Here is a 288358-nt window from a genome sequence, read left to right as displayed (position 1 = left end):
AGCTGCCTTTCTGGACAAGATGACAGCACTAGGATTTACACAGGTGATCAATTCTCCAACCCACGTAAAGGGTCACATACTAGACCTGGTATTCTACAAAGGGGTGGATATCCCAGAATTCTGGGATAACAGTATTGAAATAACACCCCTATCATGGTCAGACCATTTTCTAATTAAATTCTCCATAACTGACCACCTGAAACAAATGGCACCTCCCGGAGTTTGGCAGGAGATCAGAGACAAAAAAAAGCTGACCGCTGAGAATTTCCTAGAGGCCTTGGACTATCCGCATGTAGATGAAAAGACAACAGTGGCAGAACAAGTTGACATCTGGAATACACACCTAGCCAAGATCTTAGAGTAAACAGCACCACTAAAAAAGGTCTTATGCCCCACTCACAAACGCTCACCTTGGTTTTCTCCAGAACTTCGGATCCTTAAAAAGCGAAGGACGAAAACTGGAAAGGAGATGGCGAAAATCTCACCTGGATGAAGACAGGCTAAACTGCAGGAAGCACATGGCAAAGTACCGCCAAGCCTTAACAGCAACCAACTCCTGGAATGGCAATGTTAACAAAACTATGTAAGCCACATTGAGCCTGCAAATAGGTGGGAAAATGTGGGATACAAATGCAATAAATAAATAAAGAACAGCATTTCTCTCAATGCATTGCACAGGCTGCCAATTCAACCAAGCAGCTGTTCAGTATAGTAAACAGCCTACTGCAACCCCCACAACAAAACCAGCCTGCCCAGTCTAAACTGATCTGCAATGATTTTGCTGCATACTTTGCCAACAAAATTAAAAGTCTCCACCGGGATTTACAGGCAAGCCCACCCAGTGCCCAACCAGTCAACCAGGGGTGCACAAATTTGCCCCCTCCTAACAGAGACATATGGAACAATTTTAACCTAATGACAGAGGAGAGCCTTGACAAAGTCCTAAGAGACCTTCAACCAACTACCTGCTCCCTTTATCCCTGCCCATCAAAGATAGTGCAGCAGGCAAGTATGGGCCTTACAGAAGGCGCCACAAAAATTGTGAACACCTCTCCTTCTAATGGGCAACTACCACCAGCATTAAAAAGGGCAGTGGTATTGAGAATAAAACAAATAAAGAAAAAAAAAGGGCAGTGGTTCGCCCTCTGCTGAAGAAAAAAACCTTGACCAGGACAAACTTGAAAGTTACAGGCCAGTATCCAACATCCCGTTTCTAGGGAAACCCATAGAACAAACAGTCTGTGTTCAACTTAATGAATGGCTAGAAAAGAGTAACTAGCTAGAGCCATGTCAATCTGGATTCAGATCCGGTTATGGAACAGAAATGGTCCTCGTATCCCTGCTAGATGATCTTCACAGAAACCGAGACAAGGGATTTGCCTCAATGTTAGTACTGCTAGATTTCTCAGCAGCTTTTGACATTGTGGATCATGATATCTTGCTAGCACGACTGACAGAAACAGATATCAATGGTGTCAAGCCTCTTAAGACTTGTTAACTGTAAAGTCTCTTTCTTTTCTGAAGTTTCTTTTATTGAACAAACACAGATAATTTACTCACAGTCAGATGTTCAGAAGTGTTGCCCCAGGGCACAGATACTCCATAATTCTGAGAGCTGTATCAGTGGTTGGAGGTAGAAATCTGAGGAGAGGCAGCTTTATTGCAGAGGTGAGAAAATAGTTGAACAGGTAGAAGTAGCTCAGAGCTGGGTGACTGGAGAGTGCAATATCTCATTAGGAAGATATATTCAAGGTAAAAAAAAACAAAGTTCATTCCAGGGAGTTTGGCAGGACAAGTGCTATCTGAAGCAAGATGGAGAATGCCTCATGGTGAGAGAGACAGGGAGATCCAGAAGGCTCACACAGGCCCGAGGAGGAGGTAAAGACCAATGGGACAGAGCCTGCCACCAGGTGGCAAGGGTGGTCCAAGAGGACGGCCCTCGATTGGACAGAAAGGTCATACCTGGTTGACCTTTCAGGACAGAGATAGAAAGGATGACTAGGAAATGATAGCAGGAAGACAAAGGAGCCAAGCTTGGCTGAGAAAGAGAGGAGGTCTAGGCAGCAGTAGTAACAATTCTTATACAGACAGGCAAGTGTGGCTGCATTGCCTGTGAGCTACATTACACACAATGCATTGCTCATGTATCTTTGCAGTGAAAGCTGCAACAATGAAAATCCTTAGAAGTGAGAATAACAGTAAAAGCATTAAACACATTTTAGGGTCACATTATAAACTAGTGTGAGGCTGTCAGAGGACATAACACATGGAACAGCACTTGCCTGGTTCAGATCCCATCTATCAGACAGGCAACAATTCATAATGATTGGCAACAACTCATCAACACGATGGACACTAACCTGCGGGGTACCACAAGGATCGATACTGTCACCTATTCTGTTCAATATTTACCTCAAGCCACTAGCTGAACTGATTCGGTCAATGGACACACAGTTCTACATCTATGTGGATCATGTGCAGCTACTCATACCCATTGAACCTTACTTACCTGCAGCCTTGAATAAACTGATCACTTGTCTAACATCGCCCTTGCGGAAACAGGAAATGAGGGCGGGACCAGCGCTTGAGAGACAGAAGGGAAGGCTGAAGGCGCGCCGAGCCAGCACGCTTTTCACTGCTGCTGCCAACGCTGCCTTAACCCCAACCAGGTACGACTTTTAAATTTTGGAGGGGGGGGCCTTGGTGCTCGGGGGGGGGGGGGTAGGCGGGCGGGCGACTTGGTGCTCGGGCGGCCTGGTGCTGGGTAGGAGGCCTGGTGCTGGGTGGGTGGGAGGGATGCCTGGTGCTGGGTGGGAGGACTATTGCAATTTATTTCTCAATCATCTTTCTCCTCTCCAATCTGTCCAGAATTCTGCAGCTCGACTTATTTTCCGCCAGAATCACTATGCCCACACTAGACCACTTCTCAAGTCTCTTCACTGGCTTCCTGTCCGCTTCCATATACAGTTCAAACTTCTCTTACTGACCTTTAAATGCATCCGCTCTATGACCCCTCGTTACCTCTCCTCTCTCATCTCTCCCTACATTCCTCCCTGTGAACTCCGCTCTCTGAGCAAGTCACGTCTAGCTCCATCTCTACCTGTTTTTAAATCTAAGCTGAAGGCTCACCTTTTCACTGCTGCCTTTGGCTCCTAGCCGCTACTCTTTTGCCCTCCTCCTCCCCTATTCCTCTTTACCCTGTAATTCCCTTGCCCATAATGTCTTGTCTGTCTGGTTTACCTAGATTGTAAGCTCTTTGAGCAGGGACTGTCTCTCTATGTCAAATGTTCAGCGCTGCGTGCATCTGGTAGCACTATATAAATGCTATTAGTAGTAGTAGTAGTAGGGAGGGAGGGATGCCTGGTGCCTGGTGTTGGGTGGGAGGGAGGGATGCCTGGTGCTTGGTGGTGTTTTGTTTTGGGGTTTAGAGACCCCTAGGTTCTGTCTGGTACTGGAGCTCAGCTGTCCAGTGGCAGAGAGAACCCCCAAGAAGGCTAGAGTGACCTCAAATCTGACTCCATCTCTAAATAGCACTAGTACTGGGGTAATCAAGAAGTTGTGAAGTTCTAAAAGGAATTGCCACTGAGACAGACGTTAGTCCACCTCTCAGCACTGGCAAGGAAAGATACCAGCCTTATGACAAACTGGATTTAGGCTACAGGTTATACAATGCAGCGAAAGAGAGCCTGATAGAGCAGAAGCATCTATACTTACAGCCTTTGATCATTAAGTGAAGCCCATAGAACATCATTTGGGATGAGGCAGTGGCGTTCCTAGGGGGGCGGACACCTGGGGCGGGGGCGGACACCTGGGGCGGGGCCCCCCCCCCCCCGATGCAGCGTGGACCCCCCTGGCGAAAGAGCCCCCCCCCCCCGGGTGCCTGCCGCAGCGCGCGCCTGCTGCGAGTTTACTAACTTTGCTCGTTCGCTGCAGCTCCCTCTGCCCTGGAACAGGAAGTAACCTGTTCTGGGGGCAGAGGGAGCTGCAGCGAACGAGAGAAGTTAGCTAACTCTCGCAGCAGGCGCAAGCTGCGGCAGCCCCAGCAGCGTGTACCCAGGGCGGACTGCACCCCCTTGGTACGCCACTGGGATGAGGAGTTTATTTGCCAAGATACAAGCCAAAATGGTGATTAACAACAGGCATGTACAATCAATTAGTTATAGGAATATAATAATCCAGCTGCAAACAGGTGTTAGCTAGTTCCTAATCTTTTATTTCTTTTACCACTGGGAGTTCAAGCAAGAGTCACACAGGCCTGTAAGTTTTTCCCTCATTTCAGAGCCTGAACCAAAGTCTAGGCAGGGGACCAAGGCTCATAGCTGTAGCATTTTTATACCTCTCCCACCTTGAAGGCCTTTAGGAAAGGGCTTCAACAATATATGGTTTGACAACTTATAGTAGGCCAAGTCAATCATCTAGGCCTTATGACTGTGCGGTCTTGTGAAATGTTTTGGCATAGTTTGCAGCTGCCTGTGTTACACGGAAACGTGCCCTTTTCTTTTTCTGTCTGTGTTGGAAGTTTACTTCTGATCAGCTTGTGTTTTAAATTTGGTGGCTGTCGGAAGGCCAGCACTGGTGGGGATGGGAATATCTCTTTCAGTAATTCATCTTCCTGGAGTAGTGGCTGTAGGTCTCTTATGATTTTCCTCAGTTTCTCCAGGAATGTAAGACCTTTGAAATAAGAATGAGTGAATATTTTGACACCCAACAACAGGCCTTAATAAGGATCTGGGTTTTCTAACCCATTATAAACCATAAAGCTGTATTTCTCTGTTTCTTCCTCTGTTTATTACCCTCCTCTCACCTACCAACACCCATTCTGTTAGAATATCAATGAAATGCTTTGATGTCCCCATGCATACCCCCACCCTCCCACTCTGTCAGACTGTCAAAGTAATACTTTGATGTTTCTCTTATATATACTATCTGCTATCATATTTGCTTATTTCCGATCTGACGAAGAAGGGCAACCTTCGAAAACTAATCAAGAAATGTACTAAGTTATGTCCAATAAAAAAGGTATCATCTTATTTTCTTTTCCATGTTTTATTTTGTTTGATTTCTATTGATAACCTTTAAGAGTGGACTAACACAGCTACCACACCTCTCTAGCAACTGTAAAAGGCTAAGGCAGGAGTTTCAAGACCTATCTTTGGCCAATCAACAAAAGGATCTTTGCTAACTCCACCCACTTCTTTTTTTTTTTTTAATATATTTTTATTAATAGTATGAAAGGCATATAACAAAAACCAGGCAAAATTTTTCATATGTTGCAACATACATGACATGTCTGTAAAGTCTCTCTAGTGACACCAGAGCAACAGCAACTCGTATATCCTGGATGATAAGCAACTTCAAACGTCAAACAATTTCTCAACTTGTAAATACCCAACTTGTAAATAAATGCATGGGAGCTGCAGTTCCCCTTACACATGAGCAAGTATCATTTCAGCCATTAGTACGTATAACCTTCCACCTCATTTTTATTTTTCTTCCTCCCCTCCCGTCCCTCCCCCCCCCCCCCCCCCCCCCCCCCACCCACTTCTCATTATACTTTACAAGTTCTTTTTCCAATAAAGGATTAGTGGTGCACGCTTTTGTCAATGCACTATCCACTTGTAACTTAAGCAGAGTAACTTTAAACAAAAATAATATGGCAGTACTTACAGCAGACTTCTTCAAACTAATGTACTCCTCTTCATGTACCTTCGGTACCCGGGTCCTCTCACCGCTTTTATGCCAGTGGACTTCAGCACACCATGCCCTGTGGTCTTCTCCTTGCAGTGATAATTTTACACCAGAGTGCTTTCCTAGCAATAGGTCATTTTGAGAGAGAACTTCTCTAAGCAAGAGCCCAGGAACTGGACTCAGCTTCCTGCCTCTGCCGCCATGCTATGGGCAAATTTAAGCCTGTGCCATAGTTAAATATGTACTGTTAAGCTCTAATGTTTCAAATACTACTGCATCCAAAACCTATGTGCGCATATCGGTGTTGACATTTCAAATGATTGGGGTGCCAAACATAATACAAATTACCCCTCCCTGGACACAATGAAGGAGCTTGCTCAATATTAAGAAAGCTCAGCACCCTCTGGCACCAACAGAGCTGGCTCCTGAGAAGATGTCTATGATACATTTTTTTAAGTTTCTTTATGTAATTAAAATATCCTGCTTACCTCTAATCTTTCACATGCAAGCTACTGGACAACTATGAAAATAAGATGCTGAGTTTGGGGTAAAGCAAGGGCAGGCTTTAAATTTCTCCATCTAGTAGTGATATTCAAGTTTAGTTTAGCCTAAATTAAACAAGTAGTGCTAAAGCGGTGACCTCACTATCAGCTCCACTTCCTACACTATTCTCTGCTTGTTCAGATCATGCAGATTTAGGTACATAGTTATCAATGTGGGAAATGAAGAATGGGTAGTAAGAATGAATTAAATCTGAGTGGACAGAGAGGCAGAAAAATGGAAGAAAGCAGAAAGGAGAATATCAGTATTGAAGATGGATGTAGTGGAAGATGACATGAGGAGAAAGAAACATGATAAATGGACAGGAAACTATGGAAAGAGTTTAGAGAAGAGAGGAAAATAGTAACTAGAGACTGTGACCTACACAATTAGAAAAATTACGGGGGTCTTTTACAAAGGTGCACTAGCATTTTTAGGGCATGCTAAAAATTCATGTGTGCTAACCCCTGGATTCTATATAATGCGCCCAGAGATCTGTGCTGAAATTCAGGCAGATTCTATAACAACACACATAACTTAATTAGCTTAACAAGCTAATTAGTGTTGATAACAGTACTTAAGCAATAATGAGCACTAATTGGCAATCATTATAATTTACATGCACAACTCGCTAAGCATATTCTGTAATGCACTGCGCCTAATTTCAAATCTGTACAGACAAAACGGGGTGTGGTTATGAGTCAGGAAATGGGTGCTTCATGGGTGTTCTGAAATTTATGCTCATAGTTATAGAATATGGCCCTCTGCGCCTAATATATGTGCTGGGATTTTCGCCAGGTTTTTGTTGGTGTAAATTGTTGGGTGTAGTTTTAGGCACTAGGATATTAACTAACCGTATTCTGTATACCATGCCTAAAACTAGGCGCCGCTTATAGGCGAAAAGGTTTTCTATGCTTTTTAGGTGTCATATATAGAATCCTCCCCTAAATGCTGATGCCCATAGCAATATTAGTGGGTGTCTTAGTGTTTAGCGCAGGCTAATTTTTAGCGTGCACTAAAAACACTAGCAAGCCTTTGTAAAGTGGGCCCTAAATGCCAGATAAAGCCAGAAAAAAGAATTTTATTTTTAATGTTGAGTGAAATAGTGTGGTAGCCGTGTTAGTCCACTTTAAATGTTAATAATAAAAATAAAACAAAAACTGGAAAATAAAGTGAAAACTTTTTATTGGGCTAAATACATTTTTTGACTAGCTTTCAGAGGCCTAAACGTCCTTCCTCAGGTCAGTAAACTCCAAAAAGCTAGTCAAAAAATGTATTAAATTAGTTCAATAAAAGGTGTCACCTTATCAACTTTTGTTTCGTTTATTTATTAATTCATAATTTAGAGAGTGTAATATGTCAGTTTTTAAATTTACATCTGTTATCTTTATATTTTGCACAGTACAGAGGGATATGCATCACAGTTTCTATTTCTCTGGTGTTACACTGTATGCAAAGTCCAGTATCTTGGGGTTTCAGTTAAACTTTTGTCTACATATTTTGTTCTTCATTTGTGGTTACTTTTTCTTTGCTTAAGGATCCTTTTACCAAGCCATGCTAAAAAGTTGCCGATGCTGGTGTCAGCGTGTGGGTTTTCTGCATGCTGTGGCCACTTTCAGCATAGTTGAATGGCAGCTTCACCATACTTTTTGGTAATGACCATGCGCTAAATTCCTCATCCATCTGTATCTTACCTCTTTCAGTCTATTACCCATCTCCCCAACCCTATTTCCACTCACTCCCCTTCGGAGTTCCAACCCCTTTTCATTCTGATACCCTTTAACAGCACTCACTATTTCTCTAGTTCCCCAATCCATTTACACCATACCTCAACCCCCCCTACTCTTTATCCCACATCTCTTACCTCTATCTCACACCCTCACTCATACCCCCTTACTATCTAACATACCCCATTGATATCTATTTAATTGTCATGTCTCCACTGCCCTCCCATATTTTAGCTCAGTCTCCTCTGTTCCATCCCCAATTCCCTGCTCTTTCTCTCCTGTTTATCTTCAAGTCCCCACCTCTCTCACTCATTCTGAGTCCCTGTTTTTCCCCAGTCACTAAGGGGGAAATTCTATATATGGCGCCTTAAAAATCAGTGCCGTAAAACCACGCCTTTAGTGTGATTCTATAAACTGCGCTTAAATTCAGGTGTAGTTTATAGAATACACTCATAAGCTGTTCTTGCAACTAAACTTTAGGCGCATCCATTTAGGCCACCTAAAATCAGGCCTAAATCCCTGTGCCTAAGTTAGGTGCATATTGGGTGTATTCTATAATGGTGTGCATAGTTTTTTTAAATGTCCACAACCCACCCATTCCACACCCATGGCCACAACCCCTTTTTTGACTGTGTATTAGAATTTAAGTGCAGATTGGTTATAGAACAAGCCTAGAAAGTTATGTGCGTAAATTCTAATTAAAGCCAATTAGTGCTATTGATTGTTAAGTACCAATTATTGGCACTGATTGGCTTGTTAATCAATTAAGTTGTGCATGCAATTTGGTAGCTATGCACAACTTAAGGCGCCATATATAGCATTTGGGATTAAGTACATATTCTTCATGTGCTCTCCTCCCCAATCACTGAGACCTCAATCTTACCTATCCCCCCCCAAGCTTTAAGATCCTGCTCCCCCTCCCAGTCCATGAATCCCAGCCCAAGTTGTCACTCGACAAATTTCCTTTGGAGAGAAAACACCCATTTCTGCCCTTGAGGCTGCCTGCGCCTGAGTGGAATAGGCCCACAGCGCAGAAGGAGCCATCCAGCCCTCCAGAAGATATGACAACAAAATTGCTTCTTTGAGCCAATGCACAACTGTCTTGGAAGCCACATAGCCCTGCCGGGGCTCCAAAAAGAGCACAAAAAAAAATGATCAAGCACCGAAATTCATTAGACATCTGCAAATAATAGAGGAGAACTCTCCTCGCACCAAAAACCGAAGCCTTGCAAAATCCTCCAAATAATCCTCCTGGTGGCTGGGGGAGGCTAAACTGTGCCCCCCAACCTCGAGCTCTGGACCACCCGCCCCTCTCCCACCGAGGTCTGGCTACGCCCCTGGTTAATCAGAGCAAGTTCATTTCAGTAGCGAGATTTGAAAGTTCGAGGGTGTTGCTGTACAGCTAAACAGTAGCTTTAAGCACAGTACAATGTTCAGGGTACTTAAACTTGTCCATAGACAATAGGGTATGGAGGGGATATGGATGAGCTATGCATTGTTCAAAAATTAACCACCTTTGGACATCTGGTGACTGGATTTTTGATACCATAATACTGCCTGAGATAGTTTTTAAAGTCAGGTAAGTTAATACCATCAGAGGATTTATTCATTTTGAGTTTTTGTAGTGCAATACGGTGGCAGTTTATTATGCTATTAATTTTCTTAAACAGACTAGATGGAAAAGAGAAGGACCATACTGAGTATAAAAGTTTAATTTTGGAGCTAAGACCATTTTTATTGCCTCTGCTCTGCCTCAACAAGAGAGGTATAGTGGTGACCATTTGTCAAGGAGAGCAGCAGTAATGTTGAATAAAGATGTTGTATTTAATTTAATCATTTTATCCATTGTATTGCTATACCAAATTCCCAGGTATTTTTTTTTTTTTTTTGAGGTTCCCAGGTAAAGGGAATGGAGATGGATGGTGTTTAAAAACATAAGAAGAAAGGGCATAACTGTGGAATTGGTCAGTTAATTTTGTATCTGGAGATTTTTTTAAAGGTTTCAATTCAGGTTAGAAGGGAAGAGATGGAGTCTACAGTATTATAAAGGAGAATATTGTATGCATATATTGAAATTTTGAATTCTTCATTAACTATATGGATTCCTTGAACAGAGGAGTTAGACCTTATGGCCATGGTGAGTATTCTAGGGCCAGGTTAAACAATAAGGGGGATAGTGGGCATCCCTGTTTTGTGCCTCTTAAGGGACATATGATGTCCCACTAACAGCAATGGTTGCCTGGGGATTATTATATAGGAGTTGAACCATAGAGAGAAACATTACCAAATCCAAACCATTTAAAGGAATGGAATAAGTACCAGTCCCATTCTATCCTGTTCAAATGCTTTTTCCGCATCCAGGGAAATAGTGATATATGATTTGGAGGAAGATTTGACATATGACAAGATATTCCAAAATAGTCTAGAATTGTCATTAGGAAGGCGATAGGGGGTAAATCTATTTTGAGCCATATGGGTAGGAGAGGTAATACTTTTGAAAGTCTAAGGGCCAGGATTTTAGCATACATTTTATTATCAATATTAATAAGGGAGATTGGCCTATAATTCTCAACTTTGGCGTGATCTTTATCAGGTTTAAGTATAACTACTATGTTGGATTCTAAAAAGGAGCCCTTAGGTGAGGGATAATGGAGCATTAAGTTAAAAGAGTTGTATAATTTGGAACCAGAATATCTGAAAATGTTGAGTAAAATTCAAATTCAAATCCATTGTTACCAGGGGCTTTTCCGACTGGATCTTTAATCGCTGAAAGGATTTCTGATTAACTGATGTCATTTTCCAACATGATAAGAAGATGGGGTGGTATTTCAGGAGAAGAAATAGATTGTGTAAACTCTGAAAAAGCCTGTGAGGAACTTCTATCTCAGGACTAGAGCTTTTTTAATAAAAGTTTTGAAATTGTTGTGCAATTGCAGAATCTTGAGTATGTATAGATCCACTGGGATCTGTAATTTGAGCAACACTAGACCTATTACTTTTGGATTTTAGGTATTGGGCTAACATATGGCTATATTTGTTATTTTCTGCATAATATTTGGAGTTTTAAACCCCGCTAAGCTTACCGCCTTTACCACATTCTCTGGCAACAAATTCCAGAGTTTAATTACACGTTGAGTGAAGAAAAGTTTCTCCAATTCGTATTAAATTTACTACTTTGTAGCTTCATCGCATGCCCCTAGAGAAATATCTCTCTGAGATGTGTTTTTAAGGTTAATGAATTGTGGATCTTGCAGTAGGGAAGCTTGAAATCTCCATGTAGGTCTGAATTTGCAAGCAAGGGAGTGGTCAGAAATGCTGGAAGTAAGAATGAGGCATTGTTGAGATGCTGTAGTATTGAGGATGAAATTTATTTTTTTAATCGATACGGAGTAACTAGAATGAGGAGGGGAGAAGAAGGTATACTCTCTATCTTGGGGGTGAAGCATTATCCACGGGTTTATAAAGTCAAGGAGGTTTTTAAGTGATCTAGGATAGTTGCAGATTTGGAAGAGCAGGTGGGCATTTTGAATGTCTGCCCAGAATGTTATCTTGAACCAGGGGTGTGCTGGTAAATTTTTTAACAACAGGCTCTTTCTCCGAACGTAGCCAGCTCTGCAGTTGGAAGGGCCAGGAGTGACGGGGGTGTGGGGGGGGGAGCAACACTTGCCTCTCTCTCCTCCCTCCCTTTGTGCGGGCACGCTAGGCATACCTTTGCAGGCAGCCAATAAGTGGACTGCCACCACTCCCAACGTCTTGCTCTGAGCAGCATGCTGGACCTTCTCTCACATGCTCGAGAAGTCCCAGCTTGCTGCCCAGAGCTGGAAACAAGGATTGGGGAGCAGCAGTAGTCTATTTACTTGGCTGGCAGGGCTCAGCATCCCCACCAGCAAAGTAAAAGATAATTCAGCAGAGGGCCCAAGCCCACATTTTGGGAGCCAGTTGTTAAAGTAGCCATGGAGGGCCCCTACTTTACAACCGGCTCCCAAAATTCTTAAAACTTAACAACTGGCTCTTGCGAGCCTGTGAGAGCCTGCTCCAGCACACCGCTGTCTTGAACGAGGTTAAAATCCACACCTACAGTAAGATTCTGGGAGCCAACTTGACTGGTTATTGGACTGGAAGAAAGTAGGATTATCCGAGTTGGGACCAAATTTAGTATAGTATAAAAGTGTTATTATAATTCAGTTCTATTAGAACCCAACATCCCTCAGCATCTGATGATTGTCTAGTAACCGAGAGTGGGAAGGTGGAGAACGCTTGAGAAAAACCAGGGACACAAAATGATCATCAATGAGAAAAACACTTTATTTTCTATACTTGCAAAAACATTGTCACTAATGATCATTTGCGTCCAAGGTTTTTCTCAAGCCTTCTCCACCTTCCCACTGTTGTTTGCTTACTACTATCTACGTGGGATTCCTTTTGATTTTCTCTTTTCCTCCTGTCCAGTAACCAAGACAGACAGGTTTTTTATTAAAACACCACACCATTATGTTGCTTGAAGCGGCAGAATATGCAAGGAGAGTAATATTATTATCATTTAGTCTTTTATTGTCTAATTCATTAAGGTGAGTCTCTTGAAGTAATGCGAGATCAGCTTGATTATCTTTTAGGTAAACGGAGAGATTTAATCAGGTTATTTAACTCTCTAACATTAACAGAGATTACATGCATGGGAAAGAGCTATATTTGTTATTGAGGAAATAGGAATAAGGCTTCCAAAGAGTAAGGTTAAAGGAGATTAATGATCTGCAGAAGATAAATATTGGAAACTAGCTATATATAAATAAATAGCAAGTAGGACTGGCAAACAAAGATCATTGGAGTAGAGAGATAGAACCAGAGAAAACTTACTCTGATAAACCTTGAAAAAAATCAACGTGAGGGGTGGAGACCTGAAAGACATGGAGAGACCCAACTCCTCCAGCTAAACATGTTCTATTTATAGGAGCAAACAGAGGAACATGTTATTACAGTAATGCATAAGGACGATTAAAATGGAACAAAAGAAAATAAATGCTTTATAGAGTAAAAATATTCATGTAGAAATGCTTTTAGAATAGCATGCTAATTGTTTATCACACTTAACAATATTCAGTATTAAACAAGCTAACAAAGCCAAATTTCTTTTAGTTCAGGTGTTTTTAAAATCTTAAACTGAAGAGTGCAAATTTGTACAGGTACATACCAATCCACCTAGCTGGTTGAATATACTGATCTAATCCCACCCAATATTCTAAGGGACCTGTTTACTAAGGCGTGTTTGCATTTTTAATGTGCCTACAATTAGTGCGTGTACTAACCATGTAGACGCCTATAGGGATATTGTACGTGTAAACACGGTTAATGCATGTACATGGCTAACGTGCCTATAATACGGCTTAGTAAATAGAGCCCTAAAAGTCAAACATAACATTTGAAACTGAATATGGAGAATAACTGGAAGCCAATGGAGCATGTTCAGCAATAGAACACATTCTCCCTCTTCCTTTTCCCCAGAATCAAGTGAGTGGATAAACTTTCCGCAGTCTACAGTTTTTCAAGAACTTTCTTATGGAGCTCAACATAAATAATGCTTCAATAATCAAAGTAGCTCAACATCAGCAAAATGCATTACCAGGACTTAAGATTAGCTGAAGCTGATTACCAAGCTTCAGTTACCACCCTACCTGATGCTCTAATCTAATAATACCCTCAAACTTTTTTCCTCTAAATGTAATTCAAATTGCACCCCAGAAATTTAAAAAAGGGAGAAAAAATCTCCAGGCCAGGGCACAAAGCCTACCCAGAGAATTTCTTTTTTCTTTATTCAGTTTTACCCCACTAAGCTTCTGCTAGATCAGTGTTCTTCAGTGTAAGGCTTGTGAGCCAGTGGCACCCCTGCAGATCCCTGATGTTCCTCCATTGTTGTCCCTAATTTGTGGGGGGAGGGGTATTCCTGTGGTGCCCAGTTCACTAATTTTTAGCTGCTTTAACACAACAGCATCAATAGCCCCAAATGAGCCAAATGGGCCTACAGCGCCAGCCACTGATATAGACGCAGAGTCAATGGGCTAGTATAGGCTGTAGTGTAGGCTTGTGTCAGGATCCTGCAGTAGCTGAAGAGGAGATGGAAGCAGGCCATTAGGAGGGAGAAGATAATTGTCTGTGCCCAAGAGGAGGCACCCTTTACAGGATGAAGGAAGAAGTGTCCAGAGGAGGAGAGCTGCTGCCTAAGGGGAAATGAGCCTAATAAGTTAAGAGATGTGCTGCTATGGAGTGAGGATGTCTTGCAAGATCACTATTGCATTAATAACATCATAGCAGAGAGCAAAAGGCACATTCAGCAGCATGGCAGTCACTGATGGAGTCTGGATGGGGATATGAGACACTTTGCAAATAACATGAGACTTTGGGAGGGGGAAGCAGAGAAGAATGCCTGTATCAAGCTTGGGATGGGGACAGCAGGTAGAAAAACAGAGATCAAACTATCTAAGGAGGGAGGAACAAAAAAAAGACCTGGTGGTACAAGGAAATAAGGGGGGGTCAAGAGAGAGAGAGAGAAGGACTGGTAGCCAAAATAGAAGGGGGGGCTGAGAGAGACAGAGATGAGAGGAGAGGGAGAGAGGAGATGAGCGAGAGAGAGGACTGGTAGAAATAGGAAATTAGCAAACATCAGAAGGCAATGTCATGTGCCCCATACTGTAAGCATTTGCTGGCTCTCCTTCAGCTCATTTGGATTCAAAGAGAACCCCTGTTTAAGAGACTGCTGCGTTGGTTAACTGCTTTGTATGAAAGCAAATATAGACCATAATTGTTTTTGTTTATTTATACCCAACGAGAGAGGCTGGCTTCACCCTAGATCTCCTTCAAGTCATTCCGTTGCATGAAGTTCTCAAGGTCTAGATAGAACTGGAACATCTGGAGCAACCAGATAAAACATCAGCACACCACATTCCTTGAACATTTTTCTAAGTAAGATGTTTGCCCATAGAGAATCCAGCCCCTGACCACATGGCCATCTTTCAGCTTCCTAATGACTAAAATAATCTTCACTGTTATCTGGAGAAATGTACACCACATGATGCTTACACTGATGCTTACACACTTGTTTTTCCATCATTTCAGGCTCTCTCTGTCTCAGAGACTTATCTATTGGAAAAGCAGTGATTGTTTCTCAAAAACTGGCAATTTTGGATCTCACAAACTCTCTCCATTCTGTCAGTATTAAAAGCTAATGCTTCTATATTAGCTAATCCATAAAGTGCTGTCAGCCTCTTTTTTTTTTACACAGTACCTACTTTTCATTAGCACAGACAGCCACAGGATGTCACTATTGATCTACACATATGCCATTCATATACACTCAGTCAGGTTCATTTGAATAACACAGGCCACTAAGGTACTTTCAGACTTTTTTTTATTCAGCAAAGGTTATACTAGTTCTATAGGACTTCTGAAATAATTTATTGTACTCATACTGTGGTAAATCTTTGTTTTCCTCCTTTAATTTATTTTATTAACTCTATAATACTACACACAGGCTGAATGCCAGCAACTAAACAATATTACACACATCCAGAAAATAAGCTCCCCTTCCTCCACCAACCCACTCTGATGCCCACCCTGACCATGAAAAGAACAGAGTTCAAGTAGGAGCTAAACAGAGAACTGAGCACAAGTCCACATTACGGTATCCCTTCTCCAAAGTCAATATGGCCTCCAAATCGCTTGAAAGTGGCCCACACTGTACTTTTAATAGTAGTCAGTTTGGCAATCTAACGGGCCAAAAGCAGCTCTTTTGTTGGAAGTTCCATCTGCCTCCAAGCAGAAGACGGAAGCCAAGCAAATTCTTGCTGCCGTTGTGACCAAAGCTAGCAAATGATATGAGTCATTGTCCAAAGAGCTGGGCTGCCCGTTTAATAAAAAGGTGTGGATACATAGTGGAAGGAAAATATTTAGGAATTTCTCTATAAACTGGAACACCATTTCCCACAATTTCTGCGCCTTAACACAGTCCCACCAAATATGAGCAGATGTGCCCTCCACATCACATCCTCTCCAGCAATATCCTGTTCCATGCCCAAAAATACCACTGAAATAACAATTTGTATCCATGTTTCAAATAGTTAGAAATATGTGACTCTGGGCAAGTCACTTAACCCTCCATTGCCTCATGTAAGCCGCATTGAGCCTGCCATGAGTGGAAAAGCGCGGGGTACAAATGTAACAAAAAAATAAATAAATAAAATAATGGATATTTTTAACAGCTTCACATACAGAGCTTCCCACCATTTTGGTTCCAGAGTGTGCCCCAATATAGTCTCCCATCGCTTCTCATAGGTGTGAACAGCAGGGTGGCTCTAAAGTGCTTTATAACGTTGGGAGACAAGACCTTCCCCCACTCCTAGATGGAAGATCTTCAAAAGAGCCCTGTCACCCTTCATCAAGTCAGAACTACTTTTTTGTGTATAAAATTCTCAATTGGCAGTAGTAAAATAGTCATTCTTCTCTAGCCCATATTCATCCTGCAATGCCTCAAAAGGTAATAAATGAACCCTGAACCATCAAATGACACAACCCAAAGCCCCTTGCTCACCCACCTACTAAACCTTCTAGTATTATCCTTTGGTGCAAACCCTGCAGTGTATTGTATGGGAGTATCATAAAATAACACTGATGAGGAACTAAGGCTGAACAGGTAGCATACCACAAAGTAAGGGTAGCGGCAACCTCATTAGCAGCAGTCTTCAGTCGAGACTATAAAAGACATCAAGTAAAAAATGAAGAGGCAGCAATCCCATGAATGCCTGTTACAGCATCACCCAGCGCTTTTCAGGGAAGGCTGCCCATTCAAAAATCCCCTAAGCTGCACTGTTTTGTAATAAGTCAAAAGTCCGTCACACCCATACCTCCATGACTACAATCCAAATACATTTGGCCTTGCCAAACCCTAGGAGGTTTACACCACCAGATATAGACAAATTTAGTTTTCTTGCATCCATATGAAATACATATGGATAGTGACTATGTGCTAAAAGCCTTTCGTGCATGGAGAGCTGTCACACTAGTGCACTGCACTTCTTCAAAAAATAATTGCCACTTTTGGGAAGAATTTAAACCCCTTACATTATAGGACACAAATTGCAGACTATGCATGGTAACAACAACAAAGAAAAGAACAAACAAATAGAACCGGGACATATTCCCCTGGATATCAGACACATTCCCTTTTCTATTCCAGCCCCTGCATATACGCCTCATTCCATCTGTCCCATATCTGAACTCTCACTAAAAGAAATTAGCAAGAGTTATTGCAGGTACATCACGTTACAATCACATTTCTCCTGTCATGAAGTCACCACACTGACTATGAAATTCCATATTGTTTAGCATTTTGGTCCTGGTTTTTAAGGTGTTGAATAGCTGTGCCTCCCTGATACACAGCCCCACTCTAAGAGTCTATCCATCCTCACATTCTCTAAGATCCTCACAAAAAAAACAGTTATTTGAGGTTTCATCATTTCAGCAGGTGCATCTTGAAGAGTATAAGATCATACATTTTCTATATTAAGTCCAAACGTTGTGTAACACATTGCCTGCTGAGTTTCAACCTACGCAGAATGTTGCTCAATTTGAAAAAAAAGACAAAACCCCATATGTTTATTCAAGCATATGGGTAATTACAATAATGATTCTGTTTTTGCTGCTATGCAATGAAAATCAGTGGTTCTGTTATATTGTTGATTGTGTTATTATGCTTCATGTGTATGACTTGTATTGTTTTATTTTAGTTTGTATTTACTTTTGTTCCCTGCCTAGAATTGTTAGATAATAAATTTTATTATTATATTCATGATTTAGTAATTCCCTATACACCTGTTCAAGGTTTAAATCCTTGCAGGATAATCAGTTGGTTGCATCCTGTTTATCTAGGGCTAAGTGGGAGTCTACCCGTGTAAAGGCTTTTTTTTTTTTATTGCTCCATCAGTATCGAACTCCTTACCAAAGAATTAAGAGCAGAAATACATTTTTTTTAATCTAAGGCTTTACTAAAGACCCATTTTTTAATTGGCTTTTAATATTACTACAAATAATGATGCAAAATTTACTAGCGACTCTGTATTCATGATTTTCAATTTGCATTTCTTTTTGTATATTTTATTTGTTATAATAACAATGTACATATCTTTCCCACTGAAGTGAAAATGGTACAAAGAGTAGTATTGCCTCTAACCCGCCCAAATGAAAAGGAGGAAAAAAAAGAGCCTCACAGAGCTCCTAGGCAGAAAACTGTTATGACTGATTCTTCTGTGATTAGGTTTTCCTATATACTACATGAGTTCTTGTTCTTATGAACAGGCAGGGGCATAGCCACAGGTGGGCCTGGGTGGGCCCAGGCCCACCACAATAAGCCTGAAGCCCACCTAGGATGGTGCACCCTGATCACCAATGATCCCTTCTCTTCTCTCCACTCCCACCCCATCCACAGATCCAACACTCTTTGTCCTCCCGCTTCTGCACAGTGCTTCCAACTCACAGCATTGGTGATACCCAGCAGCAATTCATACACACACCAGCTCCGGCATTCTTTCTGCTGCGTCATGCCCTCTCTGATCACGGCAAAGGAAACTCCAGAGCTACTGTGAGCCTTTGTGTGTATGAATCGCTGCTGGGTAGCATCAGTGCTGTAAGTTGCAAATACTGCAGCAGAGAGGAGGGAGGAAAAATGTACAGAGGTGCCAGACCAGGGGCTGGAGGTGGGGAAGGAGGAGAGGAGCTAGCTGGCTAGCTGGAAAAAAAGAGGTGCTGGAAACTGTTGGGGGGGAGTGGGGGGGCTGGCTGTCTGAAAGGAAGGGAGAGAGGTGGTGGGCCCATGGGAAGGGGGACTGGATGGAAGGGAAGGAGGTGCAAGATCTGTGTAAGGGGGCTGGCCAGCTAGCTAGCTGGAAAGCAAAGGTGCTGGAGCTGGAGGGAAGAAGAGACGTGCTGGACCTGTGGAAAGGGAGCTGGCTAGCTGGAAAGGACCCGTGGAAGGGGAGACTGGTTGGCTGGTAGGAAGAGAGGTGCTAGACTTATGGGAGGGGGATGCTGACTGGCTGGGAGAGAAGTACTGGACCTGTGGGAGAGAAAAGGGAGGGGGCATATGGCAACTAAGGAGTTTTTGCTTATTTGGCCCCTTCAACTGAAAAGATGTTATGCTGCCTCTGGGTGTGTGGGAGGAAGAGAGGGGAGAAGCTGGACAAAGGGAGGTATACAGAAACAGAGAGGAGATGATAGGCATGGGGAAGAGCACAGCGACAAGGACAAAAAGGGGAGATGCTGCATGGGGATAGTATATAGACACAGAGAGGCAATTTCAGAAACGGGAGGGGGGCATACGGAGAGACAGGTGAGATGCTAGACATGGGGGGAGGGCATAGGGGCTGCATAGGAGGCGAGGGTATAGGGACATAGAATGGTGAAGATGGATGCAAGGATACGGACACGGGGAGATGCTGGACAGGGAAATATAGGGACACAGAGAAGGAAGATGTGGACATGGGGAAAGATAAGGCACACAGAGATGGAAGATGGATGGTGTGTTATGGAGAGAGAGAAGAAATGTCAAATAGACAGGAGACCCTAGCGAGAAGTTAAGAGAAGAAAGAGGGAAGCAGAAACCAGAACCTGGGACCAACAAGATTAAAAAAAAAAAATTACCAAGACAACAAAAGGTATTTGTGATTGGAAGATGGTTAGATTTGAAAAATACATCCTACCAAATCTGGTGTTAGACCTGGCTGGGGCCCAGGGCAGAAATATGGAGGGACCCCAAAGAGCCACTACAGGCTGTACCTTCTTTAGGTTCTGGCAGGCTTGGGGCTCTCTCTGGCCAGGGCGCCAAGGGCAGTTGCCCTAGTTGCCTTCCTCTAACACCATCCCTGGCTGTGCCATCTTACTTTTTTGCACAGTATAGGAGGACATGCATCTCTATTTCTCTGGTGTTGTACTACATGAAAGGTCTGGCTTCTTGGGATTTCAGTTTCATTTGTTTATATTTGTGGTCACCTGTTCTGTATTTGGCATTTGTGTTCTGTTAGTATGAATTTTCTATGTAGCATTCTGTAGTAATCTGGCATTTTGCTTGTTCAGTTTTCTCAATAGATGTATTGATATTTTAGGGCCTCACTGTAATATTTAGGGTCCTAAAATATCGTAGGTAGAATCATTGTTTTGGAAGTTCGTGCTGCCATGATAATTTGATCTAGGTTTCTTGTATTACTTTCCACAATGATGCTCATTTTCAAAGCACTTAGCCTCCCAAAGTTCCATAGAAACCTATGGAACTTAGCCTCCCAAAGTGCTTGAAAATATGCCTCTATGTCTGTATTGAGATTACACTAGAGACAAACATTTATTTGTATGGTGAGTTTTATGGGGAAATGTCCTAGCTCTGCTCTGCATCCACTGTTGTTGGGAAGGCCAGGGGGCTCTGTGGATGTAATGTATTTGGCTTCAATACTATATAAGACAGAGCTTCCCAAACTGTGGGTCCGGAAACTAAATGGGGTTATGACTTGAGTGGACTCTCCATAGATACATAATTATTCTGCACCTCTGGGGGCAGGGGGAGTGTCAAACAATTTATTTGCCACTATTATGGGGTCATGGCCACAAAATAATTGACAGGCCCTGATATAGGGGAAACATATGTGTGTTGGGGAATCATGGCTCAATGAGGACTGAAGAGTGCAGTCTCTTGGACTTCCCCTATCCTCAGTGTGGCCTGCATTGCTACCCTCAGTTGAAATTATTGGGAATGGGGGTAAGAACGGAGCATGGGGTGAGGCAGGGCATGGGTGAATCAGGTGGTGGGTTTCTGTCTTTCAAAACATTTGCAACCTTAGTGCCCACCCATCCAACTTGTTGGCCCACCCAAAAATTGCCTTATGGCTACACCACTGGAATAAGGTAATTTGTCTTTTTTGTAAAACTGCCGCTGATCTGACAAAGTTAGGCGGTATATAAAGTTTAATAAAACTTAAAAGAAACATGTGGACTTTCACAATGTGCACACTTTATAGAACAGAAGCATTCCAGAACGGTGGCTGTAGTTGTCAACGATTTAATCTTTCTTGGCTCCAAAATTAATCATGATTGTGAGTGCACCTCTGAGATCAAGAGACGGCTGACACTTGGAAGAAGTTGTGATGATCAGCGTGAACATCTGGAAGAGGAAGGACATCAGCCTGGCAACCAAATATAATTGGTCAGTGTAATCTTCTTCCCAATAGCAACATATAGCTGCGAAGCTTGGACGCCGAGAAAGGCAGACAGGCAAAAAAATTGATGCATTTGAATTATGGTGCTGGAGACAACTGTTACGCATCCCATGGACAGCCAGAATAACTAACCAAGCAGTTCTAGATTGTATCAGACCAAAAATCTCTCTGGAGGCCAAGGTAGCAAAACAAAAGCTCTCCTAGTTTGGTCACATACTACTACTTAACATTCTACTACTTAACATTTCTAAAGCGCTACTAGGGTTACGCAGCGCAGTACAATTTACATAGAGGGACAGTCCCTGCTCAAAGAGCTTACAATCTAGTAGACAAGGTGAACGGTCAAATTGGGGCAGTCTGGATTTACTGAAGCGGTAAGAGTTAGTGTCGAACACAGCAATGAAGAGGTGGGTTTTAAGCAGAGACTTGAAGATGGGCAGGGAGGGGGCTTGGCGTATGGGCTCAGGAAGGTTTTCCAAGCATAGGGTGAGGCGAGGCAGAATGAGCGGAGCCTGGAGTTGGCGGTGGTGGAGAAGGGCACAGAGAGGAGGGACTTGTCCTGTGAACGGAGGTTTCGGGTCGGAAACGTAAGGGGGAGATGAGGGTAGAAAGGTAGTGAGGGGCGGCAGACTGAGTGCATTTGTAGGTAAGAAGGAGAAGCTTGAATGAATGCGGTATCTGATTGGAAGCCAGTGAAGTGACTGAGGAGAGGGGGGATACGCAAAGCAAGTCCCTTGAAAAGACATCATGCTTAGGATGGTTAGTGGCAAAAGAAAAGAGATCGCTCAAGAATTTGATGGATAGATACTACTCAAGGAAGATACTGGAATGAACATAGCAGAACTGAAAGAAGCTGTGAGAGATCGGAAGGCATGGCTGAACACTGGTGAACACTGATCCATAGAGTGACCGAAAGCCGTACTCGTCTGAATGGATAAGGAAGGAAGTTTGAAAATTATACACATACATATGACATTTGAAAGATGAACATCGGCTAATGTAGGCACTTCACACCATTGTTTTCAAAGGGGTCCTTTTACTAAAGATTAGGTATAAAATAGGACACACATTTAGCGCATGCTGCTGTCCATAAGCATGCATAAGCTTTAGTAAAAGGACCCAAAAATGGCTAGATTTGTGCAGCCTAAAAAAAAAAAAAAAAAAAACAATTGTCACGTCGGTGATTATGCCATATGGAACAGAAGTTGGACAGCAATGAATGGTTCATTCCAAGCTTGAGGTGTATCCTGTTCCTCTGGCTTCAGAAACAAGCTCAGCACAAATGTGAAAACTAATATAAAATCTGTGTGATAACTTGTCAGTGTGTGTTAGAAAGAAGTTAGTACTCCACCATACCACTGACTCTCTGAAAATATTCATAGAACACTATTCATTCCCACTAGTAGCTCTCTCTATCTATATATACATATATTATATATATGCATGTGTGTGTGTATTATATATATATATATATATATTTTATTTTATTTTTTTTTTTATATATATATTGTAAGCAGGTACCTCTAGGTGCAGCCAAGGATAGAACAATCTCCTCCAGCCACAGACTCCCAGTACAGTCAAGAAATAAATGTCCACCAGCAACTTCAATCTTAAGGACATCATTCCACTCAGGTTTCTAGTAGACCTGATACACAGTTCCAACAGCAACATTCACCTTCAATCTTCACATATAAGCCACCTGAAAAAGTGTATGGCACATAGTCCCCTTTAAGCAGTAGGCTATCAGCACATACAGGATTCAATACAGGCTCACAGTCAGCTCCAGTCTGGGCTCTTTATCCAGTGCACAATAAACAGTAGTTCAATTCCAAATAAAACAGTTCATTCAATTCATCATCACAGTTAAATCACAAAGCAGCAGTTTCTACCTTCTACTCTCTTTACCTTCAGGAGGGGTTCCATACTTTAGGGATTTATCCTACCCCAAGGGATTTCACCCTGCATCAGCTTCACTGGTAAATTCAATACTTTAGGGACCTCCCTTACCCTTACCCAAGGATTTTCAGCCTGCAAACACTTTTGGGATTTCCTCACACCCAAAGGATTTCAGCCTGCTTCAGTACTTTAGGGACCTCTCTTACCCAAGGGTTTTCAGCCTGCAACTGCTTCTCTCCCTCTGCTTTTCTCTTCTCTGGGACTCCTTCCCACCTGCCTAATCAATCCCTGGCTTCTGCTACCACAACCAATCATTCTCCTTCCATTAGCTTCCCCCACACCCATACCAGCTGAGTTAAGCATTAGACTAATAATGAGCTCCTGCACACAGGGTTTCCTATCTCTTTTTCCCCCTAGTGGCAGCCAATCTACACATCCTGCCAGCTTACACCCATGTCTTCCACTATTGCAGCTAGGAGTCCAGTCCGGGTTCTTCATCTCACCCCCTGGCTCCTTGCCTCCAATGCCTTCTGGGACTTGTATTTCAGACTGAAATTGCCTTAACCCAACTGTCCTGGATGTGACTATCACAATACATATATATATATATATATATGGAAACTCTCAGCATGTCACCATTTCACTTTCAGCACCACTCTCCAGTACCCTTTTACAACAGCAAATATAAGACCCCTTTTACAAAGCTGCGGTAAAAAAGGGCCCTGCAATAGCATCAGCGTGGATTAATGCATGGGAAAGCCCTTAATGCCAATTATTTAGGAGGTGGTAAAGGCTCCTGCGCTAACCCAGTGGTAACCAGCACTAAAAAAATAACAGTATTTTTCCAGCACCGGAAATGGTGCTCATTGGGTGCAGGCACTACCACTGGGCTCCTGCGGTAGTGCCAGATTGGTGCGTGACAAAGTGGCAGTACAGGAACCGCCACTTTAACAGCCACTATTATTTGTATTGGTGACTTTATCCACACATCCTTGAGGCCCTATGCTGTGGAATATATCATTAACAATAGTATCAACAACTACTAGGTACTCTAGTTCAATTGTGCTTTTTCAAACTCAACATGCTTATAATCTTCAAAAACTTAACGTGAAAAAATCCATTCACTTATCCTTCCTTGAGGAAAAACTTATGGCTTCATTGTGGTTCAACAAGGTACCCCGTTTAGTACTCTTCCTCAGGAGCCATCATTGCAGATTATTTCCATCTGTCCCCATCAATATCTCTCTAATTCTATAATATTTACATTGAGCATCAAAGTGTGAATTGTGCAAACAAGACAAGTCGAATAAGCCATTAACCAAGAAAACTTATCTTATGCCATGTAGTCCTGGCTACCCATTTCTAGGAGGGCAGAGCTGTGTACAAAGAAAGGTGTCCTAAATCCAGAGACTTGAAGAAAGACAGACTAGCCAATGATCAAAAGTAAACACGGACGCTAGAGGCCATTAGCACCGTACTAGCACCCGCATCTACCAGTGCAGAATGATGAGGGGTTTAATGCAGCAAAGAACAAGTGCTCCAGGCCTTAGTGCAGATAGCATGCAAATATAGTCAATCTCATTTAAAATGGTCATTTGGTATTCCTCCCCAATGCTCAGAAAAGAGCACCTGAAATAAAGGTGCCTTACTGCCTGTAAAAATATGCCAGGTCCGAGCAGGCATTAGGGTGTTGGAAGAGAGGATCTCCCATGATTCTCATGCTTTTTAAAATCATTCTTTCTGCAAAATCTACCAGTTTTGATTGCTTTTGGAAGCAGAAGGAAGCCCATGCAAGCCCTTGAGCACTGGTTATGAGAACAGGTAGACCCGAACGCGAAGCAACACATTGGCGTTCTTGTTCCTGCATCTAAATTTAAAGTTGGCATGCTTAAAAAAAAAAAGACCCAAAAGCACATATGGATGTCTGTTTCTTGCATCTAAATATAAGCATCAGAAAAATAATTTTTTAATGCTTATATTAGGCTGCAGAAAACACACGCCAATGTATGCTTCACGTTCGGGTTTTACCAGGCACCTACGCACAGGAGCTGAACTTACCGCTGAACTCTTCTGCGCATGCACCAAGCACAATCCTCCTGCCAAACTCTCTAAATGCTCAAAGCTAAAAACCGTGCCTATATTTGCATCTCATTAGCATTGAGCATTAGGGCGTTGTTTTTCTGTGTTGTTCTGGCGGCATTTTTTATGGCACTGCTCATAATAGCACCAGAATTTTGATCATCGGCCCCAGAGAGTGGCATAGGATTATTAAAATGTAACATACGCCTATAAAACAAAAAGGTCATGATATAAAGCTAAAAAGAGAGAAGCTGACAGGAATGTGGAAGAGCTGGATGCCTGGAACAGCCCACACTCAGAAGTAGAACAAAGAAATGTTCAGGCCAAAAGTTGTGTGAGAACTGATAAGACCTTTAGGAACCCAAAACAGACAACATAAACTATCTTTAAATAAACTGAGTGTAAAGCATTAGCAGGGAAAAAGCACAGTAGAAAGAATACCAGACAAACCATTTCTTACTTAGGTTCTTTTTAATTTAGCCCTATTCACAAATAGAAAACGGGTTATCAGTAATATCACCATCTATGGCTGGCTAGAATGGTGTGGATTACCTAAATGCCAGATCAGCTGCAAAAAATCCTTGGTGATCCATGATGCCATAAATGAACAGCATCTTGACATCCTAGGATAATTGAAACCTAGATAGATGAAAGTGGGGGTTTACCACTGGCTGAACTAGGCCCAACAGACTTCAACATCCAACATCACCCAGACCAGAAGACAGGGTGGAGGGGTAGCAGTATTGATTCTGGACACAATCAAACTGTACAGAATATCCATCCCCCAGCTACAAGGATCAGAATCTCTTTTAATCCATCTGAAGAGGAAGCCAATCTGGCTGCTCATGATTACAGAGCACCTCATAACTACTACTACTACTAATTTCTATAGCGCTACTAGACGTACACAGCTATGTGCACTTGAACATGAAGAGAGAGTCCCTGCTCGACAGAGCTTACAATCTAATTAGGACAAACAAGAGATAAGGGAATATAACGCGAGGATGATAAAATAAGGGTTCTGACAAGTGAATAAACAACACATTATCCGTGCAAAGAACTCCTAGACCTTATTACTCAAGTGACCATGAATTACCCTAGGCTGGTGATCATGGGAGACTTCAATCTACACATCAAAACCCCAGATACCACCACAGCTGCCTTTCTGGACAGATGACAGCACTAGGATTTACACAGGTGATCAATTCTCCAACCCACGTAAAGGGTCACATACTAGACCTGGTATTCTACAAAGGGGTGGATATCCCAGAATTCTGGGATAAACAGTATTGAAATAACACCCTATCATGGTCAGACCATTTTCTAATTAAATTCTCCATAACTGACCACCTGAACAAATGGCACCTCCCGGAGTTGGCAGGAGATCAGAGACAAAAAAAAGCTGACCGCTGAGAATTTCCTAGAGGCCTTGGACTATCCGCATGTAGATGAAAAGACAACAGTGGCAGAACAAGTTGACATCTGGAAATACACACCTAGCCAAGATCTTAGAGTAAACAGCACCACTAAAAAAGGTCTTATGCCCCACTCACAAACGCTCACCTTGGTTTTCCTCCAGAACTTCGGATCCTTAAAAAGCGAAGGACGAAAACTGGAAAGGAGATGGCGAAAATCTCACCTGGATGAAGACAGGCTAAACTGCAGGAAGCACATGGCAAAGTACCGCCAAGCCTTAACAGCAACCAAACTCCTGGAATGGCAATGTTAACAAAACTATGTAAGCCACATTGAGCCTGCAAATAGGTGGGAAAAATGTGGGATACAAATGCAATAAATAAATAAAGAACAGCATTTCTCTCAATGCATTGCACAGGCTGCCAATTCAACCAAGCAGCTGTTCAGTATAGTAAACAGCCTACTGCAACCCCCACAACAAAACCAGCCTGCCCAGTCTAAACTGATCTGCAATGATTTTGCTGCATACTTTGCCAAACAAAATTAAAAGTCTCCACCGGGATTTACAGGCAAGCCCACCCAGTGCCAACCAGTCAACCAGGGGTGCACAAATTTGCCCCCTCCTAACAGAGACATATGGAACAATTTTAACCTAATGACAGAGGAGAGCCTGACAAAGTCCTAAGAGACCTTCAAACCAACTACCTGCTCCCTTTATCCCTGCCCATCAAGATAGTGCAGCAGGCAAGTATGGGCCTTACAGAAGGCGCCACAAAAATTGTGAACACCTCTCCTTCTAATGGGCAACTACCACCAGCATTAAAAAGGGCAGTGGTATTGAGAATAAAACAAATAAAGAAAAAAAAAAGGGCAGTGGTTCGCCCTCTGCTGAAGAAAAAAACCTTGACCAGGACAAACTTGAAAGTTACAGGCCAGTATCCAACATCCCGTTTCTAGGGAAACCCATAGAACAAACAGTCTGTGTTCAACTTAATGAATGGCTAGAAAAGAGTAACTAGCTAGAGCCATGTCAATCTGGATTCAGATCCGGTTATGGAACAGAAATGGTCCTCGTATCCCTGCTAGATGATCTTCACAGAAACCGAGACAAGGGATTTGCCTCAATGTTAGTACTGCTAGATTTCTCAGCAGCTTTTGACATTGTGGATCATGATATCTTGCTAGCACGACTGACAGAAACAGATATCAATGGTGTCAAGCCTCTTAAGACTTGTTAACTGTAAAGTCTCTTCTTTTCTGAAGTTTCTTTTATTGAACAAACACAGATAATTTACTCACAGTCAGATGTTCAGAAGTGTTGCCCCAGGCACAGATACTCCATAATTCTGAGAGCTGTATCAGTGGTTGGAGGTAGAAAGCTGAGGAGAGGCAGCTTTATTGCAGAGGTGAGAAAATAGTTGAACAGGTAGAAGTAGCTCAGAGCTGGGTGACTGGAGAGTGCAATATCTCATTAGGAAGATATATTCAAGGTAAAAAAAAACAAAGTTCATTCCAGGGAGTTGGCAGGACAAGTGCTATCTGAAGCAAGATGGAGAATGCCTCATGGTGAGAGAGACAGGGAGATCCAGAAGGCTCACACAGGCCCGAGGAGAGGTAAAGACCAATGGGGACAGAGCCTGCCACCAGGTGGCAAGGGTGGTCCAAGAGGACGGCCCTCGATTGGACAGAAAGGTCATACCTGGTTGACCTTTCAGGACAGAGATAGAAAGGATGACTAGGAAATGATAGCAGGAAGACAAAGGAGCCAAGCTTGGCTGAGAAAGAGAGGAGGTCTAGGCAGCAGTAGTAACAATTCTTATACAGACAGGCAAGTGTGGCTGCATTGCCTGTGAGCTACATTACACACAATGCATTGCTCATGTATCTTTGCAGTGAAAGCTGCAACAATGAAAATCCTTAGAAGTGAGAATAACAGTAAAAGCATTAAACACATTTTAGGGTCACATTATAACTAGTGTGAGGCTGTCAGAGGACATAACACATGGAACAGCACTTGCCTGGTTCAGATCCCATCTATCAGACAGGCAACAATTCATAATGATTGGCAACAACTCATCAACACGATGGACACTAACCTGCGGGTACCACAAGGATCGATACTGTCACCTATTCTGTTCAATATTTACCTCAGCCACTAGCTGAACTGATTCGGTCAATGGACACACAGTTCTACATCTATGTGGATCATGGGCAGCTACTCATACCCATTGAACCTTACTTACCTGCAGCCTTGAATAAACTGATCACTTGTCTAACATCGCCCTTGCGGAAACAGGAAATGAGGGCGGGACCAGCGCTTGAGAGACAGAAGGGAAGGCTGAAGGCGCGCCGAGCCAGCACGCTTTTCACTGCTGCTGCCAACGCTGCCTTAACCCCAACCAGGTACGACTTTTAAATTTTGGAGGGGGGGCCTTGGTGCTCGGGGGGGGGGGGGGTAGGCGGGCGGGCGACTTGGTGCTCGGGGCGGCCTGGTGCTGGGTAGGAGGGCCTGGTGCTGGGTGGGTGGGAGGGATGCCTGGTGCTGGGTGGGAGGACTATTGCAATTATTTCTCAATCATCTTTCTCCTCTCCAATCTGTCCAGAATTCTGCAGCTCGACTTATTTTCCGCCAGAATCACTATGCCCACACTAGACCACTTCTCAAGTCTCTTCACTGGCTTCCTGTCCGCTTCCATATACAGTTCAAACTTCTCTTACGACCTTAAATGCATCCGCTCTATGACCCCTCGTTACCCTCTCCTCTCTCATCTCTCCCTACATTCCTCCCTGTGAACTCCGCTCTCTGAGCAAGTCACGTCTAGCTCCATCTCTACCTGTTTTTAAATCTAAGCGGAGGCTCACCTTTTCACTGCTGCCTTTGGCTCCTAGCCGCTACTCTTTTGCCCTCCTCCTCCCCTATTCCTCTTTACCCTGTAATTCCCTTGCCCATAATGTCTGTCTGTCTGGTTTACCTAGATTGTAAGCTCTTTGAGCAGGGACTGTCTCTCTATGTCAAATGTTCAGCGCTGCGTGCATCTGGTAGCACTATATAAATGCTATTAGTAGTAGTAGTAGTAGGGAGGGAGGGATGCCTGGTGCCTGGGTTGGGTGGGAGGGAGGGATGCCTGGTGCTTGGTGGTGTTTTGTTTTGGGGTTTAGAGACCCCTAGGTTCTGTCTGGTACTGGAGCTCAGCTGTCCAGTGGCAGAGAGAACCCCCAAGAAGGCTAGAGTGCCTCAAATCTGACTCCATCTCTAAATAGCACTAGTACTGGGGTAATCAAGAAGTTGTGAAGTTCTAAAAGGAATTGCCACTGAGACAGACGTTAGTCCACCTCTCAGCACTGGCAAGGAAAGATACCAGCCTTATGACAAACTGGATTTAGGCTACAGGTTATACAATGCAGCGAAAGAGAGCCTGATAGAGCAGAAGCATCTATACTTACAGCCTTTGATCATTAAGTGAAGCCCATAGAACATCATTTGGGATGAGGCAGTGGCGTTCCTAGGGGGGCGGACACCTGGGGCGGGGCGGACACCTGGGGCGGGCCCCCCCCCCCCCGATGCAGCGTGGACCCCCCTGGCGAAAGAGCCCCCCCCCCCGGGTGCCTGCCGCAGCGCGCGCTGCTGCGAGTTTACTAACTTTGCTCGTTCGCTGCAGCTCCCTCTGCCCTGGAACAGGAAGTAACCTGTTCTGGGGGCAGAGGGAGCTGCAGCGAACGAGAGAAGTTAGCTAACTCTCGCAGCAGGCGCAAGCTGCGGCAGCCCCAGCAGCGTGTACCCAGGGCGGACTGCACCCCCTTGGTACGCCACTGGGATGAGGAGTTTATTTGCCAAGATACAAGCCAAAATGGTGATTAACAACAGGCATGTACAATCAATTAGTTATAGGAATATAATAATCCAGCTGCAAACAGGTGTTAGCTAGTTCCTAATCTTTTATTTCTTTTACCACTGGGAGTTCAAGCAAGAGTCACACAGGCCTGTAAGTTTTTCCCTCATTTCAGAGCCTGAACCAAAGTCTAGGCAGGGGACCAAGGCTCATAGCTGTAGCATTTTTATACCTCTCCCACCTTTGAAGGCCTTTAGGAAAGGGCTTCAACAAATATGGTTTGACAACTTATAGTAGGCCAAGTCAATCATCTAGGCCTTATGACTGTGCGGTCTTGTGAAATGTTTTGGCATAGTTTGCAGCTGCTGTGTTACACGGAAACATGCCCTTTTCTTTTTCTGTCTGTGTTGGAAGTTTACTTCTGATCAGCTTGTGTTTTAAATTTGGTGGCTGTCGGAAGGCCAGCACTGGTGGGATGGGAATATCTCTTTCAGTAATTCATCTTCCTGGAGTAGTGGCTGTAGGTCTCTTATGATTTTCCTCAGTTTCTCCAGGAATGTAAGACCTTTGAAATAAGAATGAGTGAATATTTTGACACCCAACAACAGGCCTTAATAAGGATCTGGGTTTTCTAACCCATTATAAACCATAAAGCTGTATTTCTCTGTTCTTCTTCTCTTTTTACCCTCCTCTCACCTACCAACACCCATTCTGTTAGAATATCAATGAAATGCTTTGATGTCCCCATGCATACCCCCACCCTCCCACTCTGTCAGACTGTCAAAGTAATACTTTGATGTTTCTCTTATATATACTATCTGCTATCATATTTGCTTATTCCGATCTGACGAAGAAGGGCAACCTTCGAAAACTAATCAAGAAATGTACTAAGTTATGTCCAATAAAAAAGGTATCATCTTATTTTCTTTCCATGTTTTATTTTGTTTGATTTCTATTGATAACCTTTAAGAGTGGACTAACACAGCTACCACACCTCTCTAGCAACTGTAAAAGGCTAAGGCAGGAGTTTCAAGACCTATCTTTGGCCAATCAACAAAAGGATCTTTGCTAACTCCACCCACTTCTTTTTTTTTTTAATATATTTTTATTAATAGTATGAAAGGCATATAACAAAAACCAGGCAAAATTTTTCATATGTTGCAACATACATGACATGTCCTGTAAAGTCTCTCTAGTGACACCAGAGCAACAGCAACTCGTATATCCTGGATGATAAGCAACTTCAAACGTCAAACAATTTCTCAACTTGTAATACCCAACTTGTAAATAAATGCATGGGAGCTGCAGTTCCCCTTACACATGAGCAAGTATCATTTCAGCCATTAGTACGTATAACCTTCCACCTCATTTTTTATTTTTCTTCCTCCCCTCCCGTCCCCCCCCCCCCCCCCCCCCCCCCCACCCACTTCTCATTATACTTTACAAGTTCTTTTTCCAATAAAGGATTAGTGGTGCACGCTTTTGTCAATGCACTATCCACTTGTAACTTAAGCAGAGTAACTTTAAACAAAAATAATATGGCAGTACTTACAGCAGACTTCTTCAAACTAATGTACTCCTCTTCATGTACCTTCGGTACCGGGTCCTCTCACCGCTTTTATGCCAGTGGACTTCAGCACACCATGCCCTGTGGTCTTCTCCTTGCAGTGATAATTTTACACCAGAGTGCTTTCCTAGCAATAGGGTCATTTTGAGAGAGAACTTCTCTAAGCAAGAGCCCAGGAACTGGACTCAGCTTCCTGCCTCTGCCGCCATGCTATGGGCAAATTTAAGCCTGTGCCATAGTTAAATATGTACTGTTAAGCTCTAATGTTTCAAATACTACTGCATCCAAAACCTATGTGCGCATATCGGTGTTGACATTTCAAAATGATTGGGGTGCCAAACATAATACAAATTACCCCTCCCTGGACACAATGAAGGAGCTTGCTCAATATTAAGAAAGCTCAGCACCCTCTGGCACCAACAGAGCTGGCTCCTGAGAAGATGTCTATGATACATTTTTTTAAGTTTCTTTATGTAATTAAAATATCCTGCTTACCTCTAATCTTTCACATGCAAGCTACTGGACAACTATGAAAATAAGATGCTGAGTTTGGGGTAAAGCAAGGGCAGGCTTTAAATTTCTCCATCTAGTAGTGATATTCAAGTTTAGTTTAGCCTAAATTAAACAAGTAGTGCTAAAGCGGTGACCTCACTATCAGCTCCACTTCCTACACTATTCTCTGCTTGTTCAGATCATGCAGATTTAGGTACATAGTTATCAATGTGGGAAATGAAGAATGGGTAGTAAGAATGAATTAAATCTGAGTGGACAGAGAGGCAGAAAATGGAAGAAAGCAGAAAGGAGAATATCAGTATTGAAGATGGATGTAGTGGAAGATGACATGAGGAGAAAGAAACATGATAAATGGACAGGAAACTATGGAAAGAGTTTAGAGAAGAGAGGAAAATAGTAACTAGAGACTGTGACCTACACAATTAGAAAAATTACGGGGGTCTTTTACAAAGGTGCACTAGCATTTTAGGGCATGCTAAAAATTCATGTGTGCTAACCCCTGGATTCTATATAATGCGCCCAGAGATCTGTGCTGAAATTCAGGCAGATTCTATAACAACACACATAACTTAATTAGCTTAACAAGCTAATTAGTGTTGATAACAGTACTTAAGCAATAATGAGCACTAATTGGCAATCATTATAATTTACATGCACAACTCGCTAAGCATATTCTGTAATGCACTGCGCCTAATTTCAAATCTGTACAGACAAACGGGGTGTGGTTATGAGTCAGGAAATGGGTGCTTCATGGGTGTTCTGAAATTTATGCTCATAGTTATAGAATATGGCCCTCTGCGCCTAAATATATGTGCTGGGATTTTCGCCAGGTTTTTGTTGGTGTAAATTGTTGGGTGTAGTTTTAGGCACTAGGATATTAACTAACCGTATTCTGTATACCATGCCTAAAACTAGGCGCCGCTTATAGGCGAAAAGGTTTTCTATGCTTTTTTAGGTGTCATATATAGAATCCTCCCCTAAATGCTGATGCCCATAGCAATATTAGTGGGTGTCTTAGTGTTTAGCGCAGGCTAATTTTTAGCGTGCACTAAAAACACTAGCAAGCCTTTGTAAAGTGGGCCCTAAATGCCAGATAAAGCCAGAAAAAAGAATTTTATTTTTAATGTTGAGTGAAATAGTGTGGTAGCCGTGTTAGTCCACTTTAAATGTTAATAAATAAAAATAAAACAAAAACTGGAAAATAAAGTGAAAACTTTTTATTGGGCTAAATACATTTTTTGACTAGCTTTCAGAGGCCTAAACGTCCTTCCTCAGGTCAGTAAACTCCAAAAAGCTAGTCAAAAAATGTATTAAATTAGTTCAATAAAAGGTGTCACCTTATCAACTTTTGTTTCGTTTATTTATTAATTCATAATTTAGAGAGTGTAATATGTCAGTTTTTTAAATTTACATCTGTTATCTTTATATTTTGCACAGTACAGAGGGATATGCATCACAGTTTCTATTTCTCTGGTGTTACACTGTATGCAAAGTCCAGTATCTTGGGGTTTCAGTTAAACTTTTGTCTACATATTTTGTTCTTCATTTGTGGTTACTTTTCTTTGCTTAAGGATCCTTTTACCAAGCCATGCTAAAAAGTTGCCGATGCTGGTGTCAGCGTGTGGGTTTTCTGCATGCTGTGGCCACTTTCAGCATAGTTGAATGGCAGCTTCACCATACTTTTTGGTAATGACCATGCGCTAAATTCCTCATCCATCTGTATCTTACCTCTTTCAGTCTATTACCCATCTCCCCAACCCTATTTCCACTCACTCCCTTCGGAGTTCCACCCCTTTTCATTCTGATACCCTTTAACAGCACTCACTATTTCTCTAGTTCCCCAATCCATTACACCATACCTCAACCCCCCCCTACTCTTTATCCCACATCTCTTACCTCTATCTCACACCCTCACTCATACCCCCTTACTATCTAACATACCCCATTGATATCTATTTAATTGTCATGTCTCCACTGCCCTCCCATATTTTAGCTCAGTCTCCTCTGTTCCATCCCCAATTCCCTGCTCTTTCTCTCCTGTTTATCTTCAAGTCCCCACCTCTCTCACTCATTCTGAGTCCCTGTTTTTCCCCAGTCACTAAGGGGGAAATTCTATATATGGCGCCTTAAAAATCAGTGCCGTAAAACCACGCCTTTAGTGTGATTCTATAAACTGCGCTTAAATTCAGGTGTAGTTTATAGAATACACTCATAAGCTGTTCTTGCAACTAAACTTTAGGCGCATCCATTTAGGCCACCTAAAATCAGGCCTAAATCCCTGTGCCTAAGTTAGGTGCATATTGGGTGTATTCTATAATGGTGTGCATAGTTTTTTTAAATGTCCACAACCCACCCATTCCACACCCATGGCCACACCCCTTTTTTGACTGTGTATTAGAATTTAAGTGCAGATTGTTATAGAACAAGCCTAGAAAGTTATGTGCGTAAATTCTAATTAAAGCCAATTAGTGCTATTGATTGTTAAGTACCAATTATTGGCACTGATTGGCTTGTTAATCAATTAAGTTGTGCATGCAATTTGGTAGCTATGCACAACTTAAGGCGCCATATATAGCATTTGGGATTAAGTACATATTCTTCATGTGCTCTCCTCCCCAATCACTGAGACCTCAATCTTACCTATCCCCCCCCAAGCTTTAAGATCCTGCTCCCCCTCCCAGTCCATGAATCCCAGCCCAAGTTGTCACTCGACAAATTTCCTTTGGAGAGAAAACACCCATTTCTGCCCTTGAGGCTGCCTGCGCCTGAGTGGAATAGGCCCACAGCGCAGAAGGAGCCATCCAGCCCTCCAGAAGATATGACAACAAAATTGCTTCTTTGAGCCAATGCACAACTGTCTTGGAAGCCACATAGCCCTGCCGGGGCTCCAAAAAGAGCACAAAAAAAATGATCAAGCACCGAAATTCATTAGACATCTGCAAATAATAGAGGAGAACTCTCCTCGCAACCAAAAACCGAAGCCTTGCAAAATCCTCCAAATAATCCTTCCTGGTGGCTGGGGGAGGCTAAACTGTGCCCCCCAACCTCGAGCTCTGGACCACCCGCCCCTCCCACCGAGGTCTGGCTACGCCCCTGGTTAAATCAGAGCAAGTTCATTTCAGTAGCGAGATTTGAAAGTTCGAGGGTGTTGCTGTACAGCTAAACAGTAGCTTTAAGCACAGTACAATGTTCAGGGTACTTAAACTTGTCCATAGACAATAGGGTATGGAGGGGATATGGATGAGCTATGCATTGTTCAAAAATTAACCACCTTTGGACATCTGGTGACTGGATTTTTGATACCATAATACTGCCTGAGATAGTTTTTAAAGTCAGGTAAGTTAATACCATCAGAGGATTTATTCATTTTGAGTTTTTGTAGTGCAATACGGGGCAGTTTATTATGCTATTAATTTTCTTAAACAGACTAGATGGAAAAGAGAAGGACCATACTGAGTATAAAGTTTAATTTTGGAGCTAAGACCATTTTTATTGCCTCTGCTCTGCCTCAACAAGAGAGGTATAGTGGTGACCATTTGTCAAGGAGAGCAGCAGTAATGTTGAATAAAGATGTTGTATTTAATTTAATCATTTATCCATTGTATTGCTATACCAAATTCCCAGGTATTTTTTTTTTTTTTTTGAGGTTCCCAGGTAAAGGGAAATGGAGATGGATGGTGTTTAAAAACATAAGAAGAAAGGGGCATAACTGTGGAATTGGTCCAGTTAATTTTGTATCTGGAGATTTTTTTAAAGGTTTCAATTCAGGTTAGAAGGGAAGAGATGGAGTCTACAGTATTATAAAGGAGAATATTGTATGCATATATTGAAATTTTGAATTCTTCATTAACTATATGGATTCCTTGAACAGAGGAGTTAGACCTTATGGCCATGGTGAGTATTCTAGGGCCAGGTTAAACAATAAGGGGGATAGTGGGCATCCCTGTTTTGTGCCTCTTAAGGGGACATATGATGTCCCACTAACAGCAATGGTTGCCTGGGGATTATTATATAGGAGTTGAACCATAGAGAGAAACATTACCAAATCCAAACCATTTAAAGGAATGGAATAAGTACCAGTCCCATTCTATCCTGTCAAATGCTTTTTCCGCATCCAGGGAAATAGTGATATATGATTTGGAGGAAGATTTGACATATGACAAGATATTCCAAATAGTCTAGAATTGTCATTAGGAAGGCGATAGGGGGTAAATCTATTTTGAGCCATATGGGTAAGGAGAGGTAATACTTTTGAAAGTCTAAGGGCCAGGATTTAGCATACATTTTATTATCAATATTAATAAGGGAGATTGGCCTATAATTCTCAACTTTGGCGTGATCTTTATCAGGTTTAAGTATAACTACTATGTTGGATTCTAAAAAGGAGCCCTTAGGTGAGGGATAATGGAGCATTAAGTAAAAGAGTTTGTAATAATTTTGGAACCAGAATATCTGAAAATGTTGAGTAAAATTCAAATTCAAATCCATTGTTACCAGGGGCTTTTCCGACTGGATCTTTAATCGCTGAAAGGATTTCTGATTAACTGATGTCATTTTCCAACATGATAAGAAGATGGGGTGGTATTTCAGGAGAAGAAATAGATTGTGTAAACTCTGAAAAAAGCCTGTGAGGAACTTCTATCTCAGGACTAGAGCTTTTTTAATAAAAGTTTTGAAATTGTTGTGCAATTGCAGAATCTTGAGTTATGTATAGATCCACTGGGATCTGTAATTTGAGCAACACTAGACCTATTACTTTTGGATTTTAGGTATTGGGCTAACATATGGCTATATTTGTTATTTTCTGCATAATATTTGGAGTTTAAACCCCGCTAAGCTTACCGCCTTTACCACATTCTCTGGCAACAAATTCCAGAGTTTAATTACACGTTGAGTGAAGAAAAAGTTTCTCCAATTCGTATTAAATTTACTACTTTGTAGCTTCATCGCATGCCCCCTAGAGAAATATCTCTCTGAGATGGTTTTTTTAAGGTTAATGAATTGTGGATCTTGCAGTAGGGAAGCTTGAAATCTCCATGTAGGTCTGAATTTGCAAGCAAGGGAGTGGTCAGAAATGCTGGAAGTAAGAATTGAGGCATTGTTGAGATGCTGTAGTATTGAGGATGAAATTTATTTTTTTAATCGATACAGGAGTAACTAGAATGAGGAGGGGAGAAGAAGGTATACTCTCTATCTTGGGGGTGAAGCATTATCCACGGGTTTATAAAGTCAAGGGAGGTTTTTAAGTGATCTAGGATAGTTGCAGATTTGGAAGAGCAGGTGGGGCATTTTGAATGTCTGCCCAGAATGTTATCTTGAACCAGGGGTGTGCTGGTAAATTTTTTAACAACAGGCTCTTTCTCCGAACGTAGCCAGCTCTGCAGTTGGAAGGGCCAGGAGTGACGGGGGTGTGGGGGGGGGAGCAACACTTGCCTCTCTCTCCTCCCTCCCTTTGTGCGGGCACGCTAGGCATACCTTTGCAGGCAGCCAATAAGTGGACTGCCACCACTCCCAACGTCTTGCTCTGAGCAGCATGCTGGACCTTCTCTCACATGCTCGAGAAGTCCCAGCTTGCTGCCCAGAGCTGGAAACAAGGATTGGGGAGCAGCAGTAGTCTATTTACTTGGCTGGCAGGGCTCAGCATCCCCACCAGCAAAGTAAAAGATAATTCAGCAGAGGGCCCAAGCCCACATTTTGGGAGCCAGTTGTTAAAGTAGCCATGGAGGGCCCTACTTTAACAACCGGCTCCCAAAATTCTTAAAACTTAACAACTGGCTCTTGCGAGCCTGTGAGAGCCTGCTCCAGCACACCGCTGTCTTGAACGAGGTAAAATCCACACCTACAGTAAGATTCTGGGAGCCAACTTGACTGGTTATTGACTGAAGAAAGTAGGATTATCCGAGTTGGGACCAAATTTAGTATAGTATAAAAGTGTTATTATAATTCAGTTCTATTAGAACCCAACATCCCTCAGCATCTGATGATTGTCTAGTAACCGAGAGTGGAAGGTGGAGAACGCTTGAGAAAAACCAGGGACACAAAATGATCATCAATGAGAAAAACACTTTATTTTCTATACTTGCAAAAACATTGTCACTAATGATCATTTTGCGTCCAAGGTTTTTCTCAAGCCTTCTCCACCTTCCCACTGTTGTTTGCTTACTACTATCTACGTGGGATTCCTTTTGATTTTCTCTTTTCCTCCTGTCCAGTAACCAAGACAGACAGGTTTTTTATTAAAACACCACACCATTATGTTTGCTTGAAGCGGCAGAATATGCAAGGAGAGTAATATTATTATCATTTAGTCTTTTATTGTCTAATTCATTAAGGTGAGTCTCTTGAAGTAATGCGAGATCAGCTTGATTATCTTTTAGGTAAACGGAGAGATTTAATCAGGTTATTAACTCTCTAACATTAACAGAGATTACATGCATGGGAAAGAGCTATATTTGTTATTGAGGAAATAGGAATAAGGCTTCCAAAGAGTAAGGTTAAAGGAGATTAATGATCTGCAGAAGATAAATATTGGAAACTAGCTATATATAAATAAATAGCAAGTAGGACTGCAAACAAAGATCATTGGAGTAGAGAGATAGAACCAGAGAAAACTTACTCTGATAAACCTTGAAAAAAATCAACGTGAGGGGTGGAGACCTGAAAGACATGGAGAGACCCAACTCCTCCAGCTAAACATGTTCTATTTATAGGAGCAAACAGAGGAACATGTTATTACAGTAATGCATAAGGGACGATTAAAATGGAACAAAAGAAAATAAATGCTTTATAGAGTAAAAATATTCATGTAGAAAATGCTTTTAGAATAGCATGCTAATTGTTTATCACACTTAACAATATTCAGTATTAAACAAGCTAACAAAGCCAAATTTCTTTAGTTCAGGTGTTTTTTAAAATCTTAAACTGAAGAGTGCAAATTTGTACAGGTACATACCAATCCACCTAGCTGGTTGAATATACTGATCTAATCCCACCCAATATTCTAAGGGACCTGTTTACTAAGGCGTGTTTGCATTTTTAATGTGCCTACAATTAGTGCGTGTACTAACCATGTAGACGCCTATAGGGATATTGTACGTGTAAACACGGTTAATGCATGTACATGGCTAACGTGCCTATAATACGGCTTAGTAAATAGAGCCCTAAAAGTCAAACATAACATTTGAAACTGAATATGGGAGATAACTGGAAGCCAATGGAGCATGTTCAGCAATAGAACACATTCTCCCTCTTCCTTTTCCCCAGAATCAAGTGAGTGGATAAACTTTCCGCAGTCTACAGTTTTTCAAGAACTTTCTTATGGAGCTCAACATAAATAATGCTTCAATAATCAAAGTAGCTCAACATCAGCAAATGCATTACCAGGACTTAAGATTAGCTGAAGCTGATTAACCAAGCTTCAGTTACCACCCTACCTGATGCTCTAATCTAATAATACCCTCAACTTTTTTCCTCTAAATGTAATTCAAATTGCACCCCAGAAATTTAAAAAAGGGAGAAAAAATCTCCAGGCCAGGGCACAAAGCCTACCCAGAGAATTTCTTTTTTCTTATTCAGTTTTTACCCCACTAAGCTTCTGCTAGATCAGTGTTCTTCAGTGTAAGGCTTGTGAGCCAGTGGCAACCCCTGCAGATCCCTGATGTTCCTCCATTGTTGTCCCTAATTTGTGGGGGGAGGGGTATTCCTGTGGTGCCCAGTTCACTAATTTTTAGCTGCTTTAACACAACAGCATCAATAGCCCAAATGAGCCAAATGGGCCTACAGCGCCAGCCACTGATATAGACGCAGAGTCAATGGGCTAGTATAGGCTGTAGTGTAGGCTGTGTCAGGATCCTGCAGTAGCTGAAGAGGAGATGGAAGCAGGCCATTAGGAGGAGAAGATAATATGTCTGTGCCCAAGAGGAGGCACCTTTACAGGATGAAGGAAGAAGTGTCCAGAGGAGGAGAGCTGCTGCCTAAGGGGAACATGAGCCTAATAAGTAAGAGATGTTGCTGCTATGGAGTGGAGGATGTCTTGCAAGATCACTATTTGCATTAATAACATCATAGCAGAAGCAAAAGGCACATCAGCAGCATGGCAGTCACTGATGGAGTCTGGATGGGGATATGAGACACTTGCAAATAACATGGAGACTTTGGGAGGGGAGCAGAGAAGAATGCCTGTATCAAGCTTTGGGATGGGGACAGCAGGTAGAAAAACAGAGATCAAACTATCTAAGGAGGGAGGAAAAGACTGGTGTACAAGGAAATAAGGGGGGGTCAAGAGAGATAGAGAGAAGGACTGGTAGCCCAAATAGAAGGGGGGGCTGAGAGAGACAGAGAGAGAGAGAGAGAGAGAGAGAGAGAGAGAGAGAGGACTGGTAGAAATAGGAAATTAGCAAACATCAGAAGGCAATGTCATGTCCCCATACTGTAAGCATTTTGCTGGCTCTCCTCAGCTCATTTGGATTCAAAGAGACCCCTGTTAAGAGACTGCTGCTTGGTTAACTGCATTTGTATGAAAGCAAATATAGACCATAATTGTTTTTGTTTATTTATACCCAACGAGAGAGGCTGCTTCACCCTAGATCTCCTTCAAGTCATTCCGTTGCATGAAGTTCTCAAGGTCTAGATAGAACTGGAACATCTGGAGCAACCAGATAAACATCAGCACACCACATTCCTTGAACATTTTTCTAAGTAAGATGTTTGCCCATAGAGAATCCAGCCCCTGACCACATGGCCATCTTTCAGCTTCTAAGACTAAAATAATCTTCACTGTTATCTGGAGAAATGTACACCACATGATGCTTACACTGATGCTTACACACTTGTTTTTCCATCATTTCAGGCTCTCTCTGTCTTAGAGACTTATCTATTGGAAAAGCAGTGATTGTTTCTCAAAAACTGGCAAATTTTGATCTTCACAAACTCTCTCCATTCTTGTCAGTATTAAAAGCTAATGCTTCTATATTAGCTAATCCATAAAGTGCTGTCAGCCTCTTTTTTTTTACACAGTACCTACTTTTCATTAGCACAGACAGCCACAGGATGTCACTATTGATCTACAACATATGCCATTCATATACACCTCAGTCAGGTTCATTTGAATAACACAGGCCCACTAAGGTACTTTCAGACTTTTTTTTATTCAGCAAAGGTTATACTAGTTCTATAGGACTTCTGAAATAATTATTGTACTCATACTGTGGTAATCTTTGTTTTCCTCCTTTAATTTATTTTATTAACTCTATAAATACTACACACAGGCTGAATGCCAGCAACTAAACAATATTACACACATCCAGAAAATAAGCTCCCCTTCCTCCACCAACCCACTCTGATGCCCACCCTGACCATGAAAAGAACAGAGTTCAAGTAGGAGCTAAACAGAGAACTGAGCACAAGTCCACATTACGGTATCCCTTCTCCAAAGTCAATATGGCCTCCAAATCGCTTGAAAGTGGCCCACACTGTACTTTTTAATAGTAGTCAGGTTTGGCAATCTAACGGGCCAAAAGCAGCTCTTTTGTTGGAAGTTCCATCTGCCTCCAAGCAGAAGACGGAAGCCAGCAAATTCTTGCTGCCGTTGTGACCAAAGCTAGCAAATGATATGAGTCATTGTCCAAAGAGCTGGCTGCCCGTTTAATAAAAAGGTGTGGATACATAGTGGAAGGAAAATATTTAGGAATTTCTCTATAAACTGGAACACCATTTCCCACAATTTCTGCGCCTTAACACAGTCCCACCAAATATGAGCAGATGTGCCCTCCACATCACATCCTCTCCAGCAATATCCTGTTCCATGCCCAAAAATACCACTGAAATAACAATTTGTATCCATGTTTCAAATAGTTAGAAATATGTGACTCTGGGCAAGTCACTTAACCCTCCATTGCCTCAGGTAAGCCGCATTGAGCCTGCCATGAGTGGAAAGCGCGGGGTACAAATGTAACAAAAAAATAAATAAATAAATAATGGATATTTTTAACAGCTTCACATACAGAGCTTCCCACCATTTTGGTTCCAGAGTGTGCCCCAATATAGTCTCCCATCGCTTCTCATAGGTGTGAACAGCAGGGTGGCTCTAAAGTGCTTTATAACGTTGGGAGACAAGACCTTCCCCCACTCCTAGATGGAAGATCTTCAAAAGAGCCCTGTCACCCTTCATCAAGTCAGGAACTACTTTTTGTGTATAAAATTCTCAATTGGCAGTAGTAAAAATAGTCATTCTTCTCTAGCCCATATTCATCCTGCAATGCCTCAAAAGGTAATAAATGAACCCTGAACCATCAAATGACACAACCCAAAGCCCCTTGCTCACCCACCTACTAAACATTCTAGTATTATCCTTTGGTGCAAACCCTGCAGTGTATTGTATGGGAGTATCATAAAAATAACACTGATGAGGAACTAAGGCTGAACAGGTAGCATACCACAAAGTAAGGGTAGCGGCAACCTCATTAGCAGCAGTCTTCAGTCGAGACTATAAAAGACATCAAGTAAAAAATGAAGAGGCAGCAATCCCATGAATGCCTGTTACAGCATCACCCAGCGCTTTTCAGGGAAGGCTGCCCATTCAAAAATCCCCTTAAGCTGCACTGTTTTGTAATAAGTCAAAAAGTCCGTCACACCCATACCTCCATGACTACAATCCAAATACATTTGGCCTTGCCAAACCCTAGGAGGTTTACACCACCAGATATAGACAAATTAGTTTTCTTGCATCCATATGAAATACATATGGATAGTGACTATGTGCTAAAAGCCTTTCGTGCATGGAGAGCTGTCACACTAGTGCACTGCACTTCTTCAAAAAATAATTGCCACTTTTGGGAAGAATTTAAACCCCTTACATTATAGGACACAAATTGCAGACTATGCATGGTAACAACAACAAAGAAAAGAACAAACAAATAGAACCGGGACATATTCCCCTGGATATCAGACACATTCCCTTTTCTATTCCAGCCCCTGCATATACGCCTCATTCCATCTGTCCCATATCTGAACTCTCACTAAAAGAAATTAGCAAGAGTTATTGCAGGTACATCACGTTACAATCACATTTCTCCTGTCATGAAGTCACCACACTGACTATGAAATTCCATATTGTTTAGCATTTTGGTCCTGGTTTTAAGGTGTTGAATAGCTGTGCCTCCCTGATACACAGCCCCACTCTAAGAGTCTATCCATCCTCACATTCTCTAAGATCCTCACAAAAAAACAGTTATTTGAGGTTTCATCATTTCAGCAGGTGCATCTTGAAGAGTATAGATCATACATTTTCTATATTAAAGTCCCAACGTTGTGTAACACATTGCCTGCTGAGTTTCAACCTACGCAGAATGTTGCTCAATTTGAAAAAAAGACAAACCCCATATGTTTATTCAAGCATATGGGTAATTACAATAATGATTCTGTTTTTGCTGCTATGCAATGAAAATCAGTGGTTCTGTTATATTGTTGATTGTGTTATTATGCTTCATGTTGTATGACTTGTATTGTTTTATTTTAGTTTGTATTTACTTTTGTTCCCTGCCTAGAATTGTTAGATAATAAATTTTATTATTATATTCATGATTTAGTAATTCCCTATACACCTGTTCAAGGTTTAAAATCCTTGCAGGATAATCAGTTGGTTGCATCCTGTTTATCTAGGGCTAAGTGGGAGTCTACCCGTGTAAAGGCCTTTTTTTTTTTATTGCTCCATCAGTATCGAACTCCTTACCAAAAGAATTAAGAGCAGAAATACATTTTTTTTTAATCTAAGGCTTTACTAAAGACCCATTTTTTTAATTGGCTTTTAATATTACTACAAATAATGATGGCAAAATTTACTAGCGACTCTGTATTTCATGATTTTCAATTTGCATTTCTTTTTGTATATTTTATTGTTATAATAACAATGTACTATCTTTCCCACTGAAGTGAAAATGGTACAAAGAGTAGTATTGCCTCTAACCCGCCCAAATGAAAAAGGAGGAAAAAAAGAGCCTCACAGAGCTCCTAGGCAGAAAACTGTTATGACTGATTCTTCTGTGATTAGGTTTTCCTATATACTACATGGAGTTCTTTTCTTATGAACAAGGCAGGGGCATAGCCACAGGTGGGCCTGGGTGGGCCCAGGCCCACCCACATAAGCCTGAAGCCCACCTAGGAATGGTGCACCCTGATCACCAATGATCCCTTCTCTTCTCTCCACTCCCACCCCATCCCACAGATCCAACACTCTTTTTCCTCCCTGCTTCTGCCACAGTGCTTCCAACTCACAGCATTGGTGATACCCAGCAGCAATTCATACACACACCAGCTCCGGCATTCTTTCTGCTGCGTCATGCCCTCTCTGATCACGGCAAAGGAAACTCCAGAGCTACTGTGAGCCTTTGTGTGTATGAATCGCTGCTGGGTAGCATCAGTGCTGTAAGTTGCAAATACTGCAGCAGAAGGAGGGAGGAAAAATGTACAGAGGTGCCAGACCAGGGGCTGGAGGTGGGGAAGGGAGAGAGGAGCTAGCTGGCTAGCTGGAAAAAAGAGGTGCTGGAACTGTTGGGGGGGGGGGGGGGGGGCTGGCTGTCTGAAAGGAAGGGAGAGAGGTGGTGGGCCCATGGGAAGGGGGACTGGATGGAAGGGAAGGAGGTGCAAGATCTGTGTAAGGGGGCTGGCCAGCTAGCTAGCTGGAAAGCAAAGGTGCTGGAGCTGGAGGGAAGGAAGAGACGTGCTGGACCTGTGGAAAGGGAGCTGGCTAGCTGGAAAGACCCGTGGAAGGGGAGACTGGTTGGCTGGTAGGAAGAGAGGTGCTAGACTTATGGGAGGGGGATGCTGACTGGCTGGGAGAGAAGTACTGGACCTGTGGGAGAGAAAAGGGAGGGGGCATATGGCAACTAAGGAGTTTTGCTTATTTGGCCCCTTCAACTGAAAAGATGTTATGCTGCCTCTGGGTGTGTGGGAGGAAGAGAGGGGAGAAGCTGGACAAAGGGAGGTATACAGAAACAGAGAGGAGATGATAGGCATGGGGAAGAGCACAGCGACAAGGACAAAAAGGGGAGATGCTGCATGGGGATAGTATATAGACACAGAGAGGCAATTTCAGAAACGGGAGGGGGGCATACGGAGAGACAGGTGAGATGCTAGACATGGGGGGAGGGCATAGGGGCTGCATAGGAGGAGGGTATAGGGACATAGAATGGTGAAGATGGATGCAAGGATACGGACACGGGGAGATGCTGGACAGGGAAATATAGGGACACAGAGAAGGAAGATGTGGACATGGGGAAAGATAAGGACACAGAGATGGAAGATGGATGGTGGGTATGGAGAGAGAGAAGAAATGTCAAATAGACAGGAGACCCTAGCGAGAAAGTTAAGAGAAGACAGAGGGAAGCAGAAACCAGAACCTGGGACCAACAAGATTTAAAAAAAAAAAAATTACCAGACAACAAAAGGTATTTTGTGATTGGAATATGTTAGATTTGAAAAATACATCCTACCAAATCTGGTGTTAGACATGGCTGGGGCCCAGGGCAGAAATCTGGGAGGGACCCCAAAGCCCACTACCAGGCTGTACCTTCTTTAGGTTCTGGCAGGCTTGGGGCTCTCTCTGGCCAGGGAGCCAAGGGCAGTTGCCCTAGTTGCCTTCCTCTAACACCATCCCTGGCATGTGCCATCTTACTTTTTTGCACAGTATAGGAGGACATGCATCTCTATTTCTCTGGTGTTGTACTACATGAAAGGTCTGGCTTCTTGGGATTTCAGTTTAATTTGTTTATATTTGTGGTCACCTGTTCTGTATTTGGCATTTGTGTTCTGTTAGTATGAATTTTCTATGTAGCATTCTGTAGTAATCTGGCATTTTGGCTTGTTCAGTTTTCTCAATAGATGTATTGATATTTTAGGGCCTCACTGTAATATTTAGGGTCCTAAAATATCGTAGGTAGAATCATTGTTTTGGAAGTTCGTGCTGCCATGATAAATTTGATCTAGGTTCTTGTATTACTTCCACAATGATGCTCATTTTCAAAGCACTTAGCCTCCCAAAGTTCCATAGAAACCTATGGAACTTAGCCTCCCAAAGTGCTTTGAAAATATGCCTCTATGTCTGTTATTGAGATTACACTAGAGACAAACATTTATTTGTATGGTGAGTTTTATGGGGAAATGTCCTAGCTCTGCTCTGCATCCACTGTTGTGGGAAGGCCAGGGGCTCTGTGGATGTAATGTATTTGGCTTCAATACTATATAAGACAGAGCTTCCCAAACTGTGGGTCCGGAAACTAAATGGGGTTATGACTTGAGTGGACTCTCCATAGATACATAATTATTCTGCACCTCTGGGGGCAGGGGGAGTGTCAAACAATTTATTTTGCCACTATTATGGGGTCATGGCCACAAAATAATTGACAGGCCCTGATATAGGGGAAACATATGTGTGTTGGGGAATCATGGCTCAATGAGGACTGAAGAGTGCAGTCTCTTGGACTTCCCCTATCCTCAGTGTGGCCTGCATTGCTACCCTCATTGAAATTATTGGGAATGGGGTAAGAACGGAGCATGGGGTGAGGCAGGGCATGGGTGCATCAGGTGGTGGGTTTCTGTCTTTCAAAACATTTGCAACCTTAGTGCCCACCCATCCAACTTGTTGGCCCACCCAAAAATTGCCTTATGGCTACACCACTGGAATAAGGTAATTTGTCTTTTTGTAAACTGCCGTGATCTGACAAAGTTAGGCGGTATATAAAGTTTAATAAAACTTAAAAGAACATGTGGACTTTCACAATGTGCACACTTTATAGAACAGAAGCATTCCAGAACGGTGGCTGTAGTTGTCAACGATTTAATCTTTCTTGGCTCCAAAATTAATCATGATTGTGAGTGCACCTCTGAGATCAAGAGACGGCTGACACTTGGAAGAAGTGTGATGATCAGCGTGAACATCTGGAAGAGGAAGGACATCAGCCTGGCAACCAAATATAAATTGGTCAGTGTAATCTTCTTCCCAATAGCAACATATAGCTGCGAAGCTTGGACGCCGAGAAAGGCAGACAGGCAAAAAAATTGATGCATTTGAATTATGGTGCTGGAGACAACTGTTACGCATCCCATGGACAGCCAGAATAACTAACCAAGCAGTTCTAGATTGTATCAGACCAAAAATCTCTCTGGAGGCCAAGGTAGCAAAACAAAAGCTCTCCTAGTTTGGTCACATACTACTACTTAACATTTCTACTACTTAACATTTCTAAAGCGCTACTAGGGTTACGCAGCGCAGTACAATTTACATAGAGGGACAGTCCCTGCTCAAAGAGCTTACAATCTAGTAGACAAGTGAACGGTCAAATTGGGGCAGTCTGGATTTACTGAGCGGTAAGAGTTAGGTGTCGAACACAGCAATGAAGAGGTGGGTTTTAAGCAGAGACTTGAAGATGGGCAGGGAGGGGGCTTGGCGTATGGGCTCAGGAAGGTTGTTCCAAGCATAGGGTGAGGCGAGGCAGAATGAGCGGAGCCTGGAGTTGGCGGTGGTGGAGAAGGGCACAGAGAGGAGGGACTTGTCCTGTGAACGGAGGTTTCGGGCGGAAACGTAAGGGGAGATGAGGGTAGAAAGGTAGTGAGGGGCGGCAGACTGAGTGCATTTGTAGGTAAGAAGGAGAAGCTTGAATTGAATGCGGTATCTGATTGGAAGCCAGTGAAGTGACCTGAGGAGAGGGGTGATACGCAAAGCAAGTCCCTTGAAAAAGACATCATGCTTAGGATGGTTAGTGGCAAAAGAAAAAGAGATCGCTCAAGAATTTGATGGATAGATACTATCAAGGAAGATACTGGAATGAACATAGCAGAACTGAAAGAAGCTGTGAGAGATCGGAAGGCATGGTGAACACTGGTGAACACTGATCCATAGAGTGACCGAAAGCCGTACTCGTCTGAATGGATAAGGAAGGAAGTTTGAAAATTATACACATACATATGACATTTGAAAGATGAACATCGGCTAATGTAGGCACTTCACACCATTGTTTTCAAAGGGGTCCTTTTACTAAAGATTAGGTATAAAATAGGACACACATTTAGCGCATGCTGCTGTCCATAAGCATGCATAAGCTTTAGTAAAAGGACCCAAAAATGGCTAGATTTGTGCAGCCTAAAAAAAAAAAAAAAAAAAAAACAAGATTGTCACGTCGGTGATTATGCCATATGGAACAGAAGTTGGACAGCAATGAATGGTTCATTCCAAGCTTGAGGTGTATCCTGTTCCTCTGGCTTCAGAAACAAGCTCAGCACAAATGTGAAAACTAATATAAAATCTGTGTGATAACTTGTCAGTGTGTGTTAGAAAGAATAGTTAGTACTCCACCATACCACTGACTCTCTGAAAATATTCATAGAACACTTCATTCCCACTAGTAGCTCTCTCTATCTATATATACATATATTATATATATGCATGTGTGTGTGTATATATATATATATATATATATATATTTTATTTTATTTTTTTTTTATATATATATATTGTAAGCAGGTACCTCTAGGTGCAGCCAAGGATAGAACAATCTCCTCCAGCCACAGACTCCCAGTACAGTCAAGAAATAAATGTCCACCAGCAACTTCAATCTTAAGGACATCATTCCACTCAGGTTTCTAGTAGACCTGATACACAGTTCCAACAGCAACATTCACCTTCAATCTTAAGCACATATAAGCCACCTGAAAAAGTGTATGGCACATAGTCCCCTTTAAGCAGTAGGCTATCAGCACATACAGGATTCAATACAGGCTCACAGTCAGCTCCAGTCTGGGCTCTTTATCCAGTGCACAATAAACAGTAGTTCAATTCCAAATAAAAGCAGTTCATTCAATTCATCATCACAGTTAAATCACAAAGCAGCAGTTTCTACCTTCTACTCTCTTTACCTTCAGGAGGGGTTCCATACTTTAGGGATTTATCCTACCCCAAGGGATTTCACCCTGCATCAGCTTCACTGGTAAATTCAATACTTTAGGGACCTCCCTTACCCTTACCCAAGGATTTTCAGCCTGCAAACACTTTTGGGATTTCCTCACACCCAAAGGATTTCAGCCTGCTTCAGTACTTTAGGGACCTCTCTTACCCAAGGGTTTTCAGCCTGCAACTGCTTCTCTCCCTCTGCTTTTCTCTTCTCTGGGACTCCTTCCCACCTGCCTAATCAATCCCTGGCTTCTGCTACCACAACCAATCATTCTCCTTCCATTAGCTTCCCCCACACCCATACCAGCTGAGTTAAGCATTAGACTAATAATGAGCTCCTGCACACAGGGTTTCCTATCTCTTTTTCCCCCTAGTGGCAGCCAATCTACACATCCTGCCAGCTTACACCCATGTCTTCCACTATTGCAGCTAGGAGTCCAGTCCGGGTTCTTCATCTCACCCCCTGGCTCCTTGCCTCCAATGCCTTCTGGGACTTGTATTTCAGACTGAAATTGCCTTAACCCAACTGTCCTGGATGTGACTATCACAATACATATATATATATATATATATGGAAACTCTCAGCATGTCACCATTTCACTTTCAGCACCACTCTCCAGTACCCTTTTACAACAGCAAATATAAGACCCCTTTTACAAAGCTGCGGTAAAAAAGGGCCCTGCAATAGCATCAGCGTGGATTAATGCATGGGAAAGCCCTTAATGCCAATTATTTAGGAGGTGGTAAAGGCTCCTGCGCTAACCCAGTGGTAACCAGCACTAAAAAAATAACAGTATTTTTCCAGCACCGGAAATGGTGCTCATTGGGTGCAGGCACTACCACTGGGCTCCTGCGGTAGTGCCAGATTGGTGCGTGACAAAGTGGCAGTACAGGAACCGCCACTTTAACAGCCACTATTATTTGTATTGGTGACTTTATCCACACATCCTTGAGGCCCTATGCTGTGGAATATATCATTAACAATAGTATCAACAACTACTAGGTACTCTAGTTCAATTGTGCTTTTTCAAACTCAACATGCTTATAATCTTCAAAAACTTAACGTGAAAAAATCCATTCACTTATCCTTCCTTGAGGAAAAACTTATGGCTTCATTGTGGTTCAACAAGGTACCCCGTTTAGTACTCTTCCTCAGGAGCCATCATTGCAGATTATTTCCATCTGTCCCCATCAATATCTCTCTAATTCTATAATATTTACATTGAGCATCAAAGTGTGAATTGTGCAAACAAGACAAGTCGAATAAGCCATTAACCAAGAAAACTTATCTTATGCCATGTAGTCCTGGCTACCCATTTCTAGGAGGGCAGAGCTGTGTACAAAGAAAGGTGTCCTAAATCCAGAGACTTGAAGAAAGACAGACTAGCCAATGATCAAAAGTAAACACGGACGCTAGAGGCCATTAGCACCGTACTAGCACCCGCATCTACCAGTGCAGAATGATGAGGGGTTTAATGCAGCAAAGAACAAGTGCTCCAGGCCTTAGTGCAGATAGCATGCAAATATAGTCAATCTCATTTAAAATGGTCATTTGGTATTCCTCCCCAATGCTCAGAAAAGAGCACCTGAAATAAAGGTGCCTTACTGCTGTAAAAAATAATGCCAGGTCCGAGCAGGCATTAGGGTGTTGGAAGAGAGGATCTCCCATGATTCTCATGCTTTTTTAAAATCATTCTTTCTGCAAAATCTACCAGTTTTGATTGCTTTTGGAAGCAGAAGGAAGCCCATGCAAGCCCTTGAGCACTGGTTATGAGAAACAGTAGACCCGAACGCGAAGCACACATTGGCGTTCTTGTCCTGCATCTAAATTTAAAGTTGGCATGCTTAAAAAAAAAAGAACCCAAAGCACATATTGATGTCTGTTTCTTGCATCTAAATATAAGCATCCAGAAAAATAATTTTTTAATGCTTATATTAGGCTGCAGAAAACACACGCCAATGTATGCTTCACGTTCGGGTTTTACCAGGCACATACGCACAGGAGCTGAACTTACCGCTGAACTCTTCTGCGCATGCACCAAGCACAATCCTCCTGCCAAACTCTCTAATGCTCAAAGCTAAAAACCGTGCCTATATTTGCATCTCATTAGCATTGAGCATTAGGGCGTTGTTTTTCTGTGTTGTTCTGGCGGCATTTTTATGGCACTGCTCATAATAGCACCAGAATTTTGATCATCGGCCCCAGAGAGTGGCATAGGATTATTAAAATGTAACATACGCCTATAAAACAAAAAGGTCATGATATAAAGCTAAAAAGAGAGAAGCTGACAGGAATGTGGAAGAGCTGGATGCCTGGAACAGCCCACACTCAGAAGTAGAAACAAAGAAATGTTCAGGCCAAAAGTTGTGTGAGAACTGATAAGACCTTTAGGAACCCAAAAACAGACAACATAAACTATCTTTAAATAAACTGAGTGTAAAGCATTAGCAGGGGAAAAAGCACAGTAGAAAGAATACCAGACAAAACCATTTCTTACTTAGGTTCTTTTTAATTTAGCCCATATTCACAAATAGAAAACGTGTTATCAGTAATATCACCATCTATGGCTGGCTAGAATGGTGTGGATTACCTAAATGCCAGATCAGCTGCAAATAAATCCTTGGTGATCCATGATGCCATAAATGAACAGCATCTTGACATCCTAGGAATAAGTGAAACCTAGATAGATGAAAGTGGGGGTTTACCACTGGCTGAACTATGCCCAACAGACTTCAACATCCAACATCAACCAAGACCAGGAAGACAGGGTGGAGGGGTAGCAGTATTGATTCGGGACACAATCAAACTGTACAGAATATCCATCCCCCAGCTACAAGGATCAGAATCTCTTTTAATCCATCTTGAAGAGGAGAAGCCAATCTGGCTGCTCATGATTTACAGAGCACCTCATAACTACTACTACTACTAATTTCTATAGCGCTACTAGACGTACACAGCTCTGTGCACTTGAACATGAAGAGAGAGTCCCTGCTCGACAGAGCTTACAATCTAATTAGGACAAACAAGAGATAAGGGAATATTAACGCGAGGATGATAAAATAAGGGTTCTGAACAAGTGAATAACAACACATTATCCGTGCAAGAACTCCTAGACCTGATTACTCAAGTGACCATGAATTACCCTAGGCTGGTGATCATGGGAGACTTCAATCTACACATCAAAACCCCAGATACCACCACAGCTGCCTTTCTGGACAAGATGACAGCACTAGGATTTACACAGGTGATCAATTCTCCAACCCACGTAAAGGGTCACATACTAGACCTGGTATTCTACAAAGGGGTGGATATCCCAGAATTCTGGGATAACAGTATTGAAATAACACCCCTATCATGGTCAGACCATTTTCTAATTAAATTCTCCATAACTGACCACCTGAAACAAATGGCACCTCCCGGAGTTTGGCAGGAGATCAGAGACAAAAAAAAGCTGACCGCTGAGAATTTCCTAGAGGCCTTGGACTATCCGCATGTAGATGAAAAGACAACAGTGGCAGAACAAGTTGACATCTGGAATACACACCTAGCCAAGATCTTAGAGTAAACAGCACCACTAAAAAAGGTCTTATGCCCCACTCACAAACGCTCACCTTGGTTTTCTCCAGAACTTCGGATCCTTAAAAAGCGAAGGACGAAAACTGGAAAGGAGATGGCGAAAATCTCACCTGGATGAAGACAGGCTAAACTGCAGGAAGCACATGGCAAAGTACCGCCAAGCCTTAACAGCAACCAAACTCCTGGAATGGCAATGTTAACAAAACTATGTAAGCCACATTGAGCCTGCAAATAGGTGGGAAAATGTGGGATACAAATGCAATAAATAAATAAAGAACAGCATTTCTCTCAATGCATTGCACAGGCTGCCAATTCAACCAAGCAGCTGTTCAGTATAGTAAACAGCCTACTGCAACCCCCACAACAAAACCAGCCTGCCCAGTCTAAACTGATCTGCAATGATTTTGCTGCATACTTTGCCAACAAAATTAAAAGTCTCCACCGGGATTTACAGGCAAGCCCACCCAGTGCCCAACCAGTCAACCAGGGGTGCACAAATTTGCCCCCTCCTAACAGAGACATATGGAACAATTTTAACCTAATGACAGAGGAGAGCCTTGACAAAGTCCTAAGAGACCTTCAACCAACTACCTGCTCCCTTTATCCCTGCCCATCAAAGATAGTGCAGCAGGCAAGTATGGGCCTTACAGAAGGCGCCACAAAAATTGTGAACACCTCTCCTTCTAATGGGCAACTACCACCAGCATTAAAAAGGGCAGTGGTATTGAGAATAAAACAAATAAAGAAAAAAAAAGGGCAGTGGTTCGCCCTCTGCTGAAGAAAAAAACCTTGACCAGGACAAACTTGAAAGTTACAGGCCAGTATCCAACATCCCGTTTCTAGGGAAACCCATAGAACAAACAGTCTGTGTTCAACTTAATGAATGGCTAGAAAAGAGTAACTAGCTAGAGCCATGTCAATCTGGATTCAGATCCGGTTATGGAACAGAAATGGTCCTCGTATCCCTGCTAGATGATCTTCACAGAAACCGAGACAAGGGATTTGCCTCAATGTTAGTACTGCTAGATTTCTCAGCAGCTTTTGACATTGTGGATCATGATATCTTGCTAGCACGACTGACAGAAACAGATATCAATGGTGTCAAGCCTCTTAAGACTTGTTAACTGTAAAGTCTCTTTCTTTTCTGAAGTTTCTTTTATTGAACAAACACAGATAATTTACTCACAGTCAGATGTTCAGAAGTGTTGCCCCAGGGCACAGATACTCCATAATTCTGAGAGCTGTATCAGTGGTTGGAGGTAGAAATCTGAGGAGAGGCAGCTTTATTGCAGAGGTGAGAAAATAGTTGAACAGGTAGAAGTAGCTCAGAGCTGGGTGACTGGAGAGTGCAATATCTCATTAGGAAGATATATTCAAGGTAAAAAAAAACAAAGTTCATTCCAGGGAGTTTGGCAGGACAAGTGCTATCTGAAGCAAGATGGAGAATGCCTCATGGTGAGAGAGACAGGGAGATCCAGAAGGCTCACACAGGCCCGAGGAGGAGGTAAAGACCAATGGGGACAGAGCCTGCCACCAGGTGGCAAGGGTGGTCCAAGAGGACGGCCCTCGATTGGACAGAAAGGTCATACCTGGTTGACCTTTCAGGACAGAGATAGAAAGGATGACTAGGAAATGATAGCAGGAAGACAAAGGAGCCAAGCTTGGCTGAGAAAGAGAGGAGGTCTAGGCAGCAGTAGTAACAATTCTTATACAGACAGGCAAGTGTGGCTGCATTGCCTGTGAGCTACATTACACACAATGCATTGCTCATGTATCTTTGCAGTGAAAGCTGCAACAATGAAAATCCTTAGAAGTGAGAATAACAGTAAAAGCATTAAACACATTTTAGGGTCACATTATAAACTAGTGTGAGGCTGTCAGAGGACATAACACATGGAACAGCACTTGCCTGGTTCAGATCCCATCTATCAGACAGGCAACAATTCATAATGATTGGCAACAACTCATCAACACGATGGACACTAACCTGCGGGGTACCACAAGGATCGATACTGTCACCTATTCTGTTCAATATTTACCTCAAGCCACTAGCTGAACTGATTCGGTCAATGGACACACAGTTCTACATCTATGTGGATCATGTGCAGCTACTCATACCCATTGAACCTTACTTACCTGCAGCCTTGAATAAACTGATCACTTGTCTAACATCGCCCTTGCGGAAACAGGAAATGAGGGCGGGACCAGCGCTTGAGAGACAGAAGGGAAGGCTGAAGGCGCGCCGAGCCAGCACGCTTTTCACTGCTGCTGCCAACGCTGCCTTAACCCCAACCAGGTACGACTTTTAAATTTTGGAGGGGGGGCCTTGGTGCTCGGGGGGGGGGGGGTAGGCGGGCGGGCGACTTGGTGCTCGGGCGGCCTGGTGCTGGGTAGGAGGCCTGGTGCTGGGTGGGTGGGAGGGATGCCTGGTGCTGGGTGGGAGGACTATTGCAATTTATTTCTCAATCATCTTTCTCCTCTCCAATCTGTCCAGAATTCTGCAGCTCGACTTATTTTCCGCCAGAATCACTATGCCCACACTAGACCACTTCTCAAGTCTCTTCACTGGCTTCCTGTCCGCTTCCATATACAGTTCAAACTTCTCTTACTGACCTTTAAATGCATCCGCTCTATGACCCCTCGTTACCTCTCCTCTCTCATCTCTCCCTACATTCCTCCCTGTGAACTCCGCTCTCTGAGCAAGTCACGTCTAGCTCCATCTCTACCTGTTTTTAAATCTAAGCTGAAGGCTCACCTTTTCACTGCTGCCTTTGGCTCCTAGCCGCTACTCTTTTGCCCTCCTCCTCCCCTATTCCTCTTTACCCTGTAATTCCCTTGCCCATAATGTCTTGTCTGTCTGGTTTACCTAGATTGTAAGCTCTTTGAGCAGGGACTGTCTCTCTATGTCAAATGTTCAGCGCTGCGTGCATCTGGTAGCACTATATAAATGCTATTAGTAGTAGTAGTAGTAGGGAGGGAGGGATGCCTGGTGCCTGGTGTTGGGTGGGAGGGAGGGATGCCTGGTGCTTGGTGGTGTTTTGTTTTGGGGTTTAGAGACCCCTAGGTTCTGTCTGGTACTGGAGCTCAGCTGTCCAGTGGCAGAGAGAACCCCCAAGAAGGCTAGAGTGACCTCAAATCTGACTCCATCTCTAAATAGCACTAGTACTGGGGTAATCAAGAAGTTGTGAAGTTCTAAAAGGAATTGCCACTGAGACAGACGTTAGTCCACCTCTCAGCACTGGCAAGGAAAGATACCAGCCTTATGACAAACTGGATTTAGGCTACAGGTTATACAATGCAGCGAAAGAGAGCCTGATAGAGCAGAAGCATCTATACTTACAGCCTTTGATCATTAAGTGAAGCCCATAGAACATCATTTGGGATGAGGCAGTGGCGTTCCTAGGGGGGCGGACACCTGGGGCGGGGGCGGACACCTGGGGCGGGGCCCCCCCCCCCCCCCGATGCAGCGTGGACCCCCCTGGCGAAAGAGCCCCCCCCCCCCCCGGGTGCCTGCCGCAGCGCGCGCCTGCTGCGAGTTTACTAACTTTGCTCGTTCGCTGCAGCTCCCTCTGCCCTGGAACAGGAAGTAACCTGTTCTGGGGGCAGAGGGAGCTGCAGCGAACGAGAGAAGTTAGCTAACTCTCGCAGCAGGCGCAAGCTGCGGCAGCCCCAGCAGCGTGTACCCAGGGCGGACTGCACCCCCTTGGTACGCCACTGGGATGAGGAGTTTATTTGCCAAGATACAAGCCAAAATGGTGATTAACAACAGGCATGTACAATCAATTAGTTATAGGAATATAATAATCCAGCTGCAAACAGGTGTTAGCTAGTTCCTAATCTTTTATTTCTTTTACCACTGGGAGTTCAAGCAAGAGTCACACAGGCCTGTAAGTTTTTCCCTCATTTCAGAGCCTGAACCAAAGTCTAGGCAGGGGACCAAGGCTCATAGCTGTAGCATTTTTATACCTCTCCCACCTTTGAAGGCCTTTAGGAAAGGGCTTCAACAATATATGGTTTGACAACTTATAGTAGGCCAAGTCAATCATCTAGGCCTTATGACTGTGCGGTCTTGTGAAATGTTTTGGCATAGTTTGCAGCTGCCTGTGTTACACGGAAACGTGCCCTTTTCTTTTTCTGTCTGTGTTGGAAGTTTACTTCTGATCAGCTTGTGTTTTAAATTTGGTGGCTGTCGGAAGGCCAGCACTGGTGGGGATGGGAATATCTCTTTCAGTAATTCATCTTCCTGGAGTAGTGGCTGTAGGTCTCTTATGATTTTCCTCAGTTTCTCCAGGAATGTAAGACCTTTGAAATAAGAATGAGTGAATATTTTGACACCCAACAAACAGGCCTTAATAAGGATCTGGGTTTTCTAACCCATTATAAACCATAAAGCTGTATTTCTCTGTTTCTTCCTCTGTTTATTACCCTCCTCTCACCTACCAACACCCATTCTGTTAGAATATCAATGAAATGCTTTGATGTCCCCATGCATACCCCCACCCTCCCACTCTGTCAGACTGTCAAAGTAATACTTTGATGTTTCTCTTATATATACTATCTGCTATCATATTTGCTTATTTCCGATCTGACGAAGAAGGGCAACCTTCGAAAACTAATCAAGAAATGTACTAAGTTATGTCCAATAAAAAAGGTATCATCTTATTTTCTTTTCCATGTTTTATTTTGTTTGATTTCTATTGATAACCTTTAAGAGTGGACTAACACAGCTACCACACCTCTCTAGCAACTGTAAAAGGCTAAGGCAGGAGTTTCAAGACCTATCTTTGGCCAATCAACAAAAGGATCTTTGCTAACTCCACCCACTTCTTTTTTTTTTTTAATATATTTTTATTAATAGTATGAAAGGCATATAACAAAAACCAGGCAAAATTTTTCATATGTTGCAACATACATGACATGTCTGTAAAGTCTCTCTAGTGACACCAGAGCAACAGCAACTCGTATATCCTGGATGATAAGCAACTTCAAACGTCAAACAATTTCTCAACTTGTAAATACCCAACTTGTAAATAAATGCATGGGAGCTGCAGTTCCCCTTACACATGAGCAAGTATCATTTCAGCCATTAGTACGTATAACCTTCCACCTCATTTTTTATTTTTCTTCCTCCCCTCCCGTCCCTCCCCCCCCCCCCCCCCCCCACCCACTTCTCATTATACTTTACAAGTTCTTTTTCCAATAAAGGATTAGTGGTGCACGCTTTTGTCAATGCACTATCCACTTGTAACTTAAGCAGAGTAACTTTAAACAAAAATAATATGGCAGTACTTACAGCAGACTTCTTCAAACTAATGTACTCCTCTTCATGTACCTTCGGTACCGGGTCCTCTCACCGCTTTTATGCCAGTGGACTTCAGCACACCATGCCCTGTGGTCTTCTCCTTGCAGCGTGCAGGAGGCAACTCTCAGCCTGTCAGGTTCTCAGGTTCAGAGCCCGCGGGGCCGGGCTGTGAAGCAAACGTGAGCCCTTGGGCTGCTGCCGAGGAGCGACAGCAGCAGGCAAAACCCACCAACCAACACTGGGCAAGCACACCAGCAGGGACTGCAGGCACTGCCCAGCGAACCGGAACACATGGACTGGAATCCCCCGGACTGGAGGACACAGGACTGGAACACTGGACTGGAGCACACCGGACTGGTCCACACAGCTTCACCTGCACTTAGCTACTAAGCCCCCCAGGAGTTGAGCTCCTGGGTTTGAGTAGCCGACAGGACTTACTGGATACCGGATGACACAGGGACCAGGACTGGAAACAGAAGTACTCCTAAACCTAAACTGATCTACGTGCTCCCAAGCCCTACCCCAGCAGGAGTGTTCCTAACAGTGAACTGACAAAAGGGCTTCCTAAGCCCTATACTAAACAGGAGCTCCTAAGCCCTGCTCAAGAAAGGGACTTCCTAAGCCCTAAACTAACAGAGCAGGGAACTAAACACAAAGCTAACACAGGTGCTACTAAGCACCAAGCTACAAGCAGAGCTCTACACTAATAAGCTAAACACAAAACTACCAAGTTACCTAAGCACTGCTCTAGCAAGCTAGATACAACTACCAAGGTGCTTCCTAAGCACTACTCTGGTAAGCAACCAGAAGTGCTCCTAGCACTAAAAGGAAAGACAGGGGAGCCACAAGGAAAAACCAGGAAAGCTAACACATAAGCCAAAAGTGCTTCTAAAGCCCCAAACACCAACAGCAAAGACTGCAATGCTCCCAATAGCACAAACACCAGAAGTACTTCTAACAGCAAACTCTGCAGTGTTTCTAACACCACCAAACCCTGAAGTACTTCTATCAGCAACAGAGCTTCCAACGCCCTACACACAGCAATGCTTCCAAAACCAAGAGGGAAAAGCAGGAAAGCTAAACACACAGTCACCAGTGCACACTGCACTAACACTAACCTGGCCCTTAGCAAAAGCAAGCAGGGAAACTAGACACAAAGTCAGAAGTGCACACTGCACCACCCTACCTAAAGCAAACACCACTGTTGCAAAAGGCCCTGAAGGAAACAACACCACTTCCTTATCAAGGCCCTCCCTGATGATGTCACACTCCCTAGACCTAGGCAAAAGCACACTGACCCAGAGAGGCCCAACCCACACCAATGCAACACTGTGAAGCACTTGAAGCCAGTACACCCAAAGAGAGGTAGAGCAACTCAGGCAACACACACACACAGGTGCAGTATAGTGAAACAATTAGAGCCATGCTGCTGGAAGCTGCCAGCACAGAGAGACAGAGCCAGCTCAGAAAGGACAGAGAAAAGAAACAGAAGCCAGCTAAGAAGCTGACCCCCAGGAAAGAGGTAAGTTTGAGAGGGGTTCAGACCCCAATCATAACACTATCAGGCTGGACTCTATACCACTTCTATCATGGTCTTCTCCGGAGGCTCCTCTCTCTGGACTATCATTAAAGTTCTCCAACAACCGGCTGCAGGAATAGCCCAGGCTTCTCATATTGGGGCAATCAAGTCCCTGTTCATGCGCCAAAATGTAATCTTCCATGAGCCCTTGCCCCGTGGGAGAGGAAGACCCTTCAGCCCTCAGACATAAACTCCTTGGCTGGAATAAAAGAGACAAATCTGACTCAGATTTAGCGCAACCAAGTAAAATCTTTACTGGTATTTCTCTAACCCAATACAAAATGATTGTTCTTTTTGGAGCAGAGTTGGCACACAGCCAGCAAGACATTCAGGTTGAGCTACAAGGCTGCTTAGCTAGGCTTTCTCATTTTGCACTTATATACTGTTGTAAGTTTAATTTCTTCTAAATCATGTGACTTCTTCTTATTCTAACTTATTGTTCATATAAGGGAATTTCCTGTTCCTGTTTTCTTACCAACCTCTCCTGCTCCAATCACATGCACAATTAGTGGTGTTTTTAGGCCCCTTGTACCCCTCCCAAATTAGCATATACTTTCCATCAACGTCTTGGGGGGATAAAATAAATCAGGGCTACGTGCATATGAGAAAGTCAATTATTTACTTACCAAATACAGATACAATTATAGTTTCTCATGAGAGATCAGTACAGTTACACAAAAAGATGTTCACTGTGACTGCATCTCTGAAATACTGTTCTGAGACAGTGGCTTATATCGTTTGTTTCAGACAATGATTTACATGACTTTTTCTGCAAATTATCCTTCTCATAGATTATTATCTGGTTCTCACCATCTGCTTTACTAAACCTGTTAAACCACATTCTTCCTTTTGTTTCCACTAGTTTCCTTCCCAAGCCTGCTTGCCCGTAAGGGTATCATAATAGATCATAAATTCCAGGGTCACACAGACTTATCAATCTCTGGCCTTTTGACCCATTCCATAGTGCATGACTGTGCTCATAATTCTACAGTGGTCATTGGCTAATCCCTTACCTCATACACGTGATCCCAGCAACAGCAAACAAGTTGCATGAAACACCTGGCTTCTTCTTCTCTAAACACATATTTGTGGAGGAGCAACTCCTTCTTTGGAGGGTCCTCAGTCTCACTTCACCATCAAGGTTATATCACATTGTGTCTGCCATATATGGGCCGCATAGCTTCAGTTCCTCATGTGTTTCTCCTTGTTATGTGATTTACCAGAAGTGCATAACAAGATTAGCTGTTTACTGATAATCAAAGCTCATGTACTCTGTATACAGGCCGCAGTAGGGAAAAACAAAAATTATGCTGATGACAGCAGTTCTGAGTGCTTGCAGGCCAAGCAGAGGAAGGCTATACAGTAGGCACAGGCCCATCGTATCTGATGGCCAATCAGGCATCTTTTCTTTTTGCACCAGTTACTCAGCAGTGGCTGCTCAGCTGCAGTAATGACACTGGTGAGTTCAGCCACATGCACCCCTTGTGAGTCAAGGACTCTGGTGCAGCTCTGTTTTATTGACAGGGTTTATCTCATAGTGTTCCATCAGCAAGCAGCAGCATCAACCACCCCCTCCCTGCCTTGTTTGTTGCTGCTCAGGACCTCCCATCAAGCCCCATTATTCAGCAGCCGCTGCAATAATGCAAGACTATAGCCTACTCCCTGCACCCCTGATTGCACTAACAGGATCCAGCTGGGGCCTCCAGCACTTCCTCACCTAGGTTAAAAAAAAAATTAGGTTTCTGCTGGTCCTGCTTTTCTCTCACATTTGTGGTGATCTTCCCCAGGAATACCAGAGCAGCAGCCACAGATGGGAGAGTTACGTTCATTTCAAAGTGCATTTGCATTCAGTGACTTTCCATCTGGCACCTTCACTGCCTTAGGACGTAGTCTGGCATCGGATTCTTCCTCCTTATGGCACAGAGCGGAAGGGAGATGGGAGGAAATGGTGTCCATGGAAGAGAGGAGAGGGAAGGAAGAGAAGAGAGACAGGAGGAGAAGGTGCCCATGGACAGGAGAGGATGGGAGGGGAAAGGAAGATGATTATAAAAATAAAAATCACCAAACAAAGGTTAAAAAAAAGATTGTATTCTAGAGTTGAGCAATTAATGCGTTAATCATTTAACTCCAAGAGAATCTGCCAAGGCGAAGAACTTGAATGTCCCACGAGAAACCATAAAAAGTGAAAAACAGAAAAGGGTGGGAAGTTGACCACAGACACCAGAGACTGGAAAAAATGGAATTAAAAACAAAATGTTTATTTAAAAGCATTTATTTAAAAAAGGACTCAACACAAACGTTGTGTTTTTCGCTGCTAGGCCTGCATCAGGAGTCTGCATGGATAGAAAAGCATCCAATGCCCTGATGTGGTTACAGAATAATCTGTACACATAAGGTGACATTTGTTTATAGTCGGAGTCTGCAAAATCAATTCACATTCAATCCCTTAATAATATGAGTTGAATGATAGTCTTGAAAAAGACCTTTTGTAGAAAAAAGCCATGACCTTCAGCATCATGATTTTTTTCTACAAAAGGACAAGGCAACAGTTGTTTGCAAATACTGTAGTAAGGATTTCAAATACCATTGAAGCCTCACTGTGTTGACCTATCGCCTTAAAAGTAAACATCCTTTTATTCACTCATCAAAAGGTTTGGGTCTTGGAGCTTCAGATTCTTCTGGTAACCAGAAAATGTAAAAACTCTTCAGAAAATCAACTATTAGTAAGGTGAAAGCTGATGCAATGACTGATACGTTGATGCAATGGATCACTATGGACTACCAACTGGTTAATGTCACAAGAGATTCAAAGCTGCAGAGACTTCTCCAAGTGGCAACTTCTGACTCTATCTATGTGTTGCCATCACGAACTACCATTAAGTGAATGATATCTATACGTTACAATCATAAAAAGCAGGAGAAAATGATGGACCTATCAAAAGCTGCATGTGTAGCTACAGATGCAGATTAATGGATCTGTTGGGAATGAGAGCTATCTTGGAACACTGCCAGCAACATGCTTTTTAAACTGGTTCCAGCCAGTATAGCGAGAACGTTATTCAGTGGGAGATGCACAAAGGAGTTCTGTGGGCTGTTTTCCATTCACAGCAGCAGACAACAGGACTGGTATACAAATGCATTTAAACAGTGCTTTTTTTGTAGGAAAAAAGGTACTGGTACTCATTATGGGTGGGGGTCACCATCTTTAACTCTGCCCCTATGGTAGCCACACCCCTTATACCAGCCATTGTGCATATAAACAGGTATCATTGAAAATACTATACCATTATAGGAGAAAAAATAATGTGATTTTTTTTTCATTATAAATAATTTCTGTAAGTGGTTACAGCTCTAGTTAACCCAGTGCAAAATAAGACAGCAGATGTAAATTCTCAAATTGGACACATTCCAAATACTAAAATGAAAATAATTTTTTCTACCTTTGTTGTCTGGTGACTTTGTTTTTCTAATCATGTTGGTCCCAATCTCTGATTCTGCTGCTATCTATTCCCTTAACTCTGTTTCCATGGATTCCTTTCCATGTATTTCTTTACTTTCCTCCATTCTTCTTCATTTATTGTCCTATATCCATAGGTAAAAGCTGGGTCCTCCATGAACTTGACTGAAGGAGATATAGAGTGGATCCAGCTTTTGCCTATTTTCTCCATGGTGATGATCCTATCTCTTCGCACACATTTGCTTTATAATTCTGGGGGCAGGGAGGGTTGCCAGTGTTGGCTGATGACATGGAAAATTGATGCCTCCTCTTATGTTATATTGGTCAATACAACAGTCATTGTTGATATGACATCCGTTTCCCGCATGGAACCTGGGCAGGCCTAAATTAAAGAATATCTTAACATGATTCTGCTTTCCTCCCAACATTTGGGCCCTAGACAGATGCCTAGTTTGCTTGTGTCTTAAGCCTTGGTTGAAACAGCAGTGTGGTACGTTCTGTACCAGACAAACATAAAAGTAAATATAATGTCTGTCTTGATATGCTGTCTTTCTTGAGTTTTCAAACAAAGCAGTTTACAATGTTAAAGCAGGAAAGGAATGCCAGTACAAAATATAGGATAGGAGAATAAAGAAAAAAAAGCACAGTCATACTGAAAGAAGATTATGAATGTCACAGGAACTTTAGGGGAAGCTAGAGACACCATGCTGTCTTGAGACCAGTCAACCACAAACTTGTGTTTAAAAGGTTGAACTATGTCCCTGATCATCAGATCAATGTCAGTCTATGTGAAGAAATAGGAGGTGCTCACTCCGGTCTCTGTGGCTGGTCCTGATAACATTTAAAAAGTACATAAATGTGAGTAGCTTCACAAGCTCTAATGACAGACCAATGTTGGCAGCACAGTTGGTTCTTCAGAGTCAACATACTGTATGAACAGAAAACACATAAACCTATGAATCTTGATTTAGCTGTCTTTAGCATGCTATATATCATATATATAGTGTATTGTGTGGTGTCCAAAGATACTTAGGTTGATATCAGCTCATCTTCTTCGGTATAGTGGCTTACTACATCTACTTCTGAAACTAACCAAATGTGGCTCATTATATATAAACCCTGCTTAACTCTACCTTCAAACTTGAATGAGCAGGGTTTTTATAAATGCCATAACTACCCTTATTACTAATAGAATTTAAAGAATTAACTCCTCTTCATTTTGCTAAACTGTTTTTCATCTTATTAAATGCATGGATGCCTTGATGTCCCACTTGTCCTCTGAAGTGTTATACCTTGCTGTCCTCCTTGGGACTTCTTTCCTCCTGCTTCTCTATCTCTGTCCTATCATAAATGGCGTTCCTTTCAATGTTCTAAATTTGCTTTGAAGCTCATTGTACACCGCTTTCACAGAATTACTGGAAATCTGTATAGTAAGCGCAGTAAGCATGTGTCTAATCCTTGTGCAGTCCTTTGGTGTGACTGATGAGAGATGGTTATGTTAGCACAGGTTTATTCAGGAGTTGAGGTCTGCACTTGAAACTTCTATAGGCACTTAGCTTTCTATAGAATACAGACTATGGAAAATAGTATGTTTTCAAGTGGCATACATGTAGCTGGAACTCGTAACTTACTAGCTAAATAGTGTGGGGAAATGACAGCTCTTCCCATCCCTAAGATCCAGTGGGTGGAGGCAGGAGTGTAATAGTAAATGATGACAGCAGATAAAGACCTTGTAGGGTGCATCCAGTCTGCCCTACAAAGTGGCTAGAGCCGTTCCTGCCACTGTATGTGGGCCCCAGTCATATAGAGTGTATTGCATTGGCTGCAAGAAGTTCGTTCTCCGTGTTGAACCCACGACTGGGGTTTGGACCTCTTACCATGATATTTACTCCCTTCTTCTCTCCGCCTCCAGTGGGTGAACTCCATTGCTTTAGCCTCTGCATCTAGTTCAGTCCCTTTAATGTGGGGGTTTAAAAATTCCCAGGGGCCCAGCAAACATTCTTCCTGACTTCTAAAACTCACTGCACCTATTTGGCTGCTTACTGTTATTCTGCACCTTCAGATGCTGTTTGGCCAACCGAATTTGAAGATGCTTAGCGGGATAGGCTTGGTGCATAGTATGCTTTAGCACCAAGAAGATACAGTATATTGTTAGATGGTGGAGTGAACATATAAATTATAGAGCAGCACATTTAAGAGAATTGGTGACTGATTATACACGTGGAGTTTTTTTTAAAGCTATATGATGACATGCCGAGCTCATGCCTTACAGTCCGCTGAGGGGGACTGGCTGGGCGGCAATTCTGAAGCTTTTTTCTCCACATTGAAAAATATTATGTTCACAACAGAAGCAGACAGGTAGTGTGAGCCTGAGCTAGGAATTTCAAACATTGGAGAAACAAGCCAGATGCTAAAGATGAGATTTAATTTACATAGACATCATATGAAAAATGCCAGTGCCAATCAGGATGTTACCAGTGTGGGACAGCACTTTACAAACCCAGAACACTGTACTGATTTTATCTGCATCCTTCTCCTCCACCGCTAACTCCAGACTCCGCTCCTTTTATCTTGCTGCACCATATGCCTGGAATAGACTTCCTGAGCCGGTACGTCAAGCTCCATCTCTGGCCGTCTTCAAATCTAAGCTAAAAGCCCACCTTTTTGATGCTGCTTTTAACTCCTAGCCCTTATTCACTTGTTCAGAACCCTTATTTTATCATCCTCACCTTAATATTCCCTTATCTCTTGTTTGTCCTGTTCGTCTGTCCTAATTAGATTGTAAGCTCTGTCGAGCAGGGACTGTCTCTTCATGTTCAAGTGTACAGCGCTGCGTACGTCTAGTAGCGCTATAGAAATGATAAGTAGTAGTAGTAAAACTTAAGGGAAACTTTAAAACAATACAGGAACGCAAGACCTTTGAAGTCAAAATGATTAAATATTTTGACACCCACCGGGCAGGACTTAAAGATCTGGGTTTTATAGCCCATTATAAACCATGAAATTTCACTGCTTTGTCAACCTCTGATCTCCGCATATCTCCCTGTCCGTCATCCTCTCAGCCCTCTCTGTTTCTGACCTAGCCCACCCCTCCCTCATCCTTTCAGACTGTCACTGAAATACTCTGATGTTTCACTTATATATATGCTGTTACTTATCAAAATGTGCTTATTTCTCATCTGACAAAGAAGGGTTACCTTCGAAAGCTAATAAAAAATGTATTAAGTTAGTCCAATAGTTTTCTACACCTTTATAGACAAACCAAATCCTCATTAACTTTACTCCTCAGTCATACACAGGCAGTCTTGCAGGCTATTACTCCAACATAGTACACCTGTTCATACCCATTTCAACCAATCAGGATGACTTTTATTCTCTGCAATAATTGTGCTGCTTTAGTTTCAAGGCAAATCATCTGGAAACTTAAAGCTTGTCCTATCTGTCTTCAGATATCTACTTTAAAACAAGAGCTCTATAAAGTAATGCAAGAATTAGATACAATTAAACCAACTTATAGGACTTTGCAGAATCATAACTTCTCACCACTGCCTCAGAGAATAAAACCACAAAGGAACAGATGGCTCACAGTAGGCTCAGGCAGAATTAGTCATGTGACACAGAAGCATCCACCCGCACAAGTGTTGCCACTACAAAATTCTTTTGCTCCACTACAGCACTGTGATGTTCCTGAAACTAAAATTGAAGCAGAAAAAGCAAGGAAGAGGCAACAAAAAGAAGAGAAGGTACCCAAAGAGAAAAGACACTCACAATTCACTAAACCCAAAACACATACTAGGAAATGTAGTTGGAAAGCAATGACCACAAATGCTCACAGTCTAAGCAATAAAATTCATGACCTTCAAGCCCTGATGTTGGAGACTGACTTGGACATAGTTGCAGTCACAGAGACATGGCTCCATGGTTCCCATGAATGGGATGTAAACATACCAGGCTATAACCTTTTTAGGAAGGATAGGGAGGGACGTAAAGGTGGAGGAGTAGCTCTGTATGTGAGAGATGATATCGCAGCAACTGAAATGACAGGGAAGTGGGGAAAGGAAGAAGCGATATGGATCACCTTAGAAAGAGAGGATAGAACCTTGGTCCACGTGGGTGTTGTCTATAGACCCCCGACACATTTGGAAGAACTAGATAAAGATCTGATCGCTGATATTCAAAAGTTGGGGAAGAAAAGAGAGGTGCTGTTGTTGGGAGATTTTAATCTGCCGGATGTAGATTGGAAGGTTCCGTCTGCAAAATCAGAAAGAAGTAGAGAGATTGTGGATGCTTTCCAAAGTGCTCAGCTCAGACAAATGGTGAACGAACCCACGAGGGAGGGAGCCACGTTGGATCTGGTGCTCACGAATGGGGATAGTGTGTCAAATGTCCAAGTGGCTGCACACCTGGGAAACAGTGACCATCAAACGGTTTGTTTTGATATAACGGCTCATGTGGATGGCAGCCACTCTAAACTCAAAGTCCTGGATTTCAAGCGAGCTGACTTTAACAAAATGGAAGAATACCTAAGGAAGGAGCTGAGGGGCTGGGAGGACATACGAGAAGTGGAAGGACAGTGGTCCAGGCTAAAAGAAGTAATAAACAGGGCCACAGACCTTTATGTAAGGAGGGTAAATAAAAGCAAGAGAAAAAGGAAACCAATATGGTTTTCAAAGCAAGTGGCTGAGAAAATAAAGGCTAAAGAGTTAGCGTTCCAGAAATACAAAAAATCTCAAGTAGAGGAACACGGGGAGGAATACCGGATGAAACTGAAAGAAGCCAAGAGAGAGGTACGTCTGGCGAAGGCGCAAGCGGAAGAACAAATGGCTAGAAATGTACGGAGGGGAGACAAAAACTTCTTCAGGTATATTAGTGAAAGGAGAAAGACTAAAAAGGGGATTGTAAGACTAAAAGATACAGCAAAACGCTATGTAGAAAATGATGAAGAAAAAGCCAATTTGCTAAATAGATACTTTTGTTCTGTTTTTACTGAAGAAAATCCTGGGGAAGGACCGAGAGGGACTGGCAAAAGTACACCTGAAAATGAACTGGATAAAGCACCGTTCACGGAAGAGAGTGTATATGAACAACTTGGAAAGCTAAATGTGGACAAAGCCATGGGGCCGGACGGGATCCACCCCAGAATACTGAGGGAACTCAGAGAGGTTCTGGCGGGTCCTCTTAAAGATTTGTTTAATAAATCCTTGGAGACGGGAGAGGTTCCGAGGGATTGGAGAACGGCGGAGGTGGTCCCTCTTCACAAAAGTGGGGATAGGGAAGAAGCTGGAAACTACAGGCCGGTAAGCCTCACTTCGGTTATTGGAAAAGTAATGGAAGCCATGCTGAAGGAAAGGATAGTGAATTTCCTGGAAGCCAATAAGTTGCAAGATCCCAGACAACATGGTTTCACCAAAGGGAAGTCGTGCCAAACGAATCTCATTGAATTCTTTGACTGGGTGACGGGAGAATTAAATCAAGGACGGGCTATGGACGTCATCTACTTAGATTTCAGCAAGGCTTTTGACACGGTTCCCCACAGGAGGCTCTTGAATAAACTAGAAGGGCTGAAGATAGGACCCGAAGTGGTAAACTGGATTAGGAACTGGTTGACAGGCAGACGCCAGAGGGTGGTGGTAAATGGAGTTCGCTCGGAGGAGGGAAAGGTGAGTAGTGGAGTGCCTCAGGGATCGGTGCTGGGGCCCATTCTGTTCAATATATTTGTGAGTGACATTGCCGAAGAGTTACAAGGTAAAGTTTGCCTTTTTGCGGATGACACCAAGATTTGCAACAGAGTGGACACCCCGGAGGGAGTGGAAAACATGAAAAAAGATCTGAAGAAGCTGGAAAAATGGTCTAACGTTTGGCAATTAAAATTCAATGCGAAGAAATGCAAAGTGATGCACTTAGGGAGTAGAAATCCAAGGGAGGCGTATGTGTTAGGTGGGGAGAGCCTGATAGACACGGACGGGGAGAGGGATCTTGGGGTGATAGTATCTGAGGACCTGAAGGCGATGAAACAGTGCGACAAGGCGGTGGCCGTAGCGAGAAGGTTGCTAGGCTGTATAGAGAGAGGTGTGACCAGCAGAAAAAAGGAGGTTTTAATGCCCCTGTATAAGACGTTGGTGAGGCCCCACCTGGAGTATTGTGTTCAGTTTTGGAGGCCGTACCTTGCGAAGGATGTTAAAAAAATGGAAGCGGTGCAAAGAAAAGCTACGAGGATGGTATGGGAGTTGCGTTCCAAGACGTATGAAGAGAGGCTTGCTGACCTGAACATGTATACTCTGGAGGAAAGGAGGAACAGGGGTGATATGATACAGACGTTCAAATATTTGAAAGGTATTAATCCGCAAACGAATCTTTTCCGGAGATGGGAAGGCGGTAGAACGAGAGGACTTGAAATGAGATTGAAGGGGGGCAGACTCAGGAAAGATGTCAGGAAGTATTTCTTCACGGAGAGGGTGGTGAACGCTTGGAATGCCCTCCCGCGGGAGGTGGTGGAGATGAAAACGGTAACGGAATTCAAGCATGCGTGGGACAGGCATAAAGGAATCCTGTGCAGAAGGAATGGATCCACAGAAGCTTAACTGAAATTGGGAGGCAGGGGGAAGAGGGGTTGGTGGTTGAGAGGCTAGGATGGGGGAGGGCAGACTTTTTATACGGGGTCTGTGCCGGAGCCGGTGATGGGAGGAGGGACTGGTGGTTGGGAGATGGGAAATACTGCTGCACAGATTTATACGGCTGTGCCCTGGAAAAGACAGGTACAAATCAGGGTAAGGTATACACATATGAGTTTATCGTGGGCAGACTAGATGGACCGTGCAGGTCTTTTTCTGCCGTCATCTACTATGTTACTATGTTACAATAAAAAAGGAATCAAATCTTATTTTGTCTATGTTTTATTTTATTCTATTTCTATTGCCGGCCTTAAGTTTGAAAGAACTGCACAGTGCCTCGAGCAACCTCCCACACATAGTTGTAGACCCCAGAGCTTACAGAAATAATACAAGAAGCACTCAACAACCTTAGCACTTCTCCCTACCATTGAGTGACCAGATCAGTGAGGAAAACCATCAGTAACCCACCTGAACTACTTTTGACCCATGAAACCTTTTCCCGTTTGTAAAGGAGCAACATAACTCATCCAGCCTGCCCTCTGCACACTATTTAAGCGAAACAGCACCTCACCCTGTAGTGCACAGCACACACTCCAAAATAGCAATCGTTACAGTCACCGTCCCCTATTATTCCCCGCCTTTAATAGCAAACCGCGTCCACTCCCTTTCACCAAGAATACGTCAGCAAGAAACATGCGCAATAGCACGCGGGCGGGCGTATTTTTCTCACGGTGACGTTCACATTCTGCGAATACAGAGGTTAAATCAGAACGCAGCGGCAGAAGCACCCAAAGGAGGAGCACCAGTCTCCTTAGAAGCTGTGACGTTTCATTTATGATGCGCATGCGTAAAAGTAGCACCTGATGGACAAGAACCGGCGGTTGCTTTATGAGCTGTGACGTTTCCTTTTTGATGCGCATGCGTGCGAATCGTGTTTGCATTTGGGTAGTCGCGGGTTCTGAATGCAGGATCTAAGAGGGAGAAAGGAGGGGAGCAGGGAATCATTGTCAACGGCAACAAGGTAAAGAAAAAGAAAGATCATCACTATCCTGCAGGTACCCGTGCGATCCTATATCTGCATATCAGCTCTTTGGGGCATTAGTGCAGCGGAGAGCGGCAGAAAAGTTGGTGGGGCCAGGGCCCGGTGTTCACCCCCTTCCGATGCTTATGCATGAGTACAGGTTGGAAAGTGACTGGCTCACTGGAGATCCTGGATATCTAACTTACTTTTTTTCACCTGCGCGCATCTTGGGGTTTCGATCAGTACTGGTAGCTGATGCTTTTTGATATATATGTGCTTGTGAGGTTGATTTATTTCTAACAGCTGATGCTTGTGCAGCTGTTTTGATTCTCTACTTTGAGTTTTGAAAAATATTCTATTGAGTATAATTGAAAATACAAAAATATATAGTTACTTGCGAAAACTTCTCTGGCTCTGCTTGGAATAGTGTCGGCAGGTAAGACTAGTACCTGGCCGCCTGTTGTCAGTGACAGATGCAGACTGTGTGGGGGAGGTCCACGTCTGCGCTTGCTTACTCACTGTTTGTTCTAGAGGTACTGCCTGAGGCAGGAAGCTCATTTCACGAGGAAGTATTGGCCAGCTGATTTTAGAAAACTGAATATAATTCAAAGGGCGATCTAGAAACAAAATCCATAGAATAAGCAATACAGTATATATATTTTAAAAAATGGACAATGACACGTGCATAATCTAACTTAAAAAAATCTTCATAGAATATTCAAATGTGCCCTTTTTCTGTATTCGGTTGTGTTTAATATTACTAGAATAGTGCTAGTGTATGTTTCTGCTGTCTGACAGAAAGGTCGTGCCCGAGGCATCTTTAGCTATAGACTCTGTAAGGGGATAGTAGCCACATTAAACAAGGCTGACACAAGCTGTGAGAAGAAGAATTTAAACACTATTGTTTGTTCAGTTGGCAAAGTTGGTCTCTGCCTTTACAATGCTGTCAACTCCTGAAGAAAGCTTGAATCCTCTGGCTTAAATAGAGGCAACTATTGTACATCTTCCAGTGCCAGTTAAATGCTGTCAACGTCATATGGTTATCCAGATGCCCTCTTGTGTGCATTATAAAGAAGTCTTATTCAGGGCATTATGAACTCTTATTCAATAAGGATTTTGTCCTTATGTAGAGACAGGGGATTAAACACTTGTTGAGTAAAGCCCTTGAGGAGCTATTAAAGCAGTGTGTTCCAACCTTTTCAATCCCAAGGCACACCTAACTTTTTAAATATGTTTTGTGCTACACCAGCCTTTGTATATTATTATTTATTTGTTATTATTTATTTATTGCATTTGTATCCCACATTTTCCCACCTATTTGCAGGATCAATGTGGCTTACATAGTATTGTTAACATAGTTGTTCCAGTATATTAGGTATAGTTAGTATTGTGTAGAGGTTGATTAGGGGAAGAAAGAAAAGGAAGGATTTATAAGGGTATTTATAGAAGGTGGGCTTTCATAACTGAATGGGTTGGTGAAGTTGATTAGTGGGGTTGTAGGTTCTCATTGTAGGCCTTGTTGAAGAAATATGTCTTCAGAGATTTGCGGAAGATAGTTGTTTCATTGATTGCTTTCAGGTCTGTGGGTAATGCATTCCATAACTGCGTGCCCATGTAAGAGAAGGTGGTGGCATGCGTCAGCTTGTATTTTAATCCTTTACAGCTGGGGAAGTGCAGGTTGAGAAATTTACGAGATGATCTTGTGGCGTTTCTGGGAGGTAGGTCCACGAGGTTTAGCATGTAGGTTGGGGCGTCTGCGTGAATGATTTTGTGTACAATCGTGCAGATCTTGAATGCAATGCGTTCCTTAAGTGGGAGCCAGTGAAGTTTCTCTCTTAAGGGTTTTGCACTTTCATATTTAGTTTTTCCATATATGAGTCTGGCGGCTGTATTCTGGGCAGTCTGGAGTTTTTTAATAGTCTGTTCTTTAGCGGTCAGTGTAGACAGAAGAGCTGACTCGTATGGCCAGAAGAAAAAAAAAAACAGGAATGCAGTGAATGAACTCAGAGGAGGAGGTGTTGTGTTCTATGTTTATGCTCCACATAGACGGACCTGATTATTCATGCCCTACCGGCTACCTGGTAATTCCCACAGAGTCATATGTGACTATATATGTGTGAAGAAAGGCACTCCTTTTTATTAAAGAGCCATTGCTAGTGTCATGTTGATGTGAGGTGCAGTGAGCAGAGCCCATTTGTTGATCTGGAATTGAGCAGTAGGTAGTGGTAACTTTCTTTTATTCCGTGACACATCAGATCAGATCTGAAGACACATCAGTGGACCATGACACTGATTGGAATACTGTCACGAAATGCCTAGCCACCCTCCTGGGGTTACCCTCAGCCACTTAGAGGGTTTATACCCAGCACAGCTCAGGTCCGCCTGCAACTGCCACTTGTTCTCTACACTAGCATCCTCCTCCCGACTGGGTCACAACTGCCTCTGGCAAGTCTCCTACTCTCCAATTATCCCCAGTGATTTCTAGGTTACTGGACCACACTCCCAGTGGTCCCACAGTTCCCAGAAAGCACTCGCAGACCCAACACACAAACTACCATGATTCTTTATCAGTCCAGACAGGCAGAATGAATAAACAAATTTGATTATTCTCAGAACTTGGAACAGTGGACAAAAAAAAATGTGCAATTAGCAAACAGTAACAAGTAACTGAAAAATGGATCAATTAGAAAACTAACTAAACATTTGCATACTTCCTAGAAAGAACCTGAGGATATCAAGACATATAGCTTGTTCACCAATTATCAAATATAAGTGGTTTTTTACAGGGCTTTAGCAAAGAGCGCTCACTCTCTCTGTCTCTGTCTTCTCCTGCACTGAAACTGAGACTTGAAACCAATAAATTTCAAATGAGGTGAGCTCCTGGGCCAATCAGAGCCCAGTCAAAATATATACTACTTCTTGGTTCCTGTTTGTGTCAAACTAAAGAAAAAACACTCAGTTCTCTATAACAGCTTTACAGCAAAGAACCACCACCTGCTGGCCAAATAGGAGAAATACACTTCAGAACATAATCAATGCAGGAAAATATCCAATACATTTTAAAGACGTAAAGCACACTGGGGGAGATGCACTAAAAAAATCGTTAAAGCCCTTCCCTTACCGATTCCCTTAGCGAATCGGTAAGGAAAAGGAATGCAAATGAACTGCTCGTTGTAGCTCACTTGCAGTCTCTATTCCATCAGTAAAGAGTCGGCCAGTCGTCCAGTCGAGCATGCGCAGAGCAGCCAAGCGTTATGCTGGCTGCTCTGCGCATGCCAAATACGTCCAAAAAGCACCTAACACCCATCTCAAAACAAAAAAGAACAAGCTGCGTGTCCGAAGTGCTCGTGAGGGACTTTAAAAAAATTTTTTTTTGAAGTTATGGCACCTTCGCTATACCTTTGGCCGTCCCTGCTCCTCCCTGTGCCACCGGGAAAGGGAAGACGCCGCGCCGCTCACCCGCTCCACAGCCTGCTGCAGGAAGGCTCCGGTGTTCCTCCCTTCCGTGATCCCGGCACAGCCGCCACCCCTGAGAGCCCACCCCGGGCAAGAAAAGTGCAGGAGAGCGCAGTTGAGGACGTCCATCGTCCACGTCTTCAACTCCCGTCCATCTTCTGCCCCTAGGTCTCTCACAGCCAATCACAGTGCGTTTAGCTCTCACTGGTGTCAGCTAAACGCGCTGTGATTGGCTGAGAGGCCGTCGGGGGGGGGGGGGAATCATAATCGTTCATTAGCCCTCTCTTCAGCTGCCGATGAGGAAGGGAAAAATGTCTCAAAGGAAGATTTAAAACAGAAGAGCGAGAGTAAAAATGAAGAAGTACAACATCCTTTTTTTTTGTTTCGTTGTTTTGCGTGAAGGATGTCCATAAAGGACGTCCCGGATGAGCACTTGGACAGTTGGGGTTTTTATTATTAAGTGAAGGACGTCCAAAAAGAACATCTTTGGAGTGGGGTTTTTTTTTTCAGGTGAAGGACGTCCAAAAAGGACGTCCATGACAACATTTTTTACTTCTGATTCTTTCCTTTGCCCCAATAAGAGGTGTAGACCTCCCGTTAGGTTTTCCACAGTAAGGGGATCGGAAAATGGTAGTGCATCTCATTATAATAGCCTTTGGATCATCTGCATTCCATTTTCGTTAGCTGCTACAGTTATCGGAAAATGGCTCGGAGAAGCCTTTAGTGCATGCCACGGTTTACTACTTGCTCGTTAAGTTTAGTGCATCTGGCCCACTGTTTCTTCACAAAAACACAAAACTAAAGCTCATTAAGACCATAAGGATAGGCTTGAACAGTACCTCAGGTGGCAATTGCTGTTTGCAGCCACAAGGTCAGTCCCTGGTTTGATCTTTGTATCTAGTCTTCTGGTTCTTAGATTAGCTAGTTAGGCTGAGGAGCCAGCGTTTACGACCCCTTGATGGGGAAGGGAGTTGCGGTCATTGTTTAAGGGTGACACCCAGAGGCGTAGCCAGGTTTTGAGGTCAGGGGGAGCAGACTTTTGTAAAATAGGCACGGTGTCGACTAGGCAGCAGTGCCGATGTTGTCGCTTTGGTGCCATGGCTGTGACCAGCAATGATTTAACACAGATTGCCTCTGCTGTGTCCTGCCTATGAGGAAAAAGTTACATCAGGAGGCCAGACACAGCAGATGTCCCAGGACTGGTGGGAGCAGGCAGCCTGTCTTCTTAACTAGAAGTAAAAATATTTCAAATTGTGACCATCACCTCAGGGACAGCACACACACTCCTTCCACTGCTGGACACTTTTTTAAATCAGATGGGCTTTTGTACTGAGCATTTTACTTTGGGTGACAAGGGCCGCCCTTGCCCCAGAGCCTACTTTCAAATAGGGCCAGATACTTTGTGAAATAACACAAAATTCTGCAAGATGACACTCAAAACCTATACTGAAAACTAACACACCATAACAGCCCTAACCCACCTATGAAAAGAGAGTGATATAAATATTATACTGGGCCTTAGAGCACCAGTATACCAGCTGCTGGAACAAGCTAGACCTTTCTTACACAGACACTATATGCTAGCACAGGGATGGGCAGCCTCAGTCCTCGAGAACAGCAAGCCAGTCGAATTGTCAGGATTTCCCCAATGAATATGCATCCTCCTGTGAAAAATTACCTCAAAACGTTACAATAATATATTAATTAATTACCCTAGTAACTTTGGCTGTTTTTAATATTTTGTTATTCTTTATTTATGCTTTATTCCTTTACAAATTTATAAAACATTAAAACTCCCTTACCCTCACACTTTCAATCACACACATCAATACCATACTGACATTAAATTACTTCAAATCCACAGTGTGAGTGATTCAAACTTCCACATGTTCCAAAGTAAACTCTAACCCATGCAGTAACAACACCCTTTATCACCCCTTTCTCTGTATACGATTTTATTGTGATTCTCTTTCTAACAAAAAAGTTCTCGATGTCCAGTAAAACAGTCTGAAGGACTCTCTCTGATGTCAAAGCAGTCTCTTATCTTAAGATGTTTTCTTTTCCCAGTGGGTTGTTAATTGCCTCTTTCTTTCAATTTACATCCCAATATAATGGACTTCAATCTGAGGGCTGCTGTTTTCCTGGGAAACCAGCAGCTGTGCCCATAGAGCTGCTGCTATGACCCCACCTGCGGCTTTCTTTCTTTTGTTACTTTTACTTCGCAGCCAATTAGTCAGGCAGTGCGGCACCAACCAATAAGTGAGAGGCAGGTCAGGGAAAGGGAGGAAACCGGTAGTGCTGCAACAGAGCTATGACCCTGTCTTTACTTACTTTTAATTACTTCGCAGCCAAGTTGAGATCCGGGAGGCAGACAAGCAGTATGCGGTGCGAACCAATAAGCGAGGGGCAGGTCAGGGATGGGAAGCTCATGATTCAAGGCGCTTAACTTATGGCACATACTTAGGCGCCACTTTCTTTGAAAATCTGTTTGAGGGAGCGACCGCTCCCCCTGCGCCCCACCTAGCTACGCCACTGGTGACACCTAGTTATTGAGTGCAGGAAGAGCTTTGGTGAATGTCTCCAGCCAAGGCATACCACTGCAGTGACCAGACTGGGAGAGTTTGGGGGAATAGACGATATAAAATAGGAAGAAGAATCTCAGTGTTGCAAAGGAAGGCTCGCAGTGCTTAACCCAACCCTAGTTTCAACTGTAGGAAATTGCTGGCTTAATAAAAATAATTGCAGGATAAGGCTCACTAGCTGCTGATATCTGTGTATGGTAAATCTGTGTATATAGTCCTCATCCCTACTCTCCTTCTTCTCCTTCTTTTTCCTCCTCCTCAAAAGTTTCTACTGAGGAAACTGCCCTTCTTTTTCCTCCTCCTCAAAAGTTTCTACTGAGGAAACTGCCCTTCTTCTTTCCTCCTCCAAATGTACTACCTGTTCCTCTGATCCCATTCCCACTTACCTACTTAACACTATCTCTCCCATTATCATCCCAGTCATCTGTCACATCCTTAATCTTTCACTCTCCACTGCAACTGTTCCTAATGCCTTCAAACATGCTGTTGTTACTCCACTCCTTAAAAAAACCTCACTTGACCCTACCTGTCCCTCCAACTATCGCCCCATCTCCCTTATCCCTTTCCTCTCCAAATTACTTGAACGTGTTCACCAACGTTGTCTTGACTTTCTTCACAACCTATTCTTGACCCACTCCAATCTGGTTTCCGCCCTCTTCACTCTACTGAAACTGCACTTACCAAAGTCTCTAATGACCTACTACTGGCTAAATCCAGAGGTCTCTATTCTATCCTTATCCTTCTTGACCTATCTGCTGCTTTCGACACTTGACCACACTATACTCCTGGATACATTGTCCTCGCCTGGATTCCAGGGCCCTGTTCTTTCCTGGTTCTCCTCTTACCTCTCGCTTCGTTCTTTCAGTGTTCACTCTGGTGGATCCTCTTCAACTTCCATCCCGCTTTCTGTTGGTGTCCTTTTCTCCATCTATACCTCCTCCCTTGGTACCCTGATTTCATCCCATGGCTTTCAATACCATCTTTACGTTGATGACTCTCAGATCTACCTCTCCACCCCTGAAATCGCAACCTCAATCCAGGACAAATTTCAGCCTGCTTGTCCGACATTGCTGCTTGGATGTCTCAACACCATCTAAAACTAAACATGACCAAAACTGAACTTCTCATTTTCCCCCCTAAACCCTCCTCCCCTCTTCCCCCCTTCTCTATCTCTGTTAATGGCTCTCTCATCCTCGGCCCGTAACCTTGGAGTCATCTTTGACTCCTCTCTCTCCTTCTCTGCATATATTCAACAGCTCGCCAAAACCTGTCGTTTCTTTATCTACAACATTAGCAAAATTCGCCCCTTCCTTTCTGAACACCCTTGTCACCTCTCACTTGGACTATTGCAATTTACTTCTCACTGGTCTTCCACTCAGCCATCTCTCTCCTCTCCAATCTGTCCAAAATTCTGCGGCATGACTTATTTTCCGCCAGAATCGTTATACCCACATTAACCCACTCCTCAGGTCACTTCACTGGCTCCCTGTCCGATTCCGCATACAGTTTAAACTTCTTGCACTGACCTTTAAATGTATCCACTCTGCAGCCCCCCATTACCTCTTCACTCTCATCTCTCCCTACATTCCTCCCCGTGAACTCCGTTCACTGGACAAATCTTTTGTCGTTCCCCCTTCTCCTCCACTGCTAACTCCAGGCTTCTCTCCTTTTCTCTCGCGGCACCTTATGCCTGGAATAAACTTCCTGAACCTATACGTCTAGCTCCATCTCTACCTGTTTTCAAATCTATGCTGAAAACCCACCTTTTCACTGCTGCCTTTAGCTCCTAGCCAATACTCAATTGCCCTCCCCTTGTCCCTTCCTTCCTTCTCACCTATTACTTCCCTCACCCGTAACTGTCTTGTCTGTCTGTATTATTTAGATTGTAAGCTCTTTTGAGCAGGGATTGTCTCTTTATATCAGGTGTTCAGCGCTGTGTGCGTTTGGTAGCGCTATACAAATGCTAATAATAATAATATAGTATGCCTAGGTTCAGAAAGTGGAATTTATCTGTTGGAAGCTTGATGAGATCTGTTAGACTCCATCAGTGATGGTGGGGGGCTACCTCTGGCTATTACCAGATGATAGCAGGCTGGCAGTTGGAGCAAGCACCAGAAATGACTGAGTCGGCCTGTACAACTGAAGTAGTTCGGCAACTTTGGGGGATGCAGCATGCTAGTGTGGGATTAAGGAGATGAGGAGAAACCACTGGGGGTTGTGTAGCAACAGGGTGGTAAGCAGAGCCATGTTATAGTGCAGTGTTTCCCAAGTCTGTCCTGGAGTACCCGCTTGCCAGTCAGGTTTTCAGGATAGCCAGAATTAATATGCATGGAAGAGATTTGCATACAATGGAGGCAGTGTATGCAAATCAATCTTGTGCATATTCATTGTGGGTATCCTAAGAGCCTGACTGCCAAGGGGGTACTCCAGGACAGACTTGGGAAACACTGCTATAGTGAATTTCATTGGCTATCAGCAGTTCTGCTATACTGTATCAGCTAGTTTTACTGTACAGAATGCCATTATATTGCAGCATCTCTTGGTGATATCCATATGTTAACCATCGTGGATAAATGTGGCCAGTAGGGATTCCTTCTAGATTAGGGGTATCAAAGCAGGGTCTTTGTGCCCTCTTTCCATTAACCCCTAAAGATGCCATTCTGGTGAAAGAGCAATCCAACTGCTTAGCTAGTCCTTTGTTGCCTCGCACTTTGAACCGTTCATTTTGGATTGGTTTTGTGAATTGTTTGCCAGTGCACCCATTAAACCTATTTCAACCTGACTGTTAAGATATTGTGTGCTCCAGTCTCTGGAATCCGTGGTTTTTTGTTCCCACTTTTCTTCTCTTATTGAGCTGCTCCGTGGGACCTTTTGAGTTCTCCACACACATGGATTCTGTTTGGACCTTTCTAAAAGTCCATAAGCCATTTATTAAGACAGACTTGGGAAAATCTTATTTGCTTATTTCTAGGATAAGCAGCATAAATCTGTTTTACTGTTCTGGGATCTTGCCAGGTACTTGTGATCTGGATTAGCCCCTAGCCATTGTTGGAAACAGGATACTGGACTTGATGTCTGTCCTAGTATGGCAACACTTATGTTCTTATGTTCTAACAGACATCATAGCTACTTATATACAATGTATATAAAATATATTTATATAAAGTTGTGATTTTAGAAACTGTCCAATTGGGGGTGGGGGGAGTGAAAGCCCTCCAAAAATGCTCTAGTACATTTTCGATGGGATAAGCAGTTTCTGCAACTTCAGTATACATACACTGATTCACCATAACTTAGTGGTTAAGGAATTGCTAATTCCAAACTGCCTTTCCTTTTCTTCTCCTCTCTTGATCACAAATACACAGAAAGCATGTATCTATATATTTGCATGTTTCTTTTTATATCTATATCTATTTATATAAATATAGAAAAAATGAAGGCAGATAAAGACCATAGTAGCCTAGTGGTTAGTGCAGCGGACTTTGATCTTGGGGAACTGGGTTTGATTCCCACTGCAGCTCCTTGTGACAGTGGGCAAGTCACTTAACCCTCCATTGCCCCTGGTACAAAATAAGTACCTGTGTATATGTAAACCGCTTTGAATGTAGTTGCAAAATACCACAGAAAGGCGGTATATCAAGTCCTATTTCCCATATGGCCTATCCAGGTTGCCCATATATACCATCTGCTATTCCTTCCTTTCCCTTAGAGATCCTGTGTACTTGTTCCAAGCTTTCTTGAATTCAGCTACAGTTTTGGTCTCCACCAGGAGGCTGTTTCACAAATTCACCGCCCTTTCTGTGAAGAAGTATTTCCTTAGGTTACTTCTGAGTCTATCCCCTATCACCTTCATTCTATGCCCCCCTCATTCCAGAGTTTCCTTTCAATTGAAAGTGACTTGCCTTATGGGCATTTATGGTATGTGGGTATTTAAATGTCTCTATCATATCTCCCCTCTCCCGCCTTTCTCTTAAAGTATACTTATTGAGATCATTAAGTCTGTCCCCCATACACTTTGTGATGAAGACCACTGACCATTTTAATAGCAACCCTCTGGACCAACTTCATCCTGTTTCTTTCTTTTTGAAGGTGTGGTCTTCAGAATTGTACACGATATTCAAAATGAGGTCTCACCAGAGTCTTATACAGGGCATCATCAAGGTTGTTAAAACACATGCGGACTGTGAAAAATTGCAGGAAGACCTTATGAAATTGGAAGACTGAGCATCCAAATGGCAGATGAAATTTAATGTATATAAACGCAAAGTGATGCACATTGGAAAGAATAATCCAAATCATAGTTACCTGATGCTAGGTTCCACCTTGGAGGTCAGCACCCAAGAAAAAGATCAAGGTGTTGTTGCAGCAGCAGCAGCCAAAAAAGCAAACAGGATGCTAGGAATTATTAGGAAAGGGATGGTGACTAAGACTGAAAATATTATAATGCCTTTGTATCACTCCATGGTGTAACCTCACCTTCAGCATTGCGTTCGGTTCTGGTCACAGTATTTCAAAAAAAGATATAACGCTGTTAGGTGCACGGTATGTGGGAAGGCCACCGGTTTCTCTCCTTTTGGCTCCTTAGCCCCATCTGTGATGACTACCTCCATGGAGTGTCGCGTTCGTGAGTCCTTGTGCCGGGTGGAGCACAGAGACGAGGACTCGCATCTGCGCTCTGCTGGGCAGCTGAGCAACCCCGAGGCTTCACCTGTGGTGACCGCCGTTCCCCGAGGGTTGAGCCCCCAGGTGCGGGCGGCCAACAGGTCTTCCGGATGCAGGCAGGGGTCAGAGGTGGCCGCAAGCAGCAGGCAGAGAGTAATCTGAGTTCAGACAGTAGGCAGAGACAGGCAATAGGCAGTGAGTAATCCGGGTTCAGGCAGTAGTCAGGGACAGGCAGCAGGCAAAGAGTAATCCGTGTTCAGGCAGTAGTCGGAGACAGGCAGCAGGTAGAGAGCAATCCAGGTTCAGGCAGAAGTCAGCAATGAGGGTTAGCAGAAAAACACACGAGCACAAAGCAAACCTACCGAAGTAGAAGCTGAAGCACGGAGCCCAGGAGGAGATCAGCTGATAAAGGTCTGATGTCAGGAGGATGCAGCAGGTTGAAGGGTGCTGCCACAGGACAGAGAGCAGGAGGAGGGGAAGACTGGGAGGCCAATAGCGGAGCAAGGTAGGACTAAAGAACGGTACTGTGTCTGGCCCTGATGGGTTTTCGCCTGAATATTATAAGCTTATGTTCTTACAAATTAGCAGCCCTCTGATTGTAGCTCTTGGCTCTTTTCCTACAGTCAACAGTGATGCTCTGATAACTCTACCACCTAAACCAGGGAAACCGTTGGATCGTCCAGATTCTTATTGCCCGATTTTCTTTGATTAATGTAGCTCTAAAGATTTTCTGTAGGATTCTGGCTGGTCGTCTGACATTCCAATTTTCGTCTTTCATAGGAGAACACCAGTTGTGCTTTGTTCGCGGTCGTCAGTCTCTTATGTTTGGAAGGTGTTGCTTTCCATTTCTCAAAGTCACAGAACTCAAGAGCCATTGCTCTTAGTTTAGATGCAGAAAAAGGTGTGGTAGGACTACCTTTTTCAAGTGTTACCTTATGTGGGACTTACTGGGTGGCTTCTTCAGGCGATACAAGCCTTATATTCCTCACCTAAAGTTTCTCTCTTAGTTAATAGTCTGCAAACCCCAGCGTTCCCAGTTTCTCGGGACACCCGTCAAGGCTTTGTCCCCCTTATTGTTTTTAGTTTATTTGGAACCTTTTCTCTGAACCACTACTACTACTACTACTATTTAACATTTCTAGAGCGCTACAAAGTGTACGCAGCGCTGTACAAACACAGAAGAAAGACAGTCCCTGCTCAAAGAGCTTACAATCTAATAGACAAAAAGTAAAGCATTTAAATTTAAAATATTTAAGCAGTCAAGCACAAGAGAACAGTCACAGAAGGACAGAAGATGTTGAAGGGTGGTCAGTGTGATTAGGTGTAACTCTGGTTGGAGTAGTGGGAGAAGGTGATAGAAGAATAGAAATGGGTGAGGTAAAGTAATGAGTGGGTTGATAGGGAGGTTATATAAGACATGTCACTCTAGGGGTGGGTGGGTAGAGGGGTAGGGTGGGTGGAAGCAGGAGAAGGTATTCTCTGCAGCCTATCTGTGAGATGGAAAATGCTCTCTGAAGCTGCTGCTATAAGTTGTTAGTTTTCTCTTGTTGTTAGTCACCATTCAACGTGACTCCGATATTATTGGCATTTCTGTATTCTCCCTGTCTGTAATAGCCTTGGCTTGATACTCTTTTTAGCTCTGACCAGCTTGCAACAGTGTCTTCCAGCATCGTGGACGAATTTGGCTATTCTTCTGGGTTTACTTTAAATTTACTAAAGTCAGTTTCATTTCCCATTCAATCTACAATATGCATCTCTGGTGGGGAAGTTTCCACTCTCTTGAGCGTCAGGTTTTCTAAACTATCTTGGTGTTATATCAGCTGACGTCTCCCAGTTGTATGAGCAGAATATTGGCCCTTTGCATTCTTTACCAAGTCACTCTGCCCTTGTCTCTTTTAGGTAAGATCGCTCGTTACAACATGATTATGGTTTCAGAAGAAACGTAGCAATGAGCAGTTTTTGCTGAGATCCCTTTTGCGCTACCTATGGAATGGCAAACATTTGCGGTTGCCAGCGCCCCAACGTTTTCTTACCTGCCCCGGGGGACGGGGTTGAGGGCGGGGTCTGCTGAGTGTCAAACCTTTCGCTGTGGCTTGTTGCATGAGGCAACTCATGGATTGGTTTTGTAATACTTCATATTTTTTTTTGCACTGTGGAGGAAACTGGTTTGTTTTCTCCCTACCATTTTAGTTTCTGATTACATTCCCCAGCAGCAGGTTAATTGAAACCCCCTTGCCTTTTACTTTCTTTTCACTTCCCCTGTGGCTGGCCTGGTGGTGGATCTACTGCCATTACGGTTTGTCTGCAGTGGTCTCTCCCTTGTAACCGATTTGTGGCAGTCCGGATTTTCCAATGGGCAGCACATCTAATTTTCGCAATTGGACGGTATTTTGTATCTATATCATCTTTTCTCAGATGATGAGATGCTTAAATCCTTTGATTGCTTGAAGATGGAATATGGTTTGACACAGAGAGACTCTTTTTCCTGTATACAGATCTGTCATTGTATTTCATCCCTCCCTGCTGAATCTTGTGGTTTGGGATAAATTATACACATGGTTTGGCTTGGATGCACAACTCTTGATTCCTATGAAGTATCAGCATAGTGGGTTGTGGGAAACGTTTAAGGTTTACGATTATATGCTTTAGTGAGTAAATGGGGGAGTGAACTGTCTTTTTCTTTACAGGGACACCACCTGAAGTCTTGTCTTTTGGGAATTTCAAAACTTACTGAGAATGTACTACTGTGTGAATTGCATTATAAATTCTTATGAGAATGTACATCTCTCCTAGTTAAGCATTTAGACCGCCCTTTTGCTCTCATGATGTGTGCTTAAAATCCACTGGCACTAATGCGCATCTGGGCCATCTATTTTAGTCATGCCTGACTATTTTCCAGTTTTGGAAGCAACTGTTCGCTCATGTCTCCAACCTCTGTCATGTAACATGGCGTCCTGACTTTCTCTGTTTTTGATGTTTTCACTGTCACCACTGCCCAGAGGCCTTCTTATCTTCTTAAAACTTGCTGTTCCTTATCACTTGCAGCAGATAAATCCAGAAACTAGTGGGTTAAGTCCGCCTACCAGCAGGTGAAGATAGAGATAAACAACTAAAGGCAGTGATGCCAACCGTTAGCTCCTTCCTCAGTTAGTATGTCTCTATCTCAGCAGGTGGTGGACGGCTTTTTCTCCAGCTCCTGGGCCCAAGGCCTCTGAGGGTGTTCCTGGGCCGGTGGCCAGTTTGAGCCAGGGGTGGTGGACTGGTGGTGTCCCCTTTGGCAGCATACGCAGTTGCTGGGTCCCTGCTGCACCTCAAATTCCCTCTGAACAGGCTTTTGCTGTTCCTTTCCTTCCCTGTTTGTTTCTGCCTCCTCACTAAAAAAAAAAAAAAAAGAGAACCATAGAATTTATTTAAAAGAGAAAGAGAAGCACAGGGAAGTGTGTTTTTGCTGAGAACAGGTTTGTGTTACTGTTGTCTGAGTCCTGTTTTCTGTTGCCTGCTTGTCTGAGCCTGCCTCAAAGTGGAGTCAGAGTTTTTTTTTTCTTCGGCTCATTATCCATGGTAAGTCCTGCTGGGTTCCTGTTTGGGGACGGGTGTTGGCAGTGGAGGCGGTAAAACGCTGTTCCCGATGCGGGAAACGGCATTTGGCAGCGGGCCTTTGCAGCGCGGGGTGCGCTGATTTGGCGGGACTCGACGGAGTGGTGCCCCCCCCCCCCGAGAGCGTGCTTTCCCGCCCAGAGCCTGGCGATTCTCATGCCATTTTGCGATTGGTCGTGGAGCCGGCTCCGGTAGCGGTTTTGGGCAAAGCTTCTTCTCCGCTGATAGGGGAGTCAGGGGGGCCATCAGGCACTGTGGGCGGTGGTGCAGATGCCATGGCTGCGACCTCCTCCTTTGCGGGGGAGGGGTTTACAGCTTCAGCCTTTGATCCTCTCAGGGGGTCTGGGGGTAACCAAGAGATTTGGGGTTTTTCCCCAGAGGATTTCTCCTCCCTTTTTAAGGGGCTCTCTTTGGGGTCTGAGAAGGGGTCCTGCATACAGTCGCCTGCAGCTTCCTCCATGGTGGCTCTCTCGGAGCAGACGGTGGTAGAGGATGTGGAGGACGGTGTCCTCACTGACCAACTGGAGGACTCTTCCGCCGTGAAGATTTTCCATAAGGGGGAGTTGTCCTCCTTTATCTCTCAGGTGCTGGAAGCCCTGAATATAGAGGACCCTGAGGTTGCGGCTTCTCAGGCGGTCAACCCCTAGATGGCTAGTACCAGACGACCTTCTAATGCCTTTCTGGTACATGAAGCTATTGAAGAGTTGATTTTGGCCCATTGGGAGGATCCGGATGGGGGGCTGAAAGTAGCCAGGGCTATGGCCAGGCTATATCCGGTTTCAGTGGACTGTTTAGAGCAGTTTGCTCTACCTAGGGTGGATGCCCTAGTGACGGCGGTCACTAAGAAGACTACTCTTCCAGTGGAAGGTGGTGTGGCACTTAAGGATATGCAAGACAGATGGCTAGAGGCCTCTTTAAAACATGCCTTTGAGGTGGCCGCTTTGACACTTCAAGCTTCTGTTTGTAGTTTTTATGCAGCTAGAGCTTGTCTCAGTTGGCTACATTCTGTCATGGATTCGATTTCAGAGTCTGATATGCTGGGAATTCCTCAGATGTCACTGATGGATATTGGACTGGCCTGCTTGGCGGATGCCTTGTATGATTTGCTCCGTGCTTCGGCCAAACTGCTTCCTCTCGGCGTCTTCTGCGTCTCCGTTATTGGGCCGCAGATTTGACCTCTGAGCAGTGGCTCATTAAATTGCCTTTCCGAGGGAAATTGCTTTTTGGGGAAGACCTAGAAAAGATTGTTAAAGATTTGGGGGATTCCAAATCTCAGTGTCTTCCGGAGGATAGACCCAAGTCTACTTCCAGGCAGGGAGCCTCGAGGTCACGTTTCAGAGAGACGCAACGGTATCGCCGGGGCGGTCCAACGCAGCCTTTCAGTGTCCTCATTTTGGGCAGCGTTCTTCCTTTTGCAACGAGAAGCGTCCGGCTGGACCCCCCTCTCGTCAGGGGGCTCCTTCTCGGGCCTCCCAATGATGGGGTGCAGGTCCACTCGGGAGGAGAGCAGATCGGTGGTCGGCTCTCTCTGTTTCTTCCAGAGTGGGCCAAAATTACTTCGGACCAGTGGGTCCTCGATGTGGTGTGATAAGGTTACAAGCTAGAATTCTTCTCTCCCATCACAGACTTTTTTCTGGAGTCCCACTGTGTATCGCGGGCCAAGAGGACAGTGGTTCTGCAGTGTTTGCGAGACCTGCTAAGGATAGGGGCTATTGTGCCTGTTCCTCCTCTCGAAAGGCACACAGGTTGGTGCTCCATCTTCTTTGTGGTTCCAAAGAAGGGAGGGGCTTTTCGGCCTATTCTCGATTTCAGAAAAGTAAACCAGTTTTTTCGGGTTCGTCACTTTCGCATGGAGACATTAAGGGCAGTTATTGCTGCTGTTCAACCAGGTGAGTTTTTGAAGGCTCTTGATTTGAGGGAAGCTTACCTGCACATTCCCATTTGGCAGCCCCATCAGAGATTTCTCAGAAGATTTGCGGTGCTGGGTCAGCACTTCCAGTTTTGAGCCCTTCCTTTCGGAATTTCCACTGCCCCTTGCACTTTTTCCAAGGTCATGGTGGTGGTGGCGGCATTCCTGCAGAAGGAGGGGATTCGAGTGCATCAATATCTCGACGACTGGCTGATTCGGGCGACGACAGCAGAGGAGAGTTGAGTGGTCACTGACCGAGTGATTGCGGGGCAAAGGATCAAATTGCTCTGTCAGGTACAGACCTTATTGAGTTGTTGCGCTCCCCGAGTATGGGACTGTGTTCAGCTCCTCGGTTCCATGACAGCGACCTTGGAGGTCATTCCATGGACAAGGGCTCACATTCGGCCTCTTCAGAATTTCCTTTTGAGCAGATGGTCGCTGACGTCGCTGGATTCTCAACGACGCCTTCCTTGGTCAAGCCGGGCCATGGACAGTCTTGCGTGGTGGCTCTGGTCAGCCAGTTGGCAGAAGGGTGGTTCTCTGGCATCACCCAATTGGGTGGTAGTTGTGACGGATGCCAATCCTTGTGGGCTGGGGAGCCCATTGTCTTCATCGAGTAGCCCAGGGATCATGGACCCCTCTCGAAGCGACTTGGCCGGTAAATCGTCTGGAGTTGCGAGCAGTCGTGAATGCGCTGTGGAGTTTTCAGGACCTTCTGCAGGGGCAGGCAGTTTGTGTATTCTCGGACAACACCACGACGGTGGCCTACATCAATTGGCAGGGGGGCACTCGCAGTCTTCCCTTGGCAGTGGAAGCGTCTCGTCTTCTAGTATGGGTGGAAGCGCATGTTCAGAATCTGTCGGCAGCGCACACTGCGGGTCAAGACAATGTTTAAGCGGATTTTCTCAGCCGGACTGTTTTGGATGCAGCAGAATGGACGCTGTCGGACTCGGCTTTTCGGCTGATCTGTCAACGTTGGGGAAGACCAGTAATGGATCTCATGGCCATGGCTTGCAATGCCAAAGTTCCCCAGTTCTTCAGCCACAAACATCAGCCAGGATCCGCAGGATTGTACGCTCTTCTCCAGCTATGGCCGGAACAACAGCTACTGTATGTTTTTCCTCCGTGGCCTCTGATAGGGAGAGTTCTTTGCCGCATAGGGCGGCATCGGGGGCCGGTCGTTCTAGTGGCCCCAGACTGGCCGTGATGGCCATGGTATGCGGATTTCGTTCGAGCACTCTCAGAGCCACCATTGCGACTCCCTCCCACTTTGGTCTTAAGGCCTGGCTATTGAGAGGCGGCAGCTGAGGAAGAAGGGATTTTCAGGACCAGTCATTGCCACTCTTTTGGGGCACGGAAGCAGTCTACTTCAGCAGCGTATGCGCAAGCGTGGAAAGCTTTCTCGGCGTGGTGTGCTTTGCATGCTGAATCGCCTTTGTGGGCGGAAATTCCGGTTATTCTGGAGTTCCTTCAGGATGGTCTTCAAAAGGGATTGGCATGTAATTCCCTTCGAGTGCAGGTTGCCGTTCTAGCTTGTAAAAATGATGGATGAGGTGGGGGGGGGGGCTGTGCAGGGGGGGCTGTAAAAAAGATGGATGGAATGTGGGTGCAGGGAGGGGAGCTGAAAGATTATGTAAGCTGGCTACAGCAGGACACCTTAGGAAAGGAAGAGAATGGCAGAAATGTTGTGTGCTATGTTGAGGAAGGAAAGAAAGAGAGGGGCCCATTTTGAGCAGCCCACAGTTCTACCAATGTGCACTCTTTCTGTTTCTTTGGTTTTGCACTGTATGCAGAGTATGGCTTCTTGGGCTTCGGATTAATTTTTGTCTATGTATTTCTATTTTTAGTTTGTGGTTACTTATTCTATACTTCATGAGGGGCTACCTCTGTTCATGTGTGAAAAAGTCTGGGTATTCTGATAGCATCAAATGTCTGTGTAGGATTCATCTGTACTAATTCAGGGCTCCTTTTACAAAGCAATGGTACTGATTCCCGTGCGGTAAATGTGACGAAGCCCATTCAGTTCTTGTGGGCGTTGCATGTGCCACAGCTTTGTAAAAGGAGCCCTCTGCTTGTTTTGTTTTCCAGTGGGTCTATTAATATTCTGCTCTCTGCAACGTTCAGGGTGGGGTATTTTTTGTTTTTTGAAGGAAGTGCTTTGTATGACCCCCCCCCCTCCTTCCCCAGGAAGTTAGCATGTAAACATACTAGATTCTGTGGTCTAACTTGTTAAGAATACTTTTTACTTTGTAGTAAAAAAAAATTGTTTTAAGAGCTGTACTTTATTACTTTTACGTAAGTATTTTTTTTAATAAGACTTTCTACCTTCACTGCTTTTGAAGCCAGCACTTTTACTTTTTATTTAAGCACTTTAAGTAGTGAACCCATCTCTGCTCGGAAATAACCTGAGGAAATACTTCTTTGTGAAAAGGGTGATGAATTTGTGGAACGGCTGTCCAGTAGAGGTGGTTGAGATGAAAATTGTATCTGAATTTAAGAAAGCTTGGGACAAGTACATAGGATCTGTAAGGGAGAGTAGATGGCATGGATGGGCACACTGCATAGGCCATATGGTCTTTATCTGCCTTAATTTTTCTCTGTTTCTGTGTTCCTCCACGATGGGGCAGGCTTTGCTTGTTTCACCAGCTGTGGACCCTCACCAGATTGCTTCATTTTTTTGAAGGCGTGAATAAATGTGTCAATAAAAGTGAGCTGGTTGATGTAGTATATCTAAATTTTCAGAAAGCTTTTGACAGAGCTCCTCATGAGAGACTCTTGAAAAAGATTAAAGAGTCATGGGATAGGAGACAAAGTTCTGTTGTGGATTAGGAATTAATTATTGGACAGAAAACAGGGGGTAGGGTTAAATGGCCATTTCTTTCAATGGAGGAGAGTGGATAGTGGAGTACTGCAGGGATCTGTACTGGGACTGGTGCTATTTAACATATTTATAAATGATCTGGAAATTGGAATGACAAGTGAGGTGATTAAAATTGCGGATGACACAAAACTATTCAAGGTTGTTTAAAACACATGTGGACTGTGAAAAATTGCAGGAAGACCTTAGGAAATTGGAAGTCTGGACATCCAAATGGCTGATGAAATTTTAATGTGGACAAATGCAAAGTGATGCATACTGGGAAGAATAGCCTAAATCCTAACTACCTGATGCTAGGGTCCACCTTGGGGGTCAGCTCCCAAGAAAAAAATCTAGGTAGTGATGTAGATAACACACTGAAATCTTCTGCCCAGTGTGTGGTGGTGGCGGTCAAAAAAAGCAAACAGAATGCTAAGAATTATTAGGAAAGGGATGGTAACTAAGACTAAGAATGCATATTGCCTCTGTATCACTCAATGGTGCAACCTTACCTTGAGTATTGCATTCAGTTCTGGCCGCCGTATCTCAAAAGAGAGAGAAGAGAGAGAGAGAGAGAGAGCGTAATTAGAAAAGATTCAAAGAGGAGCAACCAAGATGATAAAGGGGATGGAACTTCTCTCGTATGAGGAAAGGCTAAAGAGGTTAGGGCTCTTCAGCCTGGAAAAGAGACGGATAAGGGGAGATATTATTCAGGTCTACAAAATCCTGAGTGGTGTTGAACGAGTAGAAGTAAATCAATTTTTTTTACTTGTTCTGAAAGTACAAAGACTAGGGGACACTTGAGGAAGTTACATGGAAATACTTTTTAAAACAAATAGAAGGAAATATTTTTTCTCTCAGTGAATAGTTAAGCTCTGGAACTCCTTGCCAGAGGAGGTGGTAACAGCGGTTAGCGTATCTGGGTTTAAAAAAGGTTTGGACAAATTCCTGGAGGAAAAGTCCATAGTCTGCTATTGAGACAGTCATGGGAAGCAACTGCTTGCCCTGGTATTTGTAGTATGGAGTGTTGCCATGATTTGGGTTTCTGCCAGGTACTTGTGACCTGGCTTGGCCACTGTTGGGAAAACAGGATACTGGGCTAGATGAACCATTGGTCTGACCCAGTATGGCTGCTCTGTTGTTCTTATGTTCTATGTTCTTAATCCAACTCCACCCTCCTAGGCCCGTTTTCTCCGAGGACAAGCAGGCTGCTTGTTCTCACTGATGGGTGACGTCCAAGGCAGCCCCTCCAATCGGAACACTTTACTAGCAAAGGCCTTTGCTAGTCCTCGCACGCCGATGCACACCGCGCATGCGTGGCCGTCTTCCCGCCCGAACCGGCTCGTGTTCGTCAGTCTTCTTTTGTCCGCGCTCGGGACGGTCGTGTTTGCGCCGTTCGCGCCCCTTAAGTTGACCCTCGCGCGTCTTTTGACTTTTTGCTATTGTGTTCCAGGCTGCACCCAGGCTGCACTCTCATTCAGATTGTATATAGTTTCAGGTTAATCTGTGTTAAGTCCTTGCCATTCTGAGGCCCAGTTGACCAGTGTTTGTTGTTTTTGGTGAATCTGGGTGCTAGGGATTCCCCACTTGTGAGAACATTGAAGCATCCTTGTCCTTGGGGAGAGCGAAGATACCTGTAGCAGGTATTTTCTGAGGATAGCAGGCTTTATATTCTCACAATCCCTCCCACCTCCCCTTTATTTTATTGCATTTGTATCCCACATTTTCCCACCTATTTGCAGGCGTTGTCTCCTTTATCTTTACTTTTTTTTTTTTTTGCTATAGTATTAAACTGTGGAGACTGCGTCCGTGCGATGGGCAGGAAGGCACTCACGCATGCGTGGTGGAGTTCAGCTCGTGCTCCACAAAGCTCTCATTTAGTTTTGGTAAATTCCGGACCGGGCGACGCTCATCGGTGTCGCCCACTTGTGAGAATATAAAGCCTGCTGTCCTCGGAGAATACCTGCTTCAGGTAAGTATCTTTGCTTTACTTTACTTGACAGCAATTTTTAAATGGTTAACTAAGGACTTAAAGACTAGATCCGTCAGGATGAAAATATTCAACCTACCAAGAAGCTAAATATAAATTTCCATATTTAGCAACTTGGAGCGTACACCTTTTTAAAAAGATACATAAACAGGATGAAGTCAGTCCAGAGAGCAGCTACGAAAATGGTCGGGGTCTTCATCATAAAGCATAGACCTCAATATGTATATTTTGGAAGAAAGATGAGAGAGGGGAGATATTGAGAGGTGAGTCGCTTTCAACAGAATGGAAGCTCTGGAACAAGAGGACATAAGATGAGGTTAAAAGGAGATAGACTCAGAAGTAATCCAAGGAAATACGTATTTACAGAAAGGGTGGTGGATGCTTGGAATGACCTCCCAGTAGGGGTGATGGAGATGAGGACTTTATCTGAATTTAAGAAAGTGTGAGACTTAGGGGGAGGAAGAAATAGTGGATGATATGGATGGGCAGACTGGATGGCTGTATGGCCTTTATCTGGTGTCATTTTACTTGCAGCCATGTATCTTTTGCATCTTTTGCTGAATTTTCAAAGAAATGTTTCTTATTTCATGTTTCTAGATTATTTAGCAAACATAGCCCCTATTGTGTGCATGAAGTTATCGTGGAAGCCTGTGCTGTAGTGTCCACATTTACTGAGGCTCATAATGCTAGGAGTGGCTAAGCAGCACGAACTTTCAAAAGCGCTAATATTGCCATAGGATTGAAACATGTATTATTACTAGAGTACTGTTTCTCAAATGCAGCCTCTTAGCAACATGTGGCTGATGATATTATGGGATGAGAATTAGTGAAGATTTTGGTTCTTACGTGGGCCTTCAGGAGGAGGCACACTACAAAGAATTTGGCTTGTATTGACCAGGTAGAGGAGGAACATGTAGGTAAAAGCCTGCTCCTATGATACTGACTGCCGCTGATTAGCAAGGCAAGAGGTGGGAGTGAGGTACGGAAAGGATGAGGAAAAGAAGAAGAGAGATGGGCAATGGTAGCAGGGAAGAAGGATAGGGAAGATTAAAGGAGAGGAGGAAAAGCAAGAAACAGAGCGCTAGGGGAACTTGGTAAGAGGGGAAGAGAAAAATAGGAGCAGTGATGAGGAGAAATGGAGCAAGTGGAGGAGCAGTGAGAAGGAAAAAAAAAGGGGGTGGTGATTATATTAAGACAATTTATCAATATGGCCACCATTTCTTGTTGGTGACTGCACTGTGAGGCCACCAAAATATGAGAACCCCTGTGGCTAGGGAATCCAATGAAGGGGACAGGATATGGCAGGAGAAGTTTTCTGATTAACATAGGACTCAAAATAATATATATAACCTTGATGTTTGTTGTCTTTCTTTCAAGGCTCCAAAGAAAAGATTGATGAAACATGGATGGTCACAATTAGTAAGTCACTTGTGCATGCTTGTTTCAGTAGAGATAATATTGCTTTTTTAATGTGTTTGTCTGCTATTTCAATTAGAATATTTCAGTTGGCCTGGGTTTGGGACGAAGAAAAATTGCATGATAACATTGGCCAAGATTTACTGTGTCTTTTGTATGTTCCTTTTGTGTTGCTATTTGTCAGGACTCTGTATTAAGCTGTACAGTAAAGATAACAAGTCATTTTATCAGTGATACTGAGTTCATGTTTTGGGCTGCATATTTTAAATCTGTCATAAAATACAACTACATATACAGACAACAAGCAAATCTTAGCAAGTTTCTATTTGCCATTGTTTACAAATGCTTTTCAATGCAAGCTTTTTGTGACATTTTAAACTGGTTTTCAGTGGATATTCTAGAGAATTTTATGACCGGTATGCCCAAAGCCAAGAGAAGTCAGTGGTTAACAAGATGCAGCAGAAGTACTGGAAAACGAAGCAGACCTTGATTAAAGTCACGGGGAAGAAGGAAGACGAACATGTGGTTGCTTCAGATGCAGACTTGGATGCCAAATTGGAGGTGTGTAAGGAAAGTTCTTAATATGTGATGTACATAAGCAAAGATGGGACTCTAGTTATACTTGCTTATCAAATTCTTAACTGTTTTATTTGCAGGTACATCTACGGTACAGTGTTCTCTGTCTTTGTGCACATAATTTTTATCGCAGGTGTTTCTCTGTATCCAATAACGTTTACAATCAGTCAGCAATTAAAAATCTTGATTTTTTTTTCTTCCATGCTTTAACTTATGTCTGAAATTTGTTACTCAAATGATATATCTAAGGATTTATTACACCAGCCAATGTTTTCTTTGTGTTAAAAAAAACAAACAAAACTACTGAGCATGTAAGCCAAAACCAAGTGCAGTGGCCCAAAATAACTTGACATGTGTTAAACCTCCAAAGTGTCTTGTCCCCCGATATTAAGCTGGCCACTGTCAGCGTTTTTAAAAATGTTAACCATCGTCTGGCCATGTCCGAGCACCAGCACTGAATATTGGGGGCTAAATGTGGGCGGGCTGGGTGCTAGAAATTTTGCTGGTCTGGCTGATATTCAGCCGGGGCCCACATAAGAGTTATGTGACCTGGCTGAATATTGGGATGGGACCCACATCATTTTTTTGGGCCTACCTGTATACCTGATGGTCCAGTGGTGGTTGTTGATGGCAGAAACCCAGCTGCCTTGCTCCTTCCCCTTGCAGCGCTGTTCCAAAATGACTGCTGTGACCTCGAGAGAAGAAGGGGTCTCAGGGGAACCTTTAAAAAAAAAAAATTATGCAAGTTCAGTGCCGGCACCCGCATATTAAAGTGGCCTAATTTAGGACAGCTTTTGAGCTGTCCTAAATTAGACCACTTAGTTATGCGGGTTTAATTATGCATTGGGTGAAGAAACATTTTCTCTGATTTGTTTTAAATTTACTACACTGTAGTTTCATCGCATGCCCCTTAGTCCTAGTATTTTTGGAAAGCGTGAACACATCCACCTGTTCCACTCCACTCATTATTTTATATACCTCTATCATGTCTCCCCTCAGCCGTCTCTTCTCCAAGCTGAAAAGCCCTAGCCTCCTTAGTCTTTCTTCATTTTAGTCGCCCTTCGCTGCACCTTTTCCAATTCCACTATATCTTTCTTGAGATGCGGCGACCAGAATTGAACACAATACTCAAGTTGCGGTCGCACCATGGAGCGATATAACGGCATTATAACATCCTCACACCTGTTTTCCATACCTTTCCTAATAATACCCAACATTCTATTCGCTCTCCGAGCCGCAGCAGCACACTGAGCAGAAGGTTTCAGTGTATTATCGACTTCTGCTCAGTGCGCTGAATCCTAGAGACTATAGAAGTCTACATTTTGCCCAACCAACATTTATTTTATAGTAGTTGTCTTGGACTTTATCAAAGCTAGAGCTTTTCTTCCAGAGGACAGGATCCAAATTCTCATAACCTTTATTCAGACTATACAATCAGTGACCAAGGCCATGGCCAGAGCTTGATTATAGATATTAGGGCACATGGTTGCAGCTGTCCATGTTGTACCCTTATCTCATCTGAAAATGTGGTGTCCTCAGAGGGAACTCACGTTCCAGAGGCATCAACATTTCCTCTGCCATATTGTATACATCTTCCTGGCCTCAACTCCTGTTATGCTGGTGGATGCATAGATCCAACCTAACAGTGGGTGTGCCTTTTGCATATGGCAACATCTGATAGTCCTTACTGTAGTTTCCTCATTCCAAGGGTGGGGAGCTCATTAGCCAACCAACATTAGCAAGGAATGGAGCTCACATATGAGACAACACTTCATATCAACCACTTGGAGTCAGGGCAATCTCCTATGCTCTATGAATAGTCCTTCACTACTATTCACAATTCCTCTGTACTGATTCAGACTGCCAAACAGAGAGCGATGTTTTATGTGAACAAGCAAAGGGGCTCAGGCCTTTTTCGCCTTTGCCTAGAAGCAGTCAGAATCTGGGACACTGCAGTAACCAACTGAATCCTGATACAACCACTTTGCATACTCAGACCACAGAATCAGTTAGTTGTCAATATCAGCAGAATGCTTTTATCTTGCAAATGGCCCCACAATGTAGATATTCTGATGCTCTTCATCCGAGATTGGAGAATATTTCACATTGGCCCTTTACTGTGAAGAGAACACAAAGCTTCCTCAATACTATTCAATTCTTCTTCCTCCCTTATGTCTCGCATTAGAGGCACTAACAGTTCTGTAGATTTAGTTGTTTCTTTACGTCTACCCTCAAATTCTAAGAGTAATGTGCAAATTCCAGCAAAACAATTACCCATGGTCTTCCATAGCACTCTGCTGCTCTCAACAGAATTGGATCTGTCTCCTCTAGAATCTGTCGGTTCTACCTCCTTGCAAGCTACTCCAGTTCCCATCACTGAACAGGAGTACTAACTTCTTCAACCAAATCTCAAGTCCTCACAGCCTGGATATTAGAGCAGTCTCTAGCATCTGCTCTTGGTGTTCACAGCCTGTCCAGGACATCTTGATAGATGCTCTGAAGCTTTCAACTAGGTGACCTTATGTGCTCTAGTGGAAAAGTTTTTCAGTCTAGTGCTCTACTAATGGCCATGACCCTATTACATGCCCTTTGATGGCGATTCTTTAGTATACCATTAATATTGTCTTTGGTTTCAAACCTCTTCTATCAGAGTACATCTCAATGCACTAGCAGCATACCATACTCCATAATTGAAGCTGGTCTCACGCTTAATGAAAGACCTACTTTATATAAAACCTCCATTACAGTACCCCCCCCCCCCCCCCCCCCATGCCTTGGTATCTGAATCTGTCTCTTACTTCACTTATGAAATTTTGTTTTGAACATCTAGAAAAGTGTCTTTCAAATTCCTAACTTGAAAGTACCCTAGTAGCTATCACTTCAGCTAGAAGTAAACTTCAAGCATAGCCTAGTTCATCCTCTCAAAGTCATCCTTCAGACATATCTCAAATTTTTACGTAAGGTTGTCACTCCCACCTGAATGAAGAAGTGCTGCCAACCTTCTGTCCATATCATTCAGATGCTCAAGAGAAGGCACTTCATACTCAAGACTGTAAATGGGCTCTCATCTACTACTTGGAAAGAACTGTATCATTGAGGAATTCAACCTTGTTCATTTCGTATGATCCAAATAGAACCAGTAGGCCATTTCCAAAAAAAAAATCCTATCAAATGGCTTGCCTCTTGTATATAATTTTGCTATAACAAGTAGATGGTCCTTTCAGTTCCAAGGTCAAGCCATCAGATTGGAGCTACATCAGCCACAGTAACCCTCCTGAAATGCTGCCTCATTGACCATTATCTGCAAGGCAGCTACTTGATCCTCGCCTTATAATTTCACTGTGTATCATTGTTGGGATTAGGCTTCAGCTTCGGACAGTATCTTTTGATCAAGTGGTGCTGGCCAATCTGTCCTCAAGTAACAACTCTTGTATTTGACTGTTGGACTGCTGCAAGGATTAAGACATTTCAATACAGGCAACCGTAAGCTTGGGAGTCACCCGCTTGTTTACCTTAATCAATCCTGCTTGTAGACAGAAAAAAACAGTACTGCTTACCTGTAACAAATGTTTCCTGGCAATCCTCCCCACCTCTCCTGGAGCTGGCGCACTGGTTTGAACTTTGGAACTAACTGAAGAGATGAGAAGACTGCAGTGCAAAGGAAAGGCTGTGCATGCTCAGAACCCTATATTAAAGTTCTGACCTCTGGTAGAGTTCCACCCTGGCACCAGTGGATGATATCACCCACATGTGCCTTATCAGTCCTGCTGTCTATGGAAAACACCTTTTTTTCCCTCCTCTCACTTGTTCCTAGGATTTGTAAACTGCTTAGATACTTTATTCTGGTTGGCAGTATAGCGAATAAATATATCTATTACCTTTTAAAGGTGAGCCACATGGCTTTGCACACCCCCCCCCCCCCCCCGCCCCCATTTATTTAATTTTTACATTTGTCTTTCTTTCTTGCTCTCGTCTTCTGCATGTAACATGGGCAAGGGCATTGAAGTATGCTCTTATATATTTTTTTCATATATTACAACCATTTCTTTCTAAAAGTGGTCAAACAATTGCTATTTTTCTTCATAAAAATGATCTGGAAAGGTAGGGAGAGGGGTGAGAACCAAAAAAGCCCTGATTGAATTGCAGTCCATCGAAAGCCTGGAGGAATCCCAGTTTCTTGTTCTTCCCTCCATCTCTGTGATGATATGAGCCATAATTACGGTATGTTCCAACATGGCAAGTTAGGTTTTATGGGGCCCTTTTTGGAGTATTGTAAAGATACTCCATGGTTAAGCTTTTAAATATAAAATTTGTAATGGGCAGTAGGACATAAAAGAGTACCGGTACAGAGTAATAAAGAGGCCAGCAAAAACTTTGAAATGTTTGCAGTTTAAACTTTTTGTTTGTATATAATAAGCATCTCATCAAACAGCTGCCATAGCCAGTATGATATTCATTTCACACAGTTTTGTTTTGTTTTTTCAGTAAAGTGTACATCTCATTTTGCAAATTACCTTCAACCTCTTGCTCTCATATGATATGTTTCAGTCAGGAGATCAACTTAATGCATGCTTACAGTAATTTGCCATTTTTCTCATAAACAGATTGTTTATAACTTGTTGAGTTGCTGAAGTTTCAAGATATGGGTGTCCTTTTACTAAGGTGTGTTAATGGATTTAGCGTGCGCTAAATGATAAGAAGCCCATTGTATTCCTGTGGGCGGCATATTTAGCACATACTAAATCTGTTAGTGCACCCGAGTAAAAGGATCCCATGGTACAACATTTTTTCCATCTTTTTTAAACCATAGGCATTTCTTGAATAATTTGCATTTTTTTTTTTGTTTAATTTCAGCTGTTTCATTCAATCCAGAGGACATGCATGGAATTACTTAAAGTAATTGAACAATATCAAAAGAGGATTTGTTGTAAGTAATATGCTCATTTCAGATTTTAGTTTGGGGAACTATGAGATTAATTTGCCACCCATAAAAATAGCTATACTGGGTCAGACCAAAGATCCATCTAGCCCAGCATCTTGTTTCCAGCAGTGGCCAATCCAGGTTACGAGTACCTGGCAGGATCCCAGAAAGAAGCAAGATTCCATGCTTCTTACCCTCAGGGTAAGCAGTGACTTTCCCATGGTCTGCCTTAATAATGATTTATGGACTTCTTCCAATAATTTTCCAAACCTTTTTTTTAAACTCAGCTATGGTAACTGTTTTTACCTTCCTCCAGCAATGAGTTCCAAACTTTAATTATGTGTTGAGAGAAAAGCAAAATGTGTCCTCCTATTTGTTTTTAATGTACTACTTTGTAACGTTATGGTGGGTTCCCTGGTCTTACTTTTTGAATGAGTAAATGCAATCGATTCATGTTTACTTGTTCCATGCCACTAAAGATTTTATAGACATCTATCATATATCCCCTCAGCTGTCTCTTTTCAGTGCTGAAGAGCTTTTACCTCTTTAGCTTTTTCTCAAATGAATGTCTTCCCATTCCCTGAATCATTTTGATCATCTTTCTCTGTACCTTTTCTAATTCCACTATATATATTTTTTGAGATACAGCAACCAGAATTACCCACAGTACTCAAGGTATTGTGAAGAATTGTCATATTTTTAGTTTTGTTCTCTGCTCCTTTCCTAACAGTTCCTAACATTCTGTCTACTTTTTTGGCTGCTGCCCACATTGAGTAGAAGATTTCAACAGTGTAGGGTATAAGCAAAGATGGAATATATAGATAGGTTAGAGAGTAAGAGGAGTTAGAAAATAAGGTGACTAATTTAAAGAGATGATTAAATGTTATCTCAGCTAGGATAGGAGTGGATAAACATGTCCTGCTGTAGTATGTGCAGTCTGTGTCATTGTGTGTGTGTGTGAGATTAAGAGGTTAGTTACTTCTTCCATTAAAGGCCTGGTTGAAGAGCCAAGCTTTCACCTGCTTCCTGAAGTAGAGATAGTCTTGTGTTAAGCGGAGCCTTTCAGGGAGAGCATTCCAGAGTGTGGGGGCTACTCCGGAGAAGGGTCACATTCCAGAGTGTGGGGGCTACTCCGGAGAAGGATCACTTGCGGGTATCACATCGTGTAATGTCTTTTGGAGAGGGTGTGGTTAGGGATACCCCTTGGGAGGATCTTAGTGTCCTTGGAGGTGTGTAGAGGGTCATCCTGTTCTTCAAGTACGCGTGCCATTTCCTTTCAGGGCCTTGAAGATCAGACATAGAGTTTTAAATTTAACCCTGTATTGTACTGGTAGCCAATGAATTTTTTGCAAAAATGGTGTAATGTGGTCACATCACTTGGAACCTTCTGTGAGTCTTGCTGCAGCACTCTGAATCAATTGGAGCTGGCGCTAACCCTTTGTAGTCAGACTATTATAAAGTGCATTACAGTAATCCAGTCTTGATGTTATCAAGGCATGCACAACTGGGATAAGATTTACCTTCTCGATGTAAGGAGAGAGGCAGCATAATTGTTGTAAATAGTAGAAACAGCGCTTGAAGGTTGCTTGGATTTGGGGAATCAGATTAAGTTTCAAATCTATCTGTATTCTAAGGTTCCTGACTTGTGATTTGATGGGGAGTTCATACTTTCCAAAAGAGATTTTAATGTCAGGTACGTGTCCACTTGTGTTAAGGACCCAGAGAGGTTCGGTTTTACTTGGGTGCAGGCAAAGTTTGTTGTGTTTAGCCCATTCTAGAATTGATGTTAGACAGGTAATCAGTTTGTTCAGGGCCGTAGGTAAGTCAGGTTCAATGGGTATGAGTAGCTGCACATTATCCATGTAGATGTAGAACTGAGTGTCCATTGACCTAATCAGCTCAGCTAGTGGCTTGAGGTAGATACTGAATAGAATAGGTGACATTATTTATCCTTATAGTACCCCACAGGTCAGTGACTATGTTGGCAAAGAGGTGCTGCCAAACATTATGGTTTGTTGCCTGTCTGATAGGATCTGAACCACGCAAGTACTGTTCCATTGATACCTGTTTCTGCCAGTCATGCTAGCATGATATCATGATCCACGGTGTCAAAAACTGCTGAGAAATCTAGCAGTACTAACACCGAGGCAAATCCCCTGTCATAGGCAGATTCTGGGCAGGGCCCACTGTTATGCTCGTAAGTTATAGAATACTTTAAGTTATGTGCATATCTCTGGAGCATAGGCAAACAAACTTAATCCAGCTCTATGGCTGGCATAAATGTTTCCATCTAAACACATCCATATGTATCTCCCTGTTCAGCTAGTGTTCTATGAAGGAAATTAAACATTTATGTTCCTTTATAGAATAGGCTTCTACCAGGCACAGTTATAGAATTACCCTTCTATTGTGGAATCCAGCACTGTATAGTTTCGGTTATTCTTCCCTATGTTTAGCATTTTGCACTTGCCTATATTAAATTACATCTGCAATTTCAATACCCAGTCTTCCAGTCTCCTGGGTCCTCCTGCTGTTTCTCACAGTCTGCATGTGATTTAACAACTCGGAAGAATTTTGTGTCATCTGCAAATGTTTTCATTTCATTTATTGTTCCCATTTCTAGGTCATTTATAAATATATAATAAAGCACCAGTTTCCAGTACAAATTCCTGTGAAACTTCTCTATTTACCTTTCTTCACTGAGAGAATTGGCCATTTAACCCTATTCTCTATTTTCTGTCTTTTAACCGGATCATAATCCACAGAAGGATATTTTCTTCTATCCCATGGCATTTAGATTTCTTCAGAAGCCTTTCAATAGGGACATTGTCAATTTTTCTGAAAATCCAGATATACTATTTCAGATTGATCATTTGTATTGATATGTTTATTCATACCTTGAAATAAATCATAGCAGATTGGTGAGAAAAGACTTTCCTTGACTAAATCCGTGTTGACTATGTCCCATTAAACCATGACTCTGTTCAGTAATTTTGTTCTTTATAATAGTTTCTACCATTTTGACTGGCAGTGACATCATGTCTGTAGTTTCCAATATCTATTTTTCCTGGAACCCTTTTTTAAAAAATTGGCGTCATGTTGGCTACCCTCTAATCTTTAATGATAGGTTACAGATTTCTAAAAGTAGATGTGCATTTTCATTTTTGAGTTCTTTCAGTACTCTTATGTGTATACCATCTGGTCCAGGTGAATTGTTGCTCTTTAGCTTATTGATTTGGTTTATATATCTTCCATGTTTACCAACATTTGTTTGTTTCTATGAATCATCACTTTTTAAATATCACTTCTGACTTGGGTAGCTACTTTTTATCTTCCTCTGTAAAGAATGAAGCAAAAAATTCATTTAGTGTCTCTGCTATGGCCTTGTCAAATTTCAAGTTTATTTATACTTGTTTTTGATATGTAGTATATCATCTATGCAGTTTAAAAGTAGAAGATTAAAAGTATATTTAAAGGAAAGAACTCCAGTTTAATAAATAGGAAGGAATAGATATTAGATGATAGTTGTGCAACCCTCTGTACTGCAGTCCAAAAACTGCTGCTGCCCCTTAAAACTTAACAGCATATCTCTAACTATCTCTAACTATTCTATTTTAAATGTCTAGAAACATACTGTCTGAATTTCTCCCCAAGGATCCTTTTTCCCATCACAGAAAGATGTAGCCCATCATTACAGTACAGCCTGTAATTTTTCCACATATTACCCCACGCCCCTATGTGACTAAAACCTTCTTTACACCAAGACTCAAGCTACTTATTGAACTCCACTGTTTTGCGTAGTCTTTCTTCTCCCTTCCCCCAGGTGGGAATTACTTCAGAAAAAGCCACAGTCCAAACCAAAGATTTCAGTCCCTCCCCAAGCTTCTGGAATGCTCTCTGTGCTGTAAATTTGCTATTGTTGCCCAGGTCATTTGTCCCCAGGTGAATTACATCAATATTCGAAGCCTCACTCTCTTCTCAGATCACTTTCAGAATTTGGTTGGTACATCTGGTAGCTGAAGATCCTGGAAGGCATTTCACTAGGTTGGAACATAGGGAAGAATAAAGCAAATTATAGATGCTCAATGCTAGGTTCCACATTAGGAGTCACCACTCAGGAAAAGAATCTAGGTGTCATGGACAATATGTTGTTTGGTTAGAGTGCAGTGGCAACCAAAAAAGCAAACAAAATGTTAAGAATTATTAGGCAAGGAATAGAGAATCAATAAAGAATATCATATTGCCTCTATACTGCTCCATGATGTGACCATACTTTGAGTTTTGTATTCAATTCTGGTCACCACATCTCAAAAAGCTATAAAATTAGGAAAGTATAGAGAAGGGTGATAAGAATGATGAGGGGAATAGAATGATTCTCGTATGAGGAAAAGCTAATGAGGTTAATACTCTTCAGCTTGGAGAAGAGACAGCTGAGTGGAGCAAAATGGGTAAATGCAAATCAATTGTTTACTTTATAAAAAAGAAAAAAACCCAAAGACTGAGGGACATCCCATGAAATTACAAAGTAGTACACTGAAAAGATTACCTCAATGCATAGAAAATGTTGCCAAAAGATGTGGTACAAGCAGTTTGCGTAACTGAGTTTAGAAAAGGTTTGGACAAGTTCATGGAGAAAGTCAATACCATGTTATTAAGGTAGACCTTGGGAAAACCACTGCTTATCCCTGGGGGTAAGAAACATGGAATCCAGCTGTTTTTTGGGATCCTGCCAGGTACTTGTGACTTAGATTGGTCACTGTTAGTAAGAAGACACTGGGCTAGATGGATCTTTGGTCTGACCCAGTATGGCAGGTTTTTTTGCTCTTACCTATCTTTTGTAAGATATCATACTTTTTAAAACCTTGGTTCTCTCCTCCTATATGTGGACTGTAGTGTGTAATTCGTTTTTCTGCTGTATTTAAGCTGACATATTTGTTGTGTAATTTTATTTTTTTGATTTCTTATCAAAGTTTATTCTTTGTATCATTGAAATGCAAATTTAAAAAATATCATTAATAGTGCTATCAAATCTTTGGTGAAAGGGAATATACTATTCATTGTGTTTTATATAGCTAAATAGCTTGTTTTTTTGTTGTTTTTTAAACTTTTGATGACTTCATACCATCCAGTGTTAGATTTGAGGCATTTATAATTCTTTGGGGTTGATAGGTGGTTTAAGAGGTCAGGAGAGGCTTCTGCCTAGGGGCAGTGAAGTGCTTTTTTGTTTGGTGATGCTCTGCCCCTAAACACTACCATCCTAGTTGCCTCCTATGGCATTCAACATGTTTTTCCTTCTCTACTCCCTCCCCCTGCTTTCTTCAGCATCTCTCTCCTTCCCTTCCCCCTCCCCATTTGTGGTGTCCAGCATTCCAGCCTTGCCCCTCTGTCTTCAACATTTCTCTCCTTTCCTACTGTTACCATCCCTGCTGTTGCTGTCACTCACTGCTACGAGGTATTTATTATCTTACCTCACTCAAAGCTTGCTTGCTTCTGCTTCCTCCAGACTTTCATTTCAAAGGGGATGGAAGCCGGCTAGTCTTGAGCGTATTCAGATACTCAAGCGCCTCACACTGGGCCGGCTGTATATTGCCTCTGATGCAGCTGCCCCGGGGGAGCGAGGTAAGAGAATAAAGGCCTTGCAGGGAGAGGGGAAGGGTAGCAACTTTGTGGGTTGCTATGGCACCTGTGGCTCTCCCCCCCCCCCCCCCCCCCCCCCCCCCCCCCCCTGTTCTGACATCTATGCCTCTGCCTTCTTAAACCACTCTAAACATGCTAGGAGATGATATTCATCGGAGTGGCACTTAACCAAAAATGCTGCTGAATATTGATTCTGACTAGCACAGCATTTTCCTGTTTGTGCCGGAGAGGATCTGGGAGTTATGCGGTCACCAGCGATACACAGTGCCTGTGCCCAAATAACTAGCTAGGAAAGTTGGAGTGCACAAAAGGCAGTCTTGACTTTGTCTTGTGAGCTATATGGCTATGGCACTAAATATTGGCTGTTCTTGCATAATTTCAGGTGCTGCTGATGACCTGGATATGGCCTGGCACTGAATATCAAGGGTCTAATTTAGCTAGCAGCTGTCAGTGTTTAAAGAAATGCTGACTGCTGCTGGTTGAATATTGACCCTTTTGTCTGTTACCTAATGAGAAGATCCTATGTGTGACTTTGTCTCTTTAGGACATGTTTCTGTGAATTTGCTGATTATTTTTATTCTCTGAAGACAAACAGGCCCAGTTGTATTCTCACATGTGGGTGAAGCCATCCAGCAGAGCCTGATGTGGACTAGCGTATAGATGTTTCAAGAAACTTCTAGTGGAGTTCCACCCTTAATGCACAGGTACTTTTTCACATGACACGCGAGCACGGATCCCTCAGTCCTTGTTTTTCTGTGGAGCAGGGAAGACATGTCTTCACGCTCCCCCCCCCCCCCCCCCCCCCGTGCTTTTCTCTCTACTTTAGCAGTGCCTTCCCACACGAGTATTTTTCTCTCGTTTTTGTCTTAGTTCTTAGTTTTTTCGGTCATTCAAGTTTTCTTTCTTTTTTGCACTCAATAGGCCTGCTTAGGCCTGAGCACTGACCTTGATTTGGGCTTTGCCCCTTTTTATAATTGTGGAATTTAATTTGGCCATGATTCTTTTCTCAGTGTCCAAGAAGACCCCCAGTGGCTTCAAGAGGTGTTCCCAATGTAATCGGATGATTTCAGTGACTGACCCACACGCTGCACTCTTGATGCGTCGGGTGCCTTGGGCCTAACTGTGACCCTACCTCCTGTTCTCCCTGTTTGAAAATGCAGTTGAGGACACAGAAGGTGCATCAGGTCCAGAAGGAGAGACTTTTTGGCTCCTTGAAGGCCAATCCATTGACATCGGCACCAGAAACATCGACCTCGATGGCTGCCCAGATATCAGCTACCACTCAGAGTGCACCAACAACAAGGAAATTTCCACCTCCCTCAATATCGGGTGCTGATAGTCGGCCATGGGCCTGGTCAGCATCGGACCAAACACCAAGGATGTGTATGGGTTTGACATTGTCCTCTTCAACACCGGTGGACTGTGATGCTCAGCGTTGGGGGAAGCCCAAGAAGCACAAGCATTGGTCCTCTTCGACACACAGCGCTGGGAGTGCCGGGGCATCGACATCACCAGCACCTGAGGAACTCTCCCCCTCCTTGATGGAGGTCCCTGTGCACCAGTCTCCAGGCAGCCAGGTTTCCACTTCCAGTTCACTAGCTCCGGCTCCTTCACAGGCTCTCTGTGGCTTCCCAGGCTTTGCCAATGCCTACCTTCGATGAGCGGTATTGAGCCATACTCAGGGAGGCACTGGCGCAGATGCTACAGCTATACGCCACTTAGGTATAGAGGGAGCTTATGCCAGCTGCAGCTCAGCCCCAGCTTCTTCCTGAGACTCCTACCTTGCCTGTGGAGCAGTCTTCGGCACCCTGATAGATGTCTGCGTCGACCCATGCAGTATCGTTCTTGACATTGGAGGAGGAAGCTTCCCCAGAGTGTGAGGATGGGTCTGTACCCCGGCACCCTTTGGGGCATGGGCATGGTCCCACTGAGCTGGGGCAGGCAGACTTGTCCTGTTCAATCTGAGTACTTTGAGGAGTCTGATTGGGACCGCTCATGGAACTCGGAAGAGGACCCTCGTCGTTTCTTGGAGGAAGAATCTTATGGGGTCCCTTCTGATCCCTCCCTACCTCAGGAGAGATGTATATCTCCACCTAAGGGTCTCTTTTTCCTTAGGTTTTGTGAAAGAGATGGCTTCGGCCATCCCATTTAAGTTGGAGACGGAGGAGGAACCCAGGCCAGAGTTGCCTCCTAAGGAAAGGATCACGGTTTCATTGCAGTCTATCCTTGAAGGTGCACTGATGAAGAACTCGGAATCTCTGCTCTCAGTGCAGGTTGCACCTAAGATGGTGGATATGCAGTACTGTATCGAGAGGGCTCAGTTACCTCACCACACTTTGGTAGTCAAGTCTGCCCTCAAATGAGCTAGGAGTTCCAGAACTTGTGCTTTAGCTTCCCCAGGTAGAGAGGCTTGGACACTAGACTTGTTTGGGAGGAAAGTTTATCAGGCCTCTATGCTTATTGCCCGCATCCAGTCCTACCAGCTCTACACAAGCATCTATTTGTAGTCTTTGCTATGCAGTATGCTTAGTCTCGTTCCCTCTGGAGCAGGCCACTGAGCTTCGCCAGTTGGCTGGTAAGCAGCTGGAGTGCAGTTGTAGTGCAGAAAGTATCTTGTCAGGCCCTTATACTTTTTCAGTGTGAATTTGAGATAGAATTTTTTATATATTTTACATTTAACGATTATTTTGTTTGATGAAGTAGTACAAAAATGAGAACAAATGACAATTAGAAAAAAGTTATTGTTTGTTTTATAGAGGATTTTGGACCATGGATGCAAATGATTGATAACATACAGTAGACTCAAAGACTTGACATAGCTTTGTGCTATAGGAGATCTGATAGCCTTGCCAGTGATGTATATCTGATGTTTCCATTCTCCTTTCCTCTTTTTAGGAATGTCACAGTAGTTTTGAGTAGGATATCCAACATGACAACTCGTTCAGTCACACATAATCCATTTGGTGTCTAGAATCGAACTCCATCCTCCAAGACCCAGTTTTCTTATGTTCCAGGCTGCACATTTACAGTTAGTATGTATATGGTTTTAGGTTAATTGATTTGGAGGCAACATTTCGAGTCTCATCATTGTTTTCGGTGAGCCAGATAGCTAGAGATTCCCAAATGTGAGAATACCACTGGGTCTACTTGTCCTTGGAGAAGGCGAAGTTACTCACCTGTAGCAGATGTTCTGACAGGACAGTAGACCAGGTATTCTCACAGACCCTCCCACCTCCCCTAGGAATTGTATTCCTTTAGCTATATTACTTGACTGAGGGACCCATGCTCACATATTGGACAGGAAGACACCCACATATGAACGGTGGGACGCTACTAGAATTTTTATGAAACATCTATACGCTACTCAGCATCTGAACCGGTCTCTGTCAGATGATTTATTTATTGATTTGTTTTAAATTTTTCTAACCCCCTTACAACTGAAGTGGCTACCATAATAACACCACTCACATGTGAGAATACTTGGCCTGCTGTCCTTGGAGAACATCTGCTACAGGTGAGTAACTTTGCTTTTTCTCAGTTTTGTCTCAGGACGAAAATGAGCTAGGAAAATTCCTTCGATCACAAGGTTCTCAAGATAAGACCAGAGCTGGGAAAATGATGCAGGCTACTGGAAAAGCCCTCTGTTTTTCATCTCAGCAAAGGTATAGTAGGTTGTAATCCATTCTTTTCGTCACACGTAGAGCTGTAAAAGTGTGGGTACTGGTTTGGTCACAGATTATTTGGTTTTGGGAGGGCTTTGTCACATTAATTTGTGGAGATACAGCTTAGGTGGTTTAACTTTTAAACACTTTTTAGTAATTGATGGCAGATAAAAACTTGCACAGTCCATCCAGTCTATCCAACAAGCTGGCTAGAGCCAAGCCTGCCATTCCATGTGTGCCTCAGCCATCCATGCTTAAACAGTGGTTGTCAAGTCTTCACCGTGCCAACCATATAGGCAGCCAAACATGATGGAAATTTTGGTTATAACATATATCATCCCCAGTATTGCTGACAGTATTCAACTTACTAGTCAAAATGTCTCCCCCTCTCTCCTGAGCTGCATAGCACCCTCATTTGCAGCACATGACAATAAAGTGATCTACATCACTGGAGTTGTCGAAACTTCACCTGTCTTTTTGCCATTTGTGGGACACAACTGTATAGAAGTCTGTCCGGCATCAGCCTCAGTACCCCCGTGCTGGATTTGATGAATCTTCTATAGCAGTGATTCCCAAACCTGATCCTGGGGGCACCCCAGCCAGTCAGGTTTTCAGGATATCCACAATGAATATTCATGAGAGAGATTTCCATGCACCGCCTCCATTCATGTAAATCTCTCCCATGAATATTCATTGTGGATATCCTGAAAAACTGACTGACTGGGGTGCCTCCATAATCCGCAATTATAACTCCTGTCCTAAAGGATTTAAAACAACCCAGAACTCAGGTGTCCAACTATAGGCCTGTGGCCTCGATTCCATTTTTTACCAAGTTGATAGAAGGTTTGGTGACATTACCTTTAGATTTGTACATTGTTCTTCACATTTCCCAGTCAGGATTTTGTGTTCTTTTCAGCACTGGAGCAGTAGTAAGTTCCCTTTTGGATCATTTAAGAATACTTTTGAGTAAAGGGAAAAGTGCTTCATTTCTCTAGTTCGACTTATCAGCTTTTGATTTGGTAGATCATACCCTCCTCTTACAGTACAGGATATAGGAATTACGGGAAATGTCCTAAATTGGTTTGTTTCCTAACTAAAAGATCATACAGGGTTAAATGGAACGGCGGTTTATCTTCCCAATAGTCCATGCTCTCCCCTGTACTGTTCAAAGTATTTTTATGATCTCTTGGTTCTCAGAAAGAAATGGTTTCCTTCATTATATCTATGCTGATGATATCTCGTTGTTGATCCCACTCCACTCAGTTATTAACGTCAGTCTCTCTAGAATTTATTCTTGTATTGATCTATTGGAGAATGGATTCGTTATCATAAGTTAAAACCTAACACTCTAAACTAAAATTTTGTGTTTTTAATACTAAACCAGAGCACATTCCTAAAACTATTACTGTTAATCAATTTTGCCTTTCTAAAGTCATTAAAATCTTGGGCATTCAGGTTGACAGTGTTATTTCCGCGGAAGCACAGATAAACACTCTAGTTAAGAAATGCTTTTTTTTCATGAGAAAGTTGTGCAGTATTCGGAAATATTTTGAAACAAATCAATTTGAGCGCTTATTACATGCTCTTGTATTATCCTGACTACTGAAATTTAGTGTATTTAGGTTGTGCGAAGGGGCTGCTGAAGAGACTTCAGACCATTCAGAACACGGCCGTACGCCTAATATTTGGATTATCCAAATACGAGAGCATTTTGTCATTGTATGTCAAGTTACATTTGTTACCGATAGAAGCCAGAGTCACTTTTAAACTGGCTTTTTTTTTTTAAGTGTTACGTGGCCTGTAATACTTTTTTTCTCATTTTTGTTTTCTTGCTCACTCCAGAGCCAGAAGATTTGGTAATGCCAGTTTTTTTTCCCTTCCCTTCATCTAAGGGTAAGAAACGGTTAATGCTGTTTGAGGATTTGTTGGCATTCCAAGCAGCTAGACTGGAAGGATTTTGTTGGAATTTTTTCATTTTCTCAATCATATCTTTCTTTTAGAAAAAGGCTAAAACATGTTTATTTAAAATAATATTTATTAGAGGATTGTTTTTTAACTATCTTTCTATTTGGGTCACGTAATTTTTCAGATGCTTGTTTTATTATTTGGTTTATGTAATTCCTAGAGGTTTGTTCTGGTCTCTTAGTCCTTGTGACCTGCTTAGAACTGAAAGGTGGTAGTGGGATACAAGTCTAATGTAATCTAACCACTATTCCATTACTTTACTTCCCAGTATTCCAGGACATGTGGGTAATGTCCATTGACCAGTAGGTGGAGATAGAAAACTCAGAACTGAGCTGTTCCATATCTACTCAGCCAGCCAGCCCAGTTCTCCAGAATTTTCTATCTCCAGCAGGTGGATGGATATACATGCTTTTCTGCTCCTGGTTCAGAAGCCCTGCTCCTGGCCCAGTTGGTCAACTGGTCTCCCAGTCGAGCTTGGCGGGTGAAGGTCTAGTGGGAGTCATATGTGGTGGTGCCAGATCCCTGTCTCTGGTCCCTGCTGAAACCCTGCCCACTCTGCTTTCCTTTCTGCTCTCTAGTGCTGCCTGACAACTTTAAAGCGGTACCAAACAAAAAAAAAAGGAAATAGGGCTCTCCATCACAGCAGCTTCCTGGGACATGGAGCAGGGAGTGCAGAACTGTATTCCTGTGCAGCTCTGGGATGGCCCCCAGTCCGGGGGTCTGTGAGGTGAGAGGTGTCTCAGGGGTGAGAGCAGGCTGGGGGGTGGTGTGCCCTGCCTTGGAACCATAGTGGAGGAGTGCTCGGAGCTGATTTCAGCGGTTTGAAAAAAAAAAAGGCGTGATGTCTTCTCGCTTGGTGTTTGCTATCAGGGTTCAGCAGTTCCCGCCTGTGGGGTGATTGGCGGTACGGCGATGTCTTCTCTAGACTCCCCTTCACAGTAGGATGGCTTTTTTTGTTTAAAAAAAATTTCCCAAAAGGAAGCAGCAATGCAGCACAGGTGCTGGGGCGCCAGTGGGGGGGGGGGGGGGGGGGGGGGAGGGGGGGAGTTCTCCTGATGTCCGAGGAGGCTGGGTGTGGCTTCTATCTAGCGTATCTCTGTTTGCTCCTGGCCTGGGTGTACAATTGAGCAGCTGCTCCTTCCTTAGGCTGCAGCTCCCCTGCCTTTGGCAGTGCTGAGTCAATGCTAGGGTCAGTCCCGGTGGTGGCCTCCTTCCTTTGATTTAAGCTGAGGTAGATCCTGGATGCACCTTGGAAGGCTGGCGTGCCACTAGTTCTTCAGGTTAAAAAAAAAACCTCAAGATAGCTGTGCGAGCTAGGCCGCTTGGCTCTGTCTGGCACTTTGGGTTCCTTGGGGGCTGTCGGCATTCCTGGAGGTTTGGGCTGCGGGTCCCATTTGGGTCCTTAAGTCGGCCCCTTGCCCCCTCCTCCCATTTTCAGGCCACTGCACTTTGTGCCTTCTCCTAGTCTGTCTATGCAGTCCTCTGGGGCTGTAGTAGTCGCCCAAGGGCTTCAGCCTCTTGTGGTTTTCTTCCCGATGTGGTCTTTCTTTTTTCCAATGGTAGGCTGTCCATAAGCACTCAGCTCCCTTTGCATATGCCCGGATATGGCCTACATTTGAGGGCTGGTGCGTGGAGCAGAGTTTGTTTCTCTTCTTTCACTCTGATCTTGGTGTGGCCTTGGATTCTTTGCTAGTCCAGTGGCTCCCTTGTCTTGTTCTTGGGGCCGGCTGTGGCATTCTTCCTGGACTTTCCATATGGAGCAGGACCCTTCTGGAAAGGGGTGGATCACCTTCAGAACCCCTTTCAGGCTTCGTCTTCGTTATGGTTTCTGTACCTTGTGTTGCGGACTCTGCCGCATCTGTCATTTGGCCCTCTCCAGAAGGCCAGCGCAGTGGTTCACATGTTGCAGAAGGTGTTTCTGATGTCTCTTACCTCAGTGATCTGGAGTGTGGAGTTCCGGGTGCGGTAGTACTAGGGCCTGTTCTTCCATTGCCAGAGGCTGGGGCAGTGGTGTGCTGGAGCCGGCTCGCAAGAGCCGTTTGTTAGTTTTTTAAGAATTTTGAGAGCCGGTTGTTAAAGCAGCTACTTTAACAACCGGCTCCCAAAATTTAGGCTTGTCGTGCCTCTTCTTGATGTCCTCCTTCCCTGTGGCTTGCTCAGCATGTCTCAACATCTCCCCCCTACCCGATGCAGCTCCGCTTCTTGCAGCGTTTTTTTTTTTCAGTGGTGCCGGCCGGCAGGCACAGTCAGAAAAAGCAGGTTGCTTCAGCCAATCCTGGGGACTTTTCTTCAGCCTGTCCCGCCCCCGGGACAGGCTGAAGAAAAGCCCCAGGATTGGCTGAAGGAGCGTCAGCAAATGTTCGCATCAAGCTGCAGTTGGAGCAGGACGGGTGGGCCGCTGCTTCCCGGTACTCCAGGACATGCCCACGACCCAACCCCGCAGGTGACAGCTCAGTAGTCGCACTGCAGCACAGCCAAAGAGCTCCAGCAGCAGAGGCAAAGCGGCGAACCCCGGGAAAGAAAGTCCTATCAGCCTCTCTGCCTCTTCTTTCCGGGGAAAGGAAACTGAACTCAGCAAGCAGGAGCAACACAGCTGACCTCTGCCGCTGCTGCAGCGAGAACAGCATGTCCCACTTGCAAATCTTTCATTCCACCCCCTGGAGCTACAGAGGCAGGGAAACTAGGGGAGGGGAACGCCGGCACCAAGCACTTTTTCCAGCTTGCAGACCATACGGAAAGACTAAAACAAACAAAAACTAAGAAACAAATTCTGGACTGCAGGGCCAGACGGGGAGATAAAGTTGCTTGGTTACGGTGTTAATTCTCTTGAAACGAGTCGAAAGTACATATAAGGTGCTATCTTTTAACCTTTATTTTTGTATTTTCTTTTGGTTTTTATGTAGTGAGTCCAATTTAAAAGGCTGCATCTTTAGCTAGTACTTAGTAAAGACGAGCAGGAAACGTAGAGCTTATCTGGTGCTTTAACCTGAATATTTAAAGGGATACAGTCAAGAAAATTGATAAAGGCCAGCACCAGAGAAGGAGCAGCTTGCAGGGAGGGCAGTAATTATACAGCCTGGGTGAACCAGGGAAATTAGTAGGTCAACTGAAATGATCATTTATTGGTGCAACCACGAATTTCCAGAATCCACCTTTCACTTCTGTTTATTTTTACATAGCAGCTAGACTAGATTATTGTTGTTTAATGGGAGTTCTGAGATGAGGGAGGAAGGAGAGAGAGAGAGAGTAATGCATTACCCCCCCCCCCCCCCCCCCCCCCCGCAGTCCACCTCTGCGCCCTCCCCTGCAAGCCCCTCCCCTAAATTGCAGGGCGGGAAGAGAGCCTGTTGTTAAAAATTTACCAGCACACCACTGGGCTGGGGTCTCTGTTTGGTCCGTCCCTCCCTTTCTGCCTTGGTTGGTTTCAGTGTTCCAAGTCAGTTGGTCAGCGTGTCATCTGGCGTTTCACTGGGATGGTGCGTTTCACCTCCCTGAGGCTTCTTGGTTGTTGTCGGAGTTGTTTGTTCTGCCTTGAGGCTTCTCCTTCCTTCTAAGGTTTGGTTTGTCTGTTCAGCCCTTTTTGGGGTGACAGAGTTTGAGTCTTATGGCGTCCTTGGTCACCTTTGCCTCTTGGTTGGTAGGGACGCTTATTTCAGCTGTCTACGTGCCAGATGGCGGCATCCTGGGTGGTATCCACCTTGTTGGCCTGGCGGCTTTTGGCAGAGTAGCGACATGGTTGTTGCTGCATGTGTTTGCTGGGCTTTTCAGTGGATATTGTGGCCATTCAGCAGGGGCAGGCGGGGCGGCGGTTCTCCAGGTGGCGGAGCTGGGGTCTCATCCTGTTTAGGGATTGCTTTTGAATATCCCATACATCCTGAAATAGTGGGGAATAACATAATGAAAGGAGAAATTAGGGCTTACCTAATAATTTACGCCTCTCCAGTACTATGTAAGCCACATTGAGCCTGCAAATAGGTGGGAAAATGTGGGATACAAATGCAACAAATAAATAATAAATTTTCTTTCCATTAGTTATTCCAGGAGCCCCTTGGACCTATTTCGGCGACAGGCTTTACAGTTTATGCATGAGCTGTCGCTCTTTTGCCTATTTCTAAGGACTCCGGGGACCTTCCAGGAGTCTGGTTGTTTGGTGTAAAGTTGTTGTAGAGGTTTTGGATGTTATTCCTTCTGTTTGTTTAGGTAAATACTGGAGAACTGGGCTGGCTGGCTGAGTATATATTAGACAGCTCAGTTCTGAGTTTTCTATCTCCACCTGCTGGTCGATGGACATAACTACCCACACGTCCCGGAATAGTGTGAAGAACTAATGGAAAGAAAATTATCAGGTAAGCCTTAATTTCTCCTTCTACAGTCTTTTGCCATTTGCGGGACACAGACCGTAAAAGTCTGTCCAACATTGGCCTTGGTTCCCCCTATGCTGGGGATGCCAGATCTTCTTCAGTCTTTACCAGTTGTGGGACACAGATCATAGAAGTCTCTCCAGCTTCAGTTTTAGTTCCCACTACTCTTGCTTAATATAACACCTCAACAGCCAGGTTGCATTTCTATCCTCTTTCTATTTAGGTATCCCTGGTGTCTATCCCACACAATTTTGAGTTCACTCACCATTTTTGACTCTGCCACCTCTTTAAGAAGAGCGTTCCAGGTGTCCACTACCCAAGAATTTCCTAACATTACTCCTAACCCTACCTCCCTGAAACTTCAATTCATTTCCTCTAGTTCTACCACCACTACATCTCTAGAAGAGGTTTATTTGTATATTAATACCTTCCAAGTACTTAAATGTCTGTATCATATCACCTCTCTCTCTCCTTTTCTTTAGTTTATGTCCATGTGTTTCCTTACCTGGACGATTGGCTGGTGAAGAGTACGTCAGAGGACAGTGCTCGGGAGTCCGTGCAGAGGACTATGTGGGTGCTCGAGCTACTAGAGTGCATTTTAAACTACCCCAAATCCCACCTTTGCCCTGCCCAGAAATTGGAATTCATTGGAGCCCTGCTCGATATGCAGAAGGTTCAAGCCTTCCTCTCATGGTTGAGAGCAGACATTCTAGTCATGTAGATGGGCTTCATGCTCAAGTTCCTTGGTCTGCCCAGGAAGCGGATCTCCAGATCAATCTCCTGGAGCTTCAAGTGATCTGGAATGCTCTAAATGCTTTCAGAGATTGTCTGTCTTACCAAATTGTACTCATTCAAATGAACAATCAGGTTGCCATGTATTACACCAACAAGCAGGGGGGCACCGGATCACGTATTCTGTGTCAGAAGGCTGTCCAGATGTGGCGTTGGGCTCGCCAGCATGGCATGTTCCTTCGAGCCACTTATCTGGCGGCAAAAACAACATCCTGGCCGACAGACTGAGCAGGATTATGTAACTGCACGAGTGGTCTCTTAACATAGGCATTGCCCTAGAGATCTTCCGAACTTGGGACACCCCATCGGTGGATCTCTTTGCCACTCACGTGAATCAGAGTCCCTCAGTTCTGTTCCAGGCTTCAGGCCCACGACAGACTAGTGTCTGATGACTTCCTCCTTCATTGGGGTACAGGTCTCTCATGGGGAAGATTTTTCTGAAACTCAAGCAAGACTGCAGGACCATGATTCTGATAGCCTCTTACTGGCCTCAGCAGATCTAGTTTCCTCTTTTTCTGGAGTTATCCTCCGAAGAACTGTAGAGAGCGAGTGTTTTCCGACCCTCATTATGCAATCATGCAGAACGAGGAATCTCTTCTGCATTCCAGCATTCAGTCTCTGGCCCTCACAACTTGGATATTGAGAGCCTAGAATTTGCTTAATTGGGTCTGTCAGAGGGTCTCTCCCGGGTCTTCCTGGCTTCCAGGAAAGGTTCCACTAAGAGATGATACTCTTAAGTGGAGGAAGTTTGCCGCCTGGTGTGAGGGCAAGGCCCTAGATCCTATTTCCTGCCCTACACAGACCCTGCTTGAATACCTTCTACAGCTTTCTTAGTCTGGCCTTAAAACCAACTCCCTAAGGGTTCACCTTGGTGCGATTAGTGCTTATCAATGTGTAAGCCCGTCTCTGGACAGTCTCTTGTTTGCTTCATGAGAGGCTTGCTTTTGTCAAAGCCCCCTGTCAAACCTCCACTTGTGTCATGGGACCTCAACATCATTCTCACCTAGCTGATGAAAGCTCCTTTTGAGCCACTGGATTCTTGTTATCTGAAGTACTTGACCTGGAATGTCATTTTTTTGTGACTGTTACTTCAGCTCGCAGGGTCAGTGAGCTTCAGGCCTTAGTAGTGGATGCACCTTATATTAGGTTTCATCACAACAGAATAGTCCTCCGCACGCACCCTAAGTTCCTACCTAAGATTATGTTGGAATTCCATCTGAACGAGTCGATTGTCTTGCCAACATTCTTTCTCCTACCTCATTCTCATCCTGGTCAGAGAGCCTTGCTTACCTTGAACTGCAAGCGAGCATTGGCCTATTACATGGAGGGGACTGGGCTTATAGACAGTCCATCCAACTTTTTGTTTCTTTTGATCACAACAGGATGGGGGTAAGCATCGGGGAAAAGCACAATCTCTAATTGGCTGGTAGAATGCATTTCTTTCTCTTATGCCCAGACTGGGCTGACCCTGGAAGGTCATTTCAAGGCTTACAATGTCAGAGACACGGTTGCATCAGTAGCCCATTTGCAGTCAGCCTCCATTGAAGAAATTTGCAAGGCTGCAATGTGGTCTTCAGTCTACATATTCATACCTCACTACTGCCTTGAGCAGGATACCCAACGTGACAGTCGGTTTAGACAAACAGTACTGCGGAATCTGTTTGGGGTCTAGAATCCAACTCCCTCCTAGGTCTGTTTTAATCTGTTCTAGACTGCACTCTCACTCAGTTTGTATATAGTTTCAGGTTGATCTGTGTTCTTTTCTTGCCGTTGCAAGGCCCAATTGACCAGTGTTGATTGTTTTCAGTGAGCCTAGTTGCTAGGGTTTACCGCAAAGAAACAGAAGAACAGCAACCCTTGCAGTCACACAAACAAGTCAAACATAGTGAGAGTGACAAATGATTGAACAGTAGACAATGTTGAATGTATGGTTGCTTTATTTTAACATTTGAGATTTGACATGATCCATGCGTTGGCCAAAAAAGACCTTTCTCAGGAGTCTTCTATTGGATGTATGGAATTCTTAGCTACCCTCTGCAAAACACATATGATGTATACCTTGCTGCTCGCATCTCATTGAAAAATCGTAAACGCTGGAACTGTCCAAACTGGCCAACACTGGTCGAGTTATCCACATGTGAGCATATAAGGCCTGCTGTCCTCGGAGAATACCTGCTACAGGTAAGTATCTTTATGCGTCATAGAAACTATACCAAACATTCTGGATGAGAAATAGGTGCAGGTTAATGCTGATATTGGGGATCACGTCTTGATACAGCAGTTCCAGCAAAACTTTGGCCATAGTTGTACCTTTCACTTAAGCCAAGTTTGCTTTTTTTTTTGTTTTTTTTTTTTCTTTTTCTCTTAGTCACATTTTCTGGTTACATCAAAATTGAAGACAAATGGAAATTCAGTCGATTTTTGGAAGGGCTTTTTATGCCTGTGAAGAGTGACACCTATAAAGCAAATATATAAGGTGGAGGTGGGAGCTGAGGCTTTTTCCCTTCCAAACGTTTTTGATTGTACTCCACCTTGTGTTCCTGATTTGATTAAGTACTATCCAGCTTCTTATTTCTTTTAGAAAGAGTTGATATGATTTTTTTGTTAACAAAATTACTCATTTACATGAAAATCTCAATTAGTAACTTTCACCAATAGAAATAAGCTGCTTAGTTGAAGAAATGTTTTCCTTCTAACTTGAATACATTTAAAAACATCAGGAAAAACCTTTACTTCCCCCTAAGAAATTAGCGTCCTTAGTACAATAATAAAGTCTTAATATATAGTAGTTTCTTTATCCTGAAGAAACACAAAAGACACTAAAAGTTTGGATCTAGATTTTATTTTTCTTCTCTTGTGAAGATTCCAAAATAGCTGATAAATCCATTTGCGGTCCAAATAGGTCACAGCTGTTAAATAATAGTTCTTCTGCAAAGGTGGGGAAGTGTTTCCTGGATAACCTAACTCTTACAAATTTAACAAAGAAATCCTTTGCTGAGGTGAAATGTGGTTGAGGAAAATTTAAGAATCTCAAATTGAGATTCCTATTATTAATCTCCAGGTTCTCAATCTTTTTCATAAGTATAGCATTATCTTAAGTAGTATTAGAATATAGAGATTTTACTTCACCCTCCACCCTTCTCCTCCGTTGCTAACTCCAGACTCCGTTCCTTTTATCTTGCTGCACCATATGCCTGGAATAGACTTCCTGAGCTGGTATGTCAAGCTCCATCTCTGGCCATCTTCAAATCTAAGCTAAAAGCCCACCTTTTTGATGCTGCTTTTAACTCCTAACCCTTATTCACTTGTTCAGAACCCTTATTTTATCATCCTCACTTTAATATTCCCTTATCTCTTGTTTGTCCTGTTTGTCTGTCCTAATTAGATTGTAAGCACTGTCAAGCAGGGTCTGTCTCTTCATGTTCAAGTGTACAGCGCTGTGTACGTCTAGTAGCTCTTTAGAAATTATAAGTAGTAGTAGTACTTCAACAACTGATGTTTCCAAATCTTCTACCTTAGAAGTCTGGGAAACAATTTTAGCTTCAGTTTCTTGAATTTTAAGTGAGGAAAAAGTGGATACATCAATAAAAGAAACACAAACCTCCATGGTAATCCAAAGACTCTCCAATGTCACCAGCATAGGCTTCTGAAGAGTGTCAAGTGAGGAAGCCAAACCAGAAAGAGCAGGCCGTGTCGGATGAATCTGACTGACTTCTTCGATGTGGTGACTAAACAGTTGGACGTGGGAGGGGCGCTTGATGTTGTATACTTGGATTTCAGCAAAGCCTTTGACACGGTTCCGCACAGGCGACTGATAAATAAATTGAATGCCCTTGGTATGGGATCTAGAGTAACTAATTGGGTTAAAAATTGGTTGAATGGAAGGAGACAGAGGGTAGTGGTAAATGGAGCTTGCTCTGAAGAAAGGGATGTTGTCAGTGGAGTACCGCAGGGATTAGACCTTGGGCCGGCTCTTTTTAACATCTTTGTGAGTGATATTGTGGAAGGGCTGTCTGGTAAGGTTTGTCTCTTTGCAGATGGTACTAAACTCTGCTGGTCTGACTACAAAGGGCCTGCACCAGCTCCAGTTGATTCAGAATGCAGCAGCAAGACTCATAGAAGGTTGCAAGCGACGTGACCACATCACACCATTTTTGCAAAAACTTAATTGGCTACCAGTACAATACAGGGCTAAATTTAAAAAACTGTGTCTGATCTTCAAGGCCCTGAAAGGAAATGGCCCCGAGTATCTGAAGAGTAGGATGATCCTCCACACACCGCCAAGGACACTAAAGTTCTCCCAAGGACTTTCATTAACTACACCCTCTCCAAAAGACATTACACGATGCGATACCTGCAAGTGAGCCTTCTCTGGAGTAGCCCCCATACTCTGGAATGCATTGCCTGAAAGGCTCCTCTTAACACAAGACTCTACCTCTACTTCAGGAAGCAGGTGAAAGCTTGGCTCTTCAACCAAGCCTTTAATGGAATAAGTAACTAACTTGTTAGTCTCACTCACACATACAAGGATTGACGCGGGCTGCACATACTGCAGCGGGACATGTTTATCCACTCCTACCCTAGCTGAGATAATATTTAACCATCTCTCTGACCTCAAGTGCAACTTTCTTCAAATCATTCACCTTACTTTCTAACTCTTCCTAGTTTCTTAGTGATCTATGTTACAACTCTGCCTTACCTTTTACTACCAATTATAATGTTCTAGTACATTTTGAGGCATATTTTCAAAGCACTTAGCCTTCCAAAGTTCCATAGAAACCTATGGAACTTTGGAAAGCTAAGTGCTTTGAAAATATGCCTCATTGTGTTGTCATTGCAAGTAGTATACCATGCCATACTTTATATTGTTGTTCGAATATTTTTAGTGCTCTAATTGCCTCCTGTTCATGTTTGATCTAATCTTACTGTACACCGCCTTGAGTGAATTCCTTCAAAAAGGCGATAAATAAATAAAATGGGTGGACACCCTGGAGGGTGTGAATGACATGAGGAAGGACCTAGCGAAGCTGGAGGAATGAACCGATATTTGGCAACTGAGATTTAATGCTAAAAAATGTAGGGTCATGCACTTGGGTCGCATATCAAATGAATGCCAGCAACCTTGAGAAAAAACCTTCAGTAAAGAGGGATATAGGAACATGAAGTGCATCTGCTGTTCCACTAAACTGGTGCAAATTGGGTGGAACTGGCAATGCTTTTCCATTAGTGCTACACAATTAGAGAAACTAGATAAAGATCTGATCGCAGATATTCAAAAATTAGGAAAGAAAAAAGAGGTTCTGTTGAGGGGAGATTTCAATCTGCCGGATGTAGATTGGAAGGTTCCGTCTGCCAAATCGGAAAGAAGTAGAGAGATCGTGGATGCTTTCCAAAGTGCTCTGCTCAGACAGATGGTGACGGAACCCACGAGGGAGGGAGCGATGCTGGATCTGGTGCTCACAAATGGGGATAGTGTGTCAAATGTCCGAGTGGGTGCACACCTGGGAAGCAGTGACCATCAAACGGTTTGGTTTGATATAACGGCTGAAGTGGAGGGCGGCCACTCTAAACTCAAAGTCCTGGATTTCAAGCGTGCTGACTTTAGTAAAATGGGGGAATACCTGAGGAAGGAGATGATGGGCTGGGAGGACGAACATGAAGTGGAAGGGCAGTGGTCCAGGCTGAAAGAAGTAATAAATAGGGCCACAAACCTTTATGTAAGGAGAGTAAATAAAAGCAAGAGAAAAAGGAAACCGATATGGTTCTCCAAGCAAGTGGCTGAGAAAATAAAGGCTAAAGAGTTAGCGTTCCAGAAAAATAGAAAATCTCAAGAAGAGGAACACGGGGAGGAGTATCGGATGAAACTGAAAGAAGCCAAGAGAGAGGTACGTCTGGCGAAGGCGCAAGCGGAAGAACAAATGGCTAGAAATGTAAGGAGGGGGCGACAAAAATTTCTTCAGGTATATTAGTGAAAGAAGAATAACTAAAAAGGGAATTGTGAGACTAAAAGATAAAGTGAACCGCTATGTAGATAATGATGACGAAAAAGCCAATTTGCTAAATAGATACTTCCATATCATCTAGCTGATCAATCCATAGACTGGTGGGTTGTGTCCATCTACCAGCAGGTGGAGATAGAGAGCAAACTTTTGCCTCCCTATATGTGGTCATGTGCTGCCGGAAACTCCTCAGTATGTTCTCTATCTCAGCAGGTGGTGGTCACACACAGCAGCAGCTCTGGCTAGGCCTCCAAGCCTAATCCTTAGGTTTTGTTGAGGCCTGGGGTTGAGGGCTCTTTTGAGCAAGTGCAAACCTGGTGGTGCCAGGTCCCTCCTTTTCTCCCCCCTCCCGCTGGCTCCGTTTAAAAAAAAAAAAAAAAAAATATTTTTAAACGTCTTTAAAGGCGTTTAATTCGACGTTTCTTTAAACGTTCATTGCAGCTACTCACTGGGACACCAGTTCGTTACAGCTCGGAGCGGCAAGCAGGTAATTTTACCTTTTATAGCGGGCAGGGGGTTCCCCGATTCTTCTCCTCGTGGCAATGGCGTCGGAGGGCGAGGGCGCAAAGGGTCGCTCCCCGGATCGCTGGAGCGCTTCTAGAGGGGATGCGGGGGTTTTACAACCTGATTCGCCCTTGATGGGTGATAGTTTAGTGACCGATGAATGTCCCGGTCGTTCCTCCGGCGTGGCGTTTTTTTCCCGCCATAAACGCCCATCCCCCGCTCCTTGCCTCCGCCATCTTGGCCGGCCACGCGGCTCGGACGGCTTCTTCGGGGCCGCCCTTGAGGTTGGAGACATTAATGCCATGAACGCCCTTAATTTGGGCGACGGCACAAAAGCGGCTAAATTTAAGCGCCGTTCTTCCCGCGCGGCTCCTTCACGGAGTTTCGCGCCGGACGCCATTTTGGATGCGCAGCATGTCTCTCCCCCGCTATTGCGAGCGCCGGTTGAGAGTGCGTCTAGGGCTGTTGCCCAGGCTGCGGAAGTGCACAGTCTGGGGGGTTTCTCCCCCGAGTTTGTTTTGCTGCTGCATCAGGCTTTCCTCATGCAAAACGCTGCCCCTGCTCCCTCTTCTGATAAAGAGGTTGAGGTTCCCAGAGGTAAACGCCCTCGGGTTGATTTCCAGGCCTTGGAGGACTTTTGTCTCCTCCGATGTAGATGAGGGCAGCGTGTCTGAGGTCTCCCAACGATCCTTTGCGGATTCCTTGGAGGAGATAGATCCCCGCTCGGATGGAGCGGATGACCCCTCTGCAGCGCGGCTTTTTAGCCCAGAGGATTTGCCCAACCTGTTGTTACAGGCCATGGACACTTTGAAGATTTCCTCTCCGGAGGACGTCTCTCCCTCAGCCCCTGTTGGCTCTGCCATTATGCTGGGGACGAAGCGCCCGCCTAGAACCTTCCACGTGCATGATGCCATGCACACCTTAATTGCGGCTCAATGGGATGTCCCAGAAACGAGCCTTAAAGTGGCTAGGGCTATGTCCCGCCTCTATCCTTTGGCTGTGAGTGAACGTGAGGCCTATCTGTGGCCTACCGTGGATTCTTTAATCACTGCGGTGACTAAGAAAACGGCGTTGCCGGTGGAAGGTGGCACGGCCCTAAAGGACGCCCAAGACAGAAGATTGGAGGCGGCCTTAAGGTCATCCTTGGAGGCAGCTGCTTTAAGTTTGCAGGCCTCAGTTTGCGGCTCCTATGTGGCCAGGGCGTGCCGGACTATGGTGCAGCGGGCTTCCCCCTCGGATCATTCCTTGAGGGCTGATTGGCCGGCCCTGGAATCGGGCTTAGCCTATTTGGCAGACTTGCTGTATGATGTCTGGAGAGCCTCAGCTAAAGGCATGGCTCAGACAGTCTCTGCGCGGCGGTGGCTTTGGCTGAAACATTGGTCTGCTGACCACGCCTCTAAATCCCGCCTGGCTAGATTGCCTTTTAAAGGCAAGCTGCTCTTTGGGGTCGAGCTGGACAAAATCGTGACCGATCTCGGCACGTCTAAGGGCAAGAAATTACCAGAGGTCAGGGCTCGGGTTAGTACTCGTCCCGATACCTCCATACCGCCCGGGCAAGTCGGGTTCTCTGCCCCTCTTCCTTCAAGAGGAATTTCTCCCCCAAGCAGCATTCCTTTCGCAGAGACCGCCGTCCCGGAGGTGCTCCCTCCGGTCCTCCCCCAGGGTCTCGTACCCAATGACGGGGCCTTGGTCCACGCCCCAGTGCAGATTGGAGGACGGCTGTCCTCGTTTCTGGGCGAGTGGACCACTATAACTTCAGACGCGTGGGTGCTGGAAGTCATCAGAGACGGCTACAAGCTAGAGTTCTGCCAACCCTTAAGAGACGGGTTTGTACTCTCTCCCTGCAAGTCTCCGGTCAAGCTGTGGTAGTGCAGCAGACCTTGGACAACCTGATCCGCCTGGGTGCGGTCGTTCCGGTGCCAAAAATCAGATTGGCAAGGGACGTTACTCCATTTACTTTGTGGTTCCAAAGAAAGGAGGTTCTGTCCGGCCTATCCTCGACCTCAAAGGGGTCAATCGGGCCTGGAAAGTGAGGCACTTTCGCATGGAGACTCTCCGCTCTGTTATAGCGGCAGTGAAGGCAGGAGAGTTCTTGGCTTCCTTGGACATCAAGGAAGCGTACCTGCATATTCCCATCTGGCCTCCTCTCCAACGCTTTCTGCGTTTTACAGTCCTGAGACGACACTTCCAGTTCAGAGCCCTCCCTTTCGGGTTGGCTACTGATCCGCGGACCTTTTCCAAAGTAATGGGGGTCATAGCGGCCTTCCTGCTAAAGGAAGGAGTACAAGTCCATCCTTATCTGGACGACTGGTTGATCCGAGCCCCCTCTTATGCAGAGTGCGGCAAAGCTATGGACCGGGTAGTTGCTCTTTTGAGCTCCCTGGGATGGATCATCAACTGGAAGAAGAGCCAGCTGCGCCCGACTCAGTCCCTGGTGTATCTGGGAGTTCGATTCGACACCCAAGTGGGCAGAGTGTTCCTGCCAGACAATCGGATTGTCAAGCTTCAGGCTCAGGTGGACTAGTTCCTAGTAGCCTCTCCTATTCGGGCTTGGGACTACGTGCAGCTGTTGGGCTCTATGTCGGCCACGATGGAAGTAGTGCCCTGGGCCAGGGCTCATATGAGACCACTACAGCTATCTCTGCTGCTGCGCTGGACTCCGATGTCGGAGGATTATGCTGTGCGCCTTCCCGTGGACCCAGCAGTGCGCAAGGCGCTGAGCTGGTGGACGCAGACAGACAAGTTGTCTGCAGGATTGCCTCTGGTGACCCCGGAGTGGATTGTCGTCACGACAGACGCCTCTTTGATGGGCTGGGGAGCCCACTGCTTGGGAAGGACAGCGCAGGGGCTCTAGTCTCCTGCAGAGGCAAGTGGTCTATCAACCTCCTGGAACTCAGAGCCATTCGGTTGGTGTTATTGGAGTTCATCCCGGTACTGGTGTGAAGCCTGTACGGGTCCTGTCGGACAATGCCACGGCTGTGGCCTATATCAACCGCCAGGGAGGTACCAGAGCGCCCCTCTAGCCAAGGAGGCTATGAGTCTTTGCCAGTGGGCGGAAGCGAACCTGGAGCAGCTTTCAGCGGCCCACATTGCCGGAGTCATGAATGTCAAGGCGGACTTTCTCAGTCGCCATACCTTGGAGCCCGGAGAGTGGCAACTATCTGCTCAGGCGTTCTTGGACATCACGAAGCGCTGGGGCCAGCCGAGCCTAGATCTGATGGCGTCATCGGCCAATGGCCAAGTGCCGCGCTTTTTCAGCAGAGGACGGGACCCTCGATCCCTGGGAGTAGATGCTCTTCTCCAACAGTGGCCGACACAAGAGCTCCTCTATGTGTTCCCGCCCTGGCCCATGTTGGGCAGGGTGCTAGACCGGGTGGCAAAGCATCCCGGCAGGGTAATCCTGGTGGGTCCGGATTGGCCCAGACGTCCCTGGTATGCGGTCTTGTTCAGGCTCTCAGTCGACGAGCCTCTGCGGCTGTCAGTGGAGCAGGGCCTGTTACATCAGGGTCCCGTGGTGATGGAGGATCCCTCTCCCTTTGGTCTTACGGCCTGGCTGTTGAGCGGCAGCGTCTGAGGAAGAAGGGCTTCTCAGACAAGGTCATCGCCACTATGCTGAGAGCGAGGAAGCGCTCTACTTCTACTGCTTACGCCAGGGTTTGGCGTATCTTTGCAGCATGGTGTGAAGCAGGCTCACTTTCTCCCTTCACTGCTCCAATTTCTTCAGTGTTGGCGTTCCTGCAAGAAGGTCTGGAGAAAGGCCTGTCGCTCAGTTCCCTTAAAGTCCAGGTAGCGGCTCTGGCTTGCTTCAGGGGCCGCCTGAAGGGTGCTTCCCTGGCTTCGCAGCCAGATGTGGTGCGCTTTCTCAAGGGAGTTAATCACCTGCGCCCTCCTCTGCACTCAGTGGTGCCTGCGTGGAATCTCAACCTGGTGCTAAGAGCATTGCAGAAGCCGCCTTTGGAACCCTTGTCGAGGGCATCTCTGAAAGACCTGACGTTGAAAGCAGTCTTTTTGGTGGCTATCACTTCAGACAGAAGAGTTTCCGAGCTCCAGGCGCTCTCATGTCGAGAGCCTTTTCTGCAGTTCACTGAGGCAGGAGTGACTATTCGCACAGTGCCTTCCTTCCTGCCCAAGATTGGTTCTCGCTTCCATGTGAATCAGCAGCTCTGTCTCCCTTCCTTTCGTAGGGAGGACTACCCAGAGGAGTATTCCGCTCTTGAATATCTGGATGTGAGACGAGTCATCATCAGATACTTGGAAGTGACCAATGATTTCCGGAAATCGGATCATCTGTTTGTCCTGTTTGCAGGTCCTCGTAAGGGTCTGCAGGCTGCTAAGCCTACAGTGGCAAGATGGGTCCAGGAAGCCATTGCAGCGGCTTATGTGGCCGCGGGGAAGGTGCCGCCTATCCAGCTGAAGGCTCACTCCACGAGAGCTCAGGCGGCCTCGATGGCAGAGGCCGGATCCGTCTCCTTGGAAGAGATATGCAAGGCGGCAACGTGGGCTTCGGCTCATACATTCTCCAAGCATTACCGTTTGACTGTGGCTGCACGGGCGGAGGCCCGGTTTGGAGCTTCAGTGTTGAGGTCAGGGATTTCTATGTCCCGCCCTGGGTGAGTACTGCTTCGGTACATCCCACCAGTCTATGGATTGATCAGCTTGATGATATGGAAGGTAAAATTATGTATAATCATACCTGATAATTTTCTTTCCATTAATCATAGCTGATCAATCCATAGCCCCTCCCAGATATCTGTACTGTTTATATTCTGGTTGAATTTTAGGTTCAAGTTTAGCCTTCAGTTACTTCAGGAGGACTTCGTGTTCAAGTTCTTCTTTCACTTGGATTCTTCAAGAGTTGAGACGACTTTGTGTTACAGTGAGCTGCTGCATTCCTCTCCCCTCCGTTTTACGGGGCTGGATTGAGACATAAATTCTGCCGGCACTCCCTCCCGCTTCGTGCGGCTGTAGGGCAGCTTTGTACCCCTCCCGCTTCGGCGGTGTTAGGGTCAGTCAGCTCCTCCCGCGGTTGCGGTTGCAGGATAAGCCAGATCCCCCCGCATCGGCGGGTGTGGTGTCCCTCCCCCGCTCCGCGGGGATGAGCTGGACGGATTCCCCTCCCCCACTTGTGTGGGGATGAGCTGGGTTAATTCCCCTCCCCCGTTTCGGCGGTGGTGAGCTGGGCAGAGTGTCCCTTCGTGGGTGTAATTCTCTAAGTGCTGAGTCCTGCGGATGGAGCTTTGATATCGACATACTGAGGAGTTTCCGGCAGCACATGACCACATATAGGGAGGCAAAAGTTTGCTCTCTATCTCCACCTGCTGGTAGATGGACACAACCCACCAGTCTATGGATTGATCAGCTATGATTAATGGAAAGAAAATTATCAGGTATGATTATACATAATTTTACCTTTTGTTCTGTTTTCACTGAAGAAAATCCTGGAGAAGGACCGCGACGGACTGGCAAAAGTACACCTGAGAATGGAATGGATATAGCACCGTTCATGGAAGAGAGTGTGTATGAACAACTTGGAAAGCTAAAGGTGGACAAAGCCATGGAACCGGATGGGATCCACCCCAGAATATTGAGGGAGCTCAGAGAGGTTCTGGCGGGTCCTCTTAAAGATTTGTTTAATAAATCCTTGGAGACGGGAGAGGTTCCGAGAGACTGGAGAACGGCGGAGGTGGTACCTCTTCACAAAAGTGGTGATAGGGAAGAAGCTGGAAACTACAGGCCGGTAAGCCTCACTTCGGTTATTGGAAAAGTAATGGAAGCCATGCTGAAGGAAAAGATAGTGAATTTCCTAGAAGCCAACAAGTTGCAAGATCCGAGACAACATGGTTTTACCAGAGGGAAATCGTGCCAAACGAATCTCATTGAATTCTTTGATTGGGTAACTGGAGAATTGAATCATCGACTTGCTATAGACGTAATCTACTTAGATTTTAGCAAAGCTTTTGACACGGTTCCACACAGGAGGCTCTTAAATAAACTGGATGTACTGAAGATAGGTTCCGAAGTGGTGAACTGGATTAGGAACTGGTTGACGGACAGACGACAGAGGGTGGTGGTAAATGGAGTTCGCTCGGAGGAGGGAAAGGTGAGTAGTGGAGTGCCTCAGGGATCGGTGCAGGGGCCATTTCTGTTCAATATATTTGTGAGTGACATTGCCGAAGGGTTAGAAGGTAAAGTTTGCCTATTTGCGGATGATACTAAGATTTGCAACAGAGTGGACACCCGGGAGGGAGAGGAAATCATGAAAAGGGATCTGAGGAAGCTAGAAGAATGGTTTAAGGTTTGGCAATTAAAATTCATTGCGAAGAAATGCAAAGTGATGCATTTAGGGAGTAGAAACCCACGAGAGACTTATGTGTTAGGCGGTGAGAGTCTGATAGGTACTGAGGGGGAGAGGGATCTTGGGGTGATAGTATCCGAGGATCTGAAGGCGACGAAACAGTGTGACAAGGCGGTGGCCGTAGCGAGAAGGTTGCTAGGCTGTATAGAGAGAGGTGTGATCAGCAGAAGAAAGGAAGTGTTGATGCCCCTGTACAAGTCGTTGGTGAGGCCCCACCTGGAGTATTGTGTTCAGTTTTGGAGGCCGTACCTTGCGAAGGATGTTTAAAAAAATGGAAGCGGTGCAAAGAAAAGCTACGAGAATGGTATGGGATTTGCGTTCCAAGACGTATGAGCAAAGACTTGCTGACCTGAACATGTATACCCTGGAGGAAAGGAGGAACAGGGGTGATATGATACAGACGTTCAAATACTTGAAAGGTATTAATCCGCAAAAAAATCTTTTCCGGAGGTGGGAAGGCGGTAGAACGAGAGGACATGAAATGAGATTGAAGGGGGGCAGACTCAAAAAAGATGTCAGGAAGTATTTTTTCACGGAGAGGGTGGTGGATGCTTGGAATGCCCTCCCGCGGGAGGTGGTGGAGATGAAAACGGTAACGGAATTCAAACATGCGTGGGATATGCATAAAGGAATCCTGTGCAGTAGGAATGGATCCTCAGAAGCTTAGCCAAAATTGGGTGGTGGAGCAGGTGGGGGTAGAGAGGTTGGTGGTTGGGAGGCGAGGATAGTGGAGGGCAGACTTATACGGTCTGTGCCAGAGCCGGTGATGGGAGGCGGGACTGGTGGTTGGGAGGCGGGAAATACTGCTGGGCAGACTTGTACGGTCTGTGCCCTGAAAATGGCAGGTACAAATCAAGGTAAGGTATACACATATGAGTTTATCTTGTTGGGCAGACTGGATGGACCATGCAGGTCTTTTTCTGCCGTCATCTACTATGTTACTATGTTTAAGTAATCTTTGAGCAGGTGAACTGGTCCTCCATCATAAGTAGTTTGATCACGAACGGACTTATATGATTTTAATATTTCCACTTTCTGTTTGTAGTTATAGAACTTCATAATCACCACTCATGGCCAAATGTTACCATTGTTGTACACGCCAGACAGATTGGTCTCAGGCCCTCGCGTAAAGGAAAAGTCTCTTCGAGCCATTTCTCTAACAAAGGTATTAAATAGTATTCTGGCATATTTTCTAAGAAACCCAGTAAATGTGGATTCCCCCTACAAGACCGGTTTCCAAGGTCGTCAAACTTTTCCCAGAACCCAGACAGTTCCTCATGCAGGGCTGGAGTGTCATCGTCCACTGTAGATACTTTGTTTCTTGTTCAGTGCGGGCAGTAAAGTTGGACAACAGACGCTTCAGAGAAGAAATATGTCCTAACAGTGTGTCCAGTTGGGACTCCAGTGCCCATACCGCCGCTGTAAGGTCAGAAACAAGTGCTTTGGGCAGTCACGCAAGCTGGGACGATTCTAGGTCAGTTCCCACCTGGACAGTTCCCACCCACCAGTTCTCATCTGGACAATTCCCACGACACCAGGGAGGACAATTCCCACCCATAACCCAAAAAATACAAAACACACTAGGACAACTAATCTCCCTCCCTTTTCTCTTCCACATCGTTTGGGGGGGCTAGTACCCCCTTACACTCCCCCCCCCCCAATATTATCTTTTACACATCCCTTTCCCCTTCCAGACAATGCAGTTCATGTGGGGGGGCAATGCCCCCCACACCCCCAAAACTAGATTTCAACCTAATTCATGTTTAATCTGGGATCTAAATGTCATAATTAAGTAAATAAATAAGTAGATAAATACAAAGTGCAGTTCATGTGGGGGGGGGAGGTAGTACCCCTTCCAAACTAGGTTTCAACCTAATTCAGCCCCTCAAAATGACAAACTGATTACGATTTATAACAAATTACTACTCTACCTGTGAAAAGTTATTCCATTACTATACGTCCTCTGTGTACATCTGTATGCTGCTCTAACCTTCTTGTTTCAGACACTGTAAAAAAAAAAAAGCACCACCAGGACATATGGGACCCGATACAAGAAAGAATGTACAGGCTAGGGAGGGTGGGAAATGTCCATGGGGGGGGGGGGGAGTCCTAGGTGGGAATTGTCTCGGGGGGAGAATTGGTGGGTGGGAACTGTCCAGGTGGGAACTCGCTTGATACCGCTGGGACAAAGGCCCTTCCACCATCTTGTTCTCTCCAGGGCGCGCTTGTTCTCTATCAGTCTGCTTAGGTTTGGAAGTCATTTTATCTTCAGCTTTGGACACAAATTTGTCCATATAGTGCAATGTCCACACCTGAGATACGGTAAGTAAAATTGGGGTTGCAAAGATAAGATCTTGGTAGATTCCGCAGGAGGGCCCACAAGTGGGACAGACTCACATCCTGTCCGTCTCACTGCATCACGTGATTCCCCCCAAAACTTCTCTTTTTAAGAATTTTCTTATTAGTTCAGATTGAGCTTTTCTTGTTTGTTTTAAATTTTTTATCAAGAGGCTGTCTTTATTTTTAGTCCTATTGTAAACCATTTTAAACTTTTGGTGTTAGTGGTATATAAACTGTGAAACTGTAACTGTATAAGTGCTTGTTCCTGAATTATATGCATGAATCAAAGCTGATAACACTTGTGTTCTGTAAAGGAAAGTGTGTGCCTACGTTCCTGTACTGAATAGGCTTCTACAGGCACCCAGTTAAGGAATTGCCCTTACAGTGTCTAGTTAATTCCCAATGTTGTCCAACTGATCATTTGTCCATAGCACTCCATATTTGTTTTTCTCTAGAGAGGGGCATTTATTAAGGAAGTATTTGTATATGTTGTGAGCTGGTCACCCTTCCAGGCCCTGGCCAGGGCTGACCCTGCTTAGCTTCCTTCACACACAGTCACGGTTGGGCTCTACACTTCTCAGTAATTCACCAGGACTCTGCCTCAAACACAGGGGAGTTCTCTGCCTCCTCTTCACCTTCCACAAATGTTCACCAACACCAGGCTTCTTATAACTAAAGGTTTTTTTAGTTGCCATTTAACATAATATTCATGGCTTATTCCTTCTTTAACTTCTTCAATTCAAACATGTAAAGCAGTTCCTCAAACTTTCACAGTTCAAACAGCCAGACAAAAGCATTTACTTTTCTTTCTCAGAGAGTAGTGCAGCTGTCACCTTTTCAGCAGAGAGCTTCAAAAGTCCACAGAGTTCAGCCAATACCTTCAAGGGGATCTTCTTCCTCCAGCTGCCAGGTCTCCAGCTCTTCTCTCCTCTTTCACCACACAGGCAGGTATAAGGTGGTTAATTAGCTTCTCCACCCCTTTAGGCTCTTCCTCCTAATTCCAGGCAGGACCCAGCCCACAAAAACCTACACCTGTTTCCAGCCCAGGACTCTCCTTGGTCCTAGCAACCTCCATCTGGACATTCCCCTACTGGCTCCCTCTAGTGACTCATCCTGGACATTTTCCCCCATTTCTATGGGAACAGCGCCATCCAGTGGCCTACCCAGGATAGGACAGCCCCTTGTTCTTCACAATGTCCAACCACATGAGCAAAGGCGGTCTGTAAGCATCATACTTAAATCTCTTGGTCTCTCCTTCAGAGCTAGCTCTCAGATGTTGAAATCCTTTAGTGCTTACTTACATAGTCCTCCATAGCTGCAGTCCAGCTCGACTTCTCTTTTATGGTTCTTGCAGTAAAATCCAGCAAGAAATTGTTGCAGTCATTATAACATGAGTAGATTCCTATATATTGTTTGCTATAATCCATGTCTCCTAAAGTCATTCATGCTATATACATAGAAATCAAGGCATAAGTGCCGCTTCGAAGCGCTCTATACATTTCTTAATCAACTCCTGTGACTTGAAGGCTTTGATAGTTCTCTCATGTAAAACTGTGCTTTGAAAATACACCTCTTAGTCACTCTGTATACTTCAGAGTGCAAGTTTATCTGTCTAGTTAAGCACCTATGCTATCGCAGATCGAAGCAATAGATTCCCAAGCAGTGGGCCCTCTCAAGTTCAATAGGAAGTTGTGTAGCTTTGAAGCCCAATTTTTCAAGAAGAGTAACCTTGCAGAAATACAGGAGATCATTTTCCTGTAGAGACTCTAGCAATCTCATTAGTTATAGGTTATTGCAATGACTTCTGTTTTCTTGGTCATGTAGCCTCTCTTCCAAACAATTTTGCCACTAAACTATCTATATATTTCTTGCGCTTTAATGCATTGTGTGTTCTCTGCTAATTTACAACTATGCATTGCAGGTGCTTCTTTGATCTCTTCTAAGATAGACTGAATTTTTCTAATTTTGCTGTCCAGTACTCTATCATACATTTTGTTAGATGTTTTGCTATCTTTTCCAACGTTATTAATACTGGGCTGGTTCTGTTGGGTGGTCATAGTGCAATTTGATCTTTCTTTTCTCTCTCTTGCTTTTAGGGCTTGCCTGACTTCCCCAGGAGCCATGTGGGTGTAGCAAATCTGTGGTCAGATGCACAAACAAGCCAGCTTAATCACTAATACCTTTGATTTCTTTCTTGGATGTTTCCACCTTTTCCTAACTGATTAAATGACACTCTGCGGCTTATTAGTATGTGTTACTTCTCAAACACTGGGACAGTTTTACTGAGTGGCTCTTCTTACTCCATGTGCCATGGGTGGCATGTTTTCCATTCCAGTAACATATCCAAGTCTTTTCATATTGCACCTTTGTGCCACACAGTTTACTCGCGAATAACTCTAAGATCACTCTTTCTTTACGTTTAGCCTTTCTAGAAGACAAGGTCAGGCACTGTCTTCTTATAAGTATGCAATAGTTATCCACACAGCATACGGGAGCTTTTAAAGTGTGTATTTTCCACATATTTTTAAAGAAAAATCACCCATGTTATTTCGAAAGCATGTGTATGTTTTGCACCTGTGTAGCCAAGGGGCAATGAAACAGTGTGTGCCCATTTGAAAATCAAATATGTCAATGCTCTTTTCCTCCTTGACCTAAATATGTGATTAGAATGTCTCATTTTGTGCTATGTAATCAGCATGTATTTTTAGAGGTATTTAAGAGGACTATTTTCAGTTAGGTCATTTCTGTCTGGTAATGAAAGTTGACATCAAAGAGGTTAATTTTCAAAGTGATTTCCTTGGATAAAACAATGCATAACTTGCACAACAGGATTTTTTTTTAAATTCCCGCTCTATGTGCGAGTAAATTGGTGTGCATAGAGGACAGAAGGTAAAATATGTATGTTTACTTTCCCTTTAAAAATTGCACTTTGGAAAGCACACGCATGTATTCATACCTATTCTTTGGAACACACAGATTTCCCGATTTCATGTACATACACTTATATTTTATAAAGGGAAATGGGCAGGGCCGCTGAGAGGGGGGGGACAAGGGGGACAAAATTCCCGGGGCCCGGGCCTCCAAGGGGGCCCGGCGCCGCAGTCCCACCCGCCACCGGGCCCCTTCCACCCAAACCCCCGCCAGCAGAAGTGCTGTCTTCTGTTCTGACTCCGGCGTGCGCGGCCCACACAGACGCGCTCCTCTTAGCTGATCTTTGCTGTACTCTGCAGGGCTTCTGTGCGTCTGACGTGCAGGACGTCAGACGCACAGAAACCCTGCAGAGTACAGCGAAGATCAGCTGAGAGGAGCGTGTCTGTGTGGGCCGCGCACGCCAGAGTCAGAAGACAGCACTTCTGCTGGCGGGGGTTTGGGTGGAAGGGGCCCGGCCCGGAGGCGGGTGGGACTGTGGCGCCGGGCCCCCCTCAGGGGGGGCGACGACAACCTGGGGGGTGACAGTGGGGTATGGCCAGGGGCCCGGGAGCGGCCTTGTCCCGGGCCCGGCCCAGTCTCTCGGCAGCCCTGGAAATGGGACTTGATATACCACCATTCTGTGATTTTTGCAACTACATTCAAAGCAGTTTACTTGGAGGCTCATTTTCAAAGCACATAGACTTACAAAGTCACATAGGTTACTGTGTAACGTTGTAAGTCTGTGTGTTTTGAAAATGAGCACCATAGTATATACATACAGGTACTTATTTGTACTTGGGGCAATGGAGGGTTAAGTGACTTGCCCAGTTCCCCAGGATCAAAGTCTGCTGCACTGACCACTAGGCTACTCCTCTACTCAGAAGTCCCCAGAAGTCCAAATCTTGCCCCCTCCCTACCCCAGGAATGTTTCTGCTCATGTATGTGTATATAGGCTATATGTGCATAAGTTTAAGCACATGCATGCCAGACAGTTTTTATTTATGAAAGGCTATGTTTGCTTGTAAAATGCTTATCTGACATATGATGCCTTTTGAAGTTACCCCCATAGTGCTTGTACACTCTTAGGCTAAAAGTGTTTTGAAGAGACGTTCAGTGAGTGGGGGTTGGGGAAAGGTTTGCATTTATGTGCATAGTTTTGAATTTTCAAGATTATGTCCATATTTTTAGTCAGAAAACATATCTGCATAGATTACTAGGTGTAAATGTGTATAGGTTTTTTCCCTGGGATAATTTTCAAACTAAAACTGCATGCATGCATTCACTGAGAAAATCCAGCAAAGTTCTCGGAGTGAAAAATGTGTACTTTTCACATGTATACACAATTTAAAAACAAACAAACAAACCCTGAAAGTCCAAAATATCTATATTATGAAGAAGAGAAAGGAAAGAGGAGATGTGTTAAAGTGAGGTCATAGTATGGATTTGAAAGGAGGTAAAACCAGGACTATATAAGCAAATATGTATTCACAGAAGGGATAGTGGGCGCATGAGAGGGATAGTGGTAAAATTAGTATTGGAATCTAAGAATTGGGATAGCCTGGTGGGTCAGTACCTTGACCTGCAGAGAGACCTGGATTCAATTCCCCATCTCAAACTTTTGCTGCTTGATCTCCAGGCCTGTACATGATGCAGAGCAGAGTTTATAACCCTTGGGTAATGGCGACCCCTAGTGGATTTAGAGCCCATGTTTATTGGGTTCTTCACGAAGCATGGACCTTGTGCAGAGGGCTATCACTGCAGTGACTGAACTAAAGTAGCTGAAAGGACATATAGCAAAAAATCCTTTGGGTAGTTGTGAATAAAGGCTTGGAACCCTAGATGCTGGTTTTATCTGAGCTGGAAGGCCAAAGAAACAAGAGCAAACTACTGAGTCATTAAAAGAGAAATTGAACAGAGCATAGGATAGTCATAGAATAGGACTTCCCAAATGGCTGGTCATGACCCCGAATGGGATGCAAAACTCACGTTTGGGGGTCACAGTGTGGGTAGGCTATCCATAGAAATGTCGTCAGCCCGCGCCTCTGAGCGCTGCCTGATTTCTCTGGCCATGATAATAAGTGCTAGCATAGAGGATCCTTAGCTGCACAGGTGCTCATTTTCAAAGCACATAGACTTACAAATTTACATGGAGGCGTATTTTCAAAGCACTTAGACTGACAAAGTTACGTGGAGGGGCATAATCAAACGCAAACGCCTATCTCCATGGGCGTTTATCTCCGAGAACGGGTCCGTGAAGGGGCGGGCCGAACCGTATTTTCGAAAAAATGGACGTTTTTCAGTTGGGTGTTTGTTTTTTTTTAGCGATAATGGAAACTAAAAACGCCCAGCGCAAAAACGTCCTAATCCGAGCCATTTGGTCGTGGGAGGGGCCAGGATTGGTAGTACACTGGCCCCCCTGATATGCCAGGACACCAACTGGGCACCCTAGGTCAGTGCGATGGACTTCAGAAAAAGCTCCCACATGCATAGCTCCCTTACCACGGGTGCTGAGCTCCCAACCCCCCTCCCCCAAAACCCACTACCCACAAATGTAAAACACTACCATAGCTCTTAGGGGTGAAGGGGGCACCTACATGTGGGTACAGTGGGTTTTGGAGGCGCCTCATTTACCAGCACAAGTGTTGCAGGTGGGGGGGGGGGATGGGCCTGGGTCCAGCTGCCTGAAGTGCACTGCGGTACCCACTAAAAGTGTTCCAGGGACCTGCATACACGCAGGCCTCTAGGACTTGTTGCTGCTGTATAACATTGGCACACCAGTTGACACCTGAAGACTAATCTCTCCGAAAACGTCCTTTATTGGAATAAGCACGTTTACTCACAGTTAACTGCAGAGGTTGTGCCCCACTGGTAACGAGTCTCCCTGGTACTGAGATTAGCAGTAGGTCAGAGCTGGCAGAATGCTGTACAATGCCCTCTTTCAGCCACATTCAAGGTAAGAACTGAGTTGTCTAACATGGCTAACACAGGAAAGGGAACTAAAACTGGCTTACAAAAATGGCCACTACCGCATGGACTACAACAGGAAACACAACAGGGCACACTCTGACCCAGTAGGCAGGGGGAAAAGCACCATGGAAGAAGAGCCTACCAACTACCAACATCGTGAGACTGTAAAACAAGCTAATGAAATCACGGAGCCCAATACCCTACACCCACCACAATGCAATGCTGATGTGACCCTGTAGTGCACCCGAGAGCCACATCTGACCCAGGGAAAGGCTGTGAGAGGATCGAACACATTCTGCTGTCATGGAGGTGGGTACGGCATTTGAGGCTGGCATACAGGCTGGGAAAAAATTTTTTAAAGTGGGGGATTTTTTGGTGGGAGGGGGCTAGTGACCACTGGGGTAGTCCGGGGACGTCATCCCCGATTCCCTCCAGTGGTCATCTGGGCAGTTGGGGCACTTTTTTGGGACTTGTTCGTGAAAAAAAAGGGTCCAAAAAAAGTGACCCAAAATCGCGGTAAAAATGCCTTTTTTTTTTTTCGATTATCAGCTACAGATGCCCATCTCTCGGCTGATAACCACGCCCCAGTCCAGCCTCTGACACGCCTCCGACGTGCCCCTGTCAACTTTATTCGTTTCCGCGACGGAGTGCAGTTGGAAACGCCCAAAATCGGCTTTCGATTATACTGATTTGGGCGCCTTTGCAAGAAAAACGCCCATCTCCCGATTTGGGTCAAAATATAGGCGTTTTTCTCTTTTGATTATAAGCTGGATAGTAATCTGTGGAACTTTGTAAGTCTAAGTGCTTTAAAAATGAGCTCAGTAATAACATACGTAACTTTGTGCGTCTGTGTGCTTTGAAAATGAGCCTCAAAGTCTGCTAGATTGCAATTGAGCAGGAAGGGAGTCTGCTTCCAGAATTTATTGGCAAAATATCTGTTCCATTCATATCCTCAATATTCTGGTATACTTTAAAGATTGTCAACTGACTTTGTGGTAAGTTATGTTTCATGCTTTTTGTATTTTTATCTATAAACTGTGTGGTAACTGGTTGCTTTATCTTTATACCATGAATAGTTTTGAGTTATTTTTAAAAGTAAAGTGCTGTACATAGATTGAAAGAAATGAATAAGATGAAATGATTTCATGGTGTCTTGGAGGAAAATTTTTCTGATAGAAAAAACTGAAATTTTAAATTGGTTTATTTTAGGTTATCATTACGAGCGCCTTTATGCAGGTTGTATCAAGAGGTGGAAACTTTCAGATACAGGGCCATATCAGACACTTGGCTAACAGTAAACCGCATGGAACAGTCCCGAACAGAATACAGGGGTGCTTTGCTATGGATGAAAGATATCTCTCAAGAACTGGACCCTGATCTTTTCAAGCAGATGGAGAAATATAGGAAGGTATGTAGTTCTAAATTGCTACAGAGAGAAATTAAATTGTTGCAGTTTTTCACTATTCTATTTGGACAGTGGAAAATCTAGAGGCCAGTGAACTAACGTGCATTATCATCAGCTTGTTAATGCACAGTTCGGTTTCAACAAGTCTACCTGTGTGCTTATAACGCATTGAACCTGCTTTGAGTGGGAAAGTGCGGAGTACAAATGTAATAAATAAATAACTGAAGTATACAGTAATGAAGATTGGGCTGTGGCTGAGGAGTATTTGTTTGCCAAGTCATGGTGGTTCAGCTTTCAAGAAGAATTGATTATATGGTTTGTGTAGTCTTGCAGAGTTTTTATCTTAATTGTGTAGTTGGAGGTGAACCACAGTCATTTGATCATCTAAACTATTCCCATCAAAAACAGGGGTAGGCAGAGCTGGTGCAAGGATAGTGGGTGCCCCATGAAAACCTTCAGTCTTCTCTTCCCCAATTACCTTTCAATCCCCTAGCCTGTAGCAGCCCCCCCTCCTCCTCCAAGACTTTGTTAATTATACTCAGAAATCATGATCATCGCAGAAACATCCTATTGAAAAGCAGGTTACAGTATGTGCTGATGGTTCTTTGGGTTAGCATGGCTGTTAGGATTTATTGTTCTGCTTTGATTGCTGCTACTGTTCTTTGCTGTCTAGTGGTTGGGCCATCCCCAGAGGTGAGAACAGTCTTTTCTTCATTGCATTAGGAAGGGGGGAGGGGTGAGAAACACCCTAAATGTGACCATTTCTGAAGTTTACCTTCTCTGAAGAATGATCTGGACTCCTATCATTTATTTATTTATTTTATTTGTTACATTTGTACCCCACATTTTCCCACCTATTTGCAGGCTCAATGTGGCTTACATAGTATCGTGAGGCGTTAGTCGCCTTCGAAGATGAAACAAATACAAAGTGATGTTATTATCAAAGAGGTTCATGTGTTCAGGATCTCTGGGTGATTAACAATTATTCTTTTGTAGGGTGCACCTGTTACTGTGGCCAAAATTAATGGTGATAATAAACACAATTTGTGCATTCAAACAGTCCCAATATCAAGGAAATTTTAATAACTTTAAATGACTTATCTGAATGAAAGTCTATCATGCAGTCTGGGGTCCATATCTGGATCATTATACTTATTTCTTGTCCGGAGATTGTAATGGGAATACTTTATAGATTCTCCTAGATACTCATATGCATTTTATTTATCTATTCTAGATTTAGCACATGCCTTTTCATTGGTAGCTCAGTGCAAGCTGTATTCAGGTATAGTAGATATTTCTCTGTTTCCAAAGCGCTTATAATCTAATGGCCTCATTTACTAACCCCATTATTATTATTCTCACTGAGGTCAGTTTATTGACTGATCATATAATTTGCATTAACATGTGTTAAAATGTTAACACAGCTAAGGAAATGAAACCCTGCAATAGAGGGTTAAGAAGTCCTTTTACTAATCTATGATAAAAGTTGGCCTTAGCGCCTTTATACGGGTTTTTTCCCACACGCTAAGGCCATATTTACCACAGCCAGAAAATGGCAGATTTTCAATTTGCTCCATTAATGTCCATGCACTAATCATGTAATCGTGCCAGATCTAAGCTAATTACCCTGATGCATCTATAATAGCGAAACATAACGCTATGTCTGACAGGAGTTCTGTGAACCGCATGTTCCGACTGAGAGGCATTGCTGAACAGCTTATCCACTGTAAGATAAGTGCATATTTTCTATAAATTGGATAAATTACTTTTTGTAAATTTTATAACAAGAAGAAGACAAATGGAATGAAATACTGAGTAGGGGAGTTTTATCTTCACATTTGATTATAAATTTAAAAAAAAAAGGACTGGTGAGGAATCGGAGTGTTGGTGTGCGAGTGTTTTGCTTCACGCTCGATGGAAGTTCACCCATTCTCTGATGGTCCACAAAGAATTTAAAAAAATCTAAATATATGGTTAGAGGGTACCTTGTTTGGATGTGTGATATGCACTAATGTTTCCACTGGTGCACAGCCATTAAAAAACATTACTGCAGCAGCACTTACTGACACTTATTTTGTAGGTGGTAAGGGCTTCCGCCGTAATCATGTGCTAATCAGTTAGTACACTAAGGGGGTATTTTGGTAAGAAGTGGTAGAAATCAGCTGGCCTATGGGCGTCTCGGCATTTACCACCAGCTGATTTCTACCATGAGCTAAAAATGCTACCGTGACCGTGGCTTAGTGAGAAACCCCCTAACTGATTAGCAGAGAAATGCCCACTATCCACTCCCAGATTGGGAACTTTACCGCAGGATGCCTTAGCGCGTCCTGTAGTAAGCCCTCTTAAACTGTGGTAAGCATGTGCTATCGCTTACCACAGCTTAATAAAAGGACCTCTAAGTGACTTATCCAAGGTCACAAGTTACTTCACTATGATTTGAACTTTGTTATCCTCATTCTCAGCCTGTTGCTCTAACCTCCCAGGTACTGTTTCACTCCTGCACATGTATTTGCAAGATTCTGTTCCCATTCTTCCTGTATTTTCTGCATTTTACAACTTTGTTTCAGTAAGAACTTTTACATAAAATATAACCAAATAATTAGATTAGCTCCGTTTGGCTTCATCAATTCAGGATTGCCTGTGAGAACAAGGATTTCTAGTTTGGACCAGTTCTTCATGGCCAGAAATCACTCCATTGATCTTTTTAAATTTCTGAACTTTTCCTCCAATTTTGAGGGATTTTGCAGAATAAGCAGCGAATTAGCATGCAACAGAACTTTTTTTCTTTGCTTTTATATCTCTATCCTACCTCTATATTTTCTTATTGAGATAGTCAATGGTTCTATAATAGCAAAGACCAGAAGAGAAAGAAGGTAATCTTCCCTAGTTGGCCTCTTCAATATAATGGAGTCAGGAGAGACAGTCCCCTGGATTCTATAAAGGTCGCCCAAATTTAGACTTAAGCCTGAGTTGTGTGTGCAAGTTAATTAGTTAATGAGCCATTAACAAAGTTATTGATGTTAATTGGCACTAATTAGAAGAAAATCCTGGAGCAGGACCGCAATGGACTGGAAAAAGTACAAATGAAAATGGAGTGGATACAGCATCATTTACAGAAGAGAGTGTGTATGAACAACTTGTAAAGCTAAAGGTGGACAAAGCCATGGGACCGGACGGGATCCACCCCAGGATATTAAGGGAGCTCACAGAGGTTCTGGCGGGTCCTCTTAAAGATTTGTTTAATAAATCCTTGGAGACGGGAGAGGTTCCGAGGGATTGGAGAATGGCGGAGGTGGTCCCTCTTCACAAAAGTGGTGATAGGGAAGAAGCTGGAAACTACAGGCCGGTAAGCCTCACTTCGGTTATTGGAAAAGTAATGGAAGCCATGCTGAAGGAAAGGATAGTGAATTTCCTGGAAGCCAATAAGTTGCAAGATCCCAGACAACATGGTTTTACCAAAGGGAAATCGTGCCAAACGAATCTCATTGAGTTTTTTGATTGGGTGACAGGAGAATTGAATCAGGGACGAGCTATGGACGTAATCTACTTAGATTTCAGCAAAGCTTTTGACACGGTTCCCCACAGGAGGCTTTTAAATAAACTGGATGGGCTGAAGATAGGACCTAAAGTGGTGAACTGGATTAGGAACTGGTTGACGGACAGACGCCAGAGGGTGGTGGTGAATGGAGTTAGCTCGGAGGAGGGAAAGGTGAGTAGTGGAGTGCCTCAAGGATCGGAGCTGGGGCCGATTCTGTTCAATATATTTGTGAGTGACCTTGCCGAAGGGTTAGAAGGTAAAGTTTGCCTATTTGCGGATGATACTAAGATCTGTAACAGAGTGGACACTTCGGAGGGAGTGGAAAACAAGAAAAAGGATCTGAAGAAGCTAGAACAATGGTCTAAGGTCTGGCAATTAAAATTCAATGCCAAGAAATGCAAAGTGATGAACTTAGGGAATAGAAATCCACGGGAGACGTATGTGTTAGGTGGCGAGAGTCTGATAGGTACGGACGGGGAGAGGGATCTTGGGGTGATAGTATCTGAGGATTTGAAGGCGACGAAACAGTGTGACAAGGCGGTGGCTGTATCTAGAAGGTTGTTGGGCTGTATAGAGAGAGGTGTGACCAGCAGAAGAAAGGGAGTGTTGATGCCCCTGTATAAGTCATTGGTGAGGCCCCATCTGGAGTATTGTGTTCAGTTTTGGAGGCCGTATCTTGCTAAGGATGTAAAAAGAATCGAAGCGGTGCAAAGAAAAGCTACGAGAATGGTATGGGATTTGCGTAACAAGACGTATGAGGAGAGACTTGCTAACCTGAACATGTATACCCTGGAGGAAAGGAGAAACAGGGGTGATATGATACAAACGTTCAAATATTTGAAAGGTATTAATCCGCAAACGAACCTTTTCCGGAGATACGAAGGTGGTAGAATGAGAGGACATGAAATGAGATTGAAGGGGGGCAGACTCAAGAAAAATATCAGGAAGTATTTCTTCATGGAGAGAGTAGTGGATGCTTGGAATGCCCTCCCGCGGGAGGTGGTGGAGATGAAAACGGTAACGGAATTCAAACATGCGTGGGATAAACATAAAGGAATCCTGTTCAGAAGGAATGGATCCTCAGGAGCTTAACCGAGATTGGATAGCAGAACCGGCAGTGGGAGGCGGGGCTGGAGGTTGGGAGGCAGGGATAGTGCTGGGCAGACTTATACGGTCTGTGCCAGAGCCGGTGGTGGGAGGCGGGGATAGTGCTGGGCAGACTTATACGGTCTGTGCCCTGAAGAGCATAGGTACAAATCAAAGTAGGGTATATACAAAAAGTAGCACACATGAGTTGTCTTGTTGGGCAGACTGGATGGACCGTGCAGGTCTTTTTCTGCCGTCATCTTCTATGTTACTATGTTATTAGGATTTGAATGTGCTTGCGCAGTGTTCTGTAACACTGGACACCTAAATTCCATAGCGTGCAACCCAAAAGGAGACATGGCCAAGGAAGGTGTTCTTAAAATTTGAGCTTAGTGTTATAGAATACCAGGGATGCGTGCCCAATTTATGTGCCGGGATTTATACCAGGTGTCAGCAGGTGTAAGTCCACTTAGTGCCCAAAGTTGAGCATGGGAATTAGTGCTCTGCACTATTCAGTAAAAGGCACTCAACCCACAGCATACGTTATAAAATAGCACTGTGTGCCAATTTCTTTCTTGCACCGTTTACTGAATCTGGCCTAGTGAGTTGAACATAACCTTGGCAGACCCAAGTCCTATAAATCCTTTTAACACAATTTCTAATCATGTTTCAAGGAATATGCACATGTGAATCTTGAATATATGGTAACATACATAAAAAAGGATGAAATAATGCAAGTTTGAAACTAGTAGAACCAAGTAGAGCTGTACTGAATAGCATATTTTACTATTCATCTGAATATGAATGATGGGCATTGAGCTTTAACATAAATAAAAAAGAAGCAATTTAGCTCAGTAGAGCCCTGTATTATTCAAATTTACTCACTGTTTGGCCGAATACGAATAATGTATTCAGGGCCGAATCAAATCGAATGCAAATATTCGGAACAGCCCTAGCGCCAAGTATCAGACCTTCAACTGTAGCTACATATCTCATAAACATTCATTTGTGCCTTAAGTGATACAAATTAAACTATTATAGCTTGATGGCATTTTGTAACCACTAATCTAAGCATGAGATGAATGAATGATTTTTCAACAGTTTTATTTGTAAGGTATTAAAGTAATTGAATTATGAATATTTATGAAAACATGCAGATGATCAGTAGCTAAGGCTGAAGCCATGATAAGTGATGTTACTGCTCTTGAGTTTCATACTTTATGCTAAATCAACCTTTTTGTGTCTAAAAATATATACCAAAGGTCCATCAAGCCCAGCATCCTGTTTCCAACGGTGGCCAATCCAGGTCACAAATACCTGGCAAGTGGATTTTTTACATAACAAGATATAAATAAAGAGATTAAAGTTATAAATAAATAGTTACTTAATTCTCAATATTATTCCCTTATTTATTGGGATTTATTAACCATCTTTATGAAGAGATTCACCCAAGGTGGTGTACAGCAGGTACAATTTAACATAAAACAATTTTGTTAACAGCATAAAAACAGTAAAAATGACCAAATATAAACATAAATACAATAAATGAGGTAAACTTCAGAACGGCACATTAAAACTTAATAATAGGACTAGCACGAAACAGTATCTAAAATATACACATTTAACAGCAATAAAATTCAAATAACAGAGATATAGGGTTCCTTTTACAAAGCTGTTCTAGAGATTCTGGTGTGGCAAATGCTTTGATCAGTGTGCAGGGCATTACAGTAGTCTAGTTGTGATGTGATCATGGTATGGACCACTGTGATCAGACACAGCTTATCAATATATGAAGAGAGATTTCATAGCTGCAGCAGGTGTTAAGACATTTTTTAAAGGTTGTTTGAATTTCTGGGATCAGAGTGAGTGATGAGTCTAGCAGTATCCCAAGATTCCGATCTGTGATTTTAGGGGGAGTTTGTACCCATTTCTGAGTTGTGGTTAGACCAGCAGTCAGTTTACTCAAGGCTTTATGTAGATCTGGTTCAGTGGGTATGAGTAGTTGCACATCAGCATAGATATAGATTTTTAATATGCAGCCTTTCTCCCCTCTTCTCTTTCTTTTTCTTTATATGCAGCCTGTCTTTTCTGTTCTCTATATGTACAGCCTGTATCTCCACTCCATGGGTCTATTCTCTTTTTCTACCTTCCTCCTCCCACCCCTTGTTCTCCATCTCTGCTTTGATTACACAAACTTTGCAGTTGTTAACAGCTATTAGAACAGGCCGTCCCAAGACTTTCCCTCTGCCGTGTCCCTCCTGCACAGCAAAAGGAAGTTGCGTCAGAGCACCCCTTTCTCTGGCCAGTCCTGGGGTCCTTCCTTCTAATACCTGCCAGCAATTGTTAAGTTTGAAAAATTGTGGCATAGAAGAGAGAGACCTGAGGGGTGGAAGGAGGAAATTAAGGAGGCAAATTGCAATGCCTGTGATCTGGAGGGGATTCACGGACTCCCCGCAGCATACTTGGGGAGTAGCCACAGCACACTAGTTGAAAAGCACTGATCTAAGTTGTCTAACAGGCTGATAGGGAATTAACATTGGATGGAGTTACTAAGGTCTGCCTAAAGCTACTACTACTACTACTACTACTTAACATTTCTAAAGCGCTACTAGGGTTACGCAGTGCTGTACAATTTAACATGGAAGGACAGTCCCTGCTCAAGGAGCTTACAATCTAAGAGACAAATGTACAGTCAATCTGATAGGTCAGGCAGATTGGGGCAGTCTATATGTTCGAAAGATTAGGTTCCGAAAGCAGCATTGAAGAGGTGAGCTTTAAGCAAGGATTTGAAGATGGATAGGGAGGGGGCTTGGCGTAGGGGTTCAGGAAGATTGTTCCAGGCATAGGGTGAGGCAAGGTAAAATGGGCGGAGCCTGGAGTTGGCAGTGGTGGAGAAGGGTACTGAGAGGAGGGATTTGTCATGTGAGCGGAGGTTATGGGCAGGAACGTAGGGGGAGATGAGGGTAGAGAGGTAATGAGGAGCAGCAGAGTGAGTGCATTTGTAAGTAAGGAGGAGAAGCTTGAATTGTATGCGGTATCTGATCGGAAGCCAGTGAAGTGACCTGAGGAGAGGGGTGAAATGAGAATAACGGTTTTGGCGGAATATAAGACGTGCGGCAGAGTTCTGAACGGAATGAAGGGGGGATAGATGGCTGAGTGGGAGGCCGGTGAGGAGTAGGTTGCAGTAGTCGAGGCAAGAGGTAATGAGGGTGTGGACGAGGGTTCGGGTGGTGTGCTCAGTGAGGAAAGGGCAAATTTTGTTGATGTTGAAGAGGAAGAAGCTTGAGGTTTTGGCAGTCTGCTGGATATGCGCAGAGAAGGAGAGGGAGGAGTCGAAGATGACTCCGAGGTTGCGGGCAGAAGAGACGGGGAGGATGAGGGTGCCATCAACCGAGATAGAAAGTGGAGGAAGAGGAGAAGTGGGTTTAGGTGGAAAGATGAGGAGCTCGGTCTTGGACACGTTCAGCTTCAGGTGGTGGTTGGACATCCAGGCAGCAATGTCGGATAGGCAGGCCGATACCTTGGCCTGGGTCTCTGCTGTGATGTCTGGTGTGGAGAGATAGAGCTGGGTGTCATCAGCATAAAGATGATACTGGAAACCATGAGATGAGATTAGTGAGCCTAGAGAAGAGGTGTAGATAAAGAAGAGAAGGGGTCCAAGGACAGATCCCTGGGGAACTCCAACAGATAGCGGGATGGGAGTGGAGGAAGATCCATGAGAGTATACCCTGAAGGTGCGGTGGGAGAGATAGGAGGAGAACCAGGAGAGGACAGAGCCCTGGAACCCAAATGAGGCCAGAGTGGCAAGAAGTAAATCGTGATTGACAGTGTCAAAAGCGGCAGAAAGATCGAGGAGGATGAGGATGGAGTAGTGGCCTCTGGATTTGGCCAGGAGCAGGTCGTTGCAGACTTTAGCGAGTGCTGCTTGATGTGACAAAAGTAAAATTTTATACTTAATTCAAGCAGCAACTGGCAACCAATACTGTTTTCTGAGCAATGGAGTCACATGATCCCTTACCTTAGCAATATATAGCAATCTAGTAACTGTATTATCTTTATAAAAAGGAAGTCTTAACAATCTTTGACATGTGAGGACCAAATGAAAGCTTAGAATCCTAAATCACCTCTAACAATGTTAGTTTCTTCAACCAAAATTGGATGAGACTGAATCTGCGGATTAAATGGCAGAACTTGTTTATTTGATATCCATATTGTCTTGCATTTCTTTGGGTTAAAAAAAAAACAGATTGTTCTATAAGCCATTGATTAACCTAAGGCAATTTATATGCTAGATCAGTCTGAAACTGAGAGTTATAGGCATCACTAGCTACCACCAACTGGGTATCTTCAGCATAAAAATGAGCACTCAAACCCAAATTCTGAATCAGTAATGCTAATGATCATAAATAAAAAAAACATTAAATAAAATGGAGCCAACACAGACCCTTGTGGGACACCAAAAACAAATGGACGGTCCATTGAGGCCTGATAATTACCCTAAAAATTGTATTTGAAAAATATGACAGAAACCAATTCAAGGCAGTTCCTGAGAGCCTTGTCTCCCTCTAGCCTACTCAAAAGAAGCATATGGTCTAGCACCTCAAAAGCTGCCTTAAGATCCAGTTTTGTGTAGAAAAGGCAGAAGGCGAAGGGGGAATTCTGCATTACGCAGTAGCACAGAATTCCCCCAGGAGTAAAGGAAGCATCCATTTTTGTGCTTTTATTAAGAAAAAAAGGCTTTCTGAACCAGCCCCAGTAGCACACAAATGCCGACACGCACGTTTATACCTTCTCCTAATCAGATGTAAATTATATGCATTTATTCTTTGTAGGTACTTAACATCTCTCTATATAAAAGGCAACACCAACGTTCTATGAAGCCTCCAGCCGGAAGTGTGAAGGGGGCAAGATATCCGGTTTCCCTATGAGTGTCTGCCCCGCCCTCTCTGTAACACAGTCAGTGAAGGAAAACAGCAGAGCACGAAATCAAATCACTGGCTCTGTAACAGTGAAGGACTCAGAGGGGGGAGGGGAGAGAGGCCAGAGGGCAGGGACACACTCACTCCCATATGCACACAGAAGAAAACATTGCTAGCCCCCGTTTCATTTGCATCAGAAACGGGGCTTTTTTACTAGTAGTTTATAAAATATGCAATACATTGCAACTACTCCTGTTTACCCAAACTGTGCTTCGGTATAAGTACTTACCACCTTGTTGCCATGCACAGTTGTACATGCATAAATGGCTGCACAGTTTTACAAAAGGAATATTCTGTGTGCAAAACAGGCTTAACACATGAAAAGCCTGTTGTAAAATGCACAGTTTTTAATTGCCACAAAATTGTATTTTAATTTCTGCTGCTGGTACATAATGAGAGCAGTTCTATAACTGGGTGCATCTAATTAGGGGAAAGGGAATGGGACTTATGTACCACCTTTCTGTGGTTTTTCAACTACATTCAATGCGGTTTACATATTATATGCAGGTACTTATTTGTACCTGGGACAATGGAGGGTTAAGTGACTTGCCCAGAGTCACAAGGAGCTGCAGTGGGAATCGAACCCAGTTCCCCAGGATCAGAGTCCGCTGCACTAACCACTAGGCTACTCCTCCTCCTTAGGACTGAGGTATCTAGGTTTCGTTATGGAATATTAGCATAACTAGCCGTTGAGCCCGTTAAAACGGGCTATTGGGTCGCCACTGCCCTCTCCCCCCGAGTTCGCTGCCGGTACCCCCCCCCCCCCCCCCCTGAGTCACAGCCGCCGCCACCCCTGTGCCCGGCCCGTCTCTTCGCTATTCAGCTTACATCTCTGGAGCAGGCAGATCAGCTGAGCTCCCGTCGGCCTTCCTTCTCTGCCTGTGTCCCGCCCTCGTGTGACGTAACGTCGGCAAGGGCGGGACACAGGCAGGGAAGGAAGGCCAACGGCAGCTCAGCTGATCTGCCTGCTCCAGAGATGTAAGTTGAATAGCGAAGAGACGGGCCGGGTGGAGGGGTGGCGGCGGCGGCGACTCCGGGGGGGGGGAGCGGTGGCGACCTCGGCGGTTCCCTCCCCTTCGCACAGTTTCCCTCTCTGTCCCGCCCCCCCCCCCCCCCGTCATCACGTATTGATGCGGGGGTGGGACAGAGAGGGAAGTCTGCTGTGCATTTGCGAGTGAGTACGGTCACTCGCCGTTTATATGTTTGATGGGCTATCAACGTGCCTAACGGGTGCTCATCCAATGTCAGCCACGGAGTGAATGCACATATATGCACATTAATGCACATATGGAGGAGTGGCCTAGTGCTTAGAGCACCGGTCTTGCAATCCAGAGGTGGCCAGTTCAAATCTCACTGCTGTTCCTTGTGATCTTGGGCAAGTCACTTAACCCTCCATTGCCTCAGGTACAAACTTAGATTGTGAGCCCTCCTGGGACAGAAAACTATCCAGAGTACCTGAATGTAACTTACCTTGAGCTACTACTGAAAAAAGTGTGAGCAAAATCTAAATAAATATAAATGAGTTCTGTCTGTCCTGCCTATGTTCAACCTCTGTGTATGCTTCCCCTTGCAAATACATGCTATGTACTTTAAGTTAAGTGGGTATTTGCAAATGAATGCTTAGGTGCCATACTTGCATTTACTTGTGAAATGTGCAGATATGTGTGTAAATGCTAGTGTTCTAAATATGTGTAATATGCATGTAAATATGAGCACATAGGTTATAGACTTGCTCTTAATGTGTGTCTTATTTTGTACAATTTGGCTATAATGTATGTTGAAAAGTTGGTAGACATGTTTGTAGTGTTTATTTTTCAGAGTGACTTACTTTACTAGGGAGTGAGGAAACCTGTTTTCTAGGGACATGGTTTGTTTGTTAGACACTTTTTGTTATAGCCAACTATTTTCACATGGTTTCCTTATGCAGAGTCGGGACACAGACTTTAAGAATTATTGACAACCTGTTTACGGTCCCTTCACTTCCACTTGTGAAAACTGGGGGAGGATGGGGTGGAACTGCTGCAGGGACTATGGCCTGGTTCGTACACCAGCTGATGTTATAAAGCATGGGAGGCCTATTGCAGGTTCTGTTTATCATTTTGATAGATATCAGCACACTATTCATTTGAATTGCATAAATATGAGTGTTGATTAACTTAAATCCTGTGGTAATACAGGCATTAGCTATTAAACCTGACTGCAAAGAAGTGCACATAAAAACAAAGGCTTAACATCTGGGGATTTAATGCATGGTCTGAGGAGTAAAAAAAAAAAAAAAAGGTATCCCACTTTTCTGTGCATAGCCCTGGTAAGAGCTTTGTTCCGCCAGCTTGAACTACCCATAACTCTTTTTTTTTTTTTTCCTTCTATCGAAGGGGATAAAAAGATCACCTTGTTCCGTTGAACATGCCTAAGAAATATTTCCTTGAGATATCAGGTGTTCCAGCTGAGGGCTTTCCGTCCATTGGTAGAGCCCAATATCTGTCCGGTATCACAAGAAGGTCCACCGATAAACTTCAATCTGAGCTGAATCTCATTGAGTTTCTGGAAAGCTCTTTGGAAGTTATAACTGAACGAACTACACTCCCCTTTTACTAAGCTGCGGCAAAAAGTGGCCTGTGGCAGTGCGAGCACATCTTTTGGACGCGTGCCGGGCCAGTTTTTACCGCGTCCTGGTAAAAGTGCCTTTTTTAAGGTGCCGGAAAATGGACATGCGGCAGAATAAAAACCAGTGTGCATCCATTTTCGGCTTGAGACCTTACTGCTACCCACTGACTTAGCGGTAAGGTTTCATGCGCTACCCAGGCTATAGGCATGCAGTGCGCACCCACTGCTGTTTACTACCGGGTAAGCGCCACATGATAGAAACTAGAAAATATTTTCTACTGCCTGCTTTTCGGCACGTGCCAAATTCAGAATTACCGCCTGGGGCACACGGTAGCTGGACACTAATGCTGACTTGGCACGTGCCTGATGCATGTAAACCCTTACACGCCTTTGTAAAAGGGCACCTTAATGACGTTTGCTCTGGAACCAGATAGAAATAATATATTTTGGCATTATTTCATCATATAAAGTGGCATTTTTGGGCTCTACAATACAGATTTTCCCTGATTTAGCTAGAGACATTCAGAAGAGAAGAGAATTCTTGACTTTCAGGCCCAGTTAGAATTCTCTCCTTGGGTGGTTCTTTTGTAGATGTTTGGTGTCTCTAAATGCAGTTAATTATGTGTTCTTTGTTCCTGAAAGCTGCTAGAATTTGTTAAAAAAAAGGAAATGAATGCACTTGCTTAATAAAATATGCTGTTAGATTGGCTGTGTTTGTTGACCTTTCTGTCTGTTTAATTAGTCATGGATTAATTATATTGTTTTTTTCTCGTTTTTATATTATTTCCTTGTATCTTGGCCTAGTGATTTGTGGACTAATCTAGAGGGTATTTTTCCTTTCTTTTCTTTTCATTTTTACTGATGTGAGTGCTTTATACATTCTTTGAATGTAAACTGTATAATTCATATAAATTTTTTAAAAAGGATCGCCTTATGAGTAAAATGTGGAAAAAAATGACAGGGGGATGAAGGGCTGAGGTGATTGAGTTGCCAATTAAAAGGTTAAGGGGGAGGTGCCACAGCTGTGAAACAGTGGGCAAAATGCATGATTGTAGAAATGTATATGATATCATACCAGTAATATCTCCGTATCCTGCTAGACTAGTGCATATAGATAGTTATGTTGTCCTACTAGCAAATGAAGGCAGAGCCACCAGCATTTCCAGTGACGACATTACAATTTAAAAAATGATGCAGCCCTAGAACTTGGCAGTATTCTTTGCGTCCAGCAGATGGTTGCAGTCTGGATTATTATAGCAGTGTTCTCTTTTATGTAGGTCTGTCTTCCATGTCCACAGTTTGTGGACTGTGGCTTTAGATCAGATTTCCTTTAGGCCTTGGGAAGCCCTCAGGGAATCAATTTGCAGACCATTTTCTGATTGAGTGGAAAGAGTCCCTGTGATTCCAGGCCCAGGCCTAGGGGTTTTGGCACAGGGGTTTCAAGGTATCTGGCAGTAGCCTCATGGGGCCCCCTGCTGGAGGGGGAGGGTTAAGTAGTTTCAGGATCACGGCTTTGATCCACTCTCCTCCCGCCCACCTATGGTTTTCTCTTTGACTCCTGTGCTTTGCATCTGTAGGAATAAACCTTTTAAAAAAAGCCAGCAGAGAAACCCTCAAGCAGTAACCCAAGAACAGAGGAATCCCAGGAAAGCTCCATTTTGGTGGGGCCTGGATTGACCACTGTTGGAGGCTGGATACTAGGCTAGATGGACCATCGGTCTGACTTAGTATGGTTACTCTTATGTTCTAGTGTAAGATGTACTTGATGGCATGGGACAGGGGGGTAAGCCCCATCATGGTAAAACGTGGCAGGAGACGGCAGGCTTTCTGAGCTGGGGTATGTGGGACCAGGGGAGTTAGAATTGAGTCCAACCACCTTCCAGATGGTAGGGGAAGATGGAGTCTCCCTGTATTCAACTTAATGTAATGATAATACATCAGTTATTCAGTCCCAGAAAGGAACTTGACTTCATCCATGGCCACAGGGAGGGTCTTCCCTTTGCCTTTTTCCATTTCCTCTGTTTGGACATGTCTTCTGCAGTACTACGGGTCACCCATCTTCCATGATTCTGGTCACACATGACTCAACTCATAGGCCGTCTGTAGGAAGGAGCTGCTTCTGCAGGGATACCTCCTCTTGTATGATCCAGAGCCCTTCTGACTTACAACATACATAAGAACATAAGAGTAGCCATACTGGGTCAGACCAATGGTCCATCTAGCCCAGTATCCTGATTTCCAAACAGTGGCCAAACAAGGTTACAAGTACCTGGCAGAAACCGAAATCATGGCTACACTCCATAATACAGATATCAGGGCAAGCAGTTGCTTCCCATGTCTGTCTCAATAGCAGACTATATAATTTTCCTTCAGGAATTTATCCAAACCTTTTTAAACCCAGATACGCTAACCGCTGTTACCACATCCTCCGGCAAAGAGATCCAGAGCTTAACTATTCATTGAGTGAAAAAATATTTCCTCCTATTTGTTTGAAAAGTATTTCCATGTAACTTTCTCGAGTGTCCCCTAGTCTTTGTACTTTTGGAACGAGTAAAAAATCGATTTACTTCTACTTGTTCTATACCACTCGGGATTTTGTAGTCCTCAGTCATATCTCCCCTCATCTGTCTCTTTTCCAAGCTGAAGAGCTCTAACCTCTTTAGCCTTTCCTCATATGAGAGGAGTTCCATTCCCTTTATCATTTTGGTCGCTCTTCTTTGAACCTTTTTTAATTCTGCTATATATCTTTTGAGATATGGCAACCAGAACTGAACGCAGTACTTAAGGTGTGGAAGCACCGTGGAGCGATACAAAGGCATTTTAGTATTTTTGGTCTTATTCACCATCCCTTTCCTAATAATTCCTAGCATCTTGTTTGATTTTTTTGGCTGCCGCCGCACACTAAGCATCACCCAGATCTTTTTCTTGAGCACTGACCCCCCTCCCCTCCCCCAAGGTGGAACCTAACATCAGGTAACTATGATTCGGATTATTCTTTCCAAAGGGATCCTCAGGAGCTTAGCCTAGAATGGGTGGCAGAGCTAGTGGTTGGGAGGCGGGGCTAGTGCTGGGCAGACTTATACGGTCTGTGCCGGGGCTGGTGGTTGGGCGGCAGGGATAGTGCTTGACAGACTTATAGGGTCTGTGCCAGAGCTGGTGGTTGGGAGGCGGGGTTGGTGGTTGGGAGGTGGGGATAGGGCTGGCCAGACTTATATGGTCTGTGCACTGAAGAGGACAGTACAAATAAAAAAGTAGCACATATGAATTTATCTTCTTCGGCAGACTGGATGGACCGTGCAGGTCGTTTTCTGCCGTCATCTACTATGTTTACTATGTATGTTTACCTTTCATTTGTCCACATTAAATTTAATCTGCCATTTGGATGCCCAGGCTTTCAATTTCCCATGGTCGTCTTGCAATATTTCACAGTCCGCCCGTTTGCAGATGTTAAAAACCTTGAATAGTTTTGTATCATCTGCAAATTTGATTACCTCACTCATTCCGATTTCCATATCATTTATAAATATGTTAAATAGTACCAGTCCCAGTACAGATCCCTATGGCACTCCACTGTTCACCCTGCTCCATTGAGAGAAATGACCATTTAACCTTACCCTCTGTTTTCTGTCCAATAACCAATTCCTAATCCACACCAGAACCTTGCCTCCTATCCGATCTCTAATTTTCTCAGGAGTCTCTCATGAGGAACTTCATCAAAAGCTTTCTGAGAATCTGGTTTGGTTTGGTTTGATGATAGTATTCCTGCCAGATCTCTATCTTTGGCCTCAGGGGAGATTCTAAATATTGAAAATCACTCAAGGATGCTTGGGATAATTTTAGACTCTAAATTATCTTTTGACAAGCAGATTAGCGCCTTGAGTAGGAAATTTTTCTTCAAGCTTAGACATTTACAAGTTATTAGATCTTCATTACAATTTGATGGTTTCAGGACATTAGCTCAGGCAATCCTATTACCACAGTTGGGATTGCTGTAACTCCTTGTGTTGCCAAATTTCTAGCAATCTCTAAATTGACTGCAGCTATTGCAGAACACTGCAGCCAGAGTGGTCTGTGGGTTAGGTTATTTTGATAAAATATTGCCTTCTATTAGAGAACTCCATTGGCTGTTTATACATCAGCGTGTTAAGTTTAAAGTTGCTTGTTTGATTTATAAATCAGTCTATGCTCAGTACTTGTGGAATTGCTAGAGATCCCTTCTTCTGGAAGAAATGTATGTTTTCTTCGTACTTTGAACTGGGCTATCCTTCTTTGAAGAATGTAAGGTTAATGTTTGTCTGTGAGGGTTCTTTTCCTTTTTTATGGATCACAGATTTCAAATGAATTACCTATATCATTGAAAGGTTTATCACCTTACTTATCTATTAGAAAGGGATTCAAGACTTATCTTTTTAGTAGATAATGATGGTTCGCTCTATTATAAATATGTATTTTATACTGTAATTCTTCCAATATTTTGAGAGCTTCTTTAACGGTTAACTGCTGTGAATCCTTTGTGGGACTACGGTAGGTATATTAGACTTAAATAGAATAGAATAGAATTATGGCCTGGCCCTTAAGAAGGAATATTTGTAGTGCCAGGGATATTCGCCGGTGGTAATGGTGGTGCTACTGAAGGCTTGTAATGTGTCCAAATCCCTTGGCTTATACTCAAGACTGGTATTGCTTTGAATGCAGGTGGTGAGATCATCAGTTATCGCCTTGGCAGGTGCTTGTGCTGTTAATGGTGGTGTTCTTGTAGAGTACCCTTGCCCAAGGCTTATCCTTCCTTAAGATATGCATAGCTGTGCTATCCTGTTATGGACTTAGATGAATCAAAGGTGTGCCATAGGTGGCACATCTGGCTATTTCCCAGTTTCTGTTAGGGATTGGGCTGAAGGATCTTAGTCTGGTTCTGTGTTCCTTAAGGGCCTGAGCATGAGCCCTTTTATTTATTTATTGCATTTGTATCCCACATTTTCCCACCTATTTGCAGGCTCAATGTGTCTTACAGAGTTTGGTTATGACATAATCATTCCATGATATCTCTTACAATTAGTAATGTTCAAAGATTAGGTAAGGGAAGAGAGAAGGAAGGTGTTAGGCAGGGTAGAAGGTGGACTGTAATAACTGTGTGGATTGGAGAGGTAGTTTTGTAAGGCTATGGGTTATCTTTGTAGGCCTTGTGGAAGAGGTGTGTCTTCAGGGATTTGCGGAAGTTAGTCAATAGCTTTCAGGGCTGTAGGTAGTGCATTCCACAACTGCGTGCTCATGTAAGAGAAGGTGGTGGCGTGTATCAGCTTGTATTTTAGTCCTTTACAGCTGGGGAAGTTGCAGATTGAGAAATTGGCAGGATGATCTTATGGCGTTTCTGGGAGGCAAATCCACAAGGTTTAGCATGTAGATTGGGGCGTCTGCGTGAATGATTTTTGTACTATCGTGCAGATCTTGAACGTAACACATTCCTTGAGAGGGAGCAAGCATCCCTAAAACACCTCTGATGATTGTCTTCCTGGTGGCTAATTTTCAGCTAAACACTTTTCAGAGTTGTAGGTTTCTTCATGCAGCTATCCCTGTCTGTCCATTGTGGCAAAATATCTATCCCATTATTTTTATCAAAAGTCATTTCTCCTTTCTTGTAAATTAAGTGATTGCCTTGTGTGCCTTTCTCAAAGAGCAGCATAAACTGGATGTTTCAGGGCTTTGCTTCCTTAGTGAAGGTCACAAATTTGTTTTCTAAGGCAGACTAGCCTTTCGTGTCATGGGCCAGTCCACAGAAGTGAGTGGCAGCTTCCAAAGATTCTCTGTCTACTTGGGTCAATGAAGTATTTTGTTTGGCATAGCCAGCATTAGATTTTTTTTTTTTGGGGGGGGGGGGTGGACTAGGGGAGACAAGTCCCTCAAGACCCCCCCCATGTGTTTATATAATGTATGATAGCTTATATGGTTATTAAGCCAGTTGCCTAGTGTTTCTGTGTGTGCACGGTTCCCAAGCACTTAAATCTTTTTGAAATCTGTGGCATCACACGCATACTTCCTGGAAGTGTTGCAATGTGTGGGCCTTGAGCCAGGTTCCAAAATTTTCTTCATCAGTGCTACCTTGTGACATGAATAATCACAGAATGGTGGTGGTGGCAGCATTATGTTGTGAGGGTGCTTTACCGCAGTAGGGATAATGGAGTTTGTGAACATTGAAAGAAAGATAGATGATGTGAAGGACAGGCAGATCCTGGAGGGAAACCTATTTACAGTGGGGGAAATAAGTATTTGATCCCTTGCTGATTTTGTAAGTTTGCCCACTGACAAAGACATGAGCAGCCCATAATTGAAGGGTAGGTTATTGGTAACAGTGAGAGATAGCACATCACAAATTAAATCCGGAAAATCACATTGTGGAAAGTATATGAATTTATTTGCATTCTGCAGAGGGAAATAAGTATTTAATCCCTCTGGCAAACAAGACCTAATACTTGGTGGCAAAACCCTTGTTGGCAAGCACAGCGGTCAGACGTCTTCTGTAGTTGATGATGAGGTTTGCACACATGTCAGGAGGAATTTTGGTCCACTCCTCTTTGCAGATCATCTCTAAATCATTAAGAGTTCTGGGCTGTCGCTTGGCAACTCGCAGCTTCAGCTCCCTCCATAAGTTTTCAATGGGATTAAGGTCTGGTGACTGGCTAGGCCACTCCATGACCCTAATGTGCTTCTTCCTGAGCCACTCCTTTGTTGCCTTGGCTGTATGTTTTGGGTCATTGTCGTGCTGGAAGACCCAGCCACGACCCATTTTTAAGGCCCTGGCGGAGGGAAGGAGGTTGTCACTCAGAATTGTACGGTACATGGCCCCATCCATTCTCCCATTGATGCGGTGAAGTAGTCCTGTGCCCTTAGCAGAGAAACACCCCCAAAACATAACATTTCCACCTCCATGCTTGACAGTGGGGACGGTGTTCTTTGGGTCATAGGCAGCATTTCTCTTCCTCCAAACACGGCGAGTTGAGTTCATGCCAAAGAGCTCAATTTTTGTCTCATCTGACCACAGCACCTTCTCCCAATCACTCTCGGCATCATCCAGGTGTTCACTGGCAAACTTCAGACGGGCCGTCACATGTGCCTTCCGGAGCAGGGGGACCTTGCGGGCACTGCAGGATTGCAATCCGTTATGTCGTAATGTGTTACCAATGGTTTTTGTGGTGACAGTGGTCCCAGCTGCCTTGAGATCATTGACAAGTTCCCCCCTTGTAGTTGTAGGCTGATTTCTAACCTTCCTCATGATCAAGGATACCCCACGAGGTGAGATTTTGCGTGGAGCCCCAGATCTTTGTCGATTGACAGTCATTTTGTACTTCTTCCATTTTCTTACTATGGCACCAACAGTTGTCTCCTTCTCGCCCAGCGTCTTACTGATGGTTTTGTAGCCCATTCCAGCCTTGTGCAGGTGTATGATCTTGTCCCTGACATCCTTAGACAGCTCCTTGCTCTTGGCCATTTTGTAGAGGTTAGAGTCTGACTGATTCACTGAGTCTGTGGACAGGTGTCTTTCATACAGGTGACCATTGCCGACAGCTGTCTGTCATGCAGGTAACGAGTTGATTTGGAGCATCTACCTGGTCTGTAGGGGCCAGATCTCTTACTGGTTGGTGGGGGATCAAATACTTATTTCCCTCTGCAGAATGCAAATAAATTCATATACTTTCCACAATGTGATTTTCCGGATTTAATTTGTGATGTGCTATCTCTCACTGTTACCAATAACCTACCCTTCAATTATGGGCTGCTCATGTCTTTGTCAGTGGGCAAACTTACAAAATCAGCAAGGGATCAAATACTTATTTCCCCCACTGTAGTATTCAATATACTTGGGACTGGGGAAGAAGATTCACCTTTGCATAGGAAAAAGATCTTAAGTGCAAAGCAAAAGCAACAGTGCAGTAACTCGGCAAGAAGAGAATTAATGTCCTCATGTGGCCTAGTCAAAGCCAAGACCTGGTCAAGATTGTCAAGGAAAGGACTAAAATGGGATAGGATCGAAGTTTACAAAATCATGAATGGGTTAGAATGGTTAGTCATTGGTTGTTATCTTTTCAAGCAAAACAAAAATAAGACATTTCATGAAACAGCAAAAGGCAAAAAGGAGTGGGAACTGAACCAGGCTCTTCAAAAAACAGACCGGAAACGGTCAAAGTTCAAAACATAATTTATTAGTTGAAGACTCTACAAAGAATCAGTGAAACATGCCTATTAGATGGGTTTCCATGTTCTAATAGATAGCAACTAAAATCAATAGAAATTAATAGAAATTAACTTTAGTGTAAACACTTCTTACAATATCTGTGCCTTCAGTTAAACCTACCATAGAACTTAGTGGCAAGAGCATACGTAACATCGTACTCTGTAAGTTTCATGATTAAGTGCCAGCTCTGCCCATTTGACTGCCCCAAGTGCAAAAGAAATCTTATTAGGAGTCCTCTTGTAACAAGGTATGAAAATTTGGAATGATCTACATTTGAGCATTAGGAGAATACAAACTTGTTATGCCTTTGAAGACATATCTATTTGCAGGGAAAGCTCATAATGGATAATTAAGATAGTTCTGTATCGGTAATGTGACTGGATGTACATTTTTAAAATATGTAAAAGGTTATGTAATTCTCCTATATAAAGGAATTATATTATCCACTATGTAGTATAGTATCCGCTATGTAGTATAGTATAATGTATTGTGGGGCTCATTTTCAAAGCACTCAGACTTACAAAGTTTCATAGATAGTAACATAGTAGATGATGGCAGAGAAAGACCTGCATGGTCCATCCAGTCTGCCCAACAAGATAAACTCATATGTGCTACCCCATGTGTACACCCAACCCCGACCTGTATCTGTCACCTTCAGAGCACAGACCGTAGAAGTCTGCCCAGCACTAGCCCCGCCTCCCAAACACTAGCCCCACCTCCCAAACACTAGCCCCGCCTCCCACCACCGGCTATATAACTTTTAATCATTTTGAAAATACGCCTCATTGTCACTTATATGTGCCCTTATAGAATAACAGAAGTTTCACTCACTTGAACAAGTGTGCACTTGCCATTGAAAGGGACAGTATTCTGTACACTTACATGCTCAAGTGGCATGTAAATACATCCTACGTAAGGTTCTGCTGTCTGTAGAAAGTTCATATATATATATATATTAATATTTTATGGTAAGAGTTATGTTTTGTGATTAACCAAAAGTAAAAATAAGTCTTCCTTTGCATTTTAGGTACAAGCCCAGGTTCGTCATTCTAAAACCAGCTTTGACAAACTTAAGACGGATGTCTGTCAGAAAGTGGATCTTCTCGGAGCAAGTAGATGCAATCTCTTGTCCCACGTCTTAACAACATATCAGGTATCTAAAGAACAAAATGAGACAAATGAATGCTTGCTTTAACAGTTGGTGCATATTCAAATTGTAATTTCATAATAATATCTCTTTTCAATGCAGACAACGCTGCTTCATTTTTGGGAGAAAACCTCACATACAATGGCAGCCATCCATGAAAGCTTCAAAGGATATCAGCCATACAGATTCACTATGTTAAAGGTAATGGATAAAAGGAACAGTTATCGGTAAATTTTCTAGAAGTTCAAAAGTTAGAACCATAGGTCTTTGAGCTGGCCTACTAATTCTTAGATCCGTGTTCTGTGTAATAAAATGGAAAACTAACAATGAGCAGTACATATATATTCAAACAACGATATGCTTAACTCAGTTTGCTTTGACTTTTTTTGGAAGTTTGTCAGAAACAGGTGAGGTTAGTCCAATGAAAAAAAATGTGTGCATGTTTCCACTTTTTATACTTATTTAAGATACCTAACAAAGCAACACTACTGCTTCATGAAGCAGAAAAGCCACTGAACATCTGTAAATACAAAAAAACAATACAACGTAAGAAAAGGTACATAGCTATACTATTTTGGTGTGCCTGGTACATGTTGGTGCTTATTTTAGAAGCACTATTCATAAATTGGCACTTAAACGTCCATCTTGGATATGGATATCTAAAACTTCAGAACATGTATCAGTTAAGGTTGTGTGGTCTGGGCATGTGTTTGGTGGGTTTAAAACATAGTAACATAGTAGGTGACGGCAGAAAAAGACCTGTACGGTCCATCCAGTCTGCCCAACAAGATAAACTCATATGTGCTACTTTATATGTATACCTCACCTTGATTTGTATCTACCATTTTCAGGGCACAGACCGTAGAAGTCTGCCCAGCACTAGCCCCGCCTCCTAACCACCAGTGCTGCCACCCAATCTCTGCTAAGCTTCTGAGGATTCATTTCTTCTGAACAGGATTCCTTTATGTTTATTCCACGCATTTTTGAATTCCATTACCGTTTTCATCTCCACCACATCCCTCGGGAGGGCATTCCAAGTATCCACCACTCTCTCCGTGAAAAAATACTTCCTGACATTTTTCTTGAGTCTGCCCCCCTTCAACCTCATTTCATGTCCTCTAGTTCTACCGCCATCCCATCTCCGGAAAAGGTTCGTTTGTGGATTCAAATATTTGAACATCTGTATCATGTCACTCCTGTTTCTCCTTTCCTCCAAGGTATACATGTTCAGGTCAGCAAGTCTCTCCTCATAAGTCTTGTAATGCAAATCCTATACCATTTGTGTAGATTTTCTTTGCACAGCTTCAATTCTTTTTATATCCTTAGCAAGATACGGCCTCCAAAACTGAACACAATACTCCAAGTGGGGCCTCACCAGTGACTTGTACAGGGGCATCAACACCTCCTTTTTTTTGCTGGTCACACCTCTCTCTATACAGCCTAGTAACCTTCTGGCTACGGCCACCGCCTTGTCACAATGTTTCGTTGCCTTCAGATCCTCACCCCAAGATCCCTCTCCCTGCCTGTACATATCAGACTCTCACTGCCTAACACATATGTCTCCTGTGGATTTCTGCTCCCCAAGTGCATCACTTTGCATTTTTTCGCATTGAATTTTAATTGCCAAACTTTAGACCATTCTTCTAGCTTCTGCAGATCCTTTTTCAAATTTTCCACTTCCTCCTGGATATCCACTCTGTTACAAATCTTGGTATCATCCGCAAAAAGACAAACTTTACCTTCTAACCCTTAAGCAATGTCACTCACAAATATATTGAACAGAATCGGCCCCAGCACCGATCCCTGAGGCACTCCACTACTCACCTTTCTCTCATCCGAGTGAATTCCATTAACCACCACCCTCTGGCATCTGTCCGTCAACTAATTCCTAATCCAGTTCACCACGTTGGGTCCTATCTTCAGCCTGTCAAGTTTATTCAAGAGCCTCCTGTGGGGAACCATATCAAAAGCTTTGTTGAAGTCTAAGTAGATTACATCTATAGCATGTCCTTGATTCAGTTCTCCGGTCACTCAGTCAAAGAATTCAATGAGATTTGTTTGCCACGATTTACCTTTGATAAAACCATGTTGTCTCGGATCTTGCAACTTATTGGCTTCCACTAAATTCATTATCGTTTCCTTCAGCATCGCTTCCATTACTTTTCCAATAACCGAAGTGAGGCTTATCGGCCTGTAGTTTCCAGCTTCTTCCCTGTCACCACTTTTGTGAAGAGGGACCACATGCGCTCTTCTCCAATCCCAAAGAACCTCTTCTGTCTCCAAGGATTTATTAAACAAATCTTTAAGAGGACCTGCCAGAACCTCTGTGAGCTCCCTTAATATCCTGGGGTGGATCCCGTCCGGTCCCATGGCTTTGTCCACCTTTAGATTTTCAAGTTGTTCATATACACTCTCTTCTGTGAACAGTGCTATATCCACTCCATTCTCGTATGTACTTTTGCCAGTCAATCGTGGTCCTTCTCCAGGATTTTCTTCAGTGAAAACAGAACAAATGTATTTGTTTAGCAAATTTGCTTTTTCTTCATCATTATCCACATAGCGGTTCACAGCCTCTTTCAGTCTCACAATTCCCTTTTTAGTGTTCCTCCTTTCACTAATATACCTGAAGAAATTTTTGTCGCCCCTCTTTACATTTCTAGCCATTTGTTCTTCCGCTTGCGCTTTCGCCAGACGAATCTCTCTTGGCTTCTTTCAGTTTCATCTGGTATTTCTCTCCGTGTTCCTCTTCTTGAGTTTTTCTGTATTTCATGAACGCCAACTCTTTAGACTTTATTTTCTCAGCCACTTGCTTGGAGAACCATATCAGTTTCCTTTTTCTCTTGCTTTTATTTACTCTCCTTACATAAAGGTTTGTGTCCATATTTATAGCTTCTTTCAGCCTGGACCACTGCCCTTCCACTTCTCGTATGTCCTCCCAGCCCATCAGCTCCTTCCTCAGGTATTCCCCTATTTTACTAAAGTCAGCATGCTTGAAATCCAGGACTTTTGAGTTTTGAGTGGCTGCCCTCCACTTCAGCTGTTATATCAAACCAAACTGTTTGATGGTCACTGCTGCCCAGGTGGGCACCCACTCGAGCATTTGACACACTATCCCCATTTGTGAACACCAGATCCAGCGTCGCTCCCTCCCTCGTGGTTTCCGTCACCATTTGTCTGAGCAGAGCAATTTGAAAAGCATCCACGATCTCTCTACTTCTTTCCAATTCCGCAGATGGAACTATCCAATCTACATCTGGCAGATTGAAATCTCCCATCAACAGCACCTCTCTTTTCTTTCCCAACTTTTGGATATCTGCAATCAGATCTTTATCCAGTTCCTCCAATTGTGTCTGAGGTCTGTAGACAACACCCATGTAGACAGGTTCTATCATCTCTTTTTAAGGTGATCCATATCGCTTCTTCCTTTCCCCAGGCCCCTGTCATTTCAGTCACTGCGATATCACTTCTCACATACAGAGCTACTCCTCCACCTTTACGACCATCTCTATCCTTCCTAAATAGATTATAGCCTGGTACATTTGCATCCCATTCATGGGAATCATTGAGCCATGTCTCCGTGATTGCAACAACATCTAAGTCTGCCTAGAAACATCAGGGCTTGCAGGTCATGAACTTTATTGCTTAGACTGCGAGCATTTGTGGTCATCGCTTTCCATCTACATTTCAGTGGCGTTTTTATCTTCTGTTTAATATTTTGTTTAGTCTCACTTCCTGCTGTGTTTGTAAGAAGTTATTTGCTAAGATTGTTGTTTTCATTACTTTCTTTTCTACTGTCACATCTTGTCTTTAGCTTTAGCTGGGGGAGAGCACTTGAAGTGACCTGCCTCCATATGCCACCCCCGCCTTGTAGTTTAAATGCCTAGAAATAAATTGTCTAAATTTCTCCCCAAGGATTTTTTCCTGCACAGTGAGATGCAGCCCATCGTTACAATATAGTCTTTTGTTTTTCCATGTATTGCCCCATCCTATGTACCTAAATCCTTCTTGGTGACACCAGGCTTTGAGCTAGCTATTGAAATTTTCAGTACTTTGCAATCTTTTCTCTCCCTTTCTAAAGGTAGGTAGTACTTCAGAAAAAGCTATTGTTTGTACCAAAGGTTTTAACCCCTTCCCCAGCTCCTGAAAAGCCCTCTGCACAGCAAGTGGGGTATTACTGGACAAGTCATTTGTTCCCTGGTGGATAACAACATCAGTGTTTGACTCCTTAGTTTCTTCTTTGATTATATTATTATTATTAGCATTTGTATAGCGCTACCAGACGCACGCAGCGCTGAACACCTGATACAAAGAGACAGTCCCTGCTTAAAAGAGCTTACAATCTAAGTAATACAGACAAACAAGACAGTTACGGGTGAAGGAAGTAATGGGTGAGAAGGGAGGAAGGGACAAGGGGAGGGCAATTGTGGCTAGGAGCTAAAAGCAGCAGTGAAAAGGTGGGTTTTCAGTATAGATTTGAAAACAGGTAGAGATGGAACTAGACGTATAGGTCCAGGAAGTCTATTGCAGGCATAAGGTGCCGCGAGAGAAAAGGAGCGGAGCCTGGAGTTAGCAGTGGAGGAGAAGGAGGGACGACAAGAGAGATTTGTCAAGTGAGCGGAGTTCACGGGGAGAAATGTAGGGAGAGATGAGAGCGGAGAGGTAATTGGGGGCCGCAGAGTGGATGCATTTAACGGTCAGTACGAGAAGTTTAAACTGAATGCGGAAGCGGACAGGGAGCCAGTGAAGTGACTTGAGGAGCGGGCTAGTATGGGTATAACGATTCTGGCGGAAAACAAGTCGTGCCGCAGAAGTTTGGACAGATTGGAGAGGAGAGAGATGGCTGAGCGGAAGACCAGTGAGAAGTAAATTGCAATAGTCCAAGCGAGAGGCGACAAGGGTGTGGATAAGGGTCCTGGCAGCGTATTCAGAAAGGAAGGGGTGAATTTTGCTAATATTGTAGATAAAGAAGCGACAGGTTTTGGCAATGTGTTGAATATGGGCAGAGAAGGAGAGAGAGGAATCAAAGATGACTCCAAGGTTACGACCAGAGGAGACAGGGGGAGGATGTGAGTGCCATTAACAGAGATAGAGAAATGTGGAAGAGGGGAGGTGGGTTTAGGGGGAAAATGAGAAGTTCAGTTTTGGACATATTTGCTTGGTACTCCTGGTAGCTGAGGAGCCTGGAAGGCATTTCACTTTGCATGGCCCCTTGAACTGTGTTTCAAAGTTAATGCCTCTGATAATGGAATCCCCTAGTAGCAACAATTTTGTGGTATGAGTTTCAATATTAGTGCTTTGCGGGTGTCTTTTCTCTTTGGGCACCTTCTTATCTTTTTGTTCCACCTTCATTGCTTTTTGTTCCGCCTCAGTTCTATTTTCAGGGACATCACAGTGCTGTAATGGAGCATAAGAATTCTGTAGAGGCAAACACTTGTGAAGGCAGATGCTTCTGGGCCACATAACGTAGTCTGCCTGAGCCTACCGTGAACCATCTATTCTTAGGTGGTTTTGTCCATTGAGGCAGTGGTGAGAAGTTGGTATGATTCTATGCAGGCATAGAATGTTCCTGCTTCATTTCAGAAGAGGAAGGAACGCCCATGTCCTAACAGATTCGTGTGAGGAGTTAAGATTTGCTACTTAGACGCCCAGGGGGCCCTCTTAGGAATGAGCAGTAAGTGTTTTTCATTTATCCCATGTTAACTTCAAAAGATAACACAGGGTAAGTGCAAAGCCTGTGTGTAACATGCAAGGAGCATGCCCAGCATCTGTCCTGCATTTACCACATCCACTCCAGCCAGAGACCCCATAAACCCAAGAGCCACAGTTGCGTGCCCTCCTCAAACTAATATCCCTCTCTCTTGACACACCTGGTAGGTGCAAACCTCCAGCACCCCCCCCCCCCCCCCAATTACTTGAGCCCCTTTCATTTGCCAGGCCCCCTACTGACATCCCCCATGTGAAGATTCCCCTCCAACTCCTACCATTGATTGCTGATTCCTCCTCCCAACCCCCCCCCCCCCCCATTGCATGCCAATTCCCGCTAGAGAAAACTGAAACAGCCATGGCCCTCCCCCTCCCTCACCGGACTACTCAAGGTGTAGATCGGGCCTGTCGGTGTTCTGGGACAGCAGTGGTCCCCTGTCACTCCTTTCGAGATGGTATCTCTGCTTCCTGAAAGTGCTGAAAGGCAGCGGTGCCATCCTGGTTACTGGTGCTATCCCAGGCAGCAGTGGTAGAGAGGGCCCACTGCCTCCCTGTAACACTGACAGGCCCAATCTTACACCCCAGTTAGGTCCTGGGGAAGGTTGGGTCTTGGAGGCCACAGGGCGTGGTTTCCTCTAGGGGGAATCAGCACTCATTGAGGGAATGGAAGAAGTATCGGTACATGGGGGGGGGGGGGGTTGGATGACAGCTGGTGCCACTATGAACTTCTGTGCTGCTTTTTTTACAACATAGATTTTCATGTGCTGTGAAACGGACATCTGTGTGCTTGCTTTATTCCTGTCCATTCCTGCTGCACATAGCTGACTTTAGACATCCATTTTACCATGTATTGTAGAACAGGCTCTTCGTCGGCAGATCCTGTTCTAAAGTACTATTGAAACTTCAGATGTCCCGATTTCCAGTTTGATTATCCTTTCTAAAGTGCTGCTCATTGTGCCTTTAGTAATTCTAGAAAAAATATTGTGCCACTGTAAAATAGGCTTGGTGTGATTTATTGCAGTTCAAGAGAATATTAGTATAAAAATTACAAGATTTCAATAATTTCCTCCCCCTAGGTAAAATTGTTCCTTGACATAGGAAGATTATTTAACTGAAAATGTGGAGCACCTTCATACCTTCCATAAACTAGGTGCCAAGTTGTAGAGGGTAATTCTATAACAGGGTACTTACTGTAAATGGGAAATAGGACTTGATATACCGTCTTTCTGAGGTTTTTGCAACTACATTCAAAGCGTTTTACATATATTCAGGTACTTATTTTGTACCAGGGGCAATGGAGAGTTAAGTGACTTGCTCAGAGTCACAAGGAGCTGCAGTGGGAATCAAACTCAGTTCTCCAGGATCAAAGTCCACTGCACTAACCACTAGGCTACTCCACTCCAGAGGTAGAGCGAGACCCCGGTGTGGAGCTGAGCCTGAGATGTGTGCCCCACACACAATTATCCAGTCATATTTCAACAGTGATCAACCAACTTCTTAATTTGTCTTTTGGTCTAAAAAAACCCACCCTTTCTTTGAAATAACTGGTTATGACATCTATTTTAAGTATATTTTGTAAGAAAAGTAGGCACCTACTTTTCGTTTCTGAACACTAGTGCCCATGGCAGAGATTAGTGTACATCTAGGTTTGACCACTTACACCAGCCCTATAGCTGGTGTAAAAGCTCACTCTTCTGTAGCATTAATGTACAGGAGATGAGCCTATTTCAATTGAAGGAAAGCTCTGGAATGAGGAGTCATAGAATGAAGTTGAAAGGTTTTAGGCTCAGGAGTAATCTATGGAAATACCTTTTACAGAAAGGGTGGTTGATATGTGGAATGGCCTCCTGGTGGAGGTGGGTGGAGACCAAAGTTGTATCTGAATTCTAGAAGCATGGGACAAGCACCTGGGATCTCCTAGGAAAAGAAGGTGATAGTGGATGAACAGACTGGATGGGCCGTTTGGCCTTTATACACGTCATGTTTCTATGTTTATAGATGTATGTACATCAGGTGTGGATGCTGTTCAAAAACACCATCCTGGAAGCCCAGGCCAAATATATTCCGTGTGTTAAAAAGGGAGAATGGAAGACCAAACAACAGACGGCATGGTTAAAAAGTGAGGTGAAGGAAGCTATTAGAGCTCAAAGAAAATCCTTCAGAAAATGGAAGAAGGAACCAACTGAAAATAATAAGAAACAGCATAAGGAATGTCAAGTCAAATGCAAAGCACTGATAAGGAAGGCAAAGAGGGACTTTGAAAAAAAGATTGCGTTGGAGGCAAAACACATAGTAAAATTTTTTTAGGTATATATTAAAAGCAAGAAGCTGGCAAAAGAATCGGTTGGACCACTAGATGACCGAGGGGTGAAAGGGGCGATCAGGGAAGAAAAAAAACGTAGCAGAGAGATTAAATGAATTCTTTGCTTCGGTCTTCACCGAGGAAGATTTGGGAGAGATACTGGTGCCAGAAATGGTATTCAAAGCTGACGAGTCAGAGAAACAATGAAATCTCTATAGACCTAGAGTATTAAATGGGGCAGTTTGACAAATTGAAGAGTAGCAAATCTTCTGGACCAGATGGTGTCATCCCAGAGTACTGATAGCACTGAAAAATGAACTTGCAGAACTATTGTTAGTAATATGTAATTTATCCTTAAAATCGAGCATGGCACCGGAATATTGGAGGGTGGCCAATGTAATACCGATTTTTAAAAAAGGTTCCAGGGAGATCCGGGAAATTATAGACCGGTAAGTCTTAAGTTGGTGCTGGGCAAAATGGTAGAGACTATTATGAAGAACAAAATTACAGAGCATATTCAAAAGTATGGATTAATAAGACAAAGCCAACATGGATTTAGTGAAGGGAATTCTTGCCTCACCAATCTATTACATTTCTTTGAAGGGGTGAACAGACATGTGGATAAAGGTGAGCCGGTTGATATTGTGTATCTGGATTTTCAGAAGGCGTTTGACAAAGTACCTCATGAAAGACTCCAGAGGAAATTGGAGAGTCATGGGATAGGAGGTAGTGTCCTGTTGTGGATTAAAAACTGGTTAAAAGAAAACAGCGAGTAGGTTTAAATGGTCTGTATTCTCAATGGAGAAGGGTAGTTAGTGGGGTTCCCCAGGGGTCTGTGCTGGGATCGCTGCTTTTTAACATATTTATAAATGACCTAGAGATGGGAGAAACTAGTGAGGTAATTAAATTTGCTGACCACACAAAGTTATTCAAAGTAGTTAAATCGCGGGAGGATTGTGAAAAATTACAAGAGGACCTTAACAAGACTGGGAGACTGGGCGTCTCAATGGCAGATGACGTTTAATGTGAGCAAATGCAAAGTGGTGCATGTGGGAAAGAGGAACTCGAATTATAGCTATGTCATGCAAGGTTCTACGTTAGGAGTCACGGACCAAAAAAGGGATCTAGGGTCATCGTTTGATACGTTGAAACCTTCTGCTCAGTATGCTGCGGCAGCTAAGAAAGCAAATAGAATGTTAGGTATTTTGAGGAAAGGAATGGAAAACAAAAATGAGGACGTTATAATGCCTTTGTATCGCTCCATGGTGCGACCGCACCTTGAATATTGTGTTCAATTCTGATTGCTGCATCTCCAAAAAGATATAGTGGAATTATAAAAAGTGCAGAGAAGGGCGACAAAAATGATAAAGGGGATAGGACGACTTCCCTACGAGGAAATGCTAAAGCGGCTAGGGCTCTTCAGCTTGGAGAAAAGACGGCTGAGGGGAATTATGATAGAGGTCTATAAAATAATGAGTGGAGTGGAACAGGTTGACGTGAAGCATCAGTTTACGCTTTCCACAAATACTAGGACTAGGGGGCATGCAATGAAGCAACAAAATAATAAATTTAAAACGAATCAGAGAAACCTTTTCTTCACTCAACGTGTGATTCAACTCTGGAATTCGTTGCCAGAAAATGTGGTAAAGGCGGTTAGCTTAGCAGAGTTTAAAAAAGGTTTGGACAGCTTCCTAAAGGATAAGTCCATAGACCATTATTAAATTGGACTTGGGGAAAATCCACTATTTCTGGGATAAGCAGCATAAAATGTTTTGTACTTTTTGGAACATCTTGCCAGGTATGTGTGACCTGGATTGGCCACTGTTGGAAACAGGATGCTGGGCTTGATGGACCTTTGGTCTTTCCCAGTATGGCAATACTTATGTACTTATGCATGTAAATTATATTTTCTCCGAGGACAAGCAGGCTGCTTGTTCTCACTGATGGGTGACGTCCACGGCAGCCCCTCCAATCGGAAACTTCACTAGCAAAGGCCTTTGCTAGTCCTCGCGTGCCCATGCGCACCGCGCATGCGCGGCCGTCTTCCCGCCCAAACCGGCTCGTGTTCGTCAGTCTTCTTTTGTCCGCGCTCGGTACAGTCGTGTTTGCGCCGTTCGCGCCCCTAAAGTTGACCCTCGTGCATCTTTTGACTTTTCGCTTTAAAAAAAAAAAAAAAAAAAGGGATTTCGGAGAAGGGCCTTTCGGTCTTTTTCCCCTTCCCGTATTTCCAGTTTTTGGCCCCGTTAAGTTTTCTTTCGTTTTCGGGGTAGGCCCTTTTGAGGCCTCGGGTCCAGTTTTTTTTCTCCCCCTCTTTTTGGTGCCTTACCGCAATTACGAGTTTTGATTTCGCCGGCGTGATTTTTCCGCCCATGTCATCGAAGTCTCCCAGCGGCTTCAAGAAGTGCACCCAGTGCGCCCGGGTAATCTCGCTCACTGATAGGCACGCGTTGTGTCTTCAGTGTCTGGGGGCTGGGCACCGCCCGCAGGCCTGTAGTCTTTGCACCCTTTTACAGAAAAGGACTCAGGTAGCGAGATTGGCCCAGTGGAACGTTTTGTTCTCGGGCTCTTCGTCGGCATCGGCACCGGGAGTATCGAGTGCGTCGACGTCGACTGCGTGAAGACCTCCGCCCTCGGCCGCGACTGTATCGATTGCATCGAGGCATCGTCCCTCTGCATCGTCGGGGCCGAGACATCGGAAGGCTGCGTCGGCGTCACCGGGACCTCCACTAGTGCTGATGTCGTCAGACGGTGGTGCTTCGTCTGGAGTGCAGGTGAGGGCTGTCCATTCCCCTGCTGGTGGCGGTGAGCCTTCGGGTGGGTCTCCCCCTACTCTGAGGGCTCCTGCGGTACAGCCCCCCCGAGACCGACCTTCTTCGCCCTCGGCCCCGAGGAAGCGACGGCTGGATTCTACGTCCTCCTCGTTGGTACCAGGAAGCTCCGGTGACATGCTTCGTTTGAAAAAGTCAAAGAAGCATCGACACCGGTCTCCTTCCCGCGTCGGTACCGAGAGCTCTGGGTCGCCGAGGGAGTCGGCACCCAGTAGGCATCGGCACCGGGAGGACCGCTCACCCTCTGTTCAGGAGGTGTCGATGCGCTCCACCTTGGACAGCCCGGAACAGCCTCCACGCCCGGAACAGACTCTGACTTCGACTCCTGCATCGGCTTCCATGTCTTTCTCCACAGCCGCCCTGCATGAGAGTCTCCGGGCCGTTCTCCCAGAGATCCTGAGAGAGGTGTTGCGCCCTTCCCCTCCGGTACCGGGGGTGCTTGCGCCACCGGTACCGTCGAGTGAGGCGCCGGCTGGCCCCTTGCCCGGGGTGAGGTCTCCGACATCGGTGCCGCCTCCCAGGAAGGCTCCCCGACGACGTCGGCGGAGGAAGCTTCGCCGGTGCGGGCGAGGGAGTCTACCTCTCGACGCTCACACCATGGCCGTGTTTCCACAGAGTCGAGCCGGGCACGTCTTCAGACACAGGTTCATGAACTTGTGTCTGATACCGATGGTGAGGCCTCCTGGGAGGAGGAAGAGGACATCAGGTATTTCTCTGACGAGGAGTCTGATGGCCTTCCTTCTGATCCCACTCCCTCCCCTGAAAGGCAGCTTTCTCCTCCCGAGAGTCTGTCTTTTGCGGCCTTTGTCCGGGAGATGTCTACGGCCATCCCCTTCCCGGTGGTTGTGGAGGACGAGCCCAGGGCTGAAATGTTTGAGCTCCTGGACTATCCTTCTCCACCTAAGGAAGCGTCCATAGTACCCATGCATCATGTCCTCAAAAAGACATTGCTGGCGAACTGGACCAAGCCTCTAAGTAATCCCCACATTTCCAAGAAGATCGAGTCCCAGTACCGGATCCATGGGGACTCAGAGCTGATGCGCACTCAGTTGCCTCACGACTCTGGAGTTGTGGATTTGGCCCTAAAGAAGGCTAAGTTCTAGGGAGCATGCTTCGGCGCCCCCGGGCAAGGACTCTAGAACCTTAGACTCCTTTGGGAGGAAGGCCTACCATTCTTCTATGCTCGTGGCCAAAATCCAGTCTTACCAGCTCTACACGAGCATACACATGCGGAATAATGTGCGGCAGTTGGCGGGCTTGGTGGACAAGCTCCCTCCTGAGCAAGCCAAGCCATTTCAGGAGGTGGTCAGGCAGCTGAAGGCGTGCAGAAAATTCCTGGCCAGAGGGGTGTATGACACCTTTGATGTTGCGTCCATGGCCGCTGCTCAAGGTGTGGTGATACGCAGACTCTCATGACTGCGTGCCTCCGACCTGGAGAATAGGATCCAGCAGCGGATTGCGGACTCGCCTTGCCGTGCGGACAATATTTTTGGAGAGAAGGTCGAACAGGTGGTAGAGCAGCTCCACCAGCGGGATACCGCTTTCGACAAGTTCTCCCGCCGGCAGCCTTCAGCTTCTACCTCCACAGGTAGACGTTTTTATGGGGGAAGGAAGACTGTTCCCTACTCTTCTGGTAAGCGTAGGTACAATCCTCCTTCTCGACAGCCTGCGGCCCAGGCTAAGCCCCAGTGCGCTCGCTCTCGTCAGCAGCGTGCGCCTCAGCAAGGCCCCTCGGCTCCCCAGCAAAAGCAAGGGACGACCTTTTGACTGGCTCCAGCAGAGCATAGCCGACATCAATGTGTCAGTGCCGGGCGATCTGCCGGTCGGGGGGAGGTTGAAAGTTTTTCACCAAAGGTGGCCTCTCATAACCTCCGACCAGTGGGTTCCCCAAATAGTCCGGCAAGGATACACCCTCAATTTGGTTTCCAAACCTCCAAATTGCCCACTGGGAGCTCAATCCTACAGCTTCCAGCACAAGCAGGTACTTGCAGAGGAACTCTCCGCCCTTCTTAGCGCCAATGCGGTCGAGCCCGTGCCATCCGGGCAAGAAGGGCTGGGATTCTATTCCAGGTACTTCCTTGTGGAAAAGAAAACAGGGGGGATGCGTCCCATCCTAGACCTAAGGGCCCTGAACAAATATCTGGTCAAAGAAAAGTTCAGGATGCTTTCCCTGGGCACCCTTCTTCCCATGATTCAGGAAAACGACTGGCTATGCTCTCTGGACTTGAAGGACGCCTACACGCACATCCCGATACTGCCAGCTCACAGACAGTATCTGCGATTTCAGCTGGGCACATGTCACTTCCAGTACTGTGTGCTACCCTTTGGGCTCGCCTCTGCGCCCAGAGTGTTCACGAAGTGCTTGGCTGTAGTAGCAGCGGCGCTTCGCAGGCTGGGAGCGCACGTGTTCCCCTATCTAGACGATTGGCTGGTGAAGAACACATCCGAGGCAGGAGCTCTACAGTCCATGCAGATGACTATTCGCCTCCTGGAGCTACTGGGGTTTGTGATAAATTATCCAAAGTCCCACCTTCTCCCAGTGCAGAGACTAGAATTCATAGGAGCTCTGCTGGATTCTCGGACGGCTCGCGCCTATCTCCCAGAGACGAGAGCCAACAACTTGTTGTCCCTCGTCTCGCGGGTGCGAGCGTCCCAGCAGATCACAGCTCGGCAGATGTTGAGATTGCTGGGCCACATGGCTTCCACAGTTCATGTGACTCCCATGGCCCGCCTTCACATGCGATCTGCTCAATGGACCCTAGCTTCCCAGTGGTTTCAGGCTGCTGGGGATCTAGAAGACGTGATCCACCTGTCCACGAGTTTTCTCAAATCCCTGTATTGGTGGACGATTTGGTCCAATTTGACTCTGGGACGTCCTTTCCAAATTCCTCAGCCACAAAAAGTGCTGACTACGGATGCGTCTCTCCTGGGGTGGGGAGCTCATGTCGATGGGCTTCACACCCAGGGAAGCTGGTCCCTCCAGGAGCGCGATCTGCAGATCAATCTCCTGGAGTTACGAGCGGTCTGGAACGCTCTGAAGGCTTTCAGAGATCGGCTGTCCCACCAAATTATCCAAATTCAGACAGACAACCAGGTTGCCATGTATTACATCAACAAGCAGGGGGGCACCGGATCTCGCCCCCTGTGTCAGGAAGCCGTCAGCATGTGGCTCTGGGCTCGCCGTCACGGCATGGTGCTCCAAGCCACTTATCTGGCAGGCGTAAACAACAGTCTGGCCGACAGGTTGAGCAGGATTATGCAACCTCATGAGTGGTCGCTCAATTCCCGTGTAGTGCGACAGATCTTCCAGGTGTGGGGCACCCCCTTGGTAGATCTCTTTGCATTTCGAGCCAACTACAAAGTCCCTCAGTTCTGTTCCAGGCTTCAGGCCCACGGCAGACTGGCATCGGATGCCTTCCTCCTGGACTGGGGGAAGGTCTGCTGTATGCTTATCCTCCCATACCTCTGGTGGGGAAGACTTTGTTGAAACTCAAGCAAGACCGAGGCACCATGATTCTGATTGCTCCGTTTTGGCCGCGTCAGATCTGGTTCCCTCTTCTTCTGGAGTTGTCCTCCGAAGAACCGTGGAGATTGGAGTGTTTTCCGACCCTCATCACACAGGACGAAGGGGCGCTTCTGCATCCCAACCTCCAGTCTCTGGCTCTCACGGCCTGGATGTTGAGAGCGTAGACTTTGCCTCTTTGGGTCTGTCAGAGGGTGTCTCCCGCATCTTGCTTGCTTCCAGGAAAGATTCCACTAAGAGGAGTTACTTCTTTCTATGGAGGAGGTTTGCCGTCTGGTGTGACAGCAAGGCCCTAGATCCTCGCTGTTGTCCTACACAGTCCCTGCTTGAATACCTTCTGCACTTGTCTGAGTCTGGTCTCAAGACCAACTCTGTAAGGGTTCACCTTAGTGCAATCAGTGCATACTATTACCGTGTGGAAGATAATCCGATCTCAGGACAGCCTTTAGTTGTTCGCTTCATGAGAGGTTTGCTTTTGTCAAAGCCCCCTGTCAAACCTCCTACAGTGTCATGGGATCTCAATGTCGTTCTCACCCAGCTGATGAAACCTCCTTTTGAGCCACTGAACTCCTGCCATCTGAAGTACTTGACCTGGAAGGTCATTTTCTTGGTGGCAGTTACTTTAGCTCGTAGAGTCAGTGAGCTTCAGGCCCTGGTAGCCCAGGCCCCTTACACCAAATTTCATCATAACAGAGTAGTCCTCCACACTCACCCTAAGTTCTTGCCAAAGGTTGTGTCGGAGTTCCATCTGAACCAGTCAGTTGTCTTGCCAACATTCTTTCCCCGTCCTCATTCCTGCCCTGCTGAACGTCAGCTGCACACATTGGACTGCAAAAGAGCATTGGCCTTCTATCTGGAGCGGACACAGCCCAACAGACAGTCCGCCCAATTGTTTGTTTCTTTTGATCCCAACAGGAGGGGAGTGGCTGTGGGGAAACGCACCATATCCAATTGGCTAGCAGATTGCATTTCCTTCACTTACGCCCAGGCTGGGCTGGCTCTTGAGGGTCATGTCACGGCTCATAATGTTAGAGCCATGGCAGCGTCAGTAGCCCACTTGAAGTCAGCCACTATTGAAGAGATTTGCAAAGCTGCGACTTGGTCATCTGTCCACACATTCACATCTCATTACTGCCTGCAGCAGGATACCCGACGCGACAGTCGGTTCGGGCAGTCAGTGCTTCAGAATCTGTTCGGGGTTTAGAATCCAACTCCACCCCCCTAGGCCCATGTTTTTTCTGTTCCAGGCTACACTCTCAGTTAGTTGGATAAATTGTTAGGTCAATCTCAGTTATGTCCTCGCCGTTGCGAGGCCCAATTGACCATGTTTGTTGTTTTAAGTGAGCCTGGGGGCTAGGGATACCCCATCAGTGAGAACAAGCAGCCTGCTTGTCCTCGGAGAAAGCGAATGTTACATACCTGTAGAAGGTATTCTCCGAGGACAGCAGGCTGATTGTTCTCACAAACCCGCCCGCCTCCCCTTTGGAGTTGTGTCTTCCCTTGTCTTTGTCTTGCTACATATGGGACTGACGAACACGAGCCGGTTCGGGCGGGAAGATGGCCACGCATGCGCGGTGCACATGGGCGCGCGAGGACTAGCAAAGGCCTTTGCTAGTGAAGTTTCCGATTGGAGGGGCTGCCGTGGACGTCACCCATCAGTGAGAACAATCAGCCTGCTGTCCTCGGAGAATACCTTCTACAGGTATGTAGCATTTGCTTTATACACCCATGCATATGACCTCCACCTATGCACATGCCTACTGGCAAAAGAGTGTTTGGTATTCTGAAAGAGGTAATTTACATACAAGCACACACTTATAAGTACAAATAATAGCATACCCTCATGTGTGTGTTATTGCCACCTAACACTGTGGCCTTTTATAGAATTTGCTCAAGTAGGCTGCTCTCATACTAATACATCTTCTTATATTCCGCAAGAGCCTGAACAGTTCTATGCAGAGTACATTCCTTAAGAAGCCAGACATTTCTGAGAGGTATGCAAATTTCCAAGAACAAAAAGATGCCATAACTACAGATAGTTATTCCTAGAAACTAAGCTGCAGTCAAATGTTTCTTAAATAAGAACATTTTAGATGGTTTTATTTTCCAGTTTATAGCTTTATTGAAGAAACTCAATCAACATTCATCATCTTAATTCTACAAACCAACCATTCCCTGAACCCAACCCTCCCATCCCCTTTCTCTCTCGATGTCAGCCCCACAATGTAGGATAGTTCCCCTTTTCCTCCTCAACACATACTAAATGTTAAAGTCTTAGCCTTCAGTAGGGTCTCCCACTTCCCCTTCAGAAGATCTTCTCAACGTTTTAGATGTTTTCTGAATAAAGAGTAACTTTGTACCTGATGAAGATAAGATAGTAATAAATTCCATGATTTAACCATCTGGTGTGGTAATCCTAATTAGAGCAGCTTTTTGAAACGTATCCCCTTGACCAAAAAGAAACATGGAAGTGAATGTCTCCTTTATACAACTGTGTATAAGATGGAGCTAAATCAATAAACCTTGCTTCCAGTGGAAGTTAAATGTACTTCAATTAACAAGGGGGTTACTCGGTCATATGAGCAGAACACAACAATCTAGTAGTCATATTCTGTAAAGATTGTAATTTATGTTGAATTGACTCTGAACATTCTATGAAAATTATGTTAAAATTGACTGTGTTAAGACCAATTCTTGCACTAGTAATTTGAAAGAATCAAAATCAAAATGGTATCTGATTCTACACAGTTTTCTTAATGACATATACACCTTGTTAACCATCATGTTTAATTGTGTGGTCAAAGATAAATTTGAATCTAGCCAGATACCAAGTATCTTCAAAGAATCACTTATAGGGAATTCACAAGTCACCCAGTGTTGAACTTGAAACAGGAATGAGGATTGATGGTTGGCTTAACCATAGGAATTTTGGTTTATCCTTATTCAGTTTCAGTAAGTGCAAAGATGTCCAACCCTCTACCAAATTTAATGTTTCCATAAGGTCCTCCTCAACTTTTACCATACTATGAGATAGGAGGTATTAAAAATGAAATATCTGCATAAGCGAATACCTTAATCTGTCTTTGAGTTAGTAATTCATTCAAAGTTCTCATTACTACATTAAATAAAATGGGTGATAATGGAAAGCCTTGAGACACCCTGCACAAAGGCCAAGATGCTGAAAATTCTCCTTGCATCTTAACACTATAGGATCTGTTTCTGAAAAATCCTTCAAACCATATCAAAAGTGTACCGGTCAGACCAATTTCATTAGTTCTTCCAACATTAACCCTATGCTGCAGGATTTAAGATGGCTATGTGAGGGAGTGTTAAGGGGAACCAATAGATTCCTGTACACTGTATCACACAGGGAAATTTGAAAGGGAAAGTATGCACCTACCTTACCTCTCCCCCTTTTACAAAGCCATGCTAGTGGCTGTAGGTGCAGTAATTTACTTTCCTTTGGTCCCTCTGCATCGGCCCAGATGCTCCCTCCCCCCATGCGCAGTTCAGTTGGTTCTCATGTATTGGTCTGAGAGTTTGATTGTCTGCTTTTGCTCTTGTCTCTGTGGGGGACTGTTTACAAAGAAAAGAGCAAAGGAAAAAAAAAAGAATATTTTGGTCATCATCCATTGTTGGTCTTGGTCAATATTGATGATTCTATGTGATGACTACATACGGTTGATGCCAGCACTGTCTTGTTTAATGTAGGTGGCTATGGAAGCTGAGCGGTGCACAGATGTCGGGTTCCTTTTTCTTCTTTCCTCTTGCTTTGTTACATACATACTGAGGCTTTCAGGGACTTCGCAGGGCTCTTATTGGCACTCTCAAGAATCAGCACAACCTACCAGTCATTCTGGACCGGTCCAGAGGGACTAAAGGAAAGCAAATTAGCAAGCAGGGCCTAATTTCTACTTGATAAGCCTTTGATCATCACGATCATACCTAAACTTACATTTCCCAAATTGCAAAGGACTTAAATACAAAAGAACCTACGCATCCAGCTTCTTCTACGTAAGTGCACAACTATGGAACGGACTCGCAAAAGCTGTAAAAATAATCCATGACCATCTAAACTTCAGAAAATCACTAAAAACCAACCTCTTCAAAAAGGCTTACCCCACTGATCCAACGTAAATCCCCACACCCAGCAACACAGCTCAACCAATGATCTTACTGGACAATAAACAATCTTCATTCCCTTCGACTTTCATGCTGCCTGACACACACCTACCTCATTCGACCACAATACAACCTTGTATTTGTTATCAACCGACTGGCGAACGCCTTTACGGTATTATGTAAGCCACATTGAGCCTGCAAATAGGTGGGAAAATGTGGTGTACAAATGTAATAAATAGTATCGACACAGCCTGTTCATTGTGAATAAACTGTGTCAGCATTACCACACAGCAGCCACTAGCACGGCTTTGTAAAAGGGGTGGAGGGGGAGATTAGTTTTGATATGCCTACCTGCTACACAAGTTAGGCAGCGTTCTATGAAATTATTCTTCCTGTGTGTAAGGAGAGGAAAAACGAATAATAAATCCAGCCCTAAGTATTTAATCACAAATCCTTTGCATACATTCTTATGACAGTTTTCTTATCACATTCACTTTTGCAGTAAGTTTGCAAAGAGGCTAATAATGCATGATGATATACTTAGATAGAAATGCATCAGTTAAGTCAACAAGTCGCATTTTGTTAAGTGATAAATGAATTGTTGAGACATTGATAATATGCCTGTACACTGAAAGATGTGATTCATTTATTTTGCTGGATTTACCATTATAGATAATACTTGAAATAACTCCTGGGATTGTATCTGGAAAGAAAACATTGTCTTAATTTCTATATGCCAAGGTCTGCTAATGAAACGCATCCAGTTTTTCTTTGCTTCAGGGTATAGTCTTGAATGCTTTGGTAATTATGCCATTATCATTTCCTTCTTTTTGGTTTTATGCTTCTTGATGGATGATCGGTAATGTGTGCATTTTTTGTAAATATATTGTTTGGTTGCAGAGCTGCCTTTATGCAAAGGGCTAACTGGAACAGTTCAACATTAAAAGATCTTGCAACTATTTTAGTGTGTCACATGACTATGATAGCAGGTGCTTTAAAAATTCCCCTTAATTCATTTTTCTTTTTTAGTTTTTTAAAATCATTTTATTGAATTCCATGTTTCTTGTGCCCTGCCTATTAGACAGAATATATGGTTATATTTATTTATGGCATTTATATCCCACTCTTTCCCGCCCATGGGCAGGCACAATGTGGCTTACGTTAGTTCAGAAAGGCTATATGGTTCTGTTATATGGTTGTTCTGCAGTATCCTTAAATGTATATGTTTTTTGACACTGTTTCTTGGTAGTCCTATTATTAGGTTTCAATTTGCTGTTTCCAAGTTTACCTCATTTACTACATTTATATTTGGTCATTCTACCATTGTCATGCGGTTGACAAAATTGTAAGTTTTTTATTCGCCTTGGGTGAATCTCTTAATAAAGGCGGTTAATAAATCCCAATAAATAAATAGAAACAAAATAAAGTACAAATGAAACAGCATAGTACATATACTGTTTCCAATACATATTATTCTATTTTAAGAACAATAACAAACTCACTAACATAAAGAATTGACCCCCCCCCCCCCCTCCTCCGGGATACCACTGGATATACAGCAGGAGCCAGGGAGCTTCAACTGTAGGCTATCAAAGCTCCTAAATATTAATAACAGTGTGTCATGCCCTATGTGGCATTGAGCCAACGAACAGTATTACCACGGACAAACAGGGTCCTTAAAAGATGTAATTTTTATTAAAAACCCAAAGTGGCCACATTTTGCCCTCAGGCTGTATCAGGAGTACAAAGATACAGTAAATCCTGCTGTCAAATGCAAGATTATTTCAGTAACAGAATAAAACAGCAATGTAAACCTGCTCTCATAATGTCTCTCACACAGTACCACAGCATGAGTCACTCTGTCAAAAGTATTCTGTTAGACTGACTCATGCTGTGATTCTGTGTGAGAGATACAGTAAAACCTCTGTTTTCGTTGACGTTGGTTATGGTTGTTTACTGTTTTCGTCGTTTTTTGTTTTTTTTTTTTCAAAAAATTTGTCTCGGTTTTCATCAGTTGCCTCGGATTTTGTCGGCGTGCATACTGTACTTGTGCTCTGAAGACAGGGAAAACCCTTTTATTTTTCTCGCCTAACCTCTACTTCTGTATTACACAACAGTATGACGCTTCCTGCCTTTACATCTCTCCCCCTGTGAGAGACGTCCAAAGTGAAAGGTGAAAAAAAAGAACCCTATAAAATACTTTTCAAAATTATTGCCTCAGTTTTCATTGGTTTCGGATTTCGCCGATTGTTTTCGGACAGTTTACCGACGAAAAACGAGGTATCACTGTACTATGAGAGTGGTTTGATACTGCTGTTTTATTCTGTTACTGAAGTAACCTTGTGTTTTATTATTCACAGTGCTTGATATGCCCTATTTCAACCAGTGGCGTAGCCAGACTGCCAATTTTGGGTGGGCCTGAACCCAAAGTGGGTGGGCACAAAATTTTCTCTCTACCCCCCTCCCCCAGCAAAATTTAGTCACACTTTTCAGTGAGCTTTCAGAGGGCAAAACCTCCTGCCTCAGGTCAGTATAATGCTGTTACGGTATCCTCTCCTGACCTAAGGAAGGAAGTATTGGTCTCTGAAACTTTATTAACACAGGTACCATATTACTTTATCCTAAATTAAAAATAAAATTATTTTCTTTACCTTTGTTGTATGGCCATTTACTTTTTCTCATTGTGTTGCTCCCAGTCTCTAGATTCCGCTTTCCTTCGTCTTTCTCTTGCCAGGGTTTCCTGTCCATTCATCACCTATGGCTTTTCATCTTTTCCTCACCCTTGTTCGCCACATGCCCCTTCTTCTTATTCTCCAGTCTTTCCCTACTCTGTCCTCTCCCTCTTTCCATCCAGCAGCTCCCCTCTTTCTCTCCCCTCTTTCTTTTGCATCCAACGTCTCCTTTTTCTCCCTACCCTTCCATCCAGTGTCTTCCCTCTTTCTCTCCTTATCCTTCCACTCATCTACCCTCTCTCCTGATCTTTCCATCTAGTGTCTCTATCTCCCCTCTCCTTCTATCCAGTGCCTATCTCTCTACCCTTTTCTGTTCAGTCTCCTCCCTCTCTCCACATCCTTCTAGTTTCTCCCCTTTCTCTCTGCATCCTTTCATCCATCTCCCCTCTTTCTCTCCCTATCCTCCCATGTCCAGCAGCTCTCTTCCCTCTAGTCCCTTCTTCCTCTTCCTTCCTTGTCCAGCAGCTCTCCAGCCCCTTCCTCCTCTCCCTCCCATGTCCAGCAGCCCTCTCCCTTCCATCCAATCCCCTCCTCCTCTCCATCTCATGTCCAGCAGCTCTCTCCCTTCCCTCTAGTCCCTTCTTCCTCCCTTGTCCAGCAGCTCTCCAGTCCCTTCCTCCTCTCCCTCCCATGTCCAGTAGCTCTCTCCCTTCCCGTCAGTCCCTTCTTCCTCTTCCTCCCATGTCCCAGACGCTTTCTCCCTTCCTTCCAGTCCCTTCTTCCTCTCCCTCCCATGTCCCAGCAGCTTCTCCCTTCCCTCCAGTCCCTTCTTCCTCTCCCTCCCATGTCCCAGCAGCTTCTCCCTTCCCTCCAGTCCCTTCTTCCTCTCCCTCCCATGTCCCAGCAGTTTCTCCCTTCCCTCCAGTCCCTTCTTCCTCTCCCTCCCATGTCCCAGCAGCTTCTCCCTTCCCTCCAGTCCCTTCTTCCTCTCCCTCCCATGTCCAGCAGCTTCTCCCTTCCCTCCAGTCCCTTCTTCCTCTCCCTCCCATGTCCCAGCAGCTTCTCCCTTCCCTCCAGTCCCTTCTTCCTCTCCCTCCCATGTCCCAGCAGCTTCTCCCTTCCCTCCAGTCCCTTCTTCCTCTCCCTCCCATGTCCCAGCAGCTTCTCCCTTCCCTCCAGTCCCTTCTCCTCTCCCTCCCATGTCCCAGCAGCTTCTCCCTTCCTTCCAGTCCCTTCTTCCTCTCCCTCCCATGTCCCAGCAGCTTCTCCCTTCCCTCCAGTCCCTTCTTCCTCTCCCTCCCATGTCCCAGCAGCTTCTCCCTTCCCTCCAGTCCCTTCTTCCTCTCCCTCCCATGTCCCAGCATCTTCTCCCTTCCCTCCAGTCCCTTCTTCCTCTCCCTCCCATGTCCCAGCAGCTTCTCCCTTCCTCCAGTCCCTTCTTCCTCTCCCTCCCATGTCCAGCAGCTTCTCCCTTCCCTCCAGTCCCTTCTTCCTCTCCCTCCCATGTCCCAGCAGCTTCTCCCTTCCCTCCAGTCCCTTCTTCCTCTCCCTCCCATGTCCCAGCAGCTTCTCCCTTCCCTCCAGTCCCTTCTTCCTCTCCCTCCCATGTCCCAGCAGCTTCTCCCTTCCCTCCAGTCCCTTCTTCCTCTCCCTCCCATGTCCCAGCAGCTCTCTCTTCCTTCCCTCCAGTCCGTTCCTCCTCTCCCTCCCATGTCCCAGCAGCTTCTCCCTTCCCTCCAGTCCGTTCCTCCTCTCCCTCCCATGTCCCAGCAGCTTCTCCCTTCCCTCCAGTCCCTTCTTCCTCTCCCTCCCATGTCCAGCAGCTTCTCCCTTCCCTCCAGTCCCTTCTTCCTCTCCCTCCCATGTCCCAGCAGCTTCTCCCTTCCCTCCAGTCCCTTCTTCCTCTCCCTCCCATGTCCCGCAGCTCTCCCTTCCCTCCAGTCCCTTCTTCCTCTCCCTCCCATGTCCCAGCAGCTTCTCCTTCCCTCCAGTCCCTTCTCCTCTCCCTCCATGTCCCAGCAGCTTCTCCCTTCCCTCCAGGTCCCTCTTCCTCTCCTCCCATGTCCCAGCAGCTTCCTCCCTTCCTCCAGTCCCTTCTTCCTCTCCCTCCCATGTCCCAGCAGCTTCTCCCTTCCCTCCAGTCCCTTCTTCCTCTCCCTCCCATGTCCAGCAGCTTCTCCCTTCCCTCCAGTCCCTTCTTCCTCTCCCTCCCATGTCCCAGCAGCTTCTCCCTTCCCTCCAGTCCCTTCTTCCTCTCCCTCCCATGTCCCAGGCAGCTTCTCCCTTCCCTCCAGTCCCTTCTTCCTCTCCCCTCCCATGTCCCAGCAGCTTCTCCCTTCCCTCCAGTCCCTTCTTCCTCTCCCTCCCATTGTCCCAGCAGCTTCTCCCTTCCCTCCAGTCCCTTCTTCCTCTCCCTCCCATGTCCCAGCAGCTTCTCCCTTCCCTCCAGTCCCTTCTTCCTCTCCCTCCCATGTCCCAGCAGCTTCTCCCTTCCCTCCAGTCCCTTCTTCCTCTCCCTCCCATGTCCCAGCAGCTTCTCCCTTCCCTCCAGTCCCTTCTTCCTCTCACTCCCAATGTCCCAGCAGCTTCTCCCTTCCCTCCAGTCCCTTCTTCCTCTCCCTCCCATGTCCCAGCAGCTTCTCCCTTCCCTCCAGTCCCTTCTTTCCTCTCCCTCCCATGTCCCAGCAGCTTCTCCCTTCCCTCCAGTCCCTTCTTCCTCTCCCCTCCCATGTCCCAGCAGCTTCTCCCTTCCCTCCAGTCCCTTCTTCCTCTCCCTCCCATGTCCCAGCAGCTTCTCCCTTCCCTCCAGTCCCTTCTTCCTCTCCCTCCCATGTCCCAGCAGCTTCTCCCTTCCCTCCAGTCCCTTCTTCCTCTCCCTCCCATGTCCCAGCAGCTCTCTCTTCCTTTCCTTAAGTCCGTTCCTCCTCTCCCTCCCATGTCCCAGCAGCTCTCTCTTCCTTCCCTTAAGTCCGTTCCTCCTCTCCCTCCTATGTCCCAGCAGCTCAGCCACTTCCCCCCCCCCCCCCCAGGCCAGCGAATCCACATCCTTCCCGCGCTGTCGCTGCCCTTTTGTCCCGCGGAGGCAGCGTTCAGCGTTTCCTTCCTGCCCTGTCTTCTCCCCAGGTTCCGCTGCATCGTCCCTGCAAGTGGAATCCTTTTCCTTTTCGGCCGTCGCGCTGCGCTGCCATACACATAGGCAGCTTCGCTCCTCCCCCGCCGCATCCATTCTGGCCTTCTCTGATGCACTTCCTGTTAGGGCCGGATGATCGCGGTGGGGGAGGAGCGAAGCTGCCTGTGTGTATGGCAGCGCAGCGCGACGGCCGAAAAGGATTCCACTGGGACGATGCAGCGGATCCTGGGGAGAACAGAGTACAGGAAGTAAACGCTGAACGCTGCCACCGCCGGACAAAAGGGCAGAGACAGAGTACGAAGGATGGGCGGGCCTGGAGGGAAAATGGGTGGGCCTGGGCCCGTCCAGGCCCACCCGTGGCTACGCCTCTGATTTCAACCACTTGTCTCACTGTCCCCTCCCTCCCCCTTCCCCCCCCCCCCCCCCCCCCCCCCCCCCCCCCCCCCCCAAAGGTATGCTTATTTGGCCTGCAGTGGAATAAACAAGGCCATAATGGAAGTTCAAGGCAACAGTTCAAATTGAAACCCAAATTGAGGATGAGAGGACAGTGTTGTGGCGCTCCAGCTGATACCACACTTCTCGCGAAATAGTGCTGTTGATTAATTGTCATTAACAATCTCAGTTAAATTGGAAACTATAATTGTGATTAAAATTGGCAACAATGCTGACTGCTATGGCCTGAACTGAACATCCGTTCACCCCCCTGCCTACCCTGATGGTCTAAGGTAGGGTGAGCAGGAGCAATCCTTTGCCGGTTCCAGGTTCAAAATGGTGGCCATGACCTCTAGCGATGGTCTTGTGGTACTACTGCTAGGGTCCTGCTCAGAGAAAGTGCTGTATGCCTACTTCCCTGACAAAAGCTTGAGTTCTCAGTTCTGTGTTATAATCTTGTTTCCCGAGTGCGCTAAGAAGTCCTTAGCATCCAGTACTGCACACTAGCCATTCTATTCGTGTTGTGCTCTTAAAATAGCTGTGTATTGTGGGTACAAAACAAGTGCCTGGTATACAACTCAGTGAAAACTGCAGAGAATTCCCACCTTTTAGCAGCTATACTTTTAGAATAGTCTAGTTTCAAGTTTTATTTATTTATACATTCTTTTATCCCACTGTAATCAGAAATATCAATAAAGAAAAACAATTATGTAATATACAAAAGAAAAAATATAAAGCATATAAGTCCAGTTTATGGAGAGCCAGAAGCTAAAGATCAGGAATCAGAATAATCAAACCTAAATACAGAGCAGGCAGACAAATTCAATTTCTAATATCCTATGCAACCTGTAGAGAAAACTAGGAAAATATACAAAAAAAAAACCACCAACCAACATTAACCTCCCTGCTTACTAAGCTGCACTAGTGGCTGCCGTGCGGCAGTGCTGGCAGAGTGAATTCAAAGTGAATGGGATGTGTCGGCATTAGCGCACTCTAGCAGCTAGCGTGGCTTAGTAAACAGGAAGTAAGTTTTCTCTTTCTCCAACAAGAAATTTTGCAAGTGAGTAGATCTAAAAAATATATATAAGAATTATTCCCTGATGTGACCAGACATTTACAGGGAAATTTAAGGAAAAAAGAGCCTCCTACAGCCAAGACATGAGGCCTAAGCTGCAGGAAAGCCTTATGGCGTAGCTGAGTTGGTCTGGCCATGTCAGAGAAAATTGTAACTTTCTGCTCAAAGAGTAATACATCCTTCGTAGTAGAATAGGTATTCAAAATACATATTTTGTGATCTTCCTTATGCAAAGACACCAATGTGTTTTTAGAGAGAGGTTCTTGTGAAGATTCTAAAAATCTAGATATGTCCAAACTATCTGTTGAAGTAATAATATCACAAACTGCTTCTTTGTCATTAATCTTTCTAAACCTGTGGGTGAATAATACAACTTAGCAACCATTGAATCTTTATAGATAAGCTGAAGCACATTTTTCATATACATTTTGAAAATTTCTAGTGGTGCAAGAAAATAAGTCACAGGAAAATTAAGAGCCCGCACAAATCAATGTTATTAATTTTAGACTCTTGGTCAGTAAGTTTCATTACTGTTTCCTCTGTAAATTTACCAAATTTAGAGCGATTATCCTGAAGATATTTCTCAGCTATATAAATAGCTGATAAATCATCTTTCAGGGAAACCTCATGCAAACTACTAATATCAGGAGGAGCTACAGAGCAAATTGAAAGAGAAACTGAAGATGGCATCTTAATCCCAGTATTTGGAACTTGTTGCTTCAAAGAGAGAGATCCTTCAGGCTTATTTCCTTTTAGACTCTTCTCAATGAAGAGATCAAGTTAGAGGCAATGGAGTAGGACTCCCCCAGGTGACAGAGGCTCCAGACAAGGAGAAAGTACTTGTATTCAGAAGTGTGTGGGAAGCCATGGCCTGCTGTAGGTGAAAGTTCATTGGTCCCTGAGTAATGGCAGGCTGTGTTGTCTTTCTCTTGGCTCCTTTTTGTTTCCCCCATAGAAAAGCAAGGAAGCCCACTCCTCAGTTGCTCCAAAGGGGCAGGGCCTGCCCTTTGGGCACGCCCCTTTGGGCACATGCTAGGGGCCATGGCAGGAACACTGACTTTTAGTGCTGGGGACCTCTCAGCTAGCAAAGGTAATCCAGGATGTCTTCTGTATTGCCTGCTGCAAGTAGTCTGCTGGACCTCATATATCAGTTCTTAATCTTGCCTGCTTTCTCAATGTGAGAAGACTATCCACTACCACTCTGAGAATTTGGGAAGAAATTTTCAAGTTACAGTTCAAATCTGGTAGCCATAAAATTGGGTTCAGAACTCGTAAATCTGTTTTCCCATTTTGTTTTATTCAGTTTCAATTTATAAAAGTAACTCAATTCTCTATTAATTCCTTACAATGTAATAATTTCAGTTATGCATCAAGCTCAGTCTTTGGGAGTGGAAAAAGACAGTAATGTCATCGGCATAAACAAATAACTGAGTATTGTTCTTCTCAAAAACTGAGGCAGCACTTTACAAAACCAGAACACTGTACCACTGAACTTTAAAACAATACAAGAACATAAGACCTTTGAAGTCAGAATGATTAAATATTTTGACACCCACCAGACAGGACTTAACAAAGATCTGGGTTTTCTAGCCCATTATAAACCATAAAATTGTACTGCTTTGTCCCCCTCCTGTCTCCATGCATATCTCCCTGTCCCTCATCCACCCCGACTCTTCCTGTCTCTCACCTATCCTCCTCCATCCTGTTAGACTGTCACAGGAATGCTTTGATGTTTCACTTATATATACTGTCATCTACCAACATTTGCTTATTTCCGATCTGACGAAGAAGGGCAACCTTTGAAAGTTTAATCAAGAAATGTATTAAGTTATGTCCAATGAAAAAGGTATCATCTTATTTTCTTTTCCTTTTTAAAAGTTAGCACCAGCAGCCTGTTTCCATTCCCTTTAATGCGGAATCCATCCTTTTGGAACAGGCTCCCCATTTCCCAGAATGTTGCCTAATTCCTAACAAATCTAAATCTGAACCCCTCATCCCTGCACTATCATCTCAACCATGTATTGAGAATTCAGAACTCTGTCTGCCTCTTGGGTCCTGCGCATGGATCGGAGAACATTTCTGAAAATGCTACCCTGGAGGATCTGGACTTCAACTTTCTACCCAAGAGCCTTAATTTCACTTCCAGAACCTCCCTCCCACATTTTCCACTGTCATTGGTACCCACATGTACCAAGACGGCCACATCCCCCCCCCCCCCCCTATCTAGGTGATGCATGAGGTCTGTCACCTTTGCACCAGGCAGACAAGTGACTAGACGAGCCTGACATTCACCAGCCACCCAGCTATCTACATGCCTAATGATTGAATCACCAACTACAACAGCTGTCCTAACCTTTCCCACCTGGGCAGAAGTTCTTGGAGACATATCCTCAGTGCAAAATATACACTGGAATAGGCCAGTGTATATTTTGGGGATCCTATCTGTGGGATCTCCAAACTGGCCACATGACTGCTAAGAAAATTACTGCAGGATTAACAAAACTGTGGCGCTCGAGTACCCATAGCTTAGTGAATCCCCAAATAATTTTACTGCACCAAATGGCACAGCTTTGTAAATAGACCTCTTTATTAAATCTGATTAATCATATTGTTTGTCCAGTGTCCACCACAAAAAAATATTGCTGTTTTTTTCTTAATTAGAAACAGTTACATTTTCATGGGAGAAGAGAGTTCTTCATAGGTAGCAATACCTTTTTATTGGATTAACATCAGAATTATTTACAGATGTTGGTGATTACACAGATTTTGTAGTCAGCTGTCAGCTTAGGATAAATCCTTGTTGGCTCAATAAAAGATATTGCAGCCTACAAAGAGTCCCAGTTTTCTTCAGGAATTGAGGGTTTCTAGGACTCTACTAATCCCATAGGGAGCATAAATCCTTAAACCAAGCTTTCCAACAGCTTGTTAAACATGCCTTGTACCGCACACTGCCATAATGATAGCTGATTCAAGCCAAATTAGATCAGAATTGTCCCTAGTGAAATGTCTGTTGTAGAATACATTTACTGCAAAGATGGCAATTCACAGTGTAATTAGATAGAAGTTGTTTTCTACATTTGTCCTCGGATAAGACGATAAAAGGACACTGTGCCTTTGCTTAGTTGACTGTTGACAGTAACATCAAATTTGTTTCAGCTTCTGGCACTACTTTTCTCAAATCTCAGACAAAAATATTTACAAGATTTATATCAGTCCTATATTTTCCAACCCCTGATGAGTTTTTAGCGTTCTGTCTTTCTTACACAGTGATATAACTTCTGGTATTTGTTTAAACATGGGACCTTTTTGAAATTATTTTTTCTTGTTAGAGCTGCATGAGGATGTAAAAATTAAACAAAAATTCCAAATAGATATATGTGTAATATTTTCTTTATTGCATAGCCAAGGAAAACTGCTTGTCTTGAAATATTGAAGAAGGAAATTTAGTACATGCTAGGTGACTTAAACCAGCCTGTCTTGAAAGGATTTTTAACGTTTGCCTTACTCTGTTGTCAGTTACGGAATATACATCTTCTGGAATGGGAAAGAAATAGCTCTGGGAAACACAATAAAATTCTATATGAAATGCAATTTTCATTATTTTCAATGAATCTAGCCTGTTAGTATTTATTCTGCATTTATATTGTCATTTAAAGCAAGGTCCAGATGAATAGCTTATATAAAATAGTGTTCTTAAGTAGTTGAGCATTAATTGTCTCTTTTTGTTATTCCATACATCTGTTAATCCAGAGTTTACAAGATCCTACAGATAAATTAACTGAAAAGGAGGAAAAGAAAGAGATTGCTCCACCTGACAGCACCAGACAGGATGATCAGTAAGTCATTTTGTTGCTTAGTCCAAACCATATCAGTTATCAATTTTGGTCAGTTGGTTGATTGAGTAACCAAGGGGGTAGTTACTATTCACATGGGTGTTGGATGATTTTGTTCCTTAAATAAATGAAGTAATGATCTAAAAACTGTGTTGTGTTTACTTAGATTCCTTTTGTCTAATATTACATTTTGTTTAAAGATCAGAAATCATTCAGTGTGATGTGTTTTCAATAATAGTTCCGTAGGCTACTGTGTAACTTTGGTAAGTTTAAGTGCTTTGAAAATGAGCCCCATGGTGACTCACTTCATCAAAGTACATTTATCTGTGCTGCTCCCTTACTGTGGAATTCTATGCCTCTTGTTTTGCACATTGAACCCTTTTTTCCCAGAATTAAACAGGCTTTGAAAACCTATCCTTTCCAGAGAGCCCTTGGTGATTAGTGAGGTCGGGTGGGCATCTTGGGGCAGGCTGATATTCCCTATTGCTCTAACTTGTATTTCTCCTTTTCTTTATTGAAATGGCAGTCCGTCATTTCTAATTTTAATTGTGAACCACTCTGTTATGTGCCCAGGAGTGACAGTATATTATATTAAATTAAACTGTAAACCATATATAGGAGCAGTATGGTTAAAGGCAAGGGATCCACTAGACAGGTCTCAGAGAGCTTACAGTACAGGATTGGTCATTATGGGTACCATAGATCCATACAGGACCCCCTTGAATCTCTATTTCTTTCCATACCAGCCATTTTGCATGTTGCCTACCCTCCCCCTTAGCCCTCTATTTCAGGGCTGGATGAAAATAGCTGATGTGATTGGTATAGTCACAACATGACTAGCAAATATTCTTTGTTTGAAATTTGATGTGTTGTGCTGAGATCAAACTATTTCCTTATAAATCATCAATTACTGATTGTGTTATCATTGCTGGAAGGCACCAGTGGGGTCTTAACATAATTTCACTGGGTCGCATAGCTGAGAACTGTTTGGCAACCAGAAGGTGTTCTTTATTTCTGAAGCTGGAAAAAGAAATGCCTTTTGGCCAGATCATTATCTGTCCATCTGTCTGTGATCTCCTCACCATGCAAAAACTGTTTTGCTAAAACCTTGTGGCTTGCTCATAGTCACTAGTCATACCATACCTACTGAATTGCAAGTGTGTCTTATCAGTGGTTGCTATGGTATGGTGGGCTGTGGCTAGCTGTGAGTTTCATGTGACATGTACTGTTAATGCTGCACTCCCTGCTGTGAATTCTGTGCTGTTTTGGTACTATCTGCCTCTTGTCATATAAAGGAGAGTTTGCATAACAGCTGTGGTAATGGTGCTAAAGGATACTCACAGCAATGTGTGACTGGGACAGAGCAGTAGATCTATGAAAATGAGTTATGGGGAACAAAGGCAGATTGAAACAAGAAAGCAAAACTAAATAAGTGTTGCAGAATGGGTGAGTGTAAAGCAAGGAACACTTTGAAACTGTTTGGTGGAGGGAAGGGTAACTATGACATTAAAGTCAGAAGAGAAAAACACTAGGGCCACAATGCTCAAAACTCCGGCACTGTTCTGAATAGCACAGAAGAACAACGTCGTAATTCTCAATGCTAATGAGGTGCAAGTATTGGCACACTCATAGCATTAAGGAGTTTACAGGAGGATTTGCTTGGCGCATGCGCAGAAGAGTTCTTCGGTAAGCTCAGCTCGTGTGTGCATGCGCCTGGTAAAACTCAAAAGTGAGGCCGGAGCGCATGCGCCTGGTAAAACCCGAAAGTGAAGCACACATTGGTGTCTGTTTTCTGTGGCCTAAATGTAAGCTTTTTTTTTTTTTAATGTCTTGGACGCTTATACTTAAACACAGGAAACAGACGTAATGTGCACTTTTGCTTGGGTCTGCTGTTTCTCATGACCAGCACTTAAGGGCTTGCACTGGCTTCCTTCTGCTTCCAAAAGCAATCAAAACTGGCAGATTTTGCAGAAGGAATCATGAGAGAAGCATGAGAATCATGAGAAATCCTCTATTCCAGCACCCCAATGCCTGCTCCAACCTGGTGTTATTTTTTGCAGTGGTAAGGCAGTTTTGTTTCAGGTGTTTTTTTCTGAGCATTGGGGTGGAATACAAAATGACCTCATTTACATGAGCTTGACTACATTAGCATGCTCCAGGCCTCTGAACATTCTGCGCAGGTAAATGTGGGCGCTAGTTCGGCGCTAATGGCCTCTAGCGCCTGCATTTACTTTTGAGCATTGGGGCCTGGAAGTGGAAAGTATGCAGTACACATACACAGTAAGGAAGTGGTAAAAATAGCATACACACAGGGCTCACAGATGCGGATTCCGCAGTGTGTTTGCTTAACTAGAATGGGAAATCATTGGTTTTCCAGAGATAGAATGGAGATATGGATAAAACTAATGAAAAAAATAAAACTGGTGGATTGCTTTTTTGAAATATGCAGCTGGGACAGTAGAGACATACATTTTCTGACAGATTAGATTGAAGGAGATGGAGGATTGAAAACAAGTATAAGCATTGCCCCTATGGTAGACTTTCAAATTTTGTGGCAGTTATGTGGCTGCATAATGTTTCACACTTGGGCAGACTAGATGGACCATAAAGATCTATATCTGCTGTAATTTACTACTACTACTACTTATCATTTCTATAGCGCTACTAGACGTATGCAGCGCTGTACACTTGAACATGAAGAGACAGTCCCTGCTCGACAGAGCTTACAATCTAATTAGGACAAACAGGACAAACAAGAGATAAGGGAATATTAAGGTGAGGATGATAAAATAAGGTTTCTGAACAGGTAATTTACTATGTTACATCTTTTATTACTAAATTAATTTAATATAGATAAATAGTATGCATACCCAGCCCAATATTCAAAAGTATTTAACCATCCAGGAACGGCACCTGGCTGGTTTAATATACTGGCTGGTTTAATATAGCTATCCGTCGATATTCAGCGGGAGATAGCTGGCTATCTCCTGCTGAATATCCCAGTCAGCTGCTAACCCAGTCACTGGCTTTGTCATATGACAGCTGGTTACCACATTTTCACCGGCTGACTGGTTAAGTTTAGCAGCCAGATAGAGCCGCGTAAATAGCAGGTCTATCTTTTGGCCTCTGCCCTCTAGCTGGTCAGCCAATGAATAGCGGCGCAAAAAAAAAAACCCCTTGGAAATTCAGTGCTGGTGGCCGGATACAGCCCTGTATTTGAATTTCCAGGTTCGTCGGTGACAGCGGGAATTAGCTGGTCTAACTCCCACTGTCTCAGTATCAGGGCCTTAAATTTTAATAAGAAAACAGGAAGGCAACCGATGTAGATCCAACATGGAAACAGAAAAGGAATCGGAATGTACCCAGGAAGAGACGCATCTGTAATCAACTTTGGTGAAATTTGTAGTTTTACACCAGCTGGCTTACATTGCCCTGACACAGCCTATATTTCTGGCGAAACATGGCCATGTCGAGCACTTGTTTGTGAGTACTGGGAGCTTTGAATAACCAATAAGACTGTTATTCTTCAAAAGGTCTGCTTCCTTTTCTTTTTAAATTTTAATGAACAAAGTGACTAGTACACCGGTAGACAAAGAATTGCACACTGCTATAGAGAGAAATAACAAATTGCAGTGTACCATACATTAGCTCTCGGGCAGAAGGAATGGACTGGTGGCTCAGTTTTCTCTTACATCTGAGAGTCCTGCTCCCTCCCTTCGCTAGTTACGGCTCTTTATGCACACTACAGAAGTGGTGCGCGTGAGCCTGAGACAGGTGGAAGTTAGATGCCCCTACTGCAGGAATTTTGGCAAGTTCTAGAATAGAGAAGTGCTGAGGGGATAGTCTGAGCGGACATATCTTCTTGTTAGAACTAGTGAGGGTTCCTTGATTAGGAGAATTCAGTAATTCAAAAGATGGCATTAACTGCATCCACGGTGTAATTAAACTCTGGAATTCATTGCTAGAGAATGTGGTAAAAGCAGTTAGCTTAGCGGAGTTTAAAAAAAGGTTTGGATAACTTCCTAAAAGAGAAGTCCATAAGTCATGATTAAGATGGACTTGAGGAAAATCCACAGCTTATTTGTAGGATAAACAGCTTTAAATGTATTGTACTGTTTTGGGATGTTGCCAGGTACTTGTAACCTGGTTTGGCCACTGTTGGAAACAGGATGCTGGGCTTGATGGATCTTCGGTCTGTCCCAGCATGGCAACGCTTATGTTCTTATGTAACCAAAGCGGTTTACGTTTATTATATGCAGTTACTTTCTCTGTCCCTAATGGGCTCTCAATTTAAGTTTTGCACCTGAGATAATGGAGGGTTATGTCACGATCTTCAGGAAAAGTAAGTGAGCCCTTGAGCTAGTCCGAAGACCAGTGGCCAACAAACCCAACACTTCACCTGCAGCTACCACCTTTCCCCAGCGGTTGAGCCCCTGGGTTCGGGTGGCCAACAGGACTTAAGAGGATGGGCAACAAGCTGACGGAGACGGGCTCAGGGTCGAACAGGAGGAGTAGGTGAGATCGGCCCTAGGCAAACGTAAGAACAGGCGACGTACCAGAGGTGGTCAGGTCCAGGCAGAAGTCAGGGCGGCGGTGTTCCAGAAGTGGTCAGGTCCAGGCAGAAGTCGGGGCAGAAGGAAGCAAAACAACAAGACAATCCCACACCGAAGCTCTCCCAGAAGAATGTAGCTGAGGCCCTAAAGTCAGGGCACACCTCTCTTAAGAAGGTCATGGGCGTCTGACGTCACGGAGAGGAACGCCAGAAATAACTGAACGCCAGCCCGAGGTCTGGGAAAGCAGGAAAACGCCGGGGCGGCCGGTGAGCTCGGTAGCTGTATGGGAGCTCGCCAGTGGCAGCCGGAGAGAATGATGGAAAGAAGGAAAGAAAGAGGGGGAGCGCAGAGACGCGCCCAAACCAAACACCGTTGCACCAGACGTGGCCCCTTTGAGAGGAAGGCAAGTCAATGTGTCCCTTTCCTAGATGCCGCACGCCCTCCAAGAGCCCGAGTTGTGACATGTTAATTGAGTTGCCTTGCCTCACAAGGAGCTGCAGTGGGAATTGAACCCAGTTCCCCAGGTTCTCAGCCCAGTACAATAACCATTAGGCTGCTCCTCTGCTCCTCCCAGAGCCAAGCTATGCCTTTTTGAAGAAGGTTCCCTATTTGCCATCCACTTGGCGTATACCAAGTCTTTTATAAAATACGTAATTAATTTTGAAGTTTTCCCCAGCGGATATTCCGCCTTGTAATAAAGTTTATTATTTACCTAAAGTGCAAAAACAAGGAGAAGTATCTCAATCCCCTGTAATAGATATTCAGAACTTAACAGCACTACTGGAAGACTCAATGATAGAAATAACTTCAAGAGGGACCCTTATAATATCTATGGTTTTTGAACAGGATTTGAATATGATTATGAAAATGTATTTTAAACATTCGTCAGCCCTGTTTTGTGGGCAGAAAATATGGGTTTACCCTGACGTTACCAAGATAACGCAGCAGAGGCGAAAGCAATTTCTCGCATTGAGAGATGAAGTGAAAGCGCTGGGAGCAATATTTACCTTGGCATATCCATGCAAATGCATAATTCGTATGTCTGGCATTAAATACGTTTTTTTTTTAGCCATCTCAACTAAAGGTTTTTCTGGACGCTAAAAATCCATCCAGCTGAACAGGAAGAACGATTGATATCAGCAAGTAAGAATTAAGAGAAAGTAAAATCAGGACTATGCCAATTTGTGCTAAGTTTTTTCCTTCTCTTTCAGAGTAATAATTCTCCTTAAGTTTGTTTGGACTCTCCCCCTTTATTTTATGGTGGTCTAAGGAAGAGAGATAAGATAAATAAGTTTGACATTTATGTCTAAATGGAATATATATATACATATTTTTTTTTCCCTCAATAACTCTCTGTATTGCCTTATAAACTTGATTTGTTTGTATTATAATTAAAATCAATAAATAAAAATTAAAAAAAAAAAAAAAAATACGTAATTAGACCTAAGCATCCATTTAGCCACCAAAACAACCTATGCTGAGTTCTCCTGTGTCTAATAATGGATAAACTAATCATAAAAAGTGGGAAATATGCACCTGAAATAATTTTAATACAAAAACCTCTACAGTGAATCTTCATAACATCATCTTCACCATCTTAAACGTTTGTATAATGTTTTTTTTTTCTTTATTTACATTAAAAAATGGAGGAAAAAGGCTTCAGCAGTGACAGGCTTAACACTGCAGCGGTGCAGCACTGTAGCTCTGTGCAATTATTTCACCTTTTTAGAAATTGCAGTGCCTTATGACTTGGACTACTCATCGGCCAAAAACCTCCCTTCACTTGCTTCACTTAATTCTTCCATTAACAAGAGTCTGTTCATAGTTGTCATGTATTTCACAAGATCTTCAAAACTGCCTTTAAAACTGACATGCAGCGGGAAAACAGAAGCATTCAATTTTGACTTAGCTTTGTAACATAGTAGATGACGGCAGAAAAAGACCTGCATGGTCCATCCAGTCTGCCCAAGACAAACTCATATGTGTATACCTTACCTTGAATTTGTACCTGTCCTTTTCAGGACACAGACCGTATAAGTCTGCCCAGCAGTATTTCCCGCCTCCCAACCACCAGTCCCGCCTCCCATCATCGGCTCTGGTACAGACCGTATAAGTCTGCCCTCCCCTATCCTAGCCTCCCAACCACCAACCCCTCTTCCCCCCACCTGCTCCGCCACCCAATTTCAGCTAAGCTTCTGAGGATCCATTCCTTCTGCACAGGATTCCTTTATGCATATCCCACGCATGCTTGAACTCCGTTACCGTTTTCATCTCCACCACCTCCCGCGGGAGGGCATTCCAAGCGTCCACCACCCTCTCCGTGAAAAAATACTTCCTGACATCTTTCCTGAGTCTGCCCCCCTTCAATCTCATTTCATGTCCTCTCGTTCTACCGCCTTCCCATCTCCAGAAAAGATTCGTTTGCGGATTAATACCTTTCAAATATTTGAACGTCTGTATCATATCACCCCTGTTCCTCCTTTCCTCCAGGGTATACATGTTCAGGTCAGCAAGTCACTCTTCATACGTCTTGGAACGCAAATCCCATAACATCCTCGTAGCTTTTCTTTGCACCGCTTCCATTTTTTTTTTTTTCTTTATTGAATTTTTCATTTTTACAAGATAGACTTATAAATGGAAATACAGCGGTAAAATTGTCATAGGTTAACATTACCATGAAAAAATTCAACATAATCTCAAACTAATAAGTATTCAATATACCTAACAGATATTAACTATGAAACATAGTCTACTTTCTTAGACCACAACAATCAGAAGGAGGGAGAGGAGATAAAGCAATTAAGGAGATAAAACAAGATAGACAAAAAGTAAATAGCCTGGCTCATATTCCCCCGTCAATTTTCCATTTTCTTAATGTCTTCTACACATTTACTTGGATAGCTTTTTAGCATCTATAAACTTTTTTAGCTGGTCTGGTTCAAAAAATATATATTTATTCCCTAAATACTTGATACAGCATTTGCAGGGATAAGCCAGCAAAAAGGTAGCGCCCATAGTTTTAACCTCTTCTCTGTAAGCTAGAAACGCTCTCCTACGATCCTGAGTAGTTTTTATCACGTCTGGAAAAATCCAGATTTTTTGACCATGAAAAAGTTTAGTAGCATTCTTGAAGTAAAGTCTTAATAATGCATTTAGGTCTTGCTCGAAAACAAAAGATATCAATAGAGTCCTTCGACAGGTTATCTCTGAAATAGATTCTTCCAGAAATGCTGATAAGTCTTTCAAGTTTATTTCTGGACCTTGATTATTATCACATGGATTCACGTTGGAGATTTTATCTGGCAAATAGTAAACTCTGTTAACAGGTGGTATTGCAGATTGAGGGTAAGCCAAAACTTCCATTTAGTATTTTTTAAGGAAATCCACTGGAGTAACTCCAATTTGAAAAGGAAAATTCAGTAACCTCAAATTTAGTCTTCTATTATAGTTCTCTAAATGTTCCAATTTTAAAGAAGTTTTCATTTTGTCTTTTATCAAAGCATCCGTGACAGATTTTAACGATGTTATTTCAGTTTTTTGAGCAAATTGTTCAGTCTTAACAGTTTCTAAGGTTAATGTTAAAAAATCAAGCTTATTTACCAGCAATGCTGTATCTCGAGAAGTTTTTGTGACCGTAGTTGTTAGCTATTGAATTGCTGCCCAAATAGAGTGTAGAGTCACCGCTTGGGGAGCTTGAAGCTCTATGTTCAAACCATCTGCGTCCTGGGGAAGAGTTCTACCGTCTGAGGCCCTTTGGTTACCGACTTCCGGTCCCATCGAGTCCTCATCGCTCATCCGAAGGGCTGCAGGGCAAAGCAGCGGATTAAGCTCTGGCGGGGATAATGATGTCTCTGACCCTAGTGGAAACGCCGCTCCTTCGGCGGATCCAACAGCGGGTTTCCTCATGCCAGTATCCACAGGGGTGCTCGTGGCAAACTGTAGGAGCGTTCGCTGGCCCGGAGGGAGTGATTGGGCCGACGGTAAGACACCCTTCACTGCACCTTTTCGCTTTGTATGCGGCATATTGGAAGAAGGTAATAATTGAACAGAGCTCAGCGTTAGCCTCCACAGAGCCTCAAGCTCGAGCCGCACCGCTTCCTTTTTTTTAACATCCTTCGCAAGATACGGCCTCCAAAACTGAACACAATACTCCAGGTGGGGCCTCACCAACGTCTTATACAGGGGCATTAAAACCTCCTTTCTTCTGCTGGTCACTCCTCTCTCTATACAGCCTAGCAATCTTCTAGCTACGGCCACCGCCTTGTCGCACTGTTTCGTCGCCTTCAGGTCCTCAGATACTATCACCCCAAGATCCCTCTCCCCGTCCGTGCCTATCAGACTCTCCCCGCCTAACACATACGTCTCCCTTAGATTTGTACTCCCTAAGTGCATCACTTTGCATTTCTTCGCATTGAATTTTAATTGCCATAGGTTAGACCATTCTTCTAGCTTCTTCAGATCTTTTTTCATGTTTTCCACTCCCTCCGGGGTGTCCACTCTGTTGGAAATCTTGGTGTCATCCGCAAAAAGGCAAACTTTACCTTGTAACCCTTCGGCAATGTCACTCACAAATATATTGAACAGAATGGGCCCCAGCACCAATCCCTGAGGCACTCCACTACTCACCTTTCACCTTTGTAGAGAATCCAAAACAAATCTTTGTCTCTGTATGTTTGGTTGAAAGTGTCAGCATTTTAATTTGAATGTCTTACATTCTCAGGTGCTTACAAGGGAAATTTGAAGTGTCCTCATCATACAGTCATTTATGTAGGTGTCTAGCCTTGAAGCTAAAAAAAAAAAACAGGCACAAGACATTTTGAGAGACGTGGCCACATAGACATCCGTGCAGATCAGAGAGGCAGCCTAGTGGTCAGTGCAGTGGACTTTAAACAATGGCACCCAGGTACAATTCTCACCATAGCTCATTTATTGTGTATTGTGAGCTCTCCAGAAACAGAATAAAACCTATTATACCTAACTGTACACCAATACAATTGCCTTTCACCCTGCACGTGTCTCCTATATTTATGTACAGTCGGTTGTTTGGTTTTGGAGAGTTCATAATTTCTACCACAAATGTGCTATTCAGGGGCGTAGCTAGGTGGGGGCATGGGCCCCCACAGATTTAGCTCTGGCTCCCTCCACTTTCCGACCCCCTGCCGCTGCAAGATACCTTTGCTGGCGGGGGTCCCCAACCCCCGCCAGCCTTAGTTTTCTTCAGTGCCGGTCTCCAGCGCGTTCGCTCATTTCGCTGATCTGTACGGTGAGTTCTGACGTTTGACGTGCAGGACTCACAGCACAGATCAGCGAAGTGAGCGAACGTGCCGGAGACCGGCGCTGAAGAAAACTAAGGCTGGTGGGGGTTGAGGACCCCCGCCAGCAAAGGTACCTTGTGGCGGGGGGGGGGGGGGGTTGGTGGCAGGGGGGGGTCGGCGGCTGGGGGAGGTGGGCTAAAATGTGCCCTCCCACCTTGGGCTCTGGACCCCCCTCCTGCCTAGGTCTGGCTATGCCCTGGACCAGTATCCCTCTTTAGTCACAGTCCTCTGCACTGACCACTAGGCTACTCCTGGGAACTGCTTGCTGTTCTGTTGGCTATGCCCATAAAACCTGGTATCCCCTTTCAGTTCCAAGGGGGTGGGAGGGGGATAGCATCAACAGGGGGATTAAGGAGGGGTCAAGCCTTAATCCCTCCAGTAGTCAGCTGGTCAGTCAGAGCACATTTTTGTAATTTAGATGTGATTGAAACAAGGCAAAATAAACACATCCTTCTTTTTTGCCCAAAACATGTCTCCAATATACCCCCTTACTATTTGGACGAACTGCAGTGAAACAAATCCTGATTTTGCTTTTTGACAATCGCGGTTTACGTTTTTGGCACATGGACCCTTTTTTGGCCATTTTGAGATGGCTTTGTCCTTCAAAAATGAGCACCATAATGTAGCCCCTGACTACATATTATGTCCCAGACAGAAGTTCACACCTGTATCTTAAGGGAACACTTTTGAAGGGGATTTTCCAATGGTAAATGAATGTTTACCTAGGAAAAGAGAATCTTTCAAAATTGGCTCCCCTGCCCCCATTGCAGGGAAGAATAATAACATTTCTCTGTATGGGGAAAGAGGAATTTTTACTCCTTGCATGTATGATCCAGGAGGGAGTTTAGAGCCTCAAATTCTGCGGATACGTATATTCATGTGCTTCCTTCCAGGCAAAACATTTTTAAAGGGAAGCTCTGCATATGTTTCCCTTTGAAAATGAGCCTACATGCCCACGGGTACAGAGTACCCACCACAGGCCTGCTAACTCTTGGGCGAGAAGCCGAAAGTTGCTACCTGTCACCTCCTGTTAGTGATAGTGTCCCCCTAGAATTTTGTGAGAATCTGGATGAAGATGCTAAGACAGTATGCCGAAGGAGCTGATGAGGGGAAAATGTTTGCTGAAGGCAAATGTCCAGCTATTGGTGGCTTTCAGAAGGACTGTAAACCCCTTAAGAGTGAGTATTCCTTGCAACAATGGGGGAAAAAACCAGGACTGAACTGGAGGAATACAGGACCAATTTCTTGAAAATCTGCTACATAAATGACTGAGAAACAGAAAACATTTTATAACAATTGAATAAGTAGACCAAGTCCTGGGAAGGTTTGGAAGAAATGGCTTGGTATAAAATTGTGGTACTTCTCTCTGAAGCTGGGAACCAGTTTATAATTTATTAAGATTTGCTATACCACCTGGCATTACCAGATCATGGCAGTATACAATAAAATAAAAAATACAAATACAGAAGAGAACGCCATCAAAAAATAGGAAAGTACTTAAAACTATCATACAAAATAATCATGCTATCAAACGTAGATTCTCGCAAGTCCCTTCAGCGGACACCCTCGGGACCTACAACCCAAAAGCCTTAGCAAAAAAGTACATCTTTAGCAAACTCTTAAACTTTTTAAACTATCCTTCTCCACATATATAATCAGGAAGCTTTTTCCAGTCAGGAGACGATAACTTTTTTGAATGGACTACCAATGTAGTCCTGGAGGAGGAGGCAGTCTTAAGGTTCATCCTGATATGTAGAGTTTAACCATGGATGCAAGATAAGGTGGCGTATTTTCAGTATAGTCTATGCATGTACTAATAATTAATGATTTTTCCTTTGGCACTGCTATCACACCTCACTTAGGAGGAAATCCTTTACATATAATTTGATAGTAAATTTGTTCCTCTAGCTTCTCTCTGAAGGAGTGAAACCACCTATAGTGATGTATGGAAAGCATGTGTGCTCTGGCTTCTTTAGATACTTGTATGCAGTTCTTGTGTAAATCAAAATATGATAAGTCTTAGAAGGAGAAAGATTAATCTCATTAATCTCTCTGTTTACTAAGCCACTCAACAATGCTGACATAGCCCATTCAAAGTTTATGGCAGCCACTAGCCTGGCTTAGTAAACAAGGAGTAAAGCTGGGGAAGGAGAACCTTATCAAATCCTTAAATTTTATTATGAAAATATAGATCTGGAATTGGGAGTGAAGTGCAATCTAAACTTTTCATGATGGAACTGTAAATACGTTCCCAAAAGGTCAGCATAGCTTTCTGTGAATAGCTAAGCTCAGTTGTTTCTGTGGAGCATATTGTATATATTTTTGCCGTTAAAAAAAGGTCTAATTGTGTTTAGGACCACATTTTTGGCATTTCTGCAGTTGTTCCAGGCTCTTGACTACTCTAAAATCAGCACAAAGGATTTGTCACTCTTGTGTGCTTCCACCTTCAGGCAACTGGTTTATGACTGTCAGGACAGGGCCCTCCTAAAAAAAAAAATCCTCTTATAGTAATAACATAGTTAAATGGCAGATAAACTTCAGTTAGCCCGTCCAGTTTAGTCTTCACTGTTTAAGATATTTTCCCAGTTGCCAGCCATAGAAGCTTGACTCCTTGCAGGGTTTCAGTGCTAATTCAAATTGCTTTGTTCTTTATATTTCAGGTTGGTTTCACTAGATGAGGAGAACCAAAATAAAGAATCTACCTTATTGGGTATGTATTTTTTTTTTAAGATTAAACACTTTAAATTCACAGAAGCCTTTAAGATTGAATGAATGACAGCTTCCACATGTGGAAGGGCAATACTTAAAATACTTCTTTTAAGGCAGCAGTTCTCAAACCATTCCTAGAAGCACATTTAGGTGGTCTGGTTTTCAAGCAGTCCCTAATGAATAGGTATGAAACAGATTTGCATGTTTACTATTAACTGTGATAAGCAGAGGCATTCCCAGGTTTGGAGTTGGGGCAGGGTTTGCATATATGAGCATGCCTTTGGGTTTTCAAAAATATGCAGATAAGTTTCTTGAACATTTGCTGCATATAAAGTAAGTAAATATTTCCACAGTTTCAGTGTATATTTTCCTTCTGAAGACTGATGCAATTCGTGTTCATGCTTGCTACACAAGAAAGACACTCAGATATTTAAAAAGCAGCCAGGATAAATTTGCATTCACCCTTCAAAACAACTGTAAAATAAACCTAGGCCATGCCACACTTAAATTATTTTGAGCGGCTTTAAAGAATTTTTAACATAACATGATATATTACTGTAATGTATCACAAGCCATCTAAAATGGGAAAGTCAGGAATTCACACAGCCTGATCATATTTCTTTATAGTCTGTAGTATAGCTGCACCAACATCTTTGGCACTGCTATTGCACCTCACTAAGGAGGAAGTCCTCGACATATAATTTGATAGTAAATTTGTTCCTATGGCTTTTCTGTGAAGGAGTGAGACCATCTAAAGTGATGGATGGAAAGCATGTGTGCTCTGGCTTCTTTAGATACTTGTATGCAGCCTTTTCCTAAAACAGAAATATAGGCTGGATTCCATCGTGTGATGGTTTGGGTGGTGCTTCTTACTTCTGGTCTTTCAAGTTTTTTGTTTTTTTTTTACTATTTTATTTATTGCAATTTTTCTTAATAGAACAAGCAGTATAATCTTCTTACAAAGGAAATACGAGTCAATAACATCAAATAGCTAGGAATCAAAAATATAAAATGAAAGGACAAAAACTCCACTAGAGCACAGAAAATGGAGGCGTTAGTACAGCATTTTATGGGGATTACTGTTGTAATTCTAAAATGAAGAAAAGGTTTTAACATCACATGACAAACCATATCTTAATTAAGCCATGGAGGGGCATAATCGAAAGGGGCACCCAAGTTTTCCTGAGGACGTCCTCGCAGGATGTCCTGGCGAAGGGGCAGGGAAACCCGTATTATCGAAACAAGATGGGCGTCCATCTTTCGTTTCGATAATACTGTCCAGGACGCTCAAATCGCAAAGTTTAGATCGACCTTACAGATGGTCGTCCCTGATTTTCGCCGATAATGGAAACCGAGGACGCCCATCTCAGAAACGACCAAATCCAAGCCCTTTCGTCGTGGGAGGAGCCAGCATTCGTAGTGCACTGGTCCCCCTGACATGCCAGGACACCAACCGGGCACCCTTGGGGGCACTGCAGTGAACTTCATAAATTGCTCCCAGGTGCATAGCTCCCTTTCCTTGTGTGCTGAGCCCCCCCAAAATCCACTCCCCACAACTGTACACCACTACCATAACCCTTATGGGTGAAGGGGGGCACCTAGATGTGGCTACAGTGGGTTTTGGAGGGCTCACATTTACCACCACAAGTGTAACAGGTGGGGGGGGGGCCTGGGTCTGCCTGTCTGAAGTGCACTGCACCCACTAAAACTGCTCCAGGGACCTGCATACTGCTGTCATGGAGCTGGGTATGACATTTGAGGCTGGCAAAAAATATTAAACATTTTTTTTAGGGTGGGAGGGGGTTAGTGATCACTGGGGAAGTAAGGGGAGGTCATCCCCAATTCCCTCCGGTGGTCACCTGGTCAGTTCGGGCACCTTTTTGTGGCTTGGTCGTAACAAAAAATTGGCCAAGTAAAGTCACCCAAGTGCTCGTCAGGGGCGCCCTTCTTTTTTCCATTATTGGTCGAGGACGCCCATGTGGTAGGCACGCCTGCCTTCGCTACACCTTCGACACGCCCCATGAACTTTGGTCATCCCCGCGATGGAAAGCAGTTGAGGAAGCCCAAAATCGAGTTTCAATTATGTCGATTTGGGCAACCCCGTGAGAAGGACGTCCATCTTGCAATTTGTGTCGCAAGATGGTTGCCCTTCTCTTTCGAAAGTAAGCCTGATGGTCACCTACATTGGACACAATTGCGGAAGTAATTGGAATCAAAGATTTTTTAGCATCTAAAAAGGATCTCAACTGATGTGGGACAAAGAATATGTAGGAATTACCTAAGTATTTAACAAACACTTACAGGGATATCTAAGGAAAATCAAAGCACCTAGACTTTGCATCTCTGCCCTCATGGCTAAGAAACATTTTCTATGCTATTGAGTTGATCTCGCTAAATCAGGAAAAATCAAAATTTTATGTCTCAAAAATAAAGTCCGCATGTTGCGAAAATAGAGACGAAGTATCATTTCCAAGTCCTGTTCAAAAACCAGAGTAACTAGTAAGGTTGCTTTCTCAACCACCAAAGGGCCAGAGGCTGATCCGAGTCACCACATTAGAATTGGCTACTTCCACAGATACATTTCCCAAATTTTCATTCTGAGGCCGTATTCCAGACTTAGAAGGTGTATAATAAGCTCTTAATTGTAGGTGGTAGTACTGATGAAGTCTTCAAATTCTCAGTCAAATATGTCTTAAAAAGATCTAATAGTGTCATATCTTGAACTTTACGAAAATCCAAGATCCTGAGATTAAAACATCTGGTATAATTTTCCAAAACCTCAATCCTTCTATTTGAGTCTTATCCTTAAATAAAGAGTTATTGACTGACTTCATATTTTCCACTTCTCTTTCCAAGGAATCAGTTTTCCCCTTCTGTGTCTCTTAATTGTTGCTCAGTTACCTAAGTTTTGTTTTGCAGTTCATTTGCAACTGTTTTTAAGTCAGTAGAACAAGCAGCTACAGAAGAATCGAGTCTTACCAACAGTGGCGATCCTAGGTCGGCTGCCACCTGGGACGGATCGCCGCTGCGCACCCCCCCCCCTTGGGTGCAGCGGCGTCCATCCCCCCCCCCCCCCCCCAGAGTGCAGCACGACACCCCCCCTCAGCGCATCAAGCCCCCCCCCCCCCCCCCCCCCCCGGGTGCATTCTTGGCTGCTGGAAGGTGCAGAGAGCAGCCGCGCGCCTGTCGGCTCCACTGGCTCCCTACTCCCTCTCCCCCGGAACCGGAAGTAACCTGTTGCGGGGCAGAGGGAGCAGGGAACCAGCGGAGCCAACAGGCGCGCGGCTGCTCCCTGCACCTTCTAGCAGCGTGCACCTGGGGTGGACCACTTCCACTGCCCCGTCCTTGGTACGCCACTGCTTACCAACATATTCCACAAAGAATCCAGGGTGACTACTGTTGGTCTTTGCAAGGGGGCAGAGGATTCTGCTGCTAGTACCGGAGTAAAAGATTATATTGAAGCCTCTAGGGCTTCTCCTGTTATGGGTCTGGGTTCCCTCTAAGACTGAAGCTACAGTCCCAGAGCCATTCTCTTGCTCTGTAGGTTCAGCCAGTTCTGCCCAAACTTGATTGCCAACATCCAACATGGGCTTCTCCCTCTCTGCACCAAGCAACTGCCTCGCAGAACTTCTTGAGACTGAAGGCTGAGATTGGAGCCTGAGAAAATTCTCATCTCCCAAGCGGCTCAAACTCTCCCCCTCCCCCCTCAGAAGAGCCGCAGCAGGAGAAACTGGCTCCTCGTCTGCTTCACTTTGCTGTTCTGTAATAGCTTTCAACATCAGCTGAAGTAAAGAAGAAACCGAAGCTGTAGGGGTGCGGACAACCGCCTTCCCCTTCTTTTTCGGAGTTATAAGGAAGAATTCAGGAGATGCCGGAGCAGTCACGATCAGGATGCCGCCATCTTGACTCCGCCTCCAGTGTTTGTCTTTCATGTTTTATGAGTAGAGATTTTTGTATTCCACTTGCTTGATGTGAGTAGTTCTCTGCAATCAGTAAATAAAAAATGATAATTTCTGATATGCACTTTCAGTGTGTGGTACAACAGTAAAAAAACAGCGCATAAAACATCAAAATACATACACATATTAAATGAAGCACAAAACAAAATTAATAATCCAATAACATTCTTAATCCAGAAAAATACTTATCCTAATCATCTAGTGTTTGGAGATGTTTCTCAGTGACATACAATAAGTTTTTTGTGTGGGATATGGTTCTGTGTATACTGTTTGTTTCACTTAAAAAATGTACTTGAAAGTACAATGGCACACAAAGTTGAAGTACATGCTATCTGAGAAGCTCTTTTCTAGTCATAGCTCAGTAAAGTACATGAACAGCCTTTCTCTTTATCGTTACTAGTTTAATATTTTTCAGAGGAGACTGGAAGAGACACACTATTTTCTGGATATATTTTATGTTTCATATTATTAATTTAGTTTCCAACAGGTCCAAATAGTTGCTTTGAGGTTTACTGACTCTTTGGAAGAATCCAGTTGCATGCAGAAGACTTTAGCCCTTTCTACTCACTAATGAAAGTGTACACCCTATACCACTAAATATGCATGAAAAAGCTGAATACGTCAGGCAGGAGAATTTTGTACAATGTCATGTTTGGATTGTGTTTTTAAATTTGATGTGGATTTAGTTACCTCTCCAAACTAAATGCTAAAGGTGAGTTACAGTGCAGGTATAATAGTTAGTTCCCTTGCCCTTATGGTGACTAGAACAAGTGAGAGAAGCAGGTTTGAACCCTGGCTTATCTACTAAGCATAGGCACTACTGTAAATCAGCCGATTCCCAAGTCAGTCCTCAGGGCACACCTAGTCCCATTGAGTTTCAGGATATCCACAATGAATATTCGTGAGTTAGATTTGCATGACATGCAAATCTATCTCGCTCATATTCATTGTGTATTTCCTAAAAACCCGATGGGACTAGTGGACTGATGCATAAAGCTTACCGTGCTAGGATTGTCTGATTTTAGTTTAGCATGCATGTTTTCTAGCAAGTAATGCACAAAGGGGTTCTGTGTCCATCTTACCTATCGTGGTAGCAGGCAACAATAATCCTATGCAAATGTATTACAACAAGCTGATTAGTATTAAAGTGGAAAATTCAGGAATTCACACAGCCTGATCACCAATATTTTGGGTACTGCTATCACACCTAAACCTAAGCAGTTTACAATTTCTTTACAGGTACTGGCACTATCCCTAATGGGCTCAATTTAACGTGCAGAATTTTCCGTGAGGTCTGGAGCTGTCGTTGTGTGAGGGTGACTTCTGGAAGAAGCACTCAGCTTTCATTTTTCAATAGCAAAACGTCCCAGAACAGAACAGCTTAGAGGGGCGGAGAAACAAGCAGTGGTGGGCTTTTAGCAAGGAGGAGAATTTTTTCAATAGCAAATTGCTGTGATGCTGACTCTACCTTTCTCCTGCACCTTACTTGCCTTCCCTCAGGCAATTTTGAACGGAAATCTCCTCCTTGCTGAAAGCACCCCCCCCCCCCCCCAGCTGATATCATATGGGCTTTCCCCCAGCTGATTGGCTGTCTGCTTGTTTCTCTACCCCCTCCCAGCTGACATCATAGGGGCAGACAGCCAGTTGTGTGGGGGAAAGCCCCTATGATGTCAACAGGGGGCGGAGAAACAAGCAGAAAGCCAGTCGGCTAGGGAAGGCCCCTATGATGTCAGCTGGGTAGATCAGAGAAACAAGCAGACAGCCAATCAACTGGGGAAAAGTCCCTGTGATGTCAGCTGGGAGGACTTTCAGCAAGGAGTAGATTCCCAAGCGAAAATCATTGGTGGCAGCCTGAGGGGAAGACAAGTAACCTGCAGGAGGAAGGTGGAGCCAGAATCAGAGCACTGCAGGGGAAGGAGACGGGGAGCACAGTGGAGCCAGCAAGTACTGCAGGGGAAAGGAGAGAGTACAACAGAGGGATTCCTGGGCATAGAACATGGACACTTACCGAGAGACTGTTCTGCGTATGTGCTGGGCACCTTCCCTACCAAGCAGCTTGCTAAATTTATATGAATCTCATTGGCACATGATTTCCTTTGAGCATCGCTCGCTATTTCAAAATCTGTAACTTCTACCGTGGATCTAATTGGACACAGTTTTTAACAGGGAATTTTGAGCATTGACCCCTCGATTTGCCTGAGGACTGGGTTGAGAATGGCTGCTGTAAATGAATCTATAGCAAGCACTGATATTGGTAAATAAATCCCCAGGACACTATTACAGTTGTTTTTGATGCTTCCTGTTTTTTCTTTTGTCTTTTATAGCTGAAGACAGGAAAGACTCCCTGCTTGCATTAGAAGGAAATTTTACTCTCAAGGAGAATTCAGGTGACAAGAACAGTTTTCTTAAGGACCTTAACCTTTCTGTAACGCTTCAGTTTTAAAATGTCTTACTTGGAGAAAGCAATAGAACAGGTTTCTAATGCACTGCAATTATGTTTCACCCTTAGGTACATTGGATAATTTGTTAGATCTCGACCCTCAGGAAAAAGCACTTTACGAGGAAAATGGTATGTTGTTTCCAAACAAGGCGTGATGTATTTATTTACTTCTAATGTAGTTGTACATTAGGTGTTATTTGATGTTAACCTTAGCATTTAGCAGATGAGGAGCCAGACTACCAGAGATGATCTTCGCATTTTGTACCAGTGATGAAATTCATTAGTAGAGTGAGCCCTAAAATTTCATACACATACATAACATAGTAAATGGCGGCAGTACATCATCTCACTTTAAATATGAGTAGGGATATAAAGGTTCATTCACTTTTTTGTTCAGTTTTTCAGAAAGTTGCTATCCTTGGCTTTCTTTTTTAAAATTAAAGTGTAAAAATAACAGTGGGAAATTGTACACTTTGTTTTAAGGAGAATATTGCATGATGTGTCAGAAGTTTTCATTGATTGGGAAGCTAATTATTCTAGAACAGTATATGCACTGAGGAGCTTCTCAGGTGGCTATTGTAGGCCTACTCATGATTTGATAGTAGTGATATGTGTTGTCATGTGGGAGATCTAAGCTTCTAGCTTCTGTCCAACAATGCTAATGAAGGGAGAGGATGGAATACTCAGTGCATCCGGAGCAGCAGAATACCTTTTTTGGGAGGGATGGGGAAGCTTGGCTCCAAAACCTATCCCTAGCTCCACCCCCTCTGCTCCTCCAGCTTCACCTTTTCCTTCATATGCCCTTGCTTTTTCCACACTCCGGCCAAGGATAGCAGAGCAGCAGCAGAAACACTGGCTCCCAGAAACACCAAGGATGGCCCATCCCAAAGAATGAGATTTACCACCACAAAGAGCAAGATTGAAAACCAATGAATACGGTTTAGTTTTCTTGTGAACCCCAGCCATGTCTAACACCAGTTCTGGCAGATCATTTTATTTTTTTTATATGTTTGTCCCAATCTGGTATCTGCTTTCCTCTTTCTCTTAACTCTTCTACCAGGGTCTCTCTGTCCTTTTGGCATGTCTTCTCTCTTCATTTCAACTATCCATCTTCCCTCTGCATCCCTATCCACCATGCCTAGTATCTCCCCTATGACCCTGCCCCTATCCTCCTCCCACATTAAGGGAATGGGACTTGATATACCGCCTTTCTGTGGTTTTTGCAACTACACGCAAGGCGGTTTACATAGTATATACAGGTACTTATTTGTACCTGAGTCTATGGAAGGATAAGTGGCTTGCCCAGAGTCAGAAGGAGTTGCAGTGGGAATCAAACTCATATCCCCAGAATCAAAATCCGCTGCACTAACCTCTAGGCTACTCCACTCCATTAAGCACATCTCCCCTTTATGTATCCCTATTCTTGCTCTGTCCAGAATTGCCCTTCTGTGTTCCTATTTCCTCGCATGTCCAGCATCACCCACCTGTGTCTCTATGCTGCACACAGGTCTTGCATTGACCCTCTGTGTCTCTATCCCTCACACAGGTCCTGCAGCACCCTTCTGTGTCTCTGTTCCCTATACAGGTCCTGCATCGCCCCTCTGTGTATGTTACTCCCCCCCCCCCCCCCCCACCCACACACACATACATATCCCTATCAACCCTCCCAGTGTTCAGCATTGCCCCCTCACTCCACAAAGGAATCCGCTTTTTTCTTTTTGGCTCCTAAATTATGGAACGACTGACCTTCACACATCAGATCAGAACTTTCATTTTCAAAATTTAAATCCCAACTTAAAGCTTTTTATTTTCAGTAGGCTTTTGGATTTGCTCTCCCCATTACTGGGTAAGATGGTGTGGGCTGGTAAGTGGAGGTACAGCATAGTGTGATTGTTTTTTTTTTTTTTCTGTTGTTGCTGCTGTTGTTATCTTTGTTAGCATCTCCTGTGGATAATTGTGAAAGTCCTTTGGATTGATTGGTGAAACTTTCTTTTATTAAATGTGGAGTTCCTTTCCTTAATTTTAATGTAATTTTATTGTAAACCGCTATGATCTGATACATCAGTAATAGTGGTATATCAAATGCTTATTAAACATAAACAAAGAAAGTTTGTTGAATTGTGATAAAAGTTGCTGGCTTTAAGCTTAATAGCACTGCTGTTCTGCCTACTGTTCTGTGGGAGATCTGGTTTAGATTCCCAGTTCATTTCTGCTCCTCTAACCAACCAGAACTAGGGTACTATGCTAGCTTCTGAGTTATACCTAGTGGTCAGACTTGAGACTTATATATGCTAAGTTTCAGGCTGAGGGTTCTGAACCAAACAGGAGGGGAATGAAGGTTAAAAATGGGGGGAAAGTCCTGTCAGTTGTGAATTAAGGCTCCTAGCACCTAAGCACAACTGCCCAGGACCTTTCCCTCATTTTTAACCTTAGGCTAAGCCCCAGTAAAGAACAATTTCAGTTGTGTTGGAAGCTAAAAGGAGCATAAGAAAACTGTCAAGCCAAAACCAAATAATAGAAAACATAATCACATGGCTACTTTAGAAATATCAAAAATTCAAAAAAAAACTGCCCAGAGCAATTTAATTTAGAAACTACTGAATGTATATATGCCCTGATTATAAGGTATTGGTTTAGCACTTATGTCTAAAGTCACTTTTTTTTATATAATTATAAATAATGTATCCTCATAAGCCCAGGGTTCCATGTGCTTGGACATCAACTGAAATGGCTTTCATCATTGGCTCCACCACCCTCTGAAAACGCCTGCAGAGCAAAACAACTCCAAGAACCTCAAAACAGGAGAAAAAAGGTCTGCAGTAAAAAAACGGAGGAGGAGGTTTTAATTGTGACAAATTTTAATCTAAGTGCTTAAACAATTACCCGAATTTTCCACTCCTTGTGTAAAGTTGGAAAACTCAGAAGTCTAAATATCACAAAAAACGGGAACAAAAAAAGTAGTACTTAGCTTCACCATGGTAATGCAGTCAAAGCAACAATACTTCAGAAGTATAACATTATACTGTTTCCCCTGAACTAAGCTGCAGAGATTTCTAGGATTTAAATTTCTAGCAAGTCCGTGTTTACAGCATTGTAAGTGTAACTTTATATCTGTCTGCATGGTTGAAAAGTACACACAGATTTTGCCAGCTTGTTGAAATGAAAGGACTTTGAAAGGTACCTCAAGAAGATTCCCTGCCCACATTTGGACTTGATATACCACCTTTCTAAGGTTTTTGCAACTACATTCAAAGTGGTTTACATATATTCAGGTACTTATTTTGCACCAGGGGCAATGGAGGGTTAAGTGACTTGCCCAGAGTCACAAGGAGCTGCAGTGGGAATCGAACTCAGTTCCCCAGGATCAAAGTCCACTGCACTAACCACTAGGCTACTCCTCAACTCCACCTCCTAAAATTGGGCAGATAAATTTTCAGAGGGAAAATGAATTTTTGCTTTTGAAAATTCAAAAGTATGCAGGTAATTATATACCCATTCACTACAAATACCCATACCTGCACATAGAGCAACCTGTTTTACAAAAGGCCGTGTCTGGGATGAAGCACTCCTTTACCCAAGGAAGTGGCTTCTAAAATTGTCCCTTAAGGGGTTAATTTTATAATGTATTTTTTTCAAATGGCTACTATAAAATTGCATGGAGGTATATGTGTGTAAAACATAAACAACTATGTTCATACAGTATCCCCTAATACTTTAAACTTGCGCACTCACAGATTTGCACGTACAAGTTATGGAATATGGTCAGATGCACATGTAACTTAACTCCAGTTAACAGCCAATTGTTGGCTATAACTTGCCTTAATAGGAGATAATTGGCAGCTATTAGCAGTTACACATGTATCTGCCCTTAGTTGCTAATCTGTACGTTGAGAGCTCAAATTCCAGAACGCACAACTTCAAAGGGGGGGACGTGGACCTGGGAGTGGCATGGGTGGTGTAGGAGCATGTAAGGCAGCGATGCGCACAGTTTATAGATTAGCATTTATGTGCCTAATTGCCAGCCATTGAGCTGGTGTAAGTGCTCGCTCCTAACATTAGCTGCATAAATGCAGACTTACGCTAGTATTCTAGAATTGCAGCTGTGTGCACAACTGCTGTTATAGAATTCACACTTAGTATGCGTCATCCCAGTGCATAAATGTCAGCGGCGTTTTGAGACTTTACTCCTATGTGCATAGACGGTACTTCCCATTCTATTTCTGGCTGCGACCCCATAATTACAGCCAAATAAAATTGTGTGACTCCCTGGAGGTGCGAAGTAATGATGAACCTGTGGAGAGTCCGAGTAGGTTGTCACCCCAAAGGGAGATTTGGGACTCCATTAGGGGTCCTGACCCACAGTTTGGGAAGCACTGTCATAGATGCAACGTATACTCACAGGAGCAGTGGAACACCTCAACAGTGGTTGAGGAAACCAAAACATAATCCACCCACCAAAGTTTCTAGCTGCTAATACTGTATTGGGTTCCTGTGGGTCAAGCTGTGTCCTTGCTGGACCACCTCATTTCACTGCTTATGTATGTATGTACCCACATATTTTATACTGTATAGACACATATTTGCACCTGCCTTGGAGCAATGAGATCCTTTGCATGTTTCTGAAGATAGGCCCCCAAACCTATTTTATAAAGGCACATAGGCACCTATATTACTTTCATAAAATAAACATGATTTGGGAAATTTATGTGGGCATTCTGTTATAAAATTCTCCTCTGTTTATAGTAATGAGGTAAGTTTCTCTGGTCCATAACTTTTTCACAGTGCTGGTTATAGGATAGAGTATATATGCTTTCCTTGCTCTGTCTAAGAATAATCAAACATATAAATCGCAAGTGACCGACTCACCTGCAAATGCGCAGTAGAGACTTCCCTCTCTGTCCCGCCCTCGCGTCAAGACGTGATGACGTCAGAGGGCGGAACAGACAGGGAAACGGAGTTGGACTGTCGGACGCTGCCACTGGAGCCTGGAAACGAACATCGCGTGCAGCAACTTCCCCCCTCCCCCCGCCGCCGCTCCCGCCCCCCTCTGTATCGGGCCCCCTGCACTGACCTGACAGCGCCTTTCACCTCCGTGTGGAAGCACTGCAGGCAGCAGCAGAGCGATCTGCTGCTGCCTGCAGCGCTTTCACACGGAGGTGAGAGGCGCTGTCAGTGCAGGGGGCCCGGCACGGAGAGGGGAGGGAGCGGCGGCGAGGAGGGTAGCTGGACATGGGCTGAGGGCAGGGGGGAGAGGGCATGGTTGCTGGACATGGAGTGAGAGCAGGGCAGAGAGGAGGATTGCTGGACATGGGGGGAGGGCAGGGTTGGTGGAGGGGGGAGGCCAAGGGAAAGAGGAGGGTTGCTGGATATGGGGGGCAGGATCGGTGGACGGGGTGAGGCCAGGGGAGAGAGGAGGGCTGCTGGATATGGGGGGAGGGCAGGGGAGAGAGGATGGTTGCTGGGGGGGGGGGCAGGGAGGCCAGGGGATACAGGACGGCTGCTGGACATGGGGGGAGGGCAGGGGAGAGAGCAGGGTTGCTGGACATGGATCGGGGGAGGGCAGGGGAGAGAGGAGGTTTGCTGCACATGGATGGATGGAGGTGAGAATTTTTTACATTTTGCAAAACACAAATGTCGCCTGTTTTAACGGGCTTAACGGCTAGTATTAACTCATAAAATGAGATTCGAAGACTAAATAAGACTACAGTGTAAAGTATGTATTATAAAACAGTGTTCTAAAGGGATGGGTAGTGTGCTGCATCTGAAACCCATCTCAGCAAGGGATGGGGGGGGGGGTTAAGTTCTTTGGGGTTATGTTATCCATTACTAGCTCTGACAAAAGCCGCTTTCATTAGATCCAGGTCCCTGTGACCTGATTTGGGGGAAAAACAAATCTCATGCGTCTTAGTAAGATTTCTTTTTTTTGATTCCACATTGTGAATTTGCTAGTAATGCTCTGAAGACTCATTCTCATTTTTTGACCGACTAGTGCAAAGATACTAATGCAGGTACCTCAGAAGCAGGACTTGATTTGTAAGGGAGTAGCTTGGAATGCAGTTCTGCTACTTCTTTCAGACTTCAGAGCAACAGGGGTGTTCTGTTCCAGCCCCTCCCTTTCAAGAAGCATGTAGGGATCTGGGAAGAGGAGGGTAAAGGGTGATCCTGTTACTCTTGCCCCTTGCCATCCTGCTCCTTCCTCCAGCTCCACAGGTCTGCTTCCTTTATGTGTAAAATTAAACCCTGCTTAGAACCATAAGTCTACTAGTTCCTTTAGTGCTTCTGCTGCAATGAAACACAGCCTGTTTATATTGTCAAGGGATGTTTAGCATATCTTCTGCTCCCCTTGCTTTGCTAGGTCAGCCAATTTTATCTTGTTCTTTCAGGGTGTGAGAAATGGCATCTTCCGTGCTTTATTTACTTTCATTGCAGCACTATTAATCATCAGTGTAGTTCTCTGCTTAGTTTGGGGGAGCAAGGAGTAGAGAGAGGTCATATTGGTGACCGGGGGGGGGGGGGGGGGGGGGGAAGAGAAGCAATTCAATACCATCACCTGGAGCATTTGGGAGGACACCGCCTCCCAAGCCTCCCCTTACCCAAACCTATGCCAGTGCTATTAATGCCACTTCGTTTAGTGACCCTCACCCCTTATCGTCTGACTCATAGGTCATGTTTGTAAGCAAGATGTAATTCAATAAATTAGATCTAAGCCAGTGGTCTACAGTAGATTTGCTTATCCCTAATCTTAGGTGCGTAATAAGAATTGTAAGCCCATGTACAAAGAACAAGGGGGCTAAAATACAACTTTGGAGGCTGTTCATTTTAGGTGCTTGAAGATTCAGAAAATTTTGAGATAATCTTAACAATCTAATCAGTATTTTTTTTTTTTTTAATATCGGTGTTCTGGCTATGTTTGCCCAAGATTTTATACAGATTTGTAATAATTTGTTGCATTCATCCTTTCTTATTAGCTCCAAAGGACCTGCTTGGAGACCCACTAGAACCTGAAAGTTGCGATAAAGATGAGTTGGTGTTGCTGAATGATATTCTTAATGCATCCTCTTTGGATGAAGGAGACTTCAGCAAAGAATGGACAGCGGTCTTTGGAGCCGACCTGCTCAATGACCATGCCACAAACTCTGTAGCTAGTGACCAGGAGATGACGACTCCATCAGGCTTCCTTCCTTCAGAGCTTTTAGACCAAAATATGAATGATTTACAATCCTCATTGCATGGTAAGTGACCATGTTGTGTCATCAGTGAGTTCTGTTTTCCAAAGGGTTTCTTTCATTCACTTGCTGTGGTACAGTGGATTTGAAAAACAGCACATATTTTAAGGCAACACACAGAGTACATACTGGCTGCATAGTAAGGTAAGGTTTTGCTCTCAGTATTTTTAAGAAATGACACCAACCTCATCATGATCTGTGTAGCATATACTAGATGTATGCAGCATTGCACAGATACAGGGGCAGGTTGGTTTTCAAAAGGTCTAGGAGCTTCACTTTCATAAGTTTGTTGGCTCTGAGCACCTAAATTAAAATCATAAATTTCCTAAATATAGGCGCCTTAAAAAAGAACAGGACTAAAATAGGGAAGTTAAGTTAGGTGCTCTGTGCCGATTGCATAATTTACGTGAGCCCAGAGCAGGTCTAATCTTAGGTGGATTAAGTTAAGACATCTAAAGTTAGTTGAGCCCCTATATAAGGTACAGTAGGGGTCTAGGGAACAGATTAAAGACTGGAGTAGGTGAAGCTGCTGGGCACAGTGTATAAGGAAAAGAAAAGGATTGAAGGAATTCTTACATTGTGTGAGACAGAGACTAGAGAGAGGGGACTGTGGCACAAGGGGAAGAACATGGCTGGGTGGGGAGGGAGAAAGAAAGAGAAGTTGCAGGCAGTCACATAGCTAGACCTTAATTTTTTTTTTGGGGTGGTGGGGCCTGAGCCCAAAGCGGGGGAGCATATAACATTGCCTTATCCCCATACTCCACCCCAGCTTTCCCCTTACCCCCTCCCTGCTAGCAGAAAAGGTCTTCCATTTGTAGTTGGTGGCTTTTCTATGGGCCTCTGTCCGCACATGCTCAGTTTCATTCCACATCTGTAAGTTCCAGGGCAGCTAATGCATCCTAAAATTTGCATAAATAAGTTTTTACTTAAACTGGTAAGCTATTAGGAGAAGGTTGAACTTTTTTTTTAAACTTTTTATTTTACTCATGCCTTTTCATTGGTAGTTCAGTGCAAGTTATCAGGTTTCTAGAAGCCTTAAGGGCTAGATTTAGTGAATTATGTTATAGTATTAATACAGTTAATATGTTATTAGTGAATATGTTTCTTTGCATAAAATGTACTTGAAGTAAGTAAAACACAGTAACGTTTTTTTTAATGAATAAGTACTTAAGAACATAACTGTTGCCATAGTGGGAGAGACTGAAGGTCCATTAAGCCCAATATCCTGTTTCTAACAGTGGGCAATCCAGGTCACAGGTACCTGGCAAGATCCAAAACAGTACGATACAATTTCTGCAGCTTATCCTAGAAATAGCAATACATAAACTAGTAGAAAAACAAACGTGCGCCTTATGTTAAGGGAACAAGGCGCACATGTTTGTTTTTCTACTAGTTTATGTATTGCTATTAAGAAGAGTCCTAGTAGATTGTTGCCACAAGAAATTAGCAGTTATCCTAGAAATAAGCAGTGGATTTTCCCCAAGTCATTTTAATAATGGCTAATGGACTTTTCTTTTAGGACGCTATCAGGCTTATTTTTGAAAGAGAAGGGCGCCCATCTTTCGACACAAATCGGGAGATGGACGTCCTTCTCCCAGGGTCGCCCAAATCGGCATAATCGGAAGCCGATTTTGGGCGTCCTCAACTGCTTTCCGTCGTGGGGGCGTGTCGGAAGAGTAGTGAAGGCGGGACTGGGGCATACCTAACACATGGGCGTCCTCGACTGATAATGGAAAAAAGAAGGGCGTCCCTGACGAGCACTTGGGCAACTTTACTTGGTCCATTTTTTGTTACAATCAAGTCTCAAAAAGGTGCCCAAGCTGACCAGATGACCACCGGAGGGAATTGGGGATGACCTCCCCTTACTCCCCCAGTAGTCACTAACCCCCTCCAACCCTAAAAAAAAAAAAACTTTAAATATTTTTTGCCAGCCTCTATGCTGGCCTCAGATGTCATACCCAGTTCCATGACAGCAGTATGCAGGTCCCTGGAGCAGTTTTAGTGGGTGCAGTGCACTTCAGGAAGGCGGACCCAGGCCCACCCCCCACCCCCACCTGTTACACTTGTGGTGGTAAATGTGAGCCCTTCAAAACCCACCAGAAACCCACTGTACCCACATGTAGGTGCCCCCCTTCACCCCTTAGGGCTATGGTAGTGGTGTACAGTTGTGGGGAGTGGGTTTGGGGGGGGGGGGGTTTGAGGGGCTCAGCACACAAGGTAAGGAAGCTATGCACCTGGGAGCAATTTCTGAAGTCCACTGCAGTGCCCCCTAGGGTGCCCAGTTGGTGTCCTGGCATGTGAGGGGGACCAGTGCACTACGAATGCTGGTTCCTCCCACAACCAAATGGCTTGGATTTGGTCATTTCTGAGATGGGAATGCTCGGTTTCCATTATCGCCGAAAATCAGGGACGGCCATCTCTAAGGTCAACCTAAATTTCGCGATTTGGGTGTCCCCAACCGTATTATCGAAACGAAAGATGGACACCCATCTTGTTTCGATAATATGGGTCCCCCCCCCCCCCCTTTCGTTGGGACATCCTGCGAGGATGTCCTCAGGAAAACTTGGGCACCCCTTTCGATTATGCCCTTCTAACCCCGCTAAGCTAATTGCTTTTACTACATTCTCTGGCAACGAATTTCAGAGCCTTAGCCGCTTTAGCCTTTCCCCATAGGGAAGTCGCCCTTCTCCATACCCTTTCTAATTCCATTATATCTTTTTTGAGATGTGGTGACCAGAACTGCACACAGTATTCGAGGTTCAGTCGCACCATGGACCGATACAATTGCATTATATCATCCTCATTTTTGTTTTCCATTCCTTTCCTAATAATACCTAACGTTCTATTTGCTTTCTTAGCCGCCAATGCACACTGAGCAGAGGGTTTCAGCGTATCATCAAAAATGACACCTAGATCCCTTTCCTGGTCAGTGACTCCTAATGTGGAACCTTGCATTACGTAGCTATAGTTCGGTTCCTCTTTTCCACATGCATCATTTTGCACTTGTTCACATTAAATGTCATCTGCAATTTGTACGCCCAGTCTCCCGGTCTCATAAAGTTCTCTTGTAATTTTTCACAATCCTCTTGCGATTTAACAACTTTGAATGTGTTGTCATCAAATTTAATTACATCACTAGTTACTCCCATCTCTGTATCATTAATAAATATGTTATTAAGCAACTGTTCCAGCATCTCACAAAAACGTCCAAATCAGTATTTTTGAAACCTATTTTTAGACGTCTTTCTCTGAAGTCCGTCAGAAGGACGTCTGAATCTCAAGGGGGCGTGCCAGAGGCGTGTTCAAGGCGGGACTTGGGCGTCTTAGATGTCTTTCAGCTATAATGGAACAAAACAAAAACATCAAGACTAAAACTTAGAAGTTTTGAGCTAGACCTGTTTTTTTTTTTTTTTTTTAACAGCTGCAGTGGGAATTGAACTCTCTTCCCTAGGATCAAAGTCTGCTGCACTAACCACTAGGCTACTCCTCTACTCCACACAAGAGATGCCCCAAATGACCAGATGACCACTGGAGGGAATCAGGGATCACCTCCCCTTACTCCCCCAAATCACAAAACATTTTTCCAAACAGCATTTTCAAAAGGAAAAGATAGACTTTTTTTTGTAGAAAATGACTTCTGGAACCTTTTTTAAAAAACGACATTACATTGGCCACCCTCCGGTCTTCCAGTACCATGCTTGATTTTACAGATAAATTACATATTACTAACAATAGTTCTGCAAGTTAATTTTTCAATTCTATCAGTACTCTGGGATGAATACCATCCAATCCAGGCGATTTGCAACTCTTCAATTTGTCAAATCGTGCCACTACATCTTCCAGGTTTATAGAGATTTCATTCAGTTTGTCTGACTCGTCAGCTTTGAGTATCTTTTCTCTCCCAAATCTTCCTCAGTGAAGACCAAAGCAAAGAATTCATTCAATCTATTTCTAAGTTTGTACTGTTGGCAATAGAGTGTGAATTGGTTTGTCCATGGTCACAGGGAGCGTCTACAGGATCTAAATGTGCCTTCCCTGGTTCTCATCCTGATGTTCTACCAGTAGGCTACTCCTCCTCCACCTTTGGTTTCTTTTCTTCCTGATTGGCTGTGCAACCATATGATGTGACATTGGAGAACTGGGCGTGAAATGTTTTTAACAGCTTGCTTAGCTTATCTTGTTCGTATTGCTATACTGTCTACAGTGATGTGAACAAATTTTTCCCTCTTGATGTTTCCTTTTATTGTACATATATAAAACAGAATCTGAGTAAACATATAACACAGTTTTTAAATTACTACTTCACTTATTTAAGGAACAAATTTATCCAATGCACATAATCACCCATATGAGAAAGTATGTGCCCCTAAACTTAATAACTAGTTGAACCCTCTTTAGCAGCAATAATTGCAACCAAACACTTCCTATAATTTGTTATCAGTTGTTCATAATACTGTTGAATCTTACCCCACTCAGACACATTCATTGCCCACTCAGACATTCATAGTTTTTTTATTCATGATCTTTACTGGGTTCAGGTCAGAACTTTGACTAGATCAATCCAAAGCTTAATTTTGTTTCTCATCAGCCATTCAGATGTACACTTTCTTCTCTGTTTTGTATCATTTCTTGCAGCTTAACCCAATTGCGCTTCAGCCAGTTCTCCTCAAGAGCTTTCTGGTAGAGTTCAGGATTCATGGTTCCTTCAATAATGGCAAGTTTTCTAGGTCCTGAGGCAGCAAATCCTCCCCACATCATTACACTACCATCACCATGTTTGATTGTTGGTATGATGTTCTTATGTGGGTAGATAGTGGGGTTCTACTGCTGCTTTTAACATTTATAAATGATCTAGAGATGGGAGTAACTAGTGAGGTAATTAAATTTGTTGACGACACAAAGAAGACCTTACGAGTCTGGGCATCTAAATGGCAGATGACATTTAATGTGAGCAAGTGCAAAGTGATGCATGTGGGAAAGAGGAACCCGAAGTTAGCTACGTAATGCAAGATTCCATGTTAGGAGTCACCAACCAAGAAAGGTATCTAGGCGTCATCGTTGATGATACGTTGAAACCCTCTGCTCAGTGTGCATTAGCGGCTAAGAAAGCAAATAGAATGTTAGGTATTATTAGGAAAGGAATGCAAAACAAAAATGAGGACGTTATAATACCTTCGTATTGCTCCATGGTGCGACCGCACCTCGAACATTGTGTTCAATTCTGGTCACCACATCTCAAAAAAGATATAGTGGAATTAGAAAAGGTACAGAGAAGGGCAATGAAAATGATAAAGGGGATGGGATGACTTCCCTATGAGGAAAGGCTGAAGCGGCTAAGGCTCTTCAGCTTGGAGACAAGACGGCTGAGATAGAGGTCTATAAAATAATGAGTAGTGTGGAATGGGTAGACATGAATCGTTTGTTTACTCTTTCCAAAAATACTAGGACTAAGGGGGCATGTGATGAAGCTACAAAGTAATAAATTTAAAACGAATAGGAGAAAATGTTTCTTCACTCAACGTGTAATTAAACTCTGGAATTCGTTGCCAGAGAATGTAGTAAAGGCAGTTAGCTTAGTGGGCTTTAAAAAAGGTTTGGACGGCTTCCTAAAGGAAAAGTCCATAGACCATTATTAAAATGACTTGGGGAAAATCCACTTCTTATTTCTGGGATAAGCAGCATAAAATGTATTGAACTTTTTTGGAATCTTGCCAGGTATTTGTGACCTGGATTGGCCACTGTTGGAAACAGGATGCTGGGCTTGATGGACCTTTGGTCTGTCCCAGTGTGGCAATACTTATGTATTTATGTACAGGTGTATGTTTGCAAATATAAGACAAGCATTGATGTTACATGAATATTGTTTTTGCCCAGTTTTTCTTATTGTGGAGTCATGAACACTAAACTTGAGGTTAAAGAGGCCTTCAGTTCCTTTGATGATGACCTGAAATGTTTAGGTACCAATAAACTTGTTTTGACGCTCTTACTTTCTGTTTGGGCTGGTCATTTGGACTTGATTTTGCTTCCACCTTTTGTATTGTGCTTGCTTCTCTGTGGAAGGCATGGACCCCCCCCCCCCCCCCCCCCCCCTTTTTGCTTCCCATGTTTTATGACTTCCCAGATGAGTTATCGCTTCACCCTTGGAATAATTTTGGCAAGCCGGCTACTCCTGGCAAGATTCACTGCTGTTCCAAACCTTCTCCATTTGGAGATAATGGCTCTCACTGTGGTTCAGTGGGATCCCAGAGCTTTAGAAATGGCGTGGTAACCCTTTTCTTGCTGATATATTTCAATAACTTTTTTTTCTCATGGCTTCTAGAATTTGCTATGATCATGGCATAGCGTTCTTGCAGAAACTTTGTGGTGACTACATCATTCTCATGGTATGGTTCAGTAAATAGTGAAGTTTAGGATTCAACAGATTTGGCTGCAATCAAGCCCGTCTCTATTCAGTCAGCTGAATCTAATTAGTAATTAGGGGGTCCTTTTACTAAGGTGCACCGAAAAGTGGCCTGTGCTGATGTAGACGCATGTATTGGACACGTGTAGGTTCATTTTTCAGTGCACCTGCAAAAAAGGCCTTTGGGGGGGGGGGGGGGGGCGGCTGAAAATGGATGTGTGGGAAAATGAAAATTGGCACGCATCCATTTTGGGCCTGAGACCTTACCGCCACCCATTGAATTTGTGGTAAGGTCCCACGCGTTAACTGGGCGGTAATTGTCAGCACGCATACGATCCAGCTTATTTTCGAAAGAGAAAGACGCCCATATTACGACCCAAATCGGGAGATGGGCGTCCGTTTCCCGTGGGCGCCCAAATCGGTGTAATCGAAAGCCGATTTTGGGCGTCCTCAACTGCAGTCCGTCACGGAAACGAACAAAGATCACGGGGGCGTGTTGGAGGCGTGGCGAAGGTGGGACGGGGGCGTGGTTATTAGCGAGGAGAGATGGGCGTCTTTAGCTGATAATCGAAACAAGAAGGGCGTTTTTGACGAGAATTTGGTCCGCTTTATTTGGACCCTTTTTTTTTCAGGTCCAAGTCCCAAAAAAGTGCCCCAACTGACCAGATGACCACCGGAGGGAATCGGGGATGACCCTCCCTGACTCCCCCAGTGGTCACTAACCCCCTCCCACCAAAAAGAAACCCACTTTACAAACTTTTTTTTCCCAGCCTGTATGCCAGCCTCAAATGCCATACCCACCTCCTTGACAGCAGAATGTGTTCTATCCTCTGACAGCCTTTCCCTGGTTCTGATGTGGGTCTCGGGTGAGCGTGACACCTTTTCTGTTAAGGGCACTGCAGAGTCACATCAGCAATGCATTTTGGTGGGTGTAGGGTATTGGGCTCCGTGATTTCACTAGCTTGTGTTAAATGCTCACGATGTTGGTAGTTGGTAGGCTCTACTCCCATGGTGCTTTTCCCTCTGCTTACTGGGTCAGAGTGTGCCCTGTTTTGTTTCTGGTAGTCCATGAGGTAATGGCCATTTGTGTAAGACACTTTTAGATCCCTTTCACGTGTTAGCCACGTTACAGCACTTAGTTCTTACCTTGAATGTTGCTGAAAGAGGGCATTGTACACCATTCTGCCAGCTCGGACCTACTGCCAATCTCAGTACCAGCGAGACTCGTTGCCAGTGGGGCACAACCTCTGATCAGTTAACTGTGAGTAAAGGTGCTTATTCAAATAAAGGACGTTTTCAGCGAGATTAGTCTTCAGGTGTCAACTGCTGTGCCAAGGTTATACACCAGCAACAAGTCCTGTCCCTGGAGTACTCTTAGTGGGTACTGCAGTGCACTTCAGGCAGGCAGACCCAGGCCCATCCCCCCTACCCATAACATTTGTGGTGGTAAATGGGAGGCCTCTAAAACCCATTGTACCCACATGTAGTTGCCCCCTTTACCCCTAAGAGCTATGGTAGTGTTGTACATTTGTCCCTCCCACGACCAGATGGCTTGGATTGGGACGTTTCTGAGCTGGGCATTTTTAGTTTCCATTATCGCAAAAAAAAAAAAAAAAAACGCTCATCTCAGAAGGGACCAAATCCATGGTATTTGGTCCGTCCAAACTGTATTTTCGAAACGAAAGATGGACGCCCATCTTTTTCGATAATACGGTCTGTGCCGCCTCTTCACATACCCGTTTTCAGACATAGACGCCCATGGAGATGGGCGTTCGCATTCGATTATGCCCCTCCACGCCAATTACCGTCCGATTAGCGCCTCATGCTGGAAATTTTCCAGTGCGCGTAGTGGACGTTCATAAAAAATGAAATTACCACCCAGGCCATGCCGTAGTTCTGAATTGGTGTGTGTAGGCGCCTAAGTGGCTTAGTAAAAGGGCCCCTAAATTTTGTCAGCTGGTTGATTAACTGAATCTGGCTGTCCTGGAAGTTTAAAAAGATTGTCCCATGTGAATTGTGGACTACCTTACTTCAATGGGGGGTCCCTGTTGCCTACGTGGACTCAGCTGTTGCTGCTTTTACAAAGTAAATGCACCTATTAGCTTAGAAAAACCTTATTTCCAGTCTGTTAGCATAAGACTTTATGGGAGCAAAGTAAAGAACATACCCTCCAGTTGTTCAGTCTCAGATTCTGAAGAAATTTTGGCTAAAACGAGGCAAGAAGAAATAGTTTCCAAGACACAGTTCCAGTATTAAATGCAACGATTGTGTCTTTTTCCATTAATTATTTTCCATTCAGTTCTATCATGGTACTGTGTTACCTTAACTATTTTAATGCTGTTTGTCTTTCAGGAATTTTTTGCCAAGCATTGCAATTATTACAAAATGTCATAGCTAGGTTATTAGCAGGATGTGGAGTACAGGAACATGTTTCCCCAGTTCTTTGTGCATTGCCTCCCAAATCTTCATCCTGTTTGAAATTACTTTCTTATTTTTAAAGTTATAAGGGATTCCATAAGCACGCCATCTTCCTTAAAAGAATTGTTAAACTGATATCAACCAATGTTTAATTTACACTCGACTGATCTACATCTTTTGATTAGTTCCTGCATTGGATGCTGTAAAATTGTCCTCTCAGGACAAGGCTTTTTCTCTTTCAAGGCCATGCTTATGGAATTCCTTGCCTTTAGCATTATGCTCAGAATGTGACTTAAATTACAGAAATAAATGAAAGCGTTTTTTTTTTCTTTTTAAAGTATGTTTATTGAAAACAGAGAGAAGGCACTTTATAAAAATGTCTGTAACCACAGTAACTACAGCTGGTACACATAAGAGCAACTAAAGGCTTTTTCTGAGAGTTGTAGCTTGTGATGTTTATTTTATGGTTTTTTGGGGGTTTTTTTTATACTGGGGGCTAATTTAACTGCATTTAACATTTTTATCTGTTTATAATGATATTTGTGCTGTCATATGTGTAGAGTTGTTCGCTGTATAGAATGGTTATTATTGGATAGTGTTTGGGAAGCATTGGCTCTGCTGGATATACTTTCTCTAAAGTTTTTGGGTTTGTCATCTCAGATTTAAAGGGCCACTGAGCAGTATGATTTGCTGGAGCAAAATGTTACATTTTTATTAAAAAGGATTGAGAAAGCAATTTTTCTGATAAATATGTTGTGCTTATGAAAGATAATGTTCTGACTCTTTGTAAAATTGAGCTTGAATAATGTCATGAGTCATAGGACATTAGCTTTGATAAATTTTCCAAAAGTGCCATCGGTCGTACCTTTAATAAAATTTAAGCACTGCTTATTTGAAGTACTTAAAGTACCTGAACAATTTTTTCCTCCTACCTTGAGAGTATTTTGTTTACCAGCGTTTGGAGGAGTGGCCTAGTGGTTAGGGTGGTGGACTTTGGTCCTGAGGAACTGAGTTCGATTCCCACTTCAGGCACAGGCAGCTCCTTGTGACTCTGGGCAAGTCACTTAACCCTCCATTGCCCCATGTAAGCCGCATTGAGCCTGCCATGAGTGGGAAAGTGTGGGGTACAAATGTAACAAAAAGAAAACTGATCAACCTTTTGTGCCGTCTTCAGATGTTTCTCTGGATATTTTGAACTTGACTCAGACTTTGGTTATAGGACCCAGGTAGAGATCGGATTATAAAATTATTTCTCACTATCATGTTGATTCTTTTTTGAACTGTAGGATTAGAGTTTATCTGGACATTGCCAGGGTCATACCAAAAAAAAAAAAAAAAAGCAGCGGGTTTTGATTTTCAGGCCACACATTTTACAACTTGAAGGCCTTCTTTAAATTAGTAATTAAATGTAGTTAAGTATATATTTTATGAACCAGATCACTTGATAATGTTTTTGAAGTCTAGACCTGTAGAACCTTCAACTTTACCATTATTATCTTCTACTCCATATTATAATTGTATTTTCTGCTACCAGGGCTTGTTTGTGTAGTGAGATATTTGTTATAGTTACCAGAACTGTGCCTTGCCTTCCTCCTTCGTGAACTGTGATAGATGGAATGCAATATTGTTTCTTTTCTTTTTTGTTAATTTTCCTTTTGTTTTTGGTTTTATCCGAATTTTCTGTATCAAGATGTTTCTTGGAAATGTATTATAATTTATGCAAATAAATAAAAGGGTAGTCATTGATCAGTATTACGGTATATAAATTGTTACAAATAAATAAATTACCGTGGTGGTTGCACAAGAATGCCTTTGAAATAAACATGGTTCCATTGTTATTCAAATAATGGTGAGAGTTGTGCAAGAGAGCTGAGGGGCACTAATTTTCACATTAAAATTAAAAAAATAAAAATAATAAATGATGATAAAAGAAGCATCATGTTTAGTGAACATTAGGAAGATTGAGAAATAACATATGGTTCTATCATGAATGAGATATACAACCACAAGTTATGATCTCATCTGGCTTTTCTCAAAATATTCTATTTCACTTAGATTGTGTTTATGGTATAGCAAGTAGGTTTTTTTTAGAGTGTGGCTTGATTTGGGAAGATAATGGATCCAGAACTTATCATCCAGTTAAGAAATTGATTACCTAGCTTTGACAATTAACCATCTTGAGATCTACAAATGGAGCAAATGATCCAAAACAGTGGAGACAACAAAGGGCAAAGCAATGGTGTGCAGTTAAAGCCAGTTCTATATTGAAACAAAAAGGACCAGGCATGGGGCTGTGCTTCGGACGGGTGGCCTGCCTCAGGGGTCCGAACAGTCTAGAAAAAGGCCGAAAGGCCAAATTTAAGTAACACAGTATACATGAAAAGGGATACATGCAAATATAATACAATGATATATAACAAGTCGCATATCTTAGAAAATATAAACCTTAAAGAAACAAAAACCATTTACAAAACATCTATTTTTATACCAATATAGGAATTTATTCCTGAAGGTAAAAATAAAAAGTAAAATGAACATGCAAATGTCTGTGACTCCTGAATAGGACTCTCAGATTTGACTCTTAAGGGATACTGTTCTGTGTAACAAAACAGCTGAATTTGGTTCAGATATCATTCTTTGTTTCAAAAGGCTGCATAACAGAAGTTGAGGATGGAATGAAGTTCTTTTAGTACAGCTGTTGGAGGATGGATGTGTTTGGCAAATGCAGCAATGATTAAAACAGTTGAAGAGTGAGAAGATAAAATGAGTCAAGCACCCCCCCCTCCCCCCCAATAAAAAAAAAAAAAAGAACGTTTGTAGATTAAAAGAAAATGAGAGGATATAATTTTATAGATAATTTTTTTATCTAATTGATTTTTCAAATCCTTAAAAAGATATACAGATGATGAGGGTGTATTGTATCTGTGGCAACTCATGATTCAATAAAATGCTATTTGAAATTTTCAGAATGTTTAAGGTTTGCACTTAAATGCATTGAGGAAAATTCTCTATCTTCCTTGCTATTTTTCTGTGATATAGAGGTTTAGCTGCATCATAGAATCTATTCTCATTGAATTAACTGTTAGCATAAAGGAAGTGGCTTTTCTGTGACATTTAGTTCTTTTCTTTCCCTGTTCAGTTGTACTTGTATAACTTCCTTTATTTGCAGAAACGTAACTGAAACAAGTCATTTGACTTCACAGGCTGCTACAGATAATTGTGTGTCATGTGTTAAAACCACTTGTGAAAAGGCAGAACAAGATAGGCTCTTAAAACAATCGGTACATTGCATAGACATCTCTCTTTTAATCTGTAAATGTCATGCCAAAGTTCTGGGTTTATTATTATTGTTGTTGTTTTTATTACTAATAAAACATACATCGTCAAAACGTTTTCTTAATTCTCCATTTGTTTAGTTAGGGATTTCTTTTTTTTTTTTTATTTTATTTATTTATTCATATTATTAAATATATTACAAGCAAAATTCTTGTTCAGGATAGTATCCATTTAACAATAACATGCTCAATCATTATAATAAAGGAAAAGGTGAATTCCTCACGTTTTCAAAAGAAAACAATACTCAAGTCCATAAATTCAGATCCAAGATTTCGGAAAACAAAAGGAGAAAAAACATTACAAGGAAAATAGATATCGGAAGACATACTAATTCAACTAGGCAGAGTTATTTTATATATTTAGCGCTTTTCCACTTTTACTGAGGCTATAAGTGCCGACACATGAGCAGGTTCTGTAAATACATATTTTTTTTCTCTAACCCTTATTATGCACTTGCAGGGGTATCTTAAAAAAAAGGTACCCCCCAAGTGCAGAATCTCCGGCTTAAGGAGCAAGAATTGTTTCCTCCGTCTTCTTGTCTCCTTAGAGACATCCGGAAATAATAATATTTTAAAACCTAAAAAAGGTTTATCTTTGTTACGAAAAAATAGACGAAAAATCCAACTCTTGTCTGGTAACAATGCGACCGTTGCCACTAATGTGGCTGCAGTCGCTAGATCAATATCCGAAGTCTCTAACAAAAGTGAGACATCTAATGGAGCTTCGGGTTGATTTAGGTCTTTCCCAGGGATATAATAAGCCATAGTCATTGGTGGTAAATTTTGTTCAGGAATTAATAGTATTTCGCGCATATAGCGCTTCAACATTTCCATAGGAGCAACATTCTGAAGTTTAGGAAAATTGACGAATCTGAGGTTACAATTTTTAGTATAATTGTCAAAGATTTCCATTTTAACCCTTAGGCTCGTCAAGTCTTTAATCATAGTAGATTGTACTGTTTCAAATTTCATAATCCTTTGATCCATTTTAACAACTTTATCATTCAAGTCTTTTATCTGCTCTTCTTTCTTTTGTAGATCTTTTTCCAAGGTTTTTAATTTAGGTAATACCTCATTAGACTGTTTTAGGAATAACTGTCCTAGGTTAGAAACCAAATCCCACAAAGCTTCTAATGTAACCTCCTGGGGTTTGACCAGGAGTTCTAAAGGAATTTCAAATCTTACAGTTTGCTCAGATGTGGCACTCCGTTCCTCAGAGTTTCTCTCCTCAATCCGCGGCGTTTCCATGGGCATACTGCCCTCCAGTCCAACTCCAGATGTAAAAACAGCTTCCATTCGGCGTTCTTCTGGGCCCCTGCCCTCTTCCGGGGTGGACCCTGTCGAATCCTCGAGGAATGAACTGGCGCCAAGCGGTTGTGGAGGAGGGGTGCGCTCGGCGGGGCTCAGAGTGACTTCAAGGCCAGGGAGCGCCGAAATCTCCAATTCGCCGGCGTTTCCAACTGGCAGCGTTCCGCCATCATGAGTAACTCCCTGGGGTCTCAAGTAACGATCCAAAGGACCAGGTAAAGAGGGAGTTAGCGGGGAAGCTCTAACCGCTAATCTCCCTCTCCGTTTAGGCATTTTTTTTTGTATAGAGAGATCGAGACCCGCTAGTGCTTAGTAAGTCGCGGCCATCTTGGATGAGTTAGGGATTTCTTTTTGAGGGAAATAACATAAAATAAGGAGGCTTTGTACCATCAGAAATGGTATGATTTAGTGAATGATAACACAGATATGACTGTGGTAAGAATTATAACCTGAGGTTAAAAAATAGAATTAAAGAAACCTCAGTGGCAAATGTCTGTGGCTTCAGTTTGAACAGTATAAGGCCTGGGCTGTGTCCTACTCCTCCTCTAGGCTTGAATGTAAATACTTGGGAGGAAGTGACGTCACCAACCTAGATGGACGCCTGAAAGGCTAGCTCCGGTCTCCCCGCAGCAGGAATGGCGAAATTCACGACCCTAAGCGAAGCTGGAGGGCTAAAAATACAACTCACCAGACAGTGAACACAGCGCGATATCCACCTATGCTAGCACCGCCCTCGGTGGTGGATCTATCCCGGTTTGTGTTCGAGGGAGCAGGATCACAGCATAAAAACAAGATGTCAGACGCGTGAAAAGTGAAGAGTTTAACGGAGGCGGGAAGCGCTCAACCCCAGTGCAGCCGGCTGGAAAAACAAGCGACGGCAGAGCCATCGGAGATGGATCAGCTAAGCCTGCAGCAGTGGTTACAGAACATCAGCTCCGATCTCAAAGCCCTACGGGCAGAAGTGGCGACAATGGGAGCTGACTTGAGAGGAGAGATTAGAGAGCTAGGAACACGTCTGGAAGAGACAGAAGCGCAGGTAGAGGCACAAGGTGAGGCTCTCGGGTCGCTGGACCAGCAGGTTGCGGGGCTGCAGAATGACCAACAACAGCTGCTGGACAAAGTAGAGGACTTAGAAAACAGGGGGTGCCTCAGCAACCTCAGATTCCGGGGCCTCCCTGAAACCCCAACTTACCAGGACTGTGAGAAGGTGGTACAAGAAATAGTGCGTGATTTGTACACAGCGAATGGCGAATCGGTGGAGCTTGAGTCTATTCAGATAGAGCACACAGGAGGAGTGGCCTAGTGGTTAGGGTGGTGGACTTTGGTCCTGAGGAACTGAGTTCGATTCCCGGCACAGGCAGTTCCTTGTGACACTGGGGAAGTCACTTAACCCTCCATTGCCCCATGTAAGCCGCATTGAGCCTGCCATGAGTGGGAAAGCGCGGGGTACAAATGTAACAATCAGTCACTAGGAGCAATGCGCAATAATAAGATATTATTGCCTGTTTCACCAACTACAAGCAAAAGGAAAAAGTGCTGAAACTAGCACGCCAAACACAGGAATTTAAATGGGACTCATATGATATCGAAATATACCAGGATCTGGCGGCAGCGACGCTGAAGCAGAGAGGGGATTTGAAGCCATTTACGCGACATCTCAGAGATCTCAAGATCCAATATAGATGGAGGCACCCCTTTGCTCTAGTGTTCTATAAAGATGGAAAGCAGCATCAAATTAGATCACTGGTGGAAGCACAAGAACTTTTCCCGGAAACAGCGACCACAGAGAACAGGCCGGATACGAGCTCCAGACCAAAGCTTGGATCTCACCCACCCCCACCGAAATGGCAACGGGTTGGAAAGGGACCTAGAAGACTGCAGCGCCAACAATCCGCAACTCGAATTACCTGAAGAAACAAGGACGATATTGTTGGTAAAGTTATAGGATGTTAAATAAGAGTTGTATAAGAGGTTAATTATGATGAGCTGTTATCCAGCTCAGGACAATAAGAGAAAGTTTGGAAACTGTTGTTGCGGTGGGGGGACCGGATTGAGACAGGTTGTTCCTTCCACCTAGATTAGGCATCTTCTGAGTTACAAGGGATGCTTAAACCTTATAGAGGGGAAGGGGGAGGGGAGTCTGGGATGGGGGGGGGGGGAGGGAAAAGAACCAGATTAGCATGGCATAGTAGTAGTAGTAGTAGTATTATAGGATAATGAATAAAATGGCTGGAGAAGTTAAAGGAATGATTCATATATGTTAAGAGGAATGGGGGACATTTAAATGTTTGGTGCTCAATGCCAGGGGGCTAAATATACCCAGGAAAAGACAGCTGCTGTTCCAGGAACTGCAGCGCCATGGGGTGGACATAGGGTTGATACAGGAGACCCACTTACATAGTAACATAGTAACATAGTAGATGACGGCAGAAAAAGACCTGCATGGTCCATCCAGCCTGCCCAAGACAAACTCATATGTGTATACCTTAACTTGAATTTGTACCTGTCCTTTTCAGGACACAGACCATATAAGTCTGCCCAGCAGTATTTCCCGCCTCCCAACTACCAGTCCCGCCTCCCATCAGTGGCTCTGGTACAGACCGTATAAGTCTGCCCTCCCCTATCCTCGCCTCCCAACCACCAACTGCTCCGCCACCCAATTTCAGCTAAGCTTCTGAGGATCCATTCCTTCTGCACAGGATTCCTCTATGCATATCCCACGCATGTTTGAACTCCGTTACTAAGTATGAGCGCCTCTGCACACACAAAGCATATCCTATTATGCACTTTGCCTCAAGTATAGATAACACGAAAAGTAAAGGTGTCCTTATAGCATTCTGTAGGGGGAAGCCTTGGGAGATTAAAAAAGTCATCAAGGATAAAGGGGGGCGGTATTTGTTGATTGTTTTTGCATTGGTGGGTTGAATGTAAATACTTGTACTTTATTTTGTCTGATTCAACAATGGGAACCCACTAAGCATGATAAAAACAAAATATTTATTTGTATGTTAGTTTAAAAAGGGGCCCTTTTACTAAGCTGCATTAAGCAGCTAATGCTGGTTTTACCATTTGTTAGATTTTTTTTTTATAACCATTTAAATTTTCACAAGCGATAAAACAACTTGCCAGAAATAGAGAAGGTAATATATAGGAATTATTTCAATAAGGTAATTCTATTCTCTTCCTTAGACCACTAAATAGGGAGAGTGACATAAGACAAGGAGATCAATTAAACAGTAAACAGAAAAAAAACCGTGGTATTAACCTATTTATCCCCAGATATTACTCATCTAATTCATTATTCCACATTGATCATCTGGTTGGCTTCTTCAACCTCAATACGGTTTATAGTCAATTCATTTCATTGAAAACATACTTATTATCCAATATTAGTTAGAAATGATACATCTGATTACATTCTTTCTCTTTTAAAAAACCAGACGTTATTTAACAATACATATACTTAAGTCTCTAATTCAGATCCCACTGATTAAAGTAATCCCAGTTTTCACAGGCTTCACTCCTTTTAAAGTAATAATTGAGGAAATATTTCTGAGGAAAACTTTAGGAGTCATACCCGGAACTCTGGGAAAAACAATAATCTCGATATTAATCATCTATAATAATAGTCATTTTACTATTCAAAGTTTCTGGTCTATTATCATTTTCAAGATCATAACCACTTCTTGCTCGTGTAGAACTTTTGTTATATCAATTTTTCACTCTCAAAGGGTTCAATTAAATTGTCCATGTAACTCTCTAATAAGATTATATCTGAAACAAAATTATTTACTGCCACCATTAGGTCCCGAAGGGCCTTCCAGATGATATTCAATGTAACCTCCACGGGAGCCAAAAACTCCAAGCTGATTTCTCTTAGGTGTTTAGGAGTGGTTCCGCCGATTTGGGTTCTGCTGTAAACGTCCTCCGTTTCAGCATATGCCTCTAACTCACTCCTCCACTCCTTTGGACATGATGGTTGAATAATTCGGGAGCGATGGAGTTGTTTTTTCCAGGTCCAAGAGCGTCGACGCTCCTTAGCCGGCGCTAATCAAAGGACTCGCCAACCCTTTCATCTGTGGGCAGTTCGTCGCGCAGCAGTCCTGCACTTGCTGCTCAGGAGACAAAACGCTGGCCATCGGCGGCTGACCACCAGTTATCCCCTTCCTCTCAGTTAAGATAACTGCAATTGCAGAGAGGAAATTTACGTAGAGAAGACAAAACTTCAAAGGGCAGCTAGGCCGTTGGGCATACGAACTACAGGTCGCCATCTTACCACTCTGCCAGTTCGGGACACTCTGTCTGGTTTCTCCTCAGAGGCCTGTCTGATATGGGTAACCCTTCAGCATAGCCCTCTGAGTCATTGAAACACAGAAGCCCCTCCACCACTACAAAGTCGTGTCCCTTTGGAGGGGATTTGTTAGATTTTATTGTGCATACAAGCTAGCACAAACTAATGCACATTTAAAACAGGCAGTGCGGGAAAAAATTCACACTAGCTGCTTAATGCCATGAGTGAACATGACATGAGCAGAGGCACAGCTGTCGGTTCGGTGACAGCTAGCACATGGGTCTCTACCGGGCACTAGCTGTCAAGATTGCAGATAGTGAGGTGGCACTTCTAAGCCCCCCTGAAGAGGCTGCGATAAATGCAGCTGCAGTAGCGCGGCCGCAGCCCTTATAACAAAGGGTTTTGTATCCCCACTCCCACCTGTGATCCCATTCCCAATGTCATCAATAAAGATCCCCCTCTCACACTCTGGCCCCCCCAGATCCCTCCTCTCATCTGACCCCCTATCCCAAAGAGCCCTCCCAACTGATCCAGTCCTCCAAAGCCCCTCCAACAGGAAGTGTAACATTAGCCCTACTACTCAGACCCCCTTCCTAACAGCAAGGTGACCCTCCCTCCCTCTACCCAGCCCCCCCCCCCCCCGAGAGCCCCTGGGACTTACCTGAAGGCCATCCCTGGTGGTTAGTGGGACAGGGCAGGAGCAGACCCCCTCCACTCGCATATCGTTAGGTTCTGGGTCTTAAAATGGCCGTCATCACGATACTATCACTAGGGGACATCATTTCATATAAGGGTTCTATAAAATAAAATAACTTAAATTTTGTATACTTTTATATGTGAGAAAATAAAAAGTGCAAAAGGACAGATGTCATGTAGTGCTTCAGTAAACACGCAGCGTGCAGTTTTGGATCATATTCACTTCTGTGTTATCTTTGGTTCAGAACAGGTGTTGAGGTAGAGATAATCCACCAGTGCAGGTAGGAACCGGAATACAGTTGGAAGCAAAAGAAAGGCTGTCAGTTGCTGAGAAAACCTGTAAGACATATCAGTGAGTTAATTAACAATGCAACTGAAAATGTATAAACAAAACATGACTTAAAGCCCTAACGCAGCTTGATAACTTCACCCCATAATATTTCTACACACTGTAATGATCTAGTAATCCTTACCAGTATTTGTTTGTACATCTTACACCCACAGGAAAGCATTACCTTTCTTGTCGCTCTCCTTTCTGGGCAAGCACTGGCTTGGGCCTCTCTCCTGTGGGAGCAGAATGACCCACTTATGTCCAACTTGGCTGCCTTCCTCATTTTTCCAGGAGGTAATTCATGAGCCGGAACGTCTTTCCTTGGTAGCTTCTGAGCTCCTGCGCCTATGACAAGGGGCCCTAACTGGGGGTCAGTATGCCATTCAGTTCCAGACCCTGGTTTCTGAACTGTAGTGGAATCAGGAGTCCTAGGTGGCCTTCTTTTGGCAGACCTGGCGAGCCACATTAAGGATGAACTGGCGGGACTGAATCTCCCCACCAGTTTGGATGACCTGTTTTCTCTTTGAATCAAGGTGGACATCCACTTTCAAGAGAGGGCTAAGGAGCGTAGTAGTAAATGCCACTCTACACGGTTGAATCCCCAGTTTCAGGATCCCCAGACTCACAGATGTCGGCTTCTCCTGCCACCCTGGAGGAAGAGGTCCTCCCATACAAATAGAACATTCTCGACTGTCAGAGGAGGAGAAAAATGCATTGGAGAGTGCAAAACCACTGCTTATACTGTGTGGGCCTGGGACATTATACCAAACGATGTCCCAGGAAACTGGGAACCCTTCCAGACCTCGGAGTTGTGGGGGAGATGTCCCTAGTTTTTCCCCAAGTTGTTCCAACCTCCTTCTATACTCTCCCTCTCCCTTCTATGGGAGATTAAACAGATTTGTGGACAAACGGCTGATACGCCAGTATGAGATTTCTGTAAAACCCCTCAGTGAAACCCTTTGCATTTCCTAGGTCTACAGAGACCCAGGGCATCTGCAGGCTACTACTCAACCTATTTCCCTTCAGTGGGTTCTCAGCATCAAGAGACAATAGAGCTTCTTGTACTCCCCAAATCTGTCTATCAGGTTGTTTTGGGGCTTCCAATAAGAATGTAAGAATAGCCATACTGGATCAGACCAATGGTCTATCTTGCCCAGTATCCTGTTTCCAACAGTGGCCAAGCCAGGTCACAAGTACCTAGCAGAAACCGAAATAGTGGCAGCATTTCATGCTACCAATCCCATGGCAAACAGTAGCTTCCTCGTGTCTGTCTCAATAGCAGACTATGGACTTTTCCTCCAGGAACTTGTCCAAACCTTTTTTTAAAATTCAGATGTGCTAACCGTTGTTAATGCATCCTTCAAAGAGTTCTAAAGCTTAGCTATTCGTTGAGTGAAAAAATAATTCCTCCTACTTGTTTTAAAAGTATTTCCATGTAACTTCCTTGAGTGTTCCCTAGTCTTTGTACTTTTGGAACGAGAAAAATATTGATTCACATCTATTCATTTTACACCACTCAGGAGTTTGTAGACCTCAATCATATCTCCCCTCAGTAGTCTCTTTTCCAGGCTGAAGAGCCCTAACCTCTTTAGCCTTTTCTCATATGAGAGTTGTTCCATCTCCTTTTTGGTCACTTCTTTGAACCTTTTCTAATTCCACTGTATCTTTTTTGAGATATGGCAACTAGAACTGAACGCAGAACTCAAGGTGAGGTCGGACCATGGGGCAATACAGAAGCATTATAGGATTTTCGCTCTTATTCACCATCCCTTTCCTAATAATTCATAGCATCCTGTTTGCTTTTTTGGCTACCGCCGCACATTTGATCAGAAGATCTCAGCATATTATCTACAAAGACACCTAGATCTTTTTCTTGTTTGCTGACCCCCAAGGTGGACCCTAGCAATCAGGTAACTATGATTCAGATTATTCTTTCCAATGTTCATCACTTTGCATTTGTCCACATTAAATTTCATCTGCTATTTGGATGCCTAGTCTTCCAGTTTCTTAAGGTCTTCCTACAATTTTTCACAGTCCACATGTCTTTTAACAACTTTGAATCTGCAAATTTAATCACCTCACTTGTTCCAATTTCCATATAATTTATAAATATGTAAAATAGTGCCGATCCCAGTACAGATCCCTGTGGCACTCCACTATTTACCCTCCTCCATTGAGAGACATGACCATTTAACTCTACCCTCTGTTTTCTGTCCAATAACCTATTCCTAATCCACACCAGAACATTGCCTCCTATCCCATGATTCTTTAGTGTTCTCAGGAGTCTCTAGTGAGGAACTTTGTCAAAAGCTTTCTGAAAATCTAGATACACTACATCAACCGGCTCACCTTTATCCACATGTTTATTGACACCTTCAAAGAAATGAAACATATTGGTGAGGCAAGGCTTCCCTTGCTGAACTCATGCTGACTCTGTCCCATTAAATCATGTTTGTCTATGTGTTCTGTAATTTTATTCTTTATAATAGTTCCCACTATTTAACCAGCACTTACGTCAGACTTACCCCAAAACCCTTTTTAAAATTTGGCGTTACATTGGCCATTCTCCAATCTTCAGGTACTATGGATTATTTTAATGACAGGTTACATATTACTAACAGCAGATCAAAAATTTCGTGCTTGATTTCTTTGAATACCCTTGGCTGTATGCCATCCAGTGCAGGTGATTTACCACTCTTTAATTTGTCAATTTGGCTCAGTACGTCTTCCAGGTTCACCAAGATTTCTTTCAGTTCCTTCGCATCATCACCCTTGAAAACCATTTTTGGTACAGGTAGATCTCCGTAAAGACCGAAGCAAAGAATTTATTCAATTTCACAGCTATGACCTTGTCCTCCCTGAGTCCCCCATTTGCTCCTTCGTGATCTAACGGTCCAACAGATTCCCTCGCAAGCTTCTGTTTTTTTGTGTACCTGGAAAAGTTGTTACTGTGAGCTTTGCATCTGACTTGCCACTGCTTCTTATTTTCTTCATTTGGGTCCTTTTTCTGTTCTTTGAAGGATATTCTGTTGGCTGAAATAGCTTCGTTCACTTCACCTTTTAACCATGCTGGCTGTCATTTTCTCTTCTTTCTACCTGTGTAAATATGTGGAATGCATCTGGTCTGCGCTTCCAAGATGGTATTTTTGAACAATATCCATGCCTACTTTAGTGTCCTAACCTTTGCAGCCGATCCTTTCAGCTTCTTTTTAACCATTTTCCTCATTTTATTACAGTCGCCCATTTGAAAATTAAATGTAGATCCTGTAGATTTCCTTAGTGTCTTTTTATTCCAGATAGTAGCTCAAACTTACAAGTACATAAGTATTGCCATACTGGGAAAGACCAAAGGTCCATCAAGTCCAGCATCCTGTTTCCAACAGTGGCCAATCCAGGTCACAAATACCTGGCAAGATCCCAAAAAAGTACAAAACATCCCATACTGCTTATCCTAGAAATAGTGGATTTTCCCCAAATCCAGTTAATAATGGTTTATGGACTATTCCTTTAGGAAGCCGGCCAAACCTTTTTTAAACTCTACCAAGTTAACCGCCTTTACCACATTCTCCGGCAACAAATTCCAGAGTTTAATTACACGTTGAGTGAAGAAACATTTTCTCCAATTCGTTTTAAATTTACTACATTGTAGCTTCATCGCATGACCCCTAGTCCTAGTATTTTTGGAAAGCATAAACAGACGTTTCACATCTACCCGTTCAACTCCACTCATTATTTTATAGACCCCTATCTTATCTCCCCTCAGCTGCCTTTTCTCCAAGCTGAAGAACCCTAGCTCAAGTTATGATCACTGTTTCCTAGGGGACCCAACACATTACCTCTCCTGCATGCCACCAAGGACTAGATCTAAAATGGCTCCTCCCCTCCTGTCTGTTCCTGGACCAGTTGCTCCAAGAAGCAGTTGTTCATTACATCTAGAAATTTTATCTCCCTGACGCTCCCTGATTTAACATTTATCCAGTCCTGGTTGCAGAAATATGAACCTCATATTGATTGGCACTCTGGAGACATGCTAGCCTGATTTCAGGCTTGCTTCACATCTGTACAACCTCAGCTAACTCTGCCTAAGATGGATTCACCTCAGGACAAGCCTCCCATCTTGGACTCCTGACCCAGCTTGGACCTTGCAAAGATTCTTGCTGTCTCCAAGATCATTGTACCTCTGGAGAGTACACTAAACCCCAAGCAGTCAAGGAAGCAGACCTTGTTTGGGACACGCAACTTCAAATCTACAGGATACTCAGGATATTCTAGATGTCAGAAGGATAAAGAGGATAATACATGGAAACCTACTACCGGTGTTCATGCCCCTGCATTTATAAGACACAGTCATCGTTTTTATTCCCACAAACCCGAATCCACGGGTCCGGGGAGGGGGCTTCAGGGATGGTGTACTGTCACGTCCCTCACCTGTTCTCTGTGGTCTCAAAGTAGCATTCCATGCCAAGAAAGATTTGTTTACTTCCTGGAAAACCAGCACTTCCTTTATAGCCCTGCAAGAGGGCGTTGGCTGATGTCCATCGCTTCCTGTCTGGAAGTAGATAGGGAAGTTTCTAAATCCCAGCCAGTGCCTTTGCAACAGGTCTCCCAGAGTTGTCTAGTGTGTGTTGCAGCCATGTTTCAGTTTGCCTCCTTTTCCTGCTTGTGTCTAGTGTTCCAGTCCTGCTTCCTGCCTTGCTCCAGCTCAGTCTTCCAGCTCTAGCCCTGACTTCCCATTCCATCCCAGTCTACTAGCTCCTATTGTGACTTCAAGCTCCAGCCTTGTCCTCGGTCTAGCTTGTTCTTGCCCACCGCCATTCGGGGCCTAGCCAGTCCTCAGTTTGGCTAGGTAGCTTCAACTCGTCTGTGGCCCAAGGGCTCACCCCAAGTCATGATAGTTTTAATGGCATTCATCAAGCTGAATCCTCATTCTCAGTATGTACTGGCAGATTGAAAAATGCCACAAATATGTAGGAGAAGATATTAACAAACCTCCTACTGTGTGAAAAATTAGTGTTTCCTGAAACATGTTTACTGCCCCATTTTCATTTACTCACATAGAAGTAAGTTAAAACAGGTTTCGTCTTTGTATCTACCAGTTTAAGTTTGTTTATTAAGGACTTGTCAAAGCAGTTTACAAAGCAAAGAAAATAGAATGAAATTATCATTCTGGAGAGGATAGTAGAAGAAAAGGACAAGCAAAAAAAAAAAAAAAAAAAAACACACACCACACACAAAAACCCTTAACTGCTGAGACTGAGCCAAATCAGGAGCTAACCAGGGAATGATGCTTGCTCAAACAGATGAGCTTTCATGAGTGCCCAAAACTGAAGGTAGGAAGGTTCAGAACGGACTTCCAGAGGGAGGGAGTTCCAAAGGGTAGCGGCCAAAGAGAAGAAGGTTGAATGATGTGTGGCTTCAAGCCTAAAATGTAGTGGGAGAGGCAGGCCAAATGATGCCCCAGAGAAGACCGAAGGGACAGAGCAGGGCTACAGGGCATAATGAAAGTGGCAAGGTATAGGGAGATGCCGAAATGGAGAGTTTTGAATGTCAGGGTAAGGATCATATGCACAGCATGGTACTTAATAGGAAGCCAGTGGTGCTGTTTCAAAAGTGGTGACACATGATCAAAAACAGCAGGCGTGAGTGAGTATGCAAATGACCGTGTTCTAGATAGTTTGAAGTTTCTTGAGTGTTGGCATGGGAAGACCAGTGAAGACTACTACATTACAGTAATCTAGAATCAACTAAGGAATAAAGCAGAATAGTGCAACTATTATCATCTAAATAAGGGCGAATAGACTAGATCAGACACAGTGAGTGAAAACACGATTTAGTAACTGCAGAGATATGTGGATGAAAGGTAAGATCAGGGTCCAAATTCACCCCAAGATACTTCAAGGAATTGACTAATTGAATAGAGGAACCTTGCAGAAGGGGCACTGCAGAGGGAAAGGACTGATGACCAATCTTATCTAAACAGGCTTAAAGCAAGGAAAAATCTGGGTTTGCAGGATAATGCGGAGAGACAAGATGTCGTCTGGATGGATATATATATATATCTATATATATATATATATATATAGATATCTATATATATACTAGTAAAAGAAGCCCGTTTCAGAGGAAATGAAGCGGGCGCTAGCAAGGTTTTCGTTGCCAACACCCCCCTCCGTCCCTGGGCAACCCCTTCGTTGTTCTGGCATTACTCCGCCCCCAACGTCATGACGTTTGACGCGAGGACGGGGCCCGGAGCGATTTCCCACCCACCCCCCACTTCCCTCCCTGCCAACCCGTTCGTTGTTCTGCCATTGCTCCGCCCTCGAGGGCGGGGCCCGGAGCGATTTTGGTGGCTTCACCACCACAAACCTTCGAACCTTTTTGAAGGAAGTCAGAGCTTGGCTTCACTGACGTCAGTGTCCTCAGAACGTTGAGGGTGAGTTTTATTAGAGTAGATATATATATATATATATATATATATAAAAGGCACCTCCAACATTCTATGAAGCCTCCACAACTCCCAACGTTCTAAATGCATGGTGGTGAAACCCACATCTCCTGAATTGACATCACGTACTTCCGGGTTCGTCACAAGCAGAAGTGACCAACCACACAAGGTTTCTCGGCTTCAGAATGTTGGAGGTGCATTCTATTACATAGGATTGGTCAGTTCATTGAAGCACAGCCAGAGCTCCGTGTCCTGCACAGTAACACTCAGACACCAGACAGAGAGAGAAGGGGGGCCTGAAACAAGAGAGAGGGAGGGAGGGAGGGGGGGCCTGACACCAGAGAGGGGGGGAGAGTTATCTCTGTCACACACACACTCTCTCTCTCACAGTCAATGTCTTTCTCTCCCTCACTCTCACACACTCTATGTCTCACAATGTATCACATTCACTCTCTATGTGTCACACAGTCACTCACACACTCTCTTGGTCTCATATACACTCAGTCTCACAGAGTCTGTGTCTCACACACACTCTCTCTCTCGCACACACTGTATCTGTGTGAAACACACTCTCTCTCGCACACACTGTATCTGTGTGAAACACACTCTTTCTCACACTGTGTCTCACATATGCACTTGCACACACTCTCATTCTCACGCACACACTGTCTCTCTCACAGACACACTTGCATATTCACTCTCTCTCACACACAGTCACTCTCACATACACTCTCTCAAACATACACAATCCGAGGAAAACCTTGCTAGCGCCCGTTTCATTTGTGTCAGAAACGGGCCTTTTTTTACTAGTATATATATAACCGGATCTGAGACTCCTGAATCAGAAGAGCAGGCGGAGTGAGGAAAAGGTTAAAAAGCAGTGGCGATAAAACCGAGCCACAAGTACTCACTGAGCAAATACAAAAGAATTTATTTACATAGCTAAAGTATACAACAAAAGTGTAAGCAGAAGTAAAATTAGAATTTAAGTTACTGATACAAATATGTAGAATAATAAACAGATGCCAGATGGAACAACACACTCCCTATGGCAGAAGGCACCTATAGACCAGAGTGATTGCAGACTTTAGAATAAAAGGTATACAACCTCATTCTATTGATATCAGGTTGTCTTTTCATGTAGACAGCCTGGAATGAAGGTACGAGGCGATAAGCTTCTTTTATGACAGATTATATTCTTGGTCCTTGTGATGTGCTGACCTGTGCCTTTTGTAGGTGCATCTTTTCTTTTATACAGAATATTCTCTGAAGTGCCCTTCAAATCACGATAGCTTCTTTATATGTGATTGGTTCATGCCTGATTGTTATAGATATGATAATCACAAATTTGTCTTTGACATCATCTGGATATCCCCTCAATTCCTGAGGATTAAAGCAGTCTGGGACTGAATAAGCAAAATGTCCTTGCCCAAGGTTACTGCATTTAAATAGAGCCAGATTTGGCACTGGATAGACAGTCAGGATCACAGCCAAGAGTCTATCTTAGATGCAAGACAGGCATGTCCAGGTAAATCTTTCAGGCACGGTGCCATATGATGGCATCCCAAGCCAGCATCGCAGATAGGAAAAGGGCTAAAGTCTGGATACACTGAAGATATTATATCAGGGAAGTGTTAACCCCCACAAGGAGTACTGAAAGATGAGAGCAATTCTAATACAGTTACACTGAAATGAACCTTCTCTCCATGCTATTGTATCTTTAGATTCCTAATTTTCGCTTTTGCAAACAAATCCTTCATAGAGATTCCCACTGCAACTCCCAGGTACAAAATAAGTACTTGTATATAATATGTAAACTGCTTTGATTGTAACCACAGAAAGGCAGTGTATGAAGTCCTGTCCCCTTTCTCTTTCCTTGCTGAGGAACTTCTTTGAAGAGCTCTGCAGAGTTCTGGTAGATCACGTGGAGGGGCATAATCGAACGGGGGTGCCCAAGTTTTTCTGATGGCGTCCTTGCAGGATGTCCTCGGGAAGGGGCGGGGAAACCCGTATTATCAAAACAAGATGGGTGTCCATCTTTCGTTTTGATAATACGGTCGGGGACGCCCAAATCTTAACATTATGTCGTCCTTAGAGATGGTCATCCCCAGTTTTCAGCGATAATGGAAACCGAGGACGCCCATCTCAGAAACGACCAAATCCAAGCCATTTGGTCGTGGGAGAAGCCAGCATTCGTAGTGTACTGGTCCCCCTGACATGCCAGGACACCAACTGGGCACCATAGGGGGCACTGCAGTGGACTTCAGAAATTGCTCCCAGGTCCATAGCTCCCTTACCTTATGTGCTGAGCCCCCAAAAAAACCCACTCCCCACAATTGTACAACACTACCATAGCTCTAAGGGGTGAAGGGGGGCACCTAGATGTGGGTACAGTGGGTTTCTGGTGGGTTTTGAAGGGCTCACATTTACCACCACAGGTGTAACAGGTGGGGGGGATGGGCCTGGGTCCGCCTGCCTGAAGTGCACTGCACCCTCTAAAACTGCTCCATGGACCTGCATACTGTCAGGGACGTGGGTATGACATTTGAGGCTGGCATAGAGGCTGGCAAAAAATATTTTTAAAGGGTTTTTTTAGGGTGGGAGGGGGTTGGTGACCACTGGGGGAGTAAGGGGAGGTCATCCCCGATTCCCTCCAGTGGTCATCTGGTCAGTTCGGGCACCTTTTTGAGGCTTGGTCGCAAGAAAGAATGGACCAAGTAAAGTCGGCCAAGTGCTCGTCAGGGATGCCCTTCTTTTTTCCATTATCGGTCGAGGACGCCCATGTGTTAAGCATGCCCCAGTCCCGCCTTTGCTATGCTTCCGACACGCCCCCGTGAACTTTTGGTCATCCCCGCAATGGAAAGCAGTTGAAGACACCCAAAATTGGCTTTTGATTATGCCTATTTGGGCGACCCTGTGAGAAGGACGCCCATCTCCCGATTTGTGTCGAAAGATGGGCGCCCTTCTATTTTGAAAATAAGCCTGTTAGACATCATTAAGGATAAGAAATGCTACATGATATGCTGCTTTATTCAGTTTGTCAAGGCAGTATTTATGCACAGGATCATTGTCTTCATCAGCTTGTTCTTTGTAGTATTCTACCAGTAAGTCATAGTTCTTGACTAAAGTACTTATAGAAAAATACCTAGATAGCTATCTGACTTTGTTTAGAGATTTAAATGGAACAGTTTCACATTCTTCCACCTTTGTAATTTCATTAAACTTCCCTTTTCTCACATTAAATCTACAAAAAAATTGTATAGATGATGCCTGTAAATAAATGAAATCTGTTTCCAGGCATCATCAATACCTAAATTCTCATGCTGTGCAGCACAGTGTCCTGTGAGAAGGAGAATGACAACACAAAATTGCTTTCAAGCATCACTGATGTTCTATCAGCTGTAAATATCACCATTCACTTTATATCAAAATCATTATCACAAAAGTGCTTAATTGCTAAAACTGTTACAACACTGTAGCAAGCTGCTAACTTAATTCCAGCAAGCACAGTAGCACGTGTAAGATTGAACGATGTGTAAGATCACCAGCTCTTATACATTTGGGACCAGATTCTAGAAATGGCGTTCAAAATTTGGCACGTCTGTATAGGGTGGTGTAAGGTGTGCGTCCTTTATAGAATAGGCTCTAAAAGTAGCCTTTTATGGGACAAGGTTCAGTTCTGATATTGTTGTGCGCATATTGTAGAGGCTGTGTAAAAACTGTGCATAATTTCTGCACTGACATCAACACTCAAGGACAGTAGGCAATATGACAACAAGCAGGGGGCAGCCAAATTTCACAGAGCCAGACACTCTTCTCCTGGCAAGGCTCTTCCTTGCAAAAATATTTTATCATGCCAGGCCACACGAGGAGGGCAAGCCTTATTACCTAGGTCAGAGGGTGAGATTGCCATTTCCATATGTGTAACTCCTTGGAAATAAGATACTGTAGAATGTGGAGGGGAGGCAGAAGGAGTGATGTAATGCCGTAATGTCATGCCCCACTGTGAAAAACAAGGTAGTATCATGAGACCTCTGTCACATGCCTACGACTTAGCCTCTCTCTCTCCCCCCCCCCCCCCACCCCCCATCTCCATACAGACAGAAGACTTCAGTGTGGCAAACTTTACTACAGACTGTTCTCTTAGAGGCCTCTCACAGAAGAGCTCCCACAAAGCATCAATGTATGCTCAGTATACATTTGTCCCCCCACCAGCCACACTCAGGACACACATTAAGCAGTCTGAGTTTCCCAAAATACACATTTCTCCATGGGATAGGTCTGTGCTACAAAGAAAAATCTTACTATCACTCATGGCCAGGTAACTTGGGTGAGATGTGTTTGTTGAACAGCTGCTACAGCAAAACTTGAATCCAGTTGGTAGCATCAAATGTTGCTGTGATAATCATTAAACTACACTACCAGGCTATTTTCCAGCCTTATCATTGAAGACATACCTATCAGCATAGTTGAGAGTGTCAGTACAGCTGTGACCAGGAAGCTCCCCTAAATCAACAGAAACACACAACTATTCAGATCAACCAAGACTGTGTTTGATTGTTGTAACCAAGTGAAAGGCATGGCTTGCACAAGAGCAAATATATCATAACCCTAAGCTACAACATCAAGTAATTCCACAGGAAGAGTATTCTGTTCAATAGTAGGTCACAAAGTCATAGGCGCCATATATACAATAGTGCCTAGTGCTGGGATCCGTGTCATCCTGTTAGGCACAATGATTTACACCAGATTTCAGCAGGTGTAATTTGTCATGCCTAATTTAGGTGTGGTTCTGCCAGATTCTATAATACTGCATGCATCTTTTGACAATGCCCATAACCTGCCCATTTTCCTGCCATAGGCAGGCCCCTTTTTCTGATGCATGAGCTAGAATTTAGGCGCACCTCTTTATGTAAATTCTTTTCTTTTTGAGTACTTTATAACGACACGATAATTGCTTGTTATTGCCCAATTATCGGTGTTGACCAGCTCGTTATTTAAGTTGTATGCGCAATTTGGCCGCACAGCTCAAAAGCGCCATATATGTTTATGTTTATTAAGACAATATACTGCTTGTACTAACTGGTAGATCTAAGCGGAGTAGAATAAAAACATAGAATCCGAGGGGGCAATTCTATAAGACACCCCAATGCTGTGCAGAGAGAGCCTGTTTGATAACTAACAACATCTCGATGCCCATATTCCATTATAGAATATTAGTGTAACTTGGTATTGGTGCGCCTAACATCTACACATCCATGGTTACAGCAGCCATAGACCTGGTGTAACTTTGGTCATGTAAATGCGATAGAGATTCACATAACTCACAGTGTTCTGTAAGTTATGCATGTAAGTAGTAGCCTGTTCCATTGCCCACCTTTCCCCCATGTGAACACCCTCTTGCATTTATGCACACTCTTACAGAATGTACTCTTACAAAATGCTTAAGTGATAGTATTCTCAAATTTTGCAGATGCCATAGGTACATAAATGTGGATGCCCTGTTATATAATTGATCTTTTACCTCCAGATTCTGTATAGTGTGACTTGAATTGCGCATGCAATTCAGATCATATTCTGTATTGCCTGCGCAGCTCATTATCGTAACAAGTTAATCAGCACCAATTGCCATTTAACAAGCAACTATTGACACTAATTGGCTTTGATTAGAATTTACAGGTACAACTTGCTAAGCATTTTCTATAAATTGATGCACGTAAACTCTTTGCACTGCCGAAAAGGGGGCATGGAATGGGAGGATCGTGGGTGTTTCTAATAATTATGCATGCTGTTGTAGAATACACCCGTTTCACGCCTAACTTAGACACCGGTATTTATACCAAGTTTTACTTGGCGTAAATTCCCAAGACTAGATTTAGTCACATGGACGGACCCTAGACGTATTCTGTAAACCATGCCTAACTTTATAGAATGCGCCAAGGCTTTTTTTTTTTTGTACCATATATAGAATCTAGGCCATAGTGTACAAAATCCACAACTTGGAAACAGAAATATCTATACCTTCAGCTACTTTGAGTAGACGGAAAGCTGATTGCTGGATTGCATTGAACACTTCAGAATTAAAAATGTTATTGATGCATTCATGAATTCAAAGGAATAATTTTTTCTTCTCCAGCTGTCTGAAATTGTATATATTTCTCTTAGTAATCATGGATTTCCTGCACAGACAACATGGATAAATTTAGCTTGACAGCTAGCAGGACATTATGAATTAAAACCTTTACCTCATGATTTGCTCAGTAGAACAAATTCTTTCCTGTTGTTCAGTTTCAGTGGTTGTCAGATGTTTCAGAATCCTCAGTTCAGATTTTTCAGCTTCGTCACAGGTTTCACATGGGTTTTATGACTGACATGACATTTTACTGTACTCCATTTTTTTGCCTAAACACCACTGCTGATTAATTCTTGCTTTGAAGCATATTCCACAGATAATATCATCTGTTTCAGTGTATTCAGAAACATCTCTGAGTTGAATGTTGTACAGACCTGCAGTCAGTTCTGGCATAGCATTTATGATCTGTCAGTCAGTATCCTTCTTGAAGGTTACAAATTTTTTTGTTGTGAGAGTACCAAATTTGTCATTCATGTTTTTTTTTTTTTTACATTTTTAATGATACCCCAGCATGAAGCTCAACATGGGCTCCACAAAAGGATACGGAGTTATACAATGAAATGAATGGGACAGCAATGAGTATTTTACTATCTCCTTATCCTGGGCCTAGCTGGCGCTGTGTTGTAGCGCAAGTGGCCTTTCTTATGTGATTATCCTTGCAGCAAACTGAATGTGTGCTCCCCAAAAGGATCTGGCAGTAGTCTACTACAAATTGTGTAGGACAAGCATGATGTTTCCTTGCCCTGGACCCAGCTGGAATGATGGTACTATTACTACTACTACTAATAATCATTTCTATAGTGATACTGTTCACGCTTTCCAAAAATATTAGGACTAGGGGGCATGCAATGAAACTACAGTGTAGTCAATTTAAAACAAATCGGAGAAAATATTTCTTCACCCAACGCGTAATTAAACTCTGGAGTTCGTTGCCGGAGAACGTGGTGAAGGCGGTTAGCTTGTCAGAGTTTAAAAAGGGGTTAAACGGTTTCCTAAAGGACAAGTCCATAAACCGCTACTAAATGGACTTGGGAAAAATCCACAATTCCGGGAATAACATGTATAGAATGTTTGTACGTTTGGGAAGCTTGCCAGGTGCCCTTGGCCTGGATTGGCCGCTGTCGTGGACAGGATGCTGGGCTCGATGGACCCTTGGTCTTTTCCCAGTGTGGCATTACTTATATACTTAGATGTACACAGCACGGTACACATTATATACAGGTACTTTCTCTGTCCCTAAAGGGTTCACAATCTTTTTTATACCTTGGGCAATGGAGGGTTAAGTGACATGCCCAAGATCTAGTCCTGGGCATGTCCTGGTGGTACGCCTGATGAGGGGTGTTAGATAATATGTAATCTCACCCTGGGCGATTGAGGCTTGCTTTATTTAAATTTATATTTCATTGAAAGGAATATAACCATGATCCAGTTGGCTTGTGGTAAACATATTGTTTAAAAATACCATTATGGAAGCCCGGACCAGTTGTATTCCATGTATTAACAAAGGTGGAAAGAAAAGCAAACGATAGCCAGAATGTTTAAAAGGTGAAGTGAAAGAGGCTATTACAGCTAAAAGAGTATCCTTCAAAGAACGGGAAAATGATCTGAATGAAGAAAATAAGAAGCAATATAATCAGTTTCAAGCTTAGATTCAAAAGATAAAGAAGACTAAAAGAGATTATGAAGAAATACTTGCCATGGAGACAAAAATTCAGTTTTGCCTTTTTCAGGTACATCAGAAGCAGAAAGCCTGTGAGGGAATCCATTGGATCATTAGATCATGAAGGACAAGGCCATAGTGAAGAGATTGAATTAATTCTTTGCTTCAGTCTTTATGGAAAAAGATGTAAGAGATCTACATGTACTGGAAATGGTTTTCAAATGTGACGATGCAAACTGAAAGAAATCTTTGTGAACCTGGAAGACTTACTGAGCCAAATTGACAAGTTAAAGAGTGATAAATCACCTGAACCGGATGACATACACCCCAGCGTTCTAAAAGAACTCAAACATGAAATTGCTGGTGTGTTAGTGAGCTGTAAACTGTCGTTAAAAAGGGTTCCAGTGGTGATCCGGGAACTTACAGACTTGTAAGCCTGACTTCAGTGCTGGGAAAAATAGTGGGAACTATTATCCTATATAATAATTCTCATCTCCAACGTTCTAATGTGCCTGGTACCGTGGCTCCCTCGGAGGTGGTCTGCTAGGCAGTTTAGAATGCACTGACGTCAGTGATGTCACTGACAGCTGATTCCAAGGCAAGGGGAGGAGAAGGGAAACACACAGAGCGTGTTTCCCTACTCCTGCCCCTGCCTGGGAAACAGCTGTCGGTGCCCCCCCCCCCTCGGCGCAACACCCAAGCCCCTGCCCTGCAAAACCGCGAGCCAGGCAGGGGGAGGAGTAGGGAAACACATGGAGCGTGTTTCCCTACTCCTCCCCCTGCCTACCAATCAGCTCTCAGTGCCCCCCCCCCCCCCCCCGGCGCAACACCCAAGCCACTCCACCCCGGCACATTACCCAAGACCCTCCCCCCGGCGCATCACCAAAGCCCCTGCCCCCCCACCTCAGGCACATCAACTCCCTCGCCACCCGCAGCTACCAATACTAACGCTGTCCGTCCGCTGCTGCTTCTCCTGTGCAGCAGCAGTGGCCGGTACAAAAAGAAAAAAAGCCAAAAAAAGATTTTTAACCTGAAACGCGGCTCCGTAGACAGCCATCTGGCATTGGCTGACGTCACTGCAGCCGGTCCTCCTCTCCCCTCCACGTCACTGCCCCTGCAGGAAGACCCCGGAGGAGCGCAGCGACGTCAGAGGGGAGAGGAGGAGCAGCTGCAGAGATGACAGCCAATGCCAGATGGCTGTCTACGGAGCCGTGTTTCAGGTTTAAAATCTTTTTTTGGCTTTTTTTCTTTTTGTACCGGCTGTTGCTGCTCAACAGGAGACGCAGCAGCAGCCGGACAGCGTTAGTATTGGCGGCTGCGGGTGGCGAGGGGGTTGATGTGCCCGAGGGGGGGGGGGGGAGGGGCTTGGGGGATGCGCTGGGGGGAGGGGAGGGTCGCTGGACATGGGTGGCTGCAGGGGGAGAGGAGGGTCGCTGGACATGGATGGCTGCGGGGGGGGGGCAGGGAAGAGGGAGGTGGAGAGGGGGTCCTGAGACCAGATGGGTGGCTGCAGGGGACAGAAGGGACGCTGCAGGGGGGGCAGGGGGAGAGGAGGGTCACTGGACGTGGGTGGCTGCAGGGGGGGGCAGGGGAAAGAGGTGAGTCGCTGGACATGGGTGGCTACGGGGGGGCAAGGGGAAAGGAGAGGAGGGTCGTTGGACATGGGTGGCTGCAGGGGGGCAGGGGAGAGGAGGGTCGCTGGACATGGGTGGCTGCAGGGGGGGCAGGGGGAGAGGAGAGTCGCTGGACATGGGTGGCTGCAGGGGGAGCAGGGGAGAGAGGAGGGCCGCTGCACTTGCGTGGCTGCAGGGGCAGAGGAGGGTTGGTGGGGAGGGGGTCCTGAGACCAGATGGGTGGCTGCAGGGGAGACAGGAAGGACGCTGCAGGGGTGGGGATTACCTTGCTAGCGCCCATTTCATTGCCTACCGAAACGGGCCTTTTATACTAGAAAAGAATAAAATTACAGAACACGGAGACAAACATGGTTTAATGGGACAGACTCAGCATGGGTTAACCAAGGGTAGTCTTGCCTCACCAATTTGCTTCATTTCCTTGAAAGTGTAACTAGACATGTGGATAAAGGTGAGCCAGTTGATGTAGTGTGTCTGGATTTTCAGAAGGCTTTTGACAAAGTTCCTCATGATAGACTCCTGAGAAAATTAAAAAGCCATGGGATAGGAGACAGTGTTCTGGTTTGGATTAAGAATTGGTTATTGGACAGAAAACAGAGGGTAGGGTTAAATGGCCATCTTTCTCAGTGGGGGAGGGTAAATAGTGGAGTGCCACAGGGATCAGTACTGGGACCAATGCTATTTAACATATTTATAAATGATCTGGAAATCGGAATGATGACTGAGTTGATTAAATATGCAGATGACACAAAACTATTCAGAGTTGAGAAAACACATTCAGATTGTGAAAAATTGCAGGAATACTTTAGGAAAGTGGAAGACTGGTCATCCAAATGGCAGATGAAATTTAATATGAACAAATGCAAAGTGATGCACATTGGAAAGAATAATCCGAATCATAGTTACCTGATGCTAGGGTCCAGCATAGGTGTCAACACTCAAGAAAAAGATCTAGGTATCAGTGTAGACAATACACTGAAATCTTCTGCATAGTGTGTGCGGCGGCCAAAGAAAGCAAACAGGATGCTAGAATTTATTAGGAAAGAGATGCAAAATAAAACCAAAAATATTATGCCTATGTATTGCTCCATGGTGCAACCTCACCTTGAGTATCGTGTTCAGTTCTGGTTGCTGTATTTCAAAAAAGATATAGTGGAATTAGAAAAGGTTCAAAGAAGAGTGACCAAAATGTTAAAGGGGATGGAACTCCTCCCGTATGAGGAAAGGATAAAGATGTTAAGGCTCTTCAGCTTGAAAAAGAGACAGCTGGGTTAGTTTGGATGTGGGATGCAAAAACAGAGAACAAATCCTAGATAATTATGAATGAAAATGTATGGTGCCATAACCCAGTAAAGACTGATTCTGCTTGAACCTGAAACCAAAAGACCCCCCCCCCCCCCAAAGCCCCCTCCATCAGCGAGGGCTTAAGAGCCTGTTACCTGGTGGTCTAGTGGGTCATGGCCAGAGCAATAACCATTCATTCCTGTCCAGCCAGTGCCACCTCCAAAATAGTGCCTGTACCAGCACTAATTGTCATATTTCCTTATTTTGGAGGTGGTGCCGGCCAGGGATCACTCCTGCCTGTAAACCACTAGACCACCAGGTAAAGGGCTTTTAGGCCTTCCAGTCTTTTGTGGGGTTCACACTGCAAGTCGCATTATGGTTTTTACATAGTATTGACCTGCTTTACATTCATGTTTTGTATCTCGCTACTGTGTAACCCGTAGCAACCTAATATCACCACAGTAAGAGAAGTCAGGCTTTGTAAGGGCCCTTTAAGTTGCTTGAAGGGGCAAGTACCGTGATTTACATTTCTAATGCAGTATGATAATTTCTCCTCAAGAAAGCAGCTACACTGTTTTTAAAGGGGTATATGTTAATTAAACAGTTTATTCGATCTGGAACCTGTATCCTAATTTCTGAAACACATTGGGACACTATACAGTCAGTGTGGGGGGTTTTTTTCAACTTTATTTTTAATAAATTCTGCATTTATACATATCAATAGAACGTCTAGGAAAAATACAAAAGAAAACAATAACAGAATATGTTTGTCCACAATAAAGGCAATCAGGAAATAAACGTGCTATAACCATCTTCCACGTCTTCCACAATCAATGTGTTCTTTAACCTGTCAAACTGCCATCAGAAGCTAAGCACAAGTAGTTCCAGTTTGCTGTTATTATTCTGCAGCACTCTAGAAATTGTAAGTGAAATGGTAATTAGTTTGATTAAGGACTTGAGCCGTTCATGTTTAGTGAAGGAATAATGAATCAAGATGCGTAATTACTGAAGGCAGTGAACAGTTGATAGTGGATAAATGCATCTTTGGAGCAATGCCTGTTTTTATTCCATTGCACTATAAATCAATTAATATTGCCTTTGAGAAAAACTGACCCCTCCCCCCCCCCACACACACACATTGAATTTTGTATTATGAAACCAATACCTGAGGGTCTTAAACCTTAGAGCCCTATTTATTAAGGTGCTCTAGCATTTTTAGTGCAAACTAAAAATGAGCGCACACTAACGCTAGAGACACCCATAGGACTATATGGGTGTCTCTAGTTTTAGCGTACGCTAATTTTTAGCATGCACTAAAAACGCTAGCATGCCTACATCGCGGCTTAGTAAACAGGGCCCTTAGTTTGTCAAGTTGTGAAAGCTTTGACATGGTACTTTATGAAAACTTAGGGACTGGGATTAACACCCAGGCTGACGTGTTAGGAAAGAGGAATTTGGGGATGGGGCTGAAGGCAGGAACCAAGTGGTACATGGGCCATTTCATCCAAAATAAGTCTCCTGCCAATCGATTAAGAAAGCATAAATTTCCTCCCTCTGCACAGACATATGGAACTCATTTAACTGGTAACAGAGAAGGCCTTGGTAAAATTCTGAGAGGCCTATGACACACATCCTTCTACCTTGACCTCTGCCCATCAAAGATAGTTCAGTTGACAAGCAGGAGCTGCCTAGAACAGTCTACAAAATTGTGATCTTCCTGCTTTCTGACAGGTAATTGCTAAAAGCATTCAGAAGGGAAGTATTGCACCCCTTGCTTTAAAAGAAACACCCTTGATGATGATAAGCTGGAAAACTACCGTAAGTATTGCCATACTGGGATAGACCAAAGGTCCATCAAGCCCAGCATTGTGATTCCAACAGTGGCCAAACCAGGTTACAAGTACCTGGCAAGATCCCAAAACAGTACAACTAGTACCAACCAGTTTCTAACATCCCATCTCCATGAAATTTCTAAGAAATCTTGTAGATCAGTTTCTTTTCAACTCAGTGATTGGCAAGGTGAGAAAATTGGATAGGATCCTCATCTATCTGGATTCAGACCCAATAGAACACAGACTGTCCTCATATCCTTGCTTAGACAATCTCAACACAACCTGTGAAAGGGAATTCACTTTAGTCTTATTGCTGCTGAATTTCTCAAAAGTTTTTGATATTTTGGACCACAGTATCGTGCTAGCACAACTTCAGAAACGGGTATCAGTGGCACAGTATTTGCCTGATTCAGATCCTATTAAGCAGAAAGGAAACTGCCTATAGTGTTGAGCTATATCTCATCATCACGGGCATTTAGCTGTGGGATACAACAGGAATTCACACTCACCTGTTTTGTTAATATCTACCTGATTCCACAAGCAGAACTAATGGATACACAGTTCTACATATACAGTTATGATTTACAACTACTGTCATGTCCCCTACCTCAGCGCAAGCTGCGTCCTCGGGCTGCGTGGGGTCCCGTCGACACGCACGCTTGACTGGCACAGCCCTGAGCCATGTGTGTGTAGTTCTCTGGCTGCAGGCTCCTTGATTGCTTTGCTTCCATGCACCTGGGTCTGCTCTCTCTCTGCCTAGTTTCCAGGCTCCTTGATTTCTTTGCTTCCACGCACCTGTGTCCGCTCTCTCTCTCTCTCTCTCTGCTTGGCTTCCCTTGTTTCTCTCCTATTGGTCTTCCGGTTCCTCCTTTCCCTGCTCTTGTCCTATGGCTGTGCTCCTTCTCCCTGCTGGTCCCTGCAGATGTCAGATGCCAGCACTTTATCAGCTGAGCTCTTCCTGGACTTCATGCTTCAGCTTCTACTTTGGTAGGTGTTACTTGCTCAGTAGTGTGCTTCTTCTGTATTTTGTCCCTCGTTGCTGACTTTGCCTGTGCCTGGATTACTCTCTTGCCTGCTGCTGCCTACTGACTTCGCCTGTACATGGATTACTCTCTTGACCTGCTACCTGCCTACTGACTTTGCCTGTGCCTGGATTACTCTCTTGCCTGTTGTTTGCCTATTGACTTTGCCTATACCAGGATTACTCCCCTGCCTGCTGCCTGCCTGTTTACATTGCCTGTTCCTGGATTACTCCCTTGCCTGCTGCCTGCCTATTGACTTTGCCTGTACCTGGATCACTCTCTTGCCTGCTGCCTCTCTGGCCATTAAGTTCATCACACCGCTTCCTGATCCGTCTCATAAGTCCTGCAGGCCGCCCACTCCTAGGGGCTCAACCTCTGGGGAACAGCGGTCAGCGCAGGTGAAACCCGAGTTGTCCGGCCGCCAAGCAGAACCTGGTCCGAGTAGTGGGCTCAGCAGCGTTCTACTTGGTACAAGAACTCACAAGTCTGACAACTACTCATACCCGTTGAATTGGACTTAGCTAAAGCTATGAGTAAACTATTGAACAGCAATTCAAGAATGAGCCCCCCACCCCCCACACACACAAAAAAAAAACACCCAAGCAAGCTCTGAATCCAAAACAAAGGACCCATGAGTCCCAAACAAAATTGATCAGATACTCAACATCAAAATCCGTTTTGAAAGCTATAGATGCCCCCATAAATCATCAGGAGGAGTGGCCTAATGATTAGTGCAGCGGGCTTTGATCTGGCAACCTGGGTTGGATTCTCACTGCAGCTCCTTGTGACCTTGGACAAGTCACTTAACCCTCCTTTGCCCCAGGTACAAAAATTGTAAGCCCTCTAGAGACAGAGAAAGTACCTGCATATAATGTGTACAGCGCTGTGTATGTCTAGTAGCAAGATAGAAATGATTAGTAGTAGTAGGTCAGGAAGCTGGACTAAATACTCACTTTGATTCCCCCAGTTTAAAACAGTTTTTGGGGGCTTCTATCACCTGTGGCATTATGCAGTTTTATATTTTAAGAAAGCAAGCCTCATCACTGTGGTCCACACCATGAAATGTCATAGCCAGACAAGTGTGATGCACCAAATTACTCTGAGGGGAATTCTGCACACAAATTTGCAAAACTCTGCACATTTTTGTAATTTTTGCTAATTGTGTGTGTCAAAGGCCCAGAATTTATTTATTTATTTATTTATTTATAGCATTTATACCCCGCTCGATGGGAGGCTCAGTGCGGCTTACAATAAATGGGAACAAATTATAACAGAAATGACCTAGGTTCAGTGTGGCTTGCAATAAATGGGAATAAGGTGTATCAGAGATAACATAGGATATGGATACATCATTTTACAGAAATACAAATTGTATAGGGAATGAGAAGACGAAGGGATATGGGGGCAGGATAAGGTGTGGTTAATGCTAGTGGTTTGTTTTAGAGGTTTAGGTAATTAGCTTAAGTTGGGTCGTTCGAATAGGCTCGTTTGAAGAGGTATGTTTTCACCGGCTGATTGGCAGCAAATCCATGAGGCTGGGCTGCCGTCGGGCTTTGGCCTTGGTCCTCCTAGGCCGGCACCCCGTGGTGAGGTTTGGGGAGGGTTCGGAGCTCCTTGGTGTCTAATTTCCGTTGACAGCTGACGGTCCTTTCCGTCCAGGATTGTTGAGGATCAGTTCAAGTGAACACTGACTTCCCTCCTATTACCCACTCCACCCCTCTTTTCCCTTTTCCTTTACACTTTCCTTTTCCCTTCTACCCCTTGCTCTGTTTCTTTCCCTTTCCTTAACGTTTCCTCTCCCTCCCTATTTCCACCACCTTCTTACTAGATGAAAAATTTATTCAGACTGGCAGGACATGAGCATGTCAAACACTGAAATTAATTCCAGCAGTATTGCTACACTGCCTCCCAGTCTTGTTGTTCAGTTATCCCATCTAGCCCCGCAGCAGGTGAAGTATGTAAGAGTATATTCTCCTGCTGCTGTATAACCAAGTCTTACACTGTATGCTGCAAAATCACATAGTTCTTATCATAAGAACAAAAGAGTAGCAATTCTGGGTCAGACCAATGGTCCATCTAGCCCAGTATCCTGTTTCCAACAGTAGTCAAGCCAGGTCACAAGTACCTGGCAGAAACCCAAATCGTGGCAAAAACTCCGTGCTACCAATCCCAGGGCAAGCAGTTGCTTCCTTATGTTTGTCTCAATAGCAAACTATAGACCTTTCTTCCAGGAACTTGTCCAAACCTTTCAGAAATGCTAACCGCTGCTACTATATCCTCCGGCTAACCGCTGCTACTATATCCTCCGGCAAAGAATTCCAGAGCTTAACTATTCATTGAGTGAAAAAATATTTCCTCTTATTTGTTTAAAAGTATTTCCATGTAACTTCCTTGAGTGTCCCCTAGTCGTTGTACTTTTAGAACAAGTAAAAAATCAATTTACTTCTACTCGTTCTACACCACTCAAGATTTTGTAGACCTCAATCATATCTCCCCTCATCATCTCTTTTCCAAGTTGAAGAGCCCTAACCTCTTTAGCCTTTCATCATATGAGAGGAGTTTCATCCCCTTTATCATTTTGGTTTTCTTCCTTGAACCTTTTCTAATTTTTTGAGATACAGTGACTAGAACTGAACACAGTACTCAAGGTAAGGTTGCATCATGGAGCGGTACAAAGGCATTATATTATTTTCTGTCTTATTCACCATCCCTTTCCTAATAATTCCTAGCAACCTGTTTGATTTTTTTGGCCGCTGCTGCACATTGAGCAGAAGATTTCAGCCTGTTATCTACGATGACACCTAGATCTTTTTCTTGGTTGCTGACCCCCAAAGTGAACCCTAGCATCAGGTAACTATGATTCGGATTATTCTTTCCAATGTGCATCACTTTGCATTTGTCCACATTAAATTTCATCTGCTATTTGGATGCCCAGTCTTCCAGTTTCCTAAGGTCTTCCTACAATCTTTCATAGTCCACCAGTGATTTCATAGTAAGAATCCTGAAAGGTAACTTTAAAACAATACAGGAACGTAAGACCTTTGAAGTCAGAATGATTGAATATTTTGACACCCAACAGACAGGACTTAACAAGGATCTGGGTTTTCTAGCCCATTATAAACCATAAAATTGTATTTCTCTGTTTATCACCCTCCTCACACCTACCCACACCCATCCTGTTAGAATATCAATGAAATGCTTTGATGTCCCTATAGATACCTCCTACCCACCCCTACCCTCCCACCCTGTCAGACTGTCAAAGTAATGCTTGGATGTTTCATTTATATATACTATCTGCTACCACGTTTGTTTATTTCCGATCTGACGAAGAAGGGCAACCTTCGAAAGCTAATCAAGAAATGTATTAAGTTATGTCCAATAAAAAAAGGTATCATCTTATTTTCTTTTCCATGTTTTATTTTGTTTGATTTCTATTGATAACCTTAAGAGTGGACTAACACGGCTACCACACCTCTCTACCCAAGTTTAAAAGCAATTTCCCAGCAAATTACTTACCAACAAAGATTTGTCTTGCTCTGGAAGTCCTCACTTCTGGACTTGTCCCTGCAGCAGCAGGAGATGATACACTTAAATACTCCTCCTGCTGCCAGGGTGAATGAGATAACTGAAGAGCAAGGTCGAGAGGCAGGTCAACAACGCTGTTAAACTGAAGTAGAGTGTGTGCCACACTGACCTCCTCTAATTGTGCTGATTACTGCAGTGGGGGACTGTTACATTTGTATCCTAAGGAGAATCCACGTACGTGGAGAACTCGGTAGATCCCACGAAACAGAAATCAATAACAAAAAAGTGGGAATGTGAACCAGGCTTAACCAAAGAACTGGAACCAAACAAAATTTTAATATTTTCAAACAATGTTTATTGGTGTTACATTAAAATGACTCAACACAACGTTGTGTTTCGGCCTAGGCGGCCTACATCAGGAGTCTTGTGTCTGTGATAAAAATCAAAACCTATAGAGGATGATATCAAAATAATCTCAAGTCTCAGTTGATAATGAATAACTGGAGACAAAAAACATAGTAGTGGTCTTGAAGTCTGCATGACCACGATAGGTATGCCGTGTCGGGTCTTTTTGTCAATGCTCATTCATTAAATGAAATACCTTTACTTTAATCATACAATGTCATGGACACACTATCTGAATAGCAGCTGAGCCACACTGAAATTGCAACGTGTACCTGTGTTTTATGCTAATTCACAAATATAACATGCATTTATGACTAAAACAGTATTACAGAATCTTTGTGCAGGAAGCCACAAAAAATAATAACATTAAGGGCCCTGTTTATTAAAGGTGCGCTAGCATTTTTAATGCGTGCTAACTGTGTAAACATCCATAGGAATATTGTGGGCATCTACACAGTTAGCTCGTGCTAATATTTAGGATGCTTTAAAAACGCTAACGCGCCTCTAGCGCAGCTTAGTAAGTAGGGCCCTAAATAAGCACAAATTTTTAAAAAATGGAAATAAAATGAATTTCAATGATACTGAAATTCCTCATTGCAAGCAACCTATTCCAGATTTCACACACCACTGGTATGTTTGTAAGTCAGCATTCTACACGTGAATATTATTTTTAAAGTTATCCTGAACATGGTGACCCTTATTTAAGGGCTACATGTTTAACAGTCTTTTATACCCATTGGTATTGCCATCACAGGGGAATTTCCTACAATAAGAAAAAGCATCTGTTAGTATTACCATGTCTGTCCATTTGTCCATATGCAGGTTTCAGGTTCATTCTCTGGCGATGGATTCCAGCTTGCCTGCCAAATTTCATCAAAATTCATCTAGATATGTATGTATAGCTGGACAGACCTTAATGAAACTAGGATGAGCAGGAAGCTGTGATGGAGTCCCTCCTGCCAGCTGATGAAAAGGGAGTGGAATAGGGTGGGTGAGAGAGCTTATCTCATGGGTTATGAAAGAGGAACATAAGTGGGGTGGCTGATAGAGGTCAACTTACCTGTCACCAAGGTGAGGCTGTGCACAAAAATGTATTATAACTAGTCTTTCTCCCACCCCTCTACTAGCCATCACTGCAGGTCTGTCCCATAATCCGAATTGCTCATATGCTCACCATAACTCAGGACAAATCCATAGGGACTGATACACTAAGCTGCACTAAAAATTTGACACTTGTTATTAACGTGTGTTTATGAATAACATAACACAACTTATGTTGCAGCAAATGGGGTCTGTTTAGTAAAGAGAGCTATTACCCAGAACTCCAGTAAATCAACCCCTTTATTTAAACCTGGTTTAAAACAGAACTTTTAGACAAAATTATCAGACAAAAAAGAGAGCTACAAAAACTAAATCATTAAGATCACCCTTTTATGTTCTGATTTTTATTTCCTACTGGCTCTTCAGGAAGTATTAGTATTTGAGGATTTTTTAAAGATCTTCCTGTATAGCCACCACATGAAGCATTTAACGCCTCACAGTTGTAAAGTATGCTGTGCCTGGAATAAGGAATACGAACTTCTGTGGAGTATCATCTAACATTTTGGTTCACTTGTGCCTCTTATATAAAGGCACCTTGATGTTCATATGCCTAACAGTATGTATATTGAATATTGATGTTCTGATAAGTTCTAGTATCATTTTTCAGCAGATGGCTATAGTTCTCTGACATGATTTGTGCCATAATCTTGTTTTTCAGGCTGGGCAATCAGCAGTGACTGGAATCCAGCTGCTTCACAGCCAGTGCAGAACCCAAGCAGCCTGAGTTATGATATTAACAAGACACCGGTGAAAGGTGATAATACTTATATTACTAGAAAATAATAGTAATGAACTATTGCTTTTGTTTCATAATAGTATATTGCGTGACAAGGAACTAGGATTTGCTTATCAAGGAAAAGATTGAATTCTGTAGAGACAAGCAGGGAGTGCAGGCACATTTCCTGGTGACGCCATCTGACATTGCCCATGTGCTGGAGCTCTCGCCAGCTCGGAAAGGTTAACCTAAAAACTGGGCAAGCTCAGGAATTCCCATTTGGGGCAAAGCCTCTCCTCTCCTCAGTCTGTTTTTTTACATGCGCCCAGCTGGTACACTCTCCTCACCTCTCCTCGGGGGGGGGGGGGGGGGGGGGGGGGGGGAGAAAGAACAAAGGGAATAGAACACTATTATATTTTTAATATGGACATCAGGGTTTCAACTCCTGAGCCCTTTGCTCCTATGTTAAGCCTACAGTTCCTTCTGCTGCCACATTCTCCTTCACGGGTCCAGCTCAGGCATTGCCCAGGAAGACTCACTAGGGCGCAACTCCACTGGCTAAACAAGATGTTGCCTCAACCCAGCAATGCTTCACCCCTTCTCCACAAACTTTTCAGACACCAGGGAATACTCCTGTTGTTAAAACTTCCCACTCTGGACTGGACAGAACTAGTTCAAACACCGCTTCGACTCGTCAGAGCCACCTCAAATCTTGGACACAAACTCCATGCTTCCATATACCTCATCCCACTCTCTGGCATCAGCTTCAGAGGGTATTGCCAAAATGCCTCTGGAAAGCCCATTAGTGGACAGTCCTTCTCTGCCTATCTTGGATCCAAGAAAGCAAACAGGCAGATGATCTGCAATAGAGGCAGCAAATCAGCAGATTGAGAAAAGGATGCAATTTTATTCACCACATAAAAGCTTAGTCATATAAACGCCATGTTTGAGTTTTTATTTGTTTAAGCTTTTATGTGGTGAATAAAATTACATCCTTTTTAGTCTCAGTCTGCTTGTTTGCTGCCTATCTTGGATACAGTTCCTAAGGGGAGCACTGAGGAATATTTATATTCTTGTTTCCTTCAAAAAATAATGATGGCTCTTGAATTTACCTGTGGGGGTCCTACAATGGGATATTCTGGTACCTACATTATTCACTATATTCCTTTCTCCATTACTAACTCTGATTCAGTCTCTTGAACTTACTCCATTTGCATATGCCAATGATATACAAATCATCTCTTGTTTGGACATCTCTGATCCCCATGCAATTGAAACCCTTAGTAAAAGAAAGAGAACTCATCTCAGATTGGGTGGTTACCAACAAAATTAAATTGAATCCGGATAAATCTAGTGCATTACTCTTCCACAGACTAGCCACATGGACATCTCTCTTCCATTACACATAGCAGAGACTCCGCTTCCGCTTGTACAATCAATAAAGATCCTAGGAGTAATCATAGATCCGACTTTAACTTTCACTATACACATTTTCTCTGTGTTTCAATGCTGCTTCTTTAAACTACATTTAATTTCCTCGATTCAACCTCTGTTTAAACGAAGTTCTCTGTATACTCCAATCTATATCATAGTCATTAGACATTAGAATATGTCTAGACTATTGTAATGTTTGACTTTATGATAGTCATGTTAAGGATATCAAGCACAATCAAATACTATGGTTTAAACTAGTCACTGGCTCCAGAAAATATAACCATGTGACATCCCCCCCCCCCCCCCCCCCCCCCCCCCCCGCTCAGAGAGGCAGACCGACTCCTAGTTGTCCACAGAATCCCCTTCAAAGTTCCGACACTTGTCACAGTGGTCATCCTTTATACCTCTCTTGATTACTAATACCCTATATACCAACTTGACCTCTGAGATCTACCTCTCAAAATCAACTTATAGTACCCTTTTTTCAATCAGATCAGCTATCTTTTGTGTCAATGGACCAACACTGTAGAACACCCTTCCCATCAATGGACATTCAGAACCATCCTTTGATAAATTTAAAGCCCAACTGAAAACATACTTATTCCTCAATGCTTTTTCTCTGCCACAGTAATATGTTTAAGGCCCAACTGAAAATATACTTATTCTGCAATGCTTTTTCTCTGCCACACTAATAAGGTTTCCAGTAGATATCTCCTGCAGTGTACGGCTGATATAAGGAGAGGGTTGAAATCTGAATGATATGGACAGTTTTGCTCCTGTTTATTTCCTGTGCTATGATCGTTAACATTCTTTCTCTCTCTCTACCTAGATATGTGTATCTTGTTTTACTGTGTAAGCCACTTAAAAGGTCTTATCCATGAGCAGGGAATAAAATAATAAATAAACAACAGTTTTCTTCTCAGCACACTCCAGCTGATAAATGTAATTTCCAATCCATTGGAAACTGTTGGTCTTCCATTCACCCACTTCAAGAGTTGCAACTTAAATTTGATATAAAGTGCATTCTGCACCGTAACATAGCCACTCCTAGCTCCCTCATCAGTATGGGGAATCGGATTCAGCCATCAGGAAATCAAAGTCTGCAAAAACAATTTCTCTTTTGCTCCCAATAGAAATCAAACAAAATAAAACATGGAAAAGAAAATAAGATGATACCTTTTTTATTGGACATAACTTAATACATTTCTTGATTAGCTTTCGAAGGTTGCCCTTCTTCGTCAGATCGGAAATAAGCAAATGTGCTAGCTGACAGTGTATATAAGTGAGAACATTCAAGCATTCAAGTTATGTCCTATAAAAAAGGTATCATCTTATTTTCTTTTCCATGTTTTATTTTGTTTGATTTCTATTGATAACCTTAAGAGTGGACTAACACGGCTAACACACTCTTTTGCTCCCAGAAAGGATCAATGATCTCTCCAATTCATAGACAGTAGAACCTATCAAATTTCCATGCTCACACTGAAAATAATAGCTCATCAATTACAAATCCTGATTTCATCATTCCCTCCTTTGCCGATTAGATTCAGTGGATTCATTATTTATTTATTGCAGTTGTATCCCGCATTTTCCCACCTCTTTGCAGGCTCAATGTGGCTTTCATTACATCATGAATAGTGGAAATACATAAGAAAATAGACAATTAGTATTGCATAAGGATCTTGGGTTACATGATAATGATAAAGCATGATAGTAGAAAACAAGCAATTATCGTAAGGCAATTCTGGATATATGTGTAGGAGTTCACATTTGTTGGTCTTTGTGGTATACCTTGTTAAAGAGATGGGTCTTTAGTAGTTTGCAGAAGTTAGTTAGTTCGTAGATCGTTTTTAAGTTGTGCAGCAGCGCATTCCAGAATTGTGTGCTCAAGTAGGAAAAGGTTGACGCATGTTTGTATTTTAGACCTTTGCAGTTGGGGAAGTGAAGATTAAGGAATGTGCGGGATGATTTTTTTAGCGTTCCTGGGTGGTAGGTCTATCAGGTCTGATATGTAGGCTGGGGCATCTCCGTGAATGATTTTGTGAACTAGGGTACATATTTTGAACGTGATGCGTTCTTTAAGTGGTAGCCAATGTAGCTTTTCTCGTAGGGGTTTAGCACTTTCATATTAGTCACCTCACTCATTACAGAGGATCTCCAAAGTCGGTCTACCATCTGTCAGTCTTCTTATGATGTGTACAGTACAGTCTCCAGATCAGCTATGGTAGATATCTCTGCAAGGTGAATGACCTGGCTTAAGTCATCTGGTCTTCAGGAGGAGCTTCATGAGCAGCTCATGTATGCTGCTTGTTTTGGAGGTAACTTATTTGGCGATAAGTTTATCTGCCGTTATGTTTCTTTGTTTCTATATTAAGGCCAAAGACACTGTTTCTTGACTCAGATAATTCTTCTGCAATTCATGAGGTTTCTGACCCATCAGTGCAGTCTTCCCAATATAGAAAGTCAGGACAGTCTACTTCTAGAAGACCTTATCCTCAGCAGTACTTTCAACAGTATTACCCCAGATGAAGGTATCAAAATTATACCAGCCCAATCCTTGAGTTCCAGAATATGCAACAGTATTTGCAGACACAAAGATCATGAGAGCACAAGCAGCAAGTGGCATCAAGTCTATGTCTTTTTGATAACTATCCTGTGGGGGACAAGCTCCTTTTTTATGGGGAGGCTTGAAAGCAGATAACATCAAATCACTTGGTTACGATCAGTATTGTTACCAAGGGATACAGACTGCCACCATCTCAAGGACCACCACCACCTTCAAAGATTTTCCACTTCAACATGTTACTAGCCTTTCTTCAGAACTCTGTCTCCTCAGTCAGAACAGAGCAGATGAAGTTCATCCTTTTACTCAAATTTCTTTCTTATCCCCAAGAAGTCTGGGGGGTCTACAACCCATCCTAGATCTCTGCAATTTGAACCTTCACATCAAAAGAGAAAAGTTCAAAATGTACTCCCTGGCCACGATTCTTCCCCTTCTAGAAAATGGCGATTGGTTCACCTTTCTGGATTAAAGGATGTCCATTCGCCCTCAGCATTGGTGGTTCCTGCAATTTACTTTTCTTCATCATCATTACCAGTACAGAGTCCTCCCCTTTGGCCTTTTGTCAGCACCCAGGGTTTTCACCAAGTGCCTAGTGATGGTGGCAGCTTACCTTCAACAAGGGGACCACTTTGTGTTTCTCTACCTCAATGACTGGCTACTATCAGCACAGTAAGAAGACCAAGTTCAATCCACAATATATATTGTTTCTCTTCTCCAAACACTAGGATTCCTCATAAATGAAGAGAAATCCAAACTACAGCCAATACATGGACACTCAAAAAGCCAAGATGTACATACGAGATGGAAATTCAAGTTATACTTTATCTTGTACAGCAATTTCAACTCGCTCATATCACATCAGTTAGAAATATTCTCAAGCTCTTGGGGTATATGGTGGCTACAGTGCATGGTGTTCCATTTGTCAGATTCCACGTGCATGTCCTCCACTAGCATCTGAAGCTCCACTGGGATCAGAAGTTACAACCTCTTTCTACACAGTGATTGCCCATTTCACTTAACCAAATATCAGCTTGACTACAGATGCTTCTCCGCTTGGATGAGGAGCCCACATTCCACAGTTCAGAACTCAGGGCCTCTGGTTCTAAGCAGAGAGATCGCTTCACATCAAACAGCTAGAAATCAGTGCAATTCTTATGCTCTAAGAGCTTTCGTTCCCTGGATCAAAAACTCTCACATTCTCCTTCATACAGATAACCAAGTAACAATGTATTATGTTAACAAACAGGGAGGCATAGGCTCCCTAAAACTGTCAGGAGGGCATGAGAGTATGGAACTTGGTTATCATAATTGAATCCACAATTTGTGCAAATGACAATCCTGGTCAGCTCAACTATATAGCAGATTCGCTCAGTTGGAAACTAGATCCGCATGAATGGTCCCTCAATATGTTGGTGTCCAAAGCTCTTTTCTACCTATAGGGCCAATCAACCATAGATCTTTTGCTGCTTCCGACAAGACAAAATGTGCTATGTTTTGTGCCCTCCATCCATATCTTCAAAGATTATCCCACGATGCATTTGCCATGTCTTGGAATCAAAGCTTGCTTTATGCCTTCCCTCCAATTTCCCTGATATTGAAGCCCTAAGAGTCGAGGGTCATGTAGTTTGTGATATACTGCCTTTCTGTGGTACAACCAAAGCGGTTTACATATACATTAAATGCAGGTATTTTCTCAGACCCTATTAGTCTCACAATCTAAGTTTTGGCAGATTTGCAAGAAATATTCTGGGGGTTTTTTTTTTGTAGAGTTCTGCACTGTGCCAGAAGTTATGGTAGGCATTGAAGGGAATTTGTGTTGCTGTTAATGGGATCTAGAACTTAATTAGAGGGGTCATTGAAGGGAAAGAGAATGGTAGAGAGTGTAATGGACTGATTTGTCTAGAGTTAATGTTTCCCTGGCTGCAATTAGGCTTTCCTAGTATTGGGAAAATTGCATTGGCTACCAATTGATTTTAAGAAAAAATTTGCATTATAGGTGTCTTGGTTTGTAAAGTCTTGCAAGTTTCGATACCTGTGTATTTAACATCAAGTCTATGTCCTTATACTCCCTCTTGTGTCATTTGTCCTATATCAAAGGCTTCTTTGGCTTCTCCTTTTGAGGTTGGTCAGGTGAGCTTTTCTGGAAGCTGCACCTGAATTTATGGATTTATGGAATAGTTTATCCAAGAAGACAGGAGGAGCCTCCACGGAAAGTCAAAGCAAAACAGCAAAAGTAGAGGCTGACAAATGCGCAAACTAATAGGGAGATAATATCAAAAACCAGTTTATTCAGAATATTCATATCAAGGACCCGACATGGTCCATGTTTCGGCGCCAAAGCACCTGCCTCAGGGGTCACAATCAACTTTCTCTGAGAAGAAGCTGATAGACTTGAATAATTCCTTAATGTATGCAAGTTAATCCACAGAGAGAACAAAAGAACAGCCAACCGATCAGCAACCACCATGTGACAAGAAATGAGATTGAAGGGGGGCAGACTCAGGAAAGATGTCAGGAAATATTTTTTCACGGAGAGGGTGGTGGATGCTTGGAATGCCCTCCCGCGGGAGGTGGTGGAGATGAAAACGGTAACGGAATTCAAACATGCGTGGGATATGCATAAAGGAATCCTGTGCAGAAGGAATGGATCCTCAGAAGCTTAGCCGAAATTAGGTGGCGGAGCAGGTGGGGGGAAGAGAGGTTGGTGGTTGGGAGGCGAGGATAGTGGAGGGCAGACTTACACGGTCTGAGCCAGAGCCGGTGATGGGAGGCGGGACTGGTGGTTGGGAGGCGGGAAGTACTGCTGAGCAGACTTGTATGGTCTGTGCCCTGAATAAGGCAGGTACAAGTCAAGGTAAGGTATACACATATGAGTTTGTCTTGTTGGGCAGACTAGATGGACCGTGCAGGTATTTTTCTGCCGTCATCTACTATGTTACTATGCTACAAGGTCACTTGAAACCAACATACATGGGGCAACCCACAGCAAGGGATTCACCAGGCAGTGCCCACATTCCCTTCTTGTCTCTGGAGAAAGCATAGTTGCTTACCTGTAATGAGGGTTCTCTGTAAGACAGTAGGGAAAGCCACACTTACCCTCCACACACTTCCTTAGTGGCTGCTTTGTCCTTCTAATTATCTGCAAATTGGTCTGGGGAAAGAAGGGGATTTTCCCCGGGTGGAAACGGAAACTCCTGAGCATACCCAGTCAAGTTTTTTAGGTTAACTTCTCCTAACTGAGGACAGCAACAAGCGGGCAACATCGAATGATGTCACCAGGAAATGTGGCTGCATTTTCTTCCTGTCTATGGAGAACTCTCATTACAGGTAAGCATCTATCTTTTATAGTGCATTTATCCCCACTAAGAAACTGCACTATGAAAGAGTTTTCCTTTAAAAAAAGGTTTTGGCCCACAAGTCCCATGAAGCAGTGGGATATGAAAGCATCGTCAGACTGAGTAGGATGCTTGGGAGGGAAGAGTGATAACTTAGCAGGAAACCAGCTGCTTTAATTAGCCCTGACAACCTGGAATGTGACTCCCTACCAGCTGCACTAATTATCTGGTGCTCTCTGCTTACTGAGAACAGTGTTTAAAGGGAGGTTTGTTTTACTGAGAAAGAGATGGAGAAGGTGATATTCCCCAGGTCCAGGAGATATCTCCACACCGAGAAGGGCAGTTGGCCAGTTTTAAGCAGGTCCAGGAGGAATAACTGGGGCCTGAGAGAAAGAGAGAGGAGTTTCCCAGGATCAATAGGTCTTCACATCAGTGCCAGGTAGTTCCACTAGGGGTAGAAGTAGGATCCCCAGGGGACACTGAGAAGTTAGGAGAAGGGCACGGAAGTCTCCCACAGCCAGGAAGTCTCAAATGAAGATAGGCAGGTAGTGGTGTGGGGGAGGTGCTCAAGGAAGTCTCCTAAGTGTATAGAAATTGGCAGGTTGCATGTAAAGGTAGTTTCCCTGTGAGGGCTGCCCAGGCCAGTGTTTAAATAGACTTTGTTTCTGCAGCTGCTGTAGACAGTAAGATAGCTCTCCGGCAAGGACAAGAAAAGGCAGTTGGCACCAGAGAAGTGACTTCATTAATTCTTTTAAGGCTATATTGCTGTGGCAAGAAAGAGAGGAAAGGGCAGTGTGTGTGGACACGAGAGTAGGGCTGAGAGAACAACTTTTAGCAATTAATAAAGGTCCCATGTTCATAAGAAGAAGGGTTTAAGGAAGAAGCCTGAAGTAGCTGGAAATGTAATGGAGCTAAGCTGTACTGGACATAAAGGCTGCATAATTCAGAAGCACCACATAAGAATCAAACTCTAGAATTAAGCTGGTATTGCAAGGGAGAAAGAAGAAAAGCTGAGCTAGATTCTGTAGAAGCAAAAACTAGAAGTCTGGATATAACTGTGATGAAGCGCTTAACCACCCACCTGGGGTTACCTCGCGGCCACTTAGAGGTTCTATCCCCAGCACAGCTCAGTTCTGCCTGCACCTGCCACTCGTGCTCTGCACTAGCACCCTCCTCCCACCGACTGGGTCACATCTGCCTCTGGGTGAGTCTCCTGCTCTCAAATTATCCCCAGTGATTTCTAGGTTACTGGAGCCCTACTCCCAGAGGTCCCACAGTACCCAGAAAGCACTCACAGACCCAACACACAAACCACCAGGATTCTTTATCAGTCCAGACAGCAGAACGAACAAACAAATGTGTTTGTTCTCACACTGAAACAATGAACAAAAAATGTGCAATCGGCAAAAAATAACAGGTAACTGAAAAATGGATTAATTATTACACTAACTAAACATCTATATGCTGTCTAAACGGTACCTGTGAAGGTCAGGATATATAACTGTTCACAGAGCCTCAGCAAAGAGATCTGTCTCTCTTTTTCTCCCGGGCTGAAACTAAAGCAACAGCCAGCATCTGCTGGGTAATTTCAAACTCCAGGCCAATCAGAGCCCAGAACAGTCAAGTTTCAAATAAAAACTGGTTACATCACTACAGGCACTTCCTATTATCTGTGTGCCAACTAAAAGAAAGATGTCAGTCCTCTGTAACAGCTTTAAGCATAAACATGCACCATCTGCTGGCCAAACTAGAGAAATACTCTTCAGAATTAATTTAGGCAGGGAAATATCCAATACATTTTACAGTCTTAAAACACACTGTTTCTTCACAATAACTAATACAGAACTTGTTGTAAGCTCGGGTCAGATAGGTTAGAATTCCTGAATAGGCCAAAGAATCCTATTAGAGGAACCCTTAAGTAAGGAGAAGGAACCTACTTTTCTTGTTTTGGTGAATGTTAAATAAAAGTGGCAGCATAAAAGAGCCGTAGCCTTAGTCTTGGTCCTTTTCAACAAGAACCCTGCAATGTGAAAGGCATGAGATTTTCTTGTCTCCATGACAGTTTGTATATTCTCACTTAAACCTTTATTTTGGAAACTCTATTTGCAATTTACACATGTAAACATTGGCATTTAAATGTAGAAAACCCAATTTTAGAAAGCCAGGATTTATACTTGTAAATCTGCACTAATCTGCACTATGCACATATGGCAAAGGAGCGGGTTTGGACAGAACTAAAACAGAACCAAAATCTACATTTGTATCCCTCATTTTGGAAGGAGAACACATGTATATGATTAAAGAGATCAACATTTAGATTTACAGCTGCTCCTGTGTACTTATATATAAAAAAAAGCTCATTTTAAGCAGGGCTTTTATAGGAAGGATTAAGGGAAATCTTAATTCCTTAATGTTTTTTCCTCTTAGAATTGACAGTGCAGAAATATTGCAGACTCTGGACTTAGTAGCATTTTGATGTATAGGTTTCCAAAATGGCAGATATGCACATCTAAGTGTGGGCACTTAAACATCTGTGTATACATGTAAATGCTGACATTTCGACATGCAAGTTGCTGAAATGCCTCCATTGATGTTTTAGACATTAACAAATGTAAAATGGTCACTCTCACTGCACATAGCCAGTATATACACGTTCATTCCTACTTGTATTATAGGAAAGGATTTAGGTCAGTAAATCCTTTCCTAAAATACTACTTGAATTGAAATCTTCATGACCTAGACATCTCAATTCCAATTTCTACGCTCTATCAAAAATTAAGCCGTAAATGTTGATAATAGTAATTGAGTGTAGTCCTAGCAACCTCATAAGTTATGTTATTATTTAACATAAATAATAAGTTATATAGAGCCTATATCTAGTAATAGTTGAGATAATACCCATGGATCAAGAATCAAGCTGCTTGTGTTGTATGAGGTAAATCTGAAGCAAAGGTCTAAATGTGCTTGCCCTAATTATTTGAACAGAATCTGTATAAATAGATGAATGATAGAGCTTTATAAAAAGTGTCACAGGGAAATGAAACAGTTTTTGCACACTTTTTTCTGTTTTCTAAGTAAAATAGTTTTTTTGCTGTGTGTGCATGGATTATACTTAAACAGAGGTACTAATAACTATGCAGTGGCATACCAAGGGCGAAGCAGTGGGGGCGGTCCGCCTCGCGTATCAGCAGGTGGGGGGGTGCTCCACTTCTGCTGCTCCCACCCAAAGGCCGCTGGTGCCGCAGTCCCCACCTGCCTACCAGCGCTGTCAACAGATGACAGCCCTCTTCTCCTGCCACCGGCACCCTGCCTTTAAAAAAAATCTGTGAAGTGGCAGCGCAGCGCCTCGCGTCTGCTCTGTGTGTAAAAAAAGCAAATCGCCTCGTCGGGCCTTCCCTCACTGTGTCCCTACCTCGGGGAAATAGGAAGTTACATCAGAGGAGGGCGAGACACAGTGAGGGAAGGTCTGACGAGACAATTTGCTTTTTGTACACGCAGAGCAGACGCAAGGCGCTGTGCCGCCACTTCACAGATTTTCTTTAAAGGCAGGATGGCAGGAGAAGAGGTCTGTCATCTGTCCACGGAGCTGAGGGTAGGCAGGTGGGGACTGGGTCGGGGGGGGGGGACTCAGATGGGACAAAGGGAACTGGGTCGGGGAGGGGGGGTGCTCAGATGGGAGAAGGGACCTGGAGCTGGAACTGGGGTCTGAGAAGGGGGCAGGAGGGAAAATGGGACCATGCCTGGGGCAGGTGGGAGAATGGGTCTGGGGCTGAAAAGGGGGGCCCTAATGTAAGGCATGTGGATGAAGGGGACTGGGGATGAAACTATGGGGACTGGGGGCTGAAAAGGAGACAGGGAGAAGTGGCTGGGGGCTGAAGCTCGGGACTGGTGGGAGAAAAGGGCTGGGGCTGAAACTGGGGACTGGTGGGATAGTGGGGCTGAAAAGCGGGGGCAGGTGGGAGATGTGGACTGGGCCTGGAACTAGGGGCAGGTGGGATAATGGAGCTGGAACTGGGGGCCAACAAGAGGGAGCAGAGAGAGGGGACAGATCCTGGATGGAAAGGGGAGCAAAAGGAAGGGCAGACCCCAGGATGGATGGGAGAGGGAGGGAAAATGGTGGATTGAAGGGGCAGAGAGAAAGGTCAGACAGTGGATGGAAGGGGGAGAGAGAGAGGGCAGACAAGGGCAGATGGTGGATAGAAGGGGCAGAGATAGAGGGCAGATGTTGATGGAAGGGAGAGTGAGGGCAGATGTGGATGGAGGGGACAGCAGAGAGGGCAGACACTGGATGGAAGAGAGAGCGAAAACAGGTGCTGGATGGAAGGAAGACAGTGAAAAGAAGATGAGGAAAGCAGAAACCAGAGACAACAAACTAAATAAAATATATATTTTTATTTTTTTGCTTTAGGATAAAGTAGTATTGTAACTGTGTTAATAAATATTTATAAATAGAACATGTAAATAAGATAATCTTTTTATTGGACTAATTTTAATACATTTTGACTAACTTTCGGAGAACAAAACCCCCTTCAGGTCAGGATAGGATACTGTAACAGCACTATACTGTATTGACCTGAGGAAGGAGGTTTTGGCCTCTGAAAGCTAAATGTATTAGTTCAATAAAATGGTATTACTTTATTTCTATTTGTTAATTTGTAAAGTGGTGATTGGTATTTGTTAGTTTTTTCAAATTTACATCTGCTGTCTTCATATTTTGCACAGTACTAGGGGACATTTTCTGTTTCTGTGGTTTTGCATTGTATGCAGAGTCTGGCATCTTGGGGGTTCAGTTTAATTTTTGTCTAAATAGAAAGTTTATGATTACTTATTCTATAGTGGATTAGGGTGTGTTTGTGAAAAAGACATGGCTTTCAGTTAGCAATGACTGTGCAGGATCGACGATCTCTACTATTCTGCCTGGTTTCGTTTTACAATAGGTAAATTGATGTTCTGGTGCTCACTGTAGTGTTTAAGATGCTTTCCTTTTCCTTGTGTGACTCGTAGAAATTACTGCTTATGGTATGGTAGAATTGCTCTACAGGTCCTGAGTGTTTTGCATTCTCGGTATATCTAGTACTGGATTTTGGAGGGGGGTATTAAAAAATGACCAGCCCTGGGTGTCAGCTACCCTAGGTACGCCACTGTAACTATGAAGAAAGCAGAACACTTACACGTTCTGATACCTCCTGTTGAATCACCATAAAATATAACCAGATATTCTTATGGATGAGCTTCTGAAAACAGATGAGAAAAAAAATGGAAGAAAAGTGTATTATATACTATGAGGCTGATGAAGAAACCCTTTCAGTAGAGCCAGTTCTGTATTTGGCTCTACCACAAAACCATTGTTCCAAAATTACCACAGCATGCTATAAGCAATGAGCCTGCAAATTTACTTCTACATTAAAATCATAGCAGCAAGTTGCAGCTCATTATGAAATGTCACAGTGCCTGACCAGCAATTGGCTCAGGCACCGACACAAAGTGTGACTTTAAAACAACAACAAAAAAATTGTCGGTGGTCATCGGCCCCGATCTCTTTCTCCTCCCACTCAGCCCAACCCAACCCGAACTCCTTCCCTGTGGTATTTAGGGAAAATAAAAACCTGCCCCAGTAGTCTAATGCCTCCCCTGTCTTCTGAAAAATTCCCTGGTAGTCTAATGCCCCCCCCCAAAAAAAAATATTTAAAAAATACCCTGGTAGCCTAGTGGTGCCCCCCTCCCCAAAACAAATAGTCCCTGGTGTCTAGTAGTACCCCCTCCCAACCTGACTTAAATTTGAAAAACCTCCCTGGTGTCTAGTGCCATGCACCCTCCACCCTGTGACCCCTTGCCTAGGCCCTGAGACTCCCATATATTAAATGAGGCAGGAATGATGTACCCTGCGCCGCTTGGTGCATCCTAGGATGTAGCGGGCAGGCCAGTATGCCAAATTAGGAAGAAACTCCCTTATATGGTAGACTGATCCCATACCATGCAGGGCAGGGCACCACCTTTTTGAAGATGATGGTGCCAGAGGTAGGAGCAAGTGGGTACCGGGGCTCTTGGGGGGGGGGGGCGTAGTGGGGACTGGGTACCACTAGACACTAGAGAGGTTTTTGGAAGTTAAATCAAGTAAGGGGTTGTGACTAGACACCAGGGACTTTTTTTGGAAAGGGGGAGAACCACTAGTCTATCGGGACAAGATTTTTTCTTAATATTGGGGGAAGGGGGATCACTAGACTGCCAGGACATTTTTTTTATATTGGGGGGGGGAAGGGAGGTTGGATTGGAAAGGTGGAGGGGAGTTTGCAGACTGGAGTGAGGGAGAGAGTGCCGCCAAACACCCACTTCTCTCAACTAACCTTTCTACCCAACCCTGGACCTGGTGTACAGTTTCCTGCACACAATGCACAGGAAAAAAGATTTTTTTTTAATTGCATAACTGCAGACTCTATAATGACCACATTACCATGCATTTTAATGCAGTCATGCAGAAATGGTTTCCATGTGAATTAACACCCTTGCTGAAAACACTGCATTGCTTGGCCAGTAAAACCTGCAGTTTAACCACTTAAAGCCCTGTTAATGCTTTCTTTGTCAGCCTCTGTGTAAGGGTGTCACTGTGAGAATTTCAGTAGATAACAAATAGGTGACTGCTTTTGCACATATTAGCAGAAGCATCCCTGTTTGAATTGTTAGAAATGTAATGAGAGATGTTAAGTGCTGTAAGCAGGAAGTGTTGGAGAATCACTTGCCATTCTGGTTTCCAGGAAATGCATGAAATAACCTTCATTAGAGCCCTTTGCTCAACCCTGTCCTTGGGAAACACTTAACCCATCAGGTTTTCATGGTACCCATACTAAATATGCATAAGATAGATTTGCATGCAAGTTTATCTTATACATATTCATTACGGATAGCCTGAAAACCTGACTGGAAGGGTCTATTCCAAGTACTGGGTTGAGAACCCCTGCTCTAGATTGATAACCAGAATAGGTAAACTCATTTTTACTTATTGTACACCCTTCCTAAGATTTCAAGGCACAGTACAATAAAGTAATAGCAATCATAATTTTAAATAATAATGTGGTAATATAAAATTGTAAATGATAAAAACATTTAAAAAATCAGAATACAAATTATAAACAATCAATAAAGCGGTGGAATCCTTAAAAAAAATCATTACCAAAAATATTACAAGTGGGACTGAACTGGGGTTCCCAGTTTGATTCTGGAATCAGTTTTCTGCTCCCTGAGTCAGCTGAAGTAGGACAAAAAAGTTCAAAGTCCTGCTGAAAGAATGAGGTTTTAATCAATTTTCTGATAAGTTGCTTCCTTTACAATAGAATTCCAAAGACTAGAGGCAATACAGAAGGAAGCTCCCTGTATGGGGTTTAATTTAGTGACTGAAAACAGAAATATTTCTAAAAGAGATGGTACAGGTATAAGGGAGAATTCTGTAAATGGCACCCAAAATGTCAGGAAGACCTGCACTAAGCTAGTATTCTGCAAAGGGCAGACTGCGCAGATTGCCCTGTACAGGATGCTAGTGTACCGTGGATCTCGTGCCTCTGGCTTTGGGTGTGAGAACTTAACGTCTGCTGAAACCTGGTATAAATGCTGGCGCACAACTAATCTCGCATCCACTTCATCAGTCCCAGATCTTATTTTTCTCCCACCGCATTTCTAAACCGCATTAATTACTCATAATTTTTATATCACAGTTTTCAAAAGCAGTTTAACTCTTGCCTCAGTAGTGCTTAATTCTCCAACAATAATTTTTGGTAATTCAAACCACACTAAATTCTTCATCAGCTTCTATATTTTTATATTAATGTATTCAATGCACTTATCTTAGACATTTTTGGACTGGGGGCTCAAAGCTGTGCGACATGCATGTTTCGCCACTAGGCTGTGTCAAGGACTTCCCCGTTATGCCATTCTAGCGCCAGCTCGACTGATTTATTCAAGGAATTACTCCTTGGTGATCCAAGATGGCCCTGTGAATGGACGCACCTGTGTTAGCTCCTGGAAGTTGCTCTGTTTGTAGGTCCTCCTCGGTGCCTCCGTCGCCTCATCAAACATGGGGAAACGGAGGGGAAAAGTGAAGGAACATCCCTCAGCTCCTGTGACTTCTTCGGCGACGAGGCAGACAACTTTGCAATTTTTCAGACAGCAACCGGGTCCTCAGGGTTTTTCGACCCCCTCTGCAACTCTCGGCACTTCGGCGTCGATTGAGAATGGAAACGGGGCTTCCCTGAGCCCCGTGGAACAAGTTGCTCCACCCCAGCCTGGAGGGGAGTTGCTGGCAGCTCTAACAGAGAAGGAAGCCGAAGGGGCTCAGCTTGATCTGTTTGAGGGAGTGTCTGCAGTAACGGAGGCTGAATCTCAACACAGAGAACTACTGCTACAATCAGCTTCAAAGGTATTGCCCCAGGACATAGAGGCAGATGCAGCAACCAAACGTAAAAAAATCTAAATCGTTAAAGTCCCTAACGATTTTAAAATAACGAAAAATGCACCAAAAAAAAAAGTCACACATGCTGAGATCGGTATTGAAACGTACAATGTACCAAAGAATCACAATACATATCGTTAATCGGCCCCCAAATCATGCGCAGAGCAGCCAAGCGTTATGTTAGCTGCTCTGCGCATGCCACAAACAGTCAAAACACAGTCAAATCACAAGCACATGGCTCCCAAATCAAATCAAAACAAAAATTAAAAAAAAGTGTCGGGAGGGGGCAAGGGCGCTCATCAGGAGCGTCCTGTACGGACGGCCTTGCCCCCCCCCCCCCCCCCCGCTGCTCGCCACTTTCCGCCGCTCCCCCCACCCCGAAAAAGCAAAATGCTAGCTGCCCCGGTCCCCCTCCCTTCCTCACTACTCTGTCACCTCAGCTCCGCCTCCCGACATCCTCCGTCCTGTGCCCCGCCCCCTTTTGGGGTTGTCGCCGCCATTCCCCTCTTCCATCGGGCCCCCCTCCCTCTTACCGGGCCCGTGCAGCGCCTCTCTCCTCTGTCCGAAGGCGCTGCACGGGCAAGAAGACAGCTGATGCCTGCCTTCGCCCAGCTTCGATGGCGCGTCTTTCTCCTGCTGGGCCTGCCCCTGTCTGACGTCAGTAACCTACGTAGGTTACTGACGTCAGACAGGGGCGGGCCCAGCAGGAGAAAGCAGGAGAAAGACGCGCCATCGAAGCTGGGCGAAGGCAGGCATCAGCTGTCTTCTTGCCCGTGCAGCGCCTTCGGACAGAGGAGAGAGGCGCTGCACGGGCCCGGTAAGAGGGAGGGGGGCCCGATGGAAGAGGGGAATGGCGGCGACGACCCCAAAAGGGGGCGGGGCACAGGACGGAGGATGTCGGGAGGCGGAGCTGAGGTGAGAGAGTAGTGAGGAAGGGAGGGGGGCAGGGGCTGCTCGAATTTTGCTTTTTCGGGGTGGGGGGAGCGGCGGAAAGTGGCGAGCAGCGGGGGGGGGGGGGCAAGGCCGTCCGTACAGGACGCTCCTGATGAGCGCCCTTGCCCCCTCCCGATCCTTTTTTTATTTTTATTTATTTTTGTTTTTCTGACGTCCTTTGGACCAATCACAGCGCTTTTAGCTCTGCTAATGCGCTGGGATTGGCTCAAAGTTTGTTTATTTTTTCTCTTAATGATTTTTCCTGCCACAGAGCTGACCTAACGAGTGGTCCAGACCTCTCGTTAGTTTTCCTGCCTTTTTCCTGCGTAAAGGCAATCGGAAAAGGTTAGTGCATGTCGTTTCAATGGGGTTTTCACACTAATTGCTCATCTCCATTCCGTTTTCGTTAGCTGCTGGCTTCCTCGGTAAAAGCCCTTTGATGCATGCAACGGATCAAATTTTCCTCGTTGGAGAGTCATTAAAGGCTCATTTAGCTTTAGTGCATCTGCCTCATAGTTTCTAAACTTGCTCGTGTTGAAGATCAACCTCACTCTTCTCCAGCCATTAGTGGTGTGAATAGACCAGCAACTGTGACTAGAGTCACTATGGGACATGGTTTACAGCATTCACACTTCTATGCAAACTACTTTAAAAATGAATACTTCTGATATAAAGACTCTTTCTGAGGCTGCCCTGCTTCAGGCGCAAAAAGACTGCACAGCAAACCTTAGATTTGGAGACTGTGAACACTAAAATTCAAGAAATGGGATCTGTAGAAACGGCTTTGGTTAAGGATAATAATTTCCTACATAAAAGATTGGAGTACCTGGAAAACCAGGCTAGAAGACTTAACCTCAGGTTTCTTAACTTTCCCAAATCGCCTTTAATTTCCCCTTTGGATATGGTTAAAAAATATATGATTGATATTCTTGGAATGGATAAGGACTCACTGCCTTCCCTTACTCTGGCTTATTACATCAGGAGTGGTGGAAGAAAATCCCCCGATAGCAGGGGAAGGAATGGATCTTACTTCTTTCCTTGAAAGTTCATTGGAGATAATTACTCAGAGGTTGACTCTGCTTGTTACTTTTGTGCTGGAGCCTGATAGGAATGCCGTATTAAGGCTTTCCTTGAGACACTTAGAAAATCTGTTTTGGGGCTCAAAAATTCGTATTTTTCCTGATCTCTCAAGGCCTACACAGATGAGACGGAGGGCCTTTTTGGAACTCCGCCCTAGGATGGTGGCACTGGGAGCAACTTTCATATTACGTTTTCCTTGTTATTGTAATGTAATGCTTGACGGTAAACAGTTTCAATTTGTGGACCCAAAACAGTTAAAAGAATTTCTAGATGCTAGAGTGGAATTGAATGTTGTGTGCCCTCCCTAAATGCAGGCTGGGGTCTGAACCAGAGGTTGTAACCATTAGTTCGTAATTATTGCTATATGTTTTATTTTTAAATTCTAAATTCTTGGATTCCACATTTCCTAAACTTGTGGACAGAAAGGCTGTTAATGATATTTCCTTTTATTTATTTATTTTTGCCTCTTGTATAAATGCCGATTGCATACTCACGTATTGTGATGATATATTGAAATATATGAATAAAGAAATAATAAAATTTAAAAAAAGGAATTACTCCTGTCAAGTTTGAATTGCCAAAAATTATTGTTAGACAATTAAGCACTACTGAGGCAAGAGTTAAACTATTTTTGAAAACTGTGATATAAAAATTATGATTAATTAATGCGGTGGGAGAAAAATAAGATCTGGGACTGACGAAGTAGATGCGAATTTAGACGTGTGGTTCCCAGCAAGTGATTTAATACTGCCTATATACTAGTGGCGCACAACTAATGGCAGTTGGGCACATAAATGACCTTGTTCTGTAGCATCGTGCCTAAATTCTGAGAATGCCCTTAACCTGTCCATGCCTCTCCCATAGCAATGCGCCTCCCATAACTATGCCCCCTTATGAGTTGCATGCTGTAAAATTTAGGTGTGTATTTTATAGAATAGGGCACAGGGCAGGTAAATGACTACCAGGTACCACCAATTATTAATTAATAACGGCTCATTAATTACTTTACATGCAGAGCTGGGATCTGCACCCAAATTTGCACACCCATAAGTACATAAGTATTGCCATTCTGGGACAGACCAAAGGTTCATCAAGCCCAGCATCCTGTTTCCAACAGTGGCCAGTCCAGGTCACAAATACCTGGCAAGATCCCAAAAAAGTACAAAACATTTTATGCTGCTTATCCCAAAAATATTTTCCCCAAGTCCAATTTAATAATGGCCTATGGACTTTTCCTTTAGGAAGCCTTCCAAACCTTTTTTAAACTCTGCTAAGCTAACTACCTTTACCATATTTTCTGGCAACAAATTCCAGAGTTGAATTACACATTGAGTGAAGAAATATTTTCTCTGATTCGTTTTAAATATACTACTTTGTAGCTACATCGCATGCCCCCTAGTCCTAGTATTTTTGGAAAGCGTAAACAGATGCTTCACGTCTACCCGTTCCACTCCACTCATTATTTTATAGACCTCTATCATATCTCCCCTCATCGCCTTTTCTCCAAGCTGAAGAGCCCTAGCCGCTTTATCCTTTCCTCATAGGGAAGTCGTCCCATCCCCTTTATCATTTTCGTCGCCCTTCTCTGTACCTTTTCTAATTCCAATATATCTTTTTTGAGATGTGGCAGAAGTCTCGGCGGCCATTTTTAAAGAGCGATCTGGCAGCAGGGGAGGGTCAGCGCCGGCAGCGGGCAGGTAAGACTGGGGCTGTTTCCTGCCTGCCCCGAAGAATCCATACACTGGGAGGGAGCCTGTAGCTTGAGGGAAGGAGGGAGGGACCCTGTAGCTCGAGGGAAGGAGGAAGGAGAGCCGGCTCACCCTGAACAACAACCGGCTCGCAAGACGGTAAAAAATTTAACAGCTGGCTCCAGCACACCACTGCATTTAACCCTACTGTCTGTTTTCTATCTTTTAACCAGTTTTTAATCCACAATAGGACACTACCTCCTATCCCATGACTCTCCAATTTCCTCTGGAGTCTTTCATGAGGTGCTTTGTCAAACGCCTTCTGAAAATCCAGATACACTATCAGGGGCATTTTCGAATGAGAAAGGCGCCCATCTTCTGAAACAAATCGGGAGATGGGTGTCCTTCTCTCAGGGTCGCCCAAATCGGCATAATTGAAAGCCGATTTTGGGCATCCTCAACTGCAGTCCGTCGCGGGGACGACCAAAGTTCACGGGGGCGTGTCGGAGGCATAACGAAGGTAGGACTAGGGCGTGCTTAAGAGATGGGCGTCCTCGGCCGATAATGGAAAAAAGAAGGGCCGCCCCTGACGAGCATTTGGTCGACTTTACTTGGCCCGATTTTTTTCACGACCAAGCCTCAAAAAGGTGCCCAAACTAACCAGATGACCTCCTCCTACTCCCCCAGTGGTCACCAACCCCCTCCCACCCTAAAAAAAATTTACATTTTTTGCCAGCCTCAGATGTCATACCCAACTCCATGACAGCAGTATGCAGGTCCCTGGAGCAGTTTTAGTGGGTGCAGTGCACTTCAGGCAGGTGGACCCAGGCCCACCCCCCCTACCTGTTACACTTGTGCTGGTAAATGTGAGCCCTTCAAAACCCACCCGAAACCCACTGTACCCACATGTAGGTGCCCCTCTTCACCCCTTAGGGCTATGGTAGTGGTGTATAGTTGTGGGGAGTGGGTTTTGGGGGCTCAGCACCGGAGGTAAGGGAGCTTTGCACCTGGGAGCAATTTTTGAAGTCCACTGCAGTGCCCCCTAGGATGCCCGGTTGGTGTCCTGGCATGTCAGGGGGACCAGTGCACTATGAATGCTGGCTCCTCCCACGACCAAATGGCTTGGATTTGGTCGTTTTTGAGATGGGCGTCTTCAGTTTCCATTATCGCCGAAAACTGGGGACAACCATCTCTAAGGTCGACCTAAATGTTGAGATTTTGGCGTCCACGACCGTATCGTCGAAACGAAAGACGGACACCCATCTTGTTTCGATAATAGCGGTTTCCCCGCCCCTTCGCTGGGACGTCCTTAGAGATGGGTGCCCTTAGAGATAGTCGTCCCCGTTCGATTATGCCCCTCAATATCAACTGGTTCGCCTTTATCCACATGTTTTGTTTACCCCTTCAAAGAAATGTAATAGATTGGTGAGGCAAGATTTCCCATCACTAAATCCGTGTTGGCTTTGTCTCATTAATCCATGCTTTTGAATATGCACTGTAATTTTGTTCTTTATAATAGTCTCTACCATTTTGCCCGGCACTGACGTAAGACTCACCGGTCTATAATTTCCCGGATCTCCCCTGGAACCTTTTTTAAAAATCGGCGTTACATTGGCCACCCTCCAATCTTCCGGTACCACGCTCAATTTTAAGGATAAATTACATATTACTAACAATAGTTCTGCAAGTTCATTTTTCAATTCTGTCAGTACTCTGGGATGAATACCATCCGATCCAGGATATTTGCTACTCTTCAATTTGTCAAATTGCCCCATTACTTCCTCTAGGTCTATAGAAATTTCATTCAGTTTCTCCGACTCGTCAGCTTTGAATACCATTTCTGGCACCAGTATCTCTCCCAAATCTTCCTCAGTGAAGACCGAAGCAAAGAATTCATTTAATCTCTCCGTTATGGCTTTGTCTTCCCTGAGTGCCCCTTTTACCCCTCAGACATCTAGCGGTCCAACCGATTCTTTTGCAGGCTTCCTGCTTTTAATATACCTAAAAAAAATTTTTACTATGTGTTTTGCCTCCAACGCAATCTGTTTTTTCAAAGTCCCTCTTTGCCTTCCGTATCTGAATTTGACTTGACATTCCTTATGCTGTTTCTTATTATTTTCAGTCGGTTCCTTCTTCCATTTTCTGAAGGATTTTCTTGTAGCTCTAATAGCTTCCTTCACCTCATTTTTTAACCATGCCGGCTGTCATTTGGTCTTCCGTCCTCCTTTTTTTAATGCGCGTAATATATTTGACCTGGGCTTCCAGGATGGTGTTTTTGAACAGCATCCACGCCTGATGTTAAGTTTTGACCCTCAAAGCCGCTCCTCTAAGTTTTTTTTCACCGTTCTTCTCATTTGATCATAGTCTCCTTTTTGAAAGTTAAACACTAACGTATTGGATTTCCTGTGTATACTTACTTCAAAACTAATATCAAATTTGATCATATTATGATCACTGTTATCAAGCGGCCCCAGTACCATTACGTTCCGCACCAATTCATGTGCTCCACTAAGGACTAGGTCTGGAATTTTTCCTTCTCTCGTCGGCTCCTGTACCAGCTGCTCCATAAAGCAGTCCTTCATTTCGTCTAGGAATTTTACCTCCCTAGCATGCTACGATGTTGCATTTATCCAGTCAATATCGGGGTAATTGAAATCACCCATTATTATTGTGTTGCCCAGTTTGTTTGTTTGCTTCCCTAATTTCCTTTAACATTTCTACATCCGTCTGTTCATCCTGACCAGGTGGACGGTAGTACACTCCTATCACAATCCTTTTCCCTTTTACACATGGAATTTCAATCCATAGAGATTCCAAGATGTGTTTTGTTTTCCTGCAGCACTTTGAATCTATTTGATTCATGGCTGTCCTTAACATATAATGCTACCCTTCCACCAATTCGATCCACCCTATCACTATGTTATAATTTGTACACTGTTGTGACAGTGTCCCACTGGTTATCCTCCTTCCACCAGGTCTCAGAGATGTCTATTATATCTAATTTTTCACTTAGTGCAATATATTCTAACTCTCCCATCTTATTTCTTAGGCTTCCGGCATTCGCATGTAGATATTTGTAACTATATTTGTTGTTCATGTTTACATCTTGCTCAGCAGTTGACTGTTAATTTGCAATCTTTAGTCTGATTTTTATTTAAAGACACTTGGAGGGGCATAATTGAACGAAAACGTCTATCTCCATGGGCGTTTATCTCCGAGAACGGGTCCGTGAAGGGGCGGACTGAACTGTATTTTCGAAAAAAATAGACGTCCATGTTTTATTCGACAATTTGTGAGCTGGGCGTTTTTGTTTTTCAGTGATAATGGAAAATGAAAGCGCCCAGCTCAAAAACGAATAAATCCAAGGCATTTGTTCGTGGGAGGAGCCAGGATTCGTAGTGCACTGGTCCCCCTCACATGCCAGGACACCAAGCGGGCACCCTAGGGGGCACTTTTACAAAAACAAAAAAAAAGGTAAAAGAGCTCCCAGGTGCATAGCACCCTTCCCTTGTGTGTTGAGCCCCCCAAATCCCCCTCAAAACCCACTGCCCACAAGTCTACACCATTACTATAGCCCTAAGGGGTGAAGGGGGCACCTACATGTGGGTACAGTGGGTTTGGGGGGGTTGGACGACTAAGCATTAAGCAGCACAATTGTAACAGGTAGGGGGGGATGGGCCTGGGTCCACCTGCCTGAAGTCCACTGCACCCCTTAACAACTGCTCCAGGGACCTGCATACTGCTGCCAGGGAGGTGGGTATGACATTTGAGGGTGAAAATAAAAAGTTGTGAAACATCATGTTTTGTGGTGGGAGGGGGTTAGTGACCACTGGGGGAGTCAGGGGAGGTCATCCCCGATTCCCTCTGGTGGTAATCTGGTCATTTAGGGCACTTTTTGGGGCCTTATTCGTGAAAAAACAGGGTCCAGGAAAAGTGCCCTAAATTCTAGCTACAAACGCATACTTTTTTTCCATTATCGGCGAAAGGCGCCCATCTCTCCTCGGCCGATAACCACGCCCCAGTTCCACCTTCGCCACACCTCCGACACGCCCCCGTCAACTTTGTACGCTTCCGCGATGGAGTGCAGTTGAAAACGTCCAAAATCAGCTTTCCATTATACCGATTTATTCGTTTTTGTGAGATAAACGTCTATCTCCCGATTTGGGTCGAAATCTAGGCGTTTTTCTCTTTCAATTATAAGGTGGTTGGTCTACTAAGGTCTCTATTGCAACCTCACTATCAGGATACCCTGTCTTTCCTGTTTTGGTGATATCTTTGAAAGATACCTTGTTCCAAACCATGAATTTTTGAATGACTGTCAGCCTTCCCTTTTGTCATTCTTCATTTAATGGTTGTCACTCTAATTTGTTCAGTAAAAAGATTTAAAGATTTTTAAAAAATTATTTTGTATATATAAAACGGTATTTACATGCAGAAAGCCCTTTATAAAATTAGCCACTGCCTCCTCCTCCCCTCCCCCCTCGCTACACCATTAGCTTCCTTCTCTCCATCCTCTTATATGGGACATGGATGTGGAGTAATCTTATCTTAAGAATAGCTGTCACTATGTGACAACTGGATAGGTGTAGCAAAGATGTAATTGCCTCTTTGTTTTACCTATTACCATAGCTTGGGTCCCCATCAGTTTCTCTCTCATACTCTCTTCTCACAGCCTTCACCCATTCTACCTGTCTGTCTGTCTGTCTGTCCTCATAACCCTCCCAAGCATTTACCCAGTCTGTCTGTCTGTCTCTCTCTCTCTCATCCCCCCCCCCCCCCCCCCACACACACACACACACAAAGCCTTTACTCCATCCATCTCTCATGTGCCCCTCTCCAGGCTTCACTCAGTATGTCTCTCTTATGTCCTTCTCCCAACTTTCCCCCAGTCTCGTGCCTCTTGCAGCTTCAAACTGCTTCTCTCGTCCCTGCACAGCGATTGGGTTCTGCATATATATGAGCCGCATAGTGCAGGAAGGTTCAGAAATCTCATGGTTTCAAGTCTCACAAGACTTCCTGCACCCTCTACACCCCCTATTGCCAGTTTGATGTTATAGTACTCTGGAGTTAATTGCTGGAAATAATGCTTGATCCATTGTTTCCTGTCTGGTTATTACTACTATTAATCTGTCCTTTTATTGAGATGGAGTTCTTTTCTATCTGGTATGAGTGTATGGAAACATCTCTGATGCTGTTTGCATAGGGCAGTATGTCTAATCAAGCAATAAACATAAATGTTTAACTGAAGCAAGCGCTATTTAATTCAATATGTACTGCATTTTCAGTGGTATTTTGTTTTAAGTAGAGATTGTGTCAACCAGGGGCGTAGCTATAGGGGGCCACTGGGGCCTGGGCCCCCGCAAATTATGTCCGGGCCCCTGGTTTGGCTGGCGGAGGTCCTGTCCTGTGCACGCTCATGCTCCTTTACCTAAAACTGAGAAGGAGCATCAGTGTGCACAGGACAGGAGGAGCAAGAAGAGCAGGGCAGGGAACGGCACTAAAGGAAGGCTTCGGCTGTTGGGGGTTGGGGACCCCCACCAACAAAGGTATTTGCAAGGTGAGGGGGAGTGTGAGGGGGGAGGAGCAAGGCGTGCAGTGGGGGGGGGGTGGCAGCGGGGTGGCACTCAAAATATGCCCCCAACCTCAGGCTCTGGCCCCCTCCCACTGTAAGGTCCAGCTAGGCCCCTGGTGTCAACACAATACATTTAGGGCCCTGTTTACTAAGGTACACTAGCGTTTTTAGAGCGTATTAAACACTAGAGACACCCATATATTCCTATGGATGTTTCTAGCGTTAGCACGTGCTAAAAAATCTAGTTGCCCTATAGCGCAGCTTAGTAAACAGGGCTGTGAGTTTAGGCCTGCTGATAAATTAAACGGATTACTTATCCATTAATAGTTAATTAGTAGTTTCAGCACCACCTCCTCCCGTCCCCTAACCAAGCCCCTTTTTGTGTGGAAAGTATCTGGCCATTTACTAAGGAAAACAGCCCAATATTGTCCATATCAGTTTTGAAACTACACAAAAGGTGAGTTATATGTTCACTATCAACTGGTGAACACATAGCTCGTTCTGAATATCAGACCCATAGTTATTTTTGAAAAGCTTGTATTTTCTTCCTCTAATATGATGTATACCGTTTTTGTGTAAGTCAACAGGCTGTGGGAAGAAGCAGGGGCAGCAGCACTTGAGCAAAATGTTTCCTGTCTCATACTGAAATGCCAATATGGCACAGCTATCAAATAATGAAAAGAAGCCTCTGAGGTAGTGATGGAGAGAGAGCATGCAAAAGGGAAGGAATTGAGGAGTAGAAGCCAGAGCCCTATGCTGGTGTAGAGAGGAAAAGCTGCTCTCAGCAGTGAGAAGGAAGGACTAGGATCATATGCAAACTTGTAGTATATAATAGATGCTTTACAGAGGCAAAAGAGGAAAGGAAATGGGTGGGGTGCATGCATTTTTACACTGATGCAGTATGTGTGCATGAAAGCGATGCCCATTTTCTTCATGTCTCCTTGTTGGCAGTGCCTACAGAATGATTTGATCAGTTTGCTTTCCATCAAACAGAGCCTTCCAAGTTTATTAAATAAAAACAGCTGGAAGTAGGAAAAACGATGCATCTCTTCCAACAGCTTGATTAATAGCTTGGAGAATATTAATATGTGAATTGCTACATGCTGGGAAATTGTAAGAGAAGAGTTTCCGTTTATAGGAAGTAAAAGAAAAATATTTTAAAGGCATATGAACACACATTTAGGTTCATACAAAACTGGTTTCTAGATGATTCAAATGCATTTGGACTGCTAAATTAAAATAGGTTTCCACATATAATTACCCTCTCCTTTTGCAGTAATGACTTAAATTGTATTATTTCTACTAATTTTAGATGATTGTGATTCATTTTTCAGAGCCTATGAATGCTTCTTGGATATTTGTATTAAAGTTTATTAAAGATTGTGTATCTTAAGTCTGAAAGGCAAGAAATATGATTTGTGTTTTCTGTTTTCCAGAGCCTGCAAAGAATTCTAAAGACCTGACTGCTTGGTTCAACCTCTTTGCTGATCTTGACCCATTATCTAATCCTGATGCTATTGGGAAAACTGATAAAGAACATGAGCTATTGAATGCTTGAGTCTGTATCCTCCAGCAACACTAGTTTTGTGTTATCTCTTGGAAATAATCAGTATGTTGTAAAATTTTCAAGTATGTGCCATTGCATTAAAATCAAAAGGATATATACACACACACACATACAGGTATATCAGTATATATATCAAAATGTATTATAAATTGCCTTTTCTAGAAGAAATTCCAAATGAGATCAGATTCAGGACAGATATCTAGCCTGATTAAAATATTTGCAGAAACCCTGTATGCCTGAAGTGTGTTAGAGCTGTTAAATAAAATTATAAACCTATTTTTATAAGGTTTTTTTCTGTAATCATGTAATTAAAGAGGCTGCATGAGCCTAAACAATATGACTTTAATGTGTGAAATAATTGTTTGACAACAGCCTTAATGAAAAAATCCATATGGGGTTGTCAATTAAAAATTATGGTTATTTAGGCCTAGAAAAGTGATGTAGTTCCTTTTCTTTTTAATCAAAACTTGCAAAATCCATGGGTTTATCTTAAGATAAACTTTATTTGCACTATATAATACCAAACTTGTATCCAAACAACGCATTAAGTTCTGGGTCTTTTGTTATGTTACATAAAACCAAGATAACAAGTTCGTCCATCTGATATGTCATTTGTATCTATGTGTGTCGCCTGTGAAAACATTTTTCATCTGCAGAAATTCATAAACATGTTTTTCTTGAGCCTGATGTGTTTACTCTTGCAGTAACACTAATAAAAAAAAACCCATTTTGCACAAAACAAAGTTAAAACCTATTTTTTTAATTGTGTAAGTTGAGATTCTTAGACAAGATTTAATGTGATAAAGTAAGTGCAAACAGTATCACAGTACATGCTAGATCAGCCAGAAATAACATACTGCTAGTGTAGAGACAGCTTTTTGCAGATATGACTCTCAATGCTCTGCATTAGTTCTGATAAAAAGATGTAAGAAATAGGGTGGGAGATCAGTAAGACTATCTGGATAAATAACCATGCTGTCACATTAAACTTTGGGATGCAGAACCCAAACACACTAGAAGCTCACTTAGTGCTGCAGAAGCTTTTAACACCATATCAGTTATTCTGCTCAAAAGATTTATGGAAATAAATGTAGAGATGGTAAAAGCCAGGGATGTCAGCCTGTAATCCCGGAGAGCAACAAACCAGTCAGATTTTCATGATATTCCTAATGGAGATATACTTACACACTCTGCTTCCATTGTATGCATATTCATTAAGAATATTGTAAAATGTTGACCAGTTTGCAGCTGTCCAGGATTGAAGGTTGATACCCCCAATGTAGATTGTAGAGCAGTGGCTCTCTCAACCCAGTCAGCCAGTCAGGTTTCCAGGATGTTCACAGTGAATATGCATGAGTTAGATCTGTATGCATTTCCTCCATTTATATCTATATCATACATATTTATTGTAGATATCCTAAAAACTCACCTGCCTAGGTGTACACCCTGAGGACTAGTTTTGCTATAGACTAGAGTATTAGTGGAAAAGCCTGTCATTAAATTAAGGGAAATGTAAGAGAAAGGGGTAAAAAATGTCTCCTTTTCTGAGGACAAGCAGGACTGAGCATTGTCACATGTGGGTGACATCTCTGACAAAGCCCCGGTGCGGGTGCTGTCCAGCATGCTGTTTCTTTAAGAAGCCTTTGGCAGGTCAACACCGCTCATGTGTGAGTGTCTTCCCACCTGCCGGAGTCGTGCAGGACTGCCAGACTTTCAGCAGAGTTGACAAGACTGTCTCTTTTGCGGCATGACTTTTCTACTGTTTTCAAGGTTTTTGTGCTCCTGCGAGGTGGGTCTAGTTCCTAAATGGATCCCATGTTTGTTTTTTAGCTGCTGCTCCTCTACATGGGTTTTAGAGTTTTTAAGCATTTCTATTTTTGATTCTTTTTCCAACAGCCTGTGGAGCTTCTTCTAGTTTTTACTTTTTTTCACAATTAAGCTGTTTGATTTCACTGCAGC

General features: G+C 43.7%; 1 protein-coding gene across 2 annotated transcripts; it reads left to right on the top strand.

Moving 5' to 3' along the window:
• The first annotated feature begins 70873 nt into the window (after window positions 1-70873).
• On the top strand, window positions 70874-287144 carry ICA1 (islet cell autoantigen 1). Of its 2 annotated transcripts, none has more exons than XM_030201026.1 (15): window positions 70874-70986; window positions 93417-93458; window positions 93845-94016; window positions 98886-98958; window positions 108128-108251; window positions 137654-137852; window positions 159314-159439; window positions 159536-159634; window positions 188971-189056; window positions 201582-201631; window positions 207914-207976; window positions 208099-208158; window positions 214998-215261; window positions 259731-259826; window positions 286269-287144. In XM_030201026.1, the coding sequence occupies exons 2-15, from the start codon at window positions 93442-93444 to the stop codon at window positions 286388-286390; spliced, it is 1551 nt and encodes a 516-aa protein (XP_030056886.1). In that variant the 5' UTR covers window positions 70874-70986; window positions 93417-93441; the 3' UTR covers window positions 286391-287144. The 2 variants fall into 2 exon arrangements, with proteins under 2 accessions (XP_030056886.1, XP_030056895.1); XM_030201035.1 differs by having other exon boundaries at window positions 70874-71020.
• Window positions 287145-288358: the final 1214 nt, after the last annotated feature.

This window comes from Microcaecilia unicolor, chromosome 1, assembly GCF_901765095.1.
Source record: "Microcaecilia unicolor chromosome 1, aMicUni1.1, whole genome shotgun sequence".
Lineage (NCBI taxonomy): Eukaryota > Metazoa > Chordata > Amphibia > Gymnophiona > Siphonopidae > Microcaecilia > Microcaecilia unicolor.
The sequence above is the reverse complement of the archived record's forward strand: the minus strand, read 5'-3'. Positions and strand labels throughout refer to the sequence as shown.

Bases quoted from the DNA above. Each gene is read 5' to 3' on its own strand.
- ICA1 (XM_030201026.1), top strand. The intron at 94,017-98,885 runs GTGTGTAAGGAA...GTTTAATTTCAG, and splicing joins ACTTGGATGCCAAATTGGAG to CTGTTTCATTCAATCCAGAG. The intron at 189,057-201,581 runs GTAAGTCATTTT...TTTATATTTCAG, and splicing joins AGCACCAGACAGGATGATCA to GTTGGTTTCACTAGATGAGG.